The following is a 288,358-nucleotide window of genomic DNA, read 5'->3' as shown; positions in this document are numbered from 1 at the left end:
ACATTAGCAGCAAATTTCCAAATTTTCAGTAAAATTTCAAAATCAGATATTTTTAGGGACCTGTTCAGATTTAAAGTGTATTTGAGGGGCCTGTATGTTAGAAAGCCCCACAAAGCACCCCATTTCAGAAACTGCACCCCCCAAACTCTGCAAAAGCACATCCAGAAAGTGTTTTAACCCTTTAGGGGAGTCACAGAAATAAAAGCTAAGTGTGTAAGGAATTTGAAAATTTTAATTTTCTGTGCAGAGATTTTATTGTAATCCAATATTTTTCATAATTATAAACATATTACCAGAGAAATGCACCCCAATAATTATTGCCCCGTTTCTGCAGTTTATAGAAATACCCCATATGTGGCCCTATTGCGCTATTTGACGCAACCACAAGCCTCAGATATAAGGGAGCGCCTAGTGAATTTCAACGCCTCCGTTATATTTGGTCATTTTTGACTGTACCACTTCAGGTTGGCAGAGGCTCTGGGGTGTCAAAACCTAAAAAACACCCCTAAAGGGACACCATTTAGAAAACTACACCCCTCAAGGAATGTAACAAGGGGTGCGGTGAGCATCTGGACCCCACAGGTGCTTCACAGATTTTCCAAACAATATGGCGTGAAAAAAGAAAAATTTATTTTTTACACTAAAACGTTGTTCTAGCCTTCAATTTTTCATTTTCTTAAAGGGATAAGAGGCAAAAAAAGACAAAAAATGTGTAGCGCAGTTTCTCCCGAGTACAGAAATACCCCACATGTGGCGATAGAGTGCCAAGGGGGCGCAGGACGAGCCTCCAAAGGGAAGGAGCGCCAATTGGCTTTTGGAAGCTGAATTTCACTGAAAAGGATTTCAAGGGCCATGTCGCATTTACAGAGCCCTCGTGCTGCCAAGACACTGGAAATCCCCCACAAGTGATTCCATTCTGGAAACTACACCCCTCAAGGAATCTAACAAGGGGTGCAGTGAGCATATGGACCCCACTGGTGACGGGCACAAATGTGGAACAATGTGACGTGAAAGGGAAAAATTTCATTTTTTCACTTTCATGGCACAAATGTGCCCGTCATCAAGGGGTCCATATCCTCACTGCACCCCTTGTTAGATTCCTTGAGGGGTGCAGTTTCCAGAATGGGGTCACTTGTGGGGGGTTTCCAGTGTTTTGGCAGCACGAGGGCTCTGTAAATGCGACATGGCGTTCATCATCCATTCTAGCCAAATCCAACCTCCAAAATCCAAATGGCGCTCCTTCCCTTCGGAGGCTTACCCTGCACCCGCATGGTGCTTTATGTCCACATGTGGGGTATTTACGGACTCGGGGGAAATTGCTCTACACATATTGTGTGTTTTTTTCTCTTTTAACCACTTGTGAAAATGATAAATTCAAGGCTAAACCAACATTATAGTGTAAAAAATGTAATATTTCATTTTCACGCCACATTGTTCCACATTTGTGCCCGTCACCAGTGGGGTCCATATGCTCACTACACCCCTTTTTACATTCCCTGAGGGGTGTAGTTTCCATAATGGGGTCACTTGTGGGGGGTTTCAACTGTCTTGGCAACACAGAGGCCTTTTGAATGCAACATGGCCCCTCAAAATCCATTCCATCCAAATCCAGCCTTCAAAAACGAAATGGTGCTCCTTCCCTTCGGAGGCTTACCCTGCACCCGCATGGTGCTTTATGTCCACATGTGGGGTATTTACGGACTCGGGGGAAATTGCGCTACACATTTTGTTTTTTTTCTCCTCTTTTAACCCCTTGTGAAAATGATATATTCAAGGCTAAACCAACATTATAGTGTAAAAAATTTAATATTTCATTTTCACGCCACATTGTTCCACATTTGTGTCCGTCACCAGTGGGGTCCATATGCTCACTACACCCCTTGTTACATTCCTTGAGGGGTGCAGTTTCCATAATGGGGTCACTTGTGGGGGGTTTCAACTGTCTTGGCAACACAGGGGCCTTTTGAATGCAACATGGCCCCTCGAAATCCATTCCATCCAAATCCAGCCTTCAAAAACCAAATGGCGCTTCTTCCCTTCGGAGGCTTTCCCTGCACCCGCATGGCGCTTTATGTCCACATGTGGGGTATTTCCGTACTCAGGGGAAATTGCTCTACACATTAAATGTTTTTTTTATCTTTTAACCCCTTGTGAAAATGAAAAAACATGACAAGATTAATGATTTAGAGTAAAAATTTTACAAAAATTACACTAAATGCTGGTCTAGCCTTGATTTTTTTCCATTTCCACAAGGGGTTAAAAAAGAAAATGAACACAAAACGTGTAGGGTAGTGTCCCCTGAGTACGAAAATACCCCACATGTGGGCATAATGTGCCATATGGGCACAGGGCAAGTCACCAAAGGGACAGAGCGCCATTTAGAGGCTGGAGTGGAGGATGGAGGCCATGTCGCAATTACAAAGCTCCTGTGCTGCCAGGACAGTAGAAACCCCCGACAAGTGACCCCATTCTGGAAACTACACCCCATAAGGAATCTAACAAGGGGTGCAGTGAGCATATGGACCCCACTGGTGACGGGCACTTACGTAGAACATGTGCCGAGAAAATAAAAAATACAATTTTTTTCATTTTCACGTCCCAAATGTGGCCGTCACCAGGGGGCCATATCCCCGCTGCCCCCCTTCTTAGATTCCTTATGGGGTGTAGTTTCCAGAATGGGGTCACTTGTGGGGGGTTTCTACTGTCCTGGCCGCACAGAGGCTTTGTAATTGCATCATGGCATCCTCTAATGGGAATGGCGGCCATACCTATTTAGCTGGGGAAAAGGGACAATTTTAATTTATTTGGGGGGATTAGGCCAATTATTAATTTATAAGGTTGGAAATGACAGGTGTCCATCAAACTCAACCTGTGTTGATCCAGAGGAAGGCAAAAAAAAACCCTCGTGAGGCAGACGACAGTAGCCTCATCACAGGGGAAAAATTCCTTCCCGACTCCATATTGGCGATCAGAATAATCCCTGGATCAACGTGACCCCTGAAATAGGAATAAGGGACAGAATTTAGATAATGTAGAACCCCAGTGACGTGTGGTGCGCCTTGGAGCGATCCAGTATGCAGAGGCCGGGGGGATCAGGACAGGCGTCACACTGGAAAATGGTGTCCTTCCTGATCCCCCTGTTACCCCACATTTTGCACTTCTTCTGGGGTCTCCTGTTTTCCAGTGTGGGGGACGTCACCTGGAAAATGTTGTCCTGGTGCGATACGGGGTCCCTCATATCCAGAAGCGCTGGGTCCGCTCCATGGCTGCTAAATATTAGGGCTCTATTACTGCTTCTGATATGTTAGGATCGTGCCGCAAGCTACAGTAGCTCGGGCAGCGAGGGACCAGAAGAGGGGGTGCTGGTATAAAGGTTATCCCCGTACAGGTGGTAACCTTTATCCAGCAGTGGGAAGATCAGTTCCCAAACGATCTTCCCACTAACTCCGAGGATGGGGGGGAGGGGGCATCTGGGGGCTGGATTCGGGTGTCCCTTCCTACATACACTCTAAGGGTACATGCACACTGCGGAATCGCGACAGATAACCCTTCGTGCATTCCACAGCTGGCACCCACCGGCGGACTGATGCAGGCGCACGTCTCCATCCGTGTCATAGACTCCATTCTATGCACGGGCGGATTCCGCTCTCCATCCAACGTGTTCATTCTTTGGATGGACGATGGAATCCGCCCATGCATAACATGGAGTCTATGACACGGGTGGAGACACGCGCCTCCATCAGTCCGCCGGTGGGTGCCAGCTGCGGAATGCACAAAGGGTTATCCTTTGCCATTCCGCAGTGTGCACGTAGCCGAAATCTGTAAGTGTACCCTGAGGTACTGTCACAGAGTGTGTAGAATTTCACACCATACCGTCATCTCTTATTGGGACGGTACTGGCGGAAAAGACGTGTCTGGGGGGCAGCGTACGCTACACTACCCCCAGATACGTCACTGGATGATGAGGATGATGAGGATGAATGGAGGAAAGAAGAATTCATCCTCACTGGCTGATTCGGTGTCGGAGGTAATAATAACGTATCCCTCTGACGCCGAAAACACCCTGGGGGCCATTTGTATACGGGGATTGGTATATGGGGTATGTAGTGGTGTAGTGTCAAACTTTATTCAACGTAGTGTGGTGTAATGTAGTGTTTTTTACGTGTTTTTTTACAGTAAGTATAAAAAAAAAACCTACGCCAACAAAGGAGTTGCTGATAAATGCCGCTGGAGCCGAAAATAGCCGAGAGAAGCCGAACGTGACGTCACGGAAGAAGCCGAAGACCCGAACGAAGACGAGGATGCCGCGAACCCGGAAGACGCCGATCAGGAGCCCGGGACAGGTGAGTAATGTACAAATACCTGCTCTGGACCCCTCGGCTACCTAGCTGAGGGGTCCAGGGCAGGTATTTACTATTTTATGGGACTCTGATTGCCGTGCCACCGGCCCGATCGCCGTTTACAGTAATGGCGGTCGGTGCCGTCCTCGGACAGCACCGACCGCCATTTTTTTCCGGGTCATCGGGTCGGAAAGGTTCCGATCGCCGCTATTGGCTGATCTGAATTGATCAGCCTATAGCGGCGATCGTAAGCACGGGGGGTGTTAACCACCCCCCGTGCCGTGAAGCTAAGATGGCCTGCTATGATTTATAGCAGGCCATCTTCCCCGACCGCTGTGTGTGAACACGCAGCGATCGGGGAAACATCGGGCGTAAATTTACGCCCTGATGCGCCAAGTACCAGGGCGCGAGGGCGTAAGTTTACGCCCGATGTCGTTAAGGGGTTAAGGGCCAAACATTATCTTTTTTATATTATTATTATTATTATTATTATTATTAATATCACATTACAATGAAAAAACATTACAAACATAGGGATGGCAGCTATATAACTAATATAAAGAAATAATATTTATTTGTATAGTGCCAACAGATTCCGCAAAGAGAGTACTCATCCCTGGTGTAGAATAAAAATCTGGAGCCACTCTCTGTAACAGCTCTATAGTATACATATTGAAGAACTTTTTCTAGCTTATTGCACTTTGTAATATTCTTAAACGCTTGTCAGATTGACCTTTACTATGCATGCTATTTTATACCTTTTGTGTGTTCTAAATCACCGAATAGACTTTTATGCCCATTAGTACCATACTCACCTGCTATTGCACAATTGTTGCTTACAGCCTCTGTATAGTTTTATTGGCTTACTTCCCCTCATGAAATGTTACATATACTATAGTTACATAGTAAGGTTAAAAAAAAGAGTTCACCAAGTTCAACCTATAACCCTACTGTGAAAACACAGAGAACACTGAGGTCATAATTTCTTTAAAAAAAATTGTACTATTTTACTGACAAAATTATTCATCAATAGCCATGATAAAATACAGTAAAAGACAACAGAAATGCTAAAAAATTACCACAAATTACAAAAAATTTGTATCATCCACGCACAGGTATACTAGTATTAAGCCAAACTCTACAATGGAGTGCAATAGTAACAAGTAAACCTAGATATGACGCCTCAACTGTCCCTCTACTTGTTCAACAGTAAAAAAGGGAAATTTTGGCAGCACATCTATGACTCAATGTTCACACACAGACAAAAAAACAAAAGGTGCAACACCAACCTACAGGTGCAAGGGTCTACCGTATATACTCCTCCCAGCATACACACGGTAAACACCATGTCCCAAGGCTGCTATAAAAGAGATCATTTGGCTCCTATCTGCCCAGTTGTAGGCTTATTTAGCCCAGGAGAGGCCATTGCTAGGCCGTGTGTACACTGGGAGGAGTATATACGGTAGGCCCTTGCACCTGTGGGTTGCTGTTGCAACTTTTGTTTTTTGTCTGTACTTAAGCCACAAGCAGCATGCAATCTGCAGTGTGAACAGAGTCATAGATGTGCTGCCAAAATTTCCCTTTTTTTCTGTTGAATGTGTGTGTGGGGGCTACCTCCTGTTGGCTTGCACTCCACCCATGTCCCAAGGCTGCTATAAAAGAGATAATTTGGCCCCTATATGCCCAGTTGTAGGCTTATTTAGCCCAGGAGAGGCCATTGTTAGTGTGAAAATGCTAGAGTAGGGACCGTGTCTCAGGACGCCTTGACATGACGACATGGTACACTCTGTTTGATCAAATAGTTTGCTAAGATCCTCACTTTTATGTGTGTGGGGCTGCTTCAGTGTGAGCAGCCCTGCACACATTAGTGTCCCAGGGGCCAAGGATAATGACAGTCACGATCATAACTGTCAGATTCGCGATCTTCCTTAGAGTGTGCTCTTAGGCAGATGCTATAAGCAGAGCATCAATATTACTGATCAGTGCTATGCAACAGCATAGCATTGATAACAATATGCAATCTAAAGATAAAAAAAGTTTTTAAAAAAAACCCTTCCCCCAATAAAGTTTAAATCACCCCCTTTCCCCATTATATAAATAAAAATATGTAAAAAAAAAAGTTTGGTATTGTAGCGTTCAGAATTGTCTGATCTATTAAAATATAACAATATTGTTCCCACATGGTGAACATCGTAAATGAAAGGAGATTAAAAAAAAGAACCAGGATTGATTGATTTTTATATGATATATCAGAAGAAAAAAAATTATTAAAATTAATTAATAATAAATGAATAAAAAGCTCTTTAAGGGTGCGTTCACACGTACCGCATCCGCAGCTTATTTTTCCGCGGAAATCCGCAGGTCTGGTAGTGCAGATTTCAACCTGCGAGAAATCCGCATATGTGTGCGTTTTGCATTTTTTCTGCAGCAAGTTTATCGCAACTGAAATGTCAGTTTAAAATGTCTCTCATTCTAAACGGACATTTCAGTTGCGATAAACTTGCTGCAGAAAAACCGCAAAACGCACACATACGCGGATTTCTCGCAGGTTGAAATCTGCACTACCAGATCTGCGGATTTACGCGGAAAAATAAGCTGCGGATGCGGTAGGTGTGAACGCACCCTAATAAAAATGCTGTTTTACACCAATATGATACCAATGTAAACTATAGATCATGGAGCAAAAAATGACATCCCAACCAGCCCTATAGGTGAAAAGATAAAGTATTATACAGTAGCTTTTAGAAGGCGAGGAAGAACACTGCTTCACTGTGACCTGGACATCTACGCGTCAACGACCTTTGGTCATGAAGGGGTTAAAACAACAACATTTAAGAAAAACATATTTTGGATTCGAAAACTTTTTACCCAGTAATGAAATGACCCCAAGGTGAATAAGGTAAACACATGAAACTCGTCATATTTTAAAGTATCAAGGACATAATGTTGACTATAATGTTTTATTATAACGTGTACTGCCTCGCAGTCCAATAAAATATTTTTTTACCGAATTTAATGTCAAATAAAGTTTTTTTTCTACAATTCTCTAAGTATAATAAAGCAAATGTTATGCAGCTTATATTTAGAGACTACAGCAGAGAATATAGCAATCATTTTTATAATGTTCTTCCAGGAATACAGGATAATAAGGGAAAGTTGGCAACCAATAACATGGTGTAAAACTGAAAGTGCATTATTGAAATCATTTCTGAGTGCACCTTTATATGTCTGTGCTAAGTGGCCGACATGAAAAGAATACTGAAGGTTATATTCTAAAGCTGCAGTATCTTATTCTCCGGTGTAATCTTGTATAGGCAGGGCCCCTACCAAGTATATCTTAGAAGAAAAAGTTGCATTTGTAATTTTTTTTAATTGTTACAATATGTTACTATTGTGCTTTGTGTAGAAATTGATGGCTCGATAGAAATAAACTTTTTCCAACGTAAATAAGCTTAAGCTTGATGCAAGCTGCAGTCCGCCTATTTCTTTACTTAGTTTGGTTGCCCTCTTCTACTTATTTTTTTTTTTTTTACAATATAGTACTTAATCATACTTTTTTTTTTTTCATCTCGGCCCTGTTACATAACTTTACATTCACCCAAATCCCTCTGTAGTATATTATCCTCCACTGTGTTAATTTCCTTACAGAGCTCATGTTGCATTAGAACACAGAGCTTGCATTAATAAACATATTGAAAAGTAGAGAACCCAATACTGACCCCTGTGGTGCCCTACTATTAACTGTGACCCAATAAGAATACGTTCCTCTGTTTCCTATCACTTAGCCAGTTCTTAACTCATTTACACATATTGTCACATAGGCCCAGAATCCTTTTTTAGGGCTCAATCTTCTATGCGGAGCAATATCAAATGCCTTTAAAAAGTCAAAATACACAGCATACACAATCTTTGCCCAGTCCATTCTATAACTGACCTCCCCATAGAAGCTGGAGATCGGGACTTATCTCTTATAAACCCACACACAGATCAGATTAGCATCTGCCAGAAAACACCTTTTGAGGATGACCCTTTGACCTATTTTTGAATATTGATACCACACTTGCCATGTACCACTCTTGGGGAGCAGACCCTGCTGTTAAATATTTATGAAATATTAGGAACAAGGGTCTACCTATACCAGTATTTAATTCCCGTAGAACTTGAGAGAGAAAGTCATCTGAATGGGGTCATTTGTGTATTTTAATGTTTTAAGGCCATGCTGCACTTCTCGGATTAAGCAGGTGATATTTAATGGAGAATTTACCTTTTGGAATGAGGGTCTATCTGTCATAATACTTAGGGCTCTATTACATGGAGCGATTATCTGCCGAATCAGGCCGCTTCGGGCACATATCGCTCTGTGTAATAAAGACAACAATCAACCAAGGCAAAGTTACCAAGACAGCACCCGTAGTAGTACGACATTTCAGTAACAACCTTTTTCAAGCTTGAAACTGTGAAATAAAGCATAACATTGTGGAATAAAGCTCACATTGTTTGATACTATGGGTGCTGTCTTGGATACTTCATATTAGATATAGCTGCGTTACGAGAGTCTGGTCCGGAGAGGCGAGCACCTTGCATATTGTTTAATCTGTGCTGCTACAACTGCTATTGTGAACGATCAACAAAGGATCACTGATGCATAGCCAACGGAGTATGCAAATCGGCAACAATGGCCGTGATTAATACTAAACTTACGTTGTGTGAACATACCCTTAGTGTGGAAATAAACAATTTGAGGATTAACTTCGAAGCTTTTATTCGGTTCAAAAACATGGTCAGCTCTCCTGTCGCACAGCACCAAAACCTCTTGTCAGGGAGTCCTGGGGTCCGGGAAGATGGCAGTCCCTTCTCTCGACCCGCAACCCCTGTCCCTACCTGCTTGCCCCCCTAGGCTAAACCCTAGGGCAGCAACTGGGCGACAGTCCCTAGCCTAACTAGGGATACGGGGAGGTAACAGAACACACAGACAGGTATATACAAACAGGTCAGGCAGTCCGAGTCGGCAACAGGAGGTCACGTCAAAATCCAAATCAGCAAACAAAGGGAAAACAGAGTCTGGTCCAAGGTCAAGCACAAGAGGTAACGCAGTACAGAGGGTGAGGCAGAGGCGAAGTCCAAGTCCAAATATCAAATAACTAGCAGAACAATAAGATACGCTGGTGTAGCTGGAGACCAAACATACACTGGCAATTACAGAGAGTAATTCACCAGCTTAAATGCTACCAGAGCTCCCACCCCAGCCCCTGATAGGAGCAAAAAGTCTGACAGCAGCATGAGACACCAATAGCAGCCAGGGAGCCCTCCCCTGTACTCAGACAGGAGCAAGCCTCAGGAGAATGCAACACCTGAAGGCTTAACCCCACGAGCACCAGAGAGGAGTCAGGAGAAGCATGAAGCCGGGTGTCGGCTCCCTGTCAGCATAGTATGAAGTGTGTGAATCAGGTCAAAGGGATAGGGCGTCGGCTGGTTCTTCCAGCCGAATTCACACACAGGGAACAAACTCTAACAGTACCCCCCCTCCCACAGGGGAACACCGGACCCCTAAGGCTAGGAGTCGGTTTGAGAGGAAAGGCCCTGTGGAATAGACGGATTTAATGTGGGGCATGAACATCGCTGGCAGGGACCCACGTTCTTTCCTCAGGGCCAAACCCACGCCAATGCACCAGATATTGCAGCGAATGTCTGACTCGCCTAGAGTCAACAATTTTCTCAACTTCAAATTCAAGTTCTCTCTGCACCAACACGGGAGAGGGTGGGTCATGGGTGGGCATATTTCTTGAGCAACCCTTTATGGAACACATTATGAACTTTCCAAGAACTGGGAAGAGATAACTTATACGCAACAGGATTGATGACCTGTAAAATGGTAAATGGACCAACATACCGAGGAGCAAGTTTCAAAGAGGGAACCTTTAATTTCAGATTTTTTGAGGAAAGTAAAACCTGATCCCCAACAACAAATGGTGCAGAGATGGTGCGTCTCTTATTGTTTTTTTGTATGAGCCTTTCCTGGGTACCCTGAAGGTTCTTCAGAATCCGGGCCCACACTGTGCACAGTTCATCAGTGGAAACGTTAGCCTGAGGTGTGTCAGATGCAGATGAAGAAAATGAAAACCGAGGGTGAAAACCATAATTGCAAAAGAAAGGTGAGGTTTGAGAGGAGGAATTAACATGATTATTAATGGCAAATTCAGCGAGAGGCAAGTAGGTGGACCATTGGGATTGGTTATCAGAAACAAAAAGACGGAGATATTGAATTACTTCTTGATTCATACGTTCTGTTTGCCCATTAGACTCTGGGTGAAATGCGGAAGAAAATGATAAATTGACATTCAGATTTTTGCAAAAAGCTCGCCAAAAACGAGCTACGAATTGTACACCCCTTGGACAGGAGCTCCTGAGTACCCCTAATACCTGGATGACCAGCTAGAACCGAGCAATGTGTCTCCTCCAAAACTTTCAACCTGAGAGACAGAGGTACAAATAGTTTGCCTTCCGGAAGGGCTTCAGGAGCAGATTCTTGGGCTGCTTCAATAAGTGGAGAAAGATCGGAGGAGACGGCTGCTAGAACTACTCCTGGGGAGAGGATGTTCTCAGGTTCAGTATCTGCTGGTTCAGGGGAGCCAAAACTTCTAGATAACGCGTCAGCTTTGACATTCTTTGTACCAGGCCTGTAAGTGACCACAAAATTGAAACTAGAAAAAAATAATGCCCAACGGGCCTGACGAGAGTTTAACCTTTTGGCAGAGTCTAAATAAATGAGATTCTTATGGTCGGTAATAACTGTAATCCGGTGAACTGCACCTTCCAAAAAATGCCTCCATTCCTCAAATGCCCACTTGATAGCAAGTAACTCCCGATTCCCAATGTCATAATTGCATTCAGTTTCTGAGAACTTTTTAGAGAAGAAGGCGCAGGGTCTGAGATGGGTCAGAGTGGATGGACCTTGGGACAACACTGCCCCCACTCCAAACTCAGAAGCATCAACTTCTACAATAAAAGGATGAGTCAGATCAGGCTGAATGAGGACCGGTGCAGAGGAAAATGAGGCCTTCAGAGTAGCAAATGCTGTTAGGGCAGATGTGGTCCAGGCGCTCACATCTGCCCCCTTCCTGGTTGAATCCGTTAAGGGTTTTGCGATTACTGAAATTTTTTTTATAAACTTGCGGTAATAATTAGAAAAACCAAGGAATCGTTGTAAGACCTTTAGTGGTAGGTTGTGCCCACTCAGTAATCACTTGCACCTTAACTGGATCCATTTGCATATCCTGAGGTGTAATGATATACCCAAGAAAAGAAATTTTTTGTACCCCAAACAAACACTTTTCAAATTTTGTGAACAATTTATTAGCTCTGAGACGATATAATACTGTACGTAAATGAGAACAGTTTGACTCCCAGTCAGGTGAAAAAAACGAGAATATCATCAAGATATATAACCACACATGTACCAATTATATCCTGAAAGATTGAATTCATAAAGCCCTGAAACACTGCAGGGGCGGTACAGAGTCCAAAAGGCATCACCAGGTATTCAAAGTGACCGAGAGGTGTATTAAAAGCAGTCTTCCACTCATCTCCTTCCCGGATGCGAATAAGGTTGTATGCCCCCCGGAGATCCAGCTTGGAAAACCATTGGGCCCCTGCAACCTGGTTAAGAAGGTCAGGGATGAGAGGAAGTGCATACTGGTTCCTTACTGTAATTTTATTAAGCTCTCGGTAGTCTATGCAAGGTCTGAGTCCACCATCTTTCTTTTCCACGAAAAAAAGCCCTGCCCCTGTAGGTGACTCAGATGGTCTAATATGTCCCTTCGCTAGACTATCGTGTATGTACTCTTTTAAAGACTCTCTCTCAGGTACCGTGAGGTTATAGATTCGCCCTTTAAAGGCTGGGTTCACACTATGTATATTTCAGGCTGTATTTGGTCCTCATGTCAGGTCCTCATAGCAACCAAAACCAGGAGTGGATTGAAAACCCAGAAAGGATATGTTCACACAATGTTGAAACTGAGTGGATGGCCGCCATATAACGGTAAATAACTTCCATTATTTCAATATAACAGCCGTTGTTTTAAAATAACAGCAAATATTTGCCATTAAATGACGGCCATCCACTCAATTACAACATTATGTGAACATATCCTTTCTGTGTTTTTAATCCACTCCTGGTTTTGGTTGCTATACAGCCTCAAACATACAGCCTCAAATATACGTAGTGTGAACCCAGCCTCAAGGTAACTTAGCGTTGGGTAACAAATCAATCTTACAGTCCCATTCACGATGTGGAGGTAAAATCTCAGATAACTGTTTAGAAAACACATCAGAGAAATCTGCAATGTATTCAGGTAATTGATCATTAACACAAACAGAGGTATTCAAACTAAGCTGTTTTATGTGACTGGCACACTGAGGACTCCACCTGACCAGGTCTAAAGTCTCCCAATCAAATACAGTGTTGTGTTCCCTCAACCATGGTAGGCCTAGTATTACATCAACTGACAAATTCTTCATTACCAAGAACGAACAGGTTTCTGAGTGCAAAGCTCCTACCGTGAGGTGCAATTTTGGAGTAGCAAACGTCACCTGACCTGCATGCAGAGGGGTGGAGTCAACCCCCGAGACCTGGATAGAAGGAGAAAGCGGTACAAAAGAATTGACAATCTTAGTGGCAAAATCAAAATTTATGAAATTGGCTGCAGCGCCGGAATCCACAAATGCTAGCCCTGTACAGGAGAGCGAGTGATACTCTAGAGTACAGGGCAGCAACAATTTATTAGCTTTAGAGACTACTTGAGCTTCCAGACTGTCTATGAGTTGGAGTCTCCCTGCTGTGGTACATTTATTATTTGCAGGAAGCCGGGAACAGGTAGCAACCCTGTGATCTGAACCACCACAATACAGGCATAGATTGTATCTAAAACGGAAATCCCTCCACTCCTGAGGAGTCATAGTATCCAGCTCCATGGGTTCAGCAGAAGGCTGAAACACAGTGCTGGCTAATGACGATGGAGGGGAGTGGATGGGACTAGACCTGTTGTAATACCTGGCCCTCAGGCGCCGATCCGCACGGATTGCCAAGGACATAGCCTCTTCAAGGGTTCTTGACTCAGGATGGGCTATAAGTAAGTCTGTCAACGAGTCAGAGAGGCCAGCCAGAAACAGATCCTTTAGGGCCAGATCGTTCCACCCAGACGCAGTACAGTACTGACAAAACTGTGCGCAGTAGTCTTCCGCCAAGCTCTGGCCTTGTCGAAGTGACATCAATTGGGACACGGCATGAGCTGTACGGTCTGGTTCATCATATAGCAGACCAAGGGCAGAAAAGAAAGCGTCCAAAGTCTGTCAGGTGGGGGAGTCAGAGGGTAGAGAACACACCCAGTTCTAGGGATCTCCTCTTAGTCTGGAAATGACAATCCCCACTCTCTGAGCCTCAGAGCCAGAAGAGTGGGGACGAAGGTCAAAGTATAATTTGCAACCTTCACGAAAAGCAAAAAACTGTCTCCTGTCTCCAGAAAAAAATCAGTTAAGGTTGCATGTGGTTCAGAGACCATAACCGGGAGGACCTGAGACTGGGCCGGGGCGGATGCCACACTCTGCTCCTGATGCTGTAAGTGAGCAGACAAGTCCTGCACCAGGGAGGTAAGAGTCTCTACCTGACCTGCCATAGCAGACATATTTTCCATAGGGAAAAAAAAACAAAAGAACTAGCTGATCTATATATTTATGTCTGACTTTTGGGGGGGGGGGGCAGTATATCTGTCAGGGAGTCCTGGGGTCCGGGAAGATGGCAGTCCCTTCTCTCGACCCGCAACCCCTGTCCCTACCTGCTTGCCCCCCTAGGCTAAACCCTAGGGCAGCAACTGGGCGACAGTCCCTAGCCTAACTAGGGATACGGGGAGGTAACAGAACACACAGACAGGTAAATACAAACAGGTCAGGCAGTCCGAGTCGGCAACAGGAGGTCACGTCAAAATCCAAATCAGCAAACAAAGGGAAAACAGAGTCCGGTCCAAGGTCAAGCACAAGAGGTAACGCAGTACAGAGAGTGAGGCAGAGGCGAAGTCCAAGTCCAAATATCAAATAACTAGCAGAACAATAAGATACGCTGGTGTAGCTGGAGACCAAACATACACTGGCAATTACAGAGAGTAATTTACCAGCTTAAATGCTACCAGAGCTCCCGCCCCAGCCCCTGATAGGAGCAAGGAGTCTGACAGCAGCATGAGACACCAATGGCAGGCAGGGAGCCCTCCCCTGTACTCAGACAGGAGCAAGCCTCAGGAGAATGCAACACCTGAAGGCTTAACCGGGTGTCGGCTCCCTGTCAGCATAGTATGAAGTGTGTGAATCAGGTCAAAGGGATAGGGCGTCGGCTGGTTCTTCCAGCCGAATTCACACACAGGGAACGAACTTTAACAACTCTGTATTCACACAGTAAAATTATACTGACTGAATGGTTTTATAACAAAGAGCATTGTTTCCTGGTAAGCATGCAGAGTTGATCATCTAATTAGCAAAAATAAGGCCCTATTCACACATCTGCAATTCTGTCCACAATTACGGATCCACGAATGGTGACTAATTAATAATTAAGTACACTTTTCCGCAGATTAGCAAATATTACAGATGCAATAAGAATGGAATTTTGCGGATTGGGGAAGAAAAATTTGCAAAGTGAAAAATATACTGACGTGTAAATAGACTCTAAGGGTAGCTTCATACGTAGCGTTATCTGATGCGATTCCCACTACTGTGAGTTTGAATGGGGTTTCATACCCACATAATTTTAATTCTGCTGCGAGTATGTATTAATTCGCCCCCGCCCAGAGCATACTTTTACCTGTCCGCACTCCAGCTGCATCTGAGACTTCCGGCTCCTGTAGGTCCCGTCCAGTCAATCAGTGACGGCAGGCAGGACCATGCACTGATTGGCTGAGCAGGAACTACAGAAACCAGGAGCCTCAGATGCAGCCGGAGTGCGGACCAGGTACAGTATGCTCCAGGCGACAGCGGGTTAAGGGGGCTGGCATTTACATTCTTGCAGCAGAATGAAAATTCTGTGAGTTATGTAACCCCATTCAAACTCCCCCCATAGCAGGAATCGCAGCGGATTTCCCTACGGAATTTGCTTTGTGAAATCCACAGCAATTCGCTATTTGTGAAACTGCCCTTAAAGGACAACTCCCACAAAAATTTTTTTTTGCTCATTTAACACACATTACAAAGTTATATAACTTTGTAATGTGGTTAAATACCCGGCCTGGCCCCCTTCCCCCACTTTCGGACCCCCGACCCCCCACCCCGGAAGTTAAGGAATGTATACATTACCTATTACGATCGTCACGGTCCTCTTCTCCGGGGCGGCATCTGGTGACGACGACGTCAGAGCCGGGGGGCGGTCCGGGTCTTCTTCTTCCTCGGCGTCTTCATGCAAAGTGAATGGGGATGAAAAGGCTGCTGGTGCACATGCGCACCAGCAGCCTTTTCATTGGCTGGAGTGCATCACATGGCTTCCAGCTTGCTCAGCCCTGATTGGCTGAGCTTGCTGGAAGCCATGTGATGCGCTCCAGCCAATGAAAAGGCTGCCGGTGCGCAAGCGCACTGGCAGCCTTTTCCATCCCCTGGACCCGGAAGTCGGAGACATCGCTGGATGGCGGACGGCGGCGACGGAGAGGCGGACGGCGGGCGAATCGAGTGGCGATCGTCACCGGAGAGATGGTGAGTATGGTGTCTGTGTGTGTTTGTGTTTTTTTTTTTTTTGGGGTCCCGCGGGAGTTGTCCTTTAATAATATAATTAGCCTAAGTTAATTGCCCTCAGTTGATACACAACCGGCATGATGAACAGGTCTCTTTTCATGTGTGAATGTGCAAAGGAATTAAACTTTCTGTGTTTAGTCTCTTTTTGAACAGAGAAAAGACCAAATATCAGCATGAAGGGAGCATGGACCACAGGTTGGCCGTATTTATAACATTGACTTAAATGTAGAAAACTTAAAAGGAAATAAAGAGAATATATTGCAAAACTGCTTGTCATCAAAACCCCTGTTGATTTCTTTTAAAAAATTACAGCAGTACTTCTTTAATCCCAAATGGTATAATGATAATAGCTAAATTACTGAGAATTACTTCAAATGTATTAAAAATCATCAGGTGTTTATGTCAAATCAAATGGGCTGATTTTTAGGAGAGAATGTTGTTATCTCACGATCACCAGGTTTTAGCAGCAACTGTTACGATTCAAAATCCAGGATTTCCAAATGTTCTTCAATCTGCGGAACAAGTTTTCATCAATAACCATTTTTGTGCATTTTTCAGATAATGACAGACTTTCAAGCTGTGAATTGAAATAGGAATACGACTCCAATATTTTAATAAAAAGAGAAAACTGATTTGAACAATTTAACAAGCTCATACATCGTCTGATATTAGACCTTATCTAGATGTCTAAAAATGTATAAAGACCAATCAGTTATAAATCTACTGTCTAAATATCTTAATCTATGTGGTCCTCATCCATCTATACAAATAATCACCTTAAGGCTATGTTCACACTGCGTATGGGTCCGGACGCATTTCGTACGCCGCCGTACATGTGCGGCTGAAACTACGGGCGTGGGAAAAATCGAAATGCGGGCGGATTGCGAACATACGGGTGAACCGCGAACATACGCCCGTAGTAGAGTTATGCTTCCCTAGCTTGTTTCGAAGCGATCTGAAACAGGTCATTTACTTGGAAATCTTCGCCCAGCCCAATAAAACACACAGAACCTTTTGGATCTAAAAATCAAGTTCAATTTGGCTGAAATAAGTACTTTGTACGGGACCGCAAGGAAATCCACGGCCGTGAGTTGGAACATTTCCGTCCTCAAACAATGGTCTTGCTCATTTTTCACGGCGCCACATACGATCCGGCCGTAAGCTCATACGTAGTGTGCATTGTGCGGGCTATATTGTATACTTTCAAGCGTACACATCAACCTCAAAACTACGTGCGTATATTCGCGGTTCGCACTACGGCCGGACTCATACGCAGTGTCAACATAGCCTAAAGGAGAAGTCGAGTGATTTTTAAATTTCTGCAGCCAGCAGAGGGGAAATTGATTACAAGTTGGAAACATACCTCTCCCTGTGTCCGTGGTGAGCGATGGGACCGGCCCCGAGAACCCCGCCGGAAGGCATTTTCCCCCAAGTTGTGATGATGTCACGACTTGGGGGAAAAGGCCTGTCCCGGCTGATGCACTCAGTCAGTAACTGGCTAAGCGGCCAGTCAATCAGCCTGGTCGTGACATGTCCCATGGCCGCTCCCGCCGCTCACTGCAGACACAGGGAGAGGTAGGATCCTACTTATAATCAATTCCCTCCCTACCCCTGCCGCCTGCCAAATTAAAGAAAAAAACTAGACTTCTCCTTTAACATTCCCTAAACACTACTTCAATGTTAGAAACAACATAGGCGCTCTCCAAAATAATTTCTCTCACAAAGGGAACATACAGGACTGTAAAGTATTATTTATCAGCTAAAGGGAAAACATGCCCCCGCCAGTAGTTTGTGAACATATCCTAAAGTAAACTTGCTCTAACTGAAGGGAGATTAGTAGAGATGAGCGAACCGGGTTCAGGTTCGAGTTGATCCAAACCCGAACGTTCGATTAGCGGTGGCTGCTGAACTTGGATAAAGCTCTAAGGTTGTCTGGAAAACATGGATACAGCCAATGACTATATCCATGTTTTCCACATAGCCTTAGGGCTTTATCCAAGTTCAGCAGCCACCGCTAATCAAATGCCGAAAGTTCGGGTTCGGATGGACTCGAGCATGCTCCAGGTTCGCTCATCTCTAGAGATTAGTGATTTAAAAATTCATGAGGTTTGCTACAGTATTTTATTATAAAAAACATACACTCTCCATTGTATGCAAAGGTAAATTGGGATGCGGGCACACACTGATGCACCCGCATACCAATAGAAATGAAGTTTATCCGTCCGGTACTGATGTACCTGATGATACATTCTCTTTAAGCAACAAGTCTTAGTAATGCTATAACATGTCTGGTGTGACAAGTGAGCCATATAATCTGCAGGTGCCAAAGAAGTAGTGAGCAGCTTTCATAGCACTGGTTACTGGGCTAGGGTAAATGATATGATCATCCGTTATGACTACAGTATAAATTTATAAATAACCTCTGTGCAAAGTAAGGTAAGCTCTGTAATAACAGGCTTGGAGAAATATATGTGATTTAATAGAATAATGCAGGAGCACATGCTAAAAAGGTCTCTCACATAGTCAAAAAAAATTCTCATTAATATATTAAAATAAATAAGACTCACTGGAAAGGAAACAGCGATTCCATTACATAAAAAGTCATTGATAAAACCACAGAAGTATCTGACTCAGTCCAATGAAATGTTAAAATGAAGAAACTTACAGTCTGAAAACTTCATCTCCCCAAAGTATAGCAATGCGATGCAAAGAGAGAGGGCGGTTTTCGAGACTTCTGCCAGCAGTGTCTGTTTTCTTATTCCTTGGGGAGCTGACCTCTCCACTCCCGGCCTGTGGCAGACACAGATGGACTTTGTCAGACCTTACTGTTAAACTAAAACAGGTGTGGAGATAGAGGCTGTCCCATTTTGTCCATTTAAGTATTTTTGTTTTCAAACCATTAACTTTTCTGTTTTTACACAGAATTTGTAATAAAATAATTTGTTCCATATTTAATATTTCGGAACAGAGTAATGTACCCCATGGTGGATTAAGCCAACATTTCCATACTCGGATACAATTGATAACAGGTGATCCTTTACATACAAAGCTTGTCTGTATTGAACACAATTGGTTGAATAATTTCATATATTAGTGTCTTGCTACTTCTTTTTATGCTATCTCACTGTTAGGCTATGTTCCCACAGTGTATCTTTTCGTAAAAGTACGAATACGGCCGTACTTTGTACGAAAGGGCACGCTGCCTTATCATCTATGGGATCCCGTCTGGAGCGTATACACATAGTATAAGCTCCGGCCGGGATCCCTAGCAGCGCCGTAGAAAACTGACATGTCAGTTTTTTATGGCCGCTATTTAGTGAATAGCGGCTGCAGAAAGCCCTGTCATTGCACACTATGAAACGAGCGGCTGCGGCCGCACGCTTCATAGCGTGCTGTGGGGATATCTGATGCGGGCAAGTGGGGATATCTGATGCGCCCGCATCAGAACTCTGCGGCGTGAAAGATCGGCCGGCCGATACAGCAGTACCAGCCGGGATGATTATTTCAGAAACCGGCCGTTCAGTGACCTGGCCGGGTCATGGATCGGCCAGTCTAATACTACGTGGGAACAAAGCCTAATAGCCCTATTTCACGGAACGATTATTGTTCATAGACTCGCTCCAACGACCGCTCGTTAACGAGCACTTAACGATTTTTTTGAGCGAACGATAACACATACTACGAGTGGGAACATGAACGATATCTGTAGTGTAACAATTTTTTTGCGGTCGTTACATAGTTACATGGACGTTTAAAACGTGGGGAAATGTAGGTAGACATTTCAAGAACGATTGAAAGATTTTTTATTCAGCAAAAAGATTAGCGAGACCATGTTGAAAAAAAATAGTGAATGACTCAACGACGATTTTGCTGTTGTCGTTCGCTATTCCACAGAACGAATATCGTTAACGAGCGGTCGTTTGAACGATTTTATGAACAATAATCGTTCGAAAAAGTTCCGTGGAATAGGGCCTTTACACTGTAAAGTTGTGTTCTAATTACCAAGTAAATAAGTTATTCAAAATTAAGATCACCCTTTAAATGGATTCCCATCTGAATTGACTTGGTTTGTGTTAAGTCTTAGGCTACGTTCACACAGAGCAAAAGGAGCGGATTACGCAAGGAAATATTTCCGCCTGAAATCAACTGACGCTGAATTCCGAGCAGAATGTAAGCAGAATCCCTGCGTATTCTGCTAGGAAAGTGTTCAGCTCGTAATCAGCTCTTGACAAATTCAGCGCGGAATACTCGAGGAATCCGCGCTGAATCCGCATGCATTCAGCGCTGAAATTCAGCGAGTATTTGGTGAGTAAACTAGACTATACCAGAACATATACTAGAATCCTCCTCCCCCCCTTTTCCCCATTTCCGCGCTGATTCAGCGAGTAATTTCCGCTTGTATTACGCTTGTATTCCGCGCTGAATACGCGCGTATTCCGCGCTGAAACAGAAAATCAGAGCCCCATTGATTTGTATACGCTTCCGCTAGCGGAAGAATGAACATGTTCATTCTTCTGGCGGAAAGCGGATTAGTTCAGTGCGGAAATTCCACTGTGTGAACTGCAGAGCAGAATTTCCATTCAACACAATGGAAATTAGCTCTGCACCTATTTTAACGGCTGAAATTTCAGCGCTGATTCAGCGCAGAAATTCAGCTGCTTTTGCTCGGTGGGAACGAGCCCTTAGAAGGAACCAAGAAGGCCACCAATAGGACCAAGAAAGCAGATATTTCACAGTAAATCTCAGATGAAGAAGGGGGGTAGTTGGGGGAAAGTTTCCCATCAGGTGCATTTGTGGGGGCTCGGTCCTGTAAGTTCTCCTTGGGAGCATTGCTGGCACAAAAACTGCAAGAAAGCTCATCTGCCTGTACATTTATGGTGCTGGAAATTACAAATCGCTGATAGACTTCAACCCGGAAAGGCCAATTTGCCTCGGATAGCCCTAGGCAACTGCGGACAACTGGGCAACCATCCCTAACCATGAAACACAAAACAGACAAGACAAACTTACATACAAGGGATAGTCAACAGGCCAGGGTCAAAACCAAACAGGCAACAAGGTACAAAATCAGAACCAAAGAAAATAGTAAAGTAACAGAGCCGAGGTCAGGATTAGCCAAAGTAGCAGACAGAGAGAAAGAAGATAAGCAGGCAAAGGGTTAACAGATTGAGAAAGTATATATAGGAGGTCAGGGGTCTGGTCTAGAACTTAATTTGAACAAAGTTTTTTTTGGAACAAAGTAATGTTCCCCATGGTGGATTAAGCCAACATTTCCACACACAGATTGATTACAGGTGATCCTTTACATACAAAGCTCGTTGGTAATCAATACTATTAGTTGAATAATTTCATATATTACTGTCTTGCAATTTATTTTTATGCTATCTCACTGTTGCACTGTAAAGTTGTGTTCTAATTACCAAGTAAATAAGTTATTCAAAATTACCAGTCTTTGGAAGATCACCCTTTAAATGGATTCCCATATGAATAGACTTGTTTTGTGTTAAGTCTTTATTTCCTCTGTATATTCATTTTCGTTTGTAGAAGGAAAATCAAGTGTTTCTCTCCTCTTTTCATCTGAGTCACCAGCTCCCTTTGGACCACTCAAGAGAAGAAAGCTTGTCAGAAACCCTGACAACTCTACAATTCAAAAGTGCTTCTCAGCACCACCAGCTCAGGTGGGTTTCAGCGTGAAGAAAAAAAAGAAAAGAAAAGTACGGGACTTGACACTGTTCCTAAACATCTTTGCTGTAGACACAAGTTCAACAAAATGTTAAAATGGATTAAATAACCTATTTTAGCAGCAGCTGGAAATAGGAAAATCATAACTTTGGCATTTATTTGCTAACATTTTAGAAAATGATTTATTCTATATTCTGCATTGCCTTTAGGGTGCGGAGACTCATTTGTTCTGGCAGAGAGGGAAAAAATACAGACAGAAAGGAAACAATACTCGGGCAGCATATCATAAAAGACAATTTTTGTCACATTTAATGGATGTTCTAATCATTTTACTTTGTGGGAAGTAAGGACAGGAAATACAATAAAACTTATTTCTTAATTTTATGAACACCTTTTATCAGCATCTGAATGCTCCTCCATTGCTATTTTTTGGTCCAAGTTCATTCTTTGATCTCCTTTGAAATGCCCAAATAACATTTGTTGAATGACACACAGGGAGTGTTACCATATCCTTATTAATTCATATGCTATAGTCATACCATATACTATTAACTCTTGGAAAACCTAGGAAGTACTGGTACGCCCTGGCCGCATGTCAACAGACAATCCTGGGCGTAACGGTACATCCTGAATCCCCTATGAAGATATGAAGCTTCAAAGCAGGTGGGGGCTGGCAGCAATCAGCAGCCAGGCACTCACCATTAATGACAGGCTGCACCAATCACACTGCAGCCTGTCCTTAACCCATTAAACGCCACGATCGCAGAGTTTAATTGTAAGTGACAGGAGCAGATCCTGTCACCTACCGCTCATGGGTAATTGCAGGGGTACCGATCGTTTAGCCTCATTGCCGGAGGGGTTCAGCTCACCACCATCTGGTTCGGTGGGCGATCTTCTCATAGATGATACACCTGATACAGGTAGGATCTATGAGAAGATTGCAGATAACACTGATCAATGCTACACAAAAAAAGTTAAAAATAAAAAAAAGTAAAAATGTTTTAAAAAAATACCCCAAAGCCCCTCCCCCAATAAAAGTTAAAATCACCTTCTTCCCATATACAAATGAAACATGCAAAAAAAAATAAAAAATAAACATGTTATACACCAGAGCGTGCATAATAATTGTCCGATCTATTAAATTATAACAATAGTGATTCCATACAGTGAATGTCATAAATGAAAAGGGGGGGAAAAACACCAGAATTGCAGATCTTAATAAAAAGTGATCAAAAAATTTGATCTACACAACTATGGTACTAATGAAAACTAGAGATCACGGAGCAAAAAATTACATCCCATCCAATAGGTGAAAAAATAAAACCGTTGTAAGAGTCACAATGGGGGTACTTTACTAACAATTATAAAAAAAAAAGGTTTCTGTAACAAAAAAATAACAAAAAAACGGACCTATAGAATAAGGTATTATTCACATTAAGACTTGCAAGCCTTAGCAATGTGAGCAGACTTGTATTTGAAGTGTGCTATTTCTGGACCCTTTTACTTGTCCACAGAGTTTGGAGGTGAGGTTAAAACAGATAAATATGATGATGCAGATGATCTTCAGAAGTCTGAGAAACTGACACGACTGTAAGTAACGTAGCCTAAGAAGGGGCAGGGAAAGGACACAGGTAGTGAGCCCTAATGTGGTCCCACCAACTGATCCTGCCTACTTGCCTCACACAATGGACCAGGTTTCCAAGGGTTGTGCAGAAGAAATTGTTTGAAAAGACATGGAGCGTGGCTCTTCCAGGCCAAAATTGGATGGAATTCTGCACATAACTGGAATCTAACATCTTCTCCCCTTGAACAAAAACAGATGCAAGCAGTTCAGAAGACATAATAGGAGTTATATACTTTTTAACAAAGCTTTGTGGAAGCTCGGTAGTTGTAATCTGTAAAAAACAAGATTGATGACCTCAGTGATACAGTAAGGACCAATAAACATAGGCACAAATTTTCCTGAAGACAAAGGTTTCTAGTGGAAAACCAGATCTGTTCCCTCACTTTATACTCTAGGACAGATATGCATCTTTTATCAGCTTGGTGCTTTGAGAACTCTTTTACTTTTACCAAGCTTGGAAGAGCTTCGGCCCAGACTTTGCACAGTTGTTTAACTGAGATATCCTAGATATCTGAGCATCTGCTCCAATGACAGTCTCTCTGTCTGACCTTGGTTATAAACATAAATGCTAGGAGTAGTGTGCTAGGGAGTCTTTTAAAGGGGAATCAGATGAAAAAGAAGATCAACAAACACCCAGATGACAGTCTTCCTATTGGAGACAGGTAGGTCGGTGATAAAATCCACAGATATATGATTCCAAAGATTCTAAGGGAGAGAAAGAGGATGAAGAAGACCCTCAGGTAATGTTCGAGGAACCTTAGACCTAGCACTATTTCATGCCAGCGATGCCAGGATGCCCAGCTAACATAGAAAAGTGAATCTCTTCTAAGACTCTGAGACAAAGATTGGGGGGGATGGAGTACAAACAGTTTCCATCAGGTGCATTTGTGGGGGCTGGGTCCTGTGGATTTGCAACCACGATGGCAAGATCAGGATGGGTTAAGGAACGTGACCTTTTAACCGTGAACAGACACTTGGACAGCTTGGCAAAAAGATGGTTGTGATGTAATAATGACATGACCTGTCTAATATAAATAATGAGTGTAGCCCAGTCAGGAAAAAAATCAAGATGCTATTGAGGTAAACAATTAAGTGACCTAGTAATTTAGCAAAAATGTCATAAATGACATTCAATTATGGAAAATGGTTGGTGCATTGCACAACCGAAAGGGCATAACAAGATATCCCAAATGGCCCTCTGGGGTATGACTGGGAATGGCCTTTTGGGGGCGTTTCCCACTCGTATCCCTTTATAATGTGAAAGGCCCCGCGGAGGTCAATTTTGGAGAACCAACAGGTGCCCACAATTTGGTTAAAGAGAACAGGAATCAGTGGCAGGGGAAACTGATTTTTGACTGTTATTTAATTCATCTCTCTAAAGTCGATACATGGTCTGAGGCAGCTGTCCTTTTTCTCCACAAAAAAGAATTCAGCCCCCACGCTCGGGCACAAAAAGGTTAAAGATTCTTTTCATGGGATATTTATACTATGGAAGATGCTGAATACTGCAATCATAAGGCCAACACATCGTTGAAATCAGCCAAAAACCTGGAATTTCCACCTCCTCAGAGGCATAGTCAGCAGAATATATTGCAACGCAATGGGGGGAGACTGGGCTCCATGTAACAAGTTTTCTCAGAGACCAATCGAATTTTATTATGCAGGTCCAACCAGGAAAGTCCCAGAATAAAATCAGAAGATAGATGTTCCACCACTAAAAACTCATGTACTTAGAGTCAATGGAGCCCACCTGTACACAGACCTGAGGAGTTCTGAATTGGATCCAACCCCTAGCCACTCCAACTACCAACAGGGGACAAGCCCGACTTAGAAACAAATGAGAAATTGACAAAATTGGCCACAACCCTAGTGCAAAACCAGAAATAGATTGATCTCCAGCAGACAAAGACACAGGCAACATTAATTTATTAAATGTTTAGGAAGGTACCTGATTGCCTGAGTTGATGTCCAACCCAAGCATCCTTAACACTCAATCAGACAGTCCTTGCTTAAACAGTGCCTTTAAAGGGAAAATCCGGCATTTTTTTATTTTTTTGCTTATTTAACACACATTACAAAGTTATATAACTTTGTAATGTGTCAAAATAACCTATCTGGCTCCGATCCCCACCTTTCACACATACATACAAACACCCGTCCTCTTCTCCCGGGCGCCATTTTGTGACAATGTCACAGCAGGGGGCGGGCCAGGTGTTCATCTTTCTTGGCATCTTCATGTAAAGTGAATGGGAGAGAAAAAGCTGCTGGTGCACTTGTGATTGGCTGAGCTTGCTGGAAGCCATGTGATGCATGCGCACCGGCAGCCTTTTCTTTCCCATTCACTTCACATAGACCCGGAAGTGAGGGAGTTCTGAAAACAGGGGCCGGAGGTGACGGAGTCGCGGGCGGCAAGGGATTCAAGTGCCGATTGTCACCGGAGGGATGGTGAGTATCTGGTGTGTGTGTGTGTGTCTGTGTTTTGTTTTGTTTTTTCGTCCCGCTGGAGTTGTCCTTTAAAGCGGGCTTACACCAACCCAACACACACTATGTTACTGAATTCCATACAGTAATCCTCGACAGGGCTTGCCCTACCGAGCCATAAGAAAATTAGTTTCTGCTAAAAAGACATGTTCTGGCTAAAGGTCCTGTTACACAGCCCAATCATAAAAAGTAAACGATCGCTGATCTGCTAGATCTGCACTCGTTTACTGAACAATTACACAGGCAGACTGTTGGGCAGCAAGGGCTGCACAGATATCATTAGCAATATCCGTGGAGCCCTTTTCTTTAGTGCATGTATTTACCTACCTTACCACATTACTCGGTGTCCTCAGGCCTTCCCCGGTGTCTGCAGCTGCAGCTCTGTCTTCGGTTCTCGTCTCTGCACTGACAGGGTGCTCAACCAATCACCGGCAGCAGTCTTGTCTTGGCCAGTGATTGGCTGAGAAGCCTGTCAGTGCAGAGACTGGACCAGAAAGGAACAGAAGCTGAGCTGCAGCTTCAGAGACAGGGGAAGGCTGAGGACACTGGGGAAAGGCCTGAGGATACTGGGGAACGTGGTAAGGCAAGTAAATACTTTATTATTTTATACTACAATCATCAGTCATCAGCCGCACATCGCTGAAACCGAATGATTTTAGGTCTGGACCTAAGAAATCAATCAAGTTTCATTGGTTGATTGCTGTCTCTATTACACGGAGCGATAATTGGCTGAATTGGCCTGTTTCAGATGATTATCTCTCTGTGTAATAGGGCCCAAAGTGTATGTTGTCCCCAATACATAAAAAAATCTGTCCACATTACTCCACAGATTTTCCTTGTTTTCTGCCTGTCTTGACTATTTTACCTTGGACTTTGTTTCTGGATTGTGATTGTGTACTGTCGACTATGCTTTATTGTGTTTGTTTGTCAAGTTTCATTCTGTGTAACACCTACCCAGTGCAGGGACTGTCACCCAGTTACCCGTTGCCGTCTAGGGCAGATTGCAGTAAATAGATAGGTACAGGGGGCAGGTTCCAGCCTATGGTCCACCTGTCCCTTTTTGCTTTTTTCCTGTATTCCACGACATATAGTCTGTTAGAAAAGTGGATGCAGCCCACCTGAGCTAATGTTCTATTTTCATGTTTTATTTTACTGTTCTATTTTCATGTTTTATATATTATGCATCATTTGCCTTGACATGGCATTAAATCTGTCTAGGGTCATATCTATTTTATAATGCTATAGTGACAGATTTATCACACAGAAATGGCTGCCTTGTATGCAGCAGATGTAAGGCATTGCAATTTTGTCTTAAGCAGCTAATCTTATCCATTTACTACCCTAAAGCCGATAAACTATAAGCTGCTGAGTTAAAACAGGAAAGCAGGAAAAAGTTCTGTGCCATAGGCTCACAATAGAATCTTGTACCAATAAAGTCCATCCAGTATATATCTATAATATAATGTATATAATAATATACATATAATATATATGTATATAATATACAGTATATGGTTCTATCTAATAACATGACTATAGAAGCCTTATTCCTACTATCTGCTATAACAATATGTAAAACATCACATGTTTTTTTGCACCTTAAATCAATGTTGCTTTGATTTGCTGTCAATTCTCCGTTCCGTTGCTTACCAGGGTGTTAGCTACACATATTCAGATAAAAGAAAGCTCACGGGGAAAGAAGCTTATACGATAAAGCAATATTTCTATAGCTATGCAAAGACATACATAGAGTAAGATATAAGCTACCACTGACAGCTGGGGATGAGCACATGAGGTGTACACAACTCCGCTGACCACTGTTTCAACTCCCTTTATTTTACATCATGATTCATCAAACTAAGAACTTGTCAAAACTGATCTATCTTTCCCTACAGCTGAACAGATGGTTATTAAATATGCTGCAGCGTTCTACATTCCTAACAATTCAACAGATATCAATACTTCTTGTTCTTATCACTTGTGGTTTGATCCGTAAAATCTTTAGCTCTTCTGGAAAAGCAGACAATATGCCATCATTTATTAATATTTGGACAAGGCATGTCCGCTTTTTTCCCATTTACATAAAAGATGCACATTACAGCTCCTGTAGTCCCACGCACTATAACCTGCGGTTGTCCAATGGACGGTAAGACGCCTCTAGCAGGAGATTCTGATTAACTTGTGGTCTAATGATTCATTATGATGAAGGATAGTGCTACTTGAAATGGCTACTTAACAGCCAAACGTGGCTCCTGTGTGGCCAGAAGTCACACTGTTGGGTGATATTAGCATAAATCTACACGCTTCTCAAATTTATTGTTTAAAATTTAAAGGGGTACTCCAGCAAAATGTATTTTCTTTCAAATAAACTGAAGTCAGAAAGTTAGATAGATTCATAATTTTATTCCATTAAAAATCGCAAGTCTTCCAGCACTTATCAGCTGCTGTATGTCTTGCAGGAAGTGGTGTATTCTTTCTAGTCTGACACAGTGCTCTCTGCTGTCACCTCTGTCCCTGACAGGAACTGTCCAGGGCAGTAGCAAATCCTAATAGAAAACCTTTCTTGCTCTAAACAGTTCCTGTCACAGACAGAGGTGGCAGCAGAGAGCACTGTGTCAGACTGGAAAGAATACACCACTTCCTACAGGATGTAAAGCAGCTGATAAGTACAGAAAAATTGGATATTTTTTAAATAGAAGTAAATTACAAATCTAAAAGAAAAACATTTTGCTGGAGTACCCCTTTTAGCCCTATAGTTCTGTTTAAGTGCTACACATCATTACATTTTCCACAGCAACAGATGAGTATCTATCACTTGTGACCCCTCAGAAATCTGGGGGAGCAATGCACAGATGGTCATTCATCAAACAGGATCAATGACTGATGATTCATAGAACTAATTTTTTAGTCTTATCTTCCCTACTTGTACCTAAAGGGAATATACAGGATTATAAAAAAAAGTATAGGTACCTACCTGCAAAAACAATGCCATCCTTGTCCTCAGGTAGTGTGCGGTACTGCAATTTACTTTCATTCTCTTCAATAGAACTGAGGTGCAAAAGCTCACCCAAACTGAGTGTGCTGTTTCTAGAAAAAATTCGGGATCTGTTTGTAAGCCTGGATAACCCCTTTAAACCCCCTATTAATAACTCTGATAACCCTGGGATCTTACATATCCGGCTGGGTTCACACTACGTATATTTCAGTCAGTATTGTGGTCCTCATATTGCAACCAAAACCAGGAGTGGATTAAAAACACAGAAAGACTCTGTTCACACAATGTTGAAATTGAGTGGATGGCCGCCATTTAATGGCAAATATTTGCTGTTATTTTAGAACAACGGCTGTTATATTGAAATAATGGCAGTTATTTACTGTTATATGGCGGCCATCCACTCAATTACAACATTGTGTGGACAGATCCTTTCTGTGTTTTTAATCCACTCCTGGTTTTGGTTGCAATATGAGGACCACAATACTGACTGAAATATACTGTACGTAGTGTGAACCCAGCCTTAATGTATACTGCTTAACACTGCACTGTGTTACCCCCTATTCACCTAATATAGACTTCACTTAGTGAAAAGCTTATTTATTCCTCATATATTGCTTAGTGATGTTAATGGTGAACTTCCTGCCATTACATGCCTTTAAGTTTAACCCTCAGGTAATGTTTGAGTTAACAGTTACACAGATTTAGGGTATATTCACACGGGCGGGCTCGCAGCGAGATTCTCGCTGCGCGCCCGGCAGGTCCTGGCAGTTCCCATACACTACATACTTGCTGCGGTCTAAACGACCGCAGCGAGTATGTAATTATACCGCCCTTAACCCCTTCTGCTCCCGCCCGGCTCCCCCGCTGTAAGCATACTTTACCTGTCCTTGCTGCACGGGTCCGGCGTCCTGCTCTCCCATCCGGCCAATTAGTGTGTTGCCCAGCCGCAGCCACTGATTGGCCAGGCGGGAGAGCAGGACGCCAGACCCGTGCAGCAAGGACAGGTCAGCCAGATCACTCAAACACGATAATTCTTGAAGAATTCATAACTTAAAGAAGAAGTCCTGGATAACATGGTGATGTCACTTCCTGGATAGAATGGTGATGTCACTTCCTGGATAACATGGTGATGTCACTTCCTGGATAACATGGTGATGTCACTTCCTGGACAACATGGTGATGTCACGACCCGACTCCCAGAGCTGTGCGGGCTGTGGCTGCAGGAGAGGATGATGGGAGGGGGACACTGAGGGACACAGGGCACTGGAGGGACACTGAGCATCTCTCTGTTATCATCCTCTCCAGCAGCCACAGCCCGCACAGCTCTGGGAGTCAGGTCGTGACATCACCATGTTATCCAGGACGTGACATCACCTTGTTATCCCGGAAGTGAAGCCTTGATGCAGTAGTAAGTGCAGGGAAAAAAGCACTTTATGTGCATTTCCCGTAATAAGTGTATATTGGGGATTTGTATAACTTCTGGGGGGGGCAATACAATACTTCAATACAATTTTTCACCAGACTTCTCCTTTAACAGTGTTACTTGGTTTTAAATCTAAAATATATAAAGATTGGATATGTGTATGTAGAAACAATTTTTTCCTGAATAACTTATTTTCTGTTTAGACTTGTAGACCTTTAAGAGGCTTGTCTCTCTCTTCCTCTCCCCCCCCAAATTTGACTGTTCTAACACAATATACAAGTTAAATAATTGCCAGAAATAGTTCTATTCCTCATGTATACACACAACAGATCTAAAACGTTACCTGAAATGACAGCTACACTTCAAGTCATAAAAAACTTAGAAAACATTTAAACATTTTATAACACCTACATAGTATATATTCACATACTTGTCTCGACCTGTACGATAAATTTATTTGAAATATCTAAAATATGTAATAGTAAGGAATCAGATTTCATTTCCATACTTGGGATGAGATGTTTGGGATACCTGACAAACGTTTCCTGCTTTCCTAAACGTTTTCTAATTAAAACATTTGATACTTATTTGGCTATAACTTTGGCTAACAATGAGTGACCCTGAGCGATTTACAATTGGCTAGGATATATAAAACAGGTAATAATCTCAGGCTAAATAAATACATATACACTCTTTTATCTGTTTGTTTTATTAAGGGAAAAGTTGCTTGGAGTAAGAATCTGGGATGGGAGGTATCCAACAAGAACCTCGAGGGAATGGTCAAGATCAATAAAGTAATAAAATCTGAGACTTGCAGAGAAATTGTCTGGAAAACAAGGCAGAGCGCACAGACTTTTTAACTTTCAAAAATAAGGAAACACTCCAATAACTATCTGGGTCCGTCCCAAAATGTGGGGAAAGGAAACTAAGTCTAGTGTGGCAATGTAAGGAGTACTGAGATACCGTTTTTCGATTGTTAAACAAGATGGTTTAGGGAGATGTAAAAATATGTGCATAGCTAGAATTACTTTACATAGAGGGAGAACATGTTAAGATTTAATTTCAGCACATGAAAATGGAAATGAGAAATGATAGTCTCCATGTATTTCTTTTGGCAGCAAGAAAATGAATTGTGAATAACTGGATGTATGAACAGATACTCTTAAGAAATTGATCCTCATGGAATAAATTAGTCTGAGAGTCCCAACAATAGGCATAATAAAAGCAGGTCTCCGTTAAAGGTTATATTATTACCCTGAATGGCCACAAAATGTTATACAACTAACCCCTATAGGGCCCATGACGTACCAATATGTCATGGCTTCCCTAAAGGGGTACAGAGAGAGCTTACAACTTGAGTCCTCTCTGTACCGTGCCACTCCCAATTGTTATCAACAGCCAGGAACCTATTAGCCGACTCAGGCTAATTAACCGTTCGAAACTGACAGCCGCATTTAAATTCAATTTAAAAAGGCTTCCAGGGTGGTGTGTTGGGGTTATTAGCTTCCCACGATGTAATCGTAGGAAGCTGATACACCATACTTACCGACCCAGGCCTCAGCGACGACCTGACGCTAGTCCTCGCTCAGTGATCACTACCTACTGCCTTCAACAGCCCCTAGTAATCAGGAACCGATTACATAGATCAATGCAGTACAGTGCAGTACATATGTACTCCTATGAGCAATCAGTGTATTGCTCATAGGAGTCCCCTTGGGGGGGGGGGCAACAAATTAGTGTAAAAAACAAAAAAGATATGTTTTTCAAAAATAAAAATACCATCCCATAATAAAAGTTTAAAATCACTTCCTTCATATTTAATAAATTAAAAACATTGGGTGTAAAGTGAAACTGGCTCAGTTGCCTCTAGCAACCAATCAGATTCCACTTTTCATTCCTCACAGACTCTTTGGAAAATGAAAGGTGGAATCTGATTGGTTGCTAGGGGCAACTGAGCCAGTTTCACTTTACACCATGTTTGATAAATCTCCCCAACGTTCTTAAATGATTTAAGTACAAAAAAGGCCAAAGTGCAAAACTGCAGATTTTTGGTCAAATCGCATGCAGAAAAATTTGAATAAAAAGTAATCAAACAGTCACATATATGCAAGCAAGATACTGATAATAAGGAACAAAAGTTACCCAGGACTGGATCCAGCTTTTCCAGGCATTTGGAGAAGAGCGGCTTGGGGTTCAGAGTCTAGCGGAGCGCTTTACTAGTAATGTTAATTCGCTCATTCCTAATTAAAACATGACGGGAGCCGTTACAGCTAGAGATGAGCGAACCGGGTTCAGGTTCAAGTCCATCCAAATCCGATCGATCGGCATTTGATTAGCGGTGGCTGCTGAACTTGGATTAAGCTCTAAGGTTGTCTGGAAAACATGGATACAGCCAATGACTAAATCCATGTTTTCCACATAGCCTTAGGGCTTTATCCAACTTCAGCAGCCACCACTAATCAAATGCTGATCGTTCGGGTTCGGATGGACTCGAGCATGCTCCAGGTTCACTCAATTCTAGTTACAACCAAATGGTTAAGAAACATTCTGCTTCTCTTTTCAAATTCAAGCAACATAATCCTGCTTGGAATTGCTAACTTTCTTAAGCGTATTTGTTAACTCGCTCGATAAAATTGCTGCTTTCTGTGCTTTTCTTTGTGAGTACAGTGAGTACAGTTAAATAAACAGCTTTTTTTTCCTTCTTCTGTTTCATGGCTGTTAACCCTAGCCACAGTTAAGTTAAGCAGAAGACAATTTTAAAGGGCATACTGGCTTTGTTGTAGTGCGCCTTGATGTCGGTGATGAGTGGAAGGCCAGGCTGCCTTTGCTGCCCGCCACACCACAAATTCTTTACAAGACATGAAACTTTGAAGAGGCATGACAGAAAAAAAAACTATTAGCAGATTAATGAGGATCCCCACAGTTCTGTCTTTTATGATTGCCAGCATCTTATTCATCGGTCATTTTCACTGGACAAGTAAATCCGCAAAGGAAAATGTGAAAGGCTTTCTCCTTCAACTGCAAAGAAGTATTAGGTTCTTCATAAAAAGATCCGGCTGCATGCGACAATCAAAGCGGTATAGCTCCCCCCCCACACACACACCCGCACACATATTAGTGTTATCTAAAGGAAAAATAGTTTCACAAAATGGTCTCCGTGCACAAATATGCAGCTTTTCCCTCCTTACATTATTATCTTTAGAGATAAGCCATGACATAGGGAATCAAAACAATTGCTTGATGGATAAGGTGCTGCCTTAACAAAGCGGCCTGTGTATACTGAGAGATACTACATTGTGGTGTGAAGTGTTCATCCACATAAAGTAATAGTAATGAATTCATTGGGCAATAGTTCTGCAGCAGATTAATTTGGCAACTGTTATGACCTCATGGTTGTAAGAGAATCATCTATCATCGAGAGACAGTGGGGAAGATTTATCAAACATGGTGTAAAGTGAAGCTGGCTCAGTTGCCCCTAGCAACCAATCAGATTCCACTTTTCTTTCCTCACAGACTCTTTGGAAAATGAAAGGTGGAATCTGATTGGTTGCTAGGGGCAACTGAGCCAGTTTCACTTTACACCATGTTTGATAAATCTCCCCCACTGTGTTGTAGCGACTCTTTGAAGTTACTATTCTGTTTACTTCAAACCATCGCTCCAGCACTCTTTGCGACCACCGATACGCCTTTTTAAGGTGGTCATTAAGGGACGTTATATACATTTGTAATTTACTTCTATCTAAGAGTCTTCCCATAGTTATCATCAGCTGTATGTCCTGCAGGAAGTGGTGTATTCTTTTCAGTCTGACACAGTGCTCTCTGCAGACGTCTCTGTCCAAGATAGGAGCAGTAGCAAATCCCCATAGAAAACCTCTCCTACTCTGGGCAGTTCCTGTCTCGGACAGAAATGGCAGCAGAGAGCACTGTCAGACTGGAAAGAAAACAACACTTCCTGCAGGACATATAGCAGCTGTTAAGTATGGAAAGACTTGAAATTTTTAAATAGAAGTAAATTACAACTCTATATAACTTTCTGAAACCAGTTAATATGAAAGAAAAAGATTTTCGCCAGAGTACCCTTTTAAGGGTCCTTATTTTATGCCGAGGTTAAAATAAGGCAGTGAGGGTCCCCCAGTGATCACAGGAGCGAGGCCATAGATTAACCTCTCATACGTCACGTTCAGATTGTGACCGCTATGCTGTACTTACCCATTAGCTTCTCTGCAATCTCTGGTATCAATGGGTTTCCATGGCAGCCAGGAACCTTGTGAAGGCCCCCAGGCCTTCCAAAGATGTCCGAGCACCAGACCGTGTCTGCAGCACGGCTGCATATACCAGTGTTATGCTGTCTGGCCGTATACACTGCAGTCCACAGCAGTGATCTGCTGACAACTGTCAGAGTCCCCTTGTGGGAGAAGCAAAAGTTATAAAAATAAAATGTATATAAAAATATGTGGAATTTAAAAGTTGCCTTTAAAAATAAAATATATATATATATATATATATATATATATATATATATATTCATATTTTTCCTTCACCCTCACTACTTCTACATTAAAAAAAAAAAATTATATTTATATATATATATATATATATATATATATATATATATATACACACACACACCATATTTGGTATCACCACATACATGATGAACGAAACAATAAAAAAAATTTCTCGCACGAGGAACATGGTTACAACAAAAAACTATTGCAAAAATGGTACCAATAATAACAAGTACAACTTGTCCCACCAAAAATCAGCCCTCATATGGATATGTTAATGGAAAAAAATACACTGCTTGGAAAATGACAATGGAAAAAACTAAAAATTATAAGCGAATTAAGGCTCTGATTGTATGGTGAGTGAAGGGGTTAAATGATAGGTAAATATATATAAATATAATACGAATACGGAGCAAATAATATTTTAATAAAGGAAAAAAATATTGAAGTACAATCTCTTATATGCACATATTGGCAGCCTTCACTATTAACCCATGGCTGAAATCTAGTTTTTGCGCTCGGGCACAAACTTCTTTATTAGCATTCACTTCTTGCCGTGCTTTTTTTTATTAAGTGAATAATTAAGCCAATAAAACATCATCTTTGATACAGAAACTGAATAGAGATAGATGATAGATAGATAGATAGATAGATAGATAGATAGATAGAAAGATGATAGATAGATAGATAGATAGATAGATAGATAGATAGATAGATAGATAGATAGGAGATAGATAGATAGATAGGAGATAGAGAGAGAGAGAGAGATAGTAATAGATAGATAGATAGATAGATAGATAGATAGATAGATAGATAATAGATAGATAGATAGATAGATAGATAGATAGATAGGAGATAGATGATAGATAAGAGATAGATAGATAGATAGATAGATAGATAGATAGATAGATATATAGATAGATAGGAGATAGATAGATAGATAGATAGATAGATAGATAGATAGATAGATAGATAGATAGGAGATAGAGAGAGAGAGAGATAGTAATAGATAGATAGATAGATAGATAGATAGATAGATAGATAGATAGATAATAGATAGATAGATAGATAGATAGATAGATAGATAGATAGGAGATAGATGATAGATAAGAGATAGATAGATAGATAGATAGATAGATAGATAGATAGATAGATAGATAGATAGGAGATTTTAGAAAATCTTCAAACTCAGGAACAGTGGCAGCTAGAAAGACAGGAGACAGCTCCAAATACTCAAGGGAGCTTGATGAGTAAGACCAGCTTGGTTTGGAAGCAATTAATTGTTTAGCATTGGGTGGAATACCCCTTTTAGCGTTCAATAGTGTTGTGCCTACTGCCAATGTACCCACAACGATACCATTGCTGTTGTGCATTGCCATGTTCCTGCTGCAATGCCTGTTCTGGCAGTTTAACCCCTTAGATGCCACATTTAATATTCATCTCATCATCTATGTGGTTAGACTGAGAGGCTGCTGGACTGCTCATGGCTAGTCATGACAGCCAGGGGCCTAATAAAGCCCCCCCCCCATGTCTGCCATATTAGGATACCTATTAGAAGGCCCGATAGGATACAGAAGTCTAGCAGATTGGCGCTCGTTTACAGTATTCATCGGACCCCCATCAGCCTGTGTAATAGGACACTTAGGTGGACATTTAAGAACAGTCCGCCCAAGGCGTACACCAGGGAGAAGGTGCAGATACGCACCTATGCCCCACTCGCCGATGGGCGGGCTGGGGAGCTTGGGGGCGTGACAAGATGAGGAGGAGGCGTGGCCTCTCCCTGCTCCTCATTTATCATGATTTACGCCTGCTTGCATGATCCAAATCCCCCCCATAGAGTTCACATTTCACACGTATATAAGGTTGTAATCATACATAGCACCTTCGTTATGATTAAGGGGCTTGTCCCCTCAATGCGTTGGCATGATTTTATTGTTTTGTCACAACAGCTTTTTAATATGATTTACAAATAAAATTCAGAATTTTTTATGGAGCTGTGGATCGGACATTTTTGGATATTGTATTATTTCAAGTATGGAGGGCAGGAGAGGGGCAGCAGAGAGCACTGTGTCAGACTGGAAAGAATACACCACTTTGTGCAGGACATATAGCAACTGATAAATACTAAAAGACTGGAGATTTTTTTTTAGTAGAAGTAAATTACAAATCTCTGGTGCTTTCTAACACCAGTTGATTTGAAAGAAAAAAAAATTCTGCAGTACACCTTTAAGGCTATATTCACATCCAATGAAGAGGCTACAACTGTAAAGCACATCATTACTGTATACTAGACATGAGCCATAGGTTGTATTAGTGCTTTCCAGGCAGTCCTCAGGCTCCTTCCATCTTGTCCAGGCAGGTGGGATTCAAATGGCGATCGCTCTGGTTTATGTGAACCCAAACGTGGCTAATCTCTACTATATACTTATAATCATCCAGTAGATCTCCATAATGAAGCATTCCCTCTATTACTGTAGTGAGTATGACTCAATAGAAGATGAGGTAACTGTATGTATAACCGCAGCAGTTTTGTTTGCATAGAGATAGTCAGTATGTAGGTTATGTGTTTCTTTACACTTTATAGGGAGAGGAGCTATATCTGTCCTAATACAAAGTGAAAAGAATGTATTCAAAGTCACACGTTATATTTTTTCTTTGTATTATTGACAATGTCGAAAAGCGTTAACAAAGACACAAAACAACACATTCACACTGGTTAAAATGATGTCCTACACTCGATTCAGCAAGTATATACCAGAAGAACAACATATGGCTAGTGAAGCATGTAATATTTTTTCTGCAAATACTTCTTTAGAGTACGTTCACACTTACCAGATCTGCAGCTGATTTTCTGCTGCGGACCTGCAGCAGATCTGCAGCAGATTTAATTTAAATAACTGAACACAGCATCAAATCTGCACCATCAAATCTGCTGCGGATCTTCTGCAGATCTGTTGCGGATCCTGTAGGTGTGAACGCACCCTTAGCCATTCTAACTCATTGATACCCATGTACCCTATATATAGATATACTGTATAGTGTTAAAAGAGCCCACTTCATGTTTAGAGCCAAGATATACGGTATATGCAAATAGGCATATATGTTAGATGTATTCATACATTGTCATTCATTCAAAGGAGACTAAATACGTGTTCTCTTTACCTCTATGCAGAGTCGGCATACCTTACTATGTTTTCCTATCCAAGCAAAGTAAAAAAATATATATCATGTGTGAAATGGGAGATACTCCATGGAAGAATATGGGCCACCCTCCTGAGCCCTCTATTGACAGTATATATGAGGGGGGAGAAAAGATTAAAAATTATTTTAACAATAGTTTAACAAGCTATTCAGTGTGAAATGTGACAAGACGTATAAAGTTTAAGAAAATATATACTGCTAAAATGCTTTTTTTCTGGAATTTCTTTTTTTATTAATACATACCCCGAAACAGGCAGCGGAAAATTATCAATATCTCTTTTTAAAAGGGTATTCTAGATAAAAATAAATAAATAAGTAAATAAATAAATATGTATAATGTTTTAATATTTTTGTCAATCACTTCTATTTGAATAATTCAAACCTTCCTGTACTTATCAGCTGCTGTATGTCCTGCAGAAAAAGGTGTTTTCTCTCAAATCTGGCACAGTGCTGTCTGCTGCCACCTCTGCAGAAGATGCTTTCTATGCGGAGTTGTTGCTCTGGACAGTTCCTGTCTCGGACAGAGGTGGCAGCAGAGAGCACTATGTCAGGCTGGAAATAATCTACCACTTCCTGCAGGGCATACAGCAGTTGATAAGTACTGGGATGCTTTAGTTTTTTTTTTTATTTAAGTAACATAGTAACATAGTTAAGAAACAAGGTTGAGAAAAGACAAGAGTCCATCAAGTTCAACCTACAGAAACCCTACTGTGTTGATCCAGAGGAAGGCATAAACGAGGCAGATACCAATTGCATCCTCATAGGGAGAAAAAATACTTCCTGACAAATCTGAATAACTTTCTCACACCGTTTGATTTAAAAACAATTTTTTTTTCTCTGTAGTTCCCTATTAAAAGATGCAATGGTAGCAAATGTTGTCAGCTCAGCTCAGGCATACTGTAGATATGTAGAAGCTGTAGATACAAGACTGTCATTTGCCCATTTTCCAGGTTAAATGCCTTACAATACAATACAATACACTTACAATTCACAATAATTCAGCTAGGCAGAAGACCTTTCAAAATGAACAAATGGAAAACAACACAGTCATTGACTAATGCATTTCGGATTTAGCACTCCTCACTCATTGACTCTCAGTTTATTTTATCATGAATTTTAAATGTCCGGAAGAAAACATTATACATTTTACTTGGAAATTCATTTTGGGAGGAATTTATCATTGTATATTTGAAGAGACTTTCTTTAACACTGTGTTGCCAGTTGTACATCTTCGGGGAAAATTAATCAAACATGGTGTAAAGGGAAACTGGCTCAGTTGCCCCTAGCAACCAATCAGATTCCACTTTTCATTTTCCAAAGAGTCTGTGAGGAATGAAAGGTGGAATCTGATTGGTTGCTAAGAGCAACTGAGCCAGTTTCACTTTACACCATGTTTGATAAATCTCCCCCATGGTGTTAAGTGAAACTGGCTCAGTTGCCCCTAGCAACCAATCAGATTCCACCTTTCATTCCTCACAGACTCTTTGGAAAAAGAAAGGTGGAATCTGATTGGTTGCTAGGGACAACTGAGCCAGTTTCACTTTACACCATGTTTGATAAATCTCCCCCCTTGTGTACCTATGTCAGATTTATTAAAATGGCCTACACTCTTCACGCTTTTATGTAGTTGATTTTTCTAATGTGGTCAGGCTGCCCAACACTTTGCAAGGTTACACAAAAATGTGCAACAACAATTGTTGCACTTCCTAAATCAATTACAACTGCAAACGTCAAAGCAAATTTTACTTCTCCCTAAGGAGACTGGCACCGGTCTATTCATGTAAAAAAAAACAAAAAAGCAATGGTACATTTGCTTTAAGTGTTTTCTATGTGATGTTTTAATACATTAATACTTACCATGTAACATATTTAAAGGGGTTATACAAAAACATGTCCACTTTCTTCCAGAGACAGCACCACTCTTGTCTCCAGCTTGGGCGAGGTTTTGCTGCTCAGTTCCATTGAAGTGAATGGTGCTTAATTGTAATCCGCACCTGAACTGGAGACAAGAGTCGTGTTGTCTCTGAAAGAAAGCGGCCATGTTTTTGTAGCACTGGATAACCCCTTTAAACATCCTATACCAGCATATCACAGCAAAGGAGCGCATCTAGGCAAATATAGGACTGTACAGTAGCCAACTATTGGATACTGATGGTTTGGGTTCAGATACATTATACAGTGTACCTGAACACACACACAAAAAAAACTCATTACAGTTTATTTTTCCAATTTAACAGTTCTGGGCAGAAATAAATGCAATCCACAGCAGAGGAAAAGGCCTATGAAAAATGAGGTTTATAAAAGACATGAAATTATTTTTGCTGTTTTAATCATTTGTTTCTCTAGCTTTGACAATCCACCTAATTATTTTGCATAAAATAAAAATGTGCTTGTTTGGCTGAACGCTAAAGGTAGTAGAGAATGGAGCTGCGTAAGCAAATTGGGCCTGCTTAAAAAGAATTAATATTGATGGAATCCCACACTTCACTCGCCCCAAAGGACTGTGAAATTTCATACTAAATCTTTCCCGGCATTGAACGCCGCTCGTTTCATACATTAGCAATGTAGGTTGTGTATTAATCAATGCTTAACAATGTAATTACAGCTGTTTTAGTATCACTGGAAAACAGATCGCTAAATGACCCGGGCCTAGTGGGTGTGTGCAGGCATTAGCATTAAATCTTAGGTCTGTGGAAAAATCTCACCTTGAAATAGTTTTTGTTCGTTTTTAAGCACTTCAGTTCAGCAGATAAGTCATTTCATACTAATTTCCTACCAAATCGCTCGACGCCTGGAATATCCGGAATGAGACAACTCTCGTGATTAGGTTTGCCGTAGACACAGAGCCCAGCGGTTTGCTTAAATCCTGGAAATGAGATTTTAATATGGAGTGTGGGAACTTCATGCAGATCCATTGTTTACGGCTACAAAGAGCAGCGGTTGACGCTTGATGTGAACAAATAGGAGTTGTTCCCTCAGAAGAGAATTATTAATGCGTTTTGGAGATATACTACCGAGCCTGCATCCAACCGTTTATTAGAGCAAAGGGAAGCAGCAAGAGGTAACCATGTAATTCTAGATACGGAATATAGGTAGAATAACACGGCTAAGATTTACAGGGCTGGTTATATAGTTCACAGTAGCGTTTGCTCTCTTGCTATTGCCATCTGCTTCATCGGTGAACTTTTGATTGTTATATATTTACCTGGGCAATAGCGCTGGGCTCCAACCCCAAGAGGGGGTCCCGGAACAGCTGTGGGACCTCCATCACAGTATTCCATTATGCAGCAGTTTGTGCAAAATCCCTGGAAAATTGTGAAAAATGTGGAAGACAGCAATAATGTGGTGCCCTGTGCCCATAGACGTCCCACAAACTCTCTTGTCTGCCTGCAAGGACATGAAATCACCTTCCTGATTATATCATCAGGCATAGTAAATAGGAAGCATTGATATAGGGGGCTATAGAGAGCTCTTTATTAGAGAGAATGGGAAATGGGAGCAGTTATACAGGAGAGAGACAGGCATCAGGGGCAGTATATATGAGGGGGAAATGGCAGCAATATATATAGGAGAGGGGACCATTAGGAGCACTATATGGGAGGCAGTATATGGGGGGCATTTAGTAGCGGATTATAATAGGTCAGTTTCGGGTGGTAGTCCTGGGCCCATGGCCCCCCAAACAGACTTATACTTTCAGTATTGTATTAACTCCATGCTATAGTTTTGCCATGATTTGCATAAAAATCGCTGCTTTTTCCTGCAAATTTTGCACAAATCAGGACAAAACTGCCGCCAGGAAACAATGCAGTAACATTGGAGAACATACTGAAGGACCTTATCATGTGACAATGATGTCACCACAGGTCCTTTACAGGCTGCATTATGGAAGAAAAAGACTAAAGCTAGTGCCGCCATAGTTACAGTGGGTTGGGGGGACGGCCCCAAGCTTGATGAACAGCTCGGGGCCCTTGGTAAAATTAATCCGTCCTTGGGGGTGCATGGGGAGCAACATATATATAAGAATGGGCTATGGGAGCAGTATATTTGGGAGAGTGGCAATGGGAGCAGTAGATATAGGAAAAATGTATTCAGATTTATTGGTTAGATATGGTCCTTGCCATGTTTGCTTGTCGTAGTGTCCTAGGGGCTTTTCCCTATATGTAGTGGGGCCCCCTTGATGTATTTTTTGTGTTTTTGTACATGTTTTTAACTGTTTATGTCCCAGTGTGATGTTTGTTACTTTAATTTATGTGAAAAAAAGATACATATTTTCTTCTTTATTTGTTCGGTGTGCCAGTGAGTATTTATGACAGGCCTTTCCTTTCTTGTTGGTTGGTACTATTCATATTCCTGTCCTCTAGCTGAGCAGCCTAAAAAATGGTGGTGCATAGTCCACATATCTTTGTCATATATAAGAAAAAATAATTTATAAGAAAAAGGCTACCATTGGGTGCAATATCTATCTATCTCTCTCTCTCTATCTCTATCTCTATATATATATATATATATATATATATATATATATATATATATATATATATTGATGGTACTGTTAGGAGCGGTATCTGGAGGGGGTGCCATAGGGAGGAATATATGTGTGGGAAGGGATGCCATAGGAAGCAATATATGTGTGGGGAGGCCATATGGAGTAGTATATGTGAGACTGATATGGAGTCTGTATCCCAGGATTAGAAGTTATCAGCTACACACAGGACAAGCATCACTATCTGGCCGATGGCCTCCCACCAATGGGATCCCACCAATTACAAGCATGAAAATTCCCTGTCTTCCAGGTAAATGGAGCAGCGACACATGGCTATCCATCACTCCATACATCTCTATGGGACTTATGAACATTGGTGAGTGGTGAACTCTCCAGTTTACAGAGATTCCATAGAGAATGAATCCTTGTCCTTGCTACCAATATGGATGAAGTTAAAGGGGCTATCCAGCGCTACAAAAACATGCCCACTTTTTCCCCTACTGTTGTCTCCAGTTCAGGTGCAGTTTGCAATTAAGCTCCATTTACTTCAATGGAACTGAGTTTCAAAACCCCACCCAAACTGGAGACAACAGTAGGGGGAAAGTGGCCATGTTTTTGTAGCGCTGGATAGCCCCTTTAAGGGTTGTCTTTCTTAGGAGAGGTGTGGGTCAGCACGGTAGCTCAGTAGTTAGGTGGGGTCCTCGAGTTTAAATCCCACCAAGGGCGACATCTGCAAAAACTTTGGGGTAGATTTATCAAACATGATGTAAGGTGAAACTGGCTCAGTTGCCCCTAGCAGCCAATCAGATTCCTCCTTTCATTTTCCAAACAGTCTGTGAGGAATGAAAGATGGAATCTCCCCCTTTGTATGTTCTGTCCGTGTTTGCGTGGGTTTTCTATACTATTAGCTGCTGTATGTCATGCAGGAAATGTATAACTATCTGAAACCAGTTGATTTGAAAGAAAGATATTTTCTCTGGATAATGCCTTTAACTATTTTTCCTATACATATTATTGTATATACATACATTACAGGGACATAACTGAATGCGGCACATGACTTGTGTTCAGCCATAGGGAATAGTAACATGTGAATGCCGTCACCTCTTTCAGGTAGAAACAGTACATTGCTGAGTATTGGAAGCAGTTGCGACAATCTGGCATGTAATGCAATCAGCTCATTCAGCACCGACACATCTGTAAGCATTTGGTTATACTTGCAAAGTGAAATAAAATCCTGAAATAAAGCAGTTAGTAGGAAAGTAGTTTCCCCACTTAATGGATTTCTCAAATATGTCTTTGCTCTTCCTATTTTTTAAAATGGAAGGTACAAAGGAAAAAAAAATGCCGACAATAAAATTCATTCTGGTAATTCTCAGCATCTGCAAAACAAATGATGTAGTATAAATAAATGCAAAGTCCTTGGCAAAACAAATAGCTAAATTCAGTGTTGCCAAGCAATGTATGCTTCTCTGGATTCTCCTCTGTGTCTACATGAAGAGCAAATCTAATTCAAATCTAATTTAGTCATGGCTGGAAACTCTTTTGTTAACAAAATACAGAAAGAAAAAGGCAAAGTTTAGAAGCTGAGAGGTAATAAAGATGATACGAGAGAGAGATAGGAGAGATATATACAGTATATATATATATATATATATAGAGAGAGAGAGAGAGAGAGAGAGAGAAAGATAGAAGATAGATAGATAGATAGATAGATAGATAGATAGATAGATAGATAGATAGATAGATAGGAGATAGATATCCAAAAAATGTAAGCAGCACCAAATGTAATAAACGAAGGTGGGTGCCCGCAGACAAGTCCCAGACCACGGACCAAAGTTCAGCTACGGATAAATACTCTGCAGCACTCCGGATGAATTAAAAACCTGAAGTGGGTTGATTTCATCAAACGAAACGATACACAGCAACCAAGCAAAAGTGACACGACGTTTCGGCGTACCTATACACCATTTTCATAGATAGATAGATAGATAGAAGATAGACAGATAGATAGATAGATAGATAGATAGATAGGAGATATATAGATAGAAGATAGATAGATAGATAGATAGATAGATAGATAGATAGATGATAGATAGATAGATAGATAGATAGATAGATAGAAGATCGATAGATAGATAGATAGATAGATAGATAGATAGATAGGAGATAGATAGATAGATAGATAGATAGATAGATAGATAGATAGAGTAGCAGGTTAAATGGGTTAATCTGGCAAGGCAGGTATATTCCTAACCGGCTACTAACCTGGAGGCTGATCTCCACACAGGTGCAGGTGGACTAAAACCCTAGCTAGTCTGATGGGAGTTGGACTTGAAAGCAGCATGGTGTGGACCCTGCTCTGCTGCTGCTAATACTGGAGCTGTATACCAGGAGAGACTTCTAACCTACAGAGGGGTGAGAGATACTCCTGTATCTGCTGTGACTGTACTCCAGGATACTGTACAGGACTGTATTATTTCTGTGGATTTTCATTTATGCCATTTGAAAGACTTATTTCTGCCTGAGAAAGCTGTATTTAGTTTGTGGAGCTTCTATGCTTGGAAATAAAGCGCTGACACGTCTGTTTGAGAAGAAACCTGCGTTTAGAGTGTCTCTTTACCTGAGCTCACAACCCAACGTACAATAGATAGATAGATAAATAGATAATATATAGATAGATAATACAGTGGTGCCTTGGATTACGAGCATAATTTGTTTCCGGGTTCGTGTTTATAATCCAAGTCCACTCTTAAACCAAAGCAAATTTTCCCGTAAGAAATCATAGACATGCAGACAATTGGTTCCACACCCCAAAATAATGATTTATTATATTATATATATTATATTACATTATAAAATAAATGAAACAGACATTCAGAAACAGCAGAATATGTGATATTATAAGTTACTGTACAGTAATGGAGAGGATGGGAAACACAAGGACGGACAGAGACTGCAGGGAGCATGAAGGAAAGAGCAGGACAGATGTGGGCACATACATGCAGCACTCTCTGTCTGGGGTGAGAGGGGTTACAGCTATGGGACCCTCCACAGTCCTGTCCCCTGATGCAAGTCCCAGCCTGAAGTGGATCTGCCATGATTTGGAATGTGAGAGAGACTTCCTGAGTCAGAGTACAGGGCTGTAGACCCCGCTATGCAGACCATGCCCCTCCTCCACTCTCCCTCCCACCCAGTACAGGGAGCTCTTAAACCAAAGTCACTCCCCTATATAAGAAGGGAATGAAGTTCAGCTGGGAGTTACATTTGGACCAGGAATGGGTGGGATTACAGCAGTGTCTTTGTGACACAAGGAGGGACATTTATGAAGTCCGGCGTTTTTTACACTGGGCTTACAAATGTCTCCGTAGCTCCGGAGCTCAGAGGATTAATTGTATGTAGAGGTGTACTGTCTCTTCATAAATCCTGTGCGCACGGAGCGCTTCCAGCTCAGAGCTGGTATAGGTTTCACTATCATTTTTTCTCCGGAAAAATCATAAATGCGGCGCAAACAGAGGCAGCGCTCCCTCTGTGTGCTGCCGCACCCCCCATAGCGCCCCCTCCCCTGGCGCAGGAGACGCAGATGGGCCCCGAAGAGAATGAAATATTCGCAAATAGACCATTTGCAAATATTTTTATGCCAATCAGCCCATCTGCCCCTAAAAACGGCATTTTAGCCTTTTAATAAATGTCCCCCAAGGTGCGCCATCTGAAAGCAGCACAGTTATAGCTACACCAAATTTATAAAGCTTTTTTGTTATGGTCTTTTGTTTTTGTAAAATAAAAAAAATTGCTTTGCACCTTCATACATCTTTATTTTGGGAAGTGTTCTGAAGCTTTTGTTCCGAGTATCACAAGACGTCTCTATTGCAGCATCCTTTTGTCTTCACACTCTCCTATTGTCAGGGTGTAATATCATTAGAATCATGACAGCCATTAAGGCATTACATGGAGAGATAGTTGGCCCAAGCCGATAGGCCAAATAGCGCTCCATGTAATAAAGACAACGATCAGCTAATGAAACGATCATCGGCTGATCGTTTCTTTAGGCCCTGACCTAAAATCATCGGGCACTGACCGCACATCACTACGCATAATAGCGATGTACGGCTGACAGCTGAAGACTCACACAGTTGAACAGGGAGGAAACAGAGAACAGGAGAAGGACGGGAACATGGACAGGTACAGTTTCAATTGAAGCTGGGTTCACACTATGTATATTTGAGGCTGTATTTGTGAGGCTGTATAGCAACCAAAACCAGGAGTGGATTGAAAACACAGAAAGGCTATGTTCACATAATGTTGTAATTGAGTGGATGGCCGTCATTTAATGGCAAATTTTTGCTGTTATTTTAAAACAACGGCTGTTATATTGAAATAATGGCAGTTATTTACCGTTATATGACGGCCATCCACTCAATTTCAACATTGTGTGAACAGAGCCTTTCTGTGTTTTCAATCCACTCCTGGTTTTGGTTGCTATGAGGACCTGACTTGAGGACCAAATACTGCCTGAAGTATACAGTGTGTGAACCCAGCCTCAGCAAGCAAAAAAGACAAATTTGGTCAGCTACAACACCATTCACACTAGGAAGAAGCACGTTGCTATGGCTGAAATTGCAAACACACAAAAACACACACACAAAAAAATATGCAAAAGCTCACCACTAATGGCAAGATACAGACCCAATACAGATATGAAAATCACTGAAAGCAGTAGTGTAAACCATCCCACCTCAATAAGGTGGCCTCATATCGGGATGGACCCATACATCCCACATCTCCTTTCCTTGCTTCATAACTCTCAGCAGTGTGTCTGAGCACTGGGGGAAGGAGCGGCCTCTCGCACCTGGAGGCATAATGATGCCTGAGGCCACAAGGGTAGTGGCCGGAGTGGGGAGCCTATGGCTTAGTGATACACTGTGCTACATATAACTGGGAGTGCTCATCAGGATGGCTTATGGTAAAACGGAGCACCTGCAGCACCCTGGAGGGGGACAAATGGGAGCAGGCCCATAATAGTGGACTTGACATGGTTGGGAGGTGTGGGAAGGTACCGGCACAGAGGCTGCACCATCACTGGCAGGGGCAAGCTGCTGTAATAGCCAGGGTCAGAGATAAATCACGCCATTTAACCCCTAAGGTTCCACAATTAACAATAACTGCTGCCATAAATCACTGCCAGGGGCGTAGCTAGGATCTATGGGGTCTCAAAGCAAGAAACTGTACAGTGTCGTATGAATCCTGTATGCACCCCCCCCCCCCTCAATACTCACCCTGCCAGTGGGTGCTGTGAGGAGTAGCTACCATAGCTACCATGGAGACACAACGTTTGGGGGGCTTATAGCAGTTGCGGGATAACCTCCTCCTCCCTCTGATGGGTATACTCTTTTATGGCTGCGTTCATACTATGTATATTTCAGTCAGTATATGTATATTTCAATTAGTATATTTCAGTCAGTATTGCAACCAAAACCAGGAGTGGATTAAAAACACAGAAAGGATCTGTTCACACAATGTTGAAATTGAGAGGATGGCCGCCATTTAATGGCAAATATTTGCTGTTATTTTAGAACAACGGCTGTTATATTGAAATAATGTCAGTTATATCCTGTTATATGGCGGCCATCCACTCAATTTCAACATTGTGTGAACAGATCCTTTTTGTGTTTTTAATCCACTCCTGGTTTTGGTTGCAATACTGACTGAAATATACGTAGTGTGAATGCAGCCTCAGGGTATAAACACACACACTGTATACGCAGCGTATTTACTGCTGCGATACGCAGCAAATACGCAGCAAATACGCAGCAGATTAGATGTAAAAACTTGAACACAGCATCAAATCTGCACCATCACCATCTGCGTATCTGCTGCGTATCTGCTGCGTATACGGTGTGTGTGTTTGTACCCTTAAAACTATACAAGCCCTTACACAGCTAACTGACCCTTCCTGACCTATTATACAAACTAAGTGTGCTCACTGCCACAACTACATCTATAATAATGCATTATGTTAAATTAAACATATTTCCATTGTATAAGCATTACTTAAAATGTATCGTTTCAGAGATATAGACTCAGTAATACCCCATGTGCTGTTTAGTCTCATAACCCGAAACCCCAGGTAATAGCCCGCCAGGCATCCTCTTTGTAGTGTCGCACATGCTCAGTTCAAACAAAGAACATGATCTGTCTTACTAGTACTGGCAGTTGGTTTTCACTTCACTTGCAGGCAAAGGGGATTGTGGCAAAGTGTCTGCATTGTTGCATGGCAACAATGTGTCAGGGCATGCTCATGACATCACATTAGAACATGACCAGCAGTGACATCAAGTAAGTGACATAATTGGTGATGTCATCCCAGGGCCCTAGAAAAGAAGGTGCAGAGCCCCAGACTCTCTGTTCTTAGGAACTTACTAGCGATCACACTGCGTGTACTACCTGTGCGTTCTGCCTGCGTATACTGTCAGTTTATTTCTAGTGTTTCTGCTTGTCATCAGTCCATGGATAGAGAGGAGAGGATTGACAGGGGTCTTGCCATTTTTGGCAACCTCCTGTGCTATGTGGTTCCAATCCTGGTGGGCTGTCTCTCCACAAGACACCCGCTCATCTTGGTTGAACCCTTTATCAACCCGCTGAGCTGGGGCAATTCCATCAGCGACCCGCTCAGCTGGGAAAACGTCACCAGGGACCTGCAGTGGCCAAATGATATGATCAGAGCTGCCCAGGTGGAACTCTTCTACCACCACCCTGCAGTGTCCCAACTTTACCACCAGAAATTTACAGAGGCCTAGCTCCAGCACCAGCATCCTACAGGGTCCAAACACCACTACTGGAGAGCTGCTCAACTGGAATGTGACCACCGGAGACCCGATCAGCCTGATCTCCATCACCAGCCATCTACACAGCATGGAAAGCACCTTCTTTGCCCTGCTCAGCTGGATCACCGCTATCAGTGATGTGCTCAGTTGGGTGTCCACCACCAGCCGCCTGCTGAGCTGGATTTTCACTGACAGCCACCTACTCACTGCCACTCTTCAGCAGCTGAGTTAGATCACCACCACCAATGATATCATGTCCTGGATCTGCACCACCAACCTGATCATCTGGACCACCACCCTCACCCACACCAGCTCCCTGCACATCTGGACAACTGTTACCAGCTGGATCACCACCATTACCACCAGTGAGCTGCTAAATTTGATGAGCAGTGAGAAGCTAGTCTGGATTTCCACAACTATTCACCTTCTCATGTGGGTGACCAGCCTCTGCAACAGATGGGTCTGGCTCATAACCACCAGTGAGACCTTGAGCTAGATGAACACGACCTGCAGGATGCTGATCAGCTGTATAAACACCACCAGACTGATACTGCGATGCTTCACCAGCACCGAGGAGCTAAGAAGATGCATCGCCATGATGCATCTTGCTCCTTGGCTTCCCTGCCACCACCACCACACCATGCTCCGAGGGGCATCCCTACCGGCACCAGAGAAGGATTTAAAATGCTAAATAAATGTTTCTTTTGGCAAAAATGTGTACTTCTTGTTATAAGGAAATAGACATAGGGGGGAATTTAATATACACCAGCATTTTATATCTTGGTTTGAAGCAAGAATACATTGGAGTAAGGTGTCCCAAAGGTGTAAGAGATAGATAGATAGATAGATAGATAGATAGATAGATAGATAGATAGATGAATAGGTAGATATGAGATACATAATAGATAGATCATTAGATGATAGATAGATAGATAGATAGATAGATAGATAGATAGATAGGAGATAGATAGATAGATAGATAGATAGATAGATAGATAGATAGATAGATAGATATTATTTATTGTTTATTAGAGATGTGCTTTTAAGAAACAACCAATCTGGTTTGTCACCCAGACTAATTATACTACAATACAATAATAATTCCGCCTAAATAATACAGCAATGTGGAATTGGAGGATATTACAGCACAGTCCACAGAGTCGAGCACAAGTCACAGTAAAATCATAGGATTAATGCAACAGCAGTGAAACCTGATCGCTTTCCTATTTAAAAAGGTAGTAAGTGAAGTTGTGTTATCTGACACCCTGTGACTCTTTCTCCCATAGTGAAACAATTATGTCACTGCATTGTTGTGGTAACCCTGTGATTACACGACTAACAATAGACAGACACTACCATTCCCTTTTGTGTCGGTTCTCCCTCAAACTCACAAATACAGACAAAAACCAATAACCATTACACTTTTTGGGGGGGGTGCAAAGTAGGCTACAGCCTTATTCTGATAACAATTACCAACATTAAATTTAATGCTTCAGATATAAAAATATTAGTTTATTTAAAGGGAACCAATCACACTAAAATTGGGCATAAAGGTAAGGAAACGTGCTGGTACATCAGCAAGCACGCTTCCTAACCATCCCCCCTGTCCCATGAACATTCAGCCTGCAAAGTAAGTTTAATCGTGTCCCGCGCTCTATGCAAATTACCATACAAGTAGTCACGGTGGGCGGGACGGCTGTTCGAGTAGTCACGGTGGGCGGGGTCTTCGTCAAGTAGTCACTGGGTCCTGGGCCGGCTCCTGCGCTGTAATCACGCCCCTCCGGGGGTGTTGTAAAGCGGCGCCTGGTGACGTCACTGGGGGGGCGGCATTGCATGTCGGCCACGCCGACGTCTTTACTAAGCTGCGCATGCACAGTGCAGCCCGAGAAGACGCTGATGTACTGCGCTTGCGCTGGGTAGTACAGCAGCGGCTTCACCCACTGTACTGCGCATGCGCAGCTTAGTAAAGACGTAGGGGCGTGATTACAGCGCAATGGCCGGCCCAGGACCCAGTGACTACTTGACGAAGACTCCGCCCACCGTGACTACTCAAACAGCCGTCCCGCCCACCGTGACTACTTGTATGGTAATTTGCATAGAGCGCGGGACACAATTAAACTAACTTTGCGGGCTGAATGTTCATGGACTGGGGGGGGGGACAGGGGGATGGTTAGGAAGCTGATGTACCAGCACGTTTCCTTACCTTTATGCCCAATTTTTGTGTGATTGGTTCCCTTTAAGAGGAATGTATCACCTAAATTTTCTTTTACTGTTAGAGTCAGATACTAAATTTTTTTTATAAAAGGGGACTGCCATCTTGCCTGAGCTGTTTTTAATGGAATTTAGTGACATGCTTTATCGTTGATGTGTTGTTTTCTTTTTTTACAATGAAAAAACGGATCAAACAAGATGCAAACTTTTTTTTCATCCTTTTTTGCAAAAAACGGATGAAAAAAAAAATAGCAAAAACCTAGTGTGAACCCAGCCTAATAGTGCCATATGTTGCTGCAATGCTGTACAGATCACTTTACAGCAGCCTCCTCATAACACCCCAGACACAACGCGGAAGTCTCAGCTTAGTTTAAGCCCCAGTGGTGAGAATGAAAACTGCAAGATTTTAGGACTATTTTATACTATAGACAGTAAGATGGAAAATTATAAAACAAGTCACCAAAAATTCAAATATTTTTACTTAAAAACTACAGATGAGCGAATTTATAGTGTTAACAAAGTGAAGCACTTCCTTAGCCCGGCAGTCATCTTATCAGCCTGCTGCGTTTGGACTCCATGCCGCTCCTCCTTAGGTGCCTGGAAAAGCTGGATCCAGTCCTGACAAACTTCTCTTAGGTCTGTCTCCAGCTTTTCCTGGCACTTGGAGAGGAGTGACATCGGGTTCAAAGGCAACCGAAACGTTGCATGAGTTTAATGGAATAAATTGACTTTTTTATTTCACTTTTTATTGGAGTGCTGTGGATTCATCCTTACATATCCTATCTATCTCCTATCTATCTATCTATCTATCTATCTATCTATCTATCTATCTATCTCCTATCTATCTATCTCCTATCTATCTATCTATCTATCTATCTATCTATCTATCTCCTATCTATCTATCTCCTATCTGTCTATCTATCTATCTATCTATCTATCTATCTATCTATCTATCTATCTATCTATCTATCTATCTACCATCACTATTAAGCATTTTAAAAGCCTAAGAGCTTGTCTAACCCAAGGCATATTTCTTCTGCCACCCAAGAGAAAAAAAAGGCTCTCTCTATCCCTTCCTATAACCTGCATAGGAAAATGTCTAAGCCAATGTGTCAAGTGGACACCATGCTGGAGAAGAAGGGCTTAGTTGTCCTCCTCCAGCTGTTGGTTGCGACCCCCATGCCACCATGCCATTTTGAGACAGGAACTGTCCAGAGCAGGAAATGTTTTCTTTGGGAATTTGCTGCTGGTCTGGAGAGTTCCTGTCTCGGACAGAGGTGGCAGCAGAGAGCATAGTGTCAGATTAAGAAGAAAACACCATTTACTGCAGGACATACAGCAGCTGAAAAGTATAGGAAGACTTGAGATTTTTAAATAGAAGTAAATTACAAATCTATATAACTAGTTGATTCGAAAGAAAAAGATTTTCACAGGACAACCCCTTTAAAAAGTCTAGTGTAGTGTAAAGAATGTCTAGAACAGGGGTGTCAAACTCAGGCCCTCCAGCTGTTACAAAACTACAATTCCCATTGTAGTTTTGTAACAGCTGGAGGGCCTGAGCTTGACACGTGTAGTCTAGAACATATAATAAGTTTAGTCCCCAGCATGTATGCCAGTATTCCGGCTCATATGGAGACAAAATTGTGGCGCATTTGGTATCTAACTCATTGGAGCTCAGCTGCAATACCAGGCACAACATACAGACAAGTGTGGCGCTGTTTACAGAATAAAGCAGCTAAGATTTTTTTTTATCCTGTCTATTAAGCATAAAAAATGATAATATGTGTGTATATCTTTATATTTATTGGCATCATCCTTTTTTTTATTATTATTTCTAATGTCTCCTCTTTGCCCATGTCCCTGGATCCCTCTGCTTTATGGCAATGTCTAAACACACTGGGGAATATTTATCAACCTGGTGTAAAGTGAAACTGGCTCAGTTGCCCCTAGCAACAAATCAGATTCCACCTTGCGCAGGCTGCGTTCACACTACGTATATTTCAGTCAGTATATTTCAGTCAGTTTTGCAACCAAAACCAGGAGTGGATTAAAAACACAGAAAGGATCTATTCACACAATGTTGTAATTGAGTGGATGGCCGCCATATAACAGTAAATAACGGCCATTATTTCAATACAACAGCCGTTGTTTTAAAATAACAGCAAATATTTGCCATTAAATGGCGGCCATCCACTCAATTTCAACATTGTGTCAACAGATCCTTTCTGTGTTTTTAATCCACTCCTGGTTTTGGTTGCAATATGAGGACCACAATACTGACTGAAATATACGTAGTGTGAACGCAGCTGAGTCTGTGAGGAATGAAAAGTGGAATCTGATTGGTTGCTAGGGGTAACTGAGCCAGTTTCACTTTACACCATGCTTGATAAATCTGCCCCACTAAGTCAACAAATATTTTGACATCTTTCATGCGAAAAGTATTTGCAGTATTTTTGGAAAACAAAAAGAATAGAGAAAGACGGTTAAATCTGCAGACGGCTTCGGTCCGTTCGCTCTTTCCTGTTAAGAAAAGTCGGCGTTTGAAGTTGTTACGGGAAGAGATTGCATCTTGATATATTCTTCTCTTAAACTGTAATTTTGAAGAACAGGCCTCAAACTAATTCTGTTAACTTCAGCTTCAGTACACTGACTCCGGAAAGCATTTTATTATTTCCAGTCACTGCATTTTCTTTGTGTCCAATTTAGGCCTCCAGAAAACAATACATGGTCTCTGTGCTGCCACCAACAACAAGAAACATATTGTATGTTTCTGATAGAGCGGCAGAGATTACATATTGAAGCTGCGGTTGTAATTTTTATGTGGTTTTATCCTTGTCCTCTAATGTAAAAGGAGACGGCCACATGATGTTGTTTATTGGGTTCAAGCTCCAGGGATCCTGCGCTCGCTTCTCAGGAATGCAATTATCACTGCGCATGGCTAACAAGTGGATAATGATGTTGTACATTCGGAATACCTCAACCTGAGATGTTCTCCAGTTAAACACCAGAATACTTGATGAACGTAGCGAGCACTCAGCTTAGAAAGGAGATTAATGCACACAGCAAGCACACGACATTCACTGGTATAGCAGAGGGGACTCTGTAAACACAACAGGGTTGAGTGTGTCATATGGTGCAACTTACCATGTGTTATGTGTGGTCCTAAACAAGACTAAATGGAAAAGTTACTGCCTAAATACTGCGCCCCTAGGGGTTAAAGGAGAAGTCCAGAGAATTTTTTTTATTGGAGTATTGTATTGCCCCCCAAAAGTTCAAAAAATCCCCAATATACACTTATTACGGGAAATGCTTATAAAGTGCTTTTTTCCCTGCACTTACTACTGCATCAAGGCTTCACTTCCTGGATAACATGGTGATGTCACTTCCTGAATAACATGGTGATGTCACTTCCTGGATAACATGATGAGGTCACTTCCTGGATAACATGGTGATGTCACTTCCTGGATAACATGGTGATGTCACTTCCTGGATAACATGGCGATGTCACTTCCTGGATAACATGGTGGGGTCACAACCCTACTCCCAGAGCTGTGCGGGCTGTGGCTGCTGGAGAGAATGATGATGGCAGGGGGATGCTCAGTGTCCCCCCAGTGCCCTGTGTCCCTCAGTGTCCCCCTGCCATCATCCTCCCTCCTGGAGAAGAACAATTTATTCCATACTTGTTATTATTTTTCAGTCTCCTTCCCCCAGTTCTGAGCCTCCTGCTTTCTGCTGATAACACGGAAAACTTTGTGTGAGCCGTTACCTCCATCTCTGCTCCGAACCCCCTCCTTGCCTCTGCCTTCCAAGATGGCTCATGTAAACAGCGTCCCTGGCCGGCTATCTCTGTACTCTCTAAGGCCTTATTCATAATTTCTGTAAAGTTGTCAGTAAAAAATAGCAGGAGGTTTTGCGACCCAGAAAAAACACTGAAAGAGTGAATGAGGCATAATGTCAGGAGGGTTAATCTGAGGTCAAGTAGCTTGTGACCTTACTGTAACTAACCCTCCCGGCATTACAGAGTGCAGAAAAATCTGGCCAGGGACGCTGTTTACATGAGCCGTCTTGAAAGAGGAGGAGGAGACAGAAAACACAGTTTTCTGTGTCTTCAGCAGACAGCAGCTCAGAACTACGGGAAGGAGACTGAAAAGATTGTAACAAGTATGGAAGGAATTGTTCGTCTCCAGGAGGGGGGATGATTCAGCATGTATTTTATCTGGGCAGATTGCCCCTTTAAGTAACAAACCATTTTTCAGTTTTAAAAACAAATAAGGTATTTTTTTTTTGTTTTTACATCTCATTATTCCTTTAACCATAAGATTTTCACTTTAATGAATACCTAGCATTGCATTTTATTCATTTATTTCTTTATACTGATGGAATGAATTAAAAAGCACTCTTGCTATTTGCAATGCTGAGGCTGATGGTCAAATAATAAGTGAGTCCCTTCCGCCTCCAGTATTAATCACACTGCTGACAAGGTTAGACATCTGGGGTGAGAGTTGTCTCTACGACATCTGTCCTCTCACAGCGGATTGTGCAGCCACAGCTGTTGTATAACCGTAATACCAAGCACATACCTGCATCTGATTTTGCTGCAAAAATTCTGTAGGTGAAGTAATATATACAGTATATATTGTGGGAGATTTATCAAACATGGTGTAAAGTGAAACTGGCTCAGTTGCCCCTAGCAACCTATCAGATTCCACCTTTCATTCCTCTCAGACTCTTTGGAAAATGAAAGGTGGAATCTGATTGGTTGCTAGGGGCAACTGAGCCAGTTTCCCTTTACACCATGTTTGATAAATCTTTCCCTATATATATATTTTTTACGCTATTATAAAAAGCAACATCATACATAAAATCTAGTGTTAGCTATAGGCTGACACTTTCTAGCGCTATATTGTAAAAAAAAAATGTGGGAGAAAGCAGCCCCTCTAAACAACGGACACTCGAGAGGTCTTGTACAATGCTACCAGTGCTTTCTCATCCCTACGTGTAGCATTTGATTTCTTCAATAACGCTTAAAGGGGTACTCCAGCGAAAATCTTTTTCTTTCAAATCAACTGGTTTCAGAAAGTTATATAGATTTGTAATTTACTTCTATTAAACGATTTCAAGTCTTCCCATACTTATCAGCTGCTGTATGTCCTGCAGGAATAGTTTTCATTTCAGTCTGACAGTGCTCTCTGCTGACATCTCTGTCCGAGACAGGAACTGTCCAGAGCAGAAGAGGTTTTCTATTCTGAGAATTTGCTACTGCTCTGGACAGTTCCTGTCTCAGACAGAGGTGGCAGCAGAGAGCACTGTGTCAGACTGAAAAGAATCCACCACTTCCTGCAGGACATACAGCAGCTGATAAGTATGGGAAGACTTGAGATTTTTAAATAAAAGTAAATTTAAAATCTATATAACTTTCTGAAACCAGTTGATTTTAAAGTAAAACATTTAGCTGAAGTACCCCTTTAAATTACTTAGTGATCTGCATTATGTGACTACCCCTACAGGAACAGATGCAAAGCCAAGCATTAAGGTACATAATAAACTAGTGATACAAACCATCGCCAAGCGAATATCTGGAAATCAAAGAGGCTTCTGCAGAATTCATCGTAAGATTTTGGGGAATCCATTGACTTACATTAACCCTTCGCATAATGCCAAGAGTATGAATGTATAATATCACGTTGCAATTAAAAGCAAAGAATTCTGCAGGTATTGATTGAAATAGAAGCAATATCCATTAATAATGCGATCTTCCTGTATTTACTGGAGATGCTTGTATTTATAGAAGTCGGCATTTCTTACCTACCACTATTGAAATACAACGCTTACCCATACAATCAATGGGAGAAGGTCATATATACCTGTAGTTAACAGTAAAGGTGTATTCCTATCTTGTAATGTTATAGCACATCAGTACTCTACTCCTTAACATTAGATTCAATGGGAGACTGACCTCTGGGACCTCAGCGGTCAATAAGGAAAGGACTACATTCTCTTCGGCTTATCCCCTGCACAGCGACAATCTTGGCCGCTCGCTGTGCGGGAAACTGCGAGTAAATGAGGCTGTTTTGTAGTTCTCCGTACAGCGAAGGGTTGATGCTTATTCTGAGGATTGGTTGGAACCCAGCGACCCATAAGCAATGGCATATCCTAGTGATGTGACCTCACTTTCGGGAATGTGGTATGGAATGAGTGCCCATGAGCCAGCTAGGTTTCAGATACCCATACCAGCTATGGACAGGTTTACTTATGCCAGGCTTTCACTGCTAGAGAAAGACACTGAAACTAAGATTCTAACTAAGGTAAATTACATTCGGTTGAGAACCAAGCAGTCTGAGAACAGAGCTGTGTCTTCCCATAGGAAATAATGTAAATGTGTTTAATTGGTTCCAGCACCGACCAATAATTACCTACGATACTCATTTATTACACTGATAAGTGCTCAGTATAATCACTACAGTACAGAACAGCACTACATTACAGTACAAGACATTATATACAAGAAACATTCAACAGAACCAGCAATTATAGTACAGTAATCACTAACTCCTCTCTCATCCTTTACTGTATAGAGTCCCCCCCCCCCATCCCAGCACTGTAATGTATGGGAGGTGGTGGTGCACTGACTGCACTACTACTGTACTGTATATGCACTCCAGCAGTCTTATACAGTGCAGGATAGGAGATGGTGGTGCACTGACTGTACTACTACTGTACTGTATATGCACTCCAGCAGTCTTATATAGTACAGGATGGGAGATGGTGGTGCACTGACTGTACTACTACTGTACTGTATATGCACTCCAGCAGTCTTATTCAGTACAGGATGGGAGATGGTGGTGCACTGACTGTACTACTACTGCACTGTATATGCACTCCAGCAGTCCTATAGAGTACTGTACAGGATGGGAGATGGTGGGGCACTGACTGTACTACTACTGTACTGTATATGCACTCCAGCAGTCTTATAAAGTACAGGATGGGAGATGGTGGTGCACTGACTGTACTACTACTGCACTGTATATGCACTCCAGCAGTCTTATACAGTACAGGATGGGAGATGGTGGTGCACTGACTGTACTACTACTGTACTGTATATGTACCCCAGCAGTCTTATACAGTGCAGGATGGGAGATGGTGGTGCACTGACTGTACTACTACTGTACTGTATATGCACTCCAGCAGTCTTATACAGTACAGGATGGGAGATGGTGGTGCACTGACTGTACTACTACTGTACTGCTGTACTGTATATGCACTCCAGCAGTCTTATACAGTACAGGATGGGAGGTGGCAGTCTTATACAGTACAGGATGGAAGATGGTGGTGCACTGACTGTACTACTACTGTACTGTATATGCACTCCAGCAGTCTTATTCAGTACAGGATGGGAGATGGTGGTGCACTTACTGTACTACTACTGCACTGTATATGCACTCCAGCAGTCCTATAGAGTACTGTACAGGATGGGAGATGGTGGGGCACTGACTGTACTACTACTGTACTGTATATGCACTCCAGCAGTCTTATAAAGTACAGGATGGGAGATGGTGGTGCACTGACTGTACTACTACTGCACTGTATATGCACTCCAGCAGTCTTATACAGTACAGGATGGGAGATGGTGGTGCACTGACTGTACTACTACTGTACTGTATATGTACCCCAGCAGTCTTATACAGTGCAGGATGGGAGATGGTGGTGCACTGACTGTACTACTACTGTACTGTATATGCACTCCAGCAGTCTTATACAGTACAGGATGGGAGATGGTGGTGCACTGACTGTACTACTACTGTACTGCTGTACTGTATATGCACTCCAGCAGTCTTATACAGTACAGGATGGGAGGTGGCAGTCTTATACAGTACAGGATGGAAGATGGTGGTGCACTGACTGTACTACTACTGTACTGTATATGCACTCCAGCAGTCTTATACAGTACTGGATGGGAGATGGTGGTGCACTGACTGTACTACTACTGTACTGTATATGCACTCCAGCAGTCTTATACAGTACAGGATGGGAGATGGTGGTGCACTGACTGTACTACTACTGTACTGTATATGCACTCCAGCAGTCTTATACAGTACTGGATGGGAGATGGTGGTGCACTGACTGTACTACTACTGTACTGTATATGCACTCCAGCAGTCTTATACAGTACAGGATGGGAGATGGTGTTGCACTGACTGTACTACTACTGTACTGTATACGCTCTCCAGCAGTCTTATACAGTACTGGATGGGAGATGGTGGGGCACTGACTGTACTACTACTGTACTGTATACGCTCTCCAGCAGTCTTATACAGTACTGGATGGGAGATGGTGGGGCACTGACTGTACTACTACTGTACTGTATACGCTCTCCAGCAGTCTTATACAGTACTGTACTGTATGTGAAGCCTTACCAGTGCTAAACTCACCAGGTACAGCCCACCATCCACACCCGCACAAACGCTCAGATAACAAGCACAGTTTGAAGTTTGCAGTATTACTGTACTTTAAGACTGGGTGCCGAAAAGTGTTTGAGAATCAGAGCAAACTTTACTTGAAAATACTATTTGAGAACTAAACTGTTTAAGTTGCGAGCAGACAACCGAGGTACCACTGTAAAGGGGTTGTTCACCAATTTTTTTTTTCTTTTAAATTAACTGGTGGCAGAAAGTGCAAAAGATTTGTAATTTAATACCAAATTAAATTTACCACTGTTAAAAAATCTCAAGTCTTCCAGTACTTATCAGCTGCTGTATGTCTTGCAGAAAGTGGTATTCTTTTCAGTTTGGCGAGCAGAAGAAATTTTCTAGGGAAATTTGCTACCGCACTGGACAGAGGTGGCAGCAGAGAGCGCGGTGTCAGACTGGAAAGAATACACTACTTCCTGCAGGACATACAGCAGCTGCTAAGTACTGGAAGACTTGAGATTTTTAAATAGAAATAAATTACAAATCTATATAATTTTCTAAAACCAGTTGATTTGAAAGAAAAAGATTTTCGCTGGACAACCCCTTCAAAGCTATGTTCACAGTATTTCCGTCAGTCTTTTGGTTAGACTTTTTTCAACCAAACACAGACAGAACATGTAAGATTATTTTAACAAGGACTATAGTAAATAAGGATCGACATATTGTAGGGGATCCATCCATCAATGTCTCCACACGGTAAACACAGGAAACATAAGACAACATAAACCAATGCAAGAGCTGCAGCACTGCACACGTCTAGTCCTATATTGGGGTATAGGTGTATATTGTATTCCAGATTTGATGACGTTTTTTATAGATGACCCCTATGGAAATACAAGCATATTTGTATGGTATATACCAGGGGTAAGGAACCTTGGCTCTCCAGCTGTTGCTAAACTACAACTCCCATCATGCCTGGACAGCCAAAGCTTTAGTTGTAGTTTTTCAACAGCTGGAAAGCCAAGGTTCCCTACCCCGACCCTAAAACAACATAAGGACTCCATGGGAATAACTGTTTGTAGGATGCACCACATACACAAAAAAAAGTGGAACAGGGAGGTCTAAGGAACGATCCGACATTTATCAAATATGACAGGGAAAGTAGTTCGGCATGTCACTCTATGTCTCCTGTCAGGAGGATGGACAACTTGGCAGGACTCCGTTGTAAGTCAACAGGGTCTTTAAGGCACCGGTGGTGTCATTTGTGTGATGGATGAGGCGATGTGGATGTGTTGTGGTGTCAGTTTAAAACAGACACAACAAGGTATATGTGAACAAAGCCTAGGAGGTATGATTGACACTTCTTTTATTGTGAGACTACAAAGCCCAGCATTGTACAGTACTATCATATTGCTTAGAGCAGGGGTAGGGAACCTTGACTCTCAAGCAAAACTACAACTCTTATCATGCCTGGACAGCCAAAGCTTTAGCTTTGGCTGTCCAGGCATGATGGGAGTTGTAGTTTTGCGACAGCTGGAGAGCCAAGGTTCCCTACCTCTAATATAGAGCCACTGACGCTACTTTATTTTTATATGTTCCAAAAACCTCCAGTCCACGCTGTGACTTCAGACTCCCGAAATAAATAATCATGTAAGAAAATGAATTATAGAAGGAAATCTATCAGATAACAGGCGGCTGAAATCCAGATCCCAGGAGGTCCCTGAGGTCCAAGCTGAAGTAGTCTCTCCATAATGTGTGCCAGGCAGTCAGTCAGGGAAGTATTGATCTAAGGAGATGTCAGGGCAGCGTCCATTTGCTAAAGACTGGAGCACTCGGAGTGACATGGTAACCACATTCCCATCGCTGTACTTAGCGGGAATGTAGCCTGAGATAATAATGAGCGGCCGGGCAGCCTTCATTATGTATTGCAGGGAAGTCTCAATGTCTTTGCAGCCAGATATTGTGCTCCTGTCAATCATGCACATTACCCGCGCATAGATTAATTACCGCATTCAGTCATTGGAGCGCTCATGAATGGAAGTGGAGCCCTAAGTCACTTCTGCAAGTGTCCTGGGAGAAATAAGAAACGTTCCCTAGGTTCTACCATGTTCCCATGAACTTTACTTATCCTGCTGCATGTCCCTTTATAGTGATATGCTGGGTGTATTGCACGTGTAGGCTATGTTCACACACGTATATTTTTGTAAATGTACGGCCGTTGTTACAATCGGCAACAACGGCCGTACTTTTTACGAAAAGATATGTTGCCTTGTCTTCTATGGAATCCCGGCCGGAGCGTATACACATGGTATATGCTCCGGCTGGGATCTCTCGCGGCGCCGTGGAAAACTGACACGTCAGTTTTCTGCGGCCGCTATTCACTGAATAGTGGCCGCAGAAAACCCTGTCAGTGCACACTATGGAGCGAGCGGCTTGTGTGCTATGGGGAGAACTCTGCAGCTGCAAAGATCATCAGGCTGATACTGCAGTACCAGCCGGGAAGATCTTTTCAGAGACCGGCCGTTCCGTGACCCGGCTGGGACACGGAACGGCCGGTCTCTGGCGTAGTCTGCACATGGCTGTACTTGGGTCAGCTGAGAGATAATGGAGGGGGTCCTTCTCACACACACACATCAGGTCACTAAAGACTACATGGGATGTGCACCATCTTCAACTAGTCAGACCCTTTCCTTGACTATGTTTTGGGCTGTCCAGGCATGATGGGAGTTGTAGTTTTGCAACAGCAGGAAAGCCAAGGTTCCCTACCCGCTACTTGATTTTTTCTTGGGGGTCTTTTCAGTGCATCTCCTACTATATTCCCCCTTAAAGGAATACTTTAATCAACTGGTATCAGAAAGTGCCAGAGATCTGTCATTTACATTTATTTAAAAAAACAAACAAAAACTCCAGTCTTCTAGTACTTATCAGCTGCTGTATGTAATGCAAGACGTGGCATATTCTTGCCAGTCTGACACAGCGCTCTCTGCTGCCACCTCTGTCCTTGACAGGAACTGTCCAGAGTTGTAGAAAATCCCTGTAGAAAACCTCGAGCTCTCCAGACTGGAAAGAGTACACTACTTCCTGCAGGACATACAGCAGTTGATAAGTGCTGAAGACTTGAGATTTTTTAACAGAAGTAAATGAGAAATCTCTAGGATTTGGAAGATTTGTTTTTTTGCTGGAGTTCCCCTTTAAGATCTAGTGCAAAAAAAACTAAAGGGAGTCTGGGATTTCTGCCATGCCATTCAATGGAGATAATATCTGTGTTCTTTAATTTCCAACTCATTCTCTGGATGGAGTACACATGGAATAAGTGATGTCACTAAGGAATATGTGATGTCACTAAGGAATATGTGATGTCACCAATTCCCACGTATGTGAAATATGCATCAAGAATATGCCCCACAGTTCACAGTGTGAATAGCAGCCTTTTCTGATGCAGAAGATGTGTGAACATAGGATGATTTCACACAAAACGTTTTATTGTATTTTCAATATAATTTTTTTTTTCTTTTGAGTATTTTTTCATTCAAGTGGACTATAGTAAAATACCATAAGGTTTACAAACACTGTTTTTTTTTGTAACATTATTAGGGTCGACAATGTTCTTATCTAAATGCAGCAGGTGTATTTTTAAATGTACAAAATGTGAGAACATAAACACCACCAAAAGCACCATAAAAAGGGTAAAACACGAGATTTCTTTAACGCTGAAAAATAAGCGCGCATGAAAAAGCCCTTATACATCTAACACATAAGTGGAAAGCGTCGGGGCATGGTCTGCAGTCTGCTGCTAGAGACGGATAGTGGTGGAGCCTCTAAAGAATATTCATGAGCAGGTATTGGGGCTTGGATATAGAGAAGAAGGAGAAGAGTCTATGTCAGGATCTATGATTTCATGTACGGACGTACAGAATGTTGCTAGATCCTAGCGAAACAAGTCACGCTTGTTATCAGAAGCATGACAATTTTCTGACACTATTTTATAGCTTTTTTTTATAGAATTACACAGAGCACCGCATAGACCAGAAAGACTATAGAAGAGGCTATAGAAAAGGACACTCACAGAGAACTGCATAGACCAGAAAGACTATAGAAGAGGCTATAGAAGAGGACACTCACAGAGAACTGCATAGACCAGAAAGACTATAGAAGAGGCTATACAGGAGGACACTCACAGAGCACCGCATAGACCAGAAAAACTATAGAAGAGGCTATAGAAGAGGACACTCACAGAGCACCACATAAACCAGAAAGACTATAGAAGAGGCTATACAGGAGGACACTCACAGAGCACCACATAAACCAGAAGGACTATAGAAGAGGCTATAGAAAAGTACACTCACAGAGCACCACATAAACCAGAAAGACTATAGAAGAGGCTATAGAAGAGGACACTCACAGAGCACCACATAAACCAGAAAGACTATAGAAGAGGACACTAACAGAGCACCACATAGACCAGAAAGACTATAGAAGAGGCTATACAGGAGGACAGTCATAGAGCTCCGCATAGACCAGAAAGACTAGGCTTCTACACAGTACTGCATACACCAGGACACTCACAAAGCACTCATTTCCATAAGGCTGGACATCACATATGCCAGGTGAAAAGAAGGAAAAGTATAAGGAAAGTATAACTAAAAAGCAGAAAAAAAGTACAACCAAAAGGCAGAAAGAAAGTATAACCAACAAACAGAAAGAAAGTATAAGAAAAGTATAACCAAAAAGCAGCAAAACAACATCATGCTTACAGTCAATGAACAGATGTGTCACTTTAATTATATAATAAATATTAACCATGTAAAGAACGGTATAAAGAACAGAATAAAATAATTATTACTAAAGTACAACAAACAGTAGAATATAATAAAAATATTACAAATATTTTAACTACAACAAATAGTTCCATAGAGTGAGTTCTCTACATAGATACGTACAGGTACAGTATAGGTGGCTGCATTCTGGACTGCTAAAATTTGTTTTTATACAGAACTATAAAACTCAGTGAAGACTGCTTATTTGCAGTCGTCTCTTTATTTAGTGTTTTCTTTAATAGTAACCAAGTCAGAACAGCAGCACTTTAGTCCACCATAGTCTGACGTTACAGTCAAACCCATTTACTTAAAGTGGGATGAGCTGTAACTCCGGACCATAGACTATAAGAAATCTGACCATCTGTCTTTACATTGAGACAAGGCAGCAGGCACCATCGCAGTGACTGTGAATGGCTCGCTCCCGGTAACTGTTTTTTTTACGGCTGTGTTCAGAGATTACAGATACTGCTCACTGCTCACCCAACCACATCCAGGCTGACTATCAGTCCTGTCCTTACAAGCCAGGGCCGTGCCCTGTGAGCTCGTTCATTTTCATCCTTACAGACTCTCTAAATCCGATCTTTCACTTTCAGAGTTTTTGAAGCTCCGCCATACGTTGATTTGTCGAGGATCAGCTTATCGCTCGGTCGCTTTGGGGTCCCGGAGTTCTGTCTGGAAGGAGGACTGACCTCTGTTTTTAGAGGGGACTCACCCCTAGGTAATCCCCGCTCTTTATGTATCACAGAGGAGGCCTGTTCTGAAAGCTTAGAGAGTGCGGCAGCTATCTCATCCAGGTCGGATGGATCTTCTACCAGATAGATCATGTCCATAATTCTGCTAAGCATTTGCTCGATATTTCTAATGATCCTCATGCGTTCGCTTCCTGGCGAGGGTGACGGCCGCGGCTCCGCACAGTATGATGGAGCTGATTCTCCGCCATGGTCCATTTTCACGGCAGGTGACGTAACTTTCCTGTGCAGGTTAAAAAAAAAAAAACATTGAATTTTTTGATTACAGTTTCACCTAAACCATCGTTTCTAAACACTATTGGAGGACTTACCCTATGTCATGGAAATGAAAGGGTTAAATTGCAGGGATTTAAGAGACGGCAGGCCTCACGCTGGCACCTCCATGGGCACAACTCTTGTTCAGGATGTATGGCGTGCACATCAATTGCTCCTGTGCCACAGGTATATGCTGGGCTACAGAAAGGGTTAAGCTGTGACTTTGTATGAGGGAGAATATGGATTGTGGATAGGATTGTACCATAGAATAACGGTGAAGACACCAAGATGTGAGGAGTAGGGGTCTTATCACTGATACCCTCTAAGAGCTGAGGGTGTATCCCACCCACAGAGGAACGCTGGCTAAGGAGTGGGGGGATGCAGCTGGATGGGACAGACTGAGTTATAGTAGCAATAGGTGGGAGCACAGGGGCGCAGGGGGGGAAAGACTTCTAGAAACTCAGAGACAATGCTTTTGCATAGGACTGCGTAAACCAGGCAGCGTCCAGATTTTAACAGAACATTCTTTTCAAGGGACCCTTCGAACACTCTTACACAGGACTGCACACACCAAAAAAGGCTTCTAGAAACCCACAAGACACGCGTTTACTTAGGACTGCTCACATCAGTACGAGTCCATATATTAAGACAATATACTTTTACGTAGGACTGCACACATTGGAATGTATCCAGATATTAAGTCGATATGCTTTTACGTAGGATTACGCACATCAGAATGTGTCCAGATATTAAGATTATGTACTTTTACATAGGACTGCACACACCAGAATGTGTCCAGATATTAAGACGATATACATTTTCATAGGACTACACACATCAGAATGTGTCGATATTAAGACAATATACATTTACATAGGACTGAACACACCAGAATGTGTCCAGATATTAAGATGATATACTTTTACATAGGACTGCACACATCAGAATGTGTCCAGATATTAAGACAATATACATTTACATAGGACTGCACGCACCATAATGTGCCCAGATATTAAGACGATATACTTTTACGTAGGACTGCACACATCAGAATGTGTCCAGATATTAAGACGATATACTTTTACATAGGACTGCACACATCAGAATGTGTCCATATATTTAGACGATATAATTTTACATAGGACTGCACACATCAGAATGTGTCCATATATTTAGACGATATAATTTTACATAGGACTGCACACATCAGAATGTGTCCATATATTTAGACGATATACTTTTACATAGGACTGCACACATCAGAATGTGTCCAGATATTAAGACGATATACTTTTACATAGGACTGCACACATCAGAATGTGTCCATATATTTAGACGATATACTTTTACATAGGACTGCACACATCAGAATTTGTCCAGATATTAAGACGATATACTTTTACATAGGACTGCACACATCAGAATGTGTCCATATATTTAGACGATATACTTTTACATAGGGCTGCACACATCAGAATGTGCCCAGATATTAAGACGATCAGAATGTGTCCAGATATTAAGATGATATAGATCTAGATACCCACAAAGCATGCTTTTACACAGGACTGCACACATAAATAAGCTTATTGGAAGGCACAGAATATAGTCTGCTTACATAGGACTGCACACTGTAAAACTGAGCTTTCAATAAACTATTTGTATTTTTACATAGGACTACACAAATGACAAAGCACCCACACTCTTACATAGGACTGCACACACTAGATAGCCTCTAGCTAGTAGCCTTCTTGAATCCCCCAGAAGACCCTTTTACATGGGACTGCACCCAGCAGGGCGCCGCCAGGTTCCCATAGCAGTGCCCACACCTCACCTACACAGACCAGAAAGTTTACAGAACACGTGACATTTACATAGGACTGCACCTACCAGAAGTACCAGACGTCTGACTGCCAGGCTCTCGTATCAGGCGAGGGCAGGGGGCGTCCTGTGAGGAGGAGGAGACATCACAGGGGGGTCACGGGGACATCTAGACATATACACTTTCCGCGCCATTCCCTGCTCACAGTTCACACTCGGGAGGTTGACGCATCTCCAGCACTGGTCGCCACAGAGCTCCAGACCCCGCCCCCAGCGGTCACATGACTCTGACGTCCTCGCGGCTCCTTTAACCCGCTAGGATCTAGCATCCAGGCTGCAGTCAGAGGCTGGCACACGGCGCGAGCGGGGACCGGCATCCCTCACTGAGCACAGGAATGTACGCTGCACGCTGCCGCTCTGCTGCGGACCGCACCTGAGACTAGCGTCCCGTTCACACCGCACCACCAGAGACCGAGCCGGCTCCTGCACTCCAATGCACCATGAGCCCCCGTGCCCCCTGGATTACCCTATCCCTCTGCTTCTTCTCTCTCTTTGCACATAGCGGGGACGCACAGACCGCCAAGGAAGGTAAGAGCCGCACAAAGTTTCTCCTGCCTGCGCCCTGTGACGGGGGCGACGCTGCCAGACACCGGGAGAGTTCACTTCAGTGTGGAGAAACTCTGCGCACGTCATGGCAAGAAGTCGTCTATGTATAGGGCATCCCTGGAGGAGCCGCGGTCCCTCACAGTCACAGGCTGCAGCTCGATATATCCGGGTCCTCCGGGGACTGTGCCAGGGCGAGCACTGCTGGAGGACTAGACTACACACCGCAGCGACAGTCTGTACAGGACCAGTGATACCTGAGAGACAGTCTGTACAGGACCAGTGATACCTGAGAGACAGTCTGTACAGGACCAGTGATACCTGACACACCTGAGAGACAGTCTGTACAGGACCAGTGATACCTGAGAGACAGTCTGTACAGGACCAGTGATACCTGAGAGACAGTCTGTACAGGACCAGTGATACCTGACACACCTGAGAGACAGTCTGTACAGGACCAGTGATACCTGAGAGACAGTCTGTACAGGACCAGTGATACCTGACACACCTGAGAGACAGTCTGTACAGGACCAGTGATACCTGAGAGACAGTCTGTACAGGACCAGTGATACCTGAGAGACAGTCTGTACAGGACCAGTGATACCTGAGAGACAGTCTGTACAGGACCAGTGATACCTGAGAGACAGTCTGTACAGGACCAGTGATACCTGAGAGACAGTCTGTACAGGACCAGTGATACCTGAGAGACAGTCTGTACAGGACCATTGATACCTGAGAGACAGTCTGTACAGGACCAGTGATACCTGAGAGACAGTCTGTACAGGACCAGTGATACCTGAGAGACAGTCTGTACAGGACCAGTGATACCTGAGAGACAGTCTGTACAGGACCAGTGATACCTGACACACCTGAGAGACAGTCTGTACAGGACCAGTGATACCTGAGAGACAGTCTGTACAGGACCAGTGATACCTGACACACCTGAGAGACAGTCTGTACAGGACCATTGATACCTGAGAGACAGTCTGTACAGGACCAGTGATACCTGAGAGACAATCTGTACAGGACCAGTGATACCTGAGAGACAGTCTGTACAGGACCAGTGATACCTGAGAGACAGTCTGTACAGGACCATTGATACCTGAGAGACAGTCTGTACAGGACCAGTGATACCTGAGAGACAGTCTGTACAGGACCAGTGATACCTGACACACCTGAGAGACAGTGTACAGGAACCTGAGAGACAGTCTGTACAGGACCAGTGATACCTGACACACCTGAGAGACAGTCTGTACAGGACCAGTGATACCTGAGAGACAGTCTGTACAGGACCAGTGATACCTGACACACACCTCAGCAACAGTCTGTACACGGCTATATGACTACTGATAACTGACACACACCTCAGCGACAGTCTATACACGGCCAGTGATACCTGACACAGGCTGTACAGAACCAGTCATACCCGTCACACACCTGAGAGACAGTCTATACATGGCTATATGACTAGTGATACCTGAGAGACAGTCTATACACGGCCAGTGATACCTGACACACACCTCAGCGACAGTCTGCACATGGCCAGTGATACCTGTCACACACCTGAGTATATACCAGTACTGGGATACCAGTACTGTATGTACAGGGCTAGTGATACCTGACACACACCTCAGGGACAGTCTGTACACAGCTATATGACCAGTGATACCTGACACACACCTGAGTATATAGGGGATACCAGTACTGTATGTATACAGCTACTGATACCTGTCACACACCTCAGTATATAGGGGATACTTCTACTATAGGTATAGGGCTAGTGATACCTGTCACACACCTAAATACCTGACCACTTGTCTGTACAGGGGTAGGAGTACTTTTCTGTCACACACCTGAGCACTAGTGTATATAGTCATACTAATACTTGTATGTTGTATGGTTTTGGTCACACACCTGAGCACTAGTGTATATAGTGATACATTGTATGGTATCTGGAACACACTTGAATGTAGTGTAGAATGATACTAATATTTGAACATTAGTCTAGCTGGTAGTAATAGTGCACATGTCTGTCACACACCTACGTAACCTGTGTAGAGAGTGATACTAATACTTTCTTCTGACACACAAGTTTTAATGCAAGTAATAACACTGATTGTGTCTGTCACACACCTGACCACTAGTGTAAGAAGTTATAACACTGATTGTGTCTGTCACACACCTGAGCACTAGTGTAAGAAGTAATAACAGTACTTGTGTCTGTCACACACCTGAGCACTAATGTAAGAAGTAATAACAGTACTTGTGTCTGTCACACACCTGAGCACTAGTGTAAGAAGTAATAACAGTACTTGTGTCTGTCACACACCTGATCATTAGTGTAAGAAGTTATAACACTGATTGTGTCTGTCACACACCTGACCACTAGTGTAAGAAGTAATAACACTACTTGTGTCTGTCACACACCTGAGCACTAGAGCAAGAAGTAATAACACTACTTGTGTCTGTCACACACCTGATCATTAGTGTAAGAAGTGATAACACCGATTGTGTCTGTCACACACCTGAGCACTAGTGTAAGAAGTGATAACACTACTTGTGTCTGTCACACACCTGAGCACTAGAGTAAGAAGTAATAACACTACTTGTCTGTTACACACCTTAGCACTAGTGAAAGAAGTGATAACACCGATTGTCACACACCTGAGCACTAGTGTAAGAAGTGATAACACTGATTGTGTCTGTTACACACCTGAGCACTAGTGTAAGAAGTAATAACACTGAGTCTGTCACACACCTGAGCACTAGTGTAAGAAGTAATAACACTGAGTCTGTCACACACCTGAGCACTAGTGTAAGAAGTAATAACACTGATTCTGTGTCACACACCTGAGCACTAGTGTAAGAAGTGATAACACTGATTGTGTCTGTTACACACCTGAGCACTAGTGTAAGAGGTAATAACACCAATTGTGCCTCTTGTAGTGTAGAGAGTGATACTACACCTGGGTGTAAGTGGTAGTAATAGTGCATGTGTGTCGCACAAATGAGTACTAGTGTAATTAGTAAAAACAGTACGTGTGCGGTCTGTCGCACACCTAACTAGTAATATAAGTACATGTAGTCTATGTGATGTAATGTTTGTTACAAACTGACGACTAGTGTATGTAGTAATATAATAATAATTGTGTGGGGTATATGGTGTCACATTATTGACTACTACTGTAGGTGGTAATAATACACATTGTGTAGCGTCTGCCACATACTTGAGTACTAGTGTAGGTAGAAATAATAGTACTTGTGTACTAAGTGGTGTCATGTGGTAGGGTAAAAGTGTATATAGTAGATATATACCGTATATGCTTATGTGTTATCTAGTGTCACCCACCTGGAGTAATACCAGTGATACTATAACGTGTGCACTCCTATCTGTTGCACACTTTAGATTAATAGTTGTTACACATTGGTTTAGTAGTGCCTTTTAGTAGTGCACATAGTAGTAATATATATTAAATCCTGCGCACTTTGTAGAGTTACACGCTTTAGATTAATAGTTGACATAATAAAGTAGTAGTCACTATAGTAGTGCACATAACTTTAATATATATATATATATATATATATATCTTTTGTGATGTTACACACGTGTGTGTGGTGTTGCTGGTATAGTACTAGTGAAGTTGTTGGTGCACTAGTAGAGTATATGGAGTGCTGAGAAGCAGGGAGCCCACACAATGTGCTGCTAGACCAGAAGCTTTCCCAGAGCTTGTGTGCTGGTTTCCAGGGAAAGTTCCAGCCGGCGCCTGTAGAAGGAGCATAGTGACCGCACAGAGCACCCCGCATAGAGCTCAACCTCATGTGTCCTCTCCCTGCAGCATCACCTTGTACCCCGTACGCCGAGTGCTACCTGTATCTCCAAAAATAATACAGCAGGACTTGTTTTTTTTTCAGTCTTGGCTATTCTAATACAGCCAGATCTCGTGCTGCCAGAGTCTATCATACAAGGTGACATAGGCCAGGATAGATTTTTTTTTTGTAGCATATCACATAACATATGATGCACAGATCAACAGCAGAAGCTGAAGATGATAGGATATTATATTAATACATTTGCTATTTTTTTTTTTTTTTTTACATTTTATTTTTTATTTTAAGGAAGCATGGAGTTTGTGCCTGTCTAGTGTATGACAAGGTACTCTGTTGAGTTGTAGCGATGGTTTCTGCACTTTCCCAGCAGTTTGTGACCGGCAGCCTAGATGTGATCATGGAAGATGAATGTATGATAAGGTGAAACAGTATATAGCAGCAGAGCGCTGTGCACAATGAGCATTGCCCCTAGAGCAGGATGAATGCATTATGCAGATCACAGCTCAGTGTCAGCAGTGAATGATCCAGCCAAACAGGACACAAAAAAATAAAAAAAAGCAGCTTCTCCTCCACAAGATATGGAGAGCCGACCGCCTTTCCCGGAGCAGCTTTATAGCCGTAGTCCTGGGAATAAGGGGGTCTGTGCAGAAAGATCAGTCTCCAGTGCTCGCAGGCAAAAACATATCCATTTCTTGTCCTTCTGCTTGAATCCACACGTCTCATTGTAGAACCATTACACCCAGTAAGTGATGTAGAAATGTGTGCCGCTGTGGGGTAATGCTGACACACATCTTAAGCCTCAGCAATGGTAATCTGCTTCATCCAGCAACACAATACATATTTTATGGAATGGAAAGGTCAGTTCATTGTACGGCGGCACTTGTACTCCGCTCATACTTCCTATATGATGATGATAGCTTTCACCACTTAAGACTGTAAAGTAAGTGTAGCAGACGCTGGCCGGGTTTCTTAAAGAGACAGGCATAAAATAAAAAAAATAAAAAAATATTTTAGAATATGTAGGGTTTAGAATATGTAGAGGTGGGAATCTATTCCTGTTGTTGTACATCAGACATGATATAGACGGGATTTAATAGGACAGTATAAGACGTGACTGTGTGATCTGGAGAATATCCGTGTTTCGGAAAGGCTTCTGCTCTCCATGTGGCTCATATTGTTCTAGGAACAGAAACAGATGAAGTCAGATCTTGCTGTCTGTCGCTAGTTAATAAAGTAGGCTGCGTGCTCCTAGGCTGCCGGCTCTTCTGCTCTGTACAGATGCAAACTCTAGACATGGCAGACTGTAGGGATATATACCAGGAGCACAATTTTATTTTCAATATATTTCATCTGCATTATAAATATTATAAATACAATCAGATATTCCGCAATAAAACAGAAATGCAGGATAAAGGAATAAAATTATTCTACAAAAATAAATTCCTAGGTTAAAAAAAAATGGACTCTTCGCCACGTCATGGATTCATATCGACCAATATTATTTTCTTACACGTGAGATGTTGGTATATTAGACCCCTCAGTGGTGGAAGGCCCAGCGCCCGATAGCGCCAGGCATATTGGCATGATCACTAGGCCAAACATATGAAGCTGTTCAGAGTTGGGTTATGTTGACACGCTGTACAAACAACGGCCATTTCATTGTGAACGGCCATTGTTTAACGCTACCTACGGGCGTAATTAATTATTATATCATAGCCTAAAGGTAACAAACAGAGCAGATATGTAGATATGTTTTAGAGATGATCCTATATAACAAGTACTGTTTGTTGAAAAGTGGAATCGAGCTATAAACTCTAAATATATCACGTTACATAAAGCTATTTGAATTTATATATAGAAGAAGGATATATTGGACACAAAGTATCCAGAGACAACACTTATGGCCACAATTAGTGAAATGGAGCGAGACAGAGTATCAGATAGGAGAGCCCCCGACCACAACACAACCTCCAGCCTGTCTCCCGCACAATATATTTGTTTATAGAGGAATTTTCTGGTTTTTATTACATCCTAACATTTCTCAGGTAAAAGCTCTGGCATAAGGGACTGTACTCACTGTATATGCCATCAGTAACTTGTATCACAACTCTTTTTTTGCAGTTATATTGCTGGATTCCAAAGCACAACAGACAGAATTGGAATGGATCTCCTCGCCATCCAGTGGGGTAAGATTTTTTTTTTAAAGGTTATTATCATGCTAGCCATGCGCAGGGCAAGCTTTACCCTGGCTTTAATACTGAGGAATGCTTATGGTTTTACCATTTTCATTTCCAGTATTTTATGGGCCACCGGTTACCAAATTGGAACCAAAGTTTAGAATTTTAAAATTCTAATTTTTAAAAAAAGTTAATTTTGGTATGAAACACAAATTCCGCTCCAGCCTAGAACCCGCTTAGTTTAGTGTTAGCTACGCAAGTCTGTATTTAGTTTACCAGTCGAAGCATCATTCCCACATTACATGAGGCTATTACTGGAGGCTTCATCACACATTAACATGCTTTTAATGTAGCGCTTCAGTACTTAGGAAATAATTACCAATGGACAGAAGATTACCTATCGGATAGTGTTCTCTCACATGGAGTTCACAGTGGACTTTAGGATACAACAATAAAAAAAGAACTTTTGCCAGCAATGACTACGTGCTGTGAATGTTTGCTGGCCTGCTCCTGGCCTTTAAATCCGCACCATAGTAAGAGTATGGTATGGGTTTGCAGCCTTTTTTTTCTTTTACATAAGGGCGGGGGGGGGAGGGGGGGATTTTCGAGTAGTAATAAAGTGTACCCATAGCCTCCCTGGATCATCAGAAACTAAACATATTATATATGATGCCAGTGCATGTGCCTTTAATAATATATTTTAGTGTGGATTTACCAGTATTTACCAATATAACTAATGGCACTATTACACCAACAGATCTGACGACAGATTATCTGCCAAAGATTTGAAGCCAAAGCCAGGAATGGATTTGAAAAGAGGAGAAATCCAGTCTTTCCTTTATGACCTGTTCTCTGTTTATAGTCTGTTCCTGGGTTTGGCTTCAAATCTTTGCCAGATAATCTGTCGTCAAATCTGTTGGTGGAATAGGGATATAAGGGTCCATTTACACAGAAAGATTATCTGCCAAAGATTTGAAGCCAGAAACAGACACTAAACAGAGATCAGGTCATAAAGGGAAGCATGAGATTTTTCCTTTTTTCAAGTCCATTCCTGGCTTTGGCTTCAAATCTTTGGCAGATAATCTGTCACATAATCTTTCTGTGTAAATGGACCCTAAAAGGGTAGGATATAAACAATTATTACAATAATATGGTATTAAAAAAAAACACTATAACAGTCCTGTGTATGAAAAAAAAGACACTAATTTAGATAGCTAATAACCCATAAAGTGCCCTTAATCATTAAAAGAACGAAATCCAGCTAGTCACTATGGGGTTAACCTGACTCCTTCACCTCACTGTTACAGGTCACAGCAGTGATGATCACTTTTTAAGGCTATCTGAGCCACACACCATTATAATTTTGAGTAAGGACTAAAACGTTGGACTCTTCTACAACCTGGTCACATCTTGTGATGCATGTAGCTGCTGCCCTGACCGTAGCGACCGGTCGCTTTAGTACATTATACTTCTCATCTTATTGGGTTCCAATCTTTCAGAAATATTTGTTAATAACATTACAGAAATTCTTGTAGAATGTGACAGTGCGGCAGCCATATAATCACAACTCGGGTATACTTCTGTGGTGCTTTAATGTAATGGGAACGGAAGCTGAGGCACGGAAAGGAACCCTGTCTGGCTGTAGTGCAGAAGAAGGAAATTGAAATTCATTGCAGCGTCATGTTGAACAAATACAACTAATTTTTCTAATTTTCATGTCTAATAAAAATAAATAAATTATATATATATATATATATATATATATATATATATATATATATATATATATATATTATATATATTTCAGGAACAACAACTAGAAATATATATGGCATGTACCACACACAGTACATTTGTTTGACAAGTACACAATATGTCAAGTAGCCTTCCTTTCTCCTGTTTACATCTGTTCTCTTTCTGGGCATCTGTTTCCTTTAGAACTTGTACACACTTTATTTTCACATCTCAACCAATATTGACAAGTGTTACCCTACATCAGAACATAGCCAAGCTGGCATCTGGCCTGGCTGTCATTGTCATGTTCTCACAAATATGTCTTGTGCTATTTATATATGAAACACAAAACCATAATTTATTTTACTTTAACACCTATATTTTTCTTTGTGTTTCAGTATGGATATATATATATATATATATATATATATATATATATATATATATATAATTAGTTTATTTTATTTGTTTAATTTTTTTTTTACTGGCACCTAATTTATATAGATCAGTATAGTAATGTAATTTATAGGGGACTGAGAGTGGTTCTTCATAGCCCATTTCTGATTGAAACTTCATAGATCATTTATAGTTGGAGGGATTATAGGGATTTTTCTTTAGTATTTTTTTCTTTATGAAGTAAATCTGCTAGTACTAAATATCTTTAGATACATCCAAGATGCATTTGCTGTGAAACTTCCTTTGTTAAGTTCTATACCACCATCTGATCCCTCATACAGTACTTGGTTTAGGTAGTTTATAGCTGGGCATGTGGGTGAAGCAATTGGAAATGTCGATCAGGTACACAATGCTCCCTTTGTACCATTGACTGATAGAATTTATACCTTTTTTTTTTTAGTGGGAAGAAATCAGTGGATTGGATGAGAATTACACACCAATTAGAACTTATCAGGTATGTCAGGTCCTGGAACCCAACCAGAACAACTGGTTACGAACTAACTGGATTTCAAAAGCCAACGCACAAAGGATTTTTGTTGAGCTAAAGTTCACTTTAAGGGATTGTAACAGTCTTCCTGGTGTGCTGGGAACTTGTAAGGAAACCTTTAACTTGTATTACTATGAAACAGATTACGACACTGGCAGAAACATGAGAGAAAATCAATATGTGAAAATAGACACTATTGCCGCCGATGAAAGTTTTACCCAAGGGGACCTAGGGGAGCGGAAAATGAAACTGAATACAGAAGTTCGGGAAATTGGACCCCTCTCCAAGAAAGGATTCTACCTGGCATTTCAGGACGTAGGCGCCTGCATTGCCCTGGTGTCTGTAAAGGTATACTATAAAAAGTGTTGGACCATTATTGAAAATTTAGCGGTATTCCCTGACACAGTCACCGGATCCGAATTCTCCTCCTTGGTTGAAGTAAGAGGGACGTGTGTAAGCAACGCCGAGGAAGAGGCGGATAATTCTCCCAAGATGCACTGCAGTGCTGAAGGCGAATGGTTGGTGCCCATTGGAAAATGTATCTGCAAAGCAGGTTATCAACAAAAAGGCGACACTTGTGAACGTAAGTCTGATGTCTTATTACGGATTGCTGTACTAGTAGCATGATATATAACAATGGTGATAAATACAAATGACTGGGAAATGTCGCTGAATTTTTTAAAAAAAAATTGTAACAGAAATAGGGTTAGAACTAAAAAATAATGGCGCGTAGCTACTTGTATCAGTCTAGTGTAAGCATTCCTCTGAGAAGATCACCTTCAGAGCTCACCTGTGTAGACAGTGTAAGAACAGTCATGGTGTTCAGTCTTCATAAACACTTATTATATTTGTCGGAAAAATAATGTAAAATTACAGCGTGAAAGTCAGAGGGAAATTCAGTCCTTATATCAGCTACAAGAGGTTTTTTTTATCCTGCAGAGCACAGCTTTTCCAAGTGCATACCAATAGAGGTCTGTCTAGCAGAGCCAGCGACATTGACTGAAAGTAGGTATCAGGGCAGCATGTGTGATGTTTTTTCCCCGGGAAATACTGTTGCCCCTAACATTTCACTTCTGCGACATAAAAGAGATGATATTTATGTGCTGATAGTAACAAGCAGAAACATCAAGGCTTCTTCCAAGGAACACGTTCTTTGTTGTTTTATAGAAAATGCCTTCACTTCTATCAATAACTGTATACATAAGAGAACATTTACTGGTACGAAGATTAGATTTCCTCAAATATCCGCTATTGTGCGTGTTGTAGACCTGGCGCGATGAGATGGATAGTTAAATACTATTTTTTTTTTTTTTTTGTACATTTGTCAACTGTATACTCTGCCAGGACTTAGAACAAATTAAGCTTAAAATTTATCGAGGACTATCACGGGGACACTTACACGTCACTCTTTTCATTACTCGTGCTAAATGCAATTCTGTAATCCTTCGGAAACTCCAATGACTTTCTTTTAATAAGGTTTCGTGTGTAATTGCTAAGCACCGGTGGATTCTGGTGCAGTTGATCAGACACTCCAGCGGCTGAGCACAATCCACTTTAACACTTGTAGCGGTGAAATTGAAAGCAAGTTTGAAAGTCGGAAGTATAATCTAGTTAGAAATAGAGGTTATAGGTTGCCTGGGCATCTCAGGCGTTTCGCATAGCGCTATGTCTAAGCCCATAACAGCATTAAAGGAAAGGCTTCCCGTTTTAGATCCTCTCGTCATTGTGACAGAACTCTGCGGAGCTTGAGGTTACTTAATACATACAGCCTTCCATGTGTATCGCCGTCTGCTGCAAACCTGCTATAGGGGAAAAAGCAGAGATGCTTAAAACAAGCCGAGTTGAACAGGATACTTCATTTTGGGCTGCGAAATGTTCACTATGTGCTCATGCTGTCATTTATTCAGTGTTTGTTTGCTACAATAATTCCCTTCCTTGGCTTCCATCCCAAGCAACTGCAGAGAAAACGCTTTGCACAAGAAATATACATCAGCCTCTGCCTGTCCTGAAGCCTGGCAGCCCGACCATGAATTCCCCACAGCTATGATGGAATACTTGACTTGCCAATGCACTTGATCATTGATCCCCCCAGATCAGTATACACTTACTGTCATCTCTTTCACACGCTTCATCCCCTGATCTGTATGCCAAAATGTTTAATCCAACGTTAACCCTAATGTGGTTATCTAAAATTCATACGGAGGCAGATTTATTCAGAGAAGAGACAAACATTCATGTAAAATCTCTAAATATGACGATAGGCATTGAGTCTATGCCTCATTATTAAATCATTAGCTGGCTGGTGGCCTTCACATTGCGCTGCCTTTTCCCATCAAAAAAGGCAGCGCTGCTAACATTGTTCTACAAGGTAGAGCGGGTGAGCTGAAGTTCACTCAGCCGAGATGTTAACTCCTTTTTATACTTGCTTTGATTGATAGCTCAGCAGCACGGTATAGCAGAGCTCATCATAGATCCCTGAAGTGTGTAGATGCTGGGTACATTATACCTTGTCTAGCAGAACCAACGCGCTTTGTGCGCTGTATTTGTACAGATTAGTGTACTTAATGTGGCCATGTTGCCTCCTCCAGTAACTTCTCACCTGGGGGAGCAGACATTCTACTAGGTCTTTATCAAGGCCAGTAGCTATACAGGATATGCGTTTTATAGATCACCGCAAAAACCTCAATTGCAGGACTTCATTTGCCTTAAAGTGTCACTGTCGTATTTTTTTGTTGTTGCAGAAATCAGTAGTTGAGGCGAGTTTAAGAAACTTTGTAATTATGTTTATTAGGCAAATATGCCATTATCTGCATTCAAAAAGACTTTCCCCAGGTCCCCCCCCCCCCCCCCCCTCCTCTCTCTCATTCACTGCTCATTATCAGGAAATCTCGACTCCTTTACATCAGTCGGACCCTGTCTGTTCTATGGAGAGGAGAGGGAGGAGGAGGAAGAAGGGGGATTAGTCGGCAGCAGAGAGCAGAGAACAAATGATTACACAGTGGGAACTGTGTGAAAGCCTCTATTCAGAGGTCAGAGAGGTCAGTGCTGACTTAAGAGAAGATAACCTGGTGATGTAGCTGTAAATTAACTCTTTGTTGTCCTGTTTTGGTGCCTCATCTCCCTCCACCCCTCCCCTCTCCGTAGAGAACAATGAAACTGCTTTCTTGTGATAAAAATGCATTTCTCGGCTAATAAACCCAATTACAAAGTTTCTTAAAATCACCTGTACTATTGATTTCTGCAGAAAAAAAAAATTAAACAAAAGGTACACTTTAACCCCTAGACGACCCTGGACGTAGGGTTACGTCATGGAAGTCTGTCCCCAGACGACCCATGACGTAACCTTACGTCACGGGTGTTATTCCCGCTATGAAGCGCGCTCCGGAGCGGAGCGCGCTTCATAGGAGGTGGGGGCCGGCTGCAGTGAGCAGCCGGGACCTCACCGGCAATGACACGCTGCAGCGATCGCGCTGCCGCGTGTCATTAACCCCTTAAACGCCGCGATCGCGGCGCGACCGCGGCGTTTAAGTGTAAGTGACAGGGGGAGTCCCCTGTCACTTACCGATCGGGACCCCCGCAGTGTGACTGCGGGGGTCCCGATCGGTAAAACGGACTGCCGGAGGTCTCTCACCTGCCTCCGTGCGGTCCGATCGGCGCTCTGCTACACTGAGCCTGCACAGGCAGGCTCAATGAGCAGAGCGCCGATAACACTGATCAATGCTATGCCTATGGCATAGCATTCATCAGTGTATAAATCAGACTAATCTATGTACAAGTCCCCCAAAGGGACTTCAAATGTGTAAAAAAAAAAAAGTTCAAAACACTAACACACTACCCCAAAACCCCTCCCCCAATAAAAGTCTAAATCACCCCCCTTTCCCATTATATAAATAAAACATATAAAAATGAATAAATAGATAAACATATAATATACCGTAGCCTGCATAATTGTCCGATCTATTAAAATATAACAAGCGTCATTGCGACCGGTAAACGGCGTACACGAAAAGAGGGGAAAAAGTGCGCGGATTACCGATTTTATGTTACATTATATATTAAAAAAAATCAATAAAAAGTGATCAAAACGTCCGATCTTCACAAATATGGTATTAATAAAAACTAGAGATCATGGCGGAAAAAATGACACCCCATACAGCCCCGTAGGTGAAAAAATAAAACTGTTATAAGTGTCACAATAGGCCCATTTTATTAATATTTAATTGCCAAAAAAAAGGATTTCATAAAAAAAAATATATATAACATTAGAGAATCTGTGTAACCTGCATATGGTTGTGTTCGGACTGACCTATAGAATAATAGTGTCATGTCGCTGTTACCATATAGTGCATTACGTAGACACAGGAACCCCCCAAACGTTACCATATTGCATTCTTTTTTACGATTTCACCAATTTATATCTTCATAAATAATATATTTGGAATTCCATCATACATGTTATGGTAAAATGAATGACGCCATTACAAAGTACAACTATTCCTGTAAAAAAACAAGCACTTACATGGCTTGTAGATAGAAAACTGAGAGTGCTAGAGCTCGTAGAAGGGGAGGAGGGAAAAACGAAAGCACTAAGATCAAAATTTGCGCGGTCCACTGGGTCATTTTGGGCCTGGTCCTCAAAGGGTTAAGCGTCAATAATGCATGATGGGGCTGGCTGGTTCCTTATTAGCGTGGCATGCAAAAACAAGTGAGGGAATGTAAAAATACCTTACTGTACGTCGCTGTTTCTAATAGGAATCTCATTGGAAATGCAGTTAATATTTCATACGAGAACTTGCAATTATAACATCCCAAATGCCTTAATAAAATGTAAAGTTTTGTGCTTCTCAGTAGACAAGTCCAGTAAGTGGGCTAGCAAGGCATTGAGATGTTTTCTGGGCCGGTATACAAAGCCTTGTAATCTTCACATACATTATATATGAGCATAATGTGCGCCTCCCTTACAGGACTGGAGGAGCGAGCGCTTGCCTCCTCGTCCTTGCCAGTTATTAAACACACAGACGAGCATTAAGGCTCTTGGAAATACTTCTTTCAATCAAATCGTCAAAGCATCAGCTATGTAATGATGAGCTTTAACTAAATTGTACTGTGATTTCATCATTCAACATGGAAGAGAAAGGGAAACCAGGCTTCAGTTTCAGTCTTTTATCCTCAAAACAGAGAGCCGCTGTGAAGGCAGAACTTGATAGGTGCGCACAATAGGGCAAATTGTTCTGGAGCTGAAGGCTTGTGTCATTATTTCTAAATCCACCGACTGACTCGGGGAAGTTACAAAATGAAGTGGATTTAGTCTGTCTGAAACCTGGCTATATACCCCCCTTTTTCCGCAAATGGTATATTTTACTGTAAACAGCTTTCAGGAGTCAGAAATTGAACTCCTCTTAAAGGGGCAGTCACATTTCTTATAGCCATGGAGTCAAGGCCATACTAGATTTTACTTATGTGTAATAAATGTATAAAGGTCTGTGTTTTTTTTTTGTTTGTTTGTTTTTCTCTCCTGGAAGTTCATAAAGTCAAAGACAGAAGTAAATACTAGGAGTAACCTAAATCATATATATTAACCTAAATTATATATATATATATAATATATATATATATTCCTTAGTTCTGCCACAAAATCTGCCCATGTGGTTCTAGCCTTTATAAATATTTTAAGTAGACTCAACTTTGCTTATATAAATTACATTTTTCTCCTAAAATAATAAAAAATTGCCTGCAATTGTAAAATACATGTGTCGTAGATGCCGTCTCCAAGTCTTCTATGCCTATGAATGGCAAATCTGCCAATTCATATGGTGATAAATAAATGAAGAGCTCCCATTTGGGTGTTAGAGTTTGGGCAACTCAATGATGGGCCTGGGTACCATGTAGTACTTGGATCCTGGGTTCATATCAGAAGGTAACATGTAAAAAAAAATGTAAAGCAATACAGTATGGGTTCACGGTTAACTTTCTGACCTAAGCAGAACCTGAGAAGTATACCACCCAGTTTAGGATGTGCAGAGTTCATACATATCATTTATGTCGATGTTAACGGATATTCACAAAATGCGAAGAATAGAGACCAAAAATCAGTGTGATCCAGGTGCCATAAATATATGAATGTGGTCTGACACAGATTAGAGGGGTTATTTGGGGAAGCAGAAAAGATTCTACCTTTTCTGCTCACTGGTGCTCCAGCTTCTCACACTGGCCATCTTGAAACCTTGCAAGACAAGTTTGTGTGTGTAACCTCGGGCAGATATTGAACATCGCAGATATTGAACATCGTGGTTTTGCCCTCACGCAGTGCTAGCAACTTGCACCCACTCCTCTCTTATTTCGAAAAATATACTTTTAGAGATGGCCAGTGGGAAAAGTGAAGCACCAGGAAGCAGAACAAGTAGAACTTTTTCAGCTCCTAGAATAATAAAAATAATATGCCTTTATTTGTTTAGTTTTGCCAGTTTTGGTCCCTGTCCCCATTAGGGTTCACAATCTAAATTCACTGTTTTGGGTGTGGGAGGAGTACCCAGAGGAAACCCACACAAACACGGAGAGAACATACAAACTCTTTGCATAACCTCTTTAAGTGTGCAGCTACTTGTATTTCTACTGCTCTGGTGGAAAAAAAGAAAAATTAGACCCCCTATGAGACAGGGACAGAGGGCTCACTGGAAGCTTTACCCCTCAGTTCTACGTTATACAGAATTCATTTTTAGCTTTGGCTGAAAAAATGTAAAAAAAAAAAAAAAAAGCAGTGGGTGAAACACCCCTAAAACACATGCATACGTAGACACACACACCCAGAAACTTTTTATACCAACTAAGATTCTAGATCTTGACAGTTTCCATTTATAGAATATGAAGTTCGGTCTCTTCTTGCACTGAATGCTTTCTGATGCTTTTCAGTCATTCGTTGGTGTTGTACGGCTTTTATCTTTACCTCATTTCACCAATGCTTTACCGTTTCCTTAATGAAAAACCCCTTATTCAGTCCTCTTCAGAGCCTTGTTTGTGCGGATATATTTTCTGTTAGTAATTCATTAATTCTTGCTTTATTGCTATCCGTGTTGCAAAATTTGCCTTATTTAATAAGAAGGTGCGGGGGGGGGGGGGTTGGGGGGGGGGGGGGGGTGCCGCGGTGCCGCGGTGCCGCTTGAACAAAACATGAGATTAGTTGAGGGAAGATCAGAAGCAACATGAGGAAATATTTTACTGAAGGATAGTATTGAGTGAACTTCACAGACGTACGGGGACCCCTGGGGGCTGGAGAAGATGGATGCAGCTCTAGGACCAGCCAACTTCTTTGGGCACCAGGGGTCAATTGACAAGCATTCAGGTTCAGACAAAACAGAATGTTTGGCAAGTTCACTCAACACTACTGAAAGAGTAGTAGATGCTTGGAACAAACTTCCAGAATATATGGTTGTTAACTAAATTTAAAGGGAATCTGTTAGCACCTGGTGCTGACAGTGTGCTGTAGTTGGCAGTCTCTAGTCAGTATGTTGCCTTTTGGTAATTTGTCTGTAATTTGGCATTATGCACGAGTTCGCATCTCCTACTGTAATGAAGAGTCAAAGAGGAGTTTTGTCTCAGTGTTTGTGCTGCACTCTGGCACACCTCACCACTCCTTCCTCCTCCCTCTCCTTCATGAATAATCTATGCTGCCCGGCCTCCTGCTTGCTCAGCTGTCAGTCAGTATCTGCCACAAAGGACTGATCTGCAATCAGATATAGCTGAAATGTCTAGCCAGTGTTGGAGCTGTGGTTTAGGAGTAAATGACATGTTTAGAGATCAGCACCAGTTTGTTTTCTTTAGTTCGTAGTGAGCATTGAAAGAAACGTTTTTGGCATTAAACGGTAAAAAAAGAAAACGTGCCCCATATGGGACCATATACTGCTGTTTGGGCACAACAGAGCTTAGAAGAGGAGGACTGCCATTTTTTCACCCCAGACCCATTGGTACCTGTTACTAACCTTAGAACTATGTTGTTTTTGGTTAGACTGATTACTGGCGCTTCTCTGAATTCCTGAGTTATGACTAGTACTACTTTCTAGATATGCAAGTTAGCAAGTCTGGTGCAATGGAGGTGGGTCCGGCGTCCCCAGTGCATTCCTTTCCCTTCCCACCGATGATGTAACCTAATGAATGGCTGAATACTAGAGTTCCATCTGGGCCTCTCTAGATCCCACTCAGCTGCAGTGTCAGCGGGGTATACGTCCTACTGCGCAGGTGCATACCCTGCGGTACACCCTGAAGAGACATCGCTCCCCCGCAACACTTGCTATCTCTGTTGGTTTCCCGCCTTATCTTTAGACCACTGATTGCTTAGCTCATTAAGCAGGAAAGTCCTTGTGTGACACAGACCCTAGGAGGCAAAGTGTGATGGGGGACCGACATGGAGATAAAGGGTAAGGCAGGGAATGAAGTGGTTTTTTTGTTTTTTTTTTCTTCTTATTTTCAATTTAACCCCTTAACGACCTGTGCCATGTATGCTTGGTTTCGCTATTCTACTATGAAGCTCAGAAGCTGAGCTCGCTTCATAGACAACAAGTGACAGCTGCTATCAGCAGTCAGTGCTCACAGTTAGCGATGGACAAAGGTGATAGTTCTGCTTTCTGCCATTAACCCCTTAAACATTGCAGTCTATAGCAATTTGGCATTTGCGTCATTTGTTAGTCAAGTGACAGGAGTGGCAGAGGAAACTGGTGTTCATAAATATCGAGGACTACTGAGCACACGCACACAATGTAGAGGATACAATGTAAGTGATACATCATTGTGTTCATCTTCTTTGTCACTAGTTAATGCTACCCTTACATAGGACAGCATAAACCTACTGACAGTCTTTTTAAGCACATCATCCAGTTATCCTCACTAGAGATGATGGAACAGTGCTGATGTTCAGGTTCATACGAACTCGAACCATCGGCATTTGACTCCCGCAGTCTTCCTGTTCCATGAGAAAGGTGGAGACAGCCTGAGTACCACCTGGAAAACAAGAATACAACCTATGGCCAAAGCTGTATTCCTGTTTTCTAGTCGGGACTCGGGTTGTCTCCACTTTCCCCACGGAACGGGAAGGCAGCGGGAGTCAAATGCCGATGGTTCGAGTTTGTATGAACCTGATCATCAGCGCTGTTCCATCATCTCTAAAACTCACAGGATCAGTAAAGCTGAGCTATGGATCTGTTTGCAGGGACATCTGTGACTTTCTTGAAAATAATTCTGTAGGGTGAAACTGAGCACTTTGTTATTCAGGGAAAGAAATTCACAAGTGACCACAACGCTACCAGCATACCTTATGCATCTACGAAAACAGCCCCCATACATCACCCTCCTTACAAAAGGGAGTGCTCGGCATCGAATGTCCGTGTTACATGTAGAGCTTTAATGGAATTTTGAGTAAAACCAGGGTGGTTAGTAACAAGCCTTGTACCTATACAAAAGCAGCTACAAACCAGATTCCAATATAAATGGCCTGCCAAAAGGTTATCCTATGCAAATGGTTCCTCTGTAGACTTGCAGGGCTCCTAAAGCTATTTTATAGTAACCAATTGCAAGTTACAATCACCCGTTTTTTGTTTTTTTATTTTAAGGTGTCATCACTAGTATTGAAGGCGGGTAGGAAATAGTTACATCAGTGCCCCTTATTAGACTATTAGGGGAAATTCCATAAGTGAACTGTAGCAATTCTGTTTCTCTTTGTTTGTTTTCTACTGAAGTGTGCAAATCAAATGAATAATCCACATTTTAATCTCCTGCTGATCACGCCACCATTGTAAGCATATATGAATATGTAAGCAGATGAGGCCCTCTTATTATTCATAATCAGTCAGACGCTAACCGAGGACAGGAATCCCAGAGAGCCGTGACATTGATTGATAGACGTGCTGCGAGACTCCGCACAAGCCATTTAGTCACATAGCACCACAGTCGCCCAGCAGCCCCTAAAAAGCATCATGCCAGGCGCTCACTTCTCTCTAAACACCACAGAAGATATTTGTGGTTATGGGGGGAGGGCACGCTTTTTGGTCCTTATTGTTTAAATCAGCATATAGAAATGCACACATTCTGTGTTTTAATATAAGATTATAGTAATAGGTATAAGATATTTGTGGCTTGTGTTGTAAGATTTTACAGCAGCTTCTTGGTTTACACATCTTATAGGATAAATATAGATTCTGGTTTGTCACTACTAAACACTTGCTTTAGGCAAACCTCTAATAATGACTGCTGCATATGCAAACTCCCAATGTAGTATTACTCAAAATAGCCCTGTCTTCATGACCCCTATTGACTTATGCGTGCCTTATTCATAATATATCCCAATTGTGTGAGAGTTTCGAGACTCTTCAATGAAGCTCCACTGGCTCTTCTTTTGCAATTGTGTGAGATGTCATTCTGGATCACACATGGTGCATTATCAAGGTAGTAGTGCACATGTCAATTCTTTGAGTGGAGAGCGGAGGCGCGTGAGACATCGCATTGATACACTGAGGCAGGCGAAGGCGGGTTTTTGAGTCCACGGCGGGGGCTCCGCGTGAAATTCCGCAAGTGTGAACAGACCCTAAGTGGGCATTAACACTTTTTGAGCTCCAGGCATCATAATGAATCATGATGCTGGAAGCTCCGAGGTATTTTGTGGACATGTGAATGACACTAATTCTAAGGCTATGTTAACGCCGTAAAATAAAGGTAGACTATGGCCGTAATTTTGAGCTTAGAATACGGCTATATTTTCAGTAAAATTATGTGCTCCATTAACATCAATGGGAAATTGCCTGGCAGTGCATACACCATATAGAATAACAGCCATAACTGATTACGACAATTTATATAATAAACATGCTCATTATTTAAAGTGACTCTGTACCCACAATTTGCCCACCACAAACCGCTTGTACCTTCGTATAGCTGCTTTTAATCCAAGATCTGTCCTGGCATCTGTTCGGCAGGTGATGCAGTTATTGTCCAGAAAAACAACTTTTAAACCTGCAGCCCTGTGTCAAACTGACGTGGCCTAGAGTGTCTGTGCATTAGACTGGGACAACCTCTCTGTCCCTCCTCCCCACCCTCTTCATCATTACTAATGCTCTAGGCAGATATTCTACTATTCATCACCTGTGTCAGCATGGCACATGGGCTGGATCGTTAAGGCACCTGTGCAGTGTTAAGACAATTGAGTAATAGGAGAATACCTGGCTGGAGCAGTCCTAATGATGCAGAGGGCGGGAAGGAGGGACCGAGGGGCGGTCAGCCTAATGCACAGACACTCTAGGCCAAGCCAGTATGACACAGGGCTGCAAGTTTAAAAGTTGTTTTTTAGGACAATAACTGCATCACCTGCCGAACGGACCCCAGGACAGATCATGGATTAAAAGTAGCTATCCGAAGGTACAAGCGGTTTGGGGGGGACAGATTGTGGGTACAGAGTCGCTTTTCTCATCTGTTTACATATTGTATTTTCACAGTAAAGTACCGTCATATTTAGCTTTTATTCTACTGTTTCTGAACCTAGCCAAAAGGTAAGAGGGTGGAAGATAAAAGTCACCAGCAGAGAGCAGAGAACAAAGGATTACACAGCGAGACCTGTGTGAAAGCCAGTTTTCAGAGGTCAGAGAGGACAGTGCTGACTTCAGAGGAGATAGCCCAATGATATAGCTGTGAATTAACTCTTTGTTGTCCTGTTTTGGTGCCTCATCCCCCTACACCCCTCCTATAAGAGAGCATGAAGTAAGGGGGGAGAACTTTAAACTGCTCTTTCATGATAAAAATGCATTTTTCGGCTAATAAACCTAATTACAATGTTTCTTAAAATTGCCTGTACTATTGATTTCTGGAAAAAAAAAATTAAACACTTTAAAACATAGATGAATGACGATATGAGGACATAAAGACATTTGGAGCATAGCAGAGGATGTCTCACGGCACCGTATTATACAGCATTGCACTGAATAACACAGCTTATCGCCTTTTACTGTATATTTGGTGTCCTTAAATGTTACTGGCGATTTACACCCTGTTTGTCTGAAATGCAGTAGTCCCTATCATTCTTATACAAACACTATCCATCACTGTCATGCTTGTATTCACTGTCACTCAAGCATAAATGACCAATCACTGTCACATTAATTGTTCTATAGTATACGTGCACATCAAGGCTGGACAATGGATCCAAAGCAGAAACCACTTGGGAGTTGTGTATATAGGGGGAAGAGTATAAGGTAATAATTGCCATCATTTCTCATCTTCTCTGAATGAGCTCTCCACCCCCCTCACCCCTTCCCAACTCCACCTCTGTCTAGTTATAGGACACAGTTCTATACCTTATAGAAAGAGCAGTGCCGCAGTTTGGGTGATTTGGGGGTAAAAACTGTGAGACGTAAGTGATGTTCAGCTGAAACAATCCCGTTCGTGAAGGGTCTCTGCACCACTTTGCCCTTGGTTTTTGTTTTAGTATGGAAATGATGACGTCAAGGTCACAGGAACAAAGCTTCTTCAATTTAATTTAGGTTCTGGGTATGCAGAAGATATTGCATTGTGAATTGTCACAATTGATATTACTAACAGTGGTAAACCTTGAATAGCAATTGTCTCGTTTTTTTTCGTGATTTCCCAAGCAGCAGTATAAAATTATATATATTACAGAATACAGCTTGGTTTTACAGAAAAAAAAATGTTATTATCTTATGTCTTAATTATTGTTCACAGCATACAATAACCATAAAGCAAATGTAAGTCGCCTCCAGTCTTCTCACCATTGGTGGGATATGCGTTTCATTTCGCTTCACATATCATGTGGTGTTTAGGGGCCTAAATGTATTAAAGCGATGATTTATTGTCTCACACAATATTACATATCAGCTATTAACTGAGATGTTCAGAGCAGGGTAGAAAGCATGAGCGCTCGGAAGTAGCTGACTCTGGAAATATCAGAGGCCCTTTGCTGTATTCATGTTGTCTATACACAGCCTTAAAATGTTTGTTTGTTTTTTTCCAGTAATTTTGGTTAACCTGGGAAAGCACTAGTTCTGTTTAGCCTATTGCTGTCTCCCAGATTGGCAGCTACTGCATCTAGTTGTAGAAGTATATAAGGAAGCCTAAGGGTTGTATTACATGGCGGCGCTCCTTTACTGAGCCTATTACATGGCTCAGCAATATCAGCAGCCCTTGGTGTATATAGTAAATAATGAGGTATATACATTGCCTCTCCAATCTCCCCAGTGTTCTTCCCACTTCTGCCCACTCGCCACTGCCCCTGAAGCTTCTACACCGGTCTCAGAAGTGACAGGTCACTCAGCCAATCATGGGCCGAGACAGAACAGCACCACGGCTAGTGATTGGCTGAGCGGCCTGTCACTTTAGAGACTGGTGTAAAACCTTCAGCGGTGGGCGCAGGGATTGGGCAGAAGTGAGAAGAACACTGGGGAGCATGGACAGGTATGTATATGTACGTTTATTTATTTTAACTCATCAGCCGTGCATCACTATGTAGCAATGCGCAGTCAATAGCCGATGATTTTTAGACAGGGCCAAAAGACACGATCAGCCGGTGATCGTTGTCTCTATTACACCGAGCCATAATCTGGCGGATCGGCCTGGTTTGGTAGATTTATTGCTCTGTGTAGTAGGGCCCTAAGGCTAGCTTCACACAACCTAAAATCTTTTTATAAATGCCATGGTGTGTTTTTTTTTTTTTTTTTTTTTTTTTTTGCAAATATGCCGACAGCCATTGGTAAGCAGCTATAGCTCAGTAGGTAGGATAAACTAGCAGTACTTCAAAAAGTTTAAGGCCTACATCCAGATTAAGTGTTAAGTGAAATGTTATCAGTAATCAAGTTTCTTTGATGCTGAATTAAAGGAATTTTGCTGTTCTTATGTGTTGTTATAATGTAATTTTTATACTCCATTCACTGCCGTGCATAAACTAGAATTCCTGTCATTCTCTTTTCCCATATCTTAATACAATTAATGTGAATTATCATATTCAGTCTGTAGGGAGGCCGCATGCCCTTGGCTTCATCATTATGTAGACATACAGCGGTTGTTAGCTCAGCATAAAAGATGGCGGTACATTGGCCTCCTCCAGCCCAGACAGCCTCTCATGTAGCCTTTGGGCCTCCAGGTAGAGAGTGCTGCCTTGGGGCTTTTCTGAATATGTTAATACGGATGGAAGACACTTGTGTATTTCGGAAAAAAAAAAGATGAAGTGTTAGTTTTCTAATGAATATGCATTGAGTGAAGTTTTAGTTCCATGTTTTTGTATTGCAGAGAAAGAGATTATTACCCAGCAGGTTATCAAGTGATTAAGCACGATAGCAAATCAGATGTAATTATGCACCAAAATGAAAAATGATTAGAAACCATAGTCACATTTGTCTGAAGTTTGATGTAAGATATTGAGAAATCGCGTGGTGATAAAAAAAATGTGACAATAAAAAGATGGCAGTGGAAGTGAAGAAACGGTTAACGTCTCGAGGCTAAACACGTATCACTTTCTCTTAAATGCCATGGGGAACCTGAGATAAGTGGATAGGCATTTTCTGCGTTGATGTGGTGTTCGCTTGTCCGATCGCATACTTCCCAACAGGCAGCAGAGAAGCAATTAAAAAAAGACATCTGTGCCAGGGTTTAGCTCGCCAAAGAGGGCAAGCTCTTGTGCTTAAGGAGGATAGAAAGCGATCGATGGAAATGTCTGGACCTGTTAGCACCAATAAAGCTGAAGACCACTGGGAGCTCGGAGAAGGCCTTTTGTTGTAGAGATACTGAAGAGACTGAACTGTGGCACGATAGAGGGGAGAGGGGTCAGTATGTGCAATCATCCATCTTGCTCGGTGGCAGGTCTTTGTCACATCGTAGCTCAGAGCGGCTGAACGGGGACATATCTTTTGTTGGACACCAGGCCATTCTAAGCCAAATATAAATTAAGTTAATATTCTATGACCTTATCCAGAGCCAATGAAAACATTCATGTCACCTAGGTAATAATAGCATGTGACACTTCAGAACGCAGCCCCCACTGGCTCTTATGCGTTTGCCCTGGACCCGTATCCAAAGAAGCATTGTTTCTCCTCCATGATTTACTTAATAACTCTGAAATTTACCTCTTTGACCTCAAGATTGAATTATGCATTTGCATGTCATTATACATATGCCTTATATATTCACATGGGGGTTAATTGGATTACTCTTAGGAGAAACGTTATACTAAAAAAGCAGGCGGGAAGAGGCACGAATACTTATGTATGCGCAGGTGCAGGGTTTCACGGAACATAAGCTTTATAATCAGCATAGTTTTACATATAGTGAAGAAATACAAAGTATAATATCAGAATGAAAAGAACGCACTGAATGTTCATTGGAGAACAATGGTCGGTAAATGAGGCCACATGCACATTAATCATAGGAATCAGTTCGGAACAAAAGTAATTTTTTTTTATCCCCTTTTCTCTTTAATGCTAATTCACGTTTCTCTTCACACCTGCAAACATGGGACTGATGGGGCAGGTTTGTCAGATTAAATTGTCACTGTCATCATCATTACTTTCAACATCTAAATCAACAGAAGATGTGATATAAAGCAAGTTTGCAATTTACATTTATTATTATTTATTTTTTTTAGTTATCATGCTGTAAAACAAAGCTATACTTACTTGTATCCAGGTCCAGCCCCCTGAAGGCAGATATTAAGTCTTGTGCTGGTTGAAAAAAAAAAACCCGGCCAGTACAGGGAGTGACGGCTCAATGTGTCTATTAGTCACATGACTGCCTTCTCTCTGTGAGCGCAGATGACCGGGGCTTCCTGCATTTAGGGTGGGTTCACACTGAGGAATTCGCGCGGAGAAGTTCCCACTCACGGCCGCACGCATCTCCGTGCCTGCCGTAGACTCCTCTATGCACGGGCGAATTTCGCCGTCCATCCAAAGAATAAACCTGTTTGTTCTTTGGATGGATGATGAAATTCGGCTGACCATAGAATGAAGTCTGTGGCAAAGTCGAAGATGCGCACGGCCGTGAGCAGGGGCGAGCGACGGAATCTGCAGAAACCTCTCTGTGCGGATTTCTCAGTCTTGTGACACCAGCCATTGTGTGACCCGGCCGTGTCACAGAACGGCCGATGTCAGTGAAGATCATGCCGGCCAGTACTGGCCAGATGATCTTTATTTCTGTTAAATTGGGATGCGGGCGCACCCGTATGCGCCCGCATTCCAATTCACAATTGCACACAATGGAGAGTGGAGCCAAAGCCGCACTCTCCATTGTGTGAACTGACAGATCTCAGTGACCGCTGTTCAATGAATAGCGGGCGCAGAAAACTGACCTGTCAGTTTTTTGTGCAGTCGGTTGGAATCCCAGTTGGAGTGTATACTATGTGTATACACTCCGGCCGGAATTCCATTAATTCAAGTACAACATATCTTTTGCATTAATCATGTTAACTTACCTATCGTTGTGCCCTGTAGCGGCAGTCCCAGGTCCTGTTGACAGCCGCCGGCCACTGTCAGCTCTTCCAGCAGTAATGTCACCTGCTCAGACACTGCCCAGTTCACTGACTGGCTGAGCGGGCAATCACTTAGCAGGGCCATGATGTTGCAGCTGGAATAGAAGGGTACATGTGGCGTACATGGATTTCTGTAGAAAATGACAGCCGGTGGCCATCAACGGGACCCGGGAGCAGTGCTACGGAGGCACAAAGGTCGGTGACTTTACTTTGTTTATTATTTTCCCGCCCCCCCCCCCCCCCCCCCTGCCATCCAGCCATTTTTCATTTTCATGGGACTTCTTCTTTAAGGCTATGTTATGTATGCAGTTGTATGCCACATCCATGAAATCCATTCTGTATTCAGTCATATAGTATCCGACTGCATCAGAAATAAAAGGTGCACATACTGCTTTTGATCTGCCTGAAAATCTTTAAAAAAAATCAATGGAAAAAAAACTGGCTCCTAATGGTCCCCCTGCCCTCTGATGTCCTCCATTACTGTTTTTCCCTCTTTATAAGAACAGAACCAAATACACTAATGTGAAAAAGCCGTACTCCCTTACTCAGTTTGTACTATTGATCTCAGATGTTTCCAAACTGCATTGCAGGTTTACTTTAAATGTCACAATACAATCAGGCTGTAATAGGAAATACCATTGACTTCAGCACTAGAGATTTCTTCCAGCATAGATATTTGTGAGAGACAGGAAAATGTGCTATACCAGCTTACAGCTCTAATTGTTAGGTCTTGGATGGAGGGAATGTAGTAAGAATAAAATACATGTAGTTGTAATATGTCTGTTTCATGTCTTTTAGGCAGAATGTTAGTTATTGTCTGTTTATACCCCCCAAATTAAATAGCAATTTCCTCTTTTAGACAATCTGAGAATCTAAAAAACACCAAGAGACGCTACAGTAAGTATTTAGAGAGACTCTGTCAGTAGGATTATGCTGTCTTATTTAAGGTTAGCATAAATAAGTGACAGAGAAGCTGAACAGAATGACGTATCACTTACATTGTTCTGTGCAGCTGATCCAGAGATCTCCTCCTGAATAACACAGACGATAAGTAGTCCTTTCCAATATGTGCATGAGCCCAGTAGTCCTGGATATTCATTAGAAGCAGAAAACTTCGCCTGCCGGCTGCTGATTGGCAGTTATCTATCAATGCTGTGTATAGGCAGTCACCTATCAATCAACAGTTGCAGGGCGGGGTTAGAGGTGTGGCAAGAATCCTATTCTCCTGCATATTAGGAGAATGGCTGAACAAAGTGATGTACTAATACAACGATCTGTCCAGCATTTATATCACTAGTTTATGCTGCCCTCATTTAAGGTGGCATAAACCTAGTGACCGATTCCCTTTAAAAATTGTCTCACATGTTAATTACTGCTGTTGCACCATTCCTGTTTATCTTCAGTACTGTCTAATTGAGTAAATTAATATTTAAAACTGGCAGCACTTCAGCATCAATCTTAAAGGGGTTTATCCAGGATTAGAGAACTTTCTTCCACAAACAGCACAACTCCTGTCTCCAGTTCAGGTGGGGTTTTGTAGTTAAACTTCTTTCACTTCAATGGAACTGAGTTGCAACACTCCACCCAAACTTGACATGAGAATGATGCTGTTTCTGGTAAAAAGCGTCCGTGTTTCTCTTATCCTTGATAAGCCCTTTAATAAACTCTTTCATGTCATACCTGTAAAACATGCGTAGGTGTAGGGGTTTTTTTGGGTGCCGGCGAGGAGGTGGTTGAAATAAAAGACGTCCACTTACCTCCCCGGTTCCAGCGGCGGGTCCCGCATTACGGCGCTCCGGTGCCCGGTTCCCAGCCGCTTCCTGGTGTCTGACGCCGCCCGAGACGCTACGTCTCAGGGCCGCTGAGCCACTCAGTGAAGGAGGCGGGATCTGAGCGGACTTCAAACGGATCCCGCTTCCTTCACTGGGTGGCTGAGCGGCCCTGAGATGTAGCGTCTCGGGCGGCGTCAGACACCAGGAAGCGGCCGGGAACCGGGCACCAGAGCGCCGTGATGCGGGAACCGCCGCTGGAACCGGGGAGGTAAGTGGACGTCTTTTATTTCAGCCACCTCCTCCCCGGTCCCCCCCCCCCAAAAAGTGCCCCCACACTGGATAACCCCTTTAACAGTGTTTTGATTTTTTGCAGAAATAAAGACACCACCAACACGTTTTGCAAGTATAACATTAAAATGTGAGCTGCCGCCAACCTTAGGGCCCTATTACACAGAACGATAATGGGCCCTATCTGGCCGATTAACGCTCCGTGTAATAAACACAACGATCAGCCAATGACAACGATCATCGGCTGATCGTTGGTATAGGTTTAGACCTATAATTATCGGGCGCCGACCACGCATCGCTACATGTGATAGCTGTGTGCGGCCGGCGGCTGAAGATTTCAAAACTGTTTACATTACCTATCCAGGCTGCAGGGCTCCTCTTGCGCACTGCTTCTCACCGGGTCCTGCTTGCTCCAGCTTCAGAGCAACCTGTCTGAGCTAACAGGCCGCTCAGCCAATCACTGGCCAGGACCGCTGAGCTGAGTGGTCAGCTGACAGCTGAGACAGGCTGCTCTGAAGCTGCAGTATGCAGGACCCGGTGAGAAGCAGAGCGCAAGAGGAGCCCTGCAGCCTGGATAGGCAATGTATACAGTTTAAGCAAGGGCTGCAAGGACATCGGCAACAATGTCCATGCAGCCCTTGTTAAACGATTATTGGTCCGTGTAATAAGCCCAGTAAACAAACGCCGATCTAGCAGATCAGCGCTCGTTTACGGTTATTATCGGGTCCCCATCGGCCCGTGTAATACCACCCTTAGACCCTTGGTGGGGCTTACATATTCGTTTTAAAAAATTGGTGATAATGCAACTCTGATATATTACCTTATGAGATATGCCAAAGGCAAAAGGATATTTCACTTTTTCCTGTAGAAACAAAGTTAGCACTCCTAAAATATGATGGTGTCAATTTGGAGGCATTAAGTCGAAAGACTCTTACAATTTTTTGTGTTTATTTTTTGTTTCATGTGGGATACATTGTATAGATAATGAAAACGCGAAGTTACAATACAATATGATAAATGTGTTGCGGAACAGTGTAGTTGTGTATGTGAAAGCAGTAGATGTATAATATGTAATTTGCATTTGCTCTGTCTCTCTTGTCCCATGTGCCTGCATCCTCCATGTTTGAATTTAGTAAATTCTGGAAGTAAGGATACAGTTTTTCCCTCCTCTGGTTGACTGTAAATGTGAAAGTACCATCCTTGTTAAAGAGAATAACTTATGAAAATATTTGAAAGAAAGAAGCTGCAGGAGGGAGAGTTACTGTCTGAGACATGACCTGATCATGATCTCACACAACGGAATCCAATAGCATCCTTAGCATTGAATATGTGGCCGTTATATGGCGGTCATTACCTAGAAAAAAATCACAGCAGATATATAAGATATATGTCTTTGTTCGGAGATCTCTCGGCTTAGCAGCACACACAGTGGTGGGGGGATAACCATAGGATGAAGCAGTTTGCAACCTGCCTGCTGTCACATACATAGACATCTTCCTTCTAGACAACAATGTGGATTATTTGCACTTTACGCAGACTTCTTTATAACAGCTACATCTTCCACCATATTCATCAGACATGACATAAATCGACACAATAAAGGGGTATACCCATCATCTCAACTTTTGTTAGCTGAAGGCAACGGCAAAAGAAAGCAATTTTGCAAATGCATTGCATTAGCACACTTGCTTTCATTTAAAGTGTCACTATCGTCTTATTTGCAGAAATCAATAGTACAGGTGATTTTAAGAAACATTGTAATTGGGTTTATTAGGCAAATATGCCATTATCTGCATTCAAAAAGACTTTCCCCAGCCCCCCCCCCCCCCCACACACACACACACTTTCTTCCTCTCTCTCATTCACTGCTCATTATCAGGAAATCTCAACTCTTTTACATCAGTAGAGCCCTGTTTAACCTATGGAGAGGGGAGGGGGAGGAGGGAGATAAGTCTGCAGCAGAGAGCAGAGAAGAAAGGATTACACACTGGGAGCTGTGTGAAAGCTAGTATTCAGAGGTCAGAGAGGTCAGTGCTGACTTCAGAGGAGATAGCCGGTGATGTAGCTATAAATTAACTCTTTGTTGTCCTGTTTTGGGGCCTCATCTCCCTCCACCCCTCCCCTCTCCTCTCCATAGACAACCATGAGGACAGGGGGGAGAGCTTCAAACTGCTTTTTCATGATAAAAATGCATTTTTCAGCTAATGAACCCAATTACAACGTTTCTTTAAATCCCCTGTACTGTTGATTTCTGCAAAAAAAATAAAAAATGTCAACGACTGTGACACTTTAAAGTTTGGGTCCTTTTTCTGGCTGCCATGTTGACAGCGGTTGCCTAGGATCTCGACCACCGCTATCAGCTATGATAGAGGTGGCTGGGCAGTGACAGGACTGGTGGTCAAGAAAGTAAGTATAAGGAAGTTTTTTTTCACTACTTTTATGTCTCCCTCTGACATCCCACATGTTTTTAGGGCTTGTATTTTCCCTGGAGACGTGTCATTCCAGAGGGAGACAATGCAGAGCTGAGCTGGCAGCGCTGCGTCCCATCCTTGTGGCCCCCCGTGCCAAACACGCATGTGAGAGCGGGACACAGCTGACCAAGCAGAATCTAAGGAGATAGGACAATCCCTTTAAACCTTAAAATGTCAATGTTTTTTTTTTTTTTTTCACTCCTCAGCCTCCTCCGTATGTGCAGGCAAAAGTTTAGGGCCACATGTAGGGTGTTCATTAAGCCAGGACACTCTGCATAATCAGGAGGTTGTCTTTTCGCTGTGTACACAAGCTGGACACAACAAATTGGGCACTGAAATGGCAGAACTGTGGAAAAAATTGCACTTTTTCTTGCAACTTCCACTGCTTCCTAATTTCTGGCAAACATCAGTAGATATCAAATGTGCTATAGGTAAACACTAGAGATGAGGGAACCGGCCGATGTTCGGGTTTGTATGAACCTGAACTCTCGGCTTCTGATTCCCACTGTCTGCAGCCTCTGTGGAGAGGGTGGATACAGCCTGAGAACCGCCTGGAAAACTGGGATACAGCCATAGCCATAAGCACAGGTCTTCAGGCTGTATCCACCCTCTCCACAGAGCGGGCAGACAGCGGGAATCAGAAGCCGAGAGTTCAGGTTCATACGAACCCGAACCTCTGCCAGTTCGCTCATCTCTAGTAAGTACCCAGAGGAGTGTAGTTTTCAAAATAGGGGTCACTTCTGTGGAATTTTTACTGTACGCATTCTGCAGGGGCACCCCAAATGTGACATGGGCCACGGAAAACCCTGCCTTGTCTCCTAAAAATAGTTTGTAACCACATATGGGGTTTTGCTGTACTCCTGGAAAAGAAACCTGCAAAAACAAGCTTGAGCCTTTTTTTGTGAAAATATTTTTTTATTTTTATTTTTTTTAGCTAAAATTACAAATTATTGAAGGAAAAAAATACTTTTTCATTTTTGTGGGCCAGTGCTAAACATGTGGGGTCATCATGCTCAGTGCATGCTTGGATTCCTTGGAGTCATGTCTGTCTAAATCATGACCACTGTACTGATACCACAGGGGGCTCTGCAACTGTGATATGGCACCCCAAAAACATTCCAGGAAAATTCTAAATGGTGCTCCTTCCCGTCTGAGCCCTGCCATGCACAGTGCCGCCACAACAGCCCTTGCCAGCATTGTGTAGCTATTGGACATTGTGTGTGAACGTGGTTTTGCCTGCACACAATAATTGGGATAGTGACAGGGCCGGCCTTTGGGGTGTGCGACCTGTGCGCTTGCACAGGGCGCATCACTCCCGTCTAGCTGGGGGGGCGCTGAGGCAGAGAGACAGCTGTCTTTCTGCCCGAGCGCTCCTCTAGCTGGCCGCCCGGCGCCCCCCTCCTGTGGTGGCTTCCCCCAGCCTCCCCTCCCCACGGGCGTCGCCTACTGTGTCCTATCAATCTTGTGACTGCTTGCGGTCACAAGATTGATAGGACAGTACGCCCCCAGCTGATGCGTGCTCCCTGGGAATTCCCCAACAGAGCACGCATCAGTGACCTCTGCGTAAGCCGTCGGCCTTGTAGTTCCTGCACAGGGAGGAAGTAGCGGCCCCAGCGTGCGCTGAAGTCACTGGTGTGTGCGGTGCCAGAGAGCGCGCATTGGCCGGGACGAGACGAGAGCCGCGGCGGGGGAACGAGGAATAGGTGAGTTGTGTGTGTGTGTGTGTGTGTGTGTGTGTGGTGGGGGTCAATCTATAAGGGGGTACACAAGGTGGAAATCTATAAGGGAGTACACAAGGGGGCAATCTATAGGGGAAGACAAGGGGTCAATCTATAAGGGGGTACACAGGGGGGCAATCTATAGGGGGAGACAGCAAGGGGGCAATCTATAGGGGGAGACAAGGGGGCAATCTATAAGGGGGTGACAAGGGGGCAATCTATAAGGGGGTACACAAGGGGGCAATCTATAGGGGGAGACAACAAGGGGGCAATCTATAAGGGGGTACACAAGGGGGCAATCTATAGGGGAGACAACAAGGGGGCAATCTATAAGGGGGTACACAAGGGGGCAATCTATAGGGGGAGACAACAAGGGGGCAATCTATAAGGGGGTACACAAGGGGGCAATCTATAGGGGGAGACAACAAGGGGGCAATCTATAAGGGGGTACACAAGGGGGCAATCTATAAGGGGGTACACAAGGGGGCAATCTATAGGGGGAGACAACAAGGGGGCAATCTATAAGGGGGTACACAAGGGGGCAATCTATAAGGGGGTACACAACAAGGGGGCAATCTATAGGGAGGCATCTATAAGGGGGAGACAACAAGGGGGCAATCTATAGGGGAGGCATCTATAAGGGGGGGAGACAACAAGGGGGCAATATATAGGGGGGAATTTATAAGGGGGTAGACAACAAGGGGGCAATCTATAGGGGAGACAACAAGGGGGCAATCTATAAAGGGGTACACAAGGGGGCAATCTATAGGGGGAGACAACAAGGAGGCAGTCTATAAGGGGGTACACAAGGGGGCAGTCTATAAGGGGGTACACAAGGGGGCAATCTATAGGGGGAGACAACAAGGGGGCAATCTATAAGGGGGTACACAAGGGGGCAATTTATAAGGGGGTACACAACAAGGGGGCAATCTATAGGGAGGCATCTATAAGGGGGAGACAACAAGGGGGCAATCTATAGGGGAGGCATCTATAAGGGGGGGAGACAACAAGGGGGCAATATATAGGGGGGAATTTATAAGGCGGTAGACAACAAGGGGGCAATCTATAGGGGGTAGACAACAAGGGGGCAATCTATATGGGGGATCTATAAGGGGGTAGACAACAAGGGGGAAATCTATTGGGGAGGCATCTGTAAGGGGGTAGACAACATAAGGGGGCAATCAATAGGGGAGGCATCTATAAGGGGGGAGACAACATAAGGGGGCAATCAATAGGGGAGGTATCTATAAGGGGGGAGACAACATTAGGGGGCAATCTGTAAGGGGACAATCTATAAGAGGGGACAACATAAGGGGGCAAGCTATAAGGGGGGACAACATAAGGGGGCTATCTATAAAGGGGACAACAAGGGGGGCGATCTATAAGGGGGCAATCTATAAGAAGATACAACATAAGGGGGCCATCTGTAAGGGGGATGGACAACACAGGGGGGGCCATCTATAAGGGTGACAATACGGGGGCCATCTATAAGGGGATGGACAACACGGGGCCATTTATAAGGGGTACAACATAGAGGGGCCATCTGTAAGAGGGGCAGAGGGGACAACATAGGGGGAATCTGTAAGAGGGGCAGAGGGGACAACATGGGGGCCATCTGTAAGAGGGGCAGAGGGGACAACATGGGGGGGGGCATCTGTAAGGGAGACTACAAAGAGGGGGCCATTTATAAGGGAGGGCTACAGAGAGGGGGGCCATATACCATAAGGGGACTACACAGAGGGTGGTTCTTATGGAGATCCACTTAGGGCCATATATAGGGAAGTCTAAACAAGGGGCCATCTGTAAGGAGGCTACACAGGGGGGGGATATACTATAAGGGGGTCACATAGAGTCAGCCTACCCACTAACTGAGGGTGTAAAGGGGCCAATACAGATGTGCAGTTAGTATAGAGATGAGGATGATGCCAGAGTGAGGAGTCTAATATGTCTGTCTGGCAGATTCTGTGGATTTGTGGCTCGGAGAAGTTCTCATGATGGCCCAGGACAGATGGAGAAGATGATGAAAAGGGAAGAACTCCGATCAGAGAAGACGTCCCCTGTGAGTCACTGGATATAACTTCACTGTAATGTATATGGTGTACAGAGCTGTCTAGGGCTGGCTCTACCTCTATAGTGATCTGTGTACAGAGGATTTTATTCAGTAGTGGCGGTGGTTTTAGTCAGTATGTGGTGGTGTTGTTCAGTATCAGTGGTGGTGTTAGTCAGTAGCAGCTGCGGTGTTAGTCAGTATGTGGTGGTGTTAGTTAGTATGTGGTGGTAGTCAGTATGCGGTGGTATTAGTCAGTATGCGGTGGTAATATTTGTTACTTGTAGTCTGGTACTTTGTTTTATTGGATTTAGTATACTGATTTGGTCAGTAACAATATGATAGTGATGGTAGTGGTTGTGGTGTGGCAGTAATGTTTGGGAGGGTCGGGTGATGGGTGCTGGATATTGTCTGGAGGAGTAGGAGCTTTATAACACCTTCAGGGGGTCTCAGCAGACCCGTGTGTGTGTGTGTGGGGGGGGGGGGGGGCGCCGAAAAAAAGTTTCGCACAGGGCGCCAATTACCTTAAGGCCGGCCCTGGATAGTGAGCCCTAGGGAGGAAAAGGCTTCATTTGTCTTTTGTTCCCTGGACAACCCCTTTAAAGTGTCCCTGTCACTTGAAAAAAAAAAAAAAGATTTGACGTGTTGGTTTAGGTCTTGGTGGGTGCAATACTGGGGTATAAACAATAATAATAATAATAATAATAATAATAATAATAATAATAATAATAATAATAAAAAAATATATAATTTTAAATGTCTATCATCTATTTGTGTCTATATTAATTATCTATCTATCTATCTATCTATCTATCTATCCACACAATTTCTTTTTACATTACAGTTACAAGTAGCGTGTTATTATGTGTAGAAGATGTTGGTGTGTGTGTCCCATTAGGATGCATGATGACACTAGTGACACGTCACGCTGGGCTCTGGGTGTAGAAGGACGTCTGTGCGTCTCTTTTGTTTCTGTCTGGAGGGAGATGTTAGGCCGGCAGAGCCAACAGCTGGTTTAACATTGTCATTGTGTCCAGCTGTTCCCATGGAGTTATCCAGGCAGAAGTGCCCACTGGGACGGCATAGATTACATCTACCATGGGAGATAGAAGAATAGTTATTCTCCTGATTAATCTAATGTGGAGGGGGCGAGAGCTTCAGTGCAAAGATGCCGCCACTTTCATTATACAGAATAATGGTTAATTCTCACCTCTTCTGCTTGGTCTCTGAAGAAATCACTTGTATGGATTGAAGTTCTTATTCTTTCGTATTGTCAGCAAAGCTGTGATTTCAGTTATCAGACAAGGAGAAAAAGAAAGAGGATTAAGGTCTGTGGAGCTGCAGCTACAGAGCCTCAATATTGAGTTGTATATTGTGTATACACAATGTCTCAACCCTCATTTTTAATGTTCTGTTGCCAGAAATAAATACCAATTTCTAAATAGAAATTTATTTATTTTATTTTTTATTTAAAAAGTTGTCTGGTAATCTCTTTAGCACGTTGCTTTTGCATCTAAAGACAATGCCTCACCCATTGTCTACAAATTGTAATACTGGAGTCTGCCAATGAGGTGGAGCCTATTGTTCTTTGGGCACTTGCACCTCTGCGCCTCACTGTGCTGGATGCCCACCCCTTTCTATAATTAGTGATGTGTGCTGTGCAAACAGTGCTGTAAGGCATGGTGGTCCCAGGTTCTAAGGAACCCTAGGCTCCACCTTCTTGAGACTATCCATGGTCCACATATAGACATTTATTTATCAAAATAGAAACTTAGACACAGGGAACAAAGATGTGGTCTGAATACTTTCACTGATACTTGGGGTCCTTTTACGCAGCCTAGTATGCTGTGCCTTTACAAGCACTGATTGTGTATGGTTGCTGTTGGTGGATTCATTATAGGCCGTACATCTCCTATTTAGACAGAGAAATGTGCAGCTGATACAATGCACATGAACAATAGTTTTTGCCGGACACACCAAAGGTCGACCCAGTCGGCGCATGGGTGTTTGCTGACTTGTACAACTTCTTCATTTAAATATTTTTGCAAGTACATTAAAGGGGAACTCCAGGTAGAGGTTAAAAAAATTAAACTTCTGCAGAAACATAACGCATTACTTACCTTTCTATCCCAGTTTTGAAACTACCAAAAATCCATTTGTTTGGGGGGAGGGGGGGTGTTTGCTCTGTATTGTGTTTTTGTTCTTCCTGGTTTGGCAGTTTTCCAGAATGCAATGCTTTCCCTCATGTGATCATCATAGCCCCCACCCATTACAATCAGTAAAATTAGTGCAGCAGCTGCTTCTGGCCGGACAGAGATGGTGAATCAATCAGGGGATTGGGTTATCCAGCCAAGCCTCCTGTGACATCACGCCCTGCCCCCTGTCTGCATCATCAGCAAACACACACAATGTGAGACAGAGGCATGGAAGATTTGTCTCCTAGGGGGGCATAGCAGAACTATGTGTGGCAGAACTGTACAGATACAGTAATACATTGTATAGATATATATATAACTTTTAATGTACTTTTAATAGAAAACAAGTTTCTATATCTACCCCCTCCACGGCTGTACAATAAAAATTACCCCAGCCCGGAGTAACTCTTTAAGTTAGCAAAGTTGCCTCCTTCTCTCCTGATATGTCCACCTTGTCTCTCCCATTGTTAACAGGTCATTGTCTAGGTTAACAGACACCTCTCTACTCTAAAAGCATTGGTCTGGCTTTTGTGTGTGTGTATTTATGTGTATTAGATGAGATGGGAATACCCCTTTAAATGGGTTATCCACATAAGGACCTATGTTTCTAGTTGCTGCCATTCCTCAGTTTTTCTAAAAGCCGATCTATATCCAGGATCACGCGGGCCAGGAAACATTTCCCATCATGCATATCTCTTGATTGGTTCATTTGCCTACTCACCCCCATAGCTTTTTTTTTTTTCCTGCCCACGGCTATTACTATTGCCAAGTAAACACAGGACTGTTTTTTTCACTGATTTTGCATCAAATTACCCATGTACAGTATGTATTGCAGACTAGCTAATGATGTACAGTAGCAGAGCTGACGCACACATGGTGTATTAGAGCTGATGCATACAAGGTGTAGATATGTGCTGCATAACAAACTTCTGTTTACCAGGGATGGGTGGTGTAGTTTAGGTTTACATATCTGCTTGCTGACTGTGAATGAAAACATTTTAGTTCCATCCAGACTCTAAGAACATCCATAACACTTACAATATACAGAGCTGTGACAAAAAGTCAGGTACATATGCCTGCATACACTGACAGCAAGCAGAGAAAAAAACTATAACTTTTCATATTACAGAAATCTAGGCTCAGGGACACATGTAAGTCTATGGAAGCAGCACTTTCACTGCAGCGCTGTCCTCTCCCCGCTCATTCTCCCCTGATTGGTATGGCTCTAAACACTCAGAACTGGACCGATGTCTCTGACATGTCAAAAGTTGTTACAAACGACAGTGACACTGTTTTTCCCACTATTTTGATGTGAGTTGCGCAATTGTAGTAAACTATTGATGAGAGCACAGCAAAAAACAAACAAAACATCATGTGTGAACACAGCCTGTGGCTTTGCAAACAAGTGCTGATCCCTGAGTAAAAGGACCCATAGCCTCAAGTCCCAAGTGTTTTAGGGTCCTATTACAGGATTAACGATTAATGATAAACAATCGCAAACGAGATTGTTTATCGTTAACCTGAAATCATTCACCATATTACACAGAACGATGGTCGTTAGTTACGATCGCTACTACAATCTGTATTGCGATCATTACTACGAACGTTTAGGGTCCATTTACACGGAAAGATTATCTGCCAAAGATTTGAAGCCAAAGTCAGAAACAGACTATAACCAGAGATCAGGTCATAAAGGAAAGCCTGAGATTTCTCCTCTTTTCAAATCCATTCCTGGCTTTGGCTTCAAATCTTTGGCAGATAATCTGGCAGAAAATCTTTCTGTGTAAATGGACCCTTTACTCCATCTGATCCCAGCAAAACAATGAACAATGTGCAATTACACTAAACGATTAGTAAAAAAATGCGGAACTTGAGCGAACGAATGTGGAATTACAGCGAAGTGATAATTTTAGGTTCAGATCTAAATCAACGACGAATGAACGATTTTTCGATCGTTGCCTGCAATTACACAGCGGTTATCATTTGAATTTGAACATTATAATAATTTTTCACACGATAATCATCCCGTGTAATAGGGTCCATACAGATCAGGCTGTTAGCGGCCAGATGTGACAGAAGAAGCCACAGGAAGCCTGATCTAGCCATGTGCTGGGATTCTATAACTACAGTACACACACACAGCTTCCACATCAGATATTTGGTTTGCTTTTACATCTGGTAAGGTAAGTTATTGCAGCAGGAAATGTTAGAGATCTTTTGCAACTTTTATGTGATTTCATTATTGACACTTCCGTCGTAAACCAATAGAAAATATGTTTATTTGTATAAATGTTATTTTCAGTTTCCAGTACATGGCTAATGTTGTTTTCTCAAACTTTTTGTAAATAATTAATTGTCTTTCAAAAGAGGTAAGTAATCCTTACAAAGAAATGCAGCCAAATACAAAATCCGTTCCCCAGTTGCTTGTGTGCGGAATAAGCCTACAGGACTGTGACTTCTTTAAAAACACAAACCTTCTAGTACTTTACTGCAGTATGGCCAGCAGGAAGTGGTGTATTCTTTCCAATGTGACACGAAGCTCTTTGCCACCACCTCTATCTGTGTCAGAAACTGGGAAGAAGGAACAAATCCCCATTGCAAATCTTTCCCACTCCAAATAGTTTGTCTTCGAAGTGCCCCTTTAAACATGTCTCTATTAGTCTTTATTTTAGCTGCATTAGTGAGGCTATGTTCACATCTGTTAAGACACACGGGGAAGAGCTATCAAGACCAGCGTAGTAATGAATAAAGCCCTGCCTCCATGCAGTCTGCCCGATTTACTAAGAGGCGCATGCTACACATGTTGTAGAGCAGGTGTTGATTTCTGCCATGCTTTATACCTGAATCCAGGCAGGAACTGTCATAAATTAGGCAGGGGAAGAAGGTTGTGCATCCAACCAGCCCACCCATCAGGCAAGTGGGAAGCATGCCACGAAAAAGGCAAAATTTTGCACCTTTTCCATGGTGTACGACAGAAGCGACATTGATAATTGTACCCCATGGTCTATGTTGAAGAACTGGCCAGTGTGCTGTATATGTGTATATGTGTGTGTGTGTGTGTGTATATATATATATATATATATATATATATATATATATATATATATATATATTAATCAATTAATCCTGCATGTGGATGCATATATAATCACAATATAAAGCTATTTTATCACAATATTATATTTTATTTGTGTTATCTTTATTGCTGTATTTGCATAATACATATAACTGTGTGAAAGTCAAGAATAAAAAAATAGAATAAGAAAAATCTTATAACCCTTTCTTCAGTCGATATACCATTACATTTACAGGATGGCACAAACACGAGTGCTTCACCTGGTCTACGCTCCGGCTTGCTTCGGTGGTTCCCGGCATGTCCCGCTTGGCCAATCAGTGCTCTGCCCCGCCGCAGCGCACTGATTGGCTGAGCGGGACGTAAAGACACCGGGAGCCCCGAAGCAAGCTGGAGCGGGGACCAGGTAAAGTATAGGCTCCGGCGGCCGGGGGGTTAACGGGGCAGGCTGCGGACAAACTTGCAGCGGGATGTGCATCCTGCTGCGAGTTTGTCTGCCCATAGAGTTTACTGGGCAGGGATCCGCAGCGGGTTGTATAACTTTGTAATTTGTGTTATTTAGTGAATAAAAGTTAAACGCCACACTACTCCTTTAAGGGGTATTCCCATCTAGTCATTTCTGGCATATCCACAGCTAAGTTATAAATGCCTGACAGATGCAGTTCTCACCTTTGGACTTACACATATCCCTAGACCTAGGCAGGTTTGCCAACCTTTTTGTCTAATTTTTCTAAACAAGCATGTCAAAATTCATGAATGGCCCCAATTTTACAGATATATGCCTGCCCCTTTTTAGAGACCATGCCCCCGTGCGGTGCCCACTAGCTGTATTAGCATCAGAATAAAAATCCTCGTACATAGAGTTGGAGAGTTTTTTGTCTAGCAGGCCGATAATTGTTATATGTATTTTCCAGTGTTAATGAGATTGGTGGTTAAGAATGATGTAAGTGATGTGCCGTGTGAACAATAAAGCAGTTGTTTATGGAGCCCTGGCCACACAATTGTTCAGCTGTGTAAAAGGTACTTCTCTCATAATAGACATACTAGCATCAGAATAGTCCTACTAGCGGGAGAACAAAGGGCTGATTATCTGCCCAGTTAGGCAGATATCACCCATGTAATAGTGGCCAGTGATCAGCTCACAAATGGACAAACGTCAGCTGATCGTCAGCTGGGGGGGGAGGCGCGGGGGGGCTGGGGGGGGGGCTGTCCGGGTGATCCTTATAATTTCTGGGCAGGCCATAGAGGATAGCAGCGGTCTGCTGCCGCCGTTCCTTTTCCACGGAGCGACGGCAGCAGATTGTTGCTATCTTAGTCGTTTGTTTTTCAACATGTTGAAAGACGACAGACAACGATCAGCCGACATTGTTCATGTCGGCTGATCATTGTCTTCTATTATACGAAACGATTATACGGCCAATAATCGTTTCATGTAATAGGGCCTTGAGGCTGTCTAATATGGCCTTTAGTCAAAGTTACTAGTTATACTTGTCACATAAGCAAAATACACCATAACCACATTAGCATTAGAATAAGTCACTAGCCACTCTAGCATATTTGAAGTCCTTTTACACAGCCTCATGGGAGGCAGCAGACAAGTGCTGATCAGTGGGATAGGTGCTCATTTACAAAGCCTTCACAAGGCTTAATTAGTTGTGTGGCTAAGCCACATGAATGATCATTGGGTTGTTTGTTTGGCCCATTTCAGTTCATTGTTCTTGGTCACACATCCATTGTTTGCACAGAGTGAGGTGCAGCTGATAACGATAATTTAAATGACATCACACACAAGATTCAATCAGCTACTCGCTGCCCCTTTTCGGGTCCATTTACACAGAAAGATTATCTGACAGATTATCTGCCAAAGATTTGAAGCCAAAGCCAGAAACAGACTATAAACCGAGATCAGGTCATAAATCAAAGCCTGAGATTTCTCCACTTTTCAAATCCATTCCTGACTTTGGCTTCAAATCTTTTGGCAGATAATCTGTCTGATAGTCTTTTTGTGTAAATGGACCCTTAAACAAGCCAATTATCGATAAGGAGTGTTCTAAGGATTGTTCATTTTCCCAATAATTGGCCCATGTTAAAGAGACTTTACACTAGCACTAGCCATATTAATATTATAATAGCCACACTGGACACATAAGCATTAGAATAAGTCACATTACCACTAGTCACATTTGCAACATTAGCTACCTGTTGTGGTGATGGTAATGGAGGGAGTTATCAATTTAGATTTTTTTTATTTTTTTTGAAAAGTCGCAGAATTTTGTGCAACCGACTTTCCCCTTGGGTTCGCCGATCTTGCCTAACTCAGCTTACACTGATTCACAGGGGTCACACAACCCGGTTCCACGCTAGAGGTGGTGTATTTCTCCACCTATTGTGGAGCCGGTTTGCTCCATGGATCGGGCCCTGAGCATGTGGGGGTTAACTACAATACTAGGGGCATCTACAAGGAGAAGTAGGGGTAGAGAAAAACACCAGATTTTATTAGACTGTCCCTGAATTTATAACACAACTCTGTATAGAATATATTTATTTTTTTTTTACTTAAGTAGGCAGTAGAGATGAGCTGAACTTTCGGGCTTTTGGTCCGAAAGCTGCTCACCCCAGTGTGGTGCCTGCGATCCCGGGAACATAGTTGCGCCCCCGGGAATCTGCGGCCAGGATCTTCCAGGGAATTCCCTGGAAATCCAGGGAATGTATCTTGAATTCCCTGGAAGATCCTGCCCGCAGATTGCCGGGAGCGCAACTATGCACCGGGATCGCAGGCATAGTAATTGAGCGAAGATGCCTTTGGACCAAAAGACCGACGGTTTGCTCATCCCTAGTAGGCAGGCCAAAGGGTCTTGGGGATAGTTATTGGTCCAGAGGTATATATGGTATAATATACATAGGTATATAGGGATAGTATACATTAGGGCAGAGTTGTGGTCGGTAAACTAGACGACAAGCTGTCAACATTGGGAGGGAACGAGCAGCAGATCAGGAGAAGGAGGCAAGTTTGCTAATTGAATGTTTTTTTTTCAAATATATTTAACTTGCTGAACCCTAGAAGTATAGCTATGTTAGTTTAAATGGGAATATCCCTTTAAGGATTTCCATTTTCAACAATGAGGAACTTCACCTACTGTAGTAGGAGTAGGGAGTTATTCATAATACAATTCCTTTACGCACAATGTTCAATGTAGACAATCTATGATGTATGTCTTCATCTTAAAACTGCATGCATGAGTGGATTGTACATCTGTGTTCTGTCTTCTGCTGTGCTCTTCATATAGTAAGTGAAATATTTTACCAAAGATAGTAAGGTATTAACAGGTAACAGGGAAAGCGTGGGTCATCGTGAAGCTAAGAGAAGGCCATTGTGATATGCCGAAATATGCCGCATTTAAGTGGCACTTGGCAAAGCAAACAGCAACACAGCTCCGATAGATAAGTTTTTACTTTTGTTTTATTGCTTTTATGTGTTCATTGTTTGTCCTTCTTATCTTAGTCACTTGTTAAACCTTCTACTTATTTTCTTGTAAAATATAATTAACCTTTTTGGGACAATGAAGATAATCACTTATTAGCCACAGGTCAGTCAGCACTGATCATTAAAGGACAACTCCCACAAAAAATTTTTTTTGCTCATTTAACACACATTACAAAGTTATATAACTTTGTAATGTGGTTAAATACCCGGCCTGGCCCCCTTCCCCCACTTTCGGACCCCCGACCCCCCACCCCGGAAGTTAAGGAATGTATACATTACCTATTACGATCGTCACGGTCCTCTTCTCCGGGGCGGCATCTGGTGACGACGACGTCAGAGCTGGGGGGCGGTCCGGGTCTTCTTCCTCCTCGGCGTCTTCATGCAAAGTGAATGGGGATGAAAAGGCTGCTGGTGCACATGCGCACCAGCAGCCTTTTCATTGGCTGGAGCGCATCACATGGCTTCCAGCTTGCTCAGCCCTGATTGGCTGAGCTTGCTGGAAGCCATGTGATGCGCTCCAGCCAATGAAAAGGCTGCCGGTGCGCAAGCGCACTGGCAGCCTTTTCCATCCCCTGGACCCGGAAGTTGGAGACATCGCTGGATCGCGGAAGGCGGCGACAGAGAGGCAGACGGCGGGCGAATCGAGTGGCGATCGTCACCGGAGAGATGGTGAGTATGGTGTCTGTGTGTGTCTGTGTTTTTTTTTTTTTTGGGGTCCCGCGGGAGATGTCCTTTAATAACTATTCTTTAACTACACCTAAAATGATAAATTTCACTAAGGAGGTTTTTTTTTTTTCATGTTCTGTGGGGGCAGAAACATAATTTATAGGGACCATGAAGCAGTTGCTCCCAATATTGTGGACCTGGATTGTTCTAATTTTTTTAATTGTCCTTGGTAGCATTTTCTAGTAGCATTTGGCTTTAAAGCTTTTCACAGTCTTCCATTTGAATTTTCATGGTAGATCACCCGACCATAATTTTTTTTTTGACTTATGGTTTTGACTTTACACAATCTGACAGATTTTTGAAGCCAAAGTCAGGAACAGACTATAAACAGAGAACAGGTCATAATTAAAGAATTTTTTTTTTAATAAAAATAAATAAGTAAGGTAATGGCAATTTAACTAAATATAATTAGTGATTAGCTACATAAAGAATAGAAAAAAAGGAAATTATTGTATTTCTTCTTTAATAGGTTTAAGGCTTTGTTCCCACTTTGGGAACATAGTGGGGAAAGTCATAAACATTATTTGCAGCCATGATTATAACAAGATGGCCACCTTTCCTCTCTATGGGAACATAGCCTAAGGGTGCGTTCACACGTACAGGATCTGCAGCAGATTTGATGGTGCAGATTTGAATCTCTGGGCCATCAAATCTGCTGCAGCTTCAAATCTGCACCATCAAATCTGCTGCATATCCTGTACATGTGAACGCACCCTAAGGGTGCCTTCACACCTAACGGATCCACAGCGGATCTCACTTCTGCAGATTCGAAGCGAGAACCGCTGCGGATCCGGTACCATTCACCCCTATGATAGCACATATTCGCAGCGGGATTAACATCCCGCTGTGAATATGTGCTTTAACCCCTCACTGTCCGCAGCCCCGCCGCCGCATTAGCCCATCCTCGGCCGCATCCCCCCCATCCCTCGCCGCATCCAGCAGCCTGCAGCCCGCCGCCGAGAGCATAAAATACCTGCTCGGCGGCGCGGCTGCAGTGAGGCTCCTGGCAGGGAGCCTCACTGCAGCCATGCCGCCGAGCAGGTACTTTATGCTCTCGGCGGCGGGCTGCAGGATGCGGCCGGGGATAGGGGATGCGGGCTGCTGGATGCGGCGGGGGATGTGGCTGAGAATGGGCTAATGCGGCAGCGAGGCTGCAGAAAGCGAGGGGTTAAAGCACATATTCACAGCGGGATGTTAATCCCGCTGCAAATATGTGCTATCATAGGGGTGAATGGTACCGGATTCGCAGCGGTTCTCGCTTCGAATCCGCAGAAGTGAGATCCGCTGTGGATCCGGTAGGTGTGAAGGCACCCTAAGGGTGCGTTCACACTTACAGGATCTGCAGCAGATTTGATGGCGCAGATTTGAAGCTGCAGATTCAAAGCAAATCAATTCTAGGCCATCAAATATGCTGCAGATCTGCTGCAGATCCTGTACATGTGAACGCTCCCTAAAGGGGGCTTATTCTTATCCGAGACAACCCCAAGGGATTTCATTTGGTTGCCCTGGGTCCTATCTTCAGCTCTCTCGTCACCAGGTAAAAACTTGTGTAGTTGTGTGTAGTGCAAGAGATCACACCTTAATTTTTTTCTTTTTATTGTTCCATGTTTGCAGTCTCAGTTTATAATCTATCTATCTATCTCCTATCTATCTATCTATCTATCTATCTATCTATCTATCTATCTCCTATCTATCTATCTATCTATCTATCTATCTATCTATCTATTTATCTCCTATCTATCTATCTATTTCCTATCTATCTATCTATCTATCTATCTATCTATCTATTTATCTATCTATTTATCTCCTATCTATCTATCTCCTATCTATCTATCTATCTATCTATCTATCTATCTATCTATCTATCTATCTATCTATCTCCTATCTATCTATCTCCTATCTATCTATCTATCTATCTATCTATCTATCTATCTATTTTGTGCTTTAATTGACGTGGGCCCAGTCTATCAAATTTCTTTTTAGTAGTTTTACTGGCTGCACAGTTTATGAAAGGTTAACTTCTTTCACCGGTGCAGTTTCATGTTGCTCACCACTACGTAACTTAAGCCGTCTGCTTCCATTGCTGACCTCAACTTTTAATGAGATTCAAGAATGATGAAGCCTCTTTGACAACGAACACAGGCACGATAGACACAATGGACAACAACTTCTCTAAAATAGTGAAAGTCTCACTGTGGGATAAACCATCATTCAGAAGCTCACAATGTTTCAGTCCTTTCTCAAGAGCCTTGAATTTGCGTCACTCATCATGGATATTAAATGCCTCTCGATGTGGAATCAGAATGTTTGGAACATGTTACATCTCATATTTATTTTCTCACTGTCAAATATTAACAAATATTAATCAACTTGTCAAATCCGTCTAGTTAAAAAAAATAAAGTTCAGTCAATTTTGCACATATACATAGTTGATTTTTTTTTCTTTCTGTACAAACATGAAAAAATAAAATCCCATATGAGACAAAAATCCTGGATAAAATAGGTGTGAAATTGTTGACAGTTAAAAAAATGCATAAAATTTGCTAGGATTTGAGGCCAGTCAGAAAGTAGTTAGGCAGAACGTTGAGCAGTCCACACTACAATGATTCAAGATTTTTGACTTTGCATCTGAATCTTGACTTCAATGTTTGTTTTCGAATTTTTGGATAGGCGTCATTTTGAGGCCGAAAATACGGCCAAAGAAAAGACGCTATGTGAACATAGCCTGTAACTGTGAACAATATATAGTTGCCTACATTAAATTGCATGTATTTATGTATCTTGTTGTAAACATTATTTGAAATAAAACCGCATCTTAGGGTACAAACCCACTTGACGTATTTGCTGCGTGAATCAGTCTTAAAAATAAGCAGGCAAAACGCAGGTTGGCTTTATACGATTGTTCTGCGTTAAAATACGCAATTGCGTATTTTTGAAGCGTGAATCTTGTTGTTAGCAAAGCATCAGTTGTTAACAACCTGTGTGAAAAACGCATGTAGCTTCATGCTTCAAAAATACGCAATTGCGTATTTTAACACAGAACAATTGTATAAAGCCAACCTGCGTTTTGCCTGCTTATTTTTAAGACTGATTCACGCAGCAAATACGTCAAGTGGGTTTGTACCCTTATTATGAAAGTACTACATTTCCTATAAGAGGGTTGGCTGGCTAATGGCATGTTAAATTAGTGTCAATTTACCGGATAGAACCCATTAAAAAGCTTTTAATCAAGGAGCTATAGATGCAAAAGCCACAACACGTTTTAGATTTGTATGGCTCAATCTAAGGGCCCTATTCCAGCGGACGATTATCGTTTAGATTATCGTTAAATCGTTCGAATCCAAACTATAATCGTTCAGATGAAATGCAGTTAACGATTAACGACCGAACGAGAAATCGTTGATCGCTTTATGAGACCTGGACCTATTTTTATTGTTGCTCGTTCGCAAATCGTTTGCATTGAATAAGACGTCGTTCGCAGTAGATACGAACGAAATAGCAAAGAAAAAACGATCGCAAATACGATCATAAGTAACGATTATCGTTCCATGGAAATGAGTGAACATTTTCAGGTTGTTTGCAATAGCGGTCGTTTGAGATTGTTAATCGTTAACGATTATGCGAACGATAATCGTCTGGTGGAATAGGGCCCTAACTCTATTATTTTATATATAAGTATTTTCTTATACATGTCCTCTGTCAGAAGCAAGGCCAGAATTCCTATAGGGTTCACGAGGTGCATCCCCAATGATCAGCCTTTCTCCAAGAACCAGGAAATGAGGTCTGACAGTGACCGTGTGCCAGTTCTGCATTGATCTTTGTTAAAATAGATTGATACAGAAAGTAGTCTGCTTACATGGAGCCTATTGCCTGTACAACACATAGTTAAAATAGTATTTGAAGATGTATGATAGAAGGGTAGTTGTAGGCATTGATATCTCCTAGGGCAAACAATAATAGTCCCTGAGTTGGTACGCCAAACTTCTGATTTCTGTTTTTACCTCATTTTGATACTGTCTTTAACTTGGATTACTTTATAAGTAGCTTATGTAAAAAAAAAAAAAAAAAAAAGTACGACTGGGTTCACACTTTTTTTTTTTTTTTTTTAATCTTTTTTTTTTTTTTATAAAAAAGGATAGAAAGTGATACATTTGTGTGCACCCATTTCGATCCATTTTTCGATTGACTTCCATTATGAAAAAAGAGATTCTAAACGGATCCGTTTTTTGTAACGTACACAAAAATGTGGTCAATCACATATGGTAAAAAAAAATGGATTCATTTAGAATTTTTTTTTTTATGGAAGTCAATTGAAAAGTGGATCGAAACGAATGCACACAAATGCATCAGTTTTTCCATCTGTTTCTTCATCCATTTTTTATTAAAAAACGGATGAAAAAAAACGTAGTGTGATGAACCCAGCCTAATACATATGCTGTGGTAAAATGGTAACACCAACCATTTCTTTTTCTTTGGAAGTAAATAGTTAAACAAGCTGTTTGCTAAATGAGTTGCTCAATGCTAATCAATTTTTTTTTAAAAAAAAAAACCTCCCAACTTCACAGTCCTGGTGACTAGAGATGAGCAAGTTTTGGGTAAATTCAGATTTGTCCAAACTTTATCTCTTTGCATTTGATTATTGGTGGCTGAAGAAGCTGGATGCAGCCCTAGGGAGTCCTGGAAAACATGGATACTGCCTAAGGCTTATGGTTGTATTCATGTATTACCGGCAGTCTTAGGGCTGCATCCAACTTCTTAAAAGGGTTATCCAGTGCTACAAAAACATGGCCACGTTCTTTTAGAGACAACACGACTCTTGTCTCCAGTTCAGGTGTGGTTTGCAATCAAGCTCCATTCACTTCAATGGAACTGAACAGCAAGACCCCGTCCAAGCTGGAGACAAGAGTGGGGCTGTCTCTGGAAGAAAGTGGCCATGTATTTGCAGCGCTGGATAACCCCTTTAAGTCACCAGTAGTCGTATGCCGAGAGGTCGAACCCGAGTGTATACGAAGTTTTCTCATCTATACTGGTGGCCACTAGGAAAAGGCCTCTGTGATCACAGGGGAAAGGTATTGAGACTTGCTGTAAGGAGGTGCTGTATTGTTTATTGCAGAAAGAGTTGGTAGGTTGGAAGGAGAGAGTGAGAGAAGGTCAGGGACATGCAGGCCAACTTAGGAGTAAGACTAGAAACTTCTGTAAATAAAAAAAGTGGGCCCATGGGCAATATGGCATCACCTCTGACCTTCTTGTTATAACATTGTTTACATTTTGTCACTTTTCATAAATGTAAGTTTACACACACAAAAAACGAGCAGAACAGAGAAAATAGTCCAGTTGACTGGTCGATAGAGACTTTCTGTGAAGTGTTACGTTAGGTATTCTTTGTAAGCGTCTGCTAGGCGTAGCTAAGTTGCACATTCTGTAATTGTCGGTATATTATGAATTAACATCCTTCATAAGACTGGGAGCGTTGGCATCCATAGCCAATTTATCAAAAGAAAAACGCAGGCATTAATGAACAAGCTCCCTGGGAATAGAGTCATTAGAGACTGGATTTGGTGCCAGAACATTCTAGGAAAAGCCAATTATTTCACGAATCCACAAGAGGAAATCTAAAATAGTATCTTCTCTATTCAGTCATCAGGTTAAGTGAAATTTGGCCTTGCCGGATATTGTTAATATTTAGTAGACAATTCATGGAAGTGAGTCTTAACTTTTGCCACAATAAGTTGCATGTTGAAGAGAAAGCAAGAACGTCTAGAAGCTGGAAGCTAGGCCTTATGCAGCAACTAAGGTTTAATAATACAAAGGATACGGCACTCTCCAGGTTGTTGCTTATTATAAGGTGTATGGCTCAGACTTTAGATATGTACTTTTTGCAAACAATTTTTGCATACATCTTTGGGTTAAATAACTACAACTAAATTGTTGCGTCAGGTTTGTTTTAGATTAGTGAACCATCTTATCTGTAATTCCCCAAACTTTCATTTACTTATAATAATTCGCCCAATCGAACAATTAACGATTTTGAAATAACGATGTGTTTTTTATAACGATCAGCGTTTAGAGGGAACAATATATTTCTGGGAAAATCTGTTATTGCGATTGTTTTAAGATTGCTTAAGCCTATTTCACACATAGGGTAAATCGGTGAAAGACTGTTTACACAAGCCATTTGCGAATTTTTAGTGAATGACCAACGATGATTTGAGAATCTTATTTTATATCATACGTCATGGTGCTTGTTCAAGTAAAAAGTAATCTTTTATCAACTGTAGATTGTACTAAGTGTGTGAGGCTTCACAACAACAGCACCACTTATCCCCGCCCACAGCACCATCATCGGTCCTGCCCCATGATGTCATAGTCACATAGGCCCCCCACCTCGCCGACCATTGGAACAGGCTGGCCTGAAGGTCTATAGCTACATTGTTGCATCAGGTTTGTTATAGATTAATGAACCGTCTTATCTGTAATTCCCTTCACTTTCATTATCTTCATTTACATGGATCGTTCACTGTGTTTACACCAGCCGATTATCGCTCAAATGCGATCGTTATCGTGAAAATTGGAACAATAATCGTTCCGTGTAAATGCAGCAGTAGTCACTCCTATTATGTAAAAGAGTAATAAAGGAGGACTGTGGGTGGTTACCTCAAAGTGCAAAAAAAATGAACACCCCCCCCCCCCCCCTTGTGGACTCCAAAACACCCAAACATAAAAAAGTCTAATTTTCCAATAGACATCAAGTCAGACAATAAAAATAAGAAAATTGCAATGTGATTGACTTATAGTACACCCGGCATACCTGCTGGGTGGGTGGGTTGTTTGTGTGTGTGTGTGTGTTTGCACATTTTAATTTAGTCATGTGTAGCAAATAGATTTTGGCTATGTTTGTATCATAGAGGATGAGATGTTTCTCGTATCAATAGTCTCAGGAAACATCAGACACTGTCCATGTAACATTATTATTATTATTATTATTATTATTATTATTAATTTATTTTTTCAATCAACCAGTACTTCCAGTACTTATCAGCTGCTGTATGTCCTGCAGGAAATGTTTTCTTTTCAGTCTGACACAGTGCTCTCTGCTGCCATCTCTGGTCGATACAGGAACTGTCCAGAGCAGGAGAGGTTTTCTATGGGGATTTGCTACTGTTCTGGACAGTTCCTGTCTCGGACAGAGGTGGCAGCAGAGATGACTGTGTCACATTAAAAAGAATACAGCACTTTCTGCAGGGCATACAGCAGCTGATAAGTATGGGAAGACGAGATTTTTAAATAGAAGTAAATTACAAATCTATATAACTTTACGACACCAGTTGATGTGAAAGGAAATAGTGAGTAGTACAGAGCTAATTGAAGAGGGCTTATACAGCTTATCGGCTCTTAGCTTTTCGGTTTTCTCAGCACATCTGCATCAAATCCCTCAATACAACTTAGTTGTGTTACTGAGATATACAACATTTTAGAAGGAAAACTCACCATGTGGCCACTGACTTTTGTGAGGAAACAACTCGGTAGTTGCAAGGAGAAAGAAGACATTGGTAACATCAATGTGACATATAATACAGACTTCCAAGATTCTGACTATCCCAATGGACCTCCATAAAGAAGTATAGAATTGCTAAGGTTGTACATTTGTACACCTCTACCATCTGTGCTATACATAAAAATGTGCATGAATACACTATACAAGAGAAAAGTGCTCCTTAGATGAGGTAGAGGCGAGAATCTCTGAAGGGAAGCACAGTTTACAACTAGAAAGTCATAGAAGTATATATTTTTTTTTTTTTTTTTACATACAGCTTCGGAGTTATTGTATACTGTAATATTCTTATTATGTGCCCTTTATTACACTGGGCTTAAAGTGACACTGTCACCTCCTTTTTGCATTCTGACTTCTCTTCATAAATGTAAAAGGTAAATTTTGTTTTTATACCCAATTTTATATAATCCGTCATGGTGCTTGTTCAAGTAAAAAGTGATCTTTTGTCAACTGCAGTTTGTGCTAAGTGGGCGGGGCTTCAGCACTACAGCGCGACTTAGACCTGGCCACAACACCACCATCGGCCCCGCCCTGTGATGTCATTGGCACATGGGCCCCGCCCCCTTGCACAACAAGCTAGCCTAAAACTCTATGTGCCGATGACATCACTTAAACAACGCAATAAATAAATAGTGCCTTACTAATCGGGGATTCCAGGCTATTTGACTAATAACTTGGCAACACAAAGGGCCATGGGCCCAGATAAGCCTGAATATCCCCGTATAACAAAAAAAATTTAACTTTTAATTTATAATCTGTAAAAGTAATAATGTGAAATTGTGAGTTAAAAACACTAACCCACAGTCCAATTAATGTATGTATACGTCCACTGACTAGTGGTACACCAGAACACTAAGATAGCTGCAGACTATCTATGCAACACAGGACTGTGGAGTTAGAATTAAAATCAAAACACCGCCTCCACAATTAGTTTCACTCCTAAACGGAGCGTCTTCAGGTGTAGGGCAAATGGCGGCGCCCCTGGCATCGTTTGGTCTTTTATAATCTAGGTAACAGTCAGACTTTGGAGGCGGAGACAACCAATAGCCTATCTAAACACCCGTATCAAGTTAGTGAACAGAGGACGAACCCTGCTAAGTAAACGACAGATGCTTCCACCACTCACCTACATGCATCCCGATTGCGTCATCGCAGGGGTCCGCCTACAGACGGATGACGGACAAATCAGTCTGCCCGTATCTCGGCCAATGCGCTAAACGGCACTGATAGCCAATCACAGTCATTAAAGGACCATCATCAAATGGCGTCCCTGTCGCAAGGAAAAGACCTCACCATGACGTGGTCACTCGCACACGCGTGCAAGCTTAGAAATCAACCCGCATTTAATGTCACCACAACGCCTGCGTGGGAAATGAGTTATATTCCATGTAGAATGCCGACTTAGGACTCTAGCTTGCCATTAAGTGCATCCAGAACCGCAATGTAATCAAACCCGCGCATGCGCGCGGACTTAGAAAATGCAGCTTACTGAATGGAACATTCACATCCACTGTCTGTGCCATGATAACTCCCAACTACGCACAGTTTACAGGACTAATATAATATGGGTAAGAAACAACTCATAAGAAACAACTTTAATCATTTAGTATTCAAGGCTTTCCTCCACGTATTAAGGTAAGTATAACAAGTCCATAAATTAAAAAAATATAAATTCATGAATGGCTGGCTCTTGTCTCTTATTGCCAAAATATAGTCTGATACATAGAAACTAATGCCTAACAAATATACATGAGTTGGAACAGTGATTCAAAACCCAACTCCAGTGACAATGCCAAAGAAGAAGAAAACTGTTGTTATTAGATGACATCACTTAGGGGCCTACTTACAATCTGCTGATGAATAAAGGTCACTTTTTACTGGAACAAGCACCATGAGGTATGATATAAAATAAGGTATGAAAACTGCTAAATTTACCCTTTACACCTGTGTAGAGAAGTCAGAATGCAAAAAGGGGGGGGGGACAGTGTAACTTTCGAAACAAATGTACCAGCAGGTACATTGCTTTAAGATTTTAACATCAATAGAATGGCGCCAGTGCTGCAGTCCTTTTTTTTTTAAACCGCGGCCCGGTTCCCATGAATGGCACCTGTCTATTCCCGGTCACCGGCGCAGCCTGAAGTACTGCAGATGGGCTGGCCCGTCCCCAGTGTGAGGAAACTTCCTCCCTTCTGTGACACATCAGTGATGTAACTCCATTGATTCTAATGGAGCCGCGTCACAGTGGGGTCGGGGTTTCCTCCCACTGGGGGCGGCCAGTACTTTGGGCCGGGTCGATTACCTGGAATAGACCGGCGAGGTGCATGGGTTAAAAAAAAGTATGCTGCACCGACATCCCCCGTGCCGACACCAGTCTGTTGGTGTTAAAATCTTAAAGCAATGTACGTGCTGGTACATTCACTTTTAATATGAATGTTTCTTTACCCCTACTGGGCAAATGCCTGTCTAATTCAATTAGTCATGTTGCCAGTGCAAATTACACAGTTCTAGCTGCAGCAACTTCCACTAACATCTCTAAAATGGAGACTTTTTTATTTATTTATTTTTTTCTACTTTTACATTGGAACATTATAATTGAACATCTCTTAAAATATTTTTTTAGTGCCTTTTTCTCTTAACAAGTCTCTATAACCGCTGATAAATCTTTTTTTGTGCCGCTGCTGAATCCCAAGCTCTCGGAAGCTTTTAAGCTCTTTGTTTTTTTTACGCAAGCATCTTTGTACGCTTTTTCTGAATTGTGATATATCATCTACAGCTCATTTTCAGTCTGAGAAATTGCATTGTATGTGAAACAGGAGGTCTGGAATTGAGTCTGATTGTTGTAATTACTCCCAGTGTGAGCTGTCAATATGATTAAAATAAAGATTCTGGACCTGTCCATCCCAGATGAGGTCAGCAGCTCTGACTGTGGGAGGACTCTTCCTGCAAGCTGTGCGATTCAGGCTGAATTATAGCAGAGCAGACACCAACATGACAGGAAGATTTGACGGCTCATGCTGTAAATCCTATGACTTTGGTAGTTAGGTTTCACCATATGTGCTGTTACCCATGCTTGGAAGCTTCATAACAGATCTCTAGTTATTACCCTTTCACCAGTAACATATATAATATAGTTACCTTTAAAGTCCCAGATTGCGTGGCTGTCCACTTCATTTGTCTGTTTTTTTTTTTTAAATTAACATATACTTTTAAAAAGTGTACAGTGTAAGGCTATGTGCACACAACGTATATTATCGTAAAACCACATGGAAAATATACGTATGAAAATGTACGTTACATTGCCGTCTATGGGGTCCCGGTCAGAGCATATACACATAGTATACGCTCCGGCCGGGATCCCTAGCGGCGCCGCAAACAACTGAGATGTCAGTTTTCTGCGGCCACTATTCATTGAATAGGGGCTGTAGAAAGCCCTGTTAGAGCACACAATCGAGCGTGCGGCTACGGCCGCACGCAACATTGTGTGCAATGGGGAGTTCTGATGCGGGCGCGCTCTGATGCGCCCGAATCAGAACTCTGCTGGGCTAAAGATCATACAGCTGGTACTGCAGTACTGCCCGGGATGATCTTTTCAGAGACCGGAATGGCCGGTCTCTTCCGTAATGTGAACATAGCCTAAGGGTCCTATTTCACAAAGCAATTTTTTTTTGACGATTAACGATAAACAATCTCAAGCGACCGCTATGGTGAACGACCTGAAATCTTTCACCCCATTGCATGGAACGATGATTGTTACTTATGATCGTTCTTGCGGTCGTCCTGTCGACGCTACTGCATCTGACGCTACTGTGAACGACCGAATAACGTCTTACACTGAACGATGAGTTCTTGTTGCTCGTTTAATCGTTGTTTTCTACTACACGAAGCGATTATCGCTCAATTACGAACGATCTATAGATTTTTCTAACGATAATCGCTCCGTGTAATAGGGCCCTAAGGCAGCATAGAGGCAGTCTGCATAAAAAAACTACAGACAATAGAAAACAGTAGACAGCACTTTTTTATTTTTTTTTCCCCCTACACTTTTTAGGCTTCACTGACATAAAAATTACCTGTCCTTAGAATTGTCCTGGACAGCTGCTTTACCTTCTCTGTATTACTCCATCCATACATTATCATTGTTCCGATCCCTCTTGATAAGATAAAATAGTAATGTTGATAAATTCATTGAACTCGCACATCACTTTTAGCTGTATGGTCTAATGGATACAGCTGTTCTGGAGCAGTCATGTCCTTGAGGAGACATCCAGAGATTTGTTAGTGGAGGGAAACGAGAGAAGGTAAGAGAGGCTGCTTCAAGGGAATCTGTTGGATATTTTTCCTCATTGTGTAACGAATTACAGGGCCAAGAAGGGGTTAAAAGCAGCACCTTCAGATTTTTTCTTTTCTTTTCATATATGCAAGTTCCCAAAGGACAGGGCCAGGGCCTCAAGTGCCCAAGTGCATTTCCATCCCCTGTTGTCCTCCTCCTCCTGCTGCAATAGATTGACAGCCTCAATACTGGGTAGAGCTGGGGTAGGGAACCTTGGCCCTCCAGCTGTTGCAAAATTACAACTCTCATCATGCCTGGATAGCCAAAGCTTTAGGCCAATAGTTATATGAAACATCTCCTGAAGTAACTTTTGCAGAGTCTCGGCAGGCTTTGCGTTTGAGGGTTTTATCACAGCAGACTTCTATGGGAGAAAAAAAATGTGCCTGTAAAGTTTTTGCCCCCTATACTTTAACCAGTAAACGACATAGGGTGAGCATTCTTGTCCTGATGCCATGAACATAGTATAGAGGGGATTCAGGACTCGAGCCCACACTATACATGGCACCTCTTGGTTGCTATCAGCAGCTGGGGACGTCTACTGATAGCCGTCATGAACCAATCATCTGTCCCAGCTATTTAAAGCGCAACTATAAAATATTTTGACCATTCAGTTTTAGTTAGCTTAGGTCATGATAAGACTTTTTGCAATACACATTAATAACCTAAAATGAACAGTTTTTTAAATACATAAGGCTGATTATCCCCTTACAGCTCTGTCTGGCTCTGACTTATTTCTGCATTCCTGCTGGACACGCCCCCTCCCTGCAGATCCGTCCTGAGTGTACGGACTCTGACAGGAGGATCAGATAACAGCCCTGACACAGACGTAAACAGAACCTCCTCCCCCACCTCCTAGCAGCAAGTTCTCCCCCCTCCCCTCACAGAGGTGACTAAGCAGAGCTGAGGGTGTTGTGTGTGAGGAGCAGCGCAGGGGAAGAGCTGGATGGAGGGACAAGTGTTTCCAGAGCTTCACCCAGGGGGGACATGCCACCATGGCTCCAATGTACTGCATGAGGGAGAGTGGGTGAGTCACTGAGGGGAGGACTACAAGTCCCAGCACAACACAGTCCTTCCATAGTACATATAACATTCACTATCAGATGTCTGCAGCAGGTGCCGCCACCTCCATAGCTGACATTATCCTACAGTGTAATGAGAGCAGATGACTGTATCTAATCCCAATGTGTGTGATACCATCTACTGGGGCTCTGTATCTAATCTTACATTGTGATACTGTATGTTGGGGCTCTATCTGATCCTGCTATGTGTGATACATCTGCTAAGGTGCTGGTCAGTGGATAGAAGGACGCAGCCAGGGAGATGAGGGATAGGCCACGCCCACATTCAGTCAGCCAGAAGAAAAATTAATTTATTCTTCTGAGCCAAACAACTGGGGATATCTCAGCGAGCGCACAGGCTATCAACGCAGTTTAGGGCTCTTTTTAAAAGGTAACACGAGGGCTTTTTATTTGAGGAATTTCATTTTTTGGCTACTGAAATTATAGTTGCGCTTTAACCTTTCAGACGCTCAAAACTGTCAGTGTTATTTAAATGGGTGCTACGTATCTAATCGGTTATGCAGTGTTTAAGATGGGCTCCCTTTGATGTTGCGGCGGGTGGGGGGGGGCTGCCTGACATCGACAAATGCTTCAACCTGTCTCTAGCAGGCTAAAACAATCTAATGTCGATCTGATGGATCAATGCAGCACATAGGTACTGCATTGATCCCTAGAAGCAATATATTACTCTTAGCAATCCCCCGGGGGACTACAAAAGTTAAAGGGGGATATATATATATATATATATATATATATATAAATAAATAATATTTATTTTATTTATTTTATATTTATATATACACACATCCAAAATTCTAACACCCCCCCCCCAACTTCCTTTTTCTTTTTTTTTTGTAAAAAAAAATGTAAACACAGAAAACAAACATCCTTGGCATTATGGCATGCAGTATCGCCCAAACCTTTAAATGATCACATTCCTGATTTTGCTTAATAAACAGAGTAAGTTAAAAAAAACCCGCCAAAATCCAAAATTGCTGAAATAATTTTTTCAGGAAGGACCCTGCTCTGAACTGCGTGGCTCCCGGCTGCTATCAGCTGCCAGGGAACGCAGCTAACCCCCAAAATGGAAAAAAAAATAGCTTTTTTCATTTCACTGCACATATTTTTTTTTATAAAAAGCTATTTCCTATTGTCCATTTTTTTTTCTTGCAGCATATTTTATGGAAAAATTAAGCATGTCATTGCAAAATACAATTGGTGTTGCCGAAAAATAAGACTGTAGGTGAGAAATTTCAAGCGCCACGGCCTTTTAAGCACAAGGAATAAAAAACAAACATGCAAAAACAAAAATCTGCTCGGTCCTTAAGGGGTTAACACAAATCCTGGAATTACATGATGAAAAAAAAATCATATACCGTAACTTGTGAAGAAGATCTGAAACACCAGAGATGAAAAAAGAGGGGGGTGGCCTAAATGAGATTGGAATAGTCCCTGTAAGAGGTGTTTTCTTATGGGAATGTATTGTGTTTTTTGACATGGTGACATGCTTTACATATTTATTTATTTTTTAACCACTTTGGGAGGATAAAGCAGCGTCCACAGAGAAATACAAACGAGTGTCTGTGTCAATAACCAGAATAAAACCACCTTTTACTTGTCCTTTACAGATTTCCAAAGCCCTTGAATTGATTTGTATAAATTTGTGTTCTGCTTTCTTTAAATCATGACACTTTGTTCCCTCCTATTTCTACATCTTCTATTTATATCCTTCAGAAACCGGGAGCATTTCCTCTGAGAATTTAGCCGTCCAAGACGAGGCGGTTTACTTTTTTTCCTCCGCGTGACAGTTGTTTCCCAGGGAAATCTTTCCTAATGGCGGCTATATTTTAATTATCTGTTCAAGAAATTGATTATGTTTATGTCTAATGTATTTAGTAACTGAACATTTCCAGATATTACAGTGTGTCCTAGTCATGCTAGGACATGCTTGTATACAATTCCCTTTGTATTACTAGGTGTTATTTATTCACTCTTGTTAATTTATTCACTCTTAATAATTTATACATTATCATACATAGAATGCAAATGTTTATTGTGTTTAGCATTCTCAGATATGTTTATTCTGTGAGCAGAGACATCCGAATATTTGTAGTAGATTCCTAAAGGAGAAGTCCAGCGAAAATTTTTAATCAAAGTATTGTTTTGCCCCCCCAAAAGATATACAAATTACCAATATACACTTATTATGGGAAATGCTCATAAAGTGCTTTTTTCCCTGCACTTACTACTGCATCAAGGCTTCACTTCCTGGATAAAATGGTGATGTCACTTCCTGGATAAAATGGTGATGTCACGACCCGAGAGCTGTGCGGGCTGTGGCTGCTAGAGAGGATGATGGCAGAGGGATGCTCAGTGTCCCTCTAGTGCCCTGTGTCCCTCAGTGTCTCTCTGCCATCATCCTCTCCAGCAGTCACAGCCCGCACAGCTCTGGGAGTCAGGTTGTGACATCACCATGTTATCCAGGAAGTGACATCACCATGTTATCCAGGAAGTGACATCACCATGTTATCCAGGAAGTGACATCACCATGTTATCCAGGAAGTGAAGCCTTGATGCAGTAGTAAGTGCAGGAAAAAAAGCTCTTTATGTGCATTTCCCGTAATAAGTGTATATTGGTGATTTGTATAACTTTTGGGGAGCAATACAATACTTCAATAAAATTTTTCATCAGACTTCTCCTTTAACTATGATGCAGCTTTATTTATTTTTTAAAAAATAATAGTGTTGTAATTATAGCTCGAAAAATTAAATTTGTCTCCTCCTGTACATGCATGAGCGTGGTAGACTTTGTTATTCTGTTAAGTAAGTTTAGATTCTGCAGTGATCACAGGTCTTTCCTAATGCGGATACTTAGCAGAACATTTGTGCGATAACCTGTGAAGACTAAATGAAGAAAGCTTAAAGACAAATTAACAGTTAGAAGACTCTAACCTGCTGTTATGTTCCCATAGTGCACGGAACACAGGATTGCAAGCTCTTCACTTTAAAGGGGTTGTCCAGTAAAAATCTTTTTCTTTCAAATCAACTGGTTTTAGAAAGTTTTATATAGATTTGTAATTTACTTCTATTTAAAAATCTCAGGTCTTCTCATACTATCGGCTGCTGTATGCCCTGCTGGAAATGTTGTTTTCTTTTCATTCTAACACAGTGCTCCCTGCTGCCACCTCTGTCTGAGACTGGAGCTGTCCAGAGCAGGAGAGGTTTTCTATGGGGATTTTCTGCTTTGGACAGTTCCGGTCTAGGACAGAGGTGGCAGCAGAGAGAGCACTGTGTCAGACTTAAAAGAAAACGGCATTTCCTGCAGGACATAAAGCAGCTGATAAGTATTGGAAGACTTGAGTTTTTTAAATAGAAGTAAATTACAAATCTATATAACTTTCTGAAAGCAACTTATTTGAAAGAAAAAGGTTTTCGCTGGATAACCCCTTTGATCGATATGTAAATTAGGTGGTTTGGTGTACTAATAAGTACCAACCCGCTGGCTGACCTATGTATCTGACATTCTAGTCATAAGAGTTAGGGCCCTATTACACGGGACGATTATTGTGCGAAAAATCGTTATATCATTCGAATTTAAACGATAATCATTCTGTGTGATTGCAGGCAACGAAAAATCGTTCGTGTATAGTTGATCGTTTATTTAGATCTGAACATAAAATCATCGCTAATCGTTCGCTGTAATTCCACATTCGTTCGCTCAAGTTCCGCGTTTTTTCACTAATCGTTCCGTGAAATTGCACTTTGTTCATTGTTTTGCTGGGATCAGACCGAGTAAATGATCATAGTAACGATCGTAACTAACAACTATCGTTCTGTGTCGTATGGTGAACGATTAGATTTTAACGGTAAACAATCTCGTTTGTGATCGTTTATCGTTAGTCGTTAAAAATCGCTTTGTGTAATAAGACCCTTAGAGTGATATCGCTGCAAAGTATCCTCTGTATAATACGAACACCAAACCGCCTAATTTACATATTCATTAAAGTGACGATTTTGTGAAAATGGCGCTGTGGATGGAGGTAAGAAAATACCCATCACCGCCAGTGCTCTGTGAACTATGGATACATAATGGCTAGAATCTTCAAACCTGCTGTTAGTTTCCCTTTAAATACAACAAGAATGCCTAATGAAAAGCTGTCAGTGCCTTACCATTGCTGCCTTTTGGTCTCGCAGGTGTCTCTCCCCCAACAGCTCAGCTAGTCTGCACGTATGAATTTACATCCGACATCTCAAATCCCACAAGCTTGTGGCATTTTTTTACATTTTAATTTTGAAAATAAATGGCGTTTCAGCACATTGACTTTATTCATTTGACATTTGTAACATTCTGTAATGTCAAATGAGTTCTGTTCATTTAGTATAAACTGATCCTGGATTAATTAAATATACTCCTGTCTGCCTGTTTCTGTCTCTCACTAGATAGAGATTCATGTATATACACATTGCTACCTGCACTGAAGCATTATGGCTGCTGGATGTGTCTTTTTTTTTTATTTTTTTATAATGGACTCAATGATTTTCCATTCAACACAGTTATGATGTCATATTCCTGTCTATAAGAGCTGCCCCGGTCAATCGTTACTGATGTTATTTTGAACATTTATGAGATATATCCGCCTGTGAAGGGATTGACATAGAACATACCGTAAATGCAGTCTATTCTCAGCTCCAAACTACCTCTGGAAACACAAACTGTGTAAATCATCAAAAAATGACTTAGGAGGACATTTATCAAGGGGTTTGCGCCTTATTTTTGGTGAATAATTGCATTTTTCACCCATTTTTGGTCTACGTTCTATTTATGAACCATTATCTGACAGGTGAATGTTTTTAGATGTGACTTTTTTTTTAATCTGCCTGTTTTAAGTATTCACCCAACAGTTTGCATAATCCAGGATTAGCGCCCAATTTATCATTTGCGACTTTTAAAAAAGTCGCATAAACAGGCGCAAGCTTACGTCTGGTCAGAACCAGGTGAATAAAACTGCACAATATTTTCATTGTTGCACCTTTTTATTTGGATGCATTTACTATGGCAGTACTACATGTTAATGAATCACAAGATATTAGAACAAAATACACACCAATCCCCATTAGAATAGTTGCACTTATTAGACTCCTTAGTAAATGTCCCACTTACTGTTTAAATAATGTATCGTGTTAAAGCGAATGTACCATTAGGTACATTCACTTTAAATGTTGCACATGAATAGAACGGTGTTGACACGGAGAAACCAATGCTGCGGTCTTTTTTTTTTTTTTTTTTTTTTTAAACCCAGCCCAGTTCCTGCGTACACGCCGTTCTATTGCCAAGCCCTGCCCCCAGTGGTAGGAAACCCCCCCCCTCTATGACACAGACCAAGACGCGGTTCAAAAAAAGAATTGATGGTACATTCACTTAAAACATGTTTTCAAAGAATTTTTAGACGCTTTTTCACATTTTTTATTTAGCCGAGACTTCCTGCTGTGTCTTTGGTGATAAATAGATGCTGCTGTAAAGTGATCTGTACAGCATTGCAGCGACATGTGACACCAGTAGATAGAGGAGACAGTAGCGTCTCTCTGTGGAATGACCTTTTCATAGGTCACACAGCGCACTCAGTAATGTTTCACATTTATCTCAACGGGACAGACACATTTATCCCTGCTGGAAGTCAGCTGTTACCTCTGAGGAAGGTCTGTGCGGGCACTTATCTCTCCTGAAGTGGCCTCTGCATGAAAGATATAACATTACACGCTGTCTGTTAACATGAGTAAGCGGATGTGCATCTAAGGGTATGTTCATACTGAGCAAATGTGGGGGAATTCCCCAGTTGAACTCTCCACCGCGGAATCCCGCCTGTCAAACAGCATCTCTATGGGAAGGCTCATGCGCCTTTGCTCTCCTCCGCTCAAAGAATCGACATGTCATTTCTTTGAGCAGAGGCAGGTGGGATTCCGCCACATTTGCTCAGTGTGAACATACCCTAAACCTGATTTTTACAGACAACGGGGGAGATTTATCAAACATGGTGTAACGTGAAACTGGCTCAGTTGCCCCTAGCAACCAATCAGATTCCACCTTTTATTTTCCAGAGTCTGTGAGGAATGAAAGGTGGATTCTGATTGGTTGTTAGGGGCAACTGAGCCAGTTTCACGTTACACCATGTTTGATGAATCTCCCCCAAAGTTTAGTTGTGTAAGGGCCCTATTCCACGGGACAATTATCATTTGGATAATCGTTAAATCGTTCGGAATGAAGCAATAATCGTTCGGTTGAATAGCAGTTAACGATTAAACGACGAATGAGAAATCGTTGATCGCTTAATGAGACCTGGACCTACTTTTATCGTTGCTTGTTTGCAAATCGTCCTCATGGAATAAGACGTCGTTTGGTTGTTCGCAGTAGTGACAACAAGATGACTAGAAGAACGATCATAAGTAAAGATCATCGTTCAGGTCGTTCGCAATAGAGGTTGTTTGACATAGTTTATCGTTAACGATTATCGTTCCGTGAAATAGGGCCCTAACACTGTGTGGTGTTCTAAATTTAGAGGCGTTTTCCGAAATGTTTATAAAGATGACTTCAGGAAAGAAGTTGGGGCTAAAAGAAAAATGTACTAACCCCTCAGCTTGATGCCACTTTGGTGTCCTCCATCAGAAGTGCTATGATGATGTGTCGTGCATAGTGCACATGATCCTGCAGCCATTCACTTGACTGGTTGGTTTACATATAGTATAGTACACGGAAGAAGAGACCACTGAGGCAAGTGACCGAAAAGCCACTTACTGAATGGTAACCCATCAGCTGTGACCTGTAGCCGTTTGCATTATCCTTGGTCTTCACATTCTACCAAATTTGGTGAAAAATGTCAATGTGAAAAAATGTAATCTACTTAATAATAAACTAGAGTTGCAGGGTGGGAAATATTGCCTTTTTAGGGCACCATTTTCAATCCATCTTCCTTGCTGTTTTTCATTTTGTGTTATTAAAGCGTGAATATCTCCAACCCTCCCGAGAGCACATGGTAATATTTGTTGTGTTAACATCTTAATCAAAAATATAATAAAAGCTTAATAGCACGGCTGCTCCTTCTTTAACTCCACTGCATACTTTTTACGTGACTCAACAGCAACTCCTCTCACCACAGTTCTAACAATAGATTTTCTTCATTAAAGAAGCTGGGAACAGAAAATAAATCACATTCTTATTATATTCAATTTCTCTGCTGCAACTAAATATGCAGTTATTATTATAAATGTTAGATCCGTCCTGTAATAGGATGAATAATTGTTGCAGACAAAGGCTGGGTTTATGAAAGTTTTTACAGGATCCGATCAAAGCTCAAACTCTTATCTTGACCAATTTCTACCTTGATCGTAAGACGGCCACATTTCAGTTTGTGGGTAAAACTAAATGCAGTCACCGTACAGCTAAGATCCCCGACAATCAGCTTATATCTCCAGGGGGGACTGCAACACATAAGGATATTATCACACATAGAAAAAATTCCTTCCAAGCTCTTTATGGTGTTACTCCATTATATGTGCATGGGATTTTTGAAACCCTATAGATATTTTCAGCAATGTGAATAGATAAAGGATATCCTCCGAATAGTGAAATCCCATTTTTTTTATTTTATTTAGAACATAATAAAAAACATTGATGTCTATAGAAAAAAACACTGGCGCATTTCAAACAATGCGCCCTTACTCATGGTTACTCAATTGTGTTAACACAGCGTGAATAACATTTTAAATAGTATATGCACAGGTACAGCAACACGTACAGGTATAACAACAAAAATACATAATAATCTACATAATCACCTTTTAGGCTATGTTCACACAACGTAAGTTCTGTGAAAATCACGGTCGTTGTTCCTGTGATTTCCACGGAACTTACGTAGTCCTGCAGGCTGAAGGGATCCCGGACGCAGGATAGCAGCCGCAGGAAACCCTGTCAGTGCACACTATGGAGCGAGCGGCTCTGGCTGCACGCTCCATTATGTGCAGTGGGGAGCTCTGATGCGGGTGCTATCGGATGCGCCCGCATCAGAACTTAACGGCGCTTAAGATCATCCAGCCGGTACTGCAGTAACGGCCAGGATGATCTTTTCTGGGACCAGCCGGTTCACGGAACGGCCGGACTCATACGAAGTCTGAACACAGCCTTATTCTGTATTTTCTGAAATCTGCCATGTGTGAACATACCCCTTCCAGAACAGAGTCACTCTTCTTGCCTTTGGCTAATATAGGATTTCTGTTGAAGGACAACCCCCTGGATTAATGCCGTAAGGCTTCCCCTCTTCTACTATTTTCTTTAACTCTTTCCCCTTTGCACGACTTTTGCACTTTTTGCACTTTGAACGACTGAAACTCATAGAGAACTGTCTGCATTTTATTTTTACATCAATCATTTTGCAGTAAAAATAATACATCATTTTTGTTCTACAGATTAGTATGAATACAACAATACCTAATTTATGCAACTGTAAAAAATTTTAAACTTGTTCTGACTTATTTACCATAGAACTTTTTGTGTGTGTGTGTTTATTAAACAGTATAGATAGGCAATATTTTTTGTGCCAAGATCTGTTGTCTTTATTAGTATATTTTGGGGATATGCTTTTTTTCCCCACTTTTTATTCAATTTTTTTTCCGATACATGATATGGCCAAAAAATGGCAATTGTAATGTTATAATTTTTCATTGATGCCGTTCACTGTGACCAGTAACATATTTTAATATTTGGCAATACTGAATATGATTATTTAATTTCACTTTTTTTTATTTGGGGAAGGTGCCCCAGGCATCTGCCCCATATAGCGCTCCTGGGCCCACTCTATGCGTAATGACCACTGAGCTGCCTTAAAAAAGGCATATTGGCAGTCAACAATGGGTTAAAGGGAAGCTAATAGCAGATTAGAAGTCTCCAATCTGCTGTTTTGTACTGATAGCACACAAGGTGCCGAGGATGAAGGTAATTTTCTTACATTGGTTCTCAGTGCCGTGTTCAGGAAGTCTTGCCCTTGTTAACTATATAAATGAGTGGGTTTGATGCACTGGAGTTTGATGCATCTGGTCCACCCTCCTAATGAATATAGAGGCGGCACAGGATGAATATTCATTAGGAGTATTAGGCCGACGTGGGGGATTGGCATGTTGAAGGTAGTAGTCCCGCCCCCAGTGCACCAAACCATCTAATTTACATAGTGAATAAAGGCAAGATTTCATAAGAAAATTACCTTCATCTTAGTGCCCCATGCACTACGGCAGGGGTCCCCAAACTACGGCCCGCGGGCCACATGCGGCCCTCTGAGGCCATTTATCCGGCCCCCGCCTCAGTGTAGCAGAAACTCCCTCTCTCCACCTCCTATAGACGGTGCCCGGCCACCCAGACTCATAGCATCATCGCAGCCAGCGACAGCAATGCCCCCCCACGGACCCCACTCCTCGGCGGCGCCCCCCTCCCCCTGGATCTCACCTCTCACATCAGCCTCTCAGCAAAGGGATCCTCCAGCAGGCACAGTAATCAGTGCCGGACTGGGCCCCTCCCCCACTCCCACTGACCATCCAGCAGAGTGATGCTGTCTGTCCTCAGTGGGCCCCAGCGTTGGACGCTGCAGCAGCTGTCAGGCCCTTTTGTCACAACCATGTCCCGGGTATGTGCCGGGAAGCTCCGCCCCGGGAAGCCCCACCCCCTGTCAGCGCGACTGATGTCACTGATACACAGGAGGGAGAGGAGTCGCTGGGGGGCAAGAGCAACCATACAGGTGAGGTGAGTATAGCTGTTTTTTTGTTTTAAATACAGTTGGAGGGGCAGGAGAATGATGGAGGCTGTAGTATGGTGATGAGGGGCAAAGGGATGAGAGAGGAACTACTATGATGATGGAAGGGCAGGAGGATGAAGGGGTAGTAGTATGATGATGGAGGGGCAGGAGGATAAGGTGGTAGTAGTAGTATGATGATGGAGGGCAGGAGGATGAAGGGGGTAGTAGTATGATGATGGAGGGGCAAGAGGATGAAAGGGGTAGTAGTATGATGATGGAGGGGCAGTAGGATGAAGGGGGTAATAAAATGATTATATGGGGTGCAGCTGCATCATATGGGCACAAACTACCAGTATACTGTATACAGTCAGTCAGTAGAACTATCTCTGAGCCACAGCCTGCTCTGAGTGGGGGTACAAGGGAGTTGTCGCAGATCCAGATGAATTCAGAATAGGTCCGGGTCAGTATGCCGCTTTTTACTGATTCTTCTTTGGTGGGCCCCAAGGATTATTTCCTCTGGTGGGCCCCAGGTACCCCAGTCTAACACTGGCAGTGATGACGGGGATGGGGGGGGGGGGATCCCTACAGCGGCTGGAGAGGTGAGAAGAAGCCAGAAGAGAGAAAGGCTGGCTCCATGCCAGGATTAGGTGAGTATAATGTTTTGTTTTTTTTATGTGTTGGGGCAATGCAGGAGGACATTATCACTATAGGAAAAATGCAGGGGGACATATGGGGGCAATGCAGGGGAACTTTATTACTATGGGGGAAATGCAAGGAGACATTATTACAATGGGGGGACACCACAGGGAGACATTAGGGATGCTTTTATCAAGATTTGCCTATCACCAAAAAACCTTGATACTGCCCTGTGTGTATGTCTGTGTGTAAGTGGAGTGAGAGTGTGTGTGTGTTAGTGGAATGTGTGTGTGTTACTGCTCATGTGTGGCTGAGGTAGAACTACAACTCCCAGAATGATCATGTTTAGCTTTGGTAGAACTACAACTCCCAGCATGTTCCTGTGTGGCTGTGGTTGAACTACAACTCCCAGCATGCTCCTGTGTGGCTGCGGTAGAACTACATATCCACCATCCTAAGCCACCCCCAATACTCCTCCTCCAGACCAGAGACAGACGAGCAGTACGATCCTCCACTCCACCTCCTCCTCATGGGCAGAGACTGTGTCATCCTCCAGCAGGAACGGCTCCCTGCAGACCAGATACAGCAGTAGCATATAGTCCGGCCCTCCACTGCTCTGAGGGGCAGTGAACTGGCCCCCTGTGTAAAAAGTTTGGGGACCCCTGCACTATGGGAACATACCAGCAGGATAGATGTACTTATAAACTGCTATTAGTCTCTAGTTAAAGCGATTCTGTACCCACTTTTGGTCCCCCCCCCCCCCAACTACTTATACCTTCTTGACGCTGATGTAAAGCACTTTCTTCTGGTATCTATCCACGCTGGTGTTGCTTTTATGAGGGCAAAAAACATACTGTAGTACAGCTGTAGCCTTGTCAAAGAGGTGTTGCCTAGAGCGATCGTTCCCTAGGCCAACGCTGTCTGTGTGGTGTTGGTCTGGGTCCTCCCCTTGCCTCCCGTTTCGCCCTCTCCTGCCGCCCTCTGTCCACAGTGCTATCTGAAAGTGCGCATGCGCTGCCTCATGACCCCCCCGGCGCCGCTGCAATGAAGTATCTTTGTCTGCACCGCCTCTGTGGTGTGTCCTTTAAGTGTCGCCCCTGCCTCGTGTATGTGACGCCTTATGGCCCTTCCCTGCCTCTCCTGCCTGTCACCCCCACCCCTGCATACCAAGGTGCCGGGCGCTTCCGGAATCAGCTTGTGCTCATCACACATTAGCCGTTGCGCTCCGATCCCGTGCAGGCGAAGTGACACACCTGGCTAGTCGGAGAAGGCCGGGATCTGAGCGCAACGGCGCTCAGGACGGGGACTGCACTTAGAGTACACACCACAGAGACGGCACGAACGCCATTGCACGATTGCTCTAGGCAACGCCTCTTTGACACGGCTACAGCTTATCTAAAGTATGATTTTCGCCCTCATAAAAGCACCACCAGGGTGGATTAAGATACTAGAAGAAAGTACTTCACATCAGCTACAAGAAGGTATAAGCAGATATCCTAGAGCATATAGCATCCCAAATGGGGAAAAAAAAAAAAAACTACAAAAAAATATATAATGTACAGTGTAGTGGAAAAAGAAAATCCACAAAAAAACATGGTTGGAAAACGCTACTTGTGATATTAGCCTAAAGCTCATTTTGCAGAGGACTACTCTTACCATGTCTATGTTGCCAAAAGTAAAATTTTGGCAAATAGCTAAATTATATTAAGAAAATTACCATAACCTAAAGCTGCTGGGTTTGAAAATGTAAAACGTTCTCCCCAAAGCTTAGTGTTACCCTCCAAACAGATATAGTTGTTTGGAATCAGTGACATCTTCACTGTCTGTGACCCTTACATGCCTTCCCAGAGAGCCATTCAGTGCAGGATAAAAGCTCACAAGGGAGGGTCTTTACAGCCTCATTAATTATCTATGCACAGACTCACTGCTGTAATAGCGGCAAGAAAAGCTCCGCAACAATGGAGAAAAGAAGCTATAGGCCTTTATACAAATTAATGTTCTTGAAAATATTCTAGTTTTTAAAGAATTCTGTCAGATTATAAATATGAACTCAATCCTGTAAAACTATTCTGTTCCTAAAGCTCCTAGACTGCAGGGATTATGCTGCACAGTTTCAAAAAGATGCTGACAGCTGAGCCTTCCTCCTCCGTCAGCTTTGTCTAAGGAGGCCGATCCTGCTCACTAAGTTCTGCTACAAAACACTCTTGCCGTCTACGTTACTGTGCTCTCTTAAACTGTGAAAACTGTGCTTGATCAAGCAGGGAGACAACAAGAAAAGGAGAAAGGAGACTGTTGCAAATCAAGTAGAATTTTATAATAGTCCCTGGGTCTGGACTGATATAGGCCACATGTGGCATTGACCTCTCTATTAACTTTTATGGAGGGCTGATTTGAATAACTTGCCTTAGGGGGCTGACAATTTCATTTTTTTTCAATACCTGAAAGTGCCAGAGATTTGTAGTTTACTTCTATTAAAAAAATCTCAAGTCTTTCAGTACTTATCAGCTGCTATATGTCCTGCAGGAAGTGGTATTCTTTCCAGGCTGGAGAACAGGGGAGGTTTTCTGTGGGTATTTGCTACTGCTCTAGACACTGTTAGATAGTTCCTGACATGGACAGAGGTGGCAGCAGAGATCACTCTGTCAGAATGGAGAGAATAAACTCCAAACCCTCAGGCCGAAGCCCGGGGTACAAAAACCCCTTTAAATTATATCACCACCTTTAAAATGTAACTTTTATTACCGTATTTTTAAACATATAAGTGAACAAATTTAAAAGCACAAAATACCCAGTACTCCACGCCCTAGACTATGCTAGGTGATATATAGGGATATAACTATCCTCCTATCTCTCGTCTCTATTATCACAGTCTGCAGTACTGTATAGATTAAATGACTTAGAAGCACTGGATATATGCTGTTAAAACCACAAATACCGCCCCCTCTTTTAAAGTGGTGATATCATTTAAAGGGGTTTTTGTACCCCAGGCTTCAGCCTGAGGGTTTGGAGTTTATTTGAGTTAAGTGACCCCTGACCCACCTGTGAGAGGGTTACGTGTTTACATAGAATGGAGAGAATACACCACTTCCTGCAGGACATACAGCAGCTGATAAGTACTGGAAGACTTGGAATTTTTTAGGAGACATAAATTACAAATCTTAGGCACTTTCTGGCACCAGTTTATTTGAAAGATTTTTTTTTTTTTTGTGAACTACCCCTTTAATCTCTGAATCACTTTCTTCAGCACAGAAAGGGTTAGCAGCAGGATTTACTGAATGAGCAACGCAGACTACTGCATAGTGTTCCTGCTTGCCAGCAGCCTTGGAAAGGAGTTCAGGGGCCGTCAGAAGGAAACTACGTGTTTCATCAGCCTCTGCACTCTATACCCCCGACTCTGGTGCAGAGGTCAGGGGTCATTAAAGCAGGAGTCGATACAGTGAAGCAAATAGTTTCCTGCTGTTGTTAACCCTTTCTATGCTTTCTATGCTAACCCTTTCTATCCTTTCTTTGTGTCGTTTACAGGCTGCAGCACAGAATGGGTTAAAGAAGGGAGGTGGGCACTCAGCTGTTGGGTGCTGTGCCTGTACTTTTAACTATAAGGGCTCCAACTATACAGGGCTTTAAAGGGGTTATCCAGTGCTGCAAAAACATGGCCACTTTCTTTCAGAGACAACACAACTCTTGTCTCCAGCTCAGGTGCGGTTTGCAATTAAGCTCCATTTCTTTCAATGGAACTGAGCAGCAAAACCCCGCCCAAGCTGGAGACAAGAGTGGGGCTGTCTCTGGAAGAAAGTGGCCATGTTTTTGTAGCGCTGGATAACCCCTTTAACTTAAATGTTTTTTTTATTTACACCTGTTCACACATTTGTATTGACTTATTTCATGAGTAGCGTACAGTTGTAGCCATGAATTATGATGCCGGGAGTCCTGTTAGAAGTGTATGGTTCAGGACCACCATATATCAAGGGTGGGCTTAAAAAAAATAAATAAAATAAAATTATATATATATATATATATATATATATATATATATATATATAATTTATTTTTTTATTTATTTTAATAGTGTAACTGTATGGTTCTGACATTCTAATTAGAACTTGATTTGTCGGATAATCCCTTTAATTTAAAGGTTTTTAATAATAATAATAATAATAATAATAATAAAAAAAAAAAATCTTTGTTTCCTAGGCAATGTTATAAGATATATAAGTAAACATTTTCTCTTTCTCTTTTATAGCTTGCGGTCGTGGCTTCTATAAATCTTCCTCACAAGACTTGCAGTGCTCCCGATGTCCAGCACACAGCTTCTCTGACAGGGAAGGCTCATCTCGCTGTGATTGTGAAGACGGTTATTACAGAGCCCATTCTGATCCTTCATATATCGCATGTACAAGTGAGTTCATCATTTAAATGACATTGCTTAATCAACCAGAAAGTTGTCATACATAATTTGGCATCCCATATCTAAAAATGGCAAGTCTTCATTTATGCTTAATAATAACTAATGGAAGCTGCCACATGGAAACTCAGAGGCAACAAAAGTTCAGGTTTAGGGAGAATATGTGTGTACAGTACCTGGCAGGGATCGTCTGCTTCCTTTTATATCAAATAACAGTATTTTTGGACAAAGGAAAAAAGAGCAATAATGCATTATATCGAGCAAATAGCCTTTTAGTGTTTCTATACTGCAGTTTTACAAATGTATTCTCCCCTTGAAACATTACTTACTGGCAACACCGTGCCCAATAGAGACATCAAACCGCAATATGTGAAGTATTCTTAAAGGGGTAGTGCGGCGCTAAGAAATTATTCACAAAATAACACACATTAGAAAGTTATACAACTTTGTAATGTATGTTATGTATGTGAATCGCCCCCTTCCCCATGTTCCAGGTATATGGTGTACCATATATACCTGACGCGCGTCGTCCCCGACCCCGATCTTCTGTCAACGACGTAATCTTCGGGAGGCCGGCCCTCGGCCGCGATTGGCTGAGCATAACTGTCGTTGACAGAAGATCGGGGTCGGGGACAACGCGCGTCAGGTATGTATGGTACACTACACTTCCGGGTCCACGTGCGGGGGTGGGGGAACACGGGGAAGGGGGCGATTCACATACATAACATACATTACAAGGCTGGGTTCACACTACGTATATTTCAGTCAGTATTGTGGTCCTCATATTGCAACCAAAACCAGGAGTGGATTAAAAACACAGAAAGGCTCTGTTCACACAATGGTGAAATTGAGTGGATGGCCGCCATATAACAGTAAATAACTGCCATTATTTCAATATAACGGCCGTTGTTTTAAAATAACAGCAAATATTTGCCATTATAATGTCGGCCATCCACTCAATTTCAACATTGTGTGAACAGATCCTTTCTGTGTTTTTAATCCACTCCTGGTTTTGGTTGCAATATGAGGACCACAATACTGACTGAAATATACTTAGTGTAAACCCATCCCAAAGTTGTATAACTTTGTAATGTGTGTTATTTCTTAGCGCCGCACTAGCCCTTTAAAGGGGTTATCCAGTTTTTTTTTTTCACATAAACTGGTTTCAGAAAGTTATATACATTTGAAATTCACTTCTATTTAAAAATCTCAAGTCTTCCCATACTTATCAGCTGCTGTATGTCCTGCAGGAAGTGGTGTTTTCTTTACAGTCTCACACTGTGCTCTCTGCTGACATCTCTGGCTGAGACAGGATCTGTCCAGAGCAGGTTTTCTATGGGGATTTGCTCCCACTCTGGTCAATTCCTGTCTTGGCCAGAGATGTCAGCAGAGAGCACTGTGTCAGACTGAAAAGAAAACACCGCTTCCTGCAGGACTTATAGCAACTGATAAGTATGGGAAGACTTGAGATTTTTAAGTAAATTACAAATCTGTATAACTTTCTGAAACCAGTTGATTTGAAAGAAAAAGATTTTCGCTGGACAACCCCGTTAAGTCCATAATGTAACACATGGAACCCTACAGAGTTTGTGCCCGCCCTAATGATGCATACATTATGTTTCAGAGGCAGCAAATTAAGCAAAGGTTTTTTTAAAAAAAAATGAGCATCCGGGGGAATTTACTAAGACCACACAAACCTCCAGTATATTCCTGCTGCCATTCGTCTGTGCACATTTATCTGGAGACTCTAGCCCCTTAATAAATCTGCCTGTGCAGAGAAGATCTATACCATCTTCCAGCAGGTGTAGATTTCAGCTATGATTTACACCTATTCGGTGGAAAGTTGCCGTGACCATACCATTTTATCCCATGCTTCACCCTCTTTTTTGAAGTGTTGAGCGCTTCACAAGTCAAAAAAGACCTTTTTGTGCAAAAAAAAGTCAAATTTTTTCACCTAAGGGTATCTGCACACTAAGAAAATTACACGGATAACTTACCGCTGATTCCACCGCTCATCTCGGCATGTTCTCGCTTCACTCTCTGCCCGTCCCATAGACCCCATTCTGTGGTCAGGCGGATTCCGCCGTTAGCCCAAAGAATTGGCATGACAATTCTTTGGGCGGACGGCGGAATCTGCCTGCACATAGAATGGAGCCTAAGGGACCGGCTGAACTTCAAGCGAGAGCGCAGGAGAACGAGCGACAGGATCAGCTGCAAATTATCCGCGTGATTTCCTTATTTAAAGGGGGAAAAATGCAGGAGATGTCCTTTAAAGGGCTTAAAAGGGTTAAACCGTCCTCTCTAAATTTTTTAGCATATTCTTAGTTTATACTTAACCAACTGATTATCATTATAACAATGATGATTTAGATTAACAATAACAGGAAACTGGCCATGGACATTAGTGACATTAGTGTGCAAATTGTGTTCTTTTTATCCTATGCATCCTTATTGTTATAGTCATGCTATATTCATGTTTCACTGTATTGATCGCTTTAACCAGCAGCCGACAGTGTCTTCTTTAGTTGGTCTCCCTGACGTCAGTGTTCTGTTTATTGAAATACTTTATAGTATATTGATATATGTATTGGTCTACTGGGCATTTCTCCCACCTAGCCAGAATCCTACTCCACACTGATGTGGGACAACACCCTGACTATCGGTAGATGGATACCTGGCTTTGGTATTTCCTTTGTCATATCCTCAGACTCATATTCAAGTTGAATATTGCTTGAAAGGGGCCACTTAATATGGTGGTTTTGGTGGTCTCCCTACAGGAGCCATCCCTTTACCAGGCCCTTCCCTGAAGGGATATCTGGCTAGTCCCGTGTTTTGAGGCTCCACAGACCTTTCTGCATATTCTTACTCTTGACTGTGGCATTTATTTGTATTGTCTAGTGTCAAAAATATGAACATTTTCTGAAGTTTGCAATCTCTTCTCACTGACCCCAGTCTTTTTACGCCTTCTTGTTCTAGACTTTTCACTGGATGTTTCGGACTGTAAATTGAGCCTTAGGGTCCTATTACATGGAGCAATTTTTAACGATTAACGACTAGCGATAAACGATCGCAAACAAGATTGTTTATCGTTAACCTAAAATCGTTTACTAAATTACACAGAACGATAATCGGTAGTTATGATCGTTACTATGATTGTTATTGCGATCGTTATTACAATCGTTCATTCCTTCTGATCCCAGTGAAACAATGGACAATGTGCTATTACACTGAACGATTAGTGAAAAATTGCGGAACTTTAACGAACGAATGTGGAATTGCAGCGATTGATTAGCGAGCGATTAACGATAATTTTAGGTTCAGATCTAAATCAACGATCAACAACACACAACGATTACTGTTTAAATTTGAACGATTTAACGATTTTTCGCACGATAATCGTCCCGTGTAATAGGGCCCTTAGGCTACATTCACATACTTTTCTTTAGTTTGATTAAGAGGCATAAAATGGCAATGTTTCCGATATAACACATCTGAAATTTCCAACTTTTTTGCTTGTTTTTTATGGGATAGTTTTTGTGATTTTTATTTTTTATTTTTTTTTTGTCCCAATTGTGGCAAATTATATAAAAAAAAAGGGCCTACATTTAGTTTTTTTAGCTGATATATGTGAGCACTAGGGGATGCTTTCCCATTGAGTATATATAATGGCCCTATTATAGTCAGAAAAGCTATGTGGGAACATAGACTAAATGGGCACATGTAGATCATTGTGTGCCGTAATAAACAAATTTATTTATTGTATTTGTATTATGCTAAATTTATTCTTATTTGACTTGTCAAACTTTGCAGTATTTGTATCTCTAGGACTTTTTCATTTCATGTTGTGAACCCAGCTGCTGGTGCATGTGCTAAACGATGATATTGCCCATATTGAATAATTTACCTAGTACAGATTGTAAAATATGAAATTATATAGATAAAAGAACGAGATATCCCCCAAAGTTTGGATTTGTATCTATATCAGTAGGCATGGTTCCTCTTTTATTACACAAAAATATCTTTTTAATATAACTTTTTAGAAACCTCGCTATTGGTGGAGCCTTATCTCCATAAACATATTTCAACTAGGTCATATCAGTAGGCATAGATAGTTTTTTTTTTTTTTTTTCCTCCCAGTTCCATCAATTTTTGTACAAATGGCTATTGTGGTATCAATATCTTTTCAGGTAGATCAGTCTAATGCCACCACTGGAAAAAAAAAATGTGTGTGGTGTTGTATTTATCAAAATAAAGGGATTGAGATTCAATTATTATGGAAATGAAATAAAGGGATTTCTCTCCTATAGAGAGCAAGTTTTAACTTCATCTGAAGGTTATAACTAGAAAAAAAAGTACAATAGTAAATGAAAAGGCTGCCTTGAGTTTTCTGTCACCAGAAAGTTTTTTTCAGAATTAATCTCTAAGGCGTTTACTTCAAAAGTACTAGATCTAAGCAAAGCCTACCTTCCACATGTCATCGCTTCGCTTCTTTTTATAGCTTACAGCACAAAATATTTCCACTAGCAATGAAGTTGTCTAGACAGTGTTTGGACCTTGGTCATATATAGTCTTCTAATTACCCTTCAACTGTAGAAAGAGCATAGGGCCCTGTTCATACAGGCTTGTTTTGATACAGCGTTTGATTTCTTTCTTCTTTTTTTTTTGTATTTTTATTTGATTGCCAAAATGCAGCCTAGATTCAAAAATACTTTGGTATCCACAAACATTCTTCAAACTACCTTGTGGGAAGAAGGACCAAGGGTGAGTATGGAATAGGGGCGGATAATCTGCCACAAATCCCGTCGTTCGCAAAAAGAATTGGCATGTCCATTCTTTTGGTGGACGGCGGAATCCACCTGTGCATAGAATGGAGTCTATCACACAGGCGGAGATGCACGTGGCCGTGAGCGACGGAAATCGTGGCGGGTTATACCATTTCGTAACTCCCCCGAACGCTTGGTATTAAACTACTGGCATCTGGAGAAGTTGGATGCAGCCATAGGCCATGTTTTCCTGGCAGCCTCAGGGCCACGTGGCCAAACCACGAAACTTTTCTGAAGTTCATTAATCACTATAAAATTTTTGAATCTCCAGTAAATATATAATTTAAAGGCTTTCTCCCCACAACGTTCTTTTTTCGGCCATTTGACAGCCATCTTTTAGGACGGACGTAATTTTGAGGCCAAACTAAAGTTTTTTGTACAATCTGTGTAAAGTCATCTTAAAATAATGGCCATTATTTAGACTCAAGATGATGCCCGTCAAAAAGCCGAAGATAGACGTTGTGTGAACGTAGCCTATAACTAACTTCTGGTTCACACGACCACTATAGCATAAAAAAAAAATGGAAAAAAGGATTTAACCCTTTGAGGACCAGGCCCAAAATGACCCAGTGGACCGCGCAAATTTTGATCTTAGTGTTTCCGTTTTTCCCTCCTCCCCTTCTAAGAGCTCTAGCACTTTCAGTTTTTTATCTACAGGCCATGTAAGTGCTTATTTGTTACAGGAATAGTTGTACTGTGTAATGGCGTCATTCATTTTACCATAACATATATGATGGAATTCCAAATATATTATTTATGAAGATATAAATTGGTGAAATCGCAAAAAAGAATGCAATATGGTAACGTTTGGGGGGTTCCTGTGTCTACGTTATGCACTATATGGTAACAGCGACATGATACAATTATTCTATAGGTCAGTCCGAACACAACCATATGCAGGTTACACAGATTCTCTAATGTTATATATGTATTTTTTAATGAAATCCTTTTTTTTGGCAATTAATTATAAATAAAATGGGACTATTGTGACGCTTATAACGGTTTTATTTTTTCACCTACGGGGCTGTATGGGGTGTCATTTTTTCCGCCATGATCTCTAGTTTTTATTAATACCATATTTGTGAAGATCGGACGTTTTGATCACTTTTTATTAATTTTTTTATATATATAATGTAACATAAAATCGGTAATCCGCGCACTTTTTTCCCTCTTTTCGTGTACGCCGTTCACCGTTCGCAATGATGCTTGTTATATTTTAATAGATCGGACAATTACGCACGCTACGGTATATTATATGTTTATCTATTTATTTATTTTTATATGTTTTATTTATATAATAGGATAGGGGGGTGATTTCAACTTTTATTGGGGGAGGGGTTTTGGGGTAGTGTGTTAGTGTTTTTAACTTTTTTTTTTTTACACTTTTGAAGCCCCTTTGGGGGACTTTTACATACATTACTTGGATTTCTACACTGATGAATGCTATGCCATAGGCATAGCATTGATCAGTGTTATCGGCGCTCTGCTCATTGAGCCTGCCTGTGCAGGCTTAGAGTAGCAGAGCGCCGATCGGACCGCATGGAGGCAGGTGAGAGACCTCCAGCAGTCCGTTTTACCGATCGGGACCCCCGCAGTCACACTGCGGGGGTCCCGATCGGTAAGTGACAGGGGACTCCACCTGTCACTTACACTTAAACGCCGCGGTCGCGCCGCGATCGCGGCGTTTAAGGGGTTAATGACACGCGGCAGCGCGATCGCTGCAGCGTGTCATTGCCGGTGAGGTCCCGGCTGCTCACTGCAGCCGGCCCCCACCTCCTATGAAGCGCGCTCCGCTCCGGAGCGCGCTTCATAGCGGGAATAACACCCAGGGCGTACAGTTACGCCCTAGGTCGTCTGGGGACAGACTTCCATGGCGTAACTATACGCCCTGGGTCGTCTAAGGGTTAAAGTGTCACTGTTGTTGTTTAATTTTTTTTTTTCTTTTTGCAGAAATCAATAGTACAGGCGATTTAAAGAAACTTTGTAATTGGGTTTATTAGCCGAAAAATGCATTTTTATCATGAAAAAGCAGTTTGAAGCTCTCCCCCCTGTCTTCATGATTTTCTATGGAGAGGGGAGGGGTGGAGGGGAATGAGGCACCAAAACAGGACAACAAAGAGTTAATTTACACAACACTGACCTCTCTAACCTCTGAATACCAGCTTTCACACAGCTCCCACTGTGTAATCCTATGTTCTCTGCTCTCTGCTGCAGACTAATCTCCCTCCTCCCCCCTCCCCTCTCCATAGGTTACACAGGGCCCGACTGATGTAAAAGAGTTGAGATTTCCTGATAATGAACAGTGAATGAGACAGAGGAGCGCGGGGCCTGGGGAAAGTCTTTCTGACTACAGATAATGGCATATTTGCCTAATAAACCCAATTACAAAGTTTCTTAAAATCGCCTGGACTATTGATTTCTGCTGTGCTTGGATATTCATAATGTCATGTAAAGTAATGTTAATGTATAATAATTGCATCTATAGTAATTTTACCTTTTTTACTCTCAATGATTTTCTCTCAAAAGGACCACCTTCAGCTCCACAGAATCTGATTTACAACATAAACCAGACAACGGTGAGCCTGGAATGGAGTCCCCCAGCGGATAATGGTGGAAGGAACGATGTCACCTATCGAGTTATATGCAAGAGATGCAGCTGGGAGCAGGGGGAATGTGTACCCTGTGGGAACACTGTGGGATATGTGCCTCAGCAGAGTGGATTATTAGATACATATATTACTATTGTGGACCTTGTTGCACATGCCAACTACACTTTTGAAGTGGAAGCTGTAAACGGGGTTTCCGACATGAGCCGCTCTCAGAGACTCTTTGCTGCAGTCAGTATTACAACGGGTCAAGCTGGTAAGTAATGTTTCACTAATTTATCATTTTTATGGTAATTGAAAATTTTATGGTATATATTGTATCATGTATTATGTCAGTAAATTCCTATTGTTTATGAATTATGTCAGTAAATTCCTTTTTTATAGGTGAAGGGAAACTAGCAGAAAGACAGTGGCCTAGATTTATCAATTTGGTATAATATGCCCATGGCCACCAGTTGCTGGTCAGCGTTCATTGTACCATAGCTCATTAAAGGGTACTTATCATTTAAACATCATTACTAAAGATGAGCGAACCTGGAGCATGCTCGAGTCCATCCGAACCCGATTGTTCAGCATTTGATTAGCGGTGGCTGCTGAAGTTGGATAAAGCCCTAAGGCTATGTGGAAAACATGGATATAGTCATTGGCTGTATCCATGTTTTCCAGACAACCTTAGAGCTCTATCAAAGTTTAGTAGCCCCGGCTAATCAAATGCCGATCGTTCGGGTTCGGATGGACTCGAGCATGCTCGAGATTTGCTCATCTCTAATCATTACTTATCATTGATCATAGCGACTTATCATTTAACACAGCGACATGTCAGAGGTTTGTATCGATTGGGGTCCAGGTGATGAGACCCCCACCGATCATTAGAATGAAGGTTCAGACGCACGTAGCAGCGCACGCTCTGTCTCTTTATCTCCATCTCACTGCCAAAGTAGCAGCTGACAGAATTATAATGGAGCCTATGGAACTTTGGGGGATTGGTGAACTTGAAGTTCCATAGGGCTCCATTATAATTCCGTCCACTGCTACTTTAGCAGTGAGACAGACATATTCAATGGGGGAGATTTATCAAACTTGGTGTAAAGTGAAACTGGCTCAGTTGCCCCTAGCAACCAATCAGAATCCACTTTACATTCCTCACAGACTCTTTGGAAAATGAAAGGTGGAATCTGATTGGTTGCTAGGGGCAACTGGGCCAGTTTCACTTTACACCATGTTTGATAAATCTCCCCCATAGGGTACAAATTGTTGTTTTTGAGACTAGATGTAAGTCTGTTCCTATTTCTTTGCGGTGCTTGGTCAGAGTTGTGAGAGGACATACATATTTTGCAGTATTTTGGGGGAACAGTGTAGCTTTTATTTTTATGTTGTAATATATTATACCTGTAAAAAAAAAAAGAACAAATAAGCTGTAAAGTCATTATTATGAGCAGAACTGGCATAAGCTTCTGCATTGTTTTACCTTGGTAGCATGAAGCAAGTAGCTTGTGTGCAGTCTTTCTCTTTGTTACATTTATTTTATTTTTAGCAACTTAATTCAGGATTATTAGTTCATCTGACTACAGAGATAATTTTTCATCCACAATTAAAGGGTTTTCTCACCAGAAGTGATAGCCATTACCTTGGAATTGGGGGGATCTGGATGCTCGTGCTTGATAATAGACAAAGAGGTTTTCTGGGAAAATTAACAAAAAAAATGTGCTTAGGCGGGTTATCAACATAAAAAAGATACCTGACTTCCTTGCTCCCCAAGCGCTATCACAGAGCCCAATACCAATGCACAGCATCGGGATCAGGTTTGGCATGAAACGTTGCCACTCAGTGAGTCAGTGGCTGCAATGGTGTCCCTGCCCCAACCACTGATGGCCGTGTCTCCTGCCAAATCTCAGAAGTGCTGTGTATTGGGAACAGGGCACCATGACAGGGTCAGCAGCAGGGCGTGAGGAAGGTAAGTATTGCTTTTTCATGTTAATTTCCAGTTTGAGCACATTTAAAATAAAATCCCCAGACAACCTCCCCAGACAACCTCTTTAATCCAGAGTGGTGCTTCCATTCATTCACTTGAATACTGGTTTCCATTACACAAGGTGGACATTAGGGATGGTCTGAACCTGGTTCGGACAGGGTTCGTACGTACCCGAACCCTCCGCAATCATTCCCGCTGTCTGCCCGCTCCGTGCAGCGGGCGGATCCAGCGGGAGGAACGCCTGGAAAACTAGGATACAGCCATAGCCATAGGCTGTATCCCAGTTTTCCAGGCGGTCCTCCCGCTGTATCCGCCGCTGCACGGAGCGGGCAGACAGCGGGAATCCGATGCCGAGTGTTCGGGTTCAGCCGAACCCGAACCTCGGCGGATTCGGACCATCCCTAGTGGACATGTTTGCCACTGAGCTGAGACAAAACCACAAAACCAGCCTCTTCCCTCTTCAGATGATTGGCAAATGATGGACTCTCCACCAGTTACGAAGTGATGGTATTTACTAGAAACTTTATCTAGAACACTGCATTAGTATGTCAGACATAAGTATATGCTATATAACTTTTATACAGTCTTTGTGGGGGCCAGATGTGTCTCCTTTTATTTTTCTGAATTTAGTTTGTCTAAACCAATCTGAGACTGGCTTTTGTTTCAGGATCTTAGGGGGAGATTTATCAAACTGGTGTAAAGTAGAATTGTCTTAGTTGCCCCTAGCAACCAATCAGATTCCATCTTTCATTTTCCAAAGAGTCTGTGAGGAAGGAAAAGTGGAATCTGATTGGTTGCTTGGGGCAACTAAAACAATACGCCTTTACCCCAGTTTGATAAATCTCCCCCTTAGTGTTAAGCACGTGCTGTTTTAGTGCTATAAGGAATTAAGGTTAATACGAAATAAAAAACTACTTGCAGTGTTTATGTACTGTATTAAAAATAAGCTATGGCCACCATGGCTGTGTTCACACAATTTTCATTGGCTGTTAATTGATTCTCAAATTGTGTACCAAATAATGTCCTTTGTTTAACATAATTTGAGGGACGTCATTGCAATGACGGCCGTTGGTACAATATTTAAGTTTAGTTTGCAGAATGGGTGCTTTTAAAGGTCCGTTGAATTTTGTTGAAAGGACAGCCCAAAAATAATCTGTGTAAACAACTGAAAATAACACCAATAAATGTCCTGAACCTTAGTTTGACAGCCCATGTGAACAACAGCCTTATTCTTTGCATTGTGTGGATTAAAGCCTGTTATTTCCATAGACTTTAATAAAATTTATTGAAGACTGAAAATAATGGCCATTGTTTTGAGTATCAAAAAATCGGCTATTATTTTACTAAAAAAGACAGTGTGTGAACAGGGCCTTAAACTTTTGTGTCTGCTGTGTTTATCAGACACAAGTGCTTGCTTTTTTAGTGGCTGCTGTGCCTGGTATTCAAATTCAGTCCCACTCACTTAAATGAGACTAAGCCGTAGTGAGTTGTAATACCAGACATATGCTACTGGATATGGAGCTGTGCCAGATAAGCAATAAAGGAGAATGCCAGAGTCTGATTGGTATTCCAGAATTTTTAAATATATATATATATATATATATATATATATATATATATATATATTTACTTATTTATTTTCTAATATTATTTTATTTATTTATTTATTTATATATATATTTTTTAAACTTTTACTGATCCTATGATATATAGACTCTATCATAGTCCACAGCAGTTCCCACAATGCTGAACACAATCAGTAACCTTTTAGACAGACGCACCTAAGCTCAACCCCTATAACTTATTGGGAGAGAAAATTTTTCTTATAAATGGTGTGAAGATTAAAGTTTTTAAAGTGCCATGATGTTCATAGATAGGGTGGCAGTATTTTTATTTTTACATTCAGGACTTCCATGGACTGGGGATACATATGTAGGTCCCTACGTACGTATTTTTCATCCATGCCCCGACTCTATTTAAACAAATGTTTCCCTCTTGTACTTGCTGCGGTCGAGATTAGCACTTAGGGACTGAGTCGGAACAAGCCATAGATTACAAAGTACAAGCGCTTTATGTGCTGTGTTTAATAAATGTCGTCGAACCCATTAAATGTAATGTACTATAAGTTAAACTCTGCCTTCCCTAGTCTCCTGCCGGCTGAAGTGAAGGCATGGTTTCTGGGCTGCTCCACTTTCCATTGCGTATAAATATAAAGCTGACAGCTTTCTTTCACGTATGACGGCGAGAGTGCTGACATTCTGGAAATTACGATTACGTTTGCAGTTATAATTATAATGTTCTTTATATGCAGAAGAGCTGGTGCTAAAAATATTAATCGGTGGCTGATTGCAGCTGAGCGTCACATAGGAAAAATCTCCCAATTCTGTTTGTTTCATTTGTGCCTAGATCCAGAAACAGCAGCCAGCGAAACGGATCATAGCCATCTCTAAAAACATCTGTACTAATCTAACAATGCCGTAAATTATATCTACAAGCAAAGACATTGATCCAGATGGATCATTAACAGCTTTAAACAACTGATCCAAGTAATAGGGCTAAATGGGAGAACATAATCAAGAACCAAGTTTGCAGATACATCAATTGCAAAAATAAAAAAAGGCAGAAATGTTTAGTTTCAGCCAATAGTTATTATTTATATTTTTATATATTTTTGATGAATAAGCCAGTAGCACATATTGGGCCAAAGGGAAAAAAATATCAATTAAGAGCTCAAGCGCGAGGAATGTCGGAGCCAGGCAATGTCTATTCCGTTTACCAGTGGGTCAGGCTCCAGGGAAGAGGTAATTGCTGCTAGCCACTAAATTTAATCGGGGATGAGCTGGAAAGGATGATGTATGTCCTGTAGCAAAGTATCTGACAAGGGATATTTGTGCAAATCTGCTATTCCTGCCTGGTCAGTAAGACAAGGACAAAAGAAGGATACGTTTAGAAAGAAAACAAAGCCCGGCGTCCCTACATCCAGATGCTTAACATTCAACCATTATACAGAACAACACTAGCACGACTGCGATACTTTTAAAAGTGTTATTATGAGTCATTCATAATCAAACACTTCTAGTGACGGCAACAGCCTTTGCATGTACCGACTTCAGAAGTCAAAAATAAACTAGGGTTGTTGTTTTTTTTTTTTTTTTTTTTTACGGAGTATGAGAACACAGCCTTTAGGATAGGGAAAGCTGGTATTTCAATGAAAAGAAAATAATTTCCATTTACATACATGTGATGTCTGCACAGGGCTTATACCTTGTCTGATTCCTAATGTTGCACAAAAGAGAAATGTAGGTTAGTTGAAATATTTTCTTGCTCTTTACGGCCCCGTTCACACTACAGAATCGTCGCCGAGATTCCACTCCAAAGAATTGAAATGTCAATTCTTTGAGCGGAGAGGCACGGAGAGCAGAGGCGCGCAAGCTCTCCCGTTCAAAGAGATTGAAGGCAGGATTTGGCGCCGAGTCCGTGTGTGTGTGGGGGGGGGGGGGGGGGTTAGGGCAATGTTTCTGCACGGAATCTCGGCGCCAATTCCGTAGTGTGATGGCCTAAGTATTCTTAACAAAATTATGGACTGCTGGGATTGACGATGAAATCTTACAAGGAGGACTGTTTTAGTGTTATTGAATATACTGTATTTTAGAGATAAACCACTAATACAGATAAAGTGCACAGACGGTGCTTATTTTAAGTTGTATAACATTGTATGTAGACGCCATCTTCTATATTTGACCAAGAGTAAAGGGCATTATCCAGGATTAGAAGAACATGGCTGCTTTTAGTACTAATCGATTAAATTGGTGCTCTGCCAGTATAGTCTACCTGGGGCAAACTGTATTAAGATATCAGCAATAGCAGGCACGAAGGCCTAGTCAAGGCCTCCAGCTGCCATAGTACCAGATCAGCCCTTTGTGATTGCATTGCAGGGACACTGCCAATCGGACACTCAATAGCTATCATTTATCCTTTTGCGTGCTGCAGTTGCTATTGATCACTGTATTTAAGAAGGTAAATTATTAACAGCAATGTGATCACTGATGTCTGTCAGTGACTGTGAGTGCCAGCTGCTGAGCGCACTTCCTAGCATTTTAGCAGAGTCAGAAGTCAGTAGTCTCAGTGCTCTAACAGTGTATTATCCCTTTCTATGTTGGCATAGAAACTTATAAACTTTTTTTTCCCCTTTAGGCATATAGGATCTCCTCTTGTTATTGTTAAAGTCTTGAATATTAGTTATTAATCTTAAATATTAGTTATTTGGTCGCCCCTTAGCCATCCTTTTTTAACTAAATAATCCTAATTCTAAAACTCTTTCTGAGTTCTGTAGTCTGCCCATTCCATTAAGGATTCCTCTGGTTGCCTGTCTTTGAACCCAACTGTATTATGTTATACTTTTATTGCTGATAGCCCCTTTAGCGCCCAGGACGCTGAGGAGAAAGGTATGTCTCTTACCTTCCTTCTCGGCGCTGGCCCCGCACTGTTAGTCAGCCTAATCTTAGGCTTTGACCACTATTAGGAGCACTGTCTTGCCCCAACAGCGTTTTCTGGCCCGCTCTCTCCATTGATAATCAATGGAGCGGGCAGGCCTGAGGACGCTGTGGGGCAGGGCAGTGCTCCTAGCCGAAGATTAGGCTGACTGATAACGCGGGACCGGTGCCAAGGAAGAAGGTAAGAGACATACCTTCTTATTTAACGTCCCAGGTGCTATGGGGGGCTAGACCCTTTAAATAGGGCAGTAGTCGAATATGCATGCTGCCGCTCCATTCCACTGTATTGCCCAGATGTAGATAGCCAATTGCTGTACTTGGCCCATATAATCAGGTTTAATGAAGTAGCAGTGCTCCACTCAAACAGAGGGCACAGAACCTCTATTATAGTGATTGGTGAATTTCTCTGTGGTCAAAATGCCACAGATTAAGAGGCCTCAGATTTTTAATTAAAGGGCAATTTGGTGTTCCATTGTTGATAAAGCAACTCTGGGCCCACAATATGGGACGGGACATGAGGACGGAGAGGTAGTGCAGGCCTAGGATACAGACACTCTAGGCCACGCCAATTTGACACAGGGCTGCAAGTTTAAAAGTTGTTTTTTAGGACAATAACAGCATCACCTGCCGAATGGACCCCAGGACAGATCTTGGATTAATAGCAGCTATCTGACGGTACAAGCGGTTGGGGGGGGGGGGGCAGATTGGTGGGTACAGAGTCACTTTAAGTCATATACCTTTTCTTACTGTTTTTATGGATAAAATCACATCTATTGTTGCGTCCTATAGCCACAATATCAACATATTTCTGGTCCACTAAACCTACTATATTTTGGCTTAGTGCAGTCTGTGCAAGTCAACCAGCCAGAACTGGTGAGAGATAACAGACACCATAAGGTGTTAACAATGTTGAGTCCTTTTTAGCTGTGATCATTTACTTTTTTTGTCAAGATCTATTCTCTGTGTTGTGGATTTTGCCTGTAATCCTGTGACAGGTGTTGTTTTTATACTCTGACTAATAGCAGCTCAAGTTTGTGAGAAAACTTGTTAAACTTCCTTTAGAAACAGTATAGTGCCTACTAACCGATCATGTTTGATTGAAATAGTGAATGTGGGGACCGGGCTGAGTAGCTGGCTACATTCTCTCTTGTTCATACAGAACTCATCGCTGAAAAGGTTTTATTTTTATCATTCTCTACAAACATTAAATTTGCCTTTTCACTTGATTCAGTAGAAATGATGCATAGCAGCATAGTAAAATACACATTAGTACAATGGTATTTTTGCTATGGTAAAATATGAGCGCGTTGAAAGAAAACTGATTTACAAATAATATATTATTTAGCTCGGTTGATTTGCCACATTTTAAAATAAACATGCCCGGACACATTTAGTCGGGAATTACTAAAGTACATTTTAACAGCTAATAATTCTGGAAGAGGAAAATGTTATAGCTGTTTAAAACTTTAAGCTAGACAGTGTCGACACTCAGAAAACATAGACACACATCTATCTATCTATCTATCTATCTATCTATCTATCTATCTATCTATCTATCTATTCTTTAGGATGCGTTCACATGTAACGCGTTCTCAGCAGATTTCATGCTGTCACTTTGCTTGTGATACAGTGGTACCTTGGTTTAAGAGTAACTTGGATTGAGAGAGGTTTGCAAGAAGAGCTCACAGTTTTTCAAAATTATAACTTGGTTTTAGAGCATTGTTGTGGTTTAAGAGCTCCCTGTACTGGGTGGGAGGCGGAGCGGGGGATAGGCATGGCCTGCATAGCGGAGTCTACAGCTCTCTACTCTGACCCAGGAAGTCTCCCTCACCTTCCAAATCATAGCAGATCCACTTCAGGCTGGGGCCTACTTCAGGGGACAGGACTGTGGAAGTCATCCCTTCATAGCTGTAACCCCTCTCTCCCCAGACAGAGAGTGCTGCTATACTGTGCCCACATTTGCCCTGCTCATTCCTTCATACTGCCTGCAGTCTCTGTCAGCCCTTGTGTTTCCCATCCTCTCCATTCCTGCTATAATGTGCCTGCACTCTCACTCAGCTATACATACTGCTACTATAATGTTCCTGCACTCTCACTCAGCTATACACACTTCTACTATAATTTGCCTGCACTTACTCAGCCATTCACACTACTGTATAGAAAGGTTTTTGTCACTGTCCTCATGCACAGCTCTGTGATTCTCACTTCCTGATTGGTCCATGCTGAACACACACACCTTCCCCATTTCTGTCATGTGACCACACAGACCTCTGACAGCAGCCCTGCGACTCTATTATAGCCTGTTGTACTACGCTACTGCATTATGAGGATCTGCAGTTCCATTCTGTATCTACAAACTGCGGCTGTTTTTCAGGATTATGCACTTACTATACATTATACTCCACATGCTTATTGCTAATCCAAGGCACCACTGTACTTGGTATCATTATAGTCTATGGCCCAGCATCCTCGTTCTGAGAATGTATCATGCCTCAAACTTGTGAAGGTTAACTACTCCCAACATCATAATTACCTGTCTGTGTTCCCCCGATGTGCTCCTGCCTACTTCTCTGTCTCTCTGCTCAGTGACTGCCTGCTCTGCCAATTAACGCCTGTGATGGGACAGCACACTGATTAATTTTAAGTCTATGGCATGATATTCTTGCAGTGGAATTTAAAGGAGAAGTCTTGCAAAACCTTTTATTAAAGTATTGTATTGCCCCCCCTAAAGTTATACAAATCCCCAATATACACTTATTACGGGAAATGATTATAAAGTGCTTTTTTCCCTGCACTTACTACTGCATCACGGCCTCACTTCCTGGATAAAATGGTGATGTCACGACCTGACTCCCAGAGCTGTGCGGGCTGTGGCTTCTAAAGAGAGGATGATGGCAGGGGGATGCTCAGTGTCCCTCCAGTGCCCTGTGTCCCTCAGTGTCCCCCTGCCATCATCCTCTCCAGCAGCCACAGCCCGCACAGCTCTGGGAGTCGGGTCGTGACATCACCATGTTATCCAAGAAGTGAAGCCTTGATGCAGTAGTAAGTGCAGGGAAAAAAGCACTTTATAAGCATTTCCTGTAATAAGTGTATATTTGTCATTTGTATAACTTTTGGAGGACAATACAATACATTAATAAGAATTTTCACCAGACTTCTCCTTTAAGTCCGCTGCAGGAATGGAATGCCATAGACTTTAATTGAAATCAGTATCCCAGTGGAAGTCACATTAGTGAGTTTGTTATGTTTCTACCATGGGATCATAGCGGGGAAAGGCCACCCTCTCGTAATATTAAAGCCAGGAAATAAAGATCATTTTTATTATTTGCGGCCATCAATATTATGAGACGGACGCCTTTCTCTGCTATAGTGGAAACATAGTCTAACATTGAAGAAAGCTCATCAACCCCATTGTTCTGAAATAGCACAGCAGCATAGGCTTTCACATCCATCAGAGAGTAACAGAATCCTTATTTTGTTTTATAGGATAACACCATATCATTCAGTCTCATTTAGTATTCACAGTTGTGCATGCTTCCAAACCCTGTGGCTGCTTATTAATCATACACATCTGCCGCTGGTGCATTGAATTCTGTAATGTGGAGCCTATGTACAGTGATCTATACGAAAACCTCTCAAATAGCAGCGAGCATTAGTAGATATTGACAGATTGAGTGTTGACAGATTCTAGTAGCAAACAGAAAAAAAACACATTTTCATCTCCTGGCTGTATTCTGTACTTTAATACATGATGTAGCTTAAAGGAGAAGTCTGGCAAAAATTTTTATTAAAGTATTGTATTGTCCCCCAAAAGTTATACAAATCACCTATATACACTTATTACGGAAATGCTTATAAAGTGTTTTTTTCCCTGCACTTACTACTGCATCACGGCTTCACTTCCTGGATAACATGGTGATGTCACTTCCTGGATAACATGGTGATGTCACGACCCGACTCCCAGAGCTGTGCGGGCTGTGGCTGCTGGAGAGGATGATGGCAGGGGGACACTGAGGGACACAGGGCACTGGAGGGACACTGAGCATCCCTCTGCCATCATCCTCTCCAGCAGCCACAGCCCACACAGCTCTGGGAGTCGGGTCGTGACATCACCATGTTATCCAGGAAGTGACATCACTGTTATCCAGGAAGGAAAGCCCTGATGCAGTAGTAAGTGCAGGGAAAAAAACACTTTATAAGCATTTCCCATAATAAGTGTATATTGAAGATTTGTATAACTTTTGGGGGGCAATACAATACTTTAATAATCTGTTAAAGTTAACAAATTATTTATAATTTTTTTTAATAAATATTTTATCAATAGGGACTTTTCATATGCTACTCTAGCCTGAAAGTCCCCAATCTCTCCTCTGCTGGATTTATAAAGAGGCCCATGCTCCGAGCAGGTGTAGATTACAACTACAACTATGGGTTCAGCTTACATCAGAATAAAGTGTATAGGGACCTTTGTGATGATCAGGTCTGATCTGCTAACAGGCCTTGTGGTCACATAATTCAAATAAAGGCCTGGGAGAACACAAATGGGGGAGGCTCCACCTGTACAATCAATAGCATTCATTAAAGGGGAACTCCCCCCCCCCAGCAACAATCAGGCACGCTCCATTTATATTCATTAGATGGGGCAGGCTGACTGCCACTATGGGGCATATCAGCAGGTTAGATTGGTCTAACCTGCTGATAGTTCCCCTTTAAAAATGGTTCCCAAAAGAAAGGGCAGATAAACAGATGGAAATCTTTGTGCCTACGTTTTAATGTGGAATGTAGCCATTACCTTACTACATGTAACATTATATCCCTTTTTTTTTATAACTATGCAAGCACAGCTAGTACTATCTTCTTGTTTCACCCTGTATATAGAAAAAGCACAGACAGTGCTGTGTGAAAAAAAAAAAAAAAAAAAAAAAAATATATATATATATATATATATATATATATATATAGATTGTAGCATAAACAACCAGAAAATGAAAACTAGTGAGAGAGAGCAGTACTAAGTTTTAACCCCTTAAATTGCTATATAAAACTGCAGACACTGTTTCGTAGCGATTGACGCAGAGAGAGGCTCTGTGCCTGTATAAAGTTCCTTAATGGCTTAATCATGATACAATTTGCCCTTTTGAAAAGTCAAAGAGGTGTGCCAGGGCACAGAAGCCTGATGTTGGTTTGCTCACCATGCATGTTTCCCTATCTCACAAAAGGGGTTTTCCAAATAAAACTTACTTGTCCTATATTCACAAAGGTTGCGAGTAGGGATGAGTCATAGGCTGTATCCCAGTTTACTAGGCGGTCCTCAGGCTGTATCCACCCTCTCCACGGAGCGGCCAGACAGCGGGAATCAGAAGCCGATAGTTCAGGTTCATGCGAACCCGAACCTCGGCCTGTTCACTCATCCCTAGTTGTGAGGTGTCCGACCTCTGTGCCCCCCGGCGATTTCTAGATGGGCCCCTGGCCTTCTATGGATAGGGGACAAGTAAGTTTTAATTAGAGATCCCCTTTAAGATGCACCTATGCAGAGTTTCTACAGCCAATTGGCATCTTTAGCAGTGTCCCACCTCGGGCATTGCTGAGCGGTGCAGACCTACTAGGTCACATCCCTGAACTCTGAAGCATCCGTATCATGGGGACTGGTGCTGAATAATACCAGCAGCAACACCGGAGCCTTGGAGGTAATGTTTTTATTACCTTCCTAAGCATAAAGCCTAAGACTCCTGCCTGGACAACCCCTTTAAGGGGTTAAGTATATGCTAAAAGTGCCTGTAGTGTATTTCTTGCTTTTTTTCCCCTTACCTTGTCTTTTGAACTTTTAATCCTATCATGTATTTTACAATTAAAGTAGAATGGTAGAAAGTGTTATTAATTATGATTTGCGTTCCCCTGGGTAAAATAATTATTGGCACATAAAAAGCTGTCTCCTATAATTACTGAATTATGTAAATAGCTCTATTGGCAGCAGCGTAATACCGGGCCTGATTCAAAGAGTCTGCTTGCTGCTACTGATGTGAGAAACTTCTCACCTTATTCGATTTTCTTTAATATACAACCGCACTTGATTGCCAAAGCGTATAGTAGCTTTCATCTGCAGAAATCACACCCACGAGACCGCTAAACGTATTAATTCATCACTCGCATCCTCTTTATTGCGAAGGTAAAATAACAGAATTAGATACAAATCAGCAAAGCTGACAGTCGACTGATTTTCCTTTATCTCAACTTTTTTTTTTTTTTTTTTTCTTTTTGTTTTCAGACACAGTCTTTATTGTAGTGGTATCTCTTCTTTTTTGCAGCTTCCATTACAATCTCTGCCTTTGTCTCCGTTCGAAACATAATGTGAGCCTGGTTAAAGTGAATTCAATATCACTACTTGCTTTGGAGGTCTAGAAAAGGAAAAGCCCCTCTGCAGGTTAACCTATAGCTTTTTAAATGCCTTTTGATTTATCTGTCACCTGATATGCCCGTAATGAATATTTTTCATGGAAGGTGCACTTTAATTACTTTCCCATTTGACTTGCATTATAAGACCCTATCTAGGTAATTAATCTTACCAAGTATCCAATTTCTGCCTTTATTGCAGGAAGACCTTATGAATTGTGTGTGCTCGAGTGGCTCTGTTTTACCACACAGGCCTGAAAACCAATGTTGGCTACTCAGATTCCTATTCAGAATATGCCCAGGGAATAGCCGGCTCGGCATGAAAGACCCTGTGTTGTATAAATCCTTTCTAGCTTTTAAATGGCGACTAATTTCTTCATTTAAGATCAACACCTCATGATTTTTTAATACTAGGTCATAAAAAAGCAATCCTTATACAGATTTATATGTGGAGGGAAGGATCCGTATTGTAGTGGCCATGACCATGACTAGGTTTGGTTTGAACGGATGGCAAAATTATGCTTTTTATCAGAATGAAAAAAGAAAATCCCTTCAAAAAACGTTTACTGTCTAAACATTCATCAAGTCAACTAATAGCAGTAGTCCATATATACGCATATTACACCCATAACATGGCCAGGAGTTTACTGGCTTGATCTTAGTGTATCATAGATCTCTATGATGACGTCTAGAGATGAGCGAATTTACAGTAGAAACGAAGCGGACCAGGATTGAATCCATCTTCTCCCAGCAACCGGGGAAGAGCGGCATGGAGCAGACTTCAAAGCCCGCAGCCCAATGAGCAGAATGCAAATCTAAATTCGCTCATCTGTAATGCTGTCCGTTCAGGTCATCAGATCCATAATTGTGTGGGGGTTTGCAGTTGTATTACAGAGATAGAGATGTCCCCGTATAACACTAGTGTAAAATTAGCCAAAGGCAGCTAGATGTTCCTGTAAAGTTTGTATTCAAATATAAAAAGTACTTTATGTATTATGTTTCAATTTGTGGCATTTCTTGGATGAGTTGTGTGTTTTTTTGGGGGAAATGATGCATGCTCTAAACGAGGCTTTATAGTGATTTTTCTATAGACTTGTCTATACAGTAGCAACGCCAAATAAAAAAAAAGCCACTTTACATGCTCTAAAAAAAACCACTTTGCTCTGGCAAGTTTGTACAACAACCCCTTTTTCCTTTATTGTAAGGATGCTCCGAACCTGCCGAGGTTCGGGTTCGTATGAACCCGAACGCTCTGCATCGGATTCCCGCTGTCTGGCCGCTCCGTGGAGAGGGTGGATACATTGGGAGGACCGCCTGGAAAACTGGCATACAGCCTATGGCTATGGCTGTATCCCAGTTTTCCAGGCGGTCCTCCCGCTGTATCCACCCTCTCTGTGGAGCGGGCAGACAGCGGGAATCATTGCCGAGAGTTTGGGTTAGTACGAACCCAAACCTTGGCAGGTTCTGACCATCCCTACTTTATTGATGATCATTTTTTGGGCTAACCAAGGCTCCGGGCACATTTTAAAAAACTCGATCATAAGGATTTACTGTCATCAAACAGATGGTACTATCGATTTGGTGGGGTGGGTTGGTGGATACAGAGTCCCTTTAAAGGGGTAATCTGGTAACTGAATAAATTTTTTTTAACTAATTACTTTAATAAAGTTGTATTACTTTGTTATATAACTTTCTCAAAATGCGTAATTTATTACATATATACTTCCACTGACTGGCAACAGTAAGGGGTGACACAGCCCCCTCTGCTGCCACCAAAGTCTATGTCGATAGCCCTGCAGTTCCCGATCCCCTGTTCTGATGAAGCACTGCCACTTACACTATACAGTGCAGGGTCCTGTTCCCCCAGTGTACTCTATATTTTTATATACAGTACCATCATCACTTTGTGCGGCAGCCTCTGCACAGGGAGCAGTTATTGCTAGGACCCCTAACAGAGGGAGCAGTGATAGCAAAGTTGCTAACACCGACGTTGGTTAGAGCAGAGGGGGCTGTGTCACCCCTTACTGCTACCAGTCAACGCAAGTATATATCTAATTTAAAAAAACATACGTTTATGTTATGTTAAAGGAAAAGTCCGGATTTTATTGTTTTTTAAATCCGGCAGGGGCAAGAGGGAAAATGATAGGGGACAACTACTTACCTTGCCTTGTGCCCGCGAATCGCTGTGCCAGAGGGTCTAGGACCCCCGCCAGAAGCCATATTCCCCACAGTTGCAATGACGTCTTGACTTAGGGGAAAATGCCAGACTCGACTGATGAACAGCCCGCTCAGCCAATCAGTGACTGGAGCTACGTCCCTCCCCAGTGACTGACTGGCTGAGCAGACTGTCAATCAGCTGGGTTGTGACGTCAGTAGCAGAGGAGATCCTAGAGCCAGGCGGAGTTCGCAGGGCCGATCAGATGGCGGATCTCCGGAACAAGGAGAGGCAAGTTAGTGCCGTTCGTTGTTTTTGCCCCATGCCCTGCCATTTAAAAATACCCACATTAAAAAAACAATGTCCTTAATTAACATTGTAACCTCAGAGAAAAGCTTGACAGGCAATGCATAGAAATACATTTGTCCTCCCCTATGTGGTAGTGGTGCAACTTTCTATCATTTCAGTACCAGTCTGTGTGAACGAGGCATTAATGTATACTGGAAAATATGGGTTCACATCAGGTTAAGCTAAAGGACATATCACAGGGGTTTTCATCTGAAAGCTAATTCCTTGACATTTCTTCTAAAACATAGAAAAGAAAGGCACAAAACCAAAAAATGGATCATTAAAAATGCCTGATCTATGAACTTCACCAAGAAGGTACTTGAGGGAGGAAAGACAAACACTTACATAGCAATACCCTGCAGGGAGAGGAGAGATAATTAACTCCACGTGTTCCTCCTTTCCACAAAGTCTACAAAGCAGAAGAATTCATTCCTTGACATGTTTCCTATTCTCTCTGAGAATTCTGCTTTATTGCCAAAGAATGTTTCTTCCTGTCACTTTTTTTTTGTGTAATTATTTATTTTTATCCAGCATTTTCTAAAAAAAAAAAAGAAATATTTCATATGTGTTACATTTACTAGTTAAAGAAGTCTTTAAAGGGGTACTCAGGAGATTAAAAATGCATGTACCTTGCTTTAATAAAGTTATAATACTTAGTAAAAAAAAAAAATATATATATTTTATTTAAATATACGTATGAACGTTTAGTGGTGGCAGTAAGAGGAAGCACGGCCCTCTGCTGACACCAACGCTTGTGTAGAGCTATAAGTCCTGCAGTTCCAAACACAAACTGTAGGGCTCTGATTCCCTGGTCTGTTCTAGCGCTGCTAAACAGTGCTATTGCTATGCTTGGCAGGGGGTTTGTTCCTCAGTATACTGTTTATTCTAATATCCAGGGCACGGGGAGGCTCTCCCTCAGACCCCCTTCAGAACAGATCAGGGGATTGGAGACCTGCTGTTTGTGTCGGGTACTGCAGGGCTTATAGGCACATCCTGACATCTAACATGTGCCTAATGTAGTTTATAGGGACATAAATGATAGATCCATAGAAGTTTACAGACACATTCGGATATGTTCACACTGAGTAAAATTGGCGGAATATATACAATGGGACACTGAGGTAGGTGGGATTACGTGGCGGAGAGCTCAGCCGCAGAATCCCGCCTGCCTCAGTGTCCCATAGTATCTCTATGGGAGGGGTTGCGTGCCTCTGCTCCCGCCACTCTCTATTGTCAGTTCTTTGCACTGAGAGCATACAAGCCCTCCCATAGAGATACTATAGGACACCGAGGCCACAGAATTCTGCAGTATGAGGCTATGTTCCAACATCTTTTTTTAGATGAAAAAAAAATGGCAGTTCGTTTACATAATGACATCCATCAATAGGGATCATGATCATTATTGACGGCCGTCATTATAAAATAACACCCAGTATTTTCCAAACAATGACCGTTATTTTTCCTATAAAGACGTTATGGGAACATAGCCTACTCTCATAGTTCCCTCCCTATCATTTTTACCAAAAACAGCCTCCCCAAAAATAAATAATATTGAAGATTTTCTAGAAACTGATGGAACTGTTACTCTTAAATCCAGAGGGATACTTGGCTAGTCCTGTGTTTTGAGACTCTTAAGTGAGGCTCCACGGGCTCCTCTTTTGCATATTCATGTTTCCCAGGGGGCAATGCACCTAGGACTTCACTGCATTGAGCGCTTTCACTAGCAGCCGGCAGTGTTGTCGTTTGGCTGGTCTCCCTGAGTTCAGCAATCTGTTTCTCTTAGATCCAGTGTAAGACAAAAAAAAGTTATTGGGCTTAGCTGTTAGCTGGGTTCTGTGAGTAATGACTCTATAATACATAGACTAGTCATGTTGAAAGAATATTTGATATCAGAGTCAAAAAGAAAAATGATTTTAATTGTATATGCTTGCAAGTTGAGGTTTAATCATTTACAGAGAGGAAACCAATTAAAAGAATGCCTGTAAATGTTCAATGTGTAGAAAATGATGTTCTTACAGGACGTGCGTGGCAATTATGCTTCAAGAAATTGGAGAATGTCCATTAAGCTGAAGATCGTAGAAAGTCCTTTATTTTTTGCTTAATTGAAGATATGTATACATATATATTTACTTGTTCATTTTTTATACTGCTAGCCACTTGGGTTTAGGATTAAAGGGGTATTCTGGGAAAAATTTACTTTTCCCCTATCCACAGCATAGGGGAAGAGTAGGAGATTGTGGCGGGTCCGACCCCTGAACCCCCCTCCGTATCGGACTCCGCCGAATAGAGCCCTGGGTCTGCACGTGACTCTCGCGGCTCTATTCATTCCTATGGAGCGACGGAAAGAGCCGAGTCTGGCGTACTCAGCACTTTCCTGACAGATCTTCGATCTGTAGATAGAGTCTGCTCGATCGACGATAGTACTGATGTAAGCTATGCTGTAGCATAGCATTCATCAGTATATGCAATCAGAGCATTGCATATATAAGTACCCTAAGGCACAATGCAATGCAAAATGTGAAGAAATTTTTTAAATTTATATTTAAAAAACAAAAACCCTAAAGAATGCCCCAATGAACATGTATATTAGCCCCTTTTCCATTATACAAATTAAAAAAAAACAAATATTACATATCATAGCGTTCGGAATTGTCTATTAAAATATAATAATATTGTTCCTGCACGGTAAACAGTGTAAATGAAGAGCGAAAAAACACCATAATTGCTGGGTTTTTTTTAATTACCGTATTTTCCAGCAAATAAGACAACTTTTTAACCCCGAAAAATCTTTTTAGAAGTCGGGGGTCGTCTTATACGCCGGGTATGGTCGCCCTGTATTGTGGGGGGAGGTAAAAAATGGGCGCATCCCCACCAGCCCTGTAGGTGGAAGAATAAAAGCGCTATGGCTCTTAGAAGGCGGGGAGGAATATTGCTTCAATTTGACACGGACATCCTTGCATCAGTGAGCTCGGTCATGAAGGGGTTAAGAGGGTGAATGTGTGGGAGCCATATCTCCGTAATGTTAGCATGGTACGGGCTTTGCACCTTGAGACCTCATGTGCTCTGAGCGCTGAGATAGAAAATTGGTTTATTCAAGATTGTTTTCTATATTTTTATTAGTGCATGGAGGCATACTTTCCTATATGTACATGGTAATATCTATCGAACATTATTTCTAGTTTGATTGTGAAAATAATTATTAGACATTTAGTTTTATTTTCACAGTTTCAATGTAATATGCTAATATATCCATATATATATATATGTGTGTGTACATATATATATATATAGAGAGAGAGAGAGAGATGTAACAATTGACATGAATCTAAAGTGACTTTCAGGCACAGGTGTATGGCGTGCTGACTTTGTGGGCAGGTTTGTACGGCCTCCAGCAGTCTTGTTTGTGTCCAATATGTCAGTAGTTTATTAGCCTATCTGTGTCTGCAGATCTGTGCAGGAGCCATGAGCCATGTGCACTAACGCCTAGCCAATTGTTCTCTCATTTGGCAGCCCTCGCTTTTAAACAGTTGCAGGAAATCTGTTCTGTTTGCCCTGTCGCTTTAGCAGTTTCAAACATTCAAGCTGATAACAATATCAGATCAGGATGCGAGATGAATATTTTACTATGAGCTTTTATGCTATTGCTATTGTAAGGCTAGATAAACCAGAGGCACAAAGGCATCTGTTGCAAGCAGTTGGACAACATTAAAGGGGTTATCCGGGTTACAAAAACAATATTCTAAACAATCCCCCATTCCAATACCACCCTATGTCTAATATACATGTATAACTAGAGATGAGCGAACTGTGTTCGGGTTCGAGTCGATCCGAACCCGAACTTTCAGCATTTGATTAGCTGGGGCTGCTGAACTTGGATAAAGGTCTAAGGTTGTCTGGAAAACATGGATACAGCCAATGACTATATCCATGATTTCCACATAGTCTTAGGGCTTTATCCAACTTCAGCAGCCACCGCTAATCAAATGCTGAAAGTTCGGGTTCGGATGGACTCGAGCATGCTCGAGGTTCGCTTGTCTCTATGTATAACCTATCTTGCACCCTTTCACAGTTTTTTTTCCTCATACTTATCTGCTGTAAGATCCTCTCCTCTCTGTCCACTCAGACCACATTCAGCTCCCTTTGTGGTCTGACAACATGTGATCTCCTCTAGGGGTCCAGGTAGCTTTCTATTGACTTGGTAACCCCACCCCCAGGAAACATCATTTGCATAATCTCCATGCACCTGTGCTGCTTCCATAGACTTACATGTGTCCCTTAACCTAGGTTTCTGTAATATGAAAAGTTATAGTTCTATCTCTGCTTGCTGTCAGTGAATTCTCGCATATGTACCTGTCTTTGTGTCACAGCTCTGTATATTGTAAGTCTTGTGGATGTTCTTAGAGTCTGGATGGAACTAGAATGTTTTCATTCACAGTTAGCAAGCAGAGATCTAAACTTACACTACACCTCCCCGGTAAACAGACACCACGCGCGTCAGCTCTGCTACATCGTCAGCTAGTATGGAATACATATTGCGGTGATGTGATGCAAAATCAGTGGAAAAAACAGCCCTATGTTTACAGTGCAATAGTAATGACAGCAGTGGGCAGGAAAGAAAGCTAAGGGGGCGAGTACACAAACGGACCAATCAGAGAGATGCATGATGGGAAATGTAGTTTCCTATCTTGGTTATAGATTGGCTTTTAGAAAAACTGTTAACTCAGGAATGGCAGCAGCTAGAAAGACGGGAGATGGCTCAAAATACTCAGGGGGGCTTGGTGAGTAAGACCAGCTAGGTTTAATTTTTTCGCTCTTAGGTGGATAACCCCTTTAAGGATTTTTCACTAGTAAGTGAAGTATAATATTGGTTAAAGCCCTTCAGACTATCTCGTATTTATTAATTTCCCAATATTTCGAGCTCCATCCTGTTTTGCAGCGTTGTGCTCAGTTTGAAATGAGACACATTAGTCCCAGTACTCAATAGGGCTCTTAATGTAATCTCACTTTCTCAGCCTTATACACAGATACACAGACTTGGAACCAGCTTCATAGCAAATAATTAACCTATCAGTATGTTTTCAGACTACGGGAGGAAACCAGTGTACCTGGTTGCGAGTATAGGGATAATATTTAAGGTTCTGATAAAGGAGGAGTGCTGCGTTGGGGAAATTAGATTTCCTGCTGTTTCCCTAGAAGTCGTTCTGTAGCAGTCACACGCTATAATAAAACAGCTTGAGTTTGTCTCACATGGAATCCATTGGGAACGTCCTAGTCGGGAAGCAATAGGAGAAGCAGAGGATGTGCTAATACTTGGACTCCAATGCTAAGTGGCAGAGGGCCTTTTGGGTCCCACAGGCACAAAGTAGCGATGCAGTAGGCTCTCTTAAAAATAATACGTAATTACAGTATGTATATCCTACAATAAAGGCATTGTATACATTGGCATGTGGAAATATAGGATAGTTACATGGAGGCCCAGTTTTACGTTTTGCACCAGGGCTCCAGAGATCCAACCTACCTATTTGGATTTTTCTACTAAATTTCAGGAGCCCAAGGTCGGAGCTGGTAAAAATTTCTTCTTCTGTTTTATAACAATCTTATATCACATAAGACATAACCTTTAAAAATTGTCTCAGAAATTGCTCTAATATTGATTTTGCCAGTTCTTAAAACTATGTGATAGGTTAATGAACTATGCCAAGAAATGACTTAAAGGGATTTTGTGAGCTGCAATTCATGTTCCAAACTATTGATGCTTTTACATAGCTGTTAGGTCAGGGAGACACATGGTACCTTTCATGTATCAGTCTGTTCTTCTGTAACATAGAAAATAATTATATCTTTTAATTCCAATCAACTCAAAGTGATACTGGCATTGCCCCCTTACTCTTGCTTCATTGAATCGGTTAACAGTATCACCTAGGCAGGGCTTCACGGTAGTTGGGCCCCATCTCCTAGGTTGTCCCGTGCCTGATGACGCCCGTGTTAGGGCGAAACTAGTTGCGGGGACAGTGTGTGTGTGTGTGTGTGTGTGTGTGTGTGTGTGTGTGTGTGTGGTTTTAACTGCAGTGCTGCTCCCATATAACATAATATCTATACTTTATACCATCTTCATGATGATCTGTTAGGGATATTTGGGCAATACCATGTGGTTGAGCACACTGTGTTTAGCTCACATATCTCAATATTGTTTAGTAGCACAGTTCGTCCTGTTTTATAGGAGTTATCAAAGATTAGGTTTTATCAGTTCGGGGAATACAAGTTGGGTGAGCCCCTTGTGGGCTTATGGCCCAATGTGTTTGTTGACTCATCACATGACACAGAGCCGGGAGAGGACCACACTGAGCGCGGACTTCTCCTGGCTTTTTCTCACGATCGATACAGGTCTGAAGACTCAGGCCTGGACCGATCAAAACTTTTGACATGTCTCTATGACATGTCAAAAGTTTAAAAAAACAAAACAGTTACACTTGAAATGTGAAGCATAAAATTCACAGAAAACACAGTAGGTGTGAATGTAATGGTCCTTAAATGGTCACCGGTCAAATTCCTCCATTTGATTCCTAACATGTTTCTTCTTTTATCAAAAATGGCACTTTACCCTAGAAAAGTCTTTGGCCACTAGGTGTCTCCCTTCCTTCAGTCCTCTGTCCACTGTTGTTATCAGGGGATATGTGTCTCTAGTAATAGGGCAGTAATAGGGCCAGGGTTTAGAATCTGCTGTTTGCAGCTTAAGGCTATGTTCACACTACATATATTTGAGGCTGTATATTTGAGGCTGTATAGCAACCAAAACAAGGAGTGGATTGAAAACACAGAAAGGCTCTGTTCACATAATGTTGTAATTGAGTGGATGGCCGTCATTTAATGGCAAATATGTGCTGTTATTTTAAAACAACGGCTGTTGAATTGAAATAATGAAAGTTATTTACCGTTGCTATGGTTGCTATGAGGACCTGACATGAGGACCAAATACAGCCTCAAATATACATAGTGTGAACCCAGCCTAAAGGGGTTATCTAGTGCTACAAAAACATGGCCACTTTCTTTCAGAGACAGCACCAGTCTTGTCTCCAGTTCAGGTGCGGCTTGCAATTAAGCTCCATTTACTTCAATAAAACTGAGCAGCAAAACCCCGCCCAAACTGGAGACAAGAGTGGTGCTTTCTCTGGAAGAAAGTGGCCATGTTTTTGTAGTGCTGGATAACCCCTTTAAGGTTACCTAAATGGTTCCTAAAAGGTAAACCAAGGCCTCCCTCTTATCTCATACCCATAACACTCCTGTCTGTTGTGTAAATACCAGTATCCATTGCTGTATATCCACAATGGTGCAGTTCAATCTACCCTTACCCCCTCCTTTTTAGCTTCTCAGCAGTAGCACAATTAGGCTAGTGTAGTTAGATGGCATGTTTCATTGCTGCTTCTATTTCTTTTAGTTCTGCTCACAGAGTACTTTAAAATCTCCTTTCCCTTCCACAGACCATCTATAGTACTGCACTGTGTAAATCATCAAACAGTTCAGTGCACTTTATGGCACTGCAGTAAGGCACAACACAACGCGTTTCAGGATCGCACCGATCCCTTTCTCAAGCGTCTGACACTTAAGAAAGGGATCGGTGCGATCCTGAAACGCATTGTGCCATTTTTTTATACATTTTTTGTACTTTATTTTGCCTTGCCTTTTTACTTGGACCTGCGCCCGTTGGACCCAGTTGTAGAATGGAGGATTCTGTTGCTGCTCCATACACTGGTACAGTAATGCAGTTTGTGAAGCTCAAATTAAGAGTGGATAAAAAAAAAATAAAACAAAACAAAACCGTCAGCACGTGTGAAATCTTCATGGGTGGTCAGATTTTTTTTTTCCTCTACACTTTCCAATGGGATCATTATTAGATACTTAAAGGATTTGTCTGCCCGTAGCTGTATGGATGCCTTTTTGTATAGTCTTGTTTGGTTCTTTTTTGCCTTTTTGTATAGTCTTGTTTGGTTCTTTTTTTTCCAATCAGGACATTAGTTGGCATTGGTCTATCACTATCTAAGTGCATACTCTCCTTTTGGCTTGTTAGTTAAAATCTGAGCGATTCATTCATACTAAATTCTATCCATTTTGTTTTGCCAAAAACCCGGTTATATCATTACAAGCTGTCCTGAAGTTGGCACGTCTGGATGCATTTCTGGTAGCTTGTATGCACTTGGTTGCAACAAATAATTTGCTGTTGCTATAAATAGCATCTTTTTTTTTTTTTTTTTATTACCGAGACTGGCCACTTTACTGTACTTGACAAATCCCATTTTCACTAATCTGTAGAAGAATTAGCATTTGAATAAAAATAACAAGATAAGGCTTAATGCGTAAAATGGTTCCTCTAAAAGCAGAGAAGCCGCCAGTGTAAATCTTTTCTTCCTTTTTGTGTCCTCTCGGTAACACTTTTTCCTCCCTCCTCCTTTGCTCAAATATAGAACTAAAGCTGTCTTTGTGGCAGGCTCGTTTTAACATATTGAAGAATTTCTGAAATTAAGGCCTTTCTTAATGTAATCTCTTCAAGGAGCAAGGAGGGGTGACTTGCTCGGCTTTCATCCTGTTAAAGAATGACTGAAGGATTTATAAAGTAACTTTCAGCTGATTTCATTGATGAGGTCAGAAGAGATCACATCCTGAATTTATTGCAGATTAGGTTTGATTAATCCGCAGGCCGGCATTGCACCAGCTGTGTGCTTGGCTGTTTTTTATTTTTTATTTTATTTTATTTTATTTTTTGAAAGGGGGATTAGGGTTGATTTAGTTTGGTTTCTTTCTTGAAGTTTGTTACTAATAAAGGACATTCCTTTTACAAGTCTGGGTTGGATTGTGGCAGACTCTTACAAGTGAGAGAATGTGATGAATAGACTCAGTTGGTTAAGCTTATTGAGACATCAAGACTTTTTTTTTCCTCGCAGACGTCGGAGAGGCACTTTTTGGTATCCCAGAGACGTGGATTCAGGTGGTTGAAATTGTTCACCGCTCGTTTCTAATCAATAAATTGTTCTATTTTCTTATGGTCCGTTTATTATCGTTCAATTCTGCACGATAACGATCGAATTTGAGCAATTATTTCCTCATGTAAATAAAGCAAACGATCAAGCAAAGAGCGAGAAATCGTTCGTCATCTTTCATCGTGTTCTCAAATGGTCGCTGGTCTCTCACTGATAATTCGCAGATCACTTAGTCTAAGCAGTCTTTCAAAGATTCACCTTAGTGTATAAGATGGCCTTAAGGGATCTTAAAGCGATTGTAAAAAAAACTATTTTTTTTTTTTTTTCAAACAATTTATCTCTTTGTCTAATCAGCATAGAAACCAAATTGTTGCTTCACAATTGTTAAACGATCGATTGAACATGTGAACGGACCATTAGAAATGTTAATTATTTGTAATTTTTAGCTATAAAAAAAAACAAGCTGATTATATAACCATTGAGATGTTAACCCTGTGTAATGGTCCTTTTACACGGAGCGATTATCGTTCGAATTTTTGCCATAGCTATCGCATTTGAGCGATAATCGGCTCGTGTAAACACAGCGAACGATCAAGCGACGAGTGAGAAATCGTTCACTTTGTCTTTCAACATGTTGTCAAATCATCGTTGGTCGTTCACAGAAAATTCGCAGATTGCTTAGTCTAAACAGTCTTTCACCGATTCACCCTATGTGTGAGATGGGCTTAAGCGATCTTAAAACAATCGCAATAACGATTTTTTCAAATGTTATATCATTCCGTCTAAACGCTTATCATTTTAAAAACACATTGTTACTACAAAATCGTTAATCGTTCAAATTGGGTAATTATCGCTCCGTGTAAAAGGACTATCAGATCTATAGTGCCCATATAGACCCACCTCTGACAACGACAATTGTAACTATTGGTCTTAGTTCACATACTACACCAACTTGCCATTAGGTAAGACTTTCAGTTGTTAATACCTGCAAAATTGTTGAGCCATTATTGAATGGAGCTGAGCTGTAATACCACTCACAACCTGAGGACAGATGGGGCACTGTTTTTGGAAGAAAAATGCTATTTAATGTAATGCTGAATAAACCCTTCAATAGCCACATAATTCCTCAGGTAAGCAGTGGTTTACAGCTGTTTTCTCCTGTAACCTGAGATGAAAGGTCCAATATATAGAAACTCTGTAAATAAAAAGTAAAAAACATATCGGCATTCAAACAGAAACCATGGAAATCTGTTTTAGTAAAGACAAATAGGTAATAAGGAATATAGCATACACGTTATCGAAACATACAATTTACACTTTAATTCAGACTTTGTAAACTGGAATCATTGTCGTACCATATTATTTATGGTAACGCTTCTGTTTTTGAAGAAATGTTGTAATTTTTTTCTTTTTGGAGATGTAAAAACATGGGTCACTGGCAGTCACATGGTTCACGTGCACGGATAGTGAGAAGAAAGCGGCTGTGCTGGGAGATTCCATCCATTGTTTGCTTTGGATGGTCGTGTCTCGGAAAGGAAAATAAAAGTATTTGGGTGGTCTATGTCATTCGTGTGGTAGACAAGAAAAGCAAACTGTATCATTATATAAGCATGACATAATCCAATATCCATGCTATAATGAAAGTCAGACTTATCGAAGAGGAAAGACTACAATATCACGATTCCTTGGGCTGATAATGTGACTGTGGGCAGAGGCACGGAGGAGGCTTTGATGTTTTCTGGCACAGTGAGCAAATTGGGACATCTTTGTTTTATTCAGCACAGACCTCATAGAGTGAATTGCCTGTATGGCCTTTTAATATTGTTTAAAAAAAAAAAAAAAGTATAACAAAAAATGGTTAGAGCGCTGTGTATTAGCATTCAATAATTATTATGCAGATGTTGTTAATTGTCTCCAAGCGACTGGGACGTCCTTGGAATTGTTGCCAAGAATCTGATTATTCAGAATATGCTGTAAATAAAAGCTTTGCGGGGGTTCGGTAAAGTTAGTTGGGTAAGGATGTATTAATTATATGTAAAGTTAACGCTTCAAGAATCATGTATAAATTACATTAAAGAGTGAGGCACTCAGACCTGAAAACATAATAGCTGATTCCACGTGAAAATCTGTTATGTTTTGAGCAACCTAATTTTACAAAGACTTCTTTAATTAGGGTATATTTACTTTTTTTATAGCTTTGTATGGTATTCCAACATTTACATCCAACATAAAGAGTATATCGTAGACATTGTTTAAATTAACTGGATAAAATTGAGTTTCCCCGTGATCATTTAATCGCAGTGGGTTCAGGGGCCTGATGATCAACCGATATCTGTAGGTATTGGGCCAGATATTTCATGGATAAGTTAAATTTACACGTCTGTTCTGACAAATGGCGACCATGTAGGACATGACCATAACAAATTATAGCTACATTTTGCAAGGCAGGGTATTCCAATTTGATGGACGAATTGGACCAACCATGCTATACGGAAAGATGGGACTCTTCTTTTGTTTATTTCTAGCTGTTTTTAATCATTTTATTAATCCGCTGAGGTCATGTGGGTCAAAACAAAATGCCGTCTCTCTTTTTAAAAAGACAACCCCATTTTGTTTTGTTTTTCCTCAGCACAGTTTTTTTTTTCTTACGTTCCCTATTGAAATCAATGGAAGATTTTTTTTTTTTTTTAGGTTAATCCATGAGATTTATGCCTTTGTGAACAAGTCCTACTTGCAACTCAGTGTTATGTGGACAGCATGCTATCTTTATTTATTTATTTATTTATTTTTATTACATGTTGTAGTCTGAATTTTTCAAGAGAGGGATAAACTTCAGATAATAGTTGTACAGAGGCTGAGCAGTGATGACCCCTTTCTGATTGTGTCCCACAGGGAAAACAGGTCATTGTCCTTGGTCTCACCCCAGCATCCCCAAGAGGTAGCTGATTCGGTTGAGGGGAAGTTGCTGGCAGACAAGTATTTCCTCCATCTGTGGCCACTGCGGGGAAATGTAATCTTACATAGCTGCCTTTCAGATGATCGTCCATCCTAATTTTACAAGGACAGCTCAAGTCTGCCAAAGTCACTATAATAACTCATTTCCACATTGTATACTCCTAAATGGCATAGTCATACGCTTTTTACTACTTCCCTGCCACTCCTGGTGACACTTGCTGAGTGGCTGTTTTCAGCACTTCCCGTTGCCTTTTGATACTTGTTTAAATGTTTTTAAAATGAAAATTAATAGAAGTAGTTTTCAGTTCTGTATGGTTTTCATACATCACAGTGACATAGAGCTCCTTTATTTAACCCCCCCCCCCCCCCCGGTAGAGCCCCGGTTACTTACCACCTCCTGCAAGTCCCGCCCCAGAAGCCGGTCCTGCCGTGGAGAAATGGCCACCCAACGGACTGCTCACGGACTGTGTAAATGACCAGAGATGAGTCTGACGTCCATTGGAAATCACTGCTTTACATATCGCGTGCGCACTCCGTTGGGCGGAAACTTCTCAGCCATGGGACCGGCTTCTAGAGCAGAACTTGCAGGAGGGGGTAAGTATCCGCTCTACCGGGGGGGGGGGGGGGGCTATGCAGGGTTAGCTGGCTCTACCCCGGGTGTTGGGGTGAAAGGTCACAGCTAAATTTTTCATTTTTCCTCCTTGTGTTTTAAAGTCCATGGCACGTGCATGTTTTCACCTACAAACCCATATGAGCACTTACAATTGTACTTTGCAATCATAGACTTTTCTATTTTTCAATAAATTATGCTACAAAACTGGGGGGAAAAAAGTGCTGTTAAATTGAAAAAAAAAAAATTCTTGTTCATTCGGGGTGGGTGTGCGTATACACTGTTTGCCCCGTGGTAAAACTGACTGTTAAGAAAGCTGGCCGCGGCACTTCATCTTCAATGAAATTATTCTTATTAAGAAAACTTTTTTTATTCAAATTATTCTGGATATGATGTGACCAAAAATGTGCAATTTTGCACCAAGGCCAAACTTTAAAAGCCTGATTGAAAACCAGCTGATATTTTGTGATGATAAATTCACCTTAAGGAATGAGACTATATGCCGAATCTGCTTTGGTGCTTTTTTCATAAATAATAAATTTGACAAAAAAAAACCTGTCCACTCTTGCCCGACATCCATATATACTCTCTCGTCAGCAACGTCAAGATTTAAAGTAAAAAGGAATTAGCATGATGGTTTTCAAAGCTTTTTTTAATGTCTTGTAATTGCTCGCTCCTTCCTCCTGCCGGGAAAGAGATCTCTATGAAAGAACTACAGACATGATGCCTGTAAATGACACATGCCGCAAACGGTAAATAATTGAAGAAGAGAAAAGCACACGAGAAGGCCGTGAGGAATAAAGATGTCTCCTTACCTTGGGAAACATTAGCAAAATGCAGAAGCTGTGGGTTCAGATCTCTCGCTCAGAAGCAGGTGGCATACATTTATCTCATGACAAATTTCATACATGTACAACATCAAGCAAAAATCTCCAGGAAGGGGAAAATACATGGACTGTTTTTTTTTGTTTTTTGTTTTTTTTTGGGGGGTGGGGGGGAGATCAAGGAAGGTATCAGTAGCGTTTATTCCGTCTCTGTGAAAATTTGCCATCAGTACAGCATGTTTGCAAAGCTTCAGATTTGTGCCAGATATGTCAAAACCCATTGAAGGAGAAACATTGGCGTCTGCATTGGGAATCAGTTTTAGCACTTTTATATGCAACGCGACATAAGATCAGACCTGATTGATACCAATGTTGACAGTTGTAGAGAAAGTGGACAATGAGCTGACAACTGCACTTGTAAAAGAGTCAAGCAAATCCGCTAATGATTTTTAAGCAGCATGCCGTCATCTACGAACATGAGAGTCTGCGAGCTAGGTGGACAAGGGGGCTTTTAGTCACATTGATTACATTATTCTCATTTGTTGTTTTTTTGGTTTGTTTTTTTTAATCCGGTTTTGATGCTTGTGAGTCGTTCTGTTTGTATATGTTGTGTGAAGTGATCAATCTATTCAGTAGGTGTTTCACACAGTCTTGGATTTCCATATATTTGTTTTTATATATACTTTATATGAGGCTAATGAGACACCACATTTATTATGACCCATAAGCATTCAGTTACAGGTTTCGGTGACTGTATTTTTCATAACACTTAAGGTTAAAGAAAATAAATTGACATGATCATTATAATGACGTCCACACAGACAATGTCCGTTATTTCTTACATTGTATGCATTGGACGTCTGTCGTCAAATCGCGACAATAACGGGCGTCTTTTTAAATAGAAAAAGGGACAACTTCTCTTTTTTTTTTACGTTGTTTGAGTATAGCCCTAGGCTATAAGGAAACTGTCCAGCTGGAGCCTCTCCCCTCTGCCTTCATTGGGTAAGACACATAGATTGAGCTCCAGAAAAAAAATATGGGCCTTCACGATGGTCAGGTTTTCCTATACAATAATAGAACCCACCAGCATTAGGCTATGTTCACACAACGTTTTCTCAGCTCCGTTTAAAATAATCTCTGTCATTTTGAGTCTAAAATAACGGACGTCATTTAGCAGCCTGGCCTCCCCTGGTGTTGGTACATTATTCTAGTTTGCGGTTACTAATTGCCCTTTGGATGCAGCTTAATTGAAAAGTCCATTGAATTTATTAGTAAAAATGGAGAAAGAACGGTGACAAAAGAAAAACTGTGTGTGAACAACTAATAAAAACGTCCGCTGTTTGCTAAAAGATGTTCCTAAATAATGATCAAGTTCAAAATTTTGACGTCCGCAGTAAAATCGTCCGTTATTCAATACATTGTGCGCATTGGACGTCCGTCTTTCCATTGACTCCAATGCATTGCCATTGCAGTCAGTTAAATCGCATTTTTTTAAATAACACAATTGTCCGCCTTTTCTCTATTTTTATGTTGTGCGAACATAGCCTTACAGTGTAATATATTTAGTTTAGTGGATGTTAGTTATGGAATGCTGCTGTTCATGTGATAGTGAAGAGAGGCTTTGCTGTTCGTTTTATTAGTGCAGAGAGGAACACATATGATGAAATGTGTTATAGGAAAACTCCAGCCAAAATAAAAAAAATCAGCTGCAGACAGGGGACAGTGGGAACATAATAAAGTATACTTACCTGTTACCATGCCTCTGCAGCACCGCAGACCCCCGCTAGCCTCCTGGATCTCGCGCTACTACTACATCACAGGAATGTCCTCTAAGCCAGTGAGTGACGAAAGTGGTTTATGGGCATAGGGCACATGTGTTTGGGTACAGATACAGGGATATTCTGCCCTAAAATGCACCTATAAAAGCGTGGAGTGAACATAGCCTAACATGTCAGTGCTGCTTAGGCTGTAAATGATGCTAAGTTTCTATCTTGTGAATTCTCCCCTCAGAATATATATGTAAATGTAAGATTTCACCTTTTAGATGTTTGTTCTAATCAGTGTCTTATTTGCATTGTACTGTCTGTAAAATCCCTTTCACACGCCGCAATGTATAATAAAAAGTGACAGGATACATTCTTACCTATATTGTCTGATGGAATATCTTCATCATCTCTGGAGCCATTGTTTTGTTACTATAGAATAAAGACACAACAATTATCTGTATGATTACTTTGCTGACTCCTAGTTTTCCCTAACTGGTCGTACATTATCTGACGTCTCCTGAGAGAGTTTATGTAAAGATTGTTACCCTAATCAGACAAATAGCCGTTTCCCCCATATCAGGAATACAGTTGGATCTAGCCTTTTACACACAGAATTTGAACTATTTTAACACCTTCATGACCGAGGTCATTGGTGCCCAGATGTCAAATGATGTCAAATTAATGTAATCCCCCCACACACACACACACCTTCTAAGAGCCATTGCATATTTATTTTTCCACCTACAGGCCTGGTTGTGGTGTTATTTTTTGCGCCATGACCTCTAGTTTTTATTAGTATAATATTAGTATAAAAGAAAAATTTGCATCGCTCTTAATACTGTTCACTGTGCGGGAACAAAAATGTTATATTTTAATAGATCGGACAATTCCACACGTTACGATATGTAATATGTTTGTTTATTTTATTTACATATTTTAATTTTTATAATGGGTAAGGAGGTATTTTAAACTTATTGGGGGGTGGATTATAAGGTTTTTTTTAAATACATTTAAAAAAAATTATTACACTTTTTTTTTACACTTTTAGGCTAGGTTCACACTATGTAACTGTGCGGCTGTATTTTTTATGCGGCTGTAAATGTGCGGATGAAACTACGGCCGTGGGAAAAAATAGACATGCGGCTGAAAACATACGGCCATTTACTTGGAAATCTGGTTCAACTAAAAATAACAAATAAAATCTTAAGAAAAGTGATGCAAACACCTATGGATGCATCTGGGAAAGCAGGGAACACAGTTTACAGGAATCGCTATTACCGGGGTTTGCGATCCTCTGCAGTATGCCGATGCCTCTCATGGTTAATATATTGAATTAATAAAACACATTTTCGTTGTAATAAAGTCTCTTTCATTGTTCAATAATTAAATTTAAACGATTCCATCATTTTGCAATTAAATATACTGTTAAAATAAATATATATAAATAAATGTATATTTATATATATATTTATTTTTTGACAGTATATTTAATTGCACAATGATGGATTCGTTAGAATTAAATTATTGAACAACAAAACTGATTTTATTTCAACGAAAATGTGTTTTATTAATTAAATATTAATTAGTACAGGAAGCTCCAGTAAGCCGTTAATTCATATGCCGGCAATAGAGCTTTCTGTACTAATCATCACTTTACTTTAATTAAAACATCAAATGTTTCTTCTAATTATGGTATCACAATAGCATTATTAGAAGAAACATTTAGAATTATATGTACGCTCAGCTGATTGGCTGATCGGCTGAGCGCACGTATAATTAGCGGGTCCGCAGCACAGTGACTTCATTGTGCTGCGGACCAGCAAAGAGGACACATCGGGGTGAGTATAGAGCTCTCCCCACCCCCTCCCCAGCACTGCACCCCTCCCAGCAAGGAAGGGGGGTCACTTAACCCCTTCCTTGCTGGGATGGGTGCAGTCTGACATCAGTCTGGCCCCCAAGGGGTTAAGGGGGATGCAATACATCCTCCCTTAACCCCTTGGGGGCCAGACTGTAAGCAGCGATCTGTAAAGATGCTGCATACTGTAAGGAGCACAACACCGCTCACAATGATGGGTGTTGTGCTCCTGTTTGTGTGTTTTTTGTGTGTTTCTCCCTTTTTGTTTTTCAGATATCGGTATCCTGGGGATTACGTCGGATTCCGTGGACTACGTCGATGACCAGCGGTTGTTTGTTGTTGTTTTTTTTTATAAAATGGTCAATGAGGGGTGTGGGGGTGTTTTTATTTGAATTAAAAAAAAATTTTAACTTGTGTCTTGTCTTTATTTCTTTACTTTATAGACTTAGTAGTGGAAGCCGTCTAATAGACGGAATCCATTACTAAGTTGGGGCCTAGTGTTAGCCGGTATAAAATGGCTAAAACTAACCCCCTATTATTACCCCAGTACCCAATGCCACCAGGGGTACTGGGAAGAGTCGGGTGCCAGTGGTCCCGGAGCGTCAAAATTGGCGCTCCTGGACCGGGCGGCAGCAGGCTGGTAAGATTTAGGCTGGGGAGGGCCTAAACCAATGGCTCTTCCCACCCTGGTGTTACCAGGCTGCTGTCGTTTGGTTTTTAACCCGGCTGGTTATAAAAATAGGGGGGACCCTATGCGGTTTTTTTTTAAATAATTTAAAAAAAACGCATAGGGTCCCCCCTATTTTTATAACCAGCCGAGTTAAAAACCAAACGACAGCAGCCTGGTAACACCAGGGAGGGAAGAGCCATTGTTTTAGGCCCTCCCCAGCCTAAATCTTACCAGCCTGCTGACGCCCGGTCCAGGAGCGCCAATTTTGACGCTCCGGGACCACTGGCACCCGGCTCTTCCCAGTACCCCTGGTGGCATTGGGTACTGGGGTAATAATAGGGGGTTAGTGTTAGCCATTTTATACCGGCTAACACTAGGCCCCAACTTAGTAATGGATTCCGTCTATTAGACGGCTTCCACTACTAAGTCTATAAAGTAAAGAAATAAAGACAAGACACAAGTTAAAAACATTTTTTATTCAAATAAAAACACCCCCACACCCCTCATTGACCATTTTATTAAAAAAAAACAAAAAAAACAACCGCTGGTCATCGACGTAGTCCACGGAATCCGACGTAATCCCCAGGATACCGATATCTGAAAAACAAAAAGGGAGAAACACACAAAAAACACACAAACAGGAGCACAACACCCATCATTGTGAGCGGTGTTGTGCTCCTTACAGTATGCAGCATCTTTACAAATCGCTGCTTACAGTCTGGCCCCCAAGGAGTTAAGGGAGGATGTATTGTATCCCCCTTAACCCCTTGGGGGCCAGACTGATGTCAGACTGCACCCATCCCAGCAAGGAAGGGATTAAGTGACCCCCCTTCCTTGCTGGGAGGGGTGCAGTGCTGGGGAGGGGTTGGGGAGAGCTCTATACTCACCCCGATGTTGCCTCTTCGCTAGTCCGCAGCACAATGAAGTCACTGTGCTGCGGACCCGCTAATTATATGTGCGCTCAGCCGATCAGCCAATCAGCTGAGCCCAATTATAATTCTAAATGTTTCTTGTAATAATGCTATTGTGATAACATAATTAGAAGAAACATTTGATGTTTTAATTAAAGTAAAGTGATGATTAGTACAGAAAGCTCTTTTGCCGGCAATATGAATTAACTGCTTACTGGAGCTTCCTGTACTAAATAATATTTAAATAACAAAACACATTTTCGTTGAAATAAAATCAGTTTCGTTGTTCAATAATTTATTTCTAACGAATCCATCATTGTGCAATTAAATATACTGTCAAAAAATAAATATATATATATATAAATATACATTTATTTATATATATATATTTATTTTAACAGTATATTTAATTGCAAAATGATGGATTCGTTAGAATTAAATTATTGAACAACGAATGGGACTTTATTACAAAGAAAATGTGTTTTATTAATTTAATATATTAACTATTAGAGGCGTCGGCATTCGGCATCATTGCCGGCTATTTTTGAAGTACTCCGTACGGACCGCCTGTCAATCCACGGCCGCATTTCCAGCCGCAAACAATGGTCTTGTTCATTTTTTATGGGTCCGTTTACGATCGGGCCGTAGATTCATACATAGTGTGCACTGTGCAGCCGTATATCGTATACTTTCCAGCGTACGCATGAACCACCAAAAATACCGCCGCACAATTACAGCCGCAAATACAGCCGCACAGTTACATAGTGTGAACCTAGCCTTATTCTACAGTTAAACATGCAATCATTAGATTGCTTATACTGATCTATGCTATGCCATAGCATAGCATAGATCTGTACATAGTCTGCCTGAGAGCAGACTCTATACAAAGATGGCCGATCCAACAGGATGGAGGTAACTGGCTTACCCCCGCCCGCCGGTACAAGTGATCGGGACCCCGCCCCCCGCCCCCCCCCCCCCCCAGCATGGCTTGGGGGCTCCCAAACAGTCAGTGACAGGTGCTTAACCTGTCACTGATTTCCTTAAACTCTACGATCGCTATAGATCGTGGTGTTTAAGGGGTTAATGACAGGCAGCGACGTTCTCATATATAGAGAAGAGAAAACCCCATAATAAGGGATGCTGGCTTTTATTTTACTAATGGAACTTTTTTTTAACCACTTTACGTCAGCAATACGTATATATACATTCCTGCTGCACATACATCATACAGCAAGAACATATATATATATATATATATATATATATATATATATATATATATATGTTTTGTTGACGTGAAGGGGTTAAAAGAAAAGTTCATATTGCAGTAAAATAAAAGCCAGCATTGCTTATTATGGGGTTTTCTCTTCTGGTCATTGTTTATATGCCATAATCACAGCAACAACCATGATTGGACTTGTTTTAGCAAGTCTGCCGGATTTAATCATATTACCCATTATTATTACAAACAGTCATTTGCATTCAGATTGTAGGGAAAATTGCTATGTATAAAAGCTGCCTCAGCTAATTCCTTGCTGGCTCCCATGTATAAAACAGTGCACAACAAGATGACATTTTATTCTCATACAGTGCCAGTCTCTTCTCATATAATGCCATACGTGAAAGCATATTTGTGTTTATCACATACATCGATAACCACTTCCAGTCATCGTTAATGGATTGTTTAGCTATGTAGGCTGTCTGCATGTACTACATGCAGAAATATGTTATTACAGATCTCTGCTCCCTCTGTATGAGACTATCTAGGCATAACTAATCCTTTATAGACCCCTATTTCAGCCGGCATTACATGGGAAATATGGATTCATGGGAGGAAATGCCAGAGATGCAGATTTTCGTTGGTTCACTTGTCTCTAATTCTCTAATTGTACAGCTATGTGTTACAGGATGCAGATTCCTGTACACTAGTTTAGTACCGCTTATTAACCCCTTCAAAACATGAGCCTTTTGATGCCTGGGTGCAATGTTCCTCCCCGCCTTCTAAGAGCCATAGCGCTTTTATTTTTCCACCTACAGGACTGGTTGGGGTGTCATTTTTTGTGCCATGATCTCTAGTTTTTATTAATATATTGGTGTAGCAGAAAAATTTTTATTGCTTTTTATTATCTGATATATAATTTAATAAAATCATTAATCATGGTGGGGTTTTTTTTTGTGTGTTTTTTGTTTACTCCGTTCACCGTGCGGGAGCAATGTTATATTTTTATAGATCCGACGATTCCGCACGCTACAATATGTAATATGTTTATTTTTTAAATATTTTTATAATGGGCAAGGGGGTATTTTAAACTTTTATTGAAAGGGGGGTTTAAAAGGGATTTTTAATACTTTTAAAAACTTTTTATTGCACTTTTTTTTTACACTTTTTTTTACTGTAAAAGATGCAATCATTAGATTACATGTGCTGATCTTTGCTATGCCATAGCATAGCATAGATCAGTGTTATTGGCGATCCATGTATAGAGCCTGCCTGAGAGCAGACTGTATACATAGATTGCCGATCCGACAGGACGGAGGTAAGAGGCTTACCCCCGCCCATCGGTACATGCTGTGGGGGTCCCGATCACTCAGTGACAGAAGCTTGTTCTGCCACTGAGTACCTTAAACGCCGCAATCGCTATAGATCGCAGTGTTTAAGGGGTTAATGAGACGCAGCTGCGGGTTTGCAGCTGCCTCTCATTACCTACAGCCCCAGACAAACTGATATGTGCGGGACCGCTCTCACTGCATCAGCAGCCCCTCAGTCAGGAATGTATATATACTTTCCTACTGCACGGGGTATGTGCAGTAGGAACGTATATATACAGATTACCGACGGGAAGGAGTTAAACATGACTAAGTTCATTTGTCCCGGATAGGACAGAAAGTACAATTTTTTTTTTCTTATTGACTTGAAGAATATTCAACTACACATCCTCTCTGACAAGTTACTTCTAAGCAATATAATTTTCTTAAGGAACAATTGCTGTTTTATTTTATTATTTGTAAGTATATGTATAATATTAGCTTCTGTTGGTATAAGGTTCTTGGTTTAAGCATTTGGTTTTTATTACAAGAACAAAGTGACACCCTGGTAATCCGATAAATTAACCGGCGGCTCTCGGCTTGACAGCTGTTTGACCGTACAGTAGGTTTCCCTTTTGTATTGAGTTTCCTGCTTGGCGGTTGTCATGTCATACAGGAATGGTTTGTTAAATAGCCAGATTGATTCCAGAACATATAGACGCTACTTTACAGCTTTCAACAATGCGACTAAGTCTGGGGTATTGAACAGAGTTGATTAGTGCAATGTTATATCGAAAGCAGCGCTTTCATCTGCACAACAGCAAGGGCTGCTCTATCACCCTGCTTGGTCACATAATCCATGGAAGGCAGTTTATTTTTCTGTAATTCTTATGTGTTTTCTTTTTTGAGTTATTTATTAAAATAGTTTTTAGAACCTACACATATGATTTAGTAAGCAGAGAGTTTTTATCTGAGGAGTTAAAATTTTGCAAAAAAATTAAATAAAAAATGATATAATAGTAATAGTATAGTACAATAATCTCATGGACCTACTTTTTGTTGTAATAAATTGTGTAGTATGATTGATTGTTTCAGCCTAGTTTTATACTTTTTACTTATCTATTAGTATTTTGAAAATAAATGTTATTTAACCCTTTGAGGACCAGGCCCAAAATGACCCAGTGGACCGCGCAAATTTTGATCTTAGTGTTTCCGTTTTTCCCTCCTCCCCTTCTAAGAGCTCCAGCACTTTCAGTTTTTTATCTACAGGCCATGTAAGGGTTTATTTGTTACAGGAATAGTTGTACTGTGTAATGGCGTCATTCATTTTACCATAACATGTATGATGGAATTCCAAATATATTATTTATGAAGATATAAATTGGTGAAATCGCAAAAAAGAATGCAATATGGTAACGTTTGGGGGGTTCCTGTGTCTACGTAATGCACTATATGGTAAAAGCGACATGATACCATTACTCTATAGGTCAGTACGAACACAACCATATGCAGGTTTACGCAGATTCTCTAATGTTATATATATTTTTTTAATGAAATCCTTTTTTTTGGCAATTAATTATAAATAAAATGGGCCTATTGTGACGCTTATAACGGTTTTATTTTTTCACCTACGGGGCTGTATGGGGTGTCATTTTTTCCGCCATGATCTCTAGTTTTTATTAATACCATATTTGTGAAGATCGGACGTTTTGATCACTTTTTATTAATTTTTTTATATATATAATGTAACATAAAATCGGTAATCTGCGCACTTTTTTCCCTCTTTTCGTGTACGCCGTTTACCGTTCGCAATGACGCTTGTTATATTTTAATAGATCGGACAATTACGCACGCTACGGTATATTATATGTTTATCTATTTATTTATTTTTATATGTTTTATTTATATAATGGGAAAGGGGGGTGATTTCAACTTTTATTGGGGGAGGGGTTTTGGGGTAGTGTGTGTGTGTTTTTAACTTTTTTTTTTTACACATTTGAAGTCCCTTTGGGGGACTTTTACATTCACTACTTGGATTTTTACACTGATGAATGCTATGCCATAGGCATAGCATTGATCAGTGTTATCGGCGATCTGCTCATTGAGCCTGCCTGTGCAGGCTCAGTGACCAGAGCGCCGATCGGACCGCACGGAGGCAGGTGAGAGACCTCCAGCGGCCCGTTTTACCGATCGGGACCCCCGCAGTCACACTGCGGGGGTCCCGATCGGTAAGTGACAGGGGACTCCCCCTGTCACTTACACTTAAACGTCGCGGTCGCGGCGCGACCGCGGCGTTTAAGGAGTTAATGACACGCGGCAGCGCGATCGCTGCAGCGTGTCATTACCGGTGAGGTCCCGGCTGCTGATTGCAGCCGGCCCCCACCTGCTATGAAGCGCGCTCCGCTCCGGAGCACGCTTCATAGCGGGAGAAACACCCAGGGCGTACAGTTACGCCCTAGGTCGTCTGGGGACAGACTTCCATGGCGTAACTATACGCCCTGGGTCGTCTAAGGGTTAAGTATGGGAGTGCACTAGTATGTATTCATATCAGCCTTTTTTTATGCTTTCTGTGCTTGCATGAAATTGGAATAAGGCTATGTTCACACACCAAAAAAGTAAAATACGGTCGTAATATTGAGGTCTAAATACGGCCAAATTTTCAACATAATAATATGCTCTATTGTGGTCAATGGGAAAATGAATTGCAGGGCATACATCATATAGAATAACGTCTGTAATTGATTATGACCAGCCATAGGTTAGTTTCACACAATGTCTTTTTTTTTTTTTTTTTGGTCGTTTGACAGATGTCAAATTTACAGATTTATTTACAGATTATTTGACTTCAAAATGACGGGCGTCCACAAAGACGTCCGTCAAACGACCAAAAAAAATAAAATAAATAAATAATGGAAATGATTTGACCTTAAAATGATGGACTTCTACAAAGACGACTGTTGAACAACCAAAAAAAGACGTGTGAACCTAGCCATATAAGGGGCACCCTCACTATTTATGACCTATGTTTCTGATTCAGTCCGTTCACACATTGTTTTATTTTCACTCAAAGTTATTGTATTTAGCTTTTATTTTACTGTGTGCGAACCTAGCTTCATTGAATAGCGGCCGCACAGAATATGACAGTTCACACAATGGCTTAGGCCGCACGCTTCATTGTGTGCAGCGGTAAATTAGGATCCGTACACGGATGCACGCGGAAGATCATCCGTCCGATACTGCAGTAATGGCCGGAATGATCTTCAGTAACACCGGATGTTTTGTGACCGTTGTTATATGCCATGTGAACATGGCCAAATAATGTTTTAGTTACAACCTGTGTGACCCAAAGAAACGCTGTTTGATGTCCCAGCTTCAGCAAGTGCCCAGAAGGCGGGGTTTTTGTGTGGCCTCACCTCTCAGCTATGATTGATGTGTCCTGAATGGACACCAGAGCTGAATGGAGGACCTGGGAAAGCACTTGATGCAGAGATCTCTGGACACCCAACAAGAAGAACCTGTTTTCTGAGCACTAGCCGTGGCAGTGGTCTGGGCATGGCAACTTTTAAATAGAAGGTATCAATACATGTACCTTATTTTTCTAAATATATGACACGCTAACTTTGAGTGCATCTTATAAAGTGGTGATACCTTTAAAAAGATGTTTTCTTACATTCTTTATGCAGCAGAAGAGTACAGGAGAGATTTATTGCAGCTGTGCATGACCAGGAATATCTTCTGACATTTACCATCTTATGTGGATGTCATAGTTGACTGCCATGCTTCTGCAATCTGTTGGCAATAGGGTGGCTGTAGGAACTGGGATCAGCAAGGATTGCTTGGCGTGCAATTGCTGGCAGTCTTTTCAGAGGTTCAGAGGGGGTGGTCAGGAGTATCAGTTGAAGTCCCCTAATTTTTCTAATAGCAGCCTTTTTGCCCCTACCATCAGGACCATAAGGTTGGAGAAGCTTGGAATATACCACACAGAGGAGCAGGGATAGGCTCTGCTTTTTTGTAATTCAAAATATATGCCCCCCCCCCCCCTCCTTTACTGATCGATCATCCTGTCTACGTAACAATAGGGAGCAGCCGTTAAAGGACAAAGTGTCATATGGTACAAATACCTCCTCCCTCATAAGTGGGTTATTTATCAATGTCCTCCATAACAGTGTGTCAGCCCCAGCTTCTCCCCATAACAGCATGTCATCCACAGCTTCCCCCCTATAATAGCAAGTTATCCACAGCTTCCCTCCATAACATCATGTTATCCACAGCTCAGCCATAACAGCATGTTATCCTCAACTTCCCCCCATGAGAGCATGTTATCCTCAACTTCCCCCCATGACAGCGTGTTATCCTAAACTCCCCCCCCCATGACAGCGTGTTATCCTAAACCCCCCCCCCCCCATGAGAACATGTTATCCTCAACTTCCCCCCATGAGAACATGTTATCCTCAACTTCCACCCATGACAGCGTGTTATCCTCAGCTTCTCCCCAAAACAACATGTTATCCACAGCTCCCCCCACACTAGCTTGTTATCCTCAATTTCCCCCCATAACAGTGTGTTATCCACAGCTCCTCTACCTATAAAAATGTGTCATACACAGATGACAGATCCCCCATAAGTGTGTCTCTTAAATTTTATTTTTCTTATTTTCTTTCAACTAAAATTGGGTCTTATATTTCATTGTGTCTTATAGTCTAAAAATATGGTAATTTTTGTCCCTGCTCTATGTTAGTAGCTTCTGTTCTGTTAGCAGCTTCAAGGTGATCAAAACTGTTTTCCTGTGTGCTGTTATTGGCAACATCAATTACAGACAGTGTCACTAAGGTGGGGCTCATCATCAAGATCTGTCCTGGGGTCTGTTCGGCAGGTGATGCAGTTATTTGCACCGCCTCCTGATCCCTCCTCCCCACCCTCCTCATCATTAGGAATGCCCCAGGAAGGATTTTTCCTATTCATCACCTGAACACTACACAGGTTCCTTAACAATCCACCCCTTGTGTAGTGTTCAGTGATGAATAGGAGAAATTCTGCCTGGGGCATTCCTAATGATGAGGAGGGTGGGGAGGAGGGACTGTGCAAGCCTAGGGCATGGGTACTTGAGGCCACATTAATTTTACACAGGGCTACAAGAAAGGACCCCAGGACAGATCTGGATTAAAAGCATCTATCCAAAGGTGCAAGAGGTTTGGGGGTCAGATTGTGGGTACAGAGTAACTTTAATCTACTTGTTTTGGTTCTGCATACTTATTGGCACATAGGATTTATGCACAAAATCTATGATTTTAGTAGCAACCTTTATAATCACTTTAAGTGCAAAAAACTCATTGCTGGTCCGAGTGACTGATATTGAGATGTGAACGGCCAACTTTATCAAAATCTAATAGGTTAAACCACCCTGTTCCTTTAACCACTATCTAAAATAAGTCTGTGCTGAATATATTACAATTGGTCAGACCCATGTAAATGCAGTAAATGTAATTGGTCATATATTAGTTAAGAAAAGTAAAAATTTCTATTGCTCCCAGCATGCAAGTAAATATACTACTGTTTCCCTAAAAGGAAACCTATTTTTTCGTTTATTATCATTTGTTATCAAATTAAAAACTCGCTGGTCATTTTACATTTCACTATAAGGAATTTGCCTTATGCTAAAACGTACACTCTGTCACTGCTTTGTACATTAAAATATTTTATTGAACACCTGCTGGACAGCTAATACCCCTGCATGGACCCATTTAATTCTCTGTAAAGTTTCTTGCCAAGGAATCTTACGGCAGAGCACATGAGTTTAAATGCACAGCACAGAGTGATAAATGAGCTATTTTCTCCATGAATTTTATGGAACCCAGCTGCGTAGAAGTTCATCGCTCTTTCTGGGTCCTTAAAGATGTAGTCTCGCTTATTATTTAGCTTCCTCGATAGTTCAGATTTGACTCACAGCAACATATTGTAAAACTCACAGGAATTATTGAAAAACAAATTGCCAAGGGGAGGTTGGGGGGAGGGGGGGAGGTTTTGGGGTTACCTACGGAGACTGGTTAGCTTTAAACTTATTAGACGTGTGGCTGATTGGTTGAAATGGGTTAATGCACAACATTTGCTTTTCATTAGAAAACAACTCCCTCCGTTTGATAAGATAATCCTGTACAACATAAGGCAATGCAAATATAAAAGACAGATGTTGCCGGTATTTTTCTGATGCATTCACCTATATGGTGTCTGCCAGTATCTAAGTTTTGTTTGTCTCTAGGTGATGTATAATATGATCTACAGCACACACAAGCCCACAGAATAGTTTGTGATATATCCTATTTTCATACATACAACTAGTCTGAAGTATGAATGTACCATGTATTACATGTATTATATCCTACAAAAAAAATGTGTCTACCCAAAAAAAAATTTAATATTCAGTCTTAAACAATAATTCCTTTATTGAAAAAAATAATTCAAAACGCAGTTTATAAAATCAATAGTAACAGAAATGGCATAGATAGACCACAGACTACACCTAGACATTAGAATTAACATACAGGCGTCAAAAAGAAGCAATAGATATATAAAGTGCAAGTGCTACAGTAGTATGAATGACATTAACTCTGTGATTAGCCCCTTGATCAAGCTTTTACGTGAAACGTGTGTTTGGTAGGAGGAGAAGCCATAGACCACCAGACATTGAGGTAGGGCTGGGCGATATGGCCTAAAATTTATATCACGATATAATTTGATGCATGCACGATATAACGATATATCACGATATATAATTATAAATATATAGGGGAGGGCTGATGACTGGCAAGGGGGGGTGATAACTGGCACAAGGGAGGGGAGGGCTGATGACTGGCAAGGGGGGCTGATAACTGGCACAAAGGCTTCAGCCCCCTTTGTGCCAGTTATCAGCCCCCCTTGCCAGTCATCAGCCCTCCCCTATGCTGGCCCCTTTGTTCCAGTTATCACCCCCCTTGCCAGTCATCAGCCTTCCCCTGTGCCATCAGCCCATCCTGTGCCAGTCATCAGCCCTCCCCTGTGCCAGTCATCAGCCCCCCCTCCCTTGTGCCAGTTATCACCCCCCTTGCCAGTCATCAGCCCTCCCCTATGCCTTCAGCCCCCTTTGTGCCAGTTATCACCCCCCCCCCTTGCCAGTCATCAGCCCTCCCCTGTGCCAGTCATCAGCCCCCCCTCCCTTGTGCCAGTTATCACCCCCCCTTGCCAGTCATCAGCCCTCCCCTATGCCTTCAGCCCCCTTTGTGCCAGTTATCAACCCCCCTTGCCAGTCATCAGCCCACCCTGTGCCATCAGCCCCCCCTTGTGCCAGTCATCAGCCCCCCTTGTGCCAGTCATCAGCCCCCCTTGTGCCAGTCATCAGCCCCCCTTGTGCCAGTCATCAGCCCCCCTTGTGCCAGTCATCAGCCCCCCTTGTGCCAGTCATCAGCCCCCCTTGTGCCAGTCATCAGCCCCCTGTCGCCAGTCATCAGCCCCCCGTTGCCAGTCATCAGCACCCCCAACCCCCGCCCCCCCGGTGCAAGCCATCTCACCCCTCACTGTTTTCCAGGCATTTCATGTGCCAGCCATCATGTCCCCCCAGCCAGGGCCATCATCAGCCCCATGCCAAGCCATCTGCCGCCCGCCCCCGACCCCTCTGCTACTTACCTTTCCTGCAGGGCTGGCTGATGGAGTCCGTGAGGCGAGACGGGCCGCGTCTTCTTCCCAGCATGCACTGGGAGACCTGACGTCACACGCATCAGCGCGCTAGCGCGCTGACAATGCGTGGACGGAAGGCCCTGCAGCGCGGTACCACGGAGCGGTAAGTGAGAAGCTTATTCACTACCGCTCCGTGGTATATCGCGATATGACGATATGCCAAAAATCCATATCGTCAACCGAATTGATGACGATATTTTGGCATATCGTTTATATCGCCCAGCCCTACATTGAGGTATACTTTGCTCTCAGCAGATTTGTATTTTATAAGAAGCTGGGCATCTCGTATGGTCGGAAGATTATAAGTAACGTCCATATTATTACAAACACCCTGTCATAGGAGTTAATGTTATTCATACTACTGTAGCAATTGCACTTTATATATCTATTGCTTCTTTTTGACGCCTGTATGCTTTCTACATAATTCTAATGTCCAGGTGTAGTCTGTGGTCTATCTATGCCATTTCTGCATTTCTGTTACTATTGATTTTATAAACAGTGTTGTTTAAAATTTATTTTTTCAATAAAGGAAATATTGTTTAATACTAAGTATACATTTTTTGGGGGGGCGGATACTATTTTTGTAGGATATAAGTTTTGTTGGTAAACCACACCTATGGTCCTATGGTCTGTATAGAATTTATACATGTGTTACATGTGTATGAGCAAAAAGAAGGGACCATGGTCCATTCCCTTTCCACATTTGTTTCCCTTTAGACATCATTAGGGCAGAGAACCTCCTGGGAACCATGATTAGGGAGCACCCTTTTTTGACAGATGATTGTTCGCACCATTGGGGACGAGTTCGGAGCTGAGGACCACCCAGATGCCTAAATAAGGTCAATTTACATACATTGCCGGAAATGTACTAAGTTGATATACAAAGGAGATGAGGAAAGCGGATTATGATCACTTACATGTTTGGATTCTTTTTTTTGCTGGATTCTTTTTTTTTTTAGTATCAGTATACGTTTCTTGACCTTTATTGCAATCATTGGTTCCCTTAAAGACCTGAACAGCAATGACCCCCCCAATCTTGTCTAGCTATCAAACTCTGGAACTAGCAGAATCTATTGCCAGAGAACTTGTGGCTTAGAGAGAACGAGAAAAGCTACTGAAAACTTAACAGATTATGAGAGGCCATGGCTCCTCTTTAGGTAGGAAGGGGGCAGCAATCCCCTTGTTATTAGGATGTGGTGGCGTGAACCAAAAGATGAAAGAGTTACATTTTAGAATTTGGCTCCCACTCTATTTTCTGACTCTCATGTATGTAATCTATAAGGCCCTTGCACCCTCAGTAAAAGAGGCTGAATTTACGAGCGGAGTCCGCGTGGCGTATTCCGCTCGAAATTCAGGCTGTCCTATTTTTTTAATGGGATTTCTCCACTGAAAGAATGAACGTGTTCATTCTTTGAGAGGAAAGCAGAGGCACAAGAGAAATCCCATTGAAGAAATAGGACAGGCTGAATTTCGAGCAGAATTTGCAGCGCGGGCTCCACTCGTAAATTCAACCTCTTTTTAACCAGTATTTTTATTCCTATTAGTCTGCCTAGCATTTCTCTTACTATGTGATTTCTATTGGATTTCCAGTTGAAAACAACTTAAAACTTGATAAGAAAAACCCTTTTCATATCACTTACTATGTGCAACTATGAAGTTCAGCACATTTAACATTTCCACCTACTTCTAAAGGGTGCTTTGTAACATAAACTTGATCTCTGATGGGAAAAAATTGAGAAATATATGAACTATTAAGCTTCAAAGGAAAGAGGTTTATATTGTAATTTAAAATTTTACCTTTCGAGTTTTACTAAAGCCGCCACACTCTTTGCTGTTTTTTCCATGAAAATCAGTCCAACTTCTGGCAATGCAATTGAGCCTTATTGGATTTTGATGTACATGGAGAGAAAAAAGGAGGCAACACTTAATGGAAGATTGTGAGACACAGGGATGAATCTGTAATTCACACCTATTTCACTCTGCTGCCTGAGAAATAGTTACAAGTATGAGAATGCAGTAGGACAAGAATTTAAATTAAACATGCATGGCTTGTCTGTTTCTGATGACCTGGAGTCAAGTGGTGTCCCTGGGTAAATGCATTGATTTTTTTTCACTCGATTACCAGAGATGAGCAATAGTAGAATCACTGTAAAATAAGGTCACTGAAGAAACAAGAAAAGATGAGATCAAATCCAAGGGGTGCAAATTGCAAGCAATTTTGGTTGCCATTTAATAATTTCAAGAATGATTTCCATTCCCCGTACGCACATTTTAATAGAAGAGGATGTGGCCAAAAATATTTGAAAATCGCCTTGGCGCATGTTGATGAATGATTTCATGAATACTGCATTAACCTCCTGGAAGCTTGATGTCCTACTTAGGAAGATACCTAGATAATCAATGCAGCACGGAATGACAAACAATCCATAACAATAGGCTTTAATTGGTGAGTTTAAAAAGTGCAATATTTTCCAGGCCCCAGGGTAGCCTCCTTCTTCAATCTCTATGCCCTTTCCCCCACACTTTATGGAAAGGACATCAAAAGCTGTCTTTAATGTTAGAGAAATTGTGAGGCTGTGAACCAAAAGGAAGGTTTAGTTTCCCAGTTGGGTTTATTGCAAGGACAGTGAGTTTGTCAGAAGTTCAATATAACTATGTCACAAATGGAACAATATCACATTCTTAGTGGATAATTATTTAAAAAGGTCCCTTATTATAAAGGGCCTTTCCTGACCTGCCTTGGTCCATTGTCTTTACCAACTATTTACTTGAATTGAACTGGCCTTGTCTATTGGGCAGTTACCATTTATATCCAATCCCATTTAACATAACGGAGCTTGGGGCCCTCTGGCCGCTGTGTTGGGGATGAAGTACTCCCCATTGTGCTCCTTTCTCCTGATCGTAGACCCTCCATCGAAGTCTCACAAACCTAGAGACCTTGGTTATGCTAGCGGACCCTCCGTATCCCCTTCGCTCAGGTATGTACAGGGTTCTCACACTGCAGAACCTAATTGTTGTGTGACTGCCTGGGAAAAAGGAACTGTAAACTGAATTTGAGATGATTTGAAGAAATTTTATTAACTTCCTGTAGCACGTCAAGATGGTATCACTATCGTACTTTACTACATACTATCTTCTCTTCTGTGTCAGACACCTATTGACGTTGCTATGCTACAACAGGGACTATGCTATATGTCTTATGGAGATGACCAGGGATCAAAAATTTTGGGCAATAAATATTCATGCTATGCAGTACTCTTGGCTGACACAATTCCAATCACAGCTTAGAATAGCCTTCTCAGTATATTACTGAGTTCCATCTCCTTCTTTAAACAAACACCCATAATATACATGTGCCATTCTCTATCCTTTCCTATCCCTCACTTTCCTTTATCCCACCACTACCCTCCTTCCCCTCTTTTTTTTTTTTTTTTGTTGCTTATTTTGCTAAATTACTAAAAGTTATTGTAATAATAACACTGACATTCTTGATTTCTTAAAGTTTTTTTTGTATATTCTAAAACCTGTTTTATTACCATATTTACTCTAACTTTACTGTAAATGTACAGCTTTATTACATTTCATTGGTACATTAGATTTCCTTTGAAACTTTGAACACAACCGCTGTCTTTCCAAGCAGTGATAGTTTGCCATTGGTATACTATTCAAACAATTGTTGATAAATTTCACTCAGTGTATGATTTTATGGTATATGAGTACCCTAATGATATGTGACGTAATAGAGGAAGTTGACGTTATTGTTGTTGATGTGACGTAATTGAGTAAGAATCATAAAGAGATGGTATTGAGCAGACAAGGGGAGCGGTGTTTTCATGGCATTTTATACCGACTGATTAATGTGCAATAAATCATTCTCATTTAAGAGATTTTCTCCTGGTGTAAATGTGGCAACTATTAAGCAAGGAACGAAAAGTCATTTGTATGTCATTGATTACATCTTTTGGGCTGGCCTTAAAATCATTGTTAATCATTTGTAAGTCTTTCAGTATAGGGCCATGTTCCCATGTAGTAAGAGACTGGCCATTTCGTGACTTTCTTTACTTCTTTACTGCCGCTGAATTCGGCCATTTATCTTTTCATCTACAGACTTAGGCTATGTTCAAACAACGTATCTTTTTGTAAAAGTACAGCCATTGTTGCCGGGCTTCTCACGAAAAGATACGTTGCCTTGCGCTTTGTGGGATCCCAGCCGGAGTGTATACACATAGTATACACTCCGGCCGGGATCCTTCGCAGCACTGTAGAATAGTGGCCGCAGAAAACCCTATCAGTTCACACAATAGAGCGAGCAGCTCCGGCCGTACGCTCTATTGTGTGCTGTGGGGAGTTCTGATGTGGGTGCATTCGTGCACGCCCGCATCAGAACTCTGCTGCCCGAAACATTATCCGCCTGTACTGCAGTACCGGTCAGGATGATATTTTCAGAGACCGGCTGTCCAGTGACCCGGCCGGGTCACGTTACGGCCGTTCTCTTACAATGTGTGAACATAGCCTTATACAAAAAAGTAGTTTGAACCTGCACACGGCTCCCTTTCAGTGCGGAGCTACCAAAATAAAATGGCCTCCCAATCACCTCTGGTGGCCACAAACAGGCCGATAGGGTCATGCAGCCCTCAATCTGCTGCTGGTCCCAGAAGTGATACCTGCAAATAAATAAACCCGTTTATCAGGCAGACATACCGTAACACTTTGTACCTACAGTATGTTCTGCATTGGTCTCTTTTTACAAACCATGGCAAACAGTTTATGCCAGGTCACAGTGTGAGGGCTCTCGTGATTGATGGTTACCTACTTTTATCCTGAGGCAGGTTCTGTCGTCTATTCTAGTATAATGAGAACACAACTGTTACGTTTGTGGTAATTCTGTGCGTGTGTGCGATAATATAGGAAAACGTCCTATAAAGGTGCCACTGTCTGGGTATAAGGATAAAGGTTAAATATTATAAACATGAGAATATTTCTGAGAAGAATAACTAAGGTTTCCAGATTCTTCAAAATTTCGGAAGAGAATTCTTTAGATTCTCCTGTATATTTAAAACATGTATTAATAATTGTAATATCCTAGTGGAATTAGGGCTGAGCAGTGGAAATGTACTATCAGATTGGACAGTTAAAATAAGCTATATACGGTATTAATTTTATTTCATTCCGTAGCCAGAGTGCAATATTCCTTATTATTCCCTACGGTAGTTACATCCCTTATTTTAATTACCTGTCTTTATATAATCTCTTCTTTTTATTTCTATAATTTGGTTGATAATTCTACTGGTTACTTGAAAATTTCTGTTAATATAATTTCAGTCTTTTGTTTTTGTATCAATAAAAAAATTCTAGTAAAAATTATTTGAAAAAAAAAAGTGCCATAGCTGTCGCTGTATGTTATCAAAACGTACAGCAATAGTAAGTGGATATTTATATCACTGGCAGCCACACTATATATCACTCGGTATAATTTAATCTTGGATTTCGCCATTAGGTCAATGGATATATTTGGTGGTTAAATGAAGTTGTTACGGGATAATTGGCACACTTCGATGAATTTAATACTCCAAATGGCCGTAAAATGTTTGTTTCCGTTGTTTTGTTGTGCCATTTTCATGTATAATAAATATTTGGTCTGTCAATGTATCACAAGAGATTAATCTGAGAGCCTGCGATTTTTGGCTTAATTAGAATTCATTTGCTTAATTGTCAGTATAATCCCATCAATTCCTGTTTGCACTAACTCCAACAATGCTGTCTTCTGCTGTTTGCACTTTAATTTACATTTCGATTATAGTTTATGAGCATAATAAGGCCTTGTTTGAATATTCATTAGTATCTGAGTTTTATTGTACTTTATGAAAAAGGTGCTTTATTTTAGTGTAATGAAATAATTAAAGTCACACTGCGAGAGACCGATCATATGTGTGTTTTTTTTATGTGATGGATGATAGCAAATGTGCTTATTTTTATCTTTTTTTTTTTTTTTTTTCCCAGCCCCATCACAAGTAAGTGGGGTAATGAAGGACAGAGTGTTGCAACGCACTGTCGATCTATCCTGGCAGGAACCCGAACATCCCAACGGAGTCATCACGGAATATGAAATCAAGTATTACGAGAAAGTAAGAGCTGTTAACACAGGAAATTGCAAATGTTCATAATTTGCAATAAAATCATAATAAACAAAACCGGTTTTAGTAGATGTGTATTGCATGTTATATGTTGCCTTTTAGTTTCTGTTTACGCTTATGTCTCTCAATTTATGGAACGGTTACAGATGTTCAGACGTGTTTCAGATCTGGTGCCCTGTTTTTAATCCGGCCATTTCCTTGCGCGGAGAGCATTAACTATTCACAGAATGTTTCAACTGATAAAAAATAAGCTTTATTACTGTATAAATAAAATATGGACACATAGCTAATGTACTGTGGCCCATGTTTACAAAGTTGGTTTGAAAATCAGGATGTTCACCAAATATGCACAAACAATTTTATCTTAGGTCTCATTCACACGTTCAGGGATTTTTCTGGGCCACAAAACCTCCCGCTATTTTTTTCTCTGTGATCAACATGTGACATCCGTGATGGCCGTAAAAAAATACGGACCCCATAGACTTCTATTGGTAATCCCTACCGCAATCGCAACCTGCACTAAGACATGTCCCTTTTTTTTTTTCGGAATGGATTACAGATCAAAATTAACATGGACTGTGTGAATAGTTCAATATAGATCAATGTGCTTACGGACCCACTATTATGCATAATGGAATGCATGCAACAAACTCCCCCCCCCCCCCCCAGGCAGCGGCTATAATTAGATGCTGAGAGTGGGGGAACTGTATGCATATGCGCCGCGCTGTAATGACAGCGCAGTGCGGCTGCTTCCTTACAGCGTGGCGCATCTGCATACAGTTCCCCCACTCTCAGCATCTATTTACAGCTGCACGGGGGGAGTCCGTTACATGCATTTCATGTCTGTGTTTCGTGCAGAACACGGAACGTGTGAATGCGGCCTTAGTATTAAAATAGATGGAAAAGTGAAGAGTGGTTTTCGAGGTTGGTTGGTATTTTTAAAGGGGTTATCCGGAGCTACAAAAACATGGCCACTTTCTTCCAGAGACAGACTTGTCTCTAGTTTGGGTGGAATTTTGTAACTTCGTACCATTGAAGTGAATGGAGCTTAATTGCAAACCACACCTGAACTGGAGACAAGAGTGGTGCTGTCTCTGCAAGAAAGTGACCATGTTTTTGTACTGCTGGATAACCCCTTTAACCAAAAAGTGGAATTAACACGAATAATAACAATAATGGAAATATTTCCATCTTCATAATAATAGTCTCTCAATTTATATAGTGCCAACAGAGTCCAAAGCACTTCACACATTTTTATTTTTTGTTTAGGATTTCTGGTTTTGGCTTAAAATACCACATGCTGACCAAAATACTCCATATTTACCCAGCCTAAGGAATCTATATTAAGGGGGTTATCCAGTGCTACAAAAACATGGCCACTTTTCCCCCTATCTTGTCTCCAGTTCAGGTGCGGTTTGCAATTAAGCTTCATTTACTTCAATGCAACTGAGTTTGAAACCCCACCCAATCTGGAGACAAGAGAGGGGGGAGAGTGGCCATGTTTTTGTATCGCTGGATAACCCCTTTAAGGACACAAGTCCTGACTGAGACTTTGATGACCTGAACTGACAGCTCTCCATTCCACTAAATAAGCCATACTTGCTGTAAACCAAAAACCTAGCATATATATTTTTTGATTTACTACAGACTGACATCTGGCCACTGCACGTTTGGTAAAAATACACACAAAGACACTGTGAGAAATGCCATGAAAACCCTGGTGTTTTGTTTTATTTTTCAGCAAAACAAGCCTCATGCAGTTCCATTCCTCTTAACCCCTTCTCTAACAATCTTCCCTGTATGACTTCTATCCGTTCTATAAACCAGGGATATCAAGACAAACATTGCTGCTTCGGCTAAAACAGGAGAGTGTTTGATACTGAGATGTAGTGAGAGAAGCGATACGAATGTATAATCCAGATAGTGAACACTGTTACTTCTATGATTTACAAACAGAATGTTGCATTTGTCAATACAATGAATCCTTTCCCACATAGACTTTTATTAGAAAATATGCTTAGACTCTTCCTCCTCGCTTATAAACACGATCTACTGCTGATTTCCATTCACTGTTGTTTATTACTTTAGGCCGTCGAGAAATAGTGGCCCAAGGTCATTGTTCATATAGAGTAACTGTATCATGTTTTTAGTTTGTTCTTTCTCTCATACGCATTTAGAAAAATGTCTGCCAAATCAGCAATAACCTAATGGGTTAGATTTACAATGATTTCTGCTGTAGTGTGAGGCAAAAAAAAAGCATACTTGCTTTGCATCATATTTATTATGCTTTACGTACATTTTTGACAAGGGTGATGGTATAAATGGGTGTAGTTTATAAGAAAGGACTCTTGGCTTCAGTGCAGTTTTAAGCACCAAAAATGTAGCAAAATTTGAACACACGTTTGTGGCTTGACCCCTTAAGGATCCATGATGTGCCGGAATGTCATGGGAGCCTTTTATTTAACCCCTAGACGACCCAGAACGTAGAGTTACGTCATGGAAGTCTGTCACCAGACGACCCTGGACGTAACTGTACGTCCTGGGTGGTTCTCCCGCTCCGGAGCGCGTTTCAGAGGAGGTGGGGGCCCCGCGCTTCAGAGGAGGTGGGGGCCAGCTGCAGTGAGCAGCCGGGACCTCACCGGTAATGACACGCTGCAGCGATCACGCTGTCGCGTGTCATTTACCCCTTAAACGCCGCGATCGCCCCTTAAACGCCGCGAACCCCACGATCGCGGCGCGACCGCTGCGTTTAAGTGTAAGTGACAGGGGGAGTCCCCTGTCACTTACCGATCGGGACCCCGGCAGTGTGACTGTGGGGGTCCCGATCGTTGAAACGGACCGCCGGAGGTCTCTCACCTGCCTCCGTGCGGTCCGATCGGCGATTTGCTGCACTGAGCCTGCACAGGCAGTCTCAATGAGCAGATCGCCGATAACACTGATCAATGCTATGCCTATGGCATAGCAATCATCAGTGTAGAAATCAAACTAGTGTATGTAAAAGTCCCCCAAAGGGACTTCAAATGTGTAAAAAAAAAAAAAGTTCAAAACATTATTACACTACCCCAAAACCCCCTCCCCCAATAAAAGTTAAAATAACCCCCCTTATCCCATTATATAAATAAAACATATAAAAATAAATAAATAGATAAACATATAATATACCGTAGCATGCGTAATTGTCCGATCTATTAAAATATAACAAGCGTCATTGCGAACAGAGAATGGCGTACACGAAAAGAGGGAAAAAAGTGCGCGGATTACCCATTTTATGTTACATTATATATTAAAAAAAATCAATAAAAAGTGATCAAAACGTCCGATCTTCACAAATATGGTATTAATAAAAACTAGAGATCATGGCGGAAAAAATGACACCCCATACAGCCCCGTAGGTGAAAAAATAAAACTGTTATAAGTGTCACAATAGGCCCATTTTATTAATATTTAATTGCCAAAAAAAATATATATATCATTAGAGAATCTGTGTAACCTGCATATGGTTGTGTTCGGACTGACCTATAGAGTAATAATATCATGTCGCTTTTACCATATAGTGCATTACGTAGACACAGGAACCCCCCAAACGTTACCATATTGCATTCTTTTTTACGATTTCACCTATTTATATCTTCATAAATAATATATTTGGAATTCCATCATACACGTTATGGTAAAATGAATGACGCCATTACAAAGTACAACTATTCCTGTAAAAAACAAGCACTTACATAGCTTGTAGATAGAAAACTGAGAGTGCTAGAGCTCTTAGAAGGGGAGGAGGGAAAAACGAAAACACTAAGATCAAAATTTGCGTGGTCCACTGGGTCATTTTGGGCCTGGTCCTCAAAGGGTTAATGAACCATGATGTACCGATACACCAGAAGGTCGAGAGGCTTTATGAAGCAAGCTCAGGAGGGTAGTGAGAGTAAGGACTGGGTGCTATCAGCAGCCGAGTCCTTACTGTTAAGGATGGGCCATCGTGATCGTGTGACCACCCGCCATTAACCCTTTCAATGCTGCTGCGCCTCTGTCATTGTCCAATCAGGACCCCCGCAGTGTGACTGCTGGGGTCTCAATCATTTTAACTGACTGCCGGAGGTCTCTTACCTCTCTCCATGCAGTCAACTTGGCAATCTTCACTTACAGTCTATCACAGGTAGACTCTATGTGAAGATTGCAGATACAACTGATCAGTGCTATGCAATGTGATAAATGAATGGAATAGCCTTCTAGGGGGACTTAAGGCTGGGTTCACACACAGTATATTTCAGGCAGTATTTGGTCCTCATGTCAGGTCCTCATAGCAACCAAAACCAGGAGTGGATTGAAAACACAGAAAGGCTATGTTCACATAATGTTGTAATTGAGTGGATGGCCGCCATTTAATGGCAAATATTTGCTGTTATTTTAAAACAACGGCTGTTATATTGAAATAATGGCAGTTATTTACTGTTATATGGCGGCCATCCACTCAATTTCGCCATTGTGTGGACATAGCCTTTCTGTGTTTTCAATCCACTCCTGGTTTTGGTTGCTATTTGGACCTGACATGAGGACCAAATACAGCCTGAAATATACTGTGTGTGAACCCAGCCTTAAAGCATAAAATGAAAATAAAGTTTTAAAAAACATGACATATTCCCTCCCCCAATAAAACCCCCATTTCCCATTTTATGTACAAAACACCTAAAATAACTAAAAAAAACCCTAATTATATATTGTAGCGTGTGTAATTGTCCAATCTAATGAAATATAACAATAGTGTTCCTATACGGTGAACGTCGTAAATATAAAAAGCAAAATAGCGTAAAAATGTCCCATCTACAGGAATATGGTACCAATGAAAACTACAATTTGTGGTGTATCATGGACTCTAAAGAGCCCTGTAGGTTGAAACATAAAAGTGCTATTGCTCTTAGAAGGTTAGGAGGAAAAAGCAAATGGAAATTGGCCGGGTCCTTAAAGGACAAGTGCCATGAAAAACTTTTTCCCAGTAATTGATGCACATTAAAAAGTTATATAACTCTGTAATGTGCTTCAATCACCTATCTGCCTCCCTTCCCTGTCTTTTCCCCCCTCCACCCCCCACCAGGAAGTGTCCTGACTCACACAGACCTGATTACTGTCGTCACCGTCACCAAGCTCTTCTCTCAGCTCCTTCTCCTGTTACACTAGCCTCCCCCCTCCCCTGCCTTGTCAGGTGACAGGCTTGCTCAGCTCCCATTGGCTGAACAACTGCAAGCCATCACTTGTCACATCTCACTTGCTTATCTTCCCTCCGACTGACTCGGGCACATAGACAGCTCCCTCCTCCCCTCATACTCTTTCTCCTGCTGCCGTGGACTCAGTGAATTAGTCATGTCACTAGAGAAGATAAGCTGAGCAAGCAGAGTCACCTGACAAGGAGGGGGAGGGGGAGGCTGGTGTAACAGGACCTAGAGCAGCCCTCCTGCTGATCACTCATCCTCACAAGAAGGAGCTGCCTGGTGACGGTGACGACAGTAATCAGGTCTGTGTGAGTCAGGACACTTCCTGGTGGGGGGTGGAGGGGGGAAAAGACAGGGAAGGGAGGCAGATAGGTGATTGAAGCACATTACACAGTTATATAACTTTGTAATGTGCTTCAATTACTGGGAAAAAGTTTTTCATGGCACTTGTCCTTTAAGGCCAAAATCCACTGTCCTTAAAGCGGCACTATCAGCAGGTTCTGCTCAGTGAACCTGCTGATATGCTGCACAAGCTAATTACCTTATAACTTTAGGGCTGTGATTCATTCTTCTCTTCCCTCTTCTGGAGATATTTGCTAATTGCCCCTATGCTAATAAGGGGCTTAGGAGCATTTGGGGCATCGTCTGTCCAGCCTGCTCTTCCCATGCTGTCCCCTCCTATTCCGCCCCTCCCGTGCTCACGAATATGCATAGTGAGCGGCCCGGAGCAACCACCTCGGCCCGCCCAGCCTACCCCCTCCTGTGCCGCCCACTGTGCATATTCATATATACATAGTGAGCGGCACAGGAGGGGACAGGCTGGGCAGGCCAAGCTGGTGCTTCGGGCCGTCGGACGATACCCCAAATGCTCCTAAGCCCCTCTCATAGGGCAAATTAGCCAATATCTCCAGAATGTGGGGGAGAAGAATTGATTTACAGCCCTGCAGTTATAAGGTAAGGAGCTTGTGGGACATATCAGCAGGTTCATTTGTCAGGACCTGATGAGCGTGCCACTTTAAGGGGTTAAAGTGAACAACTCAGTAAAACAGGTAATTCTGCAGCAGAACGTTCTGCCATGGAATCCTGCCTGTCCCAGGGTGTCATTGCTCGTCTATGGGAGAGTGCGTGCTCCTCCGCTGCCGCAGCTCTCTGCTCAAAGGAGTGACATGTCACTTCATTGAACGGAGAGGGGAGGAAGCGGACGCACATGTGCCCTCCCATTCACTCACTGCAGGACACTGAGCACGGCGTGTGAACATACCCTTAGTGTTGTAAACTCCCAGAGATCAGAATTATCAAACACCCTGAGCCACATTGATAAATTATAAATGAATACATTCGCAGATTTTTCAGGAGATGTTAAAGGGGTTGTCCGGCGATAAAAAATTATTCACAGAATAACACACATTACAAAGTTATACAACTTTGTAATGTATGTTATGTCTGTGAATGGCCCCCTTCCCCGTGTTTCCCCCCACCCACGCTAGACCCGGAAGTGTGGTGCATTATACTCACCGCATGTCGTGTCGTCCACGGTCTCCGATCGTCAGCAGTGACGTCTTCTTCGTGAGTCCGGCGGATCTTCCCGAGTGCTGGCCGCCCTCTGCAGCGTCATCCGAAGCTCAGCCGCGATTGGCTGAGCATAACTGTGCTCAGCCAATCGCGGCTGAGCGGCTGATGACGCGGCCACGTCATCAGCTGCTCAGCCGCGATTGGCTGAGCACAGTTATGCTCAGCCAATCGCGGCTGAGCTTCGGATGACGCTGCAGAGGGCGGCCAGCACTCGGGAAGATCCGCTGGCCTCCCGAAGAAGACGTCACTGCTGAGGATCGGAGACCGTGGTCGGCACGTGACAGGTAATGTATAGCGCACCACACTTCCGGGTACACGGGTGGGGGTGGTGGGACACGGGGAAGGGGGCCATTCACAGACATAACATACATTACAAAGTTGTATAACTTTGTAATGTGTGTTATTCTGTGAATAATTTTTTTCGCCGGACAACCCCTTTAAGATCGGGCTTTTTTTGCATTTCAACATGCTAAATTCTTCTGCCAAGTGGTATCTGACGGCAGCTTGTCTCCATCTATCAATAAACATGCACAGTCTACTAGAGCCTTATGCTTCTGGCTGCTTTATGGGTTACCTAACATTCCAGCACAGCTTGTTTATAGAATCCTCCTTCAAACATCGTCTTGATGGTTTTACCACTTTTATCTAAATGTAACAGCTAGGGGGAGGGTTTCAGTAACATTACAGTTACATGACATTGGGCAGGTTTATCGGTACCATCACAGGGATTTGTTCTTATGCTGTGCAAAAGCTATAATCATATTGATAGATGTCTGTGATGTATATATGAAAGTGTTGCTAAAGATAAATGTCTTAAAGGGTTTTCTGCTCAAATATAACTTCATATGTTGCTGCCCATGATAAGACTAATATTCCATACTTGCTATTATCTATTCTGTCTCCTTCCCCCAGTTCTTATCTGCTTCTTTGTGCTGAGATCAAAGAAATCTGTGTATGAGCTGTTCTCTCCATCTCTCTCTTTTCCCCTCTTTTTTTCCCAGATGGCTCACCTAAACAAGTCCCTGGTTGGCTGTATATATATGCAGCTTTGTAGCAACTCTGTAATAGGGTAAATCACAGTGATCATCAGCAACTTGACCTCAGATTAACCCGCCCAGCATTACAAAGTTGCTACAAAGTTGCAGATATAGCCTGCCAGGGACTTGTTTACATGAGTTGTCTCAAAGGGGAGAGGATTCAGAGCTGAGACAGAGAGAATAGCTCACGCACGCATTTTGTGTCTTCAGCATAAAGAAGCAGCTCAGAACTAGGAGCAGGAGACTGAATAGACAACAATAGAATGAATTGTTAGTCTCACCATGGGCAGAAACATATGAAAAATTATGTTTAATTGTGATTTCTATCATACATTTATGCTACAAAGCTAGATAGAGTTAATGTAAAATACCCAAAGGCCATTTGGTGCATTGAGAGATATTAGGGCCTCCGAAGTATTATAGACACATTGTAACTTTAATAAGGTTCCGCTATTTCCAGTAATAGTAAGCAATTCTTGTCATCCAAAGCTTTTAGCAAAGCTGGGGACTAAAGTAAAGTTCTGAACTGCAGCCAGTTGGACGGACCTGCCTTAAACAATTAACTCAATAGACAGGATAAACTTCCTCTATACTATTGCTGTGTCTGCTCATCCAGAAAGGCATACTCTTATCATCAGCTATTCTCTTCTCTATATAGGTACATTATTGCAGTGTAGCAAGCTGAAGGGCTACCATACTGTTTATAGCACCACTACAGTGCTCTGCATTTCCCTTATTTTCTAATTAAAAACAGCTTAAAGGGATTATTCAGCAAAAATCTTTTTTTTTTCTTCTGTCAAATCAACTGGTTTCAGAAAGTTATATAGATTTGTAAATTACTTCTATTTAAAAATCTCAAGTCTTTCCATACTTATCAACTGCAGTATGTCCTACAGGAAATGTTGTTTTCTTTCTTTGTCTGACACAATGCTCTCTGTTGCCACTTCTGTCCGAGACAGGAACTGTCCAGAGCAGCTGAAAATCCCTGTAGAAAACTTCTCCTGCTCTGGACTGAATTCAGAGGTGTCAGCAGAGAGAGCACTGTGTCAGACTGAAAAGAAAACAACATTTTCTGCAGGACAAACAGCAGTTGAAGAGTATGGAAAGACTTGAGATTTTTAAATAGAAGTAAATTACAAATCTATATAACTTTCATGAACTAGATTTTTGCTGGATTACACCTTTAAAGAAGTCCGGTGAAAATTTTTATTAAAGTATTGTATTGCCCCCCAAAAGTTTTACAAATTACCAGTATAAACTTATTACGGGAAATGCTTATAAAGTGCTTTTTTCCCTGTACTTACTACTGCATCAAGGCTTCACTTCCTGGATAACATGGTGATGTCACTTCCTGGATAAAATGGTGATGTCACGACAAGACTCCCAGAGCTGTGCGGGCTGTGGCTGCTGGAGAGGATGATGGCTGAGGGACACAGGGCACTGGAGGGACACTGAGCATCCCCCTGCCATCATCCTCTCCAGCAGCCACAGCCTGCACAGCTCTGGGAGTCGGGTCGTGACATCACCATTTTATCCAGGAAGTGAAGCCTTGATGCGGTAGTAGGTGCAGGGAAAAAAGCACTTTACGTGCAGTTCCCGTAATAAGTGTATAGTGGGGATTTGTATAACTTTGCAGGGGCAATACAATACTTCAATTTCAAATTCTCCTTTTAATTTTAACCCTTAATGGTTTACTCAGCTAAAACAGCTATTACTATATTACTATCTTACTATTACTATAGTGCTCCCCAAGCTCTCGTTATTAGACGTATCTCTGTATTCATCTCCTTTCTCTAACTTACTTGCCTTGTTCCATCCATTTCTTCTTATCTGTTCTGTTTACTTTAAATTAAATCTCATCCTACCTAGTCTCTTCAAGCACTCTGATTAATGGGATATCCCCGTCTTCTGTTCAGCCTGATCCCATCATATTTATCCTTGAGAAATCGGCTCTTGAACACAAACTTCTCAGAATACTTCTTCTCCTACCTCATAAACCATATAATTTGTTCCAAGGCCTGGCTTCACTCCCAGCATGCCGCCTGCCATCCAGTGAAATCTGTTAAGATGGAGCTACTCATTACATGTTCTTGTAGAACCCTCTGGCTTCTTTGGCACCTGCTGTGTCCATCACAATGAAATTTATCACAATTACCTCAATATCACAACCATGTTTCCCACTTGAGTCATTTTTACTCGAGCCTCTTCATTTTTCACTATCGTACTACCTTTGCCCGCAAAACTTCTTGTAACAATCAATCCATTGTTGTTTCCAAAATAAAGGAAAACATTGGACAGGGCTTTTATAAATAATGCCCTGTTGTGATTCATATAAAAAATTTAAATAAATCAAAATCTAAAAAAAAACATAGACCCATTGTCCATGTCCACATCATATCTGTCCATAACACTAGCCAGTAACCACTTAAAGGGATTATCCAGCGAAAATCTTTTGCTTTCAGATCAACTGGTTTCAGAAAGTTATATAGATTTGTGATTTACTTCTATTTAAAAATGTCAAGTCTTCCCATACTTATCAGCTGTTGTATGTCCTGCAGGAAGTGGTGTATTCTTTTCAGTCTGACACAGTTCTTTCTCTCTGCTGTTGCTTTTATCCGAGACAGGAACTGTCCAGAGCAGCAGAAAATTCCCATAGAAATCCTTTCCTGCTCAGGACAGTTCCTGTCTCGGATAGAGAGTCAGACTGAAAAGAGAACAACATTTCCTGCAGAACATACAGAAGCTGATAAGTATGGTAAGACTTGAGATTAGTAAATAGAAGAAAATTACAAATCTATATAACTTTCTGACACCAGTTGATTTGAAAGAAAAAGATTTTCGCTGAACCACTTATTCTATCGGAAACTTCCATCTCCTCACTGAACTGTTATGCCATCTGTTACATCTCAACCCCAATCAACAAATGCGCTTTGGTGGCCATGAAAGATTTGCTTGATCTAGTTACTGCTTCGAATTGCATTTGTTTAAGGCTTTTTAGGGGTATTTCAGGCATATCAACAATATATACCGTATTTTATTTTTGCAGGATCAAAAGGAACGTACATACTCTACACTGAAAACAAAGCAAACATCTGTTTCAGTCAATAACCTTCGACCTGGAACAGTTTATGTGTTTCAAATTCGAGCTTTCACTGCTGCTGGTTATGGAATGTATAGTCCCAGGCTCGATGTCACCACCTTGGAGGAAGCTACTGGTAAGGTTTTCTATTTATCTCGGCAATAAGTATCTTATATAGAATTTTGCAAATTGGAAAATATTAACTTGTATGCACTGCATGCTAAAGACTTTGCTTGTTGATCCGGTACAATACTCCTCCTTGCAATACTTTTATGCTGTAGTTTTATTATAAAGCATTAAAGAGAAATTGGATTTTTTGGTGATGTAGTGTTTTTTATGTATGTTACTCATTTATATACTTATACTACTTTGTGTTTTGTTTTTTTTAAATATTATATTTTCTTTTCACAGCTACTGCCGTATCCAGTGAGCAGAACCCTGTCATTATAATTGCAGTGGTTGCCGTGGCAGGCACTATTATTTTGGTATTCATGGTCTTTGGTTTCATCATCGGAAGGAGGTAATAATTGTAGATTTTAGCCCAAAAAATGGGGAAGGGGATGATACTAAAGTCTTTTTAAATGTTTAAATATCTTCAAAGTCTGGAAGAGATATATGAATGAAATATTAGAAAAAGTTGTGTGTCTTTTTTTTTTTTTTTTACAAAAAAAAAATTACTTAGAAATGAAAGAATGCAAAGATTTTGCCACCTTTTAGAGTTAGTCTAAAGGTATCTTTTGTGTCGGTTCTGATCAATCACATGCATTTCCCTGCAGTGGCCAACCATGTAATTTACTATAGTGTTTTTAAAATGCAGCAGGTTAGACAGAGAGGCTGCACCTTTTATTATGTTGGTGCACTTTAGCATTATTCGGTGCACAGGAGCTCTACTGTAGCCCTCAGTCCACCTGCCTGCTGGATCCTGCAGAATGCCTCCTAATGAATATTAAGCTGGCACTCTGCTGTGATGTCAGTTTAGGCCACCGTTCACAGCAGAGCACCGGATGAATATCCTTTTGGAGGGAATCTGGCAGGTGGATCGGTGCACTGAGAGCTAAAGTACAGCCCCAAGTGCACTGATTTACATGAACCATGCCTCCCATCTGATTCATAGTACAGGTGTAGTGCCGGTGCCGAACAGCTGATCCTGTGGATAGCTTGTCGGTCTTGTTTTGCCAAGAAAATAATGACAGCAGCATTTAAGTAGTTAGACAAAGGGGGGGGGGCCTCAATCTGTCACCCTATCACAATGGGTTGAAGTACTGAAGTAGGGCCTTACAGGCTGCATGTCGATAGAATATTAATTGCTGGAGAACAAAAAAAAGATAAAACACCTCGGCACTACCTCTTCACGTGTGCAAGTCATTATCAGGCCCTCCGGAACACATGCTGACACATAACACTGTTAGCTCACAAAATAAGCAAGTGGTGTTCAGCAAGGAAAACATTGATGCCAGTACACACAGTAGAATAAATCACTTGCGGCACTCACCATCTTCATATAAATGCTTTTAATCCATCAAAAAGTCGCAGAATGTGGATAGAGCAAAGGCTACGAACCGTTTCGCGCGACTCCATGCGCTTCCTCTCAGGGACTATTCACATCCCATGATTTTTTGATGGATTTAAAGCATTTATATGAAGATGGTGAGTGACGCAAGTTATTTATTCTACTGTGTGTACTGGCATTATTTGCTGGAGGTCTGACTTGTGGTACCCATGCTGGCTAGCTGTCTCAAGGAGCCACAGAGCTTATGTGAGTGCTGAAGTGTTTTCAATGTTTGCATTGGTTTTAGGATGGTTTGCACCATCACATGCTGTACTTCGTGTAATGGCAGTGCAAGGTATTACAGCTTTGCCCCATTAAAGTGAGGTTGCACTGCAAGTATGAAAGTACAGCGTTTACAAACGCCGATCAGCAAACAACGGAAACAAGCAACAAAGCGGGCGTTCAACAGGCGATGGCCCGTTTTGCGCGACTAGCGCATCTACTGGCCTGACGGTACCAAACTAGATTATAAACTAGATCGCAAAAAATAAACAGTAAAATGGCAAAATATATTTTCTATGCCGTATGGCTCTTTGTGCTTTTATTTTATATACTGCAGTTTTAAGAAAATGTATATAAAATTATGTTTGTATTTTTTTAATTGTATATTTCACAGGCATTGTGGCTATAGCAAAGCTGACCAAGAAGGAGATGAAGAGCTATACTTTCATTGTAAGTGTTTCCTTTCTATATTGTGGCCCTTCTATGCTATCAAAAATAAAAATGATGGCGACGTTATATTTGGTATAGATACAACTTGTAAGGGTTAACTGAATCCCAGGTAAACCTGAGTATTAGGCTACGTTTACACAGAGCAAAAGGGGCGGATTACGCGAGGAAATATTTCCGCCTGAAATCAACTGACGCTGAATTCCGAGCAGAATGTAAGCAGAATCCCTGCGTATTCCACTAGGAAAGTGTTCAGCTCGCAATCCGCTCTTGACAAATTCAGCGCGGAATACTCAAGGAATCCGCGCTGAATCCGCATGCATTCAGCGCTGAATCAGCATGCATTCAGCGCTGAAATTTAGCAAGTATTTGGCGAGTAAACTAGAATATACCAGAATATATACTAGAATCCTCCTCCCCCCCCCCCCCCTTTTTTCCCCATTTCCGGGCTGATTCAGCGCGTAATTTCCGCTTGTATTAGGCTTGTATTCCGCACTGAATACGTGCGTATTACGCGCTGAAACAGAAAATCAGAGCCCCATTGATTTGTATAGGCTTCCGCTAGCGGAAGAATGAACATGTTAATTCTTCTGGTGGAAAGTGGATTAGTTCAGTGCGGAAATTCCACCGTGTGAACTGCAGAGCAGAATTTCCATTCAACACAATGGAAATTAGCTCTGCATCTATTTTAACGGCTGAAATTTCAGCGCTGATTCAGCGCAGAAATTCAGCTGCTTTTGCTCTGTGTGAACGAGCCCTTAGGCAGCTACGTCATTCACACCTCCATGATTGTAATTTGCAAGCTGTTTTAGAAATCTCCCCTACAGATGAATGTAAAGGTCAATGGGCAAGTTGATCTTTGCCCTTTGCTATTTTTCCACATCCTCTTGTCAATCATAGAACGTAAAGGGTGAAAGTGGAGCCGTGCACGCGAGCCTTGTTAAATGTTGCACAGAATTCTTTTGTTCCATTCCACTTGTGCTATGATTTTATAAATGTCCAAATGTCAGAAAAATAGACTCGTCACAACCGACAATGTGTAAATTGTGGATTTGCCGGCTATGCAAATAGTAACTATTGGCATCCAGCGAAATTGCTTGACTTTGGCCTAGTTCATTATTTCAGTTCCAACGTGGTTTGCTGTTTGACTCACAATTGAGAAAGATCCCAGCAAGTTGAAGCAATTATAAATAAGAGCAGAGACAATAGAAGCGAGCATCAATCTTCTAAGACAAAATGAGGACATGGAAATTAGATGAACGCAATTCATTTTATATTTATGACAGAAATTAGAAACTGCTGATACAGTAGGCTACCATTGCCTTGCTTGTATTTTAATGGTGGGAAGAACACTTTAATAATCTTTGTTTTTAATATTAATTTAAAAAAAAATTAAATAGTGTTTTAGTTGGTAGAAATAACTTGACATTTGCTTAAATACATAACTAAACTTACTAAACTTTAGTTATTTTGTGCAGTTCAGCCAATTTTTTTTTAAGCTGGCCATACACATTAGATAAACAATCAGTCAACTGATTAATATTAGTCCCAATGCCTCATTAACCCCTTAACGACATCGGGCGTAAACTTACGCCCTCGCGCCCTGGTACTTGGCGCATCAGGGCGTAAATTTACGCCCGATGTTTCCCCGATCGCTGCGTGTTCACACACAGCGGTCGGGGAAGATGGCCTGCTATAAATCATAGCAGGCCATCTTAGCTTCACGGCACGGGGGGTGGTTAACACCCCCCGTGCTTACGATCGCCGCTATAGGCTGATCAATTCAGATCAGCCAATAGCGGCGATCGGAACCTTTCCGGGTCATCGGCGACCCGATGACCCGGAAAAAAATGGCGGTCGGTGCTGTCCGAGGACGGCACCGACCGCCATTACTGTAAAAAGTAATGGTGATCGCCGTGCCACCGGCCCGATCGCCGTGAACGGCCGGCCGGTACCGGCCGGCCATTCACGGCGATCGGGCCGGTGGCACGGCGATCAGAGTCCCACAATATAGTAAATACCTGCCCTGGACCCCTCAGCTAGGTAGCCGAGGGGTCCAGAGCAGGTATTTGTACATTACTCACCTGTCCCGGGCTCCTGATCGGCGTCTTCCGGGTTCGCGGCATCCTCGTCTTCGTTCGGGTCTTCGGCTTCTTCCGTGACGTCACGTTCGGCTTCTCTCGGCTATTTTCGGCTCCAGCGTCGGCTCTTTCCGTATTTTGCGCTCTGCTGCCCTCTAGCGGCTGATATGTGTAATACACTTATCAGCAGCTACAGGGATGTTCAAATGTAGAATTTTTTTTTTTTTTTTTCAAATTTTTTTTTTTCTATTTTCCGCACCCTATCGCCGCTGAGTGTTGATCAGCATCGCACGAAAGTGCGCTGCTAATCAGCAACTCCTCCTTTTTGGCGTAGGGTGTTTTTTTTCTATATTCTACTGCCACGGTCTGCTTATAAGTGCCGCACATAAGTGCGGCATTTATCAGCAACTCCTTTGTTGGCGTAGGTTTTTTTTTTATACTTACTGTAAAAAAAACACGTAAAAAACACTACATTACACCACACTACATTGAATAAAGTTTGACACTACACCACTACATACCCCATATACCAATCCCCGTATAAAGATGGCCCCCAGGGTGTTTTCGGCGTCAGAGGGATACGTTGTTATTGCCTCCGACACCGAAACAGCCAGTGAGGATGAATGGGGGGTCCTTCGTTCCTCCATTCATCCTCATCATCCTCATCCTCCAATGACGTATCTGGGGGTAGCGTAGCGTACGCTGCCCCCCAGACACGTCTTTTCCGCCAGTACCGTCCCAATAAGAGATGACGGTATGGTGTGAAATTCTACAAACTCTGTGAGCGTGCCTTAGGGTACACTTACAGATTTCGGGTACGTGCACACTGCGGAATGGCGAAGGATAACCTTTTGTGCATTCCACAGCTGGCACCCGCCGGCGGACTGATGGAGGCGCGCGTCTCCACCCGTGTCATAGAATCCATTCTATGCACGGGCGGATTCCATCGTCCATCCAAAGAATGAACACGTTGGACAGAGAGCGGAATCCGCCCATGCATAGAATGGAGTCTATGACACGTGTGGAGACGTGCGCCTGCATCAGTCCGCCGGTGGGTGCCAGCTGTGGAATGCACGAAGGGTTATCTGTCGCGATTCCGCAGTGTGCATGTACCCTTAGAGTGTATGTAGGAAGGGACACCCGAATCCAGCCCCCAGATGCCCCCCTCCCCCCCATCCTCGGAGTTAGTGGGAAGATCGTCCGGGAACTGATCTTCCCACTGCTGGATAAAGGTTACCACCGGTACGGGGATAACTTTTATACCAGCGCCCCCTCCTCTGGTCTCTCGCTGCCCTGTAGCTTGCGGCACGATCCGAACATATCAGAAGCAGTAATAGAGCCCTAATATTTAGCAGCCATGGAGCGGACCCAGCGCTTCTGGATATGAGGGACCCCGTATCGCACCAGGGCAACATTTTCCAGGTGACGTCCCCCACACTGGAGAACGGGAGACCCCAGAAGAAGTGCAGAGTGTGGTGTAACAGGGGGATCAGGAAGGACACCATTTCCAGTGTGACACCTGTCCTGATCCCCCCGGCCTCTGCATACTGGATCGCTCCAAGGCGCACCACACGTCACTGGGGTTCTACATTATCTAAATTCTGTCCCTTATTCCTATTTCAGGGGTCACGTTGATCCAGGGATTATTCTGATCGCCATTATGGAGTCAGGAAGGAATTTTTCCCCTGTGATGAGGCTACTGTCGTCTGCCTTAAGAGGGTTTTTTGCCTTCCTCTGGATCAACACAGGTTGAGTTTGATGGACACCTGTCATTTCCAACCTTATAAACTAATAATTGGCCTAATACCCCCAAATAAATTAGAATTGTCCCTTTTCCCCAGCTAAGTAGGTATGGCCGCCATTTCCATTAGAGGATGCCATGTCGCAATTACAAAGCCTCTGTGCGGCCAGGACAGTAGAAACCCCCCACAAGTGACCCCATTCTGGAAACTACACCCCATAAGGAATCTAAGAAGGGGGGCAGCGGGGATATGGCCCCCTGGTGACGGCCACATTTGGGACGTGAAAATGAAAAAAATTGTATTTTTTATTTTCTCGGCACATGTTCTACGTAAGTGCCCGTCACCAGTGGGGTCCATATGCTCACTGCACCCCTTGTTAGATTCCTTATGGGGTGTAGTTTCCAGAATGGGGTCACTTGTCGGGGGTTTCTACTGTCCTGGCAGCACAGGAGCTTTGTAATTGCGACATGGCCTCCATCCTCCATTCCAGCCTCTAAATGGCGCTCTGTCCCTTTGGTGACTTGCCCTGTGCCCATATGGCACATTATGTCCACATGTGGGGTATTTTCGTACTCAGGGGACACTACCCTACACGTTTTGTGTTCATTTTCTTTTTTAACCCCTTGTGGAAATGGAAAAAAATCAAGGCTAGACCAACATTTAGTGTAATTTTTGTAAAATTTTTACTCTAAATCATTAATCTTGTCATGTTTTTTCATTTTCACAAGGGGTTAAAAGATAAAAAAAAACATTTAATGTGTAGAGCAATTTCCCCTGAGTACGGAAATACCCCACATGTGGACATAAAGCGCCATGCGGGTGCAGGGTAAGCTTTCGAAGGGAAGGAGCGCCATTTCTTTTTGAAGGCTGGATTTGGATGGAATGGATTTCGAGGGGCCATGTTGCATTCAAAAGGCCTCGGTGTTGCCAAGACAGTTGAAACCCCCCACAAGTGACCCCATTATGGAAACTACACCCCTCAAGGAATGTAACAAGGGGTGTAGTGAGCATATGGACCCCACTGGTGACGGACACAAATGTGGAACAATGTGGCGTGAAAATGAAATATTACATTTTTTACACTATAATGTTGGTTTAGCCTTGAATATATCATTTTCACAAGGGGTTAAAAGAGGAGAAAAAAAACAAAATGTGTAGCGCAATTTCCCCCGAGTCCGTAAATACCCCACATGTGGACATAAAGCGCCATGCGGGTGCAGGGTAAGCCTCCGAAGGGAAGGAGCACCATTTCGTTTTTGAAGGCTGGATTTGGATGGAATGGATTTCGAGGGGCCATGTTGCATTCAAAAGGCCTCTGTGTTGCCAAGACAGTTGAAACCCCCCACAAGTGACCCCATTCTGGAAACTACACCCCTCAGGGAATGTAACAAGGGGTGTAGTGAGCATATGGACCCCACTGGTGACGGGCACAAATGTGGAACAATGTGGCGTGAAAATGAAATATTACATTTTTTACACTATAATGTTGGTTTAGCCTTGAATTTATCATTTTCACAAGGGGTTAAAAGAGAAAAAAAACACACAATATGTGTAGAGCAATTTCCCCCGAGTCCGTAAATACCCCACATGTGGACATAAAGCGCCATGTGGGCGCAGGGCAAGCCTCCGAAGGGAAGGAGCGCCATTTGGATTTTGGAGGTTGGATTTGGCTAGAATGGATGATGAACGCCATGTCGCATTTACAGAGCCCTCCTGCTGCCAAAACACTGGAAACCCCCCACAAGTGACCCCATTCTGGAAACTGCACCCCTCAAGGAATCTAACAAGGGGTGCAGTGAGGATATGGACCCCTTGATGACGGGCACATTTGTGCCATGAAAGTGAAAAAATGAAATTTTTCCCTTTCACGTCACATTGTTCCACATTTGTGCCCGTCACCAGTGGGGTCCATATGCTCACTGCACCCCTTGTTAGATTCCTTGAGGGGTGTAGTTTCCAGAATGGAATCACTTGTGGGGGGTTTCCAGTGTTTTGGCAGCACGAGGGCTCTGTAAATGCGACATGACCCTTGAAATCTTTTTCAGTGAAATTCAGCTTCCAAAAGCCAATTGGCGCTCCTTCCCTTTGGAGGCTCGTCCTGCGCCCCCTTGGCACTCTATCGCCACATGTGGGGTATTTCTGTACTCGGGAGAAACTGCGCTACACATTTTTTGTCTTTTTTTGCCTCTTATCCCTTTAAGAAAATGAAAAATTGAAGGCTAGAACAACGTTTTAGTGTAAAAAATAAATTTTTCTTTTTTCACGCCATATTGTTCGGAAAATCTGTGAAGCACCTGTGGGGTCCAGATGCTCACCGCACCCCTTGTTACATTCCTTGAGGGGTGTAGTTTTCTAAATGGTGTCCCTTTAGGGGTGTTTTTTAGGTTTTGACACCCCAGAGCCTCTGCCAACCTGAAGTGGTACAGTCAAAAATGACCAAATATAACGGAGGCGTTGAAATTCACTAGGCGCTCCCTTATATCTGAGGCTTGTGGTTGCGTCAAATAGCGCAATAGGGCCACATATGGGGTATTTCTATAAACTGCAGAAACGGGGCAATAATTATTGGGGTGCATTTCTCTGGTAATAGGTTTATAATTATGAAAAATATTGGATTACAATAAAATCTCTGCACAGAAAATTAAAATTTTCAAATTCCTTACACACTTGGCTTTTATTTCTGTGACTCCCCTAAAGGGTTAAAACACTTTCTGGATGTGCTTTTGCAGAGTTTGGGGGGTGCAGTTTCTGAAATGGGGTGCTTTGTGGGGCTTTCTAACATACAGGCCCCTCAAATACACTTTAAACCTGAACAGGTCCCTAAAAATATCTGATTTTGAAATTTTACTGAAAATTTGGAAATTTGCTGCTAATGTTTTAAGCTTCCTATCGTCTAAAAAAATGAAAGATAGTTTAATAAATGCCGCCAACATAAAGTAGACATGTTGCTAATGCTATTTAATATATAATTTATGTGGTATAACCACTTTCTGTATACGCAAAGAAGTTTCAAAGTTGGAAAAATGCATTTTTTCACATTTTTTCACATTATTTGGGTTTTTTTCATAAAGATTTGTTATGAGTATCGACTCCAATTTACCAGAAATGTAAAGTACAATATGTCACGAGAAAACAATCTCAGAATCAGCCGGATAGGTAAAAGCATCCCGAAGTTATTAATGACTAAAGTGACACTGGTCATATTCATAAAATTTGTCTCTGTCATTAAGGCCATTTCAGGCTCTGTCCTTAAGGGGTTAAAGTAGCTGTCTCATGATGACATCCACTTTTTTAGCTAATCGCCCTAGATCAGTCAGGCTTTAGGAATCCATGATTATCGGCTGTTAAAGGGGTTATCCAGTGCTACAAAAATATGGCCACTTATTTCAGAAACAACACGACTCTTGTCTCCAGTTCAGGTGCGGTTTGCAATTAAGCTCCATTCACTTTGATGGAACTGACAAGAGTGGTGCTGTCTCTGGAAGACAGTGGCCATGTTGTTGTAGCGCTGGATAACCCCTGTAATGCTGTTTGATGCTGCTGCTGCCCATACATTTTCCTGCAGTGGCCAACTATGTAATCTATGAAATGCGGTCAGACTCATACGCAGTGTGAACATAGCCTTAAGATGTGTGCATACAGTGGACGGCATTGCATTGATGTCAATGCAATGCCGCCCCTGCATTAAAGAACAGACGCTCATTCCATTCCGTTCTTTACTGAAATATGACAACGTGTGAACATAGCCAAATGGGGATGTTAAACAGACTGCAGAAACTCCATGTGAACCCAGCCTAAGCAAGAGCAAGAAAGACTTTTTGTTAGCAGCTTTCTACTCTGGCTTCTAAAGTGGCATCTCAAATGAAAGACCCCCTTCATCCATGGGGTCCTAAAGCCCTTATCTCAAGATCCCCTTTAACTTGTACGTTCCGTTTGCCTACATATTACTTCAAACTAGAAAGCATATAAGTATCTGCCAGGCTCTTCCCCGGGGAACTTGGATGGACAGGTAAATATCGTTGTCCGATCCCTGATTCTCCTGACCGCAGATCTTGTGGCGGCTCTTAGAGACATTAAGTCTGCCAACAGAAATGTAATGTGTATGGACAGCTTAGGATAACATTATTGTTCTCAGATTACATCTACAATGTTGTACTGTACTGCCTTTAATTTGATAGAGCTGGAATGCACTTACATGATTCAGCCCGGTGTTTATATAATATCATTTCTTTATAGCCTGTTATGCTTTCACATTTACTAGAAGCAAAATATTCTTGGAAAGGGTTTGCATTTTATTTTATTTTTTATTTTTTTGCCGAACCACTTTGTCAGCATGCATTGAAGGAGAGGCTTGTGATTAATTTAATCCGACTGCATCAGCAGCAACAAAACACAGTGGTCACCAGCTACTTACAGTCGGTCGTGTTTTATTGTTCTTTTGTATAAAGCAAATTTTTCAGGAGTGTGAATGCTTTTCCTATTGATTTTGTTCCTCATGGGAAAAAAAAACAACAACATTATTTAACTTGGTTTAGCGAACGCCGTACTGTACCTTAATTTTCTGCGCCCTTCAATCTTTCATTGAATCAAGCCCTTTAAAAAAAACAATAGCCGTGTTTACGAAAGCAATTGCAATTTACATTTTTATTTCCTCCTATGGTTTCCAACCAACAATGCCTTGAAATCCCAGCCAACACTATTTCATGTTGGTATGCCAGAGTAGCTTTCTCCTGTCAAAATGTTTTATGACAGCTTGAATAAAGAACCATCAGAGGCCCCGTTTGAGATGCACAAGGTTACTTGGAATCCAGGCCGCTTATCATAGAAAACGAGAGTATGGCTCATTCTCCATCTGCCTGCCTGAAATCGCTGTGTAGGAGGTTAACCTATTGTTTCCTATGCCCTCTCTTGGCCATTCATGTGTTGTTTTTTTTATTGTTTTTTTTTTCATACGTACTAACAGATAAGAAGTCTGCCGTGATAACATAAAAAAAAAAAGAAAATAACAGTATAACCGATTGCATTATGCAAATGAAAGCTAAAAGATAAAATAATTGCATACCTTTCTTATTCAAAGTGCTACTCGACATTGTCAGAAAATCCTGATTCATTCAAATGAGAAGTCAGAAATAGAAGTCTCTCTAGGAAACATTAATTTATTCAGTAATCTGTGTTGTATATAAATTTTCCTCACCATTGCACGCACCCTGGAAATGTTTTGATTCAGGAAGATTGAATAATAAAATGAAAATAAATCACTGGGTTTTGCTTCCGTTTAATTGCATTATCAACAGTGTGGTGAAAAATCCCACAGAAGCACAACCCTGTAAACTGTATTCAGTAAAGTCCATTATTTTAGGGAAACTTTTTATTTGTTTAGCTCTTTGTATAGTGGTTTTCCTACCTCCGACATTACCATAGGTCACTTCATCTAATAGAATGGAGGTGAAGGAACCTCCACTACCCTCAATGAGTTTGCTGCTAAATGTGGGGTATGGCCACCCAAGGCTATGTTCCCACACTGTTTAACGCTACCTATGACCAGAATTAATGAATGGTCAGAATTAATTGATGATAATTTTACTGCGCATGAACATAGCCTAATACTCAATGGGAAAAGTCACATCTGTTTTGTGTCTAAAAATAGTTTTAATGGTTTTAAAAAATCTGTGTGCACACATCTTAAAGGGAACCCGTCACCAAGAAAATGGCACCTAAGCTATCAGCATCATGTTATAGAGCAGATGGAGCCGGGCAGATTGATATATATCATTATGTGAAAAGGTTACTATAACTTTAGAATTATTGATTGAAATCTCTGATGTTTCCATGTTAAAGGGGTTGTCCATAGAAATATTCGTCTTTCAAATCAACTGGTTTCAGAAAGTTTTATAGCTTTGTAATTTACTTCAATTTAAAAATCTCAAGTCTTCCCATACTTAGCTGTTGTATGTCCTGCAGGAAGTGGTGTTTTCTTTTCAGGCTGACACAGTGCTCTCTGCTGACATCTCTGTCTGAGACAGGAACTGTCCAGAGCAGCTGCAAATCAATATAGAAAACCTTTCCTGCTCTGGACAATTCCTGGTGCCGGCGTGTGGAAGCCGGTTGCACGGTCTTATTACAGAGCACCGGCCCAGGCTGAAGCACTGGAGGTGGGCCCGTCAGTCCCCAGTGGGTGGAAACCCCCACCCCTCTATGATGCGGCTCCATTGATTCTAATGGACCTGCGTCATAGTGGGGCAGGGGTTTCCTCCCACTCGGGCTGGCCGGTGCCCAGAAATAGAACAGCACCGTATGCGGTACCCAAGCCGTGGTTCAAAAAAAGGACAGCGGCACTGGCTTCCCCACACTAGCACCGTTCTATCCATGTGCAAAACTTAAAACAAAGGTACTGATGGTACATTCAATTGGGTTACTCAATAAACAATATAATGCATTATTAGCCTGACATTAGTTTTTGAGGAGCTTTGATATGCACGTGCATGTAAACTGCTGCACATGTCCGGTTAAAGTGATACTATGGCCCCTCTTACTCTGTGTGCAGTTCTCCGCACCATCCACAAGCTAAGACACTGCCCCTTTTATATGTACCTGTATAAAACTTGTCTGTGTCTTCCTTCTGCTTTTTACAGCAGAAAGACAACACAGGCACAATTTATCCAGGTATATATTGAATGTGCAGCATCTAAGCTTGTGGATGGTGCGGAGAACTGCACATAGAGCAGGAGGGGGTGACCCTTTTAGCTCTATGAGCAGTAAGTGTGTTTCTCCATCACCGTTCTGCTTTCTGACATCATTACAGTTAAATTTCCAGGCACTAAAACCTACATTGACCCTGAAACATATGAAGATCCGAATAGAGCTGTCCATCAATTTGCCAAGGAGTTAGATGCATCGTGTATAAAAATCGAGCGTGTGATTGGTGCAGGTAAGATGCCACTGAATTGAATCTTCGACATGATATGACAGGAAAGTAATTATAACTTCTGTATAGAACCTTTTTGTTTTGTGCTGTGCTGATAAAATAATGGGTTTGTCTAAGGACTCAAGAAGACGGGAAACTCTGATTGTTGTTCGTGTGAAAAGGTTATATAGTAGCAGTGCACAGACCAATTCCTTTTACAGTCTATAAAGTATGTTTTTATTTTTTGATAGATAGATAGATAGATAATGATTTTTACTAATAGTTTTGGGTTTCTGGTGTTTTAATAATAATAATAATAATATTAATAATAATTTTTATTTGTATAGCGCCAACAGATTCCGCAGCACTTTTTTAATACTATAAGTACAAAACATTAAATATTTATAATACATTATACAGTAAATAAAATAAAATAAAAATCATATAAACAGTTCGAGACGTGCTCACAATAGCTTACAGACTAGGATGACTGGGGTGACACAAGAGGCAGTAAGTGCTTTATTTTGCCAATGTTCCAGTTATTGTACATAGTCGCAAAGTGCCTATAAGTGGTTTTATTTTTTGTGTTCTGTTCACTTGATTATGTGGGTGGCCATCTTGTCTGAGCTGTTGCCACAAAAAAGCTGAAAATTAATCCTGTGCTATTTGCTTCTTTCTTTATAATAGAGGTGCAATCTGCCATCTTATAAGGGCCAGTTCACACTGGACAAAACCCACCTGCCCCAGTGTCAAACGGCGACTCTATGGGAGTGCTTGCACGCCTCTGCTCTAAGAATTGATTTGTCAATTCTTTGAACGTAGGAGAGTGGAGGTGCGCGAGCCCCCCCAAGGAGTCGCCGATTGACACTGAGGCAGGCGGGATTCTGTGTCTGAGAGCTCCACCACGGAACTCCGCCGAATTTGCTCAGTGTGAACTGGTCCTAATAATGAGATGAGTGCTGAGGCAGTGCACGTAGTACAATTCGTATGATGATTTTTACAAAGTATGATCATGGGTATTCAGTGTCCACGGTGAAAACTGCTGTTTACTTGTAATATAAGTGACATCGATAGCATAAATAGATAATTTCTGGTCTGTTCTGTGAAATGGAAACCTCAGTCCTGTTCAGCAGATCAAACACTAAGCTTAGAATATGAAGAAGGGGTGTGGATCTGAAAAGCCATACTCACATAAGTTCCGTTTTGTTAAAAGTAGGGGAAGATCTGACACAGAGAAAACCATAGAAAAAACAGACAAAATCTTTTCATTAAAATTTTGCCCTGTCAGTTCCACTCTGGATTTTGGTTGAACTGACCAAAAGAATTGTGATTTGCGAACATAGCCTCCTTCTGTGTTTTGGGCGCACTCTTGCTTTTGGTAAAAATACTGACCAAAATACTGTATGTGAACTGAACCTATGAGGCTATGTTCTTACACAGTATTTGGTCAGTATCTTTAACCAAAACCGGAAGTGGAGCAATACAAAGAACAAATGTTAATATATAGTATTTCCATCAGTCTTTTGGTCAGTATTTTTTAAACCAAAACCAGCAGTGGAATTGACAGGGCAAAGTTATAATGGAAAGATTTGCACAGTTTCCATGTTTTCAACTCACTCTGGTTTTGTTTGAAGAATGATTGACAGAAATAATACATGTGAACATAGCCTTAGACCATATTGGAAAGATTGGCTCCGTTCTCTGTGTATTATACCTACTTCTGGTTTTGATAAAAGAACTGACCAAAATGAGGCCTAAAATAGGCCTCAAAATACTATGGGAGGAAATTATTAAGATCGGAATACTTAAATCCGGCCTCATCCCCATGCACCCCGTCAGTTTTAGTAAACCGGGAGGCCCTGTGGCTGCCACACAGCAAGCGTAGAAATCTATACCTGCTCTGGAGCAGGTGTAGATTTCTACCACGATTTACACCTGTTTGCAGGCGTAAATCATGATAAATCAGGAGTGGGAGGAGGCAATGCCTCAGATTTTCCACGGCTGCCCTACCCGCCCATCATGCGAGCGGTTAACCCCCCCCCAGTGATGTCCCTGCTGGTCATAATTAACCCCCCAGTGATGCCCTGGTAGTCTAGTTAACCCCCCAGTCATGTCCCTGGTAGTGTACTTTGCCCCCAGTGTCTGTCCCAAATAAAAAAAATAAACATCTCACTCACCTTTCCTCCACTCCCACGCTGCCCAGGTCCTCCTCTCTCTCCTAGTCTGTTACCATCTTCTCCTCCAGGCGGGCGCAATGAAATAATGTCATCGTGCGTGGCCCGCAGGAGACAGAAGATGTGTGTCTCTCTGGTGGGGAAGGAGCTGGCACGGACAGCATCCTCCTGTGTCTGGCAGCTGTCACAGACACAGGAGGATGCTATGTATGCCGGCTCCTGCCCCACAAGAGCGGCTCACATCACAGGAGAGCCGCGGGCCGCTTCAGGAGGTCTTGATTTGATGGCCATCTACTCAATTCCAGTAGTGTGTGAACATAGCCTTTCTGTGCTTTCAATACATTCCTGTTTTTTTTTGCAAAATATTGCCCAAAAAACTGAGCAAAAATACTGTGCGTGAACATGGCCTTAGACTGTAAGGGTATGTTCACACTGAGTAAATCAGGCGGTGTTCCACCGCAGAATCCCACCTGCCTCAGTGTGCCATAGCCCATCTATTGGAGAGCTTGCGCACCTCCGCTGCCGCCACTCTCCTCTCTAAGAATTGACATGTCAATTCCACCTTATTCACCTCAATGTGAACATACCCTAAGCTTACTTTTTGCACAGAATAACTTATGAACGTAAGTGATAAACTAATCCATTACATGATATAATAAAACAATACCTTCCATTTTCCAATATAAACAACATTTGTATCCGTCCCAAATTATTGCTTGTTATCGGTTACATTTGGTGGGAAATCTCTTGGTAGTCGCTTAGTTGTGTGAAGTAAGAATCAATGTACAAATATTACAAGGGCTCTAGGCATTAATATTAATGCCGTACATTATCTCCACTTAATCTCCAGTTTTTGACTGACAAACACAGCTGTCGCCTCAGGAAACACAAGTGATAAGTGATTTAAGTGAAAAATTCTCTTCCCAGCACCCTCATGTAACCCGCAATTAGACAGGCCTAAGTAAGTTATCCCATAAACATGTCCATTTGGTTAAATCCTACAGGTGAAAAGAGCTAATCTGATTTCCTGGATTTATATAGAATTGAGTCCAAGATTAAACAAACAAAAACAAAACAAAAGCAGGTTGTCATTAGGACAAAGATATTAAATATCAGTTCCTGATCAACTGACAGGATGCAGTGTTAATTCTGGCGGGATCGGAGGCTCTGAATTATACAGTGTGTGGATGTCATTTTCCGAAATCTCTGATAAGAGACTTTCACAACAATAAGCCTTCCGAGATTTAGCGACTGCACGGAAATGTCCTTTGTTTATTGTCTGTCAATGCGAACCTGGGGCTTGATACAAACAGCTTCATTGTGATGGCTCCACAAGGTAAACCTCAAACAACACACACAGATTTCTCTAACACTGTTTTACTGATACCTAGAAATCAAATGCATTTTTATTTTATTCCTTAGTAAAAAATTTATGAGCAGTAAAGGCTTGGCAATAAATCTTGTTTATTGGCGTTCGATAGCGCATGTTTATAGCTGAGCTGCCATAAAGTTACGGCCATTTGCTTAATACATTTTTATTTACTTTCAATAAGCATAGAATGCACTTTAGAATAAAAATCTGTTAGTAAAATGTCTGTATAATAGAGCTATAGGTAAAGGTATGCATGCTTTAATGAGACTTCAAGAAGGACCTTCGATATATAAAGTCAATTAAATTAATGCAATGTCTGTTTTTGTCTTTCTTTCTTTCTATGTCCCCCCAGAATTATAAAGTGCTGTGGAATATGTAGGCGCTATATAATACTAATATAATAATTATAATTATTATTATTATTATTATTATTATTATTATTATTATTATTATTACTACACTCTAATCCAGAGCTTCTTAATTCCAGTCCTCATGGCCCACCAACAAGTAATGTTTTGAGGATTTCCTTAGTATTTCACAGGTAATATAATTATACATATATTATCAGGTATTATCACAGGTGTTCTTTGTATGGGATATCCTCAAAACATGACCTGTTAGTGGGCCATGAGGACTAAAAACTGAGAAGCACTGCTCTAAGGCTAGGTTCACACTGCATTTTTGCAATCCACTTTTTTCATGTTTTTTTTTTATGCATTTGCGTGCATCCGTTTTGATCCATTTTTCCAGCTGACACTACTTTTGTGTCCGTTAAAAAAACGGATCCATTTTTTTTTTTACAATGGAAGTCAATGGAAAAATGGATCAAAACGGATGCACACAAATGCATCCGTTTTTTTTTATCCGCTTTTCATCTGTTTTTTGAAGTTCAACACTTCTGAAATTGACAACAGAAAAGTGCATCCGTGTGAGAACCCTTCCAGTTAGCAGCCCTTTTCCATTCAGTATCCATTATTATCATGTACCTCTCCATTAATCTTGAATAGTGAAGTTTATGACTTATTGCACAATAACTAGATTTGCACACTATTGGGTAATGAAATAATGTAATTTATCTGTTTAGTAGTCTAATGGTGCGTTTACACAGACAGATTATCTGACAGGTTTTTGAATCCAAAGCCAGGAACACACTATAAACAGAGAACAGGTCATAAAGGAAAGACTGAGATTTCTCCTCTTTTCAAATCCATTCCTGGCTTTGGCTTCAATAATCTGTCAGATAATCTGTCAGTGTAAACACACCATAAAGTCCCTTTTACACAGGCTGATTGTTGGTAATGAGCAAAAAAAAAAAAAAATTAAAAAACGACCGTTTTTGCCGCGATTTTACTGACTACAATGGCAATGCATTGAAGTCAATGGGAGGACAGACGTCCATTGCACACAATGCATTGAAAAACGTTTTTACAGCGGAAAAAAACGGACTTTTTTCAATGCATTGTGTGCATTGGATGTCTGTCCTCCCATTAACTTCAATGCTTTGCCATTGCAGTCTGTTAAATCGCGGATATAAATATAAAAACGGCCGTTTTTTGACGTTGTGGGAACATAGCCTTAACCTGATATTTGGCCCGTGTAAACAGATAAATCTATTGTTCTGCTAAATAACTAACTGAGCATGATACAGGCTGTCCCACATCAGGTGGGGGAAAAGGGGTCTTAGAATCGTCCCCAGTGAGTGCAGAAGCAGTTCTAAAACAAAAACAGTAAAAGAATCAGCTTTTCAAATACCCTGCTGTATCCGACAGCAGAAAACAGACAGCCTGTGCCTGCAAGGAATTAGTAACTGGGATTTATTATGGCCGTTCTCAATGACACCTCTGTACAGAATTCTACCACAGATGCGGCTGTTATTGCATATTAGCGAACAGGTCTAAAAGTTCATTTTGGCTCAATACATAAACAGTAGACCAAAGTGGCAGGTGGCAGGCTCCTAAGCAGCTCCAAATTGGGATGTCTTCTGCTAAACCTTTGAAGACATTATTATTATTTTAGATCACTGGATGGATGGATCACTGTGAACCTGCAGGGAATTCAGATTAACCCCTTAAATAGAAAATGTTTTTTCTTCTGATTGTATTTTAGAAAATTTTATGGGAATAAGCTACTCCCTGTGTATTGATATGTTGTTGTTTGTTTGTGTAAATATGTAAAATGCATAAGAAATATTTTATATAGAATTTGCCTTCATTGTGACTGTTCACAGTGTATTAGTGTGTACTTGTCATTTTAAAGGAGAAGTCCGGCCAAAATTAATTTTTGATATGTTATTACCTATGGAAAGTTATACAAATTTCTAATGTACATTAATTATGGGAAATGCACATTTAAGGCTATTTCCCTTAATTTAGTAGATCAGGAAGTGTTAGAATTCTCTCAGATACAGTGACGTCACGACGAAAGGTGTAATTCCTATGGAGTGTCCAGCAGGGGGTGCTCTATATCTAGATGTCTATGGGACTTTATTGTTTCTATGAATTTCTATGTAAAGTAATGTAATGTAGTGTACAGTATGCTTTATTGAACGAATACATATATGGAATACTTTGGGGAGAAAGTGTCCTTGCTCCCCAAAGTATTGCATAAATGTATTCAATCAGTACATTAGGATATCACAGTAATCCCGCCGATCCGCCGCCCACCAATCTGCCGCACTCCCGCCGATCCGGACTATATACACTGAACTACTGCTCCCATTATCTGCTCATAGTATGGCCACTGGGCGCAGGGGGGAGCCGCTCATCACACAGGAGCGCTCCCCCCTCCTCCTTCCGGGATCCGGGGAACCTCTCCCTATCCCAGGGCTGACTCCCCGTCTAGCCGCCGCTCTCCCCCCACACATACCGGCTCCCCATGCATCCCAGTGTCCGCACTGACCATCCTCTCCCACACGTGCTGGCCAGGAAGCATCGGGAGCCGGTATGTGTGAGGGGAGGGGGCGGCCAGGTGCGGAGTCAGCCCTGGGATATGGGGGAGGTTCCCCGGATCCCGGAAGGAGGAGGAGGGGGGAGCGCGGGAGTGTGGCGGATCGGTGGGCTTACTGTGATATCCTAATGTACTGATTGAATACATTTATGCAATACTTTGGGGAGCAAGGACACTTGCTTCCCAAAGTATTCCATAGATGTATTCATTCAATAAAGCATACTGTACACTACATTACATTACTTTACATAGAAATCCATAGAAACAATAAAGTCCCATAGACTTCTACATATAGAGCGCCCCCTTTTGGACACCCCATAGGAATTACACCTTTTGTCGTGACGTCACTGTATCTGAGAGAATTCTAACACTTCCTGATCTACTAAATTAAGGGAAATAGCCCTATACTGTATGTGCATTTCCCATAATTAATGTACATTAGAAATTTGTATAACTTTCCATAAGTAATAACATATCAAAAATTAATTTTGGCCGGACTTCTCCTTTAAAGATTTTTTAAACCTTCATGGTTTTATTACATGAACTCTTCAGAGACCAGGTTATTTTAGTACCCTCACTGCTGTTATGCAGTGTGAGAGTCCCCTCCATGGTGAGCAGTTATTTCGTATCCTCTTCATTTCAGGGGGCAGGACCAGAGCTGGGATTTTTGCCAGTAGTACACTGCCCAGAACGTTATAGGTGGTGAGGGTGAGAGGGAACACTTGATTTACTCTCCCTGTCTATAGAACATGGTAAACGCCACCCCCACTTCCTGTAATTTGTCCTGGTGTAGCTATTACTAGAGACAGTTTTCCATGTAGACCACCAAACTGCCTCTCTCTGTTTTTGTTTTTGTTTTGTTTTCAACATGCTATGGTGGGGTCTCTCTGTGCATTTTCTTTTAATGGAAATGTAATAAATTCAAGTTTTATATATCATACTGAGTAATTGGATATTTAGATATTGATTTAGAAATCTCACCTAGACTATCGCATAGAGTGAAGTTGCTTGAAACGGCCATTGAAATATTTTTTTATTTTATAAAGTAATAAAATCTAAGAAATCACATTTTGTCCACCTTCATTTTTTTCCTTTCTAGGAGAGTTTGGAGAAGTGTGCAGCGGCCGTCTAAAGCTTCCAGGAAAAAGAGACGTAGCAGTTGCCATTAAAACTCTCAAAGTTGGCTACACCGAAAAGCAAAGGAGGGATTTTCTTTGTGAAGCGAGTATAATGGGCCAGTTTGATCATCCAAATGTCGTTCATTTGGAAGGAGTAGTGACACGTGGTAAGTGAAACTCGCCACTGCGGCTTGGAGTTCTTGCTAGGCATAAGTAAAATGATCTCAGCCTTGCAGTAAGTTTTTATTGCGTCCATATAATTGTGATGGAAATTAGTAAACAGAGGGTATCTTGTGCATTTAGGTTGGACATTCAAGCAGTATAGTAATTTCATGGATAGAAAAGTGTCCCTTTCCTGTCATCTCCAGCCGACTTCTTGATCCTTATTATTTATGTGCACAAATTTCATCCATGCTGTAGACAGACACTTAAAACTATCTTATTACTATTGCTGCCACTTATAATGTGGAAACTTTCAAGATGTTTCCTATCAAAGTGGATGTTGGTTCTGGCTTAGAAAAGATCTCACAAACATCGAATTGTTTCATGTTTTAGGCAAACCCGTAATGATTGTAATTGAATACATGGAGAACGGAGCTCTAGATGCATTTTTAAGGGTGAGTGCTCTTCATAATTTATTGTAAAATGAATGTTTAGCGTGTCATAAATATGCATGGGGGGATGTGTTTACTTTTACCTTCCCTTTAGTCATTTGGATTGGTATGTAATATGAAACCCTTACTTTTAATGTAAACATCATCCAGTGTTGGTGTAGTGCTTGCTTTCCTGGTTGGTAAGTGAAACAGGATAGCACTAACATTATGAATATATTCTTCCCTAGTCTTGATAATATTCAGTATACTGAATGCTTTGCTGGTGTAAATAAAGTCAGGTGTAAAATGGGATTTCATCAGCAAATTACACTATGCCTCGAAATAATAAAGAAGCTGAAAATAATTTAGCTCGAGACCTGAATTGTTTACAATGTTAATTGAGGTCTATTTATAAAAAGTTATTATTTTAAGAAACAATAACTAGAACGTATATTAACATTGTTTATTGCCATTTCATCAATTTTTTTATTTTATTTTTATTCCTACTTAGAGATGAGCGAACCGGGTTCGGGTTCGAGTCAATCAGAACTCGAACTTTCAGTATTTGATTAGCGGGGGCTGCTGAAGTTGGATAAAGCTCCAAGGTTGTCTGGAAAACATGGATACAGTCAATGACTATATCCATGTTTTCCACATAGCCTTAGGGCTTTATCCAACTTCTGCAGCCACCGCTAATCAAATGCCGAAAGTTCGGGTTCGGATCGACTCGAGCATGCTCCAGGTTCGCTCTTCTCTATTCCTAATGCTTTATGTTGTCGCCAGATTTTAGCCTTTTTGAGTCACTGTTGGACTACCTCTACCTTATATAAGCATATAACACCGTTAGTAGATGCAAGTGAATTTTATAAGATGTTCAAAAACAGTATTGCATCAAAACTTTGAGGAAATGGCAGCAAGATGTTTAGGACCTAAAGAGGACATATCAGCTTTGTGTTGTGAAGTTGAAAGGAGCTGTCAGCTTTACTGTGTGGCTTAGTAAAGAGGATCTGTCAGCTGTCCTGACTTATCTGTTTGAGTCAACTTGTATTGCCCGTAAAATGTTGGAGAATCTTTTCTTAGAATGATGTGTTATGTGTTATTTGTCCTGGAAATGTAGGAATGAACAACTGACTGGGTATTACTTTGAAAAAAGGTCCACTTCAATGTATGATAGGGTATTTGTAATTTTTTATGTAATTTTAGATGTTTACCCACATGAGTGATATACATTTCCTTCTATAATATGACAATGTTATTGCTACAGAGTAAAGTGGGTATTTAGCCTGCAACCATTAAAAATAGAAATGTTTAGAGGAGTACCGCCAATGCGATAACACGTAACATTGTTGGATATATGTGGATTATTAGACCACATCAACATCAGAAAAGGGACAGATTGGCAAAGGCTTTGACTTCAATGTATGGCTATGTTCACACAACGTCTTTTTTGTGTTTAAAAAGACATCCGTTATTGCATCATTTTAATTGGCTTGACTAAAATGTATTGAAGTCTATGGAATAACGGACGTCTTTTTCACACGTTGTATTGAATGACGGACGTCTTTTGAGGTGTACGCATTCAATACAATGTGTGAAAGACGTCCGTTATTCCACAGACTTCAGTGCATTTTAGTCAAGCCAATTAAAATGATGCAATAACGGATGTCTTTTTAAACACTAAAAGCGGACGCCTTTTTCCTTTTTTGGACGTTGTGTGAACATAGCCTATCCAGGACAACCCAAAACTACAGCAGGCTGTGCCATAATTCTAAAAGACCCTAAAACTATTTTACCCCAACACATGGTGATTATTGGCTAAAGGGGCTGGTGTTTTTACCCGTCTAAAAGGCTCAGCAACTAGCCAACAAACAAGCAAATGCTTATTCATTGGCTGATCGCCGGGATTGGGCATCCCTAAAAGTCAGGATAAGTTAACTGCCCATCTCCTTGTATAAACAGGGAATGTACAGCTGATTATTATGTAAGTAGAGGGGGTTGTTCATGCGGCTTAGCTGGTACAATAATTGAACCATGTAAAATGCTTCTTTTAATGAGCACCAGTCTGCTAAATCAGTGCTGGTATCAGGCAACCATCTGCTTATCCTAATGACCCAACATGGGAACCAACTATAAGCTTAAAGGGATGTTTCCATCTCAACTAGTTTAGTTAAACATGTAGGACTTGTTAAATAATTTAGCAAATACATTCCTTCAGCAAACTTGCCTTCTCCTAAAATAACAAACAACACAAAAGAAAAGAGGGTATGTAAGATTGTAAAGCACACCAAAACCACAATGTATGCAAAAAATATCTACAGTTCTTTATTGATACAATGGATTACAGAAAGACAATCACAATGAAGTTCTGAATCCCTTCACCCATGTTAAAAACACTTAAAAAATACCCATTGAAGTTCCTGGTAGGAACGTAACGTGTGGGATGTGGTTGGACCCTCATGTCCTCACTCCGTACATCAGGCCCGGACTGGTAATCTGGCAAGCCGGGCAAATGCCCGCTGGGCTGGCCAGATTACCAGTCCGTGGGCCGCCCGGGCTGCATAAAAAAAAAAAAATCACCGCCGCGGCCCGTTTCTCTTCCCCGTCCGCTTCTGCCCGCTCCGGTCACCGCAGTCCGCTCGGTCCGCCTCCTGTCACCGGATCACAGCCTCTGCCCCCTCCGGTCACTGCAGCCCGCTCGGCCCGCCCCTGACGTGCGCCACTAAGCCAATCAACGTGGGGCCGCTGCGGCCGGCTGTGGAACGTGTGTTACGTGCACCGCAGCGGCCCCACGCTGCTCTACGTTGATTGGATTAGCGGCGCACGTCAGGGGCGGGCCGAGCGGGCTAAGGTGACTGTAGCGGGCAGAGGCTGTGATCCGGTGACTGGAGGCGGGCCGAGCGGGCTCCGGTGACAGGATGCGGACCGAGCGGGCTGCGGTGACCGAGGCGGGCTCCGGTGACAGGAGGCGGACCGAGCGGGCTGTGGTGATAGGAGGTAACAGGAGCGGGCTGCAGAGACCGGGGGCCATCTATAAAGGAGGGGGGAGAAGAGAGAGGGGGGCCATCTATAAAGTAGGGGGGAGAAGAGAGAGGGGGCCATCTATAAAGGAGGGGGGAGAAGAGAGAGGGGGCCATCTATAAAGTAGGGGGGAGAAGAGAGAGGGGGGCCATCTATAAAGGAGGGGGGAGAAGAGAGAGGGGGCCATCTATAAAGGAGGGGGGAGAAGAGAGAGGGGGCCATCTATAAAGGAGGGGGGAGAAGAGAGAGGGGGCCATCTATAAAGGAGGGGGGAGAAGAGAGAGGGGGGCATCTATAACAGAGGGGGGCATCTATAAGGGAGGGGGAGAAGAGAGAGGGGGGCCATCTATAAAGGAGGGGGGAGAAGAGAGAGGGGGCCATCTATAAAGGAGGGGGGAGAAGAGAGAGGGGGCCATCTATAAAGGAGGGGGGAGAAGAGAGAGGGGGCCATCTATAAAGGAGGGGGGAGAAGAGAGAGGGGGCCATCTATAAAGGAGGGGGGAGAAGAGAGAGGGGGCCATCTATAAAGGAGGGGGGAGAAGAGAGAGGGGGGCATCTATAACAGAGGGGGGCATCTATAAGGGAGGGGGAGAAGAGAGAGGGGGCCATCTATAAAGGAGGGGGGAGAAGAGAGAGGGGGCCATCTATAAAGTAGGGGGGAGAAGAGAGGGGGGCCATCTATAAAGGAGGGGGGAGAAGAGAGAGGGGGTCATCTATAAAGTAGGGGGGAGAAGAGAGAGGGGGCCATCTATAAAGGAGGGGGGAGAAGAGAGAGGGGGCCATCTATAAAGGAGGGGGGAGAAGAGAGAGGGGGCCATCTATAAAGGAGGGGGGAGAAGAGAGAGGGGGGCATCTATAACAGAGGGGGGCATCTATAAGGGAGGGGGAGAAGAGAGAGGGGGCCATCTATAAAGGAGGGGGGAGAAGAGAGAAGGGGCCATCTATAAAGGAGGGGGGAGAAGAGAGAGGGGGCCATCTATAAAGGAGGGGGGAGAAGAGAGAGGGGGCATCTATAACAGAGGGGGCCATCTATAAGAGAGGGGGGATAAGAGAGGGGGCCATCTATAAGGGGGCTACATAGAGGGATGCATATACAATAAGGGGGTCACATAAAGTCAGCCTACCCACTAAATGAGGGTGTAAAGGGGACAGTACAGATGTGCAGTTAGTATAGAGATGAGGATGGTGTCAGAGTGAGGAGCCTTATATGTCTGTCTGCGGTGACATTAGTCAGTATGCGGTGGTATTAGTCAGTATGCGGTGGTATTAGTCAGTATGCGGTGGTATTAGTCAGTGTGTGGTGGTATTAGTATGTGGAGGTGTCAGTCAGTATGCTGTGATATTAGTTAGTATGTGGTGGTATTAGTTAGTATGCGGTGACATTAGTCAGTATGCGGTGGTATTAGTCAGTATGCAGTGGTATTAGTCAGTATGTGGTGGTATTAGTTAGTATGTGGTTGTATTAGTCAGTATGCGGTTGCATTAGTCAGTATGCGGTGGTATTAATCAGTATGTGGTGGTATTAGTCAGTGTGTGGTGGTATTAGTCAGTATGTGGTGGTGGTGTTAAACTGAGCACAGTGACCGGGCCAGAAGCAGTCTCTCTGTACACTGTGTAGTGGTGATGACCTGTAACTGCAGCTCAGCTACATAGTACAGAGACAGAAGCTTCTGACCCCATTTACTGTGTTATTATCTGTAATTCCAGTCATGGCCGTGATGATACATGTAGCCGTGCTGCACTCACAACATCCTCTCATAACTTATCACCGCACGGTGAGTGGGCCTGTGTGCTCGGAAATGCCAGGGCTGATTTTTAGTCCCAGTCCGGCCCTGCCGTACATCCTGTAGTGGACTTTGTGATGATTTGGCTATATTCTGTCCATATATTTCTTTTTTTTTTTTTTTTTTTTTTTTACTCTGAAGCACTTTATCATGGTTTGTAATTCAATATAGCACCACAGCACTTTATGCAGGTCCTGGCACATTTGTTTTATATTGTGTTTCATATTTTGTCATATGTAGTGTTTGTAATGTTACAGGAGTGAGTATGTAGGGAACCTTTGATGGTTATTTTTAAGTGTTTTTAACATGGGTTTAGGGATTCAGAACTTCATTGTGTTTGGTCTTTCTGTAATTCATTGTTCATAAATAAAGAATTGTAGATATTTTTTGCATATATTGTGGTTTTGGTGTGCTTTACAGTCTTACATAGCCTCTTTTCTTTTGTGTTGTTTGTGGTTTGTACTGGTATGTAGTGAAGCACCCACCTTATTTAGGTTGTGCAGACCTGGTTTGTTTAAGAGTGTTGTTCTCCTAAAATGCCTGCCCTTTCTCTCTAATAGTTCATGGGAGGGAAAAGGGAGCATATCAGGAAAAGGAGGCCAGTTTGCCAGAATGTATTTATAAAAAATATTAAACTTGACATGCTCTCTAAATTTAACTATGTTAGTTAAAATGGGAATACCTCTTTAACCCCTTCATGTCAGCCATACGGCTATATACATTCCTGCTGCAGATGACCCGTGCAGCAGGAATGTATATAAACGTTCCTGACTGTGAAGATGCTGCGATGCACATCGATCGTTTTAGGTAGTCAGTGACAGGACAAGGACCTGTCACTGACTGATCAGGACCCACCCCCAGCATGGCTGCTGGGTCCCGATCACTTGTACTGAAAGGAGGGGGTAAGCCACTTACCTCCATCTTGTCGGATCTGCGATCTGTAGATAGTGTGCTCTCAGTTATATGCTTATATATGCAATCAGAGCATTCCATAAATAAGTTCCCTAAGGGGGAATACAAAATGTTTAAAAAAAATAAAGTAAATAACTTTTCTCTTACACCAATATGATAAAGTAAAAAACTTTTCTCTTACACCAATATGATACTAATAAAAACTAGAGATCATGGCGCAAAAAAAGACACCCCAACCAGCCCTGTAGGTGGAAAAATAAAAGCGCTATGGCTTTTAAAGGTGGAGAGGAACATTGCTTCGACCTTCATGACCTTGGTCATGAAGAGGTTAATGTATTAAGAATTAAAGTGACTCTGTATCCACAATCTGCCCTCCCCAAACCACTTGTACCTTCAGATAGCTTATTTTAAACCAAGATCTGTCCTGGGGTCCGTTTAGCAGGGGATGCAGTTATTGTCCTAAAAAAACTTTTAAACTTACAGCCCTGTGTAAAATTGGCGTGGCATAGATTGTCTTTGCCTTAACCTTGCACTGCCTCTCCATCCCTCCTCCCCGCCCTCTTCACCATTAGGAATGGCCCTGGCAGAATTTCTCCTATTCCTCACTTGTCTGAACACTGCTCAGGTGCCTTAATGATCCAGCACATGTGAATAGGAGAAAACCTGCCTGGAGCATTCCTAATGAAGAAGAGGGCAGGGAGGAGCGACGGAGAGGCAGTGCAAGCCTAATGCACAGACACTCTAAGCCACGCCAATTTGACACAGGGCTGCAAGTTTAAAAATAGTTTTTTAGGACAATAACTGCATCACCTACAGAAGGGACCCCAGGACAGATCTTGGATTATAAGCAGCTATCTGAACGTAAAAGTGGTTTGGCGAGGCAGATTGTGGGTACAGAGTCGCTTTAATGGCTATGACTTTGCTGCCTATAATCATTGCTCTTGTTCTATAAACATAAATGTATGTAAGGCCAACAATGAACTAAGTGAGGATTCGCTGGTAACTCTACAATTAGGTTGCTAAATTTTGGGCAAGCTGTCTGCTGTAGAAAATACCTTCTCTTCTGTTTTGTATTTATTGAAACAAGATCCACAGGGACGAAGGTCTTCTCTAGTGTGTTTGTGTCTTTACTGTAATACAGCATAAAGAATCGTGTTAAGGTTTGAATAGGAGAATAAGGAGAATAGTGTTAGAGCTTTGACCCACTTCTGACAATTCATTTCAAGAAGGAACACCCCTTAAAAAAATTCACTGGCTAAAAAAAAAATTCTTTTGCATTATTTTGTTTCCCCCACATTTTTAAGGGGTTGTATCAAATTTTAAACATTTAGGATTTAACGAAACATTTAAGTTTTTGTTACGTCAATATTACTTTAAAGTGCTTGTTATTTGATGTAGTAAGTTAATATTTATTATAAGGAAAACTAAGCTGTGATCATCTTCTGCTTTAGAAATGTTTGGAATGGTTTACTTCACCTCCAAAAACTAAACGCTCAGGATCTACTCAGACAATGCCCTTAAAAGTCCAAACACTTAACACTCCGGGATCAAATGCACAGGTAAAAGAACCTCAGCCATTTCTAGCATTCACATTCCCATAAGTTCACAGATTTCTAGACAAAGCATTCATCTCCAATTCAACATCATAAATATAGAGCTACTGTAGGACACACAATGCTGCCATTTAGTCATGTCAGGCATTTGTCTTCAGTGCCAAACCCACTGTTAAATGAGCATAAATCTTCTCTTTTCTTTAGAAACATGATGGACAGTTCACTGTCATCCAGCTGGTGGGGATGTTGAGAGGAATTGCAGCAGGAATGAGATATTTGGCCGACATGGGATACGTACATCGGGATCTTGCTGCACGTAACATACTTGTCAATAGCAACCTTGTCTGCAAAGTATCAGATTTTGGCTTATCTCGAGTTATAGAGGATGACGCAGATGCAGTATACACAACAACTGTAAGTGATTTATGTATGTATGTTTGTATCTGGATATATTATGGGAAATTTACTGACTGCCTCTTTTGCAAAAAGGCTCTTGTGGCACTGAAGAGCATTGTTAGTGGTACTTATGTACATCTAATTAATCAAATGATGATAGTGAGGTTAGTAAAAAAAAAAAAAAAAAAAAAAGTCACATATGCAAAAATGTATGTGTTGAGTCTTAAGTTTGTGACAGGTTATAAAGCACTTACAATCTCTCTCAGAGCAGCAGTCGGGAAAGTAAGTTATGTAACTGGAGGAAGAAGTAGGGTCAGTAAGGCGGTGACAGGTACGGGGGTTAGGTACATTGAGGCAGTGCTAGTAGAGAGAGCAGTAGGGGCAGAGAGGCAGTGACAGGAGAGGACAGTAGGGACAATGCAGCACTAACAGGAGGGGCAGTAGGTAGAGTGAGGCAGTGACAGGAGGGGGCAATAGGCACAGTGGGGCAGTGACAGGAAAGAGCAGTAAAGTGAGGAGGCAGTAGGGACAGAGTGGCAGTGAACACTAGTCATACCACAGGCTGCACCAAGCTGCATTTCTTCCCCTCCATTGGCTGGCAGCTTATGACATAAAATGTTAACACCCAGTAGGAAACAGAGTACTGGCAGCTGCAGTGCTAGTACTCCATACTATTATGGCAGGTAGAGAGCCAGCTGTGTATGGCAGGTGCAGTTCAATTGTATATTGTGTGCTGTCTCCTCTCCTTATTGATAAGAGTAACTTTATGGAAGAAATGTGAAAAAAAATGTTGAATTGTTTATTGATATAAACCTATTTTTGTGATTTCTATGATAACATTACTTTTGTGCTGTCAGATCAGTAGAGGACACATGTAATCACCTAATCTGATAAATAAGCCAGAACTCACTGAGATTTCTATGTAGATGTAGTTTCTGTGGATCTGAAAAATGAGAAAGCAAAATTGGTTAATAACCCTCCATTACTTGTGCCTATGTGTTCACATTCAAACAAATGTGCTATTATTTTCTATTCAACTAGTATAAGTGTTTGTTGGAAGAACACTCTAGAACAAAGATCTAATGCTTAATACATAATCTTACAAGGTGGTAGGAGGGGAGAAGAAGAAAAACCGGTTGTTGAGATGTATAGTGAGGAGGTCTCTGACTGGCCAAGGACCATAGGGGGATGGTAAACTAGGACAGAGATTACAGCACAGGGGTTACAGACGCTTTACTTTTTGACTACAATATGACAGGAATCAAGTTGCCTTGAAAGATATGAATAATTTTACATCTTTTTTACTTCTTTAATCTTTTTACTGTTTCCAAATATTACAATCTTTGGTATTTTTTTTAATTAGGGAGGAAAGATCCCAGTTCGATGGACAGCTCCGGAGGCAATCCAGTACCGGAAATTTACATCAGCCAGCGATGTATGGAGTTATGGAATTGTAATGTGGGAAGTAATGTCATACGGAGAAAGGCCTTACTGGGATATGTCAAACCAGGATGTAAGCATTGCTTTTAAAATCTATTAATATCTTGCACTCCTATTGCCGGCAACTAATATGTAAATCATAATCTTTTCTCAGTACACGACTTAAAACTGTAATATTTTGTATACTGTCAAATCTAGCTGATTGACTTCAATTACACGAAGCCTTCTTATGCATGATTGTTTCTGATACAGAGATCACAAAGCAAAGATAGAAAAAGTTTGTGACGAGTGCAAAGTTGTTAACATCTGACAGGGCTCAGTGTCAAAAGATTTCATGGACTGTCAAAATATGTGCAAACAAATCCTTAGGGCCGGGAAAAAGAAATATTTACATTCCCCTAGGTACTCCGTAAAGTTTTATATCTTTGACACCTTCCTCAAGCTCTACCAGCCAACATAAACATCTCTGACAAGAATATAAAATGATTGTAAAGCTACAGCTGCTTAACATTCAAACAAGCACATGGGGAAGTAGGGTTTATCATTTATTGTTTAGCTTGCAGAGTTAGGAGGCTCTCATCTGTATTTATCCCCGAGCTGGACATAAGCTGTGAAGAGATTCAATTCAAGCAGTCAATTCATAAGTCACTTGCCGCAGTGTTCTCAAAGTTTAATTTTAAGCAATGCCTTATCTCGAGAAGCTCTCTCTCCAATTGACTTTCAGCTTTACGTCTTTAACTGATGTCTCTAATGTCACACTCATGTTTGTGGCAGAATTAACAAACGGGTTATTGAACAGTGATATCTCTATAGAATCTGGTTCTCGACAGCGTATGAGCTCATCAGACAAATCATTCCGACACGCTGTTATTGAAGACTGGGAGGCATATCTATTGCCTTTCATATCACATAATATGCCCGAGAAAGGAGGTTCGTTTATCATCAGTTTTCTCATTGCTACCGTTAATCCTTGTGCCACTCCATCTTACTTACTCACAAGGAAGAAAGGGTCACATATTCTGGCCTATCAAAGCTTCATTTTTCATACAGAGAATATTTTAGATACATAACTTTACATGCAGTTGCTTTGGCAAGTTGGCAGACAGGAAAAGTGGTGCATTATTACCCACCTAGTTTTTCAGAATAGCCCTATATTAGTAGTTAGTTTGTCTATGACTATATATATAATTCTCTTTTATAGAACTATTTTCCAGATCACTCACTCTTTGGCTCTTACTATCCTTAATAAGATACTCAGAACATGCTATAGGTTCTTGTTGTGTGCCTATGGTTGAATATGGTTGTTTTTTTTAAGCCATACTCCAGCATACTTCAGCAGCAAAAAAAAAAATTCAAATCAACTGGTGGAAGAAAGTTCCTGGGGTTTGGAATTTACTTCTGTAAAAAAAAAATCTAAAGTCATTATCTTAAGGAGGTACCTCCTCAAAAAATAAAATTCTTTCAAATCAACTGGTGTCAGAAAGTGCCAGAAATTAGTAATTTACTTCTATTAAAAATCTTCAGTCTTCCAGTACTTAGCTGCTATATGTCCTGCAGCAAGTTGTGTATTATTTCCAGTCTGGAGAGAAGGAGAGGTTTTCTATGAGGATTTGCCTCTGCTCTGACATGGACAGAGGTGGCAACAGAGAGCACTGTGTCAGAATGGAAAGAATACACCACGTCCTGCGGGACATCAGCTGATTTTTTTTTTTTTTTATAGAATCAAATTACAAATTTCTGGCACTTTCTTACATCAGTTGGTTTGAAAGATTTTTTTTTTCATGGGTACCCCATTAAGGTATAGGCAGGTTCCCCTTAAGTTCAACCTCCAAATGGAAAAGGATGTGGATAACGGGAAGATATAGGGGTAATTTTCCATCTTTGTCAAGATCAGACTGGATTAATATTCAAAATAAACATTTTATATATTTACATAAAGATTAGAGATGAGCGAACCTCGAGCATGCTCGAATCGATCCGAACTTTCGGCATATGATTAGCGGTGGCTGCTGAACTTGGATAAAGCCCTAAGGCTATGTGGAAATCATGGATAAAGTCATTGGCTGTATCCATGTTTTCTAGACAACCTTAGAGCTTTATCCAAGTTCAGCAGCCCCAGCTAATCAAATGACGAACGTTTGGGTTCAGATCGACTCGAACCCGAACCCGGTTGGCTCATCTCTAATAAAGATTGATGTTTTGTTGCAAGAAATATTATAAGCATTTTATATGTGTATGAGGGGAAGGGGGAGAGTAGAGACAGCTCTCAACCAAATGAGCTTTCTAAATAGTTTTACCAGCTTAACTGCAGATTTAGAGGTAGTCTATTCCACAGATTTACAGCACTTACGGCAAAGATTGAATCTTTTGACTGTGCTGCTGCAAAATGCATGTTGTGATGTTGTGTCTGGTAAAGAAGAGACTGGATTGTATGCTCATATGCCATGACCCCTTTGTTAGAAGAACCACACAGATCTAATATTTAAGGCTTATTCTGCTGGTGGCCATACAGCTCTAGTAACAATTGTTCCGCTGACAGTTACCTCTCCTATCCCTCCAGGCCTGGCCAAATGTTCTTGTGTTCTCAATGGGAAGGGGAAAGCTGGGAATTGTAGGATCGGCATTCAGGATTGCAATTGTAGTTTTCCAACAGCTAAAGGGCCGCGAGTTTGACACCACTGCTTTAGATGGAAGGCTTTGATGTGGTGTAGAAGAGCCTTATCCTGTTCTTATCTTTGTATATCTACTTGCTACCTTTTTTTCTTTAAGAAAATATATGTTAATGCAAGTAGCGCTATCACAGTTTTACACATCGACATAACTTTCTTTTTGTAGGAAAAACTTTTTAAAGCCTGCGTATAAGACTAGTTGTTAACCCAAGTAAATCTTCTCAAAAGTCAGGGGTCATCTTTATATGCCGGGTGTCGTCTTATAGGGCGGATGCTATCATGAAAACTCCGGAACTGGACTGGAGAATCTGCGGTCGCCACATAGGGTGGGGGAAGCTCAAAAATGTTCGCATTCCCGCCGTATGTGGTAACCTCAAAGACAGAGCAAGCTGCAGGCGTCCGGGTATATAAAAAAGAGATATGGTGGAGTGCCACTGTGCCCAGTAAAACACACCTCTTTCACCCAGCTTGGCCCGCCCTTGTATCCTACCGGCATTACTGGACCTCCTTCTCTGCCTCTCAGATCTTACTGCTGTCTAGGTTTTTTTATAAATTTTTCTTTGGTGTGCATTGGAAAGAGGGGTAGTCCTATACAGCGCTTATATCCCAAATTCTATATTTTAACTTATGCGCTCAGTCGTCTTACACGCCTGAAAATATGGTATATTTATTTAGATGTAAAAACATCTTCATTTTCTATTTCCAAATATCAGTTCATAGTTTTGTGAATATAAATCCTTTTAATTTATGAAACAGTCATTTCATTTTGCTGGATTGCCATTATGATAAGAATTAATTGGCGCTCACCAGTCAAACTTGTTTCCCCTGTTAAGGTTGAGAAAGTCTTTTGTGTCTCCGTCTTCCCACAAGTCAATTTCAGACAATCCTTCACTGCATGATATTCAAGAACATGAATACTACACCAGTGTTTTTTCCAAGTGCTTTATAACTCAATGTCAGTGACATGAATTACCTTATAACATCATTCTAACCTTTTACATGTCCCTTTGATTGATTCTCTCTGTGCATTTCTACTCAGGTCTCCAGGGTTTAATGAAGTTTGCAGCAATATGTTTTAACTTAACCACCACATTTGCAGTTAAAGGTTTCTCTATTATGAAAGCAAGACTCGGCACAAAACCACAGTGGGATCACGTTTAACTCTTTTTGTTGCGTTATCATAGGTGTGCGGCATTGAATGAATTGTTGAGTTAGAGAAGTTTTCCCCCTTTCTGTTACTGAAAGTGGTTATTTCTGGTGACAGTATAATAATACGTAGCTTGCCTAATCCCCCTATTATAAAAGCCACATTAGCTGGATTAATTGTTAACAGTTTTATTTAGTATGAATACTGTCTGATTTAAAAAAAAAGTTGGAACACCATGATTTTTTTATTGCACATATATATTTATCTCACACATAATTCACTATGCAAAGAGTAGTAAAACATAAGAATTACTCTTGTGCAAATATATTATCAAAGGAAAAATGTGTGCATTTCTAGCAATACAAATACCCAAGAGAGAAAAAGTGATATTTGAAAAGCCTATATGCACACTACAATACACATACTGTACATAGAAAGACTAGACCTAAAAAAAAAAAATAAATCTAAGTGTCTTGTGCTTATACTGTGTTGAGACATAATAATCGAATGCACAAGTGCAACATATGATACAATTAAAAATCGAATAGGTGACTATGTATAACATGGACTATATATATATAGATATATATAGATATAGATATATATATATATATATATATATATATTAGTCCAGCATTGTAGATCAGCAGTGTTGGATTAATGCACGTATAAGCGGAAAATACTGCTAAGTGCATCTGCACTGAATGACATGGTGCTGACGTATACAAGCTTTTGCACCTGTTCCTTAATCCTTTGTCTGCTCTCTTTTTCCTTTTCACTTACTAGTAGAGATGACTAAATTTACAGTACTAATGAAGCGCTTTGCTTGACTCAGTTAGATCATCAGCTGGCTGCCTTTGAACTCTGTGCTGTTCCACTCAGAGTGCCTGGAAAAGCTGGATCCAATGCTGAAAAAATGGGAGAAGTTTCCCGGAACTGGACCCAGCTTTTCCAGGCCACCTGGAGCGGAACAGCACTGAGTTTAAAGGCATTCAGCTGACAGACTGACCATCAAGCCTAGCGATCCCTACTTACTAGCAGTACAAGTGCGCCCAGAGTAAGCCCGTTCAGGCCATTTTTAAACAATGAAAAAATAAGTGCAAATACAATGCCTTTGTTGCAAAGCAATGGCAGTTATTAATGTTCAAGTATATTTATAAAGGCCATTGTTTTGGGACAACAGACGTTATTTGCACTTATTTTTACATGCCGTGTACATAGCCTAAAAGGGTACTGCTGTTGTCAAACCATTTGGCTTTTTTTTACTGGGCAGTTGTTTGGAAAAATTAGAATGTATGGGGCTAAAAAATCATTTATCTAGATCTTTGGTGCCACAGTGAAATAATTATTAGCAATACGATCCAGTAAATAGAAATTACCCTTTTTGTGAAATTTTCTGGAAATTTATTGGAGCATTGCTAATTAGCAAATGACATGAACGATAGCTGTTGGTTGGCAACAAAGTCAGTCCTTACCCAGCAAGGCTTTCACAATTTCAAAATCAACTCCTAAAACCACTGATGATTTGTTGGTGGTTTAAAATTAATCCAGTGTAGGTGGGCCATAGATAACAAGTAATGAGTTAGCACCGGAGCCCTAATAATGACTGGATAGATCACTAGAAAATAGTAGTGATCATAGCCCACCTGCACTTGCACAGAATCCATAAACTTCATCAACTTTCTCCAAAGAATGTACAACACACCATTATTCTTTACACGTATCTGAATAAATTGTCTGTTGTAGGTTATAAAAGCTATCGAGGAGGGTTATCGGTTGCCAGCACCAATGGATTGTCCTGCAGGTCTTCATCAGCTAATGTTAGATTGCTGGCAAAAGGAACGTGGAGAACGACCCAAGTTTGAGCAGATTGTTGGTATTCTCGACAAAATGATCCGGAACCCCAACAGCTTAAAAACCCCAATGGGAACTTGTAACAGGTGAGATGAAATAAAATTAAAAAAAAACTGAGTCTGCGCTATATGTTGTGGTTGTTGGTTGTATTTTACAGCCAACACCTGCTGGTCCCTACTTGGACTGGACTTCAGCGGTATAACCCTCTTCATGTCATGACCAAGGGCAATTGTGAGGTGATAGCAAATATGTTTATTTTTTATGTTTTTTTTTATTTAAAAAATAGGAAAAGGGTGGTGAGTTAAACTTTTAATATGGGATGCAATTTTTTATTTTAGAAAGAACTTTTCTACACTAATTTGTAGTCCCCCTAGGGTACTCCTTTGAGCAATGCACTGATTTCTCGTAGAGATCAATGCAGTACAAATGAACTGCATTGATGTGTTATCTGGGATCGATTGTTAGGGACTGCCTCTAATGATCGCCAAGCCGAGATGTGCGTCAGAGTCCACATCACTGAGGCCCAGGAGAGTAATTATAACAGATCTGGCCACTATACAACCATGGAGGGCTTTTAACAGCATTTAAAGCAACTCTGTACCCTCAATCTGTCCCCCCCAAACCACTTGTACCTTCAGATAGCTGCTTTTAATCCAAGATCTGTCCTGGGGTCTGTTCGGCAGGTGATGTAGTTATTGTCCTAAGAACAACGGCCGGGGCTTACATTTGTATATGCATTAGGCTGGCACCACCTCTCTGTCCTTCCTCCCCACCCTCCTCATCATTAGGAGTGATTTACTGCTGTTTGAGCTTTGCCCAGGTGTATTAACGATCCAGCCCAAGTTCATTATACACAGGTGGGGAATAGGAAGCAATCTGCCTGGAGCACTCCTAATGATGAGGAGGGTGGGGAGGAAGGACAGAGAGGTTGTGCCAGCCTAATGCATATACAAATGTAAGCCCCGGCCGTTAGACACAGCGCTGCAGGATTAAAAGTTGTTTTTATGAAAATAACTGCATCCCCTGTCAAACGGACCCAGGACAGATCTTGGATTAAAAGCAGCTATCTGAAGGTACAAGTGGTTTGTGGGGGGGTCAGATTGTGGGTACAGAGTCACTTTAAATGCACAACTGACTGGCTGGTAGCAGCCGGGAGCAGCATGGTAGAGAGAGGGCTCAGAGAGATGTCATGAGCCCTCTCTGTACCCAATTAACAGCGCCATGACGTACGTGGATGTCATTGGTCGTTAAGAGGTTAAACCTCTTTTCCAGTCTCTGGCAGTTCTAGTGCCTCTGACCAATCGCTCAGCCAAACTACAGAGTTCAAACATCAAACAGTTTTTCCTTGGCTCAACATATTTTTTTACTGTATGTTTAGCAAAATGATTAGATTAACATATGGCTAACATAGTTGCTCTTAGAAATGTTCCGATATATTGAGACAGAGCAATATCAAATTCTTTAGGACTGTGTCAGCTTTAAGTTGACTCACAAGTATAAAAATGTGTTTATCCGGTACTCATGTATATTCTTCTGAGGTTTTTTGAGGACCACCATTTTAGAATAGTTAAATTTCTATATAATTCTTTTGTTTAAAAGGGGAAGCTTGAGGAAACTGCCAAGACTTTTACCACTGAATCATAGCGGAGGATTAATTTCCTCTAGCTTTTTTAACAAGACACTTCGTATTATGTACATGGAACTTTTGTATGTGTGCTGTAATTTATTTTTCACATGTATTAGCTGACATATTGCCTCTACAGCTGAAAAAAAGGAAAAAAATGTACCCATCGATTCCAAAAGAGCAGTGCCTTAAGTGGCCAAAATGTAATTAGGCTGTAGCAAAACCTGGCGTAGCTTTACGTAACAGATTTTTGAATAACACATCTTTCTAATATGCAGATCCTGGTATACTCTGCCAATTATACATATATTTCTAAATGTCGGACTACTAAAATATGAACATGAAAAAAATTTGCAAAGTTAGAAATGTGTATGTTTTACAAAAAGTAAATGAAACTTTTACCTCACGTAAACGGTTTCCTCCAACAAAAGCATATTCAATTATTGGGTCATTTATATGTTGATCTTAACAAAACCCCTAAAACGCAAAGATTGTGGTCCTCAAGCTCACATTACTCACCACACTTGTCACAACGATCATTGGGCTGACAGTTCTGTCTCCTATACACATGAACGTTTGTCATTGCCGAACTAATAGGTCGGGCAGTGATTTTCCATCACACCCCACCATGATGTTGTTGGAGTCGCGACAGAGCTCCCGAGCTGAACCCATGGCTCACAACAGATGTATAAAGGGAATGTATGATCTAAATTTTATTTTACTGATTAAAGTCAGATGCTAAAATTTGTTCTTTTATTCTATTCTGTTTATATTTTCTGACTTTCTTTACTTTTTGTAATTGGGGCTGCCATCTTGCCTGGGCTGTTCTTACAGCATTTAGGGAGCTTCTGTTGTTTCCGCTATACTGGTGAGACATGTTGCTGTAATGCTGTACAGTTGGCTTTATAGCAGCCTCCTCTTATCACCAAAGACAAAACAGGAAGTCTCAGCTTAGTTTTAGTCCCAGTGGTCAGAATGAAAACGGCAATATTTCAGTATCATTTTTTAATAGAAAATAAGCAGATAGAAAATGTATATAGATAGAAAATGGAAAATTAGAAAAAAAAGTGACTACAAATTCTTTAAAAATATGTTTATTATAAGAACATAATTTAAACCATAAGCCATTTTCTGATGACACCCTTTAAGAGGGACAAAGTATAGAAAGGTAAATTAACTTGACCTGGTTGGAAGGTATTGTACACACCACACTTTTGCACTATAGTATAGTCTGTAAGGTCTAATATTTATCCCTTCATCTGATGAGTTACATAGGGGTATTTTCATATATGCCCAAAATAACAAATGCGGTTCATTATCATGCTGACGACTGTAAAATGTGGGAAGTAATATGGCTCCTATTAACTATATTGTTTTTTAATATGTTTAGACCTGTCAGCCCCCTTCTGGACCAGAACACCCCTGATTTCTCCTCATTTTGCTCTGTTGGAGAGTGGTTAGAAGCTATTAAGATGGAGCGGTATAAGGAAAACTTCAGCTCTGCCGGTTACAATTCACTTGAAGCTGTTGCTGGAATGACAATTAAGTATGTATATAATAAAATATATGGCCACATGCACTAAACTGTTAGGGCACAAAGGCATGTTCATGGTCCATGAAGCATGTGCAGTCTTTATAGGTCCATAAGCAATGCTTCTAAGTAAGAATATTTAGGTAATAAGGAACCCAACTGAGCATGCCACTGAGATGGCAAACAGACACGTTGGGCCTCACTTAATAAGGTTGTCAGGTTTACAACAACCATACACATCAACATCTTAGTTTCCCAAACTGCCAGATTTATTAATGTGTCTCATGCCCTTAGTAAATCTGGCGCCACACTAGCGATGCCCCATTTTTAGGATGCAAAACCTGTTAAAAAAAATTACAGCTTGTTTGATAAATATGTTGTTTATGGCGGATTTAACCCTTTGAGGACCAGGCCCAAAATGACCCAGTGGACCGCGCAAATTTTGATCTTAGTGTTTTCGTTTTTCCCTCCTCCCCTTCTAAGAGCTCTAGCACTCTCAGTTTTCTATCTACAAGCCATGTAAGTGCTTGTTTTTTACAGGAATAGTTGTACTTTGTAATGGCGTCATTCATTTTACCATAACATGTATGATGGAATTCCAAATATATTATTTATGAAGATATAAATAGGTGAAATTGTAAAAAAGAATGCAATAATGGTAACGTTTGGGGGGTTTCTGTGTCTACGTAATGCACTATATGGTAAAAGCGACATGATACTATTACTCTATAGGTCAGTCTGAACACAACCATATGCAGGTTACACAGATTCTCTAATGTTATATATATTTCTTTTTATGAAATCCTTTTTTTTGGCAATTAAATATTAATATCATTGAGCCTGCCTGTGTAGGCTTAGTGCAGCAGATCGCCGATCGGACCGCATGGAGGTAGGTGAGAGACCTCCGGCGGTCCGTTTCAACAATCGGGACCCCCGCAGTCACACCCGATCAGTAAGTGACAGGGGACTCCCCCTGTCACTTCCACTTAAACGCCGCCGGCGCGCCGCGATCGCGGAGTTTAAGGGGTTATTGACACGCGGCAGCGCGATCGCTGCATCGTGTCATTACCGGTGAGGTCCCGGCTGCTGATTGCAGCCAGCCCCCACCTGCTATGAAGCTTCATAGCGGGAGAACCACCCAGGACGTACAGTTATGTCCAGGGTCGTCTGGTGACAGACTTCCATGACGTAACTCTACGTCCTGGGTCGTCTAGGGGTTAAAGTGAAACATTCACAACACGCCTACTATTTGGGTCCGGTTTCTGGCATCTTTGTGTCACACACCAGTAGTAAATAAGGTATAATGGTAAACCAGAATGGAAAATGGACAAAAAAAAAACAAAACAAACATTGGTACATCTGCCCAATTGACCTACATTTATTTAAACTACCTATGTGCAAATTTTGAAGACAGTCTAAAGACTGTCTATTCTAAGTTTAAACAAACTATCAGTTTGCTTAATGTGTGCCAGAATTTTTAGCCATATTTTGGCGCTTTTTTAGTTAACAGTGTTGCACGTTATGCCTTGTCCCCTGTGGAGAAAAGTCCTATGTGGAAATGTCAGTCCCTTTTTATTGAAAGAAGTCCTGCCTGGAAAACAAGGATACAGCCATAGGCAACGTTCACACTACGTAAGTTTCCCGCCGTAGCGCGTTCCGTGAATAAGTGGTCGGAAACTTACGTAGTTTGCGTACAATGGAAAGTATACGATCTACGGGCGCACAGTTCACACTACGTACGAACTTACGCCCGGATCGTATGCGGCGCCGTAAAAAATTAACCAGACCATTGTTTCGAGATGGAAATGCCGTAACTTACGCCCGTAGCGTAACATGCGGTCCCGTACGTAGTGGTGATTTCTTCATTTTGCCAGCTTTTTGTTCCGATCCAAAAGGTTCTGTGGGGTGTCCGGGGCTAGGCGAAGATTTCCAAGTAAAAGACCGCTTTTAGATCGCTACGAAGAGCGCTCGGGAAGCGTAAGTACGCTACGGGCGTAAGTTCGCGGTCAGTACGTATCCGGCCGCAACTTGCGTAAAGTCCCGGCCGGAGTTTCATACGTATATGTCCGGCCGCGAAAAATATGCGGCCGGACATATACGTAGTGTGAACCTAGCCATAGGCTGTATCCATGGTTTTCAGGACTCCTTAGAGTCTTCAGCCACCGTGACTGCCAAGACTGCAAGAAATGCCAAGACTTTTGGGTTTGGATGGACTTGAGCATGCTTGAGTTGCGCTTATCTCTTATTAGTATATTTGAGCCATTAAGACCATACATTTCTATCAGTTCTGCGGATCATATCTATAATTACACACCATACAGTTTGTGCATGAAACATAAATGTACATCTTCCAGGTGTGTATACATATCATAATGGAATCTGGCCTTTGTTTCCTTTGCAGTGATGTCATGAGTTTAGGGATTTCATTGGTCGGCCATCAGAAGAAGATCATGAGCAGTATTCAGACTATGAGAGCACAAATGATACACCTTCATGGAACCGGAATACAGGTGTGATAGACAGGCCTCCCTCATGAGGGAGGTAAGACTATGAGACAACAGCACTGGCCTTCACTACACAAGAACTGCTGCTAGAATCTGCTCAGTTAACTGAGTCCTCTCTGCTACAGCATTTTGCCGTAGATAAAAACCAACTAGATCCTCAAGCACCTACAGACTTGAACTCCTAAGTGCCACCACACTTTTACCGAGAGAGAAATTGGATCAGACTCATGTGGCAAGGATGACAGCAGTAATAACAAAGTACTACCTGAATAAAGAACAAACAGAGCTCTCTAACCTCCTTTTTGCCCAATGGACTTTTTCAAATGTACTGTACATAATTCATTTTAAAAAAAAAAGAATATATTTGTTGGACAAAATCTCAAGATTATTGGTAATATACGGCAAAACTATTTTCCTTAAGCTGTGTTTTATTATATAATCTTATTTTTTAATGTGTTATTCTCCTTAGATTTTTTTTGTTTTTGTTTTTCTCGGAGGGGGTTGGTCGATAAGTTTAATTGCACATTTATTAGGAGACTAATATCCTTAGCATGGTTAGAGTTATATTTTGAATGCTGTTATTCTGGCATTTTACTTAGATATCTATGTACACATTGGCAAATCAACAGCAGGCAAGTGAAAACTCTGCAGGTTAATAACCGTTTATTTTTACATATTTTCTAAGGACTTGCTGAATACAAAGCAATAATGGCACTCTGTGCGGCCATGGCACCTTTGATACAAAATACATAATGAAAATATTAAGTCATGAAAAATTGCTAAAATTGAGAGTTCTATAATTCTCTGAATAAACAGGGTCTCCTAAACTACATACTAGAAACTAGTACTGTAAAATACAAAGCCTTCCCTATGCGAATGTCAAGTTCAATAATAAAAGAAAAAAGAAGCAAAAGACTCTTGTGGCATAGTCACTGTCTAAACCTTTCACTGCCTGCAAACAAGTGCAAGGTGACCGAGGAATCAACATTTTTGTACAATAGATTTGAAATAGCCAAAATATATTTTATACAAGATATCGTTGAATGCAATCCATGTTTGATTGTACGGTTTTAGATTTTATATTTAGCTCTATATATCAGGGTGACAAGGGTAGCACTTTTGTTTACCACCTTGAGATGGACATCTAAGAACAGAAGTTAATAGTAAAACACATGGTAATTAGAGTTGAGGTTTTTTTTAATAGGTACCTGAAGAACAGAGGGGTTCTTTTTTTTTTCTGTCTACCGGAAGCAATAATAAATTGTGTCTTTCTAGATAATCCCTTTGTGCATATCTTTAGAGTAAGAAATATATTTGTAAAATATGTTTAGATGGTGGATGACCCATCATGTAGAACAGATTTGGTTTTGTTTTAAGAAAGATCCCAGGGATCGATCAGAATTTGGTCTTCTTTAACTGTGTGGGCATCCACAGAATTGTAAATGTTTCAGTGTAAAGTGTGTAAATTTTATTTATACTGTCTTGTTTTGTATACACATTTCTCTGTAGTGAGCTCTGAATACATCGAAAATGCACTATATTTTTCTATTTTACTTGCAGAGGTTCATAAAAACAGGTATTTCAATGCTACATAATGTATTTTACCATATAGGACCAAAGATGGCTGCAGAAAACACAAATGGAATATACTCTTCTGCTTACTTTAATTTCCAGTCATTTAAATTCTCTGTACATTGTTATTTTATGACATTTTATTTATTTGATTGTTAGAATAAAAAGTCATTTCTAAGATGTTTCCTTAAATATAGTAAAATACATTTACAATATTTCCATTTCACAGACGCTTCCATTTGTAATCTTTGTAATAGACTGTAAATATATTTTTTGAACTATAGTGTAGTCTTCTGGAGGATTATTTGTGTTTCTTTTTTTTAAGGGACCACCCAGGATCAGCCTTTTATCGGAAAATCAAATGTCATAGCATGAGGTATTTCTGCCCAGCAGGGCCAGTAGTTCATGACAGGCACACTGTGATGGTGCCCAAAAGTTATTTTATAGAAGCATCATAGATGCTTTTTTTTTTTTTTTTGTATAACAAATTTCAATATGTGCCTTCAAGAAATAGCATTTAAATAAGATGAAACTACATGATATTAAAATATCCGTCTCTCTATTAGCATGATAATGGGAAGATGATGCCAGTACAATTAAAGTAAGTATATTACATCTGTTACATGCCTAAATATGATATACTATGGTAAATCAATAATCAAAAACAATATACAAGCATGAACTTTCAAATTACAATAATTGATCTCTATATACAATAGATAGATAGCTATATAAACATATTAAATCCCTTATAATCTACAAGCTATTTGAGTAAATCTAACACCTATACCTACCCCACCACTAAATGAGACCAAATTACCACAATTATTTAAAGAATTACTTTTATCATTGACATAGTCCTGGATCATCTTGTAAAAAAAAACATATATACACACAATGCCATGGAAAACATACATATGCATCAATATACACAGTGTCTGCAATGCTAGTGTAGAGCCCACAATTCACTGCACTGGTGAATTGCAATAAGGCACAAATTGCCTCACAAAAAACCTACCTCAGTTAGGGTCCATTTAGACAGAAAGATTATCTGCCAAAGATTTGAAGCCGAAGCCAAAGCCAGAAATGGATTTCAAAAGAGGAGAAATCTAAGGCTTTCCTTTATAACCTGATCTCTGCTTATAGTCTGTTCCTAGCTTTGGCTTCAAATCTTTGGCAGATATTCTGTCAGATAATCTTTCTGTGTAAATGGGCCCTAAGAGTACAGCCAATAACAATCGGTGGCCACCCAGAGGCTAAATGTAGGCTACAGAATCATGCGGAAGATTCCTTAGGAGTCAAAGTCACAAAATTAGAAAGAAGAGAACAGACAGCTCTCCTTGGGGCAGAATCGTAGATAAATCTAGCATAGCCAAAATAGGAGTACAACAGTAGATCCCCTCACCTGATATAGTTGTGCAAGAATGTGGCACATCTCTCCAAGCGTCTATAGTCTATGGTGCGCTATACATACCTGTCACGTACCGACTCGTCTCCGATCTTCAGTCAGCGATGTCGTCTTCGGACGAATCCCTCCGTCCGTCCTGAGTGCCGGCCGCCCTCTGCCGCATCATCGGCTGCTCAGGCGCGATTGGCTGAGCATAACTGTGCTCAGCCAATCGCGGCTGAGCATCTGATGACGCTGGAGAGGGCGGCCGGCACCCAGGACGCTCGGAGGGATTCGGCCCGGCCGTCTGAAGACTACATCGCTGACTGAAGATCGGAGACGAGTCGGCACATGACAGGTATGTAAAGCGCACCACACTTCCGGGTACACTGGTGGGGGTGGTGGGACACGGGGAAGGGGGTCATTCACAGACATAACATACATTACAAAGTTGTATAACTTTGTAATGTGTGTTATTCTGTGAATAATTGTTTACCGCCGCACTACCCCTTTAAGCGGACTTGCGAAACTGTTCGGGTTCAGCAACGTTCTCTGCACCCAAACACTAGCCATTTGACTCCTGTCGCTTCGAGAAGTTGAATGCCACCCTATGGAGTCCTGGGAAACATGGATACAGTCATAGGTTGTTTTCTAGCATGTTTTTCAGTATTTTGGTTGTTGTTTTTTTTTAACCAAGACTAGAAGTGGGTCAAAAACACAGAAAAGGTGCAAATCTTTCCATTATAATTTTTCTCTGTCAGTTCCACTCCTGGTTTTAGCTAAAAATACTGACCAAAATACTATGTGTAAAATTAGCCTAAATGTCCTCCATAAATTTATTTATACTAAGGTGTGTTTGGCATCAGAACCTTTTTGCATCAGTTTGGCAGAATGCCTACAATGTCTTCACGTCAGTAATATAATTTGACTTTGATCTACGTAACTCTTGGCCACAGAGCTAGAGAGATCAAAAAAGTTATAATTTGATTGGTTACAAATTGTTTAGTCCTTACATCATAGTAAGGAGATAGTGATGTTATGCAGCACATGGGCAAAGGCCCGGCAAAATAAATAACACGGATAATGTTCTTTTATATTATATTATGCCATACGTAAGATGAACCAGCGTGTGCTCCTGACTAATGGTGGGGGGGGATATTAAAACCCATATCAAAAACATTCCTCCTGCATTAATAAACAGTAATGAAATATGAATAAAGGAGTGCTTTGTGCAAATTGAAAATGCTTTATGGTAAAAGGAAGACAAATCAAGTAGATTACTTGCTTACAGGCTCACGCTGACAATGAAAGTAAGAATCTCTCGCTAAGGACAAATCATTAAACGCTTGTGTAGAAACACACGGGATCAATACAACCTCATTGGAATTAAACTGGAGAAAAGGACTTCAGAAGCTCTCAAGAACTGTCATGATTATTTGGGGTTTGAAAAAAAATGAATTTAACTCAATATTCTCATCAATAAGGACCAAAGAAAAACAATCAAAATGTAATGAAAGGTCAGCACCTGCTTCTTCCAGATACCCAGCAGATTTGCATCCATTGCCAGCTTATCCCCTCTGCAATCGTAATTGATGATTCTGCCATTTTCTGCATATAACATAGGTCAGCGCCAGGATTTATTTCCATGGTTTCTAGAAGTCAGGTAGTTTTCTAAGCTAAATATTGCATGGCTTATATTCTCCTTTTGTTCTTCTGTGATTGCAATCAGATGTGCTTCATGCAAAGGGAGTGCAGAAAGTTACTAGTGAAATCAGGGTAGAAGAGTGGCACATTTTGTTCATTTAGATAAATATGTATGAGTACTTTTAGTGTTGTCATGGAGATGTGATTGAGACGTCCATTTAAATAAATTTAGTGCTTTGAATTTAAGGAACATTGCTGGTTTGTTAAAAATGTCAAACTAGTTCTGAGAATGTGCTAAATAGTATACCATCATGAGCACAGAGCTAGTGCTAGAGAAAATGAAACATGCTTTCTGGGCTGACATCAGGTGCTAGATACAGTATAGTCACTAGATATATAACTTTCTTTCTTTCTTTCTTTTCCTTCAATTTGTTTTTCTCTATTTTTACCACCAATGCAGTAGTGTTTTTGGCGTCCCTTTACTTTGTGTCTGAACATACAGTATCACAGCCAAAAAAAGGGCATATCATAATCAGAGGTAGGCAAATCTTCTCAGATTCATTGCTAATGCAAAGTACAGAAGCATGGAGTTATGTCAAAGACAGAAGTCCCTGCAGCAGGGTGCATCCCAGCCAATGAGGTGACGCTTACCCCCAGGAGGTGCAGTGTACAGAAGCAGAAGAAAAAATCCAAAATAAAGAATAAATATATATTAATCTGATTAACTCATCTCATAACAATCTACTAGTCTGCACACTGTTCACTACCTACAGTTCTTGGAGACATTACATGGCAACTATAGTCCTCTATTTCCAGATGCTGTGGAGAATAGCCTTTACCCATCCAACAGAGGTTTATCTGTGAAGAATGTAATAGTTCCTTTTCCCGAAAGCCTGAAAGGTCCTTCTGATGCATATGAGACCAATATTCCAAATTATTATAGTGATCGTTGGGGGATACTGTGGAAACTTCAAATTTTGCCTCTATTATTCAGCCAGTATTAGTGGTATATGAGACTCAGCTAGGGAGTGAAATCTGTGGGCAAGCTTGGCAGTGTCGCACCACAGCCTCGTCTTGGTTCATTTGCACAATGAGTCCCCATGGATATTCCTTGACTATAGAGATGTAGCAGGTCTCTTGAGACACACAGAGGATAAAGAAGAGTAGAGCAGGTCAGTGCAGTTGTGGAAGGAGTCAGACATGCTGGATTTCACCTACCTGACCCTGTTGTTCTTCAGAGCTGTCTGGCAGTGGTTTACCCCTCTTCTTTCAATTGAGAACACATGAACATTTGGCCCTGTTAAACATTCATGTTTATGGGGGGATCGGAAGAGATTTCTGTTAGTTTAGCTAAGGGGCCAAGGGCTATTAAAGGGAACCAATTGGCATGATTGTGCTGACATGGTTCCTAGCAGAACAATATAGATCTACTGTACACCTCGCAGAGCATACCAGCCACGGCTGCAGCAGTAGCTTTATGAAGGAGAAAAATATGTTTTATTACACTGTGCAAGGCCGGAAGAAGGATGGCAACTAGTCATCTGGGCGGGGAGCTGCCTGTGACTAGTCACGGCTCTCTTCCTGTCAGCAGGCCAAACCTCTCCTGGCCTCGCACAGCATAGTAAAACATCTTTTTCCCCTTCATAAAGCTACTACTGCAGCCACAGCTGGTATGCTTGGGGGCTTCACAGTAAATCTATACTGTGCTGCAGGGAACCATATCAGCACAATCATGCTGATTGGTTCCCTTTAATGATATATGACCACCTTTATCTATAGGATGTGCAGATGGAGCAATAACAACCAGACCCTGTGCTTAAGGCGGCCCCATGGCCCTTCTGCCATTATACATAGCATATAGTAGGTGAGGAGCCCTTTAACACTTTTTGTACTGTGGCCTGGAAGCTCTATGTTTATTTGTGTTTGTAATGACCCATATTTATTGATTAGTGAGTAGGCTGCATATGTTTCTATAACAGCTGTGACAGTTTATTAGAAAATTATTTGTATTTACATTATTTACTGCTGTTTTCATCTTGCCTGAAGTGGATATTAATAGCCACGCATTAAATATTACATACATCTTTTTTTATATATATATTGTATTTGTTCATAGCAGAATGTAATAACCTGAACCTGCTATGCATAAATGCAGAATTATGCTTCTGGAAATGCATAGCAAGCACGCAACATGTCAGTTTCATGCAACTCATGCAAAATGTTTGCAGACTCCGGTAATTCAGATTATTAGCTACATCAAGACACTTTATAGCCCAGCTTTTTTTAAATGCATATTATCTAATGTGGCTGTATAGTTCTTTATAGGAAATGCAAAGCAATAGACTTTTCTGTACCAAGTCATGTATTATCTCTGTAAGCAGCCCATTAGTGTTAATGGTGGACGGCTGCTTATAAGTACAGAAAACAAAGTCGTCATTCTACAAACTAAATCTCCGGAAGTCTAAACAGATTAGTTTTACCGAGGACATGGAATACCTCAGATGGGGGATCTAGAAGATTTTAATTACTTTGAATAAAATGGCATTTGCAATTTGTTTTGTCTCCACTCTCTGTTTATATATGTAATTTACCCGTTAACGCAAATGGACGTACTGTAATTTCCATGGATGCAAAGACTGAGCTTTTGATGGGCATATCCAAAGTCTGTAATAAATTTAGACCACAGCTTAAATGTAAGTAGAACACAACGGCTTTAAACCATAGAGGCAGCCTAAATTCCTATGTGATCAAAGGAGAGGAGTTCAGCCCTAGTTGGTCCTATTCCCATCGCTATTGGTTGGAACTGCAGAGTTTTAAAACAAGAGGGTTGTAAATCTGCATGGAAAGCATGAAAGAGAAGATGGAACCAAAAGCAAATATCAGTCTATCAACTTATGGTGCCAACCAGGAAAGAAGGATTTATTGGTATACCATTCCAAGGAACCCGGGGCCAAGTCTCTACCTTATTACTTGCTAACAATGCAGTTCCTCTAGAAAGGAACATCCTGCACCGGTTTTTATAATTAAAGTGAGCATATCAGGTGCCTGAAGCCTTACATATCCACCAAAGGACCTGACCGGTAAAATGAATGGCATTCCTGGGCCAGTGTTTACAGTGATAATGCCGCATCCCCTCCCATCCAGACAGTGGTGACTGACAGACTGTCAATCAATCCTAACTGGCAGGAGGGGGTGTGGCATTGTAACTGGAAATGCTGGCTGTAACAGGCCTATGAATATTATTAACTTTCTCCCCTCTGAGGAAAGTGAATCGCAAAAAGCTCAGGAGAAAAGCATAGAAATGTTGTTCTTTAGGCCTATGAGGGCTGGTTCATGATGCCCCAAGGATCTGACAGGTTCCTTTAACTTTTTTAAAGCATGATAAAAGTGATAACAGTTTCTCTACTTATGTGCCCAATTGACATATAATTGGTTACCACACATAATTACATTTATTACAAAACATGTTCCATCCCTCAATAAATCTTATTAGTCATTCTTACATTGCACCACCTTCAGATCACCATAGTGACATATATACAATGCAATGAAGTTCACACCTTTAAGCGACTCTGTACCCACAATCTGACACCCCCCTCTCAAATCGCTTGTACGTTCGGATAGCTGCTTTTAATCCAAGATCCTGTCCTGTTCGACAGGTGATGCAATTATTGTCCTAAAAAACAACTTTCGAACTTGCAGCCCTGTGTCAAATTGGTGTGGGCTAGAGTACCCATGTCCTAGGATTGCAACACCCCTCTGTCCCTCCTCCCCGCCTTCCTCATCATTAGGAACCCCCCCAGGCAGGAATTCTCCTAATCATCACCTGTGTGAACACTGTACATGTGCTGGATCGTTTAGGCATCTGTGCTGTGTTCACACAGGTGATGAATATAAAAAATTCTGCCTTGAGCATGCCTAATGATGAAGAGGGCGGGGAGGTGAGATGGAGGGGCGTCACAATTCTAGGGCATAGACACTCTAAGCCACGCCAATCTGACACAGCGCTGCAAGTTTAAAAGTTGTTTTTTAGGACAATAACTGCATCACCTGCCGAAAAGGATCCCAGGACAAATTTCAAATTAAAAGCAGCTATCCGAAGGTACAAGCGGTTTGGGGAGGTCAGATTGTGGGCACAGAGTAGCTTTAAAAAAAAAAAACCTTAAAAACTACATGGTTTAATACATAGGCCACAAATATGTAAAAAGAAGTGCCACCTAACATCTGGTGCTTTAACTGTGTAAATGTTAGATGATCATATAACATCTCCCAGCTGTAGTTGTTTGTAGACACTACTAATACGCAGCCTCCCTTTTCCCAGCAGCCCTAACAAAACTGTCAGCCAGTCGCCAGATCTCTTAAAAGTGACAGTGCGTAAATTTTTATTTTTAAAATTTGTATATTAAATTGTTTCCAACAAATGTGCAACATACATAAAAGAAAATATATAATTATATAAGTAAAAGGATTAATAAACAAAAAAATTGTAAACGGATGACACTGTTACATGCTGTTAGGAGAAGGAGACACACAGTAGAAATATCTGTCTATGCTTCCTCTTCCACTTCATTCCCAATGCCTTCCCGATCCGTGGGAAAGGAGGAGACTGCCTGGGTACCGCCTGGATAATTCCGGGTACAGCCTAGGTAATAGGCTGTATCCTAGAATTCCAGGCGGTACCCAGGCTGTCTCTTTCCCCACGGACCGGGAAGGCATCGGGAATCAAATGCCGAAGGTTCAACAAGGTTCGAGTTCTATAGAACCTAAGATTTTCCGATGTTCAATCATCTCTAGTCCGTACCACAAGCCCCATGCACGGACCGCATTCACTGATCATGTGAATGCCCCTTAAGCTGTAATACCACACACAGACTAAGGACAGGCGTGGTGCTGTTTCTGGAAGGAAGCATTTTTCTAACCACTTAAACCCATATGTTTTCATATCTAACATTTGACTGCTAACTATTGCCTGGTATATCTCACAATCAGAAGCAAATGCAATAGCAATGCATTTAACTAACATCGTCAATGATAATACAGCAGGAAGAAGGTTATACTTATGTTATTAAAATGTGTTGCCATGTTGTCATTACACGTCCAGTTGCTGCTCGCTCTACAATATTTCATCAAAACCCCCCAGAAAGGAATTTGATTATATTTGGACAGAAATAGCTTTATCATTCTGTAGTTTTTGAATGGATTATGCTAATAACATTGCTGGAGAAACTTTGCTGATATATGTGAATTTTATGTCATCAAGGATCCCGAAAACAGAGCATACTAAATATTGTAAGCACTAGAGGATGCATAGCACACAGATCATAAATCTTTACTCAAACATATAGATTATCATGGACATTGCCCTGGCCTGCAACAATGTTTAGGTGATACATGTCAAAGTAACATTCATATAAATGCCAGGACCCACGGTGTCCCAGTAGAATTGACCAAAAAATTAAACGTCCACCAACTTGTCTTCTGCCACAATACATGCTGGTGCTATTGTTTTCTTAGTTTAAGGGGTTGGCCAGGATTAGAAAAAGCCACTACTTTGTTGCAAAAAAAAAACAAAACTCACCATAGCGGAACTAAGCTCCAAAACCAAACCCAAACTAAGGACAAGAGAAGTGCTGTTTCTGGAAGAAAGTAGCCATGTTTTTGTGGATAGCCCCTTAAAGTAATGCCCACAGCCATTCTGATGATATGAAAGCAAATGTGATTAATTAGACCAGGCCACCTTTATCATTGCTCCATGGTCCAGATTTGATGCTCATAAGCCTATTCTAGCAGTTTTTGGCAGTGGACAGGGTTCACCTTGCTTTCATAGCAAATCTCAACAATTTGTGCTCAAGTAAGTATCTGGATCAGATCAGAAGGAATAGGCTTTGTTCACAGCATGCAATGGGTGCCAATGACTCTGTTGGTGGTTCATTGATTGGTTGTCCCTTCTTTGACTACATTTACAAGGTACTAACCAATGGCTACTGAGAACACCCCAAAAGACATGCCATTTTGGAATAATCCTTTTGTTTACTAATCAGTTTCACTGTTTGTCTACTGTACATGCCAACCATTCCAATGCCTTTTGTATCCCACCCACTGATGGGTGCCATTGTAACAGGATAAGCAATTCAATTTTTACACAAATTTCAGTGGTTTTAATTTTATGGTTTCTTAAAGAACTCTGAGATCTGTGATTTATGCCCCCTGATGGATCTGCATAATCAATCCATCCTAACAGGAGATGTTCCTGATGATTGAATAATGGCTAATCCTATACCCATCCACAAGAGGAGTAGAGAAAAACCCAGTAACTACCAGCCAGTTAGCTTGACATCACCTATCTGGACTTTGATATAGTTCCCAATAAAGAGCTAAAAGAGTAGAAAGAGAAATTGGACTTCATCCATGGATAGTTCGGTGGATTTGTGGTTGCTGAAGGATAGATATCAGAGGGTTGTTAATAATGGTGTATATTCTGAGAAGAGCCTGGTTGCAAGTGGTGGCCACAAGATTCTGTTCTGGGTCCTGTTCTTTTCATTATGCTTGTAAGTGACATAGGAGAACATATTGGTAGCTAAGGTTTGTTTGTCTGGTTGCTGATGGCACAAAATTCTGCAATAGGGTTGATATTCCTGGAGGTGTCAGTAATATGGAAAATTATTTAGCTTTGCGAGATAAGTGGTCGAAACAATGGAAACTGCTGTTCAATGTTTCCAAATGTTAAATAGTGCACTTGGGGAGAAGAAATCCTTTATCCAAGTATCATATCGGCAGTTCTGTGTTGGCAAAGACTTTAGAAGAGAAGGATTTAGGGGTAGTGATTTCTGACAGCCTTAAAATGAGTCACCAGTGCAACCAGGCAGTGGGGAAAGCAAATCGTATGCTGGGCTGTATAGCTAGAGGTATAGCCATTAGAAAGAGGGAGATAGTGATCCCATTGTCAAGAGCTCTAGTGAGAACACATCTGGAATACTGTGTCCAGTTCTAGACACCTCATCTACAAAAAGATACTGATAAAATAGAGCAAGTCCAAAGACAGGCTACAAATTGGGGGAGGTATAAAACATATCAGGAAAGACTTAAGGATTTGAACCTGTATAGTCTGATTAGGTGAATGGATATTTCTGTGAGTGCTTTAGGGTGCACAGGTGATAACATAGTAACATAGTTAATAAAGTTGAAAGAAGACAAGAGTCTATCAGGTTCAACCTAGAGAAACCCTACTTTGAAGATCCAGTCACATACAGTTGGTATATACAGTATTTAAAGGGGTAGTGCGGCAGTAAAAAATTATTCACAGAATAACACACATTACAAAGTTATACAACGATTTTGGGTCGTTTGCCTTAGCGGTCGTTTAAGATCGTTAATCGTTAGTCGTTGAAAAATTGCTTGGTGTAATAGTACCCTTAGAGACTCTATAATACATCAATCTGCACCCACCACCAATGGGGAAAAAAAACTGAACACAATTGGTGACACAATTTGAAATTAGTTGGGGAAAAGATCAGAAGCAACGTGAGGAAATATTACTTTACTGAAAGAGTAGTAGATCTGCAATAAAAGAATTTAAACCTGCCTGAATAAACATATCTATCCTAAGATAATAAGAAAGGAGATACTAAGAAGGACCCAGTGGACTTTTTTGCCGACAATCTTCTATCTTTCTATGGTTTAGCAGTGTAGTTCTCTTTATAATATATTTCACATTCATGATTTCACATTAACTGGCAGGGAAGGAAGAGAGAAGAGTACATTTCATGAATTGCACGGCTGTAAGAACCACATTTCTGAGTAAGCATCAAAAACAAAAGAGGAATTTATGAAAAATTTAAACAGGAACAGAAAGTTAGAGTGATGATTTCAATCAACCTCTATTCTCTTTATACAGTATTTGCAGTCAGTTTGTACTGTATGGTTGCTGAAGGGGATATAATTTTGAAATTGTTTATTTATGATTTATGATGTAGTTGCCCCTGAAATACATAATTCTTCCGGCGCTTTGTTAGTTTTTCCTTGGTGTTACTATCCGGACAGTGCAGTTTTGATGAGGCATTCATGAGAACCTTCACGTTCACACTGCCAACCATATTGCTTTATCTATTAGCCATGATAAGCAAGTTCTCTTTCAGAAGAGTAAATAAGATGCTGCCACAATTCTTCTTCTGTTACTGGAAAAACTGAATTGCAATACGATACAATTTACTGGTATGTCTAGTGGAAAGATAACTCAATCCAAAGTATAAGAGCTGATGAACACAGTCATCATTGACATAATTTGCAAAGACCCCTGTATATATAAGGCACAAACTGTATAAATAATGTCAAACTGTGGCTCCCCAGTTGTTGTAAAATTATAATTCTTCGATCTTTGGAAAGGCAAAGATCTGGAGGACGGTAAAAAATTTCTGCTACCCCAAAAGTTTCCAAGAGTAAAGTGGCCTCCATATTTCTTTCATGGAAGAAGATTGGAACTTGGAACTAACCCACCCCACCAAATAAGTAATTTGGGGAGAAAGGCCTTGATAAGAGAGATGACCAAGAACTCCGCAGTCAGTCTGGCTGAGATCCAAAGATCCAGTGTGCAGATGGGAGAAACCATCACTGGACCAATCTGGGCTTTATGGCAGAGTGGTCATATAGAAGCTTCTCCTTGGTAAAAAAACACATAAAAGCTCACATTTGCCAAAAGGCACCTAAAGGACTCTCGCACTCTGAGAATCAAGATTCTTTGGTTTGATTAAACTAAGACGAAACTTTTTGTCCTCAATTCCAAGCATCAGATTTGTTGAATACCCAATTCCAGTCCTACATTGAAGTACCTGTATGGTGGTAGCATCAGGCAGCGGAGGTACTTTTGCTGGGGTAGGGATAGTGGTAAGGGTTGAAGTGCTCTAGATCTTAGACTGGACTGAAAGTTCACCTTTCAACAAGACAATTACATGAGGCACACAGACAGAAAGCACAGTATTGGCCTAAAGCGAATGTACCATCAGGTACATTCACTTTAAGTATTGCCGGTGTATAGGATGATGCTGACGTAGGGAAACTGGTGCTGTGTTTTTTTTTCTGAGCCGCGGCCTGGTTCCCATGTACAGCAGGGTTCTATTTACGGGCACAGAGCTGGGGGTGATGCATTGGAGGCGGGTTGGCCCGTCCCAGTTGGAGGAAACCCCCACCCTTCCATAATGCGGCTCCATTGATTGTAATGGAGCCGCATCATGGAGGAGTGGGGGTTTCCTCCCACTGGGGGAGGGCCTGCCCGTCTCCAGTGCTTCACCCCCAGCCCGGTGCCCATGAATAGAACATCGCCATACACTGGAATTGGGCTGTGTTTCAAAAAAAGGAGCGTTGCACCAGCTTCTGCACACCTGCACCATTTTATACATAAGCAATACTTAAAGCGAATCTACCTGATGGTACATTTGCTTTAAGGACAACTCTGTCAATGTCTCTGAGTGGCCAAGCTACAGCTCTGACTAGAACCCAGTGGAACATCCCTTGATTGACATGAAAGTGGCTGTCCACAGTCCCCATCCAGCCTGACAGAGCTTGAGAGGATCTGCAGAGAACAATAGCAGAACATCCTTTAAATTCAAAAACCTTGTGGCATCTTACCCAAGAAGACTGGAGACTGTAATCGCTATTAAAGATGCTTCAACTAAGTACTGAGTAAAGGGTCTGAATACATATGTCAATGCAATAGATTGGTTTATCTTTTTAAATAAATTAACAAAAAATTTACATCTGCATTCTAAGGCTTTAAATTAATAAAAAAAATTAAAAAAACACAAGGCAATAATTTAGTAACTTACAGTATATATTTACTCAGGGGTGTAGCTAATGTCTCCTGGGCTGTGGTGCAAGAGGTCAACTTGCCCCCCCCCCTTTCACAACCAAGTGATGCTATTGGTATATATATATGTACACACAAGACAAATATTACCAATAACACCAGCATATAGGAAATATTATCACCATACTTATTACCGCCATACTGTTACTGACCAAATACTAAGACCAAAAAACACTACCGGATAACAAGTAACAAATAATTCCACCACATACTGCCTAACACCACCGCTGATACCGATTAATACCACCACATACTGACTAACACCACTGTTGCTACTAACACCATCACATACTGACTAACATCACCACATACTAACATCACCACATACTGACTAACACCACCGCTGCTACTGACTAACACCACTGCTGCTACTGAATAACATCCACTGTACACAGATCACTATCACCTTATACAGTCATATAGAGGTGGACGCAGCTCCACACAGGTTCTGTACACCATATACATCATAGTGCAGTTACATCAGGTGACTCACAGGGGACGTCTTCTCTTATCGGAAGTCTTCCCTTTTCATCTCCTTCTCCATCTGCCCTGGGCCATTATGAGAACTTCTCAGAGCCACAAATGTATAGAATCTGCCAGAGAAACATATTAGGTTTCTCACACTGGCACCATCCTCATCTCTCTACAAACTGTACATCTGTATCGACTCTTTTGTGCCCTCATTTAGTGGGTAGGCTGACTATGTTACCCCCCTTATAGTATATGCCCCCCTATATGTAGCCTCCTTATAGATGATCCCCCTCTGTGTATCCACCCTTATAGTATATGCCCCCTACTATGTAGCCTCCTTTTAGATGCTCCCTCTGTGTATCCCCCCATATAGATGGCCCCCTCTCCCCCTATGTTGCCCCCCCTTATAGATAGCCCCTCTCCCCCTCCTATAGATAGCCCCCTCCCCCCTTATAGATGGCCCCCCTTATAGATAGCCCCACTCTCCCCCCTTATAGATGGGCCCCCTCTCCCCCTTATAGATGGCCCTCTCTCTTCCCCTTATAAATGGCCCGCTCTCCCCCTCCTTATAGATGGCTCATCTCTCCCCCCCCCTTTATAGATGGCCCCCTCTCCCCCCTCCTATAGATGGCCCCTCTCCCCCCTCTATCCTATAGATGGCCCCCTCTCCCCCTCTTATAGATGGCCCCTCTCTTCCCCCCCTTTATAGATGGCCCCCTCTTTCCCCCTCCTATAGATTGCCCCCTCTCCCCCCCTCCCTCCTATAGATGGCCCCCTCTCCCCCTCTTATAGATGGTCCCTCTCCCCCCTCCTTTAGATGGCCTCCTATCCCCCTCCTATAGATGGCACCCTCTCCCCCCATTATAGATGGCCCCCTCTCCCCCTTCCTATAGATGGCCCCCTCCCCCCTCCTATAGATGGCGTCCTCTCCCCCCCCCCTTATAAATGGCCCCTCTCTTCCCCCCCTTATAGATGACCCCCTCTCTTCCCCTCTCTCCTTTAGCCTCCGTCTGGCCTCCGGCTGATGTGCGGCTGACTGGGGTGTCCCGTCCTATCCCCGGCAGTGTGCACATCAGAGAGCTCCCTGTGCCTGAAGTCACAGACGCAAAGGGATCTTTATGATGCACGCGCTGCCGGGGATAGGACGGGACACCCCCCGGGAGCCGCACATCAGCCGGGGACAGACGGAGTCGGGCTCTTGTGACCGCAAGCAATGCTTGCAGTCACAAGAGTGATTGATGAGGGGGTGCCCAGCGGCGACCCTGGTAGTTACGCCACTCTATTTACTAGTACTTACATGTAACAAGCATACTTATCTGAGACTCATATGGAAGCCTTAGGTGCACTACATTCAAATATGAAAAAGACCATTAAATGATCTATACAGGAAAGAAAGCATAGGGTATCTTTATATCCACATTAAGATTAATTAGATTATAGTTGTTAAAAAGCAGAAAACAAAGAAATGATTTATGTGGATGTTGTTCAAGGCAAAAAAGAATTCCCTGCATTTATTAAAAAATGATTTTAATCTTGGGATCTGCTGAGAAGTTTCTAATATCCTGAGTTTTGGTAACATAAATAAAACAGTGACACAGAACAACTAAGTATGTGTATTGTGCACAGTATGTTCCTGCTTCAGTCGTAATTGTAATTGCCCATAATTGCAATATTCTCTGATACAAAAAAATAGCAATACACCTCTTATTAGCCGCAACTGTAATTTACTAGGCAGAAGAATAATAAGGATCAAAAGAGAGGAAAAAAAAAAACAAGGCTTGCATAAGATAAACAGTACTGGCGAGATTTAAAGTGTACCTGTCGTTTCAAAAGATTTTTTGAAAATGTACATGTTTTAGTTCGATTAACCATTTATAGTGGTGACAAGGTGGCTTAACACATTCATTCAAGGATGGGGAACCTTCGGCCCTCCAGCTGTTGCAAAACTACAATTCCCATCATGCCTGGACAGCCAAATCTAAAGCTTTGGCTGTCCAGGCATGATGGGAATTGTAGTTTTGCAACAGCTGGAGGGCCGAAGGTTCCCCATCCCTGATTTACACAGTACAGTATGGGCATGCCTTCCTGATGAAGCGGTAATCGCGAAACGTACGTCGAGGGGGACTTGCAGTGGCACGATTGAGAAGCATATCTGGGTGAGTGTGGGTTGAGCGCATCAATTGTTCCCATGTGCAAATTGTCTTATCCACGTGGAGATAATTATACTGATAGACACGTAGGAGCACATGTTACTATAAAGAGAGTGATAACCCCACTTTTCCCTATATGTAATGAGTTTTATTAATATGATTTGTTTATAATGCTGCCAATGTGTTCACGGGTTTTGGTTTCTGTCTTTGGTGTTCAATTTTTATTCTTTTAATCAATAAAATATGTTGTTATGGTAACAGATAGAGATGAGCGAACCTGGAGCATGCTCGAGTCGATCCGAACCCGAACTTTTGGCATTTGATTAGCGGTGGCTGCTGAACTTGGATAAAGCCTTAAGGCTATGTGGAAATCATGGATATAGTCATTGGCTGTATCCATGTTTTCCAGATAACCTTAGAGCTTTATCCAAGTTCAGCAGCCCCAGCTAATCAAATACTGAACGTTTGGGTTCGGATCAACTCGAACCCGAACCCGGTTCGCTCATCTCTAGTAACTAATCTCTATTGTTTTTGGTATATAGTAGTGTGAACATGGCCTTACTGTGTATGTGTGTATGTTGGGTAGCTGTTTAATGGCTTAAATGCCACTTTTGCTACAGGATCAAAGTTGTCTTTTTTAATAGATGATATAACTGCGCACTGGACACTCAGGATACATGCCTCCTAGCTCTACTGCGCGCTGTGCCTCTATCTACAATCAAATTACTTATGTCCAGTGTACCGTGAGAACATAATTTCCTTCTATTTCTGTGTATGTTCGATTTTGATCTAATAATAAAAAAAAGTTACAAAAAAAGATTCTTAGAGTCAGTGTTGGTTTTGGACACCACATTAAAATATTAAAGTCTTATTAAAAAGTGGTCAGCAATATCTTATTATAAGGTTGTTTTAGTGATAGGCCCTCATAGGCTCATAGGCTAGGCATTAGGTACAAAATCTTTTCTCATTGAATCTTTCCAGCTAATTTGTTTCTGCACAATGTGCATTGTGAGTGGTGCGCTCAGGAAAATAGTAATAGTCAAGTCAAATATTTCCACATATAGGACATGTATGTATTTTCTAATGCATTGGTTTTGTCAATGTTAGTATGCGTCAGTCATCTGCACGGAGATGTCAGGTATTCTGTAACCTGAATCAATATTCATGGCTATTCATCATATATATTTAATAAAAACTAGTGTCTCATGAATATTCCTCATCAATGTTGCTGGTTTCTGGTAAACTGATATAGTGCCAGTATATGGGGGAATAGCAAATGCCTTCTTCCAATGTTTGCAGACATCAGGCATTTTCTATTTAGATTATGAATACAAATAGAGTTTGCCTTAAAAACATCATAGCGGTCCATCCCTTGACATAGGAGGTAGGGCATCATATAGATTCAGGAAATAGTACTATGGTTTTTATCTGTACATCTGATTCCTTACTGAACCCACAAACCATAAAGGGGTAAATGTATAAAAGCTGTATACCATTATTTTGAAATAAATAATGGAGCTTTCAAACTTTCAAGCTTACACTTCTCTCACCATTTTTTATTAAAAAAGGGTTTACTGAGAGGATTTATGAATTATTAACATCTAAAGGCAATCTGTCAGCACCCTGACCTAACCTGAGTGTGTTGAAGTTGACAGTGCCCTAGTGATCTTGGTCCCTTTGTGTAAGCTGTGTGGGTGTGGCGATTCTGTGCAATCTCAACTTTCTAACTGTAAAGAAGAGTCAAAGAGGAGTTGTGGCTCAGCATTTGTGCCACGCTTTGACATACCTCACCACTGCATCATCCTCCCTCTTCTCTGTAAATATCCGTTGCTGCTTGGCCTCCTGTGTGCACACACCGTCTTCCAAGTTTGCGCATAACGCTGATGTCAAAGGCCCGTGCAACCTGTGCAGGTGCTGTAGCCTAGTGGAGGGGCATGTGCGATGAGCAGATGAAGTTAATTCTTTTAGTTGGGACAATTAATGCGCGTGCAGTGCTCTGTTCTAGGTTATCTTGGGTTAAGAAGGCAGGAAGGCCCTTGATATCACTGGCACATGTGGGAACTTGCAAGACGCCGTGCAAACACGGGAGGCCGAGCAGCAATGATTATGCACAAAGAATAGGGAGGAGGATGCAGTGGTGAGCATCACGATACCATAATAGGTATGGAGGAAAAGACTTCTCACCAAAATGCTGTCATCTTCGGGTTATTGAAAACCCATACGCTCTGTAGATACAGGGCACAGTATACTCACAAGATCTTCATGACTTAAAATTCATTTATTTAGAATGTAGATGAAGCATATACAAGACCTCAAAGCTCACAGCTGATGCAAACATCACTCGGACGCCCAGGTACATCCTCCTTGCGGACGTTTGGAGGGAACAAACTACTCCTTCCTCGTGCGCGCATGAATAACAATAACAATGAATATGAATAACAATGACAAGTGCAGAAATCACATTGTGTAGGAAATCCAAATAATGAAAGAAGAACTATACTATATGAACGTTGAAGTTAGTCACTTGTTTCCTCAATTTTATTTCCATTATACTCATAAACAATACTTGAAGGCTTGTGGCACACAAACACTAGCCTAGATTTATTAATCTGTCTGAGGCAAAAACTGGTGTAACTAGTAAATAGCAATCAGTAGGGATGAGCTAGTCTCGGTGGTCGCTTGTGAGCCTGCTGCTTACTGCTGCTCTGCTCCGGGTGCTGGAAAAAGCTGCATCCAATCCTGGGAAACTTTTCCCAGTTTCTCTTGATTGTATCCAGCTTTTTCCAGCACCCAGAGGAGAGCGGCACTGGGCTGACCTTCAAACCCAAGGTTACTGACAAGCCGACTGCGAACTCTTCGCTTTGCTATTACTGTAAATTCACTCATCCCTAGTCATCCGCTGGAATTTTAGGACTACCAGTGCTTGCATAGTTATCCTATCATCTTGTCAATTTTTTACAACATTATTGGTAATCTGGTTACTATCATATTTATGTCTTAAAATCTGGTGTAAATTAGGCTAGGGCTTCGTGGAGATTTTAGCTGTGGCAAGTAATGTGCAATCAACAATTGCTTTGTCACTCCACATGGATTGCTCTCTGTCACAGGTAAGGTCAGTGAGTTTGGGTCACACTGCAACTCACAAGTGGCCACAAGCCAAGAGTCACAATAAATTTTTGGTGGATTTTTTATTATTGTTAGAACGTAGTTGCTGCCACTAGGGATGGTCCGAACCTGGTTCGGACGGGGTTCGTACGGAGCGGGCAGACAGCGGGAATCCGATGCCGAGCATTCGGGTTCAGCCGAACCTCGGCGGGTTCGGACCATCCCTAGCTGCCACCATTGGGTCACAGTGCAACCGTATCTACTGGCCTTAGCTATGATGTAGTGCAGTTCATACAGTGCAATTTTTGGTCATGCTATCCCAGTCACTACCAAATTACCTATGTAGCCCTAGTGTATAATGTAGAAACCTTGTCACTCTATAAAACTAGCAAATGTTGTGGTAATATTTTTAATGATCCCACAACCTCGGGATTTCACTATATTGTCTGTGTGCTTTCCCATTCTTGAAAACCCTTCTGAAGGGTAAGGGTTAATCTAGCCAGAAAGACAGACACAACGCTCCTTCAGCATGTGAGGGTCCTCTCGCCGTAACCCCCCAAATCAGCTTTATTTATAGGCTGGAGCTCTGGAATGTGTCTTTATATTAAAAGTTACAAATCATCCAATAGGGTTCAGCCTTTAGGATTTTGCTTCCAATTAGAACTGCCCATTGTATATGATGTATGCATACATTAAGATAGATAATATGAGGACACAAAGAAAATATAAGGAATATGGAAACAAAGAAGTTTTAATATACGAGGGAAACACAGATAGGGTCATGTGCAAAGGTATGCAACCCCCCATATAGGATGAGACGATCTGGTACCCATTAGCTACTGGACAAAGACAGAGAAATTATGTTTAACTACCTGTATACAGTGTCGGACTGGGGTATCTGGGGCCTACCAGAGGAAATGATCCTTGGGGGGCCCACTAATGAAGAACCAGTGAGAAAAGACAAGTCAGTCAGTGTAACTGCAGGTTCTAAAGCTGGGGGCCCACCGGAGGATGCTCCGGTCCTCTGGTGGGCCAGTCCGACACTGTATATATACCCCTATATATATACCCCACAAACAGTTTTTTTAGAATTGTAAAGATTTTTTTTATGGACAATAAAGCTTCTTCATTACATAATAATTCATTAGATGGATTGAAGGTAAAAGTGGTGATTTGTATAAGAACACTGGATAGCTATAGTCTCTTATAAGATAATGAAACGTTGGATGTTTCTTGTAACTTTTGAGCTTTTGACAGATACAAAAGAGTACTTAATAAATACACTTATTCTAAATATACTAAATCTGTTTTTACCTTCTTTTTTTTCCCCACTACGGTGTTGTCAAGCCTGCCCAATCATGCCATGAAAAAAAGGCTCATTAAAAGTAACTCTAACAGGAAAGAATACTGGTCCAAAACTTGAATAAACAGAGCCAGGTGAAGGTAGACGGATACAGGAGATAAATATTTCTTGGAATATAGGACACCGTTTTAAGATAAAAGATGCCTAAAATAAGGCTGTTCTTTCCTCATATGATCCCAGCAGGAGAAGAACTTGTATAAAAATTGAGCATGTTGTATTATGGCCCAAGTATAAAAAAAAAGAATATATATCTTCACCATAGAAGCTGCTTTTTTAAATATATTGCTTTCGACTGATGTTTCTGTAAAGAAGTTATTACCTTCACCCTTGATCAATAAAACCATGTTGAGCCTTCCCATGGGGAGTATCGATTATTTGGAATACTTCTTGTATACATTGTGAAATATGTAATACCACTTTCCCACTTCTATTTTGAAGACTTCATTCTCGAAACGTCCTCATACGAGTACATTGCATCTTTAACTATTACAGAACTTAAAATGCAGTGACACAGTTACATTTTTATTTCTTTTCTCTCCTGAATCTTAAAGGAAAAGTCCGGCCTCCACTCTTTGTTTTATTTGCAGGGGGGGGGGGGGGTCCCGACTTACCTCTCCTATGCTGAATCGCCGCTCTGGGATCTCTACCAGGCTCAGGGATCACCGGTGCTGCCAACGTCACAATCCTGCTGATAGACTGGCTGCCGAGCCAGTCAGTGACTAGGGCTGGATTCCCCTCCAGTCACTGATTGGCTTAGCAAGCTGTCCATCAACAGGGACAGGCATTTCCCCCGAGTCATGACATCATCACAACTCGGGGAAAAATGCCTTCCGCCGGGGGTCCCAGGGCCGGTCCTAATGCAGATGGCAGGCACGGTGAGAGGTATTTAAAGACTGGTTATTCCCCCGCCCCTGCATTAAAAAAAAAAGTACTTACCCAGACTTTACAATTGTTAAGGCCAGATTCACACCTTCCTAGGGTGCCATTACTCGACAGCAGGACTGCATGTGATTTCCTACAAATCACTGCATTTTTTGTGTTGAGGTTTATGGCTTTACAATTTTTAAATGTGAAACAAATACAGCTTATTTTGGTCAATATTTTGTATCAGAATTTACAAGTCAAAATCAGGAGTGGAAACAAAGAAGTCTCCATTAGATAAACTGATGCATCGTTTCAATGGAAGACATCAATTCATGTGGACACCATGGGAAGACAGGCAGACGTCAGTGGCAGAAGTAGAATTTTTGGATGCATTATAACTAGTGTTGCGCGATCATGCTCGGTTGAGTATAGTGCTAAATCAAGCTTGCTGTTCGGTCGAGTAAAGGTGGCAATACACCTTTAGGCTATGTTCATACAATGTAAGAGACAGGCCGTTCTGTGACCGGGCCGGGTCATGGAACATCCGGTCTCTGAAAAGATCATCCCGGCCAGTACTGCAGTGCCGGACGGATGATCTTTATGGCGGCAGAGTTCTGATGCAGGCAAATCCGTGCGCGCCGCCATCAGAACTCTCCACACAGCACACAATGGAGCGTGAAGCCAGAGCCGCTTTCTCCATAGTGTGCACTGACATGTCAGTTAGGGATTAGGGATCCCAGCCGGAGTGTATACCATGTGTATACGCTGCGGCGGGATCCCACAGACAGCAAGGTAATGTATATTTTTGTAATAATCACACAATGTGCAACAACTGCCGTAGTTTAACGAAAATATACGTAGTGTGAACATAGCCTTAATAGTTATATCTCCCACCCACCACAGTAACCTATTGCATTTTTTTGTTCTAATTTTTGTATATGTTTGTCCCTTAAAGTGATTTTCAAACGAAATATACAGTTGCCTGCATACAGCCAGGGGTTCTTATGTGTCTTATAAAAACCAATTGCATTTTTTGTCTAGTTTTTGTATATTTTATTTATAGATTCCCTTCAATGAAAGAGAGATACAAAAATTAGAAGAAAAAAATGCACTAAATGAACCTGGCACCCTCCACTCTGCTGAGCACGGGGCACCTGGTTAAATTTCAATGGAGTTGGCTGTCTGAGTCAAGCACGCTCAACTCCAGTAATGAGCACTCAAGCATTTTAGTGCTTGCTCAACACTTATTAAAACATGTACTTACATTGGCCTATGTCTGTTACCATACTTGATTAAAAGACCAATATATCCCAAGTGTGTATGAAATGAATCCTGGGCCACAGGCAGAATTTTACATTAATTACAGTGTGCTGCTCAATGTCTTAAGTTCCTAAAGGGAAGGAACATTTAACGGCATACGACCGGCAAATGTTCTTATGAATGATTTCATTTACATACATAAGAACACATTTTAATTAAGCTATTACTTTACTTTACCAAAAGTTTTTTAAACTCAATTAGATATCACATGTACCAAAGGTCACATTATGGACCATGTTCAGTTGTCTTAATTATTAGTCCAATCGTCTATCTGGAAAAGTCATAAGACCCAATAAAAAAGATTTCTGTGTGTAATTTTAAAGATTTGCCGAGTAAGGTTTTAATTTTCTACAAGGTCAGCATTTCACAAATGCAAAATATGAGATTAAGTGGAAAAGCCATCCAATTACCAACTTGTTGTATAAAAAGCCATAGTAATATTTGCAAAAAAAAAAAAGGTAATTCTAATATTATTTATCCTATGGCATAAATGGACTCAACAGACAAAATAATTTTAATAAAAGCTGTAGTTTCAGATTTAAGGAACAACTACACTCTATATCTCTCTATTGTCTGGATAAAAATGTATTGTATTTCAAGCTTCCGTTAGTGGCTACATTACATGTCAGTTTTAATAGCTGTGACTATTATTGATATAATAGAAAATGTAATATTGTTAGGTGAGTAGCTTTAGGTTTCATAAGCAGCCCACATGGGTATACAGTATGCTTGTCTATAACTTTCATGGTCTATCTTGTCTTTTATGCTAAACCTCCAATAAAATGAATTAGGAATATTCTGCATAGTTAAAGTGTCACTGTCGTTATAACTTTCAAAATCTAAATCAACAGTAGATGTGATATAAAACAAGTTTGCAATTTACATTCATTATTTTATTTTTTTTAGTTATCATGGAAAACACATTTCCTGTTTTCTGACTCTTTTCTTTTTAAAAAAACAGGAAACAGTCAGGAAACAGGAAGTCCTGTGTTTCCTAGGTCATCTGAGCGCTCACAGAGAAGGCAGTCATGTGATTGATGAACATATTGAGCCGTGACTCCCTGTACTGGCCAGAATTCATGTGTTTAGTTGTTTTTTTTTCAACCAGCACAAAATTTTCCTTAAGACTGGACCTGAATTTCTGGTAAGTTCAGCTTTGTTTTACAGCATGATAACAACAACAAAAATAATAAATGTGTATTGCAAACTTGCTTCATTTAACATCTTTTGTTGATTTGGATGTTGAAAGTTTTAACAACAGGTACACTTTAAGGCTGGGTTCACACTACGTATATTTCAGTCAGTATTGTGGTCCTCATATTGCAACCAAAACCAGGAGTGGATTAAAAACAGAAAGGCTCTCTCCACACAATGGTGAAATTGAGTGGATGGCCGCCATATAACAGTAAATAACTGCCAATATTTCAATACAACAGCCGTTGTTTTAAAATAACAGCAAATATTTGCCATTAAATGGCGGCCATCCACTCAATTTCAACATTGTGTGAACAGAGCCTTTCTGTGTTTTTAATCCACTCCTGGTTTTGGTTGCAATATGAGGCCCACAATTATGACTGAAATATACGTAGTGTGAACCCAGCCCAAACAATTAACGATTACCGAACATTTTTGGGAGAGTTTTTTCCAATTTTAATGTGATTATTAAGTGGTTAAAGACAATATTTATTTAAGAGAAAATGAGAGTCCTCTGGGCTGCACTTGTTAGCAACGCCTCTCAGAGGAGGTTACAAGCATCCCAAGAAATGTGGCTGAAATGAATTATCCTGGCTTTTCCATCCCAGGAAAATGCCTTCTGAGCAGTGTTGAGAACTATTGTTGACTTGCCGAACTGTTTGGGTTAAACAACATTTTCCAAACACTCAACATTTGATTCATGATGGCTGGGAAAGATAGCCGCGATAAGTAGTCCTAGAAAACATGGATAGGCTGTATCCATATTTTCCTGGCAAACCTAGGGTGGCATGAAACTTCTTCAGCCTCTGGGAGTCAAATGCTGTGTGTTTAGGTTTGGAGAATGTTGGCAAACTCAAACAGTTCAGCAAATCCGATCAGCACTATCTGTGAGCTTTTAAGGCAAATGTGCATGTCAATTAAAGGTGCAATATCTCAAAGCATGAGGGGTCAACTATCAAAGCAAAGGTAAACTCAGGTTCAGGGTCAGATGCCCTAAACGGCCTTGGCCTTGGTTTATACACCAAAAAATATGCTTACAGGTTCACTTTAATATAACTTTGGGTTTAAGGTGAATATTAAACTTTCTAATGTGGTGCAAAATAGGAGGAGTTAGAAAAAGTTCTTCCTGATATATGACTCTGGCACAAACCCTCGACTGGAAAAGTGTTAATAGGATACCATATAACTTTTCACACACTGTAAAGCATAATTCAAAAGTGCAGTATTAACATATCATGAACCGATGCGGAAAAACTTTCTACATTTGAACAACTCTGACCCAAGTCTAAACTATTTCACATTTTGTAGCTGTTAAACAACTTTTTTTTCTTCTTTGCTGTAGAATTGTTGCAGAACCAATTATTTAGTGTGTCACATTCAAATCCTCTACATTGTGATTTTAGCCATATCATTGTTTGGCTAGTGAAGTGAAACATTACAATTTCAAATTTTTTTGAAGATATTCTTTTTATTAAATGAAATGTAGTTAGCATTTTCTATGGTCATGCTTTTAGATCTTCTATTCAAAAAACAAAATTATGTATGTTAAGGTTTGAAAATTCATGAGACTTTTGCCTGAAGTTATGCTGTGCTATAACCTAATAATACAATGTTCTTTGCTCTATAATATGAATAATAGTTATCTGGCCTGGCCTGATAATGTAAATCATTATGATTGTGTAGGAAGTGATTAAAGAGGAATTCCGGATAGGGAAAATTATTTTCAACTAAAAGTACATTAAAAGTTATATAGATGTGTCTATATGATGTATTACCATAGGAAGTGAAGAAAAATGGCCCCTGTGCCAAACCACTGCTCTTCCCCCTCAGGAGACAAATATTCCATGCCTCTGTCTCACATTGTGTGTGTTTGCTGAGCACAGGCTGATGATGCAAACAGGGGCAGGAGATGTCACAGGAGACTTGGCTAGATCTTGTCTCCTACCCCCTAAGTCTTTCACCATCTCTGATCAGCCTCTCCAGCCTACACCTGAGCAGGCAAGGAGTGACAGAAGCAGGTGCTTCTGTCGAGACATAAACAGCATATCCCATGTAAGATAATATCGGAGTTGTGGGGACTTTCAGTTCAAGCGTGCACAGGATGGCAGCACTGTGAAGGAGCTCCCACAGTAACTCACTATAGTCTCGGCCCCCATCAGTTACCCATTAGCACAGTAAATAACACCTGAGATACTCCTCTACTTGTTAGGAACATGGAGAAACAACAGCAGTGAAAAAAAAGACAAATTTGGTCAGCTCTCCTAGAACACCATTCACGCTAGACAGTAGCACGTTGCTATGGCTGAAATTGCAAACAGACAAATAACACAAAATTGCAACAGCTCACAGCAATGGCAAGATACAGACCCACTACAGACATAAAAATAATTAAAAGCATGTCCGTAGTGGGTCTGTATCTTGCCATTTTGGTGAGCTGTTGCATTTTTGTGTTTTTTTTTGTGTGTAAACAACAGCAGCATGCTGGGAAGCAACACAGAGCCCCCTATTCCTCTATACCGATATTTCTAAAACCATTTTCTCTCTCCACATTAACAAAGCACCGGGTCCAGATAGTTTTAGCGGCAAATTTTACAAAAGTTTATCCATGGAAATTGTCTCTACTTTTCCGTTTTTCAATATATCACAGATGAAAAAAGTCATGTTGCCATCTGGGGAAATGGCTTACAGTATATTAAAGTAATTCATAAACAGGAAAGACGCACAGCTCCCATCCTCCTATCGTGCCATTTCATTGATAAACCAGGACCTAAAAAGTCTCACAAAATTTATGGCTGATCTTCTTGCATTATTTCTCCCTCGATTAATTAGCAATCATCAAGTTGGTTTTGTAAAAGGCCGCTCTGCAGTTACCAACATCAGAACAGTCTTAACTGTACCAGAAGTGGTGCAGAGGAGAGAAAATCCAGTCCATTTGGCAGGCCTACTTGCCATAGATGCCGAAAAGGCTTTTGACAATATTAACTGGGATTGGCTGAATATGTCGCTTTCTCATTATGGTATTATAGGACTCTTTAAAGACCAAACATGGTGTAAAGTGAAACTGGCTTAGATGCCCCTAGCAACCAATCAGATTCCACCTTTCATTCCTCACAGACTCTTTGGAAAATGAAAGGTGGAATCTGATTGGTTGCTAGGGGCAACTGAGCCAGTTTCACTTTACACCATGGTTGATACATCTCCCTCCCTTATTTCCACTATTTCCAACAATCCCAAGGCACGTATACATACGCCAGGTTTCCTGTCTGATGTCTTCCCTATTTAAAAGGGAACCAGACAGGGCTGTCCCATGTCCCTCCTCCTCTTTAATTTGGCATTAGAACCCTGAATTAGATATCTTCTTCAGATTTTGAAGGGAATTTGTAGGGAATGAGGAAATACCCATAGCCCTTCTTCTCTTTATTCCCTAAATTATATTCCAATTTTTAAAAAGATAGAACAGGAGTTAGATAGATGAAAAAATATACCTCTCTCAATCTTGGGTTGTATACAACTTATAAAGATGATGTCGTTCGCTAAATTATTGTATCCCATGCAAATGATCCCTCTTCTTCTAAAACATAAGGACATTTCTCGACTCAGATCTACCTTTACTAGATTTATATGGAGATCAAAAAGACCTAGAATAGCCTATGACACCATTAGTTTTTCTAAACACAAGGGGGGGGGCAACTACCCAATATCAGACTCTACAATTTAGCGGCTATTTTTAGACATGTTAGAGATTGGATTAACTGTACCTCTTTCTTTTCTAACTACTCTTTAGAATCTTCTCTTTCTCACCCTTGGCCTCTAGCCTCTATCTTGCATTCATCTATTTCGGAACTACTGTCGCATTTGAAACATAATGTTATCCTTGCGGTGAGAAAATTACACAGTCTACCATTCTAAATACTTCCCACTATGGGATTCTCCTCTTTTCCTGCAGGGAAATAATAATCCTGTCCAAGTGGAGTGGAAATTAAAAAAAAAAATCACTAATCTGGCACACTTATTAGATTCTAATAAAGGAGAGTTTCTATCTAAAGGGGTCTATAGCCAAAAACATGCCATACCTCTAGATCAAAATCATCTTTTTGAACAACTATGCCGATTTATTACTAATAGAGTTAGATTTTTTTTTTACTAATAGAGTTGGATTTTTTTTTAATTCTTCTCCTAATTTGTCTCTATTGCAACTATATCATATGTTGTGTATTCTTTCTCTACATAACTCTCCTCCCCCTTTCCTTTGCAAATGGTCTTCTGAACTACAGACTGAAAATAAAGAACAAAAATTGTTAAATAGTATCCATTATGTTAATTCAGCTACTCCTAGTGTAAAACTGAGGGAAATCCATTTTTGGTTACTACATAAAGTGAACAACTGCTATAAAGTATACCTCTGTTATCTATACACTGTTGCCACCTTTCATTGTACTCCTGCCTGTCTTGCGAGCCCTCCCATACAAACACTGACACTGAGGCCCACGGTATTCCGCCAAATTTACTTGGTGTGAATGGGCCCTTACCAAAGACAAAAGCAGAAAACACCAAGAAGTGTAAACACGTGTAAAGATGTGTATAAAATAGTTTAATTGTCACAGACTGATATTAAAAACCTTAAGACCACTATTAACACACAATGGGGGGGAATCTATCATTATTGCGGTTTGCACATAAATCGGCACCTTTTCCCTTAATGTACGCCCTGCTCACCAGATGGGCGGGCAAGTGGTGTAACAAGGCGGAGAGAAGGTGTGGCTGCCTACCACACTTGATTTATTATGATTTACACCTGCTAACAGGCATAAACCATGGCAAAAACCTACCCGTGCTCTAGAGCAGGTGTAGATTAGTGTGCATGCCTTAGAGCTGTCAGATTTACTAAGAGGCGCATGCCTCTTATGTGGTGGGGTGCATAGGGACGATAGTATGCCAATCTTGATGAATTCCTCCCAATAAATATACATCTGTGTCGACCTTCAAGTCTTCTAGGTTATGGTGAGTCATACAGAAAACCAGGGAATGACAAATAAATAATTGTACCTATTATGCTCCATAAACATCAGGTCACATGAATGAATGCAGTCAAATAAATACTTATTTACTATAAATTTATTTTTATAGAATACTATAGGGACCAACAGGGAGTCAATAAGCACATTCCTAGAAATAGATTAAATCATAAAAGAAATATATACAACAGCAATGACCTGTGCAATGGATCCCTGTACAGCAGCAGAAGCTTATAAAGCGTAGTCATTCTGCTGCCGTATAGGCGTCTATTGAAAAATCTAAACTGTACTGTAGATACCATGTCATATAACCTACAGTGGTTCATGTATATGCTGGACTATGATTTCAGGATTTCAATAGATCCATCAGTTAGTAGTCTCACTAAGCATTGTTTGAAATCTGAAAATAACCATTTTTATTTCTCTTCTACAGCAGCTGAAATGGTAACAAAATTTTCGTATTACAGAATGCATATTTTTTATGTTAGGTTTTTACAGTTCAGAATTACAGCGCGCCATTTATTAACCGTCATTATCGTAGTCCGCTGCTGTGCAATCAACGTATTATTCATACATCTCATTGTAATAAGAATTATATCATAAGTACAAAAAACGGAACACGTAAGTATTGTTAAGTCTCATAATATTGTATTCTGTATTGTTTTAAAGGAATAACCCAGGACAGGTTTCTCCATACAAATGAAAAATGTAAGTCATTTATCTGGTTAAAGTGACTCTGTACCCACAATCTGTCCCCCCCCCCCAAACCACTTGTACCTTCGGATAGCTGCTTTTAATCCAAGATCTGTCCTGGGTCCGTTCGGCAGGTGATGCAGTTATTTTCCTAAAAAAACTACTTTTAAACTTGCAGCCCCGTGCCCAACGGCCGGGGCTTAGAGTATCTGTGCCCTAACTTTGCACCACCCCTCCGTCCCTCCTCCCCATCCTCTTCATTATTAGGAATGCCACTGGAACATTTTCTCCTGTCTGAACACTGCACAGATGCTTAATGATCCAGCCCATGTGCCAGGCTCACACAGGTGGGGAATAGGAGACAATCTGCCTGGAGCATTCCTAATGATGAGGAAGGGGAGGAGGGACAGAGAGGGTGTGCCAGCCTGATGCACAGATACTCTAGGCCACGCCCATTGGGCACAGGGCTGCCAGTTTAAAAGTTGTTTTTTAGGACAATAACTGCATCACCTGCCAAACGGACCCCAGGACAGATCTTTGATTAAAAGCAGCTATCCGAAGGTACAAGTGGTTGGGGGGGGGGGGGTCATATTGTGGGTACAGAGTCGCTTTAAAGCAAATGCGATTACATAATACATTACTGTTATTTAAATTAACTTTTGAAAACTCACTCAAACATGTCAAATGTTAAGATCAGTCAGGGTCTCAGCAGTGAGACCCCCCCAATTGTTAGTTATAGCCAGATAACTCATGCAGCACCCCACTTCACTCCCCATCCTGCTGCCATATTCAATTCATTGCAGAAGACGGGCTACATTATAATCTATAAAGCCCATCTCCTGCAATGAGTCAGATCTAGCTAATTACCCCGTTCTATTATACCTGTAAGAAGTGTAATTATCTCCAAGTGTCATATAAAACTTATATAATAACAGACAATTAGATGATTACATACTATTAGCTTTTATTATACTATTAGCTTTGTTATTTGCATATAGCATTATGGTACAAAAATACATGCAGCACTTCCTTATGCTGCAAATATACCAAGGATACATGCATAAAATGGGATCAAGGAATTATGGTACTTTATATACTTTAAATACTGTTATGACCAGAGCAATTTGTATTAGTTGTTAAAGGGGTACTCCGACAAAAAGTAAATTCTTTCAAATCAAAATTATATTGATTTGTAATGTACTTCTATTTAAATAATCTCCAGTCTTCCAGTACTTATCAAATTCTCTATGCTTTACAGGAAGTGTTTTATTCTTTCCAGTCTGACACGGTGCTCTCTGCTGCCACCTCTGTTCGGGTCAGGAACTGTCCAGAGCAGCAGCAAATCCCCATAAAAAACCTCTCCTGCTTTGGAGAGTTCCTGTCATGTACATAGGGGGCAGCAGAGAGCACTATGAATGGAAAGAATACAATATATATATATATATATATATATATATATATATACAGTATATATATATATATATATATATATATATATATATAAAATTTTTAAATAGACGTAAATTAGAAATCTATATAACTTTCTGACACCAGTTGATTTGAAAGAAAAAAAATTGTCCAGAATGCCCTTTTAAGACTATAAAACACATAGCTAAAATGTGATCCATACTGTCACTGAAAATAACTTTTCATATGTTTCAATGCTGCATGTTTTACTGGTATTTAAACAAGCTGCTGATATATTTCACAGACATGCCATAGCTAAGATCGGTGGACATCTCATTACAGAGACCCCTTGCAATCGCTAATTATGACCTGGTGAAGCCAATAGTCTATTTATTATGTTTTTGTACACTTTAGGGTCGTCATTGATTGTATTGCTGTTATAATCTTCAACAAATATATCAAAAGAGAATAACAACCTATTATTTATATACCATGTGTACAAAGCTATTTGTTCGGATAACAGAGGGTGAATTAAGGGATCATAATATATTATGACTGCGGCAGATGGAAGGGAAGTAAGGTGGGAGTGCTTGCCAGGACGCCTAACTCCCAAAATGGGATTAATGTGACAGGCATTTCACATCACTATTGTTCTGTATCAAATCCAATACTGAGCTATAAGCATAAAAACACTGCATCGCACACATAGACTTAAAAAAATTAACAGTTTGCTACTCTATGTTGTCGACCAATTAGATTAGGCAAAAAGTCTTAAAGTGAGCTTAAACATATCAGATACTTGGAGATAAGTATTGTAGCCAAACACGAGTCTACTAATCTTGTCAGTTCCACTTATCACTGGGAATCTCACTGAGAACATGTATAGCAGACTTTACTAGCAGGTGATCAATCATGCTCGGAGGATATGTGGCTCCGGCAGCCATTAAGATTTAAACAGTTAAATCCTTTAAAAGAAAGGAAACCAAAACCACGATTGTAATCCTATTTCCTCGGGAAATGTTGTGACTGTGTTTGTTCTGCCCGGCCTTATCTTCAGCCGCGTTACATAAACTTGGTGATATGCATCCATTAAACTAATCTGGATTATTACAGCTCGGCAGACTGTTGAACGTGGCGTCACGAGCGTAATTCATAACAAACCTCATCCCAGGCTATTGTACTGGAAGTGAGTTCTTATATAAACCTATTGCACTGGGAAGCTATTTTAGATTAATAAAAAAAAAAAAACACTGGAACAAACATCTTCATCGAGTCTAGGAGAAAATGTAATAATAAGGATGGTTTATCCAGATATCACTCTGGAGTTCTGAGCAATGACGTGTCTTTATTTATTGGGTATACGAAGAAAATAAAATGTAAGATGGAAAACTATGAGAACCGTTCTGCACCATCAAGCCAGATCCTTTTCCTATAGCAAATGTTTGAAAGCCACTGCGGAAACTGTACAAAGATATTCACATATTGATTGAAGGCCAACAATACATAACATTGCATCAAAGATACAACTTAGTGGTAGATGCTTGGAACAAACTCCTGGCAGACAGGGCTGGCTCCAGGTTTTTGCGGGCCCTCGGGTGACAGAGCCACAGCAGGCCCCTCCATCCATCCACTATGCACCCATCATCCACACACTATGCACAATTACCTGAGACATCACTGACATACATGAACACACATTATTGACACAGACACTGACTGACTGGCACAGACACTGACATGCAGCACTTACAGCTGAGTCTTCTCCCTCTATCTCACTGTCCCACTGCTCTCCAAACTGTAAGGTTGAGGACTTTCGGGTCATGTGATCAGATCCTTCACCCTGCTCTCTCTCTCATTGTGTCAGTCTTGCTCTGTCTTGTGTGTCTTCTGATGTTCAGCACTCACCCTACCTGGGCTGAACCGGGCCCTTCCCCCTCTCTGGGCCCCTAGAGGTGCTGTGGGCCCCGGCACTTGCCTGGGTTAGCCCAGTGCTGATGTTGGCCCTGGTGGCAGATGTGATTGGTAAATCTATAGTAAGTGAATCCCTGCCTCCGCTCTCCGCGCCTCTCCTCTAAAAGAATTGACATGTCAATTCTTTGAGCAGAGAACGGAGCCCTACCATTCAGAGACATAGCAGGAAAGATTCAGCACGGAGTCCGCAGACGGAGGTTCCCGGCGGAATCTCTGTGCTGATTGCGTAGTGTGAACAAGCCCTTAGTGTAGTACACCTTTTGAAGTCAATAAGTAATGACAGAAATGGAACGATCACCAATGTTGGGTTTGTCGCTATCTGCTGTACAATCATGGCCAAAGGTTTTGAGAATGATACAAATATTAATTTTTACAATTTTTAAGTCTACTACTTCAGTTTTTAAAATGGCAATTTGCATATACTCCAGAATGTTATAAAGAGTGATCAGCTTAACAGCAAGTACTTGCAAAGTCAATATTTGCCTAGAAAATGAACTTTATCCCCCAAAACACATTTCAACATCATTACAGCCCTGCCTTAAAAGGACCAGCTAACATCTTTTCAGTGATTGCTCCATTAACACAGGAGTGGGTCTTGATGAGGATGGGGCTGGAGATCAATCTGTCATTATTAAGTAAGAATGACACCACTGGACACTTTAAAAGGAGGCGGGTTCTTGGCATCATTGTTTCTCTTCTGTTAACCATGGTTATCTCTAAAGAAACGCGTGCAGCCATCATTGCACTGCACAAAAATGGTCTAACAGGGAAAAGTATCGCAGCTAGAAAGATTGCACCTCAGTCAACAAACTATCGCATCATCAAGAACTTCAAGGAGAGGTTCCATTGTTGCCAAAAAGGCTCCAGGGCGCCCAAGACCAGCAAGCACCAGGACTGTCTTAAAAGTGTTTCAGCTGCAGGATTGGGCTACCAGCAGTGCAGAGCTTGCAGGCCAGGCCAGCAGGCAGGTGTGAGCGCATCTGAATGCACTGTGAGGCGGAGACTCTTGGAGCAAGACCTGGTCTCAAGGAGGGCAGCAAAGAAGCCACTTCTCTTCAGAAAAAAACATCAGGGACAGACTGATATTCTGCAAAAGATACAGGGAGTGAACTGCTGAGGACTGGGGAAAAGTCATTTTCTCTGATAAATCCCCTTTTCGATTGTTTGGGACATCTGGAAAACAGCTTATTCGGAGAAGACGAGGTGAGCGCTACCACCAGTTTTGTCTCATGCCAACTGTAAAGCATCCTGAAACCATTCATGTGTGGGGTTGCTTCTCAGCCAAGGGAATCGGCTCTCTCACAGTCTTGCCTAAAAGCACAGCCAAGAATAAAGAATGGTACCAGAATGTCCTCCAAGAGCAACTTCTCCCAACCGTCCAAGTGCAGTTTGGCAATCAACAATGCCTTTTCCAGCATGATGGAGCACCTTGCCATAAAGCAAAGGTGATAACTAAATGGCTCAGGGAACAAAACATAGAGATTTTGGGTCCATGGCCTGGAAACTCCCAGATCTTAATCCCATTGAGAACTTGTGGTCAATCATCAAGAGATTGGACAAACAAAAACCAACAAATTCTGACAAAATGCAAGCATTGATTGTGCAAGAATGGACTGCTATCAGTCAGGATTTGGTCCAGAAGTTGATTGAGAGCAGCCAGGGAGAACTGCAGAGGTCCTGAAAAAGAAGGGTCAACACTGCAAATATTGACTTGCTGCATTAACTCATTCTAACTGTCAATATAAGCTTTTGTTACTCATAATATGATTGCAATTATATTTCTGTATGTGATAAAAACATCTGACAAACAGACATAAAAACCAGAGGGCAGCAGATCATGTGAAAATATAATATCTGTGTCATTCTCAAAACTTTTGGCCATGACTGTACTATTTGCACCACTGCTATATCTTATCTGGAAAAAAAAAGAGTCCTGTATTTTGTCCTATTTCAGTACGTATTTATTATTCTCAAACAACACTGAATCGGACAAATTCTGATTGGTGCCAAGTTGTCTCCTCTCTAATTATACCTAAGTACAAATTTTGGCATTTTAACAAAGATAAATGTTCCGTATCAGCCCGAGCCAGCGCAGGTCCCAGGGCTTCATTTCACAAGACAGACCTTCTATTTTTATTTTTTTTCACTCTACGCAGGGAGAGCAAAACAAATGCATGAGATACAGTAGGAATCCATTTACAGGCTGGGAATAAAATAAAAACAGATACAAAGCATTAAGGCAACTGGTGTTCATCATAAGCTTTAAAAGGATAAGCTGTTTCAGATCTGACTTCCGTACGGCTAGCTGTGATTTATGAATGACACAGCTTTATCTGGGATATTTTAAAGACTCAATAACAGTAGTGGATACAGAGGTTAGAATTTAACAAAACTGATGACATTTTATACAAGCACCTTTTACTGCTTGTTTGTAGGCTTCCGATTGCTGCGTTATAACAATAAATTATTAACTCCGCTTCAGAATAAACATCATGTTTAAAAATTCAATGCAATGTTTAATAAAGGACTCTGGGTTTGTTTGGAAAGCTTTGAGAGAATCGTGGAAATCTGCAGTACGGCCGTCACAGATTGTTTGTCTAATAAATCTGCTTTGTGAGGAAATAAACATGTTGATTTTATGGTCGCGCTACATACAACATAACATAACACAGTCATTTGGACAGAAGATGGAGCACTTGTTATTACTACTTGTTTCTACATCGGGGATGCACAGAGGAATATAGGAAAGGGACCATGTGTCTCCTTGACCTCAGAGAAACAGATTTCTGATCTCAGGGAGACCAGCCAAAATGATAATACTGCCGGCTGCTAGTGAAAGCGCTCAATGCAGTGAAATCCAAGGTGCATTACCCCCTGGGAAACATGAATATGCAAAAGAAGAGCCCGTGGAGACTCATTGAAGAGTCCTTGACCTTGACCTCAGAGCTATCTAACAGTGTCAGAAAATACGTAGAATTACATAAATTACGTAAAATTACGTAAATTACAGCTGACTAGAGATGAGCGAACCTTGAGCATGCTCGAGTCGATCCGAACCCGAACTTTCGGCATTTGATTAGCGTTGGCTGCTGAACTTGGATAAAGCCCTAAGGCTATGTGGAAAACATGGATATAGTCATTGGCTGTATCCATGTTTTCCAGACAACCTTAGAGCTTTATCCAAGTTCTGCAGCCCCCGCTAATCAAATACCGAACGTTTGGGTTCAGATCGACTTGAACCCGAACCCGGTTCGCTCATCTCTACAGCTGACAAATTTCCTTTGAGGCTAGGTTCACACACAGTAAAATACAGCCTCAAAAAAGGAAAAATAGTATGGCAGTTCGTCTTATCTAATAAGGCTGGGTTCACACTACATTTTTGCAATGTTTCTTCATCCGTTTTTACAAAAAAAATGGGTGCATTTGATCTGTTTTTCCATTGACTTCCATTATAAATAAAAAATAAAAATGATCAAAATGCATCTTTTTTTTTTTCATCTATGCAAAAGAGTGTTCAGCTACGTAAAAAAAACCCGGATGTGTTTTGATTCTTTTTTTTTTTATAATGGAAGTCAATGGAAAAATGGTTGCACAGAGGAGTTTTTACAAAAAATGGACAGAAAAACAGATGGATTTGTGTGCATCAATTTTTTCCATTGACTTCTACTATTAAAAAAAGGCATCAAAATGCATGGTTTTTTTTTTACGTACACAAAAACATAGCCGACCACATTTTTGTGAAAATAAAGAAAAAGGATGCATTTTGATCTGCTTTTTTTTTTATTTTTTATTTTTTTAAATAATGGAAGTCAATTGAAAAACGGATCAAAGCTGATGTACACAATTGCCTCCATTTTTCCATCGTTTTTTTTTTTAAAAAGCGGATAGCAAAAACGTAGTGTGACTTATACGCTACATTAAAGTCTATGGAAAAATATCTGTGCACGCATTGTAAAAATAAACCTTTAAATCATTTCTGGCTACAAATTATGGTAGGCTTTCAATACTAAAGGTGGAGCAACCAGTTACTTCTTTTATATGAAGAACAGTTTTTAGACTGCACTTCTGTGTAGGGATGATTGAACCTCGGGATTTTGCAGGTTCGAGCGAACTCAAAGCTTCTCCAACCTGCAGCATTTGATTCCCGATGCCTTCCCGTTCCGTGGGGAAGGAGGTGAAAGCCCGAAGGCATCGGGAATCAAATGCTGCAAGTTGGAGAAGCTTTAAGTTCGCTCGAACCTGCAAAATTCCAATGTTCGATCATCTCTAATCAGTTCTGAACCTTACATTTTTAAATATTAGAAAACGCAACAGAAAAATAAGCTTGTGTATGGCAATGTTGATGAATACGTTCAAATGTTACTGCAGGGATAAAAAACAGAACACTGTCACCAATACGGCTGTGGCAGGAAGGGGTTAAATGGGTTATTTAGCAAAATTCTTTAAAATATTTTGTTGGGAATTAAATAAAAAAAGATAACCTCACCTCTCTGTGTCCCTTACAGCTCCTAGTATTACTGTACATCATACAGTCCCTAGCTTATCTCAGCACAGTTCCTGTCACGGACAGAGGTGGAAACAGAGAGCACTGTCTAAGACCAGAAAGAATACATCACTTCCTGCAGGACATATAGCAGCTGATAGGTATTGGAAGGCTTGAGATTTTGAAATAAAAGTAAATTACGAATCTATATAACTTGCTGACACCAGTTGATTTAAAAGAGTAAGAAAAAAAATCACCTGAGTAGCCCCTTAAGTCCTTCTCTCCTTAAAATTTATTTTAAATTATCTATCCAGATACATCTCTTATCATTATTGAAGGTACATTCCAGGTGTGTATCTATTTATAGAGTCCTATTTCTGTACAAGTATTTTCTTCCGAGTTACTTTTTGCCTAATTTCATTCTCTAAAAAGTTGGTTAGTTTTATTAAGTTTGCCAAATTAGAATGATCTTAACATTATATGCTACAAATAGAACCATTGCAGTTATATTATAATGGTTATAGATAAATAATCAAGCAGCTTGGAAAATTACCCAATGCAACATAATAACGAGGCGTAATGTGCAAATAACTTGGTTCATGTTGGTCAGGGATTTATGGAATTATATAGCATAAACATTACAGCGCTCATAAAGCTAACATATAATTGCTGTTAGAGCATTTATAAGTTCATAACCGTATATCTCTTGTGGAAAGCCCCAGTGAGTCTGGTTATGTAAGGATTAATTAATATGTCAGTTATTACGACAGGC

At 41.4% G+C, this 288,358-nt stretch overlaps 1 protein-coding gene and 1 long non-coding RNA gene across 8 annotated transcripts; one reads left to right on the top strand and one right to left on the bottom strand.

The window, feature by feature from the left end:
• Nucleotides 1–64,693: 64,693 nt before the first annotated feature.
• On the bottom strand, nucleotides 64,694–68,312 carry LOC138795529 (uncharacterized). The gene is made up of 2 exons (XR_011363619.1): nucleotides 67,652–68,312; nucleotides 64,694–65,732 (listed from the first exon to the last, which is right to left on the bottom strand). It is a non-coding gene; the product is annotated as an uncharacterized lncRNA (long non-coding RNA).
• On the top strand, nucleotides 67,869–250,886 carry EPHA7 (EPH receptor A7). Of its 7 annotated transcripts, none has more exons than XM_069974748.1 (18): nucleotides 67,869–68,170; nucleotides 74,135–74,199; nucleotides 76,781–77,450; nucleotides 138,735–138,890; nucleotides 146,246–146,581; nucleotides 196,480–196,604; nucleotides 207,476–207,644; nucleotides 207,920–208,028; nucleotides 209,674–209,729; nucleotides 220,352–220,477; nucleotides 228,045–228,230; nucleotides 228,619–228,680; nucleotides 235,822–235,929; nucleotides 236,128–236,337; nucleotides 237,683–237,832; nucleotides 243,322–243,515; nucleotides 246,444–246,599; nucleotides 248,986–250,886. In XM_069974748.1, the coding sequence occupies exons 1-18, from the start codon at nucleotides 68,083–68,085 to the stop codon at nucleotides 249,098–249,100; spliced, it is 3,081 nt and encodes a 1,026-aa protein (XP_069830849.1). In that variant the 5' UTR covers nucleotides 67,869–68,082; the 3' UTR covers nucleotides 249,101–250,886. The 7 variants fall into 7 exon arrangements, with proteins under 7 accessions (XP_069830849.1, XP_069830850.1, XP_069830848.1 ...); XM_069974749.1 differs by having other exon boundaries at nucleotides 209,665–209,729; nucleotides 220,364–220,477; XM_069974747.1 differs by having other exon boundaries at nucleotides 209,665–209,729.
• The last annotated feature ends 37,472 nt before the right edge of the window (nucleotides 250,887–288,358 follow it).

The sequence above is a fragment of the Dendropsophus ebraccatus genome, chromosome 6, assembly GCF_027789765.1.
Source record: "Dendropsophus ebraccatus isolate aDenEbr1 chromosome 6, aDenEbr1.pat, whole genome shotgun sequence".
In the NCBI taxonomy this organism is placed as follows: domain Eukaryota; kingdom Metazoa; phylum Chordata; class Amphibia; order Anura; family Hylidae; genus Dendropsophus; species Dendropsophus ebraccatus.
The sequence above is the reverse complement of the archived record's forward strand: the minus strand, read 5'-3'. Positions and strand labels throughout refer to the sequence as shown.

Bases quoted from the DNA above. Each gene is read 5' to 3' on its own strand.
- EPHA7 (XM_069974747.1), top strand. From the start codon at position 68,083: ATGAGCCCCCGTGCCCCCTGGATTACCCTATCCCTCTGCTTCTTCTCT. The intron at 68,171-74,134 runs GTAAGAGCCGCA...CTTTTTTTGCAG, and splicing joins CGCACAGACCGCCAAGGAAG to TTATATTGCTGGATTCCAAA. The intron at 243,516-246,443 runs GTGAGATGAAAT...TAATATGTTTAG, and splicing joins CCAATGGGAACTTGTAACAG to ACCTGTCAGCCCCCTTCTGG.